Below are 288358 nucleotides of genomic sequence, written 5' to 3'. Positions count from 1 at the left end.
AACTTCAAGGGACTCACAATATCCAAAACAATCCTGAAAAATAAGAACAAAGTTGGAGGACTCACACTTCTCAATTTCAAAATTTACTACAAAGCTACAGTTATCAAGACAGTATGGTACTGGCATAAAGATAGACATATAGATCAATGGAATAGAATTGAGAGGCCAGAAATAAACTTTTTAATTTATGGTTAGTTGATTTTTTATTCAAATTCCTAAGACAATTCAATGGGGAAATGAATAGTCTTTTCCACAAATAATGCTGAAGTGACTGGCTATCCACATGCATAAGAATGAAGTTGAACCCTTACCTCACACCATATACAGAATTAAATCAAAAGTGATCAAAGATCTAAATGTAAGACCTAAAATGGTAAAACTGTTAGAAGAAAACATATGAGTAAATTTTCATGACCTTAGGTTTGGCAATGGTTTCTTAAATAAGACACCAAAAGTGCAAGCAACAAAAGAAAAATGAGATGAATTGGACGTCACCAAAATTAAAACGTATGTGCTTTAAAGGGCACCTTCAAGAAAATGAAGAAATAACACACAGAATGGGACAAATTTTTTGCAAATCTTATGTCTGATAAGGAACTTGTATCCAGAACATATAAAGGATAATTGCAACTCAACAATAAAAAGTCAAATGGAAAATTAATTGCTAAAAAACTTAATTGCTAATTAAAAGTAGGCAAAAGATCTGAATAAACATTTCTCCAACAAAGATATACAAATGGCCAATAAGCACATGAAAAGATGTTCAACATTATTAGTTATTACTGATGTGCAAACCAAAGCCACAATGAACTGCCACTTTATACCCACTAGTATGGCTACAGTCAAAAAGACAGTAACAAATGTTAACAAAGATATGGAGAAATTGGAGCCCTCATTCATTGCTAGTGAGAAAGTAAAATGTATAGACACTTTGGAAAAGAGTTTGACAGTTCCTCAAATGTTAGACATAGAGTTTCCAGATGACCCATAAATTTTACTCCTAGATATACGTACCCAAGAGAAATGAAAACATGTTCACACAAAAACTTGTACATGAATGTTCATAGCAGCATTATTCATAACAGCCAAAAGGTTGAAATAATCCAAATGTCCATCAAAATGAATAAAGAAAATATGGTTTATTCATACAATGGAATATTATTTGTCATCAAAAAAGGAATGAAGTACTGATACATCTTACAGCATGGATTAAACCTTGAAAACATTATGCTAAGTGAAAGAAGCCAGACACAAAGGCCACACATTGTATGAATCTACTACACTAATCTACTAAGGCGGCCATAATAAAATACCACAGACTGGGGGGCTTAAGCAGCAGCAGTTTATTTTCTCATGGTTCTGGAGGCTAGAAGTCCAAGATCAAGGTTTTGGCAGGTTTGGTTTCTCCTGAGGCCTCTCTCCTTGGCTAGCAGACTACTGTCTTCTCCCTGTGCCCTCACATGGTCTTTCCTCTTTGCACACACATCCCTGGTGTCTCTTCCTGTTCTTAAAAGGACACCAGTCCTGTTGGATCAGGTCCCCACCCTTATGATTTTATTTAACTTCAATTACCTCTTTCAAGTCTCGTCTCCAAATACGCAGTCACATTGGGGGTTAGGACTTCACCATATGAATTTAGGGGGCTATACTTTGAACCATAGCATGCACTTATGTGAAATGTCCAGAACGGGCAAATCTGTAATGACAGAAGGTAGATTAGTGGTTGCCAGAGGCTGGAGGGGTAGGAGGATTGGGGTGACAGCTAAGGGGTGCAAAGGGTTTTGGGGGGTGATGAAATGTTCTGAAGGTGATTGTGGTGATGGTAGAGCTGTGAATAATGCTAAAAGCTACTGAATTGTACATTTTAAGTGAATGAATTGTATGCTGTGTGAATTATATGTCAGTAAAGCTATTACCAAAAACAAACCAACCAACACAGACCCTAGGGAGCAGGAAAGGTCATTGGTAAAGTCTTTAAGAGATAGCAGGATTCCACCCATAAGCATGGAGTTCACAGCCAATATTAGAGTTTTTAAAGATGTGCAAAGAAGAAAGAGCCCATTTCTGATTCTAAACACTCAGGCCAGAAGAGAAGGTATCGGACAGGGGGCATATGGTCAAGGCTGCCCTGACTGCAAACTTGGCTTAAACCTGAGTTACAGAGGATTGGCCTTAAGCTCCTGTCCAAGGCCAGCAATCATCTTAAAGACCAAAGAATGACATCCCAGGCTGGGGAGAAGCCAGTTTCTAAGGCTGGGAGCTCGGCAGGGTGTGAGGCAGGGCCTGCAGTAATCTCTCCTGTGTTCCTGACTTCCCTCTTCCATTCCTTTAGAATGAGAATGTTAGACTGTAATCAGCATGTAATCCTTTTGGTATTACATGCTCTTCTCTCCTGAGCTCTGTGTTTTCAAAGCATAGATCTGCCAAGCCACATGTATTAAGCACACATGCTATATTGTCATTGTCAGTTTATGTATTGATCTGCTCCACGGGACTTCAAGTTCCTAGCGAATGGGAACTGTTACTTTTATGTCCGCACCCTCAGTGGCTCGCCCATGGCTGAGCACATACAAAATGCTCCATAGATGCTTGTTAAATGAATTAATAAATGAATACTTTGTTTTCCCATGTTTAACTTGTTAGAATGCACATAACTTTTTGTTTGTGTTAGACTGGGCAATTTTTGGAACTATCAAACTAAAGAATCCTAATTAAAGCAGTGATTTTTTTTTCCCATAGAGTTGACATAATTATAGATAATAATAGCTTAACATCTATAAACATTTCTGGACTGGGCCCTAGGCTAACCTACTTATATATTTGTTATCTCATTTAATCCTCACAATAACCCCCTGAGTAGATATTATTATTACCCCCATTTTACAGATGTGGACATTGAGGTTCACAGAGGTCGACTTGCCTAGAGTCATAGAGTTAATCATAGTGAAGCCTTGGTTTAAACCTCAGAACTCCAAAGCCTGTTCATTTATCCTCTATATAATTATGACTTCTCAGTATTTTTTTCCTTTTGGCCACACCGCGCAACATGTGGGATCTTAGTTCCCCGACCAGGGATTGAACTCATGACCCCTGCAGTGGAAGCACGGAGTCCTAACCACTAGACAACCAGGCAATTCCCGTGACTTCTCAATATTTTATTTTGTCAACATACCCTCATCAGAGGTAAATGGAAAAAAGAAGCAAGAGGTGAGGCCTGAGATTGTTGGCTTGCCTTTCTTCCAGGCCCTGTCTGAAGGCTTCCTGGCCTCAAAGGTTAGCAGATCTCTGCCTGGGTCCAAGATGACACACAGCTTCTTCCCAAATTCAGGCTGCCATTTCTGAGATTACCTCACTCAGTGGGCAAAATTTACTGCCCAAGTAGCCCCTTGCATCGAGAAGGGGGCCATAAAAGTAAAGCACGCATGGAAAGTATGGGTGGGCTTCTGCCCCTTGATCATGAATGCAGTCTGAAATCAAGCAAAACCAGAAAGCCTTTTCAGATTGTTTTCACTGTCTCCTGACTCACAGCTTCCAGTTTTCATTGTATCCTCTTTCGTCCCCCTTATGCATTTCAGCCACACTTCACAGCGTTCTGCACAAAGGGAGAACTCAATACGAGCTGACTGCTTACCAGGATGGAACATTCTGACATTTCAGAACAACAAGCTCAGCTTGAGGTGTTTCAAAAAGGCATGCATCAAATGTCACAAAGTTGTTATAAGAGATTCAACAGCTTTCATGTTGACCTCAATAAACAAAATTAAATGTTTGCTCATTTCACGGTTACCATGTCCCAATGCAAACAGCCTGGTATTTTTCCTATTTCTATTCACCTCTGTTACCTTGGCTGCCTGTGTGTTATAACTGGACGGCACTCAAAGATTGTTGTCTGCAAGGATGGGGGGGAAGCTTATACCCAAAGGGGGGCAAACTGTGTTCCAGGGGAGCTTGGAGTCATTCAAGACCAATGTTTTTGGTTAGGAAAATTAAACAGAACCAAAGTTAATCCACCACACTCAGGGTGTTCCTTGTGTCTAGGGCTAAGCCAAAATTCTAGGAACAGATGGGGTTGCCGATGCCAATTGTGTAAACTGTCCTCAAATTTCAAATGAACTGTATGAGCAGAGAGAAAATCCAGATCTCTCTCGGATTCTTCTTTCAGAGCAAGGGCCCAATGTCCTGAACCCCCTACATTCTCCCCAGTACTCAGGGCTGCTCCTGGTGAAGGCTCCATAGATAACCCTCCTTCTCCTCCCATCCCAGCCCTGGTTCCATTGCTGTTGCTTCTCTCACTGCCTGTCACTCTTCACTCCATGCGGCAGTGCTAAGACTGTTCTTACTCATCATTGTCCCTCCAGAACACACCTGGCTTAATACATTTTTATCAACTGCTTAAATGAATTACAAGGTCGATGGAGAAAAAGAAATGCCTGGCAGAAATATGGCTGAGAACTGACTCCCTGTCATGGAGAAGACCTTGCATCTCACTGCTGGGGCCCCTTACAGTAAGAGTGAGCCAAACCTTATCTGTGGGAGGAGGACTTTGGTTGGGATATGATGAGGTCTTTTAAGGACTAAGGCACTTTTCATCATTTTAACATCCTTTCAATGCACTGTAAAACTTGTCTTTTTTTTTTCAATTTCTGATTTTTTTTGTTTTGATGTGGACCATTTTTAAAGTCGTTATTGAATTTGTTACAATATCGCTTCCGTTTTATGTTTTGGCTTTTTGGCCACGAGGCATGTGGGATCCTAGCTCCCTGACCAGGGATCGAACCCACACCCCCAGCATTGGAAGGCGAAGTCCTAACCACTGGACCGCCAGGGAAGTCCCAAGCTTGGCTTTTAAAATTATTATTTCCCTCGTTTTTAATTTCTGAACAAAATAGCATATTTAAGAACCAGATTTTTTTAGTCCAAGATTAAATATAATATGTTCATCTATTTGAAATATATGATCTTTTGAAAATATTAAAAGAATAGAGATCGGAGGATACCACTTTCATAATGTTCCTTTCAATTTTCATGAAATTTGAAGATTAATTTTTCAATTATGAAATATTCATTGGAAAAGATTTCTATTTTGAATATAAATTATTTTAAAATAGCACTTAACTTACATTAATCATATTATAGTTGCCTGCCTCCCCCTGCCCCCCAAAAAATCTTACGATACAGTTTATACATTTGATATATTAATACAATAACATTAATCAGCTTCTTATGTAACTTGTTTTGAATTTGCATAATAGTTGGTACAGCTCCTAAAAAGCACTTTGTAAATATTAATGTGTTGTCCAAATCTTCTAGCCCTGAGGTAATCATCAGGAAGATTTCCACCTGATATTTGACAAGAGCGAGTCCACGGTAAATCCCTAGACAGAAAGTCAACCTTTCCGCCTCTGCATTTCATCCAAACTCAGATTCTCCTGGAGGGGCTGGCAGCACCACCCAAGTCTTCCTGAGTCAGAAGCACGTCTGACATTTACTTCCTACTGTCACCTGTTGGGTCCCTTATGTCCTTGCCTTCCTACCACTTATAAAACATGTGCCTATCTGCCTAGGAGAAAGGAGAGGTGATCAGAATATTTCAAGTACCAACTGGAAATGCAAACAGGACAATGTACATTCAGTAGAAGCAGAACATGTGAGAACTAAACCTGGGAGCAGAGAGGGGGGTCTCATGCATTTCACAGTCTTAGCAAAGGATTTCTTGATACAGGTGGCAGCAGCAAATTGCCCGTCAAGAGATTCACTTTCTAGCGAGGCCAGCCATGCAGAACAGCCGTTGCACCACGAGGGCACCGCTGCTGGCCCAGAGCTTTGGGGCTCTGAGGCAGATGGCAGGAACGACAGTCCTGATCTCCCCAGCAACGGCCACATCCCTGAGGGATGAGGGGCCAGGAGACAGGGTTAATGCCACCAGCCACCCCTTCATGATATCACTGCCAAACCATTACTCAAATGAGGAGTGGGGATTAGTCGGGGGTGGGGAAGCGGGAACCTGAAGTAAGGCATGGGGATGGGGGTGGAAAGGAAACGGCGAAGAAGAGCGCCCATTTTTCTTCAGGGGCTTCTGTCATCTTTGGTTATCAGTCGAGGGGTGTACAACAAGCTGAAGGACAGAGGATTGGGTAATGCTGGGTCCTGACCTTGCTGGTCTCATGTTTTCCTCAGCTGGATGCTCTCAGAGGCCCTGGAAAATACTGCACGCTTCTCCAAGTACACACACGCACACACACACACATACTTCCCAGCGTCTTCCGTCCATCTCTGTGCTTAAAACAGAAATGACAGTAAGGAGACTGCATGGTAGCCAGCGCACTGATCTCCTTTCTCACCATTTAGCTTCTGTGTAAGAGAACAGTTTTCCTGGACAGCAAGGAAGGCAATGTCACTTTCAAAGTCAGGATTGAGTCAAAACTCCCTCCTGTGTGGAGGAGGTACCCTTTTTCTCCCTGAGCCACCATTCCATCCCTGACAGGTGACTTCACATTGAGAACAGAGGCAGGTGCAGTGCCCTGTCGGTGGTGGCCCCTGGGTGCCCTTCAAAGCCAGTTCTCAGCATCCAGGTATCCACACTGGTTTGGCAGAGCCAAGCTAAGAAGCTAGGCTAACTGCAGGAGCTGCCAGCTTTAAGAAAAACCTGGCTTCAAGTCAGATAGATCCTAGGGACCAAGTTGAATAACAAAAAGTTCAGTGAACGGGGGTTTCAAGCTTAGGAAAAAGGAGACACCGCTGGGGATGTAAAATTAAGTTAAACATTGAACTCTGTAGAAAAACACCATAATGTTAGAACTAGAGTCTCAGGGAGTGGCAGTGCAGACCCAGATCTAGAGAGTCAATTCTAAAGAAGTTGGCAGGGAAAATCAGAAATGGCAGAAATATTTGCAGAGTGCCTGGGGGCAAGGTCCTTGACAGAATCATCTTCAGCTTCTTCAGGGTATCTGCGCAGGGTGGGTGCCCAAGAAAATCCCGAGGAGTCAATGAATGAACATGCAGTGGCTGAAGTTTTCACTGAAAAAGCAGAAGGTGTTGGGCTGAGTTTCATGTTCTTAAGAAATCCTGTACCTGCCTTTTGAGAGCCCAGCCTTGTTGCACTCTTAACTTAAGCATGTTTTCTAAACTCCTGTCCTGGAGAAGCAGAATGCACTTCTCAGGTTCACTGAGCTAGAACAGCATTTTGATACAAACGGACCCGGGCCTGCTGAAAGACTTAAACACTTGGCAGGAACACCACCTTGAGTTCAGACAGAAAGCGCATCTGTGCCTCATTGATAACGTAATGACGTACATTACATTTTTGGCCGAGAGCACCTGTGCACAGCCCAGAACGTCAGCCCAGGGCAACCATTCTGATGGAGGCGATATTAACAGCTCTCATTAAAACTGATGACTATAGCGGCGCCCAGGAACGTGGCTGCAGTGAGGCGTCTGTCTGCATTTCCATGACAAGCCTCTATTTTTGGAGTTCATAACTCAACCATAGAAATACGCTTTGCGTTGAACTGAAACCTGAAAAGAAAACTATCATGGGATAAAGAGAATTTGACTTTTATTGTTTTCCTGCCCCTGTGTGGTCAATGGAAAGAGAAGGGTATGTGACAATGGAGGATGTATTTCTGAGCTGGCCCAGGAAGAATTTGAGTGTCTTAACTTTTTTTTTTTTTTTTTTTTTTTTTTGCGGTACGCGGGCCTCTCACTGTTGTGGCCTCTCCCGTTGCGGAGCACAGGCTCGGGACGCGCAGGCTCAGCGGCCATGGCTCACGGGCCCAGCCGCTCTGCGGCATGTGGGATCTTCCCGGACCGGGGCACGAACCCGTGTCCCCTGCATTGGCAGGCGGACTCTCAACCACTGCAGCATGGCCGCTGAGCCTGCGCGTACGGTGCCTGTGCTCTGCAACGGGAGAGGCCACAACAGAGAGAGGCCCGTGTACCGCAAAAAAAAAAAAAAAAAAAGAGGGAAATTACTTGATAATTTCTGCTTTTCTAACAAGTATTGGCTGGGAAGAGAAAGGTCATCATTATCTTCAGTGTCCTTTCTCCACACGCAGTAGGAATTACATTGAGACACAAATCAGATCATTCTGCTTAACATTCTTCAGTGGCTTCCTACTGGACCTAAAATAAACCCATACTCCTTACCATGGCCCAGAGGGCTGGGTGACCCAGCCCCGATCACCTTGCGGCTTGGTGTCACACCTTCTCCCGTGCTCTCTGCACTCCGATTATACTAGACTTTTTCCAATTTCTCGACTGCACCAAGCATTGTTCCCCACCTCAGAGATGTTGCATTCACGAACCTCTCTGCCTGCAATGATTTTCTTCCCACACGTAATAGCTGACTTCATATTGTTCCAGTTCGAACGTCACCTCTTCCTGACTGCTCTATCTGAAGAGGACATCTCTGCCAACGGTCTCCATCTCAGCCCATTGATGGTTTCTTTTTAGAAATTTAGCACAGTTATTGTTCTACTAGCCTGTTTGTGTGCTTGTCCCTTGTCCGTGTGCCACCTAAAAAAGAACGCTTCGTGAGAGTAGGGACCTTTGTCATCATTGTATTCCCAGTGTGCAGCACAGAGTAAGTGCTCAGTTAATATTTGTTGAATAAATCGAGATTTATATATGAGAGGATGCATAGTTTAAGCTTCCGTCAGTTGACCCAGTAGCCTTATTCTCTTTATAGTATACATAAAAGAATAATTTCTCCTCAATCTTTACATAAGTATAACTTTGCAGGAAGTTAGCTAGGACCCCCCCCCACCAGGTGACAGTCTTCAGAAGTGGAGGGATAAAGAAACTCTGTTCTTTTACGTCTTTTTCCCTCTTCACAGCATCATGAAATAGTACCTAATTTCTGGGAAGAGTTTTTGTAGCTAAACAGAAGACACATCCTCTTGAATTTCTAGGAACCTGATCCTTGACTTCATTTACTTTGAGCTCTGCATACTTAAATAAGAAAAATAAGTTCTGTACATGTGAAGGGAGTAAATGTACAGTCACTGTCCCCTATTACTATTTCTATACGTTTTTCTATACTATCAGCAATTAATTATGATGGACAAATAATACATTTACTGATGCTGGCAACAGTGATGATGTCTCAGATATTTGCTTACTCTGCCAAGCCCTGTGCTAGGCACTTTATTTATTGGTAAAATATACTATATATTTCATTTTATTGTATAGTATCTAGTACAGTATATCTCATTTATATAGTAACAGTAGAAATGGTTACAAGGACAACAGTGACAACAGACAGAGCCGGGGAAAAAAATAAGTTCAGTACTTTGGAAACCTTAGAAAAAGAAAGATGAGAATATTGATTCATTTTCCAACTGGGCCTGATTCTCTCAGAGCATTAAGCCACATCCTGGATAGGAATGGCTCAAGATCCCACAGCAAATAACAAGCATTTGGGACTCAGGCTCAAGCCTTCAGACGCCAAGTCAGTGTCTTATGGACTGTCTCTGGGAAGACACGGTTAACCCAGGCATAGACAAAGCAGGTAGTTAGGAATTAACAACCCATGATTCTCCAGATGAACTCTTCAAGTGCTGGATACTCACGTTTTTGAATGGCTGGCTTGAGAAGTTTCTTAAAAGATCTGATCTCCACGTTAGAAGTGGCAATATGATTCAGGAAAGCTGTAATTGTCCATAATAGCTTTCTCTGAATTACTTTATCAGATCCTTTTCTCTCTGCCACTTGCTGAAATTTGGTTAGCTGCAAGGAAAATAGGAAGAGATTTAGATGAAATAAGAAGAGTGCTGCATAGGAACGTGACCGTTGGCAAGTTACTTACTCTCTAAGCCTCAGTTTCCTCACCTGTAAAATGGGAATGATAACCCACCTTACAGAGTCTTTGAGACAGTTAGATAATGCATGCAGAGCACTTAGCACGATGTATAGAAAGGACCCAATGTTAGCTGCTGACGTGGTTGTTATTAGTATTATTATTAATAACAATTCTGATGTAAGTTTTGGGTCACTCTAGGCAACCAAAAGTGTTGTTTTGTTTTGTTTTTAAAGGAAGGCTGGGACAGCTGGTGAGCTAGTAAGGAGGAAAGAAACACAGGCAAGGTAGTAGAATCCATAAGACAGATGTCACCAGTTCCATAATTCTACTTCTAGTGGTACCTCGATCACACCACTTCACCTCTCCGAGTTTTGGTTTGCTTATCTGTAAGAGAAAGAGAATGCCCACTCTTCCCACCTCAGCAGAATTTCAAGGATTCAAATGAGACACATGTATGTAAAAGCGCATTGAATATCTTAATGGGAACGGTAGACATTGCTTTCACACCTGTTTCACTTAATGACTATTGTTTCAGTGAAGTCAGTGATTCTCACCCCTGTCTGCACAATAGAATCAACCAGAAGCTTCTAAAAATCCAGATACCCAGGCCACAGCCTAGACCAATAAAGTCAGAATCTCTAGGAGTGGACCCAGGCTCAGTACTCTTTTTTTCCTCCCTAAGTGATTCCAATGTCCACCCAAGTCAGGGAATAAAATATTTTTCAAGCTTGCCTGGTGATAAGGAGCCCCAGAGACCTACCGTAACTACAGAATCAACCCTCCAGAGAAGGAACTGGGAATCTGTATTTTCAACAAGCACCTCTAGCTGCCTCTTCTCTGCAGACCATTATGAGAAATACTGTGTTGAATCATAGTCTGAGAATTAGAAGGGATATCATCTAACATCTTCACACTTTGGACTTCCCTGGCGGTCCAGTAGTTAAGACTCCATGCTTCCACTGCAGGGGTTCCATCCCCGGTCAAGAAACTGGGATCCCGCATGCCGCGGGACATGGCCAAAAAAATAAAAAATAAAATCTTCACCTTGATTCATCTCTAAACCACATGAAACTTTATGAATCATATGAATGGAAGGCAAAAGTGTGTTAACCATCTATGTGAACAATAAATAACACAACTGTTAACTATTTCTCTTTGTGCAAGAATCATCACCATTCCCTTTCTAGTTCAGGAAATCTTGACCGATGGATAAGATTTTCAATGTTTTGAAACTTTTCTTGATCAAACAATTTGGAATGCCAAGAAATGCACCAAAAGAAGAATTCTTTCATTTAAGAAAGAAATATTTTATTCCCTGACTCGGATGGACATTGGAATCACTTGGGGAGGAAAAAGAAATAGTACTGAGCCTGGGTCCATGCCTAGAGATTTTGACTTTATTGGTCTGGGCTGTGGCCTAGGTATCTGGATTTTTAAAAGCTTCTGGTTGATTCTAATGTGCAGACAGGGGTGAGAATCACTGCCTTCATTTGAATATTGTGAAATAAAATCATAAACTCAAGTTTTGATGTGGACCATGGGAATGGGACAGTCGTAACTAAAACTTTTTCCCCTACAAAAGATATATATTGTACAGCTCTATAAAGCCTAAGTTATTACTTTTAGCTCTCGTGGGAAAGTGAAGCAGATCAGGTTTAATGTAAATAACATCCTGACAAGTTACTAGGCAAACCTGAAGGGAAAATGTTAACTGCTGATATTAAAGTTGCAAAACTCAGCTCAATGCTAATTGTGCATTGCAACAGATAATTCCACTCCTCACTGTTTTGAAAGCATCAAACTCTGCCAGAATCACTGGTCTGTCAGTTCCCACTGAACATTCTAACATTGCCTTGAAAAGGTACATCTTGCAGAATCTTCCCACTTCCCCTGGGGCCACATCCACTTGCCTGGCCTAGGTAATTCCCTGTAAAACTTTCCTCCTTCCTCGTTGCTGCATGGTTGGAGTCCCGCCTTTGTCTCAGCTTTACTTGAGCCATAAGTACTGTCACTATTGAATAGAGACTATGTTTAATTCTGAGCTTGTTAAGACAAAAGATAATGGAGATTGATTTTAATTAATATATAGGTTCAGAGTATTTGCATTTCCTTCATAATGGTTTTATAAAACTTCCAAACTTTGCCAGATAAGGCATTTGAGAATAATGGTGCTGGATCCGGTCTGAATTTTATCTTTGGAAACTATTATCAACTTGCTCTATGTAGTAATGCTTGCTTTAATATGCATTCACTATGCCCATTTCTTCGCATTTCCCTTTATTTTTTTTCCCTTTATTTTTGATAATGTGCCTTAATAGAGAGAATCAGTGTAGCCTAACTTTTTGGAAATAATAGCACATTATTTCTTCATCTGTTCTGATTTGGGAAAAAGTTCTTAAGATTAATAAGAGGGTATATCGTAAATGCTTGGATTGGCACGCCCTGTGGAGGAGCTGGTAGAGTAACAGAGGTGACCCCAAATCCTGTGCTGAGTCAGCACACGGTACCTTGAATAAAAACAGAGCCATGGGTGTTCCCAAGTGTGCACCCTCCCCAACACTGGGCTTCTTTAGGTTTTTATATTTTTTTTGTATTTTGTGTGCTTTGTTGAATCAGTCGTGTTACATTGTGTGTTGGAATGGAGGGGGCGAGAACGCATCTTTAAAACTACAAAAATAAGGGCTTCCCTGGTGGCGTGGTGGTTGAGAGTCCGCCTGCCGATGCAGGGGACACGGGTTCGTGCCCTGGTCCGGGAAGATCCCACATGCCGCGGAGCGGCTGGGCCCATGAGCCATGGCCGCTAAGCCTGCGCGTCCGGAGCCTGTGCTCCGCAACGGGAGAGGCCACAGCAGTGAGAGGCCCGCGTACCACAACAAAAAAAAAAAACTACAAAAATAATGCTGCTGCTGGCCTTTGTGCACTGTCAACCCAGTCTCAATGCTCGTTTCTTCCAGCTCTCACAGTCTTAAACCCTAGAGTACCTTGATTTGTTTATGTGAGTGTTTGGCACATAGTAGGATGCAAGATAATGCAGTCATTGTTCAGAGGATGCCAGTTGTTAGTCTGCTTGGTCTGCTGTAACATAGTAGTACCACAGATTGGGTGGTTTAAACAACAGCAATTTACTGTCTCATAGTTCTGGAGGCCAGAAGTCCAGAAACAAGATGTTGGCAGGGTTGGTTCCTTCTGAGGGCTGTGAAGGAAGGCTCTGTTCCAGGCCTCTCTCCTTGGCTTGTAGATTGCTGTCTTCTTATTCCCATGGCATTCTCCCTAAGCATGTCTCTGCATCCAGGTTTCCCCATTTTATAAGGACACCAGTCACATTGAATTCATGCCCACCCCAATGATTTGATTAAGTTACCTCTGTAAAGACCCTATCTCCAAAGAAGATCATATTCTGAGGTACCGGGGTTAGGCCTCACCTTATGAATTTGGGAGGTGGCACACACAGTTCAACCCACAATGCCAGTGTTACACATGGTTTTTTAAATATTCATATATTATCAAATTATAGCTGAGAATGTAAATAAGTTTGTGGAATGGAAATGTTTATTATATGATGTTATGTAACAGGACTTTACTGGTATATCTGAGCTCTTTTCTGCAGGTGAGTGAGGATCTCCCACAGTTGCAAAAAAGATTGTATCACAGGTTAACTGCAGATCTGCCTGATCTCCAGTTGTTATCAGATGTACACTGAGTTTATAGTCTTGGCTTCAGGGCTTCTGAGAGTCAAACTCTAAAATAAAAGCTACATCCTATGGGGTAGAATTTCTTTTTTTGATTATTGGGCGACTAAGAGGATGGAGAGACCAATGCCTTCCTTGTAGAGATGAGGAAATGGACACCTAGAAAACAGAAGTCAGGTGGCCAAGGCCTCAAAGCTAAGTAGTAGCAGTAGTAGCCCTGGAACTAGACTCATAATTCCATGCTTTTTTCACCACATCACACTCTCCATCCTCCATACCAGGTATCCCCCGCCTTAACCCTACCTATCAAAATTACCCACTGCTCACTGACAGCGTCTGATTTTCCTTACCTCATTTAATTAAAAAAAAAATTAACTAATCCTAATAAATTTGCTAAGTGAGTACATTACTGATGCCCATAAACAGGATGACAGTTCTGGAGTATGCCTTAGCTAACTGTTTCCCCAGAAGCCCATAAAGCCAAAAAAATAAAGAAATAAAAAACCTAGGTGTCTGATTTGGATAAGGTAGTAGCTTTCTTTACCCTTCAGATCCAACTTTTCAGCTAAAACCTGCCTTGTGGCCATACTTATAAATATATGCTTCAAGGTGGAAAAAAATTTTGTCTGAGATGTCCACCTAGTGGCATTTAGTGATTATTCTTGAAAACAAAAGAAAGAAAAGCCCTTTACCCTCTGTTCTCTACCAAGTCTTGATGGATGCATCATAACTGATACGTGAGGTTTGGATTTTAGAGACCACCTAATTCAGCCACTTGACCAATGGAACTGTGGCCTGGGCAGTGGCTTGTCCACAGCCACTGAGTTAGAAACCTGGGGACAGGTCCCTTTATGTCCCATCCAGAATTCTTAACACCCTCGTGTAATGCTGCTTCATGGTTATTCAGCACATGTGTAAGCTAGTGGAAGCTTAATCTCTGTCTCCCCATGAAGGTAAGAGAAACTGTAGCTATAGTGTTCATTGGTGGGTGACTTAATGCTTTGCCACATAGCTTCATTATGTCACACTCATTAATTTTAAAGAATAGACTGTGTTTTCTAAATATATAATGTACTGTGACTATTTTCTGACTCTTCACTAGTGTTACTTATACCTAAACTTATCTGTGGGTGCTTTATGGGGAAAGTTTGGTTTAAAAATCTTAAAATTTTTCCTTCAGACTTTTTGCAAGTTAGTAGTTTTTTTTAAACCTCTTTTCAGGTTTATTAAATGGGGTGAAACTCTACTAAGCGCCCGCTATGGGTTTTTTTTTGAGTCTTAAATCCTGGCGAATGAGCCACCCCTACAGCGTGGTCTCCAAACAGAGGGTGCTCCGAGTCGTAGGCAGTTCATGCCACGGGAACACTAATTCTAGAACATTAAACTTATCATGTTAAATTGATTTCTGGATGTTTCTCTGTGGAAGTCTTGGAATAATCCTCCCCTTCCTTCCTTTGAGCCAAGAAAACTCTGAACCAGAACAATTCAATTTCAATTTGTGGAAAAGCTCTACTCCATGGACTAAACATAGTCCTAAGACAGATTGGTGGGGGACGGGGGGCAGGAACGTTTTGATCACTTTGGCATGTTACTAAAATATCTGAATTCGCGCTGAGATGTATTTACAAGCTCTGTTTCTGAGCAGTATTTGCAAGCCTCGTTCTCAAGCCTGGGAACCTCAGGAGCAAAACCTGCTTTTGAGCCACAGTTCTTGTGTTATATGTTAAGCATTTGGAAGGAACCCCAAGGAGGCCTCAGGAAGCAGTTACTGCCTCTTGACTTATCATCCTGAAGGCGATTTGTTTTAAAGTTGATAATCCCTAGAGCTACAAGAGTGTCCCACATCTGCCCTGAATTGAAAACAGATTGCCATTAAGAGCCTTACATCAGCGCTGCGAATTCATTCGATCTGAGTCAGAAAGGAAGTTGGAGAACATTCGAACGTATGGCCTGATAGCAACACGGCAGCTCCCTTCATGGAGGACCTAGACGGCAGGGTATGTAGGCTGTGTGTTTTCAAACTTTAAGACTGCTTTTCTGTAAGGAAATGTCCTTCTGACCTTTGGGCAGGAATATTCGGGAGGGGACTGTTACAGCTAACAGGTATAAAGTAACCGTCAGTCTGTGGGCTTTTCAGTGCCACCAATGAATCGATCAGAATTCCAAGAGGCTAAGAAGCCTCCACTGTCCAGAAATTTCTCTGCCAGGTTTTGCGTTTTTGTGACTTATCATTTATATAAGATATATTCAAAAATTATGTAGATATTTATATAAAATTCTTCCCCCAAGACTCTAAAACGATTCTGGAAGCCAAGAAAAGTTTTTACTGTTAAAAAGCGAGAGCTTTTCCACCCTCAGCTTATCTATGAAATTATTTTAAAATATTTCCACATATGCCAGGAATGAAGGATGGAACTCTGAACTTCATATTCCAAGCCTCAGGGGACCGGGACCATCTGATTAACTATTTAGCATTTAATATCCTACTGAAGTCTTCTTCTCAGCCGGCTGAACAACTTTTTTCCTTCTTTTTCTGTTGAAAAATTTCTGTTACAGAATGTGAGGTTCTTTTTCTTCTAAATTAAAAAGGAGATTAGATTTGTTCATCAAAAATGATTAAAGGAAAAAGAAGGCAACAGTGGTTATGAACAAGGGTCTGAGTACCCCACAGCTTGAGGCGTGGATGCTGAGTTCCCCTCCGCCACTCCACCCCCATAATCCCCCGCCCCAGCCAGGCTCCGGAGGCCCCTCTGGCTCCTTCTCCGGGTCTGGACTGGGCTTTGGTGAGTGGAGGCCTCTCGGGTTACTTCCAGAAGCCTATTCTGCTCACCCTTTTCTCTGAGAAGCTGAGGACAGTGCCTGGTACAGCTGATACCCAATAAATACTTGTTGAATGAAAATAGCATTGTGGAAGGGAACCCTGGAAGAAGTATCAGTCTGAACATACGAAGCTAGTGAAACTCTCTTTGGGTCAATTTCCACTCACCTTCTTGGCAAGATTGACACCAGAACTAAAGCATAGAAGGTGACAAGTAATTGAGAGAAACGTGCTAGAGTGTCAGTCAGAGCAACTACGTATAAAATGTGTGATTCCGCGGTTATGGTATTAATAAAGTAAAGAAATGAAACATGAGTCTTGAGAGGTAACAGTTGCCCTGCGAGAGTGTTCAGGAGTCCGAGGAAAGCTGGTACAGGAGAAAGTGAACAAACACAGCTGGCCGGCTTCCCCTTCAACTCAGTGCAGATGTGCTCATCAAAACTGTTTCGATAGCACAAAGCCTGTCCCTGTTACATGTGCTTCCCCCAGTTTCAGAAAAAATACATTAAGAGCAGCCCAGTTGGCAGGTAAGATTTTCAGTCCAAATGCCAATGTACTGTTCCCTCTTGACTGGTTGCCCACAGTTCTTGAAAGGGGGAAGGTTTTTCAGATGCCAAAAATTGAGTGCAGACTGTGTCATGGGACTATGCTCTCTTAATCCCAGTGAGACAGAGGCTCCCTTTTAGAAAAGGAAGCACATTTGGGTTTTTGTGCCGGAGGATGCAAAAAGATGTATTGATCAACTCAGACAGAAGGGGGAATTCTCAGGCTTAGAAACATTGCTTCTGTCCTAGCTAAGGAGGCTGGCGAATGAGCCTTGAAATCTATAGAAACAGTTCCAGTTCAGACCAGCTTCCTCTCTGGCAGATGAGTATACAGATATAGATATTTACAGAGAGATATAGCTATATTTATATGTATCTTAATTTCACTAACTTACTTGATCTCAACCCCAGAAGTTCGGGAAGAAAATAAAAGTAGTGTTGCAGAGACTTCAGGGTGAAACCCATGTCAGAAATTTAACTTCTAGGGAGTTCACTGGTGGTTCAGTGATCAGGACTCCATGCTTTCGCTACCGAGGGCTCGGCTTTAATCCCTGGTCGGGGACCTAAGATCTAAGATCCAGAAAGCCTCACAGCACAGCCAAAAAAAAGAAAAGAAATTTAACCTCTATTACCTCAAGTAAAATTCACCTCCAGAAAGCTCCCTTGCCCCTTTTAGAGTAACAAGCAAGTCTTCATCTGGGGCCATATCCTCTTTGCCTGCCCTGTGTTTGAACATCAGGCCTGTTTCTAAGGCTGTGCCACTATATGCCAAGTCACAGCCTCATGGCTCTCCAGAGTTTTGTAAACCGTTGTTTGGAATTCAGAACACATTATCCCCCAGAAACAAGGTTAGGCTCCCAGCTCAACTCCTGAATGCAAATTTATCCCAAAATATAGAGAATTTGTTGCAACTTTCTGGAAATGGACAGAAAGAACTTCTATCATTTTGTTTAATGGCATTGAAGAATCAATTTTACAATGAACTGTAATAATGCTTTTGAGATCATTTTTAGTATCCTTGAGAATTAATTATTGGCCTTGCATACCATTCCTTTCTTTATCCAAACCCTAACCACCTATCCTAGGTGCTTAGTCTCCTGTTACTCCTTTGAATGGTACTCTAGGTAGGAGTCCTAGCAAATTATTTGCATGTACTTTTCCATTTGTGGTTGCTTTTGCCTGGAATATCCTCTTCCTCTTCTGGTTCCTGGCAAACTCTTGATCAGCTCAAACACTAACACAGTTAAAACTCTTCTGTGATGCCCCAGTCAAACTCTCACTTCTCTCCTTCCTTGGACATAAACCCTTCTGAGAAAACTTTGCACAGGTTCAAGTGGTTCCTTCCCTGACCTTCTAAAGTACCAGAGATCCTAGTTTTAAAAGTTGCCCCTAGGAAAAGTTAGAAATTCCCCTCCCCACCTCTCCTGCATTTCTCTAAAACCTTATAAGTACCACTATGTATTAACATTCACCACATTATATTGTAAATTTTTATTTACACGTGGTCCCCTTCCCTAGACTGAGAACTCCTTAAAGATAGGGATTTCTTCAGGACTTATTACAACGCTGGAATACATTAATAGTAAATAATTAATAAAAAGATAGATGGATGAATGGATGGATGGATGCAGTGAGCACTGGGTAAAAAGTTCATTTATTTAGAGGAGGATGAAGAGCTATATAGAAACTTCTGTGGAATGCTGAATGGAACTTTTAGTTTCAAGGGCATGATATTGATGAAATTTGACCATTATCATTTTACTTCTACGGTTATGTAAGGGAGGCATTATGAATAGTGGGAAGAGAATGGAGCTTGGAATAAGAATGTATGGGTTCTAACTCTAGTTCTCTACTTTCCAGTTATGTGGTCTTGGGTAAGTTATTTACCTCTAGTTTTGCTTTTCTTCATCTGTAAGCTGGGGTAATACCTAACTTCAAGGAGTTACCATGAGCATCAAATGATAATCCGTCTAAAAGCTCTAGTCTCGTGCTTAACCCATAGGAGGTAGAAGGTAAGTGGTCGTAAAATATGGATCTAAATCTGAGACGGCAGACGTAGAACTGTGAAACCAGGAGGACTCTGGGCCCCTTCCTTCCAGCCTGGGACACTCTCCTTTTGCAACTTCCCCCTTCATTTCGATGCAGCCGGTCAATAGCCTGATTCTAGCTTCTACCAGCCACTCCCCAGGTCGCTTGGGTGATTAAAAATAAAATAAACTTGAAAGTGTGAGAGAAAAGAAGAAGAGGGTTCAGGGGATTTGTGAGCTAAGTATTGGGAAAATTCCAAAGCAGAGTTAAGTAGGCTCTGATGGAGGAAGAAGGAAAATTGTAAGTACGTGCAAAGAAACAAGCAAGGGGCTGAGGAGAAAGCTGTTTGGTAGAGGTGGCTGCAAAGTGAAAGGAAGAGATGAGCACTTGCATTGCTGGGAAATTGCATTCTGGGATGCTAAAAGGGGCAATTGTGGGTGTCTTTGTTTTTATTTGTTTGTAAAGCAGGTTCTTATTAGTTATCCACTTTATACATATTAGTGTATATATATCAATCCCAATAAAAGGAGCAACTGTTCATTTACCATACCTACGAATGCACTCCTGTGCATCAGTAACTAAAAAGCACCTTGTGTAATTTCAAATAGTTCACGTAAATAAAAATGATAGAAATACATTCCTAACTAACATTTAATGTGCCACTTACCAGGTGCCAGGCGCTGTTCTTAGCTCTTGACCCATATTAGCTCATTTTATCCTCACAACAACCCTGTGAGGCGGGTACCTACAATCCTTATTTTACTGTTAAGGAAAGACAACACACTGGGATGTGTGGGAGCCACTGCTCGAGCCCAGGCAGTCTGGTCCCAGAGCCTGCACACTTCATGCAAGAATGTACCTGCAGGGGCTTCCCTGGTGGCGCAGTGGTTAAGAATCCGCCTGCCAGTGCAGGGGACACGGGTTCAAACCCTGGTCCAGGAAGATCCCACGTGCCGCAGAGCAACTAAGCCCGTGCACCACAACTACTGAGCCTGCGCTCTAGAGCCCGTGTGCCACAACTACTGAGCCCTCGTGCCACAACTACTGAAGCCCGTGTGCCTACAGCCCGTGCTCCACAACAAGAGAAGCCACCACAATGCGAAGCCCGCGCACTGCAACACAGAGTAGACCCTGCTCGCCGCAAGTAGAGAAAGCCCGCATGCAGCAACAGAGACTCAACAACAAAGACCCAAAGCAGCCAAAAATAAATAAATAATTTTTTAAAAAAAGAATGTACCTGCAGCTGATGTGGCTTCTCGCACAATCAGGTGGCCGATTCAGCCGTCACGGTCACCAACGTCGTGAAGTCCACTTTGGTGATGACCGTCCTTACGGATATGCTTTTCAAAATATAATTTTAATGCCTGAAAAGTTAGAATGGTAGAATTTTATAGCATGGAAGGACATTTAGTTCATCATGCCCAGACCAGTAAGTCAGCCTCAGGGACACTCATCAGAATCTCTGGGGACCCACAGGGGTTGAGGGTCAGATGAGCTTAGCCACCCACCTAGCACTGCAGTGTCGGAAGGACATCATCTTTGTTCCAGATGATGTCCAGGGAATTCTAAAAAAAATTCTTTCTGAAATTAGGTTGACACCCCAGTAGTTTTCCAAATATGAAAATAGATACAGTTGTGCTGTCTTTTTTTTTTTAAAGAATCATCTATTTTTGACCTATTAAAAAAGTAACAAAGTATACAGTTTGCGAGCATTGAGTTTGACAGGTCCATGTTCTAAAGTCATTCCATTACTCATACGCCTAACGCTGAGCTCTTACCTCTCCCTCAAATTGCTCTGAGCAATTTGATTCCATTTTCTCCTATCAAAAATAGGGACAAAAAAAAAAATAGGGACACATTCAACTAGTTAACAGATTTCACAAATTCTGATCCAAGGATGTGTTAGGCAGGCAGAAAGAATGTAATTCTCCCTTTTGCTACCTGTTTGGATTATTATAAGCATTTCTACAATTAATAAAATAACTGCAAATGCTACAAAGTTCTCTCTCTCTCTAGCTGTTTTAGTCATTCCTATTTTAAGCCTTTCACATGCCCCACTGATGTTTTAGGGCATAGTTTTTGGATGAATAGGGAGGTAAGCTTGCTGGAGAAGTTACCAGAAGTTTTACCTGCCTCCAATACATCCACTCAGTGACCCACCTGAGTTCTTTCCTTTGACTCAAGAGATCAGGAAACATAACATTTGGCAAAAATAGGGAGCCAGGAGGAGCCCCACCTCCTCCTTGGACAGCAGTGGTGGGAGAGGAAGGAGGAAAAGAGGAATGGGGTAGTAAGTGGGTTGCCTAGGTGTCTGTCTTCATTTTTTACTCATTACAGCCTGGCAGGAGAATATCTTATGTAACATCAGTCCCCTATGGAGCACTTTTACAACCATTCAGGTGTCCTGGAAATAAACATCATTAAATTAAATTAAGTTTTAATTTAATTTAAATTCTGAATAAAAGGCTTTTTACATAAACTGACTTAAAAGAGCTTAACTATTCAAAAATAGGTCAAAAGGCACTTTCAAGTGTCCAAAACAATCCCATCTTTTTTAAAAAAACATGCAAGTTCAAGCAATACCTAACAGAAATACAAAATTAAGTTAGATGTGCCCTTCAAGGAACTAATTTTCTTTTTTTTTTCTGGTACGCGGGCCTCTCACAGTTGTGGCCTCTGCCGTTGCGGAGCACAGGCTCCGGACGCGCAGGCTCAGCGGCCATGGCTCACGGGCCCATCCGCTCCGCGGCGTGTGGGATCTTCCCGGACCGGGGCAGAACCCGTGTCCCCTGCATCGGCAGGCGGACTCTCAACCACTGCGCCACCAGGGAATACCGGGACTAATTTTTTTAAATCATCAAACTGCTCCAAAATGCCAAGAAAACACAGGACACTAAAATGAAGTCCAGATTCTCAAAAAGAGTTTGAATTTTAAGCGAACTCTTCATTGGCAATGGATATTTAAGAGTCTGGTTTTAGAACGACTAGCTACCTAGCAGGATTATTGTGAAGCTAGGATGAGATTTAATGAATTTCGGTCTCCCAGTCCAGCACATAGTGAACAGTCACTAGTATTTTGTTGAATGAATGCTGAATAATTCTGTTTTTTAAATTTATTTTATTCAAGTATAGTTGATTTAGAATGTTGTGTTAATTTCTGCTATATAGCAAGCAGTTCAGTTATACACATATTTACATTCTTTTTCATATTCTTTTCCATAATGGTTTATCACAGGATACTGAATATAGTTCCCCGTGCTACTCAGTAGGACCTTGTTGTTTATCCATTCTATATATAATAGTTTGCATCTGCTAATCCCAACCTCCCAGTCCATCCCTCCCCCACCCATCCCCTCTTGGCAACCACAAGTCTGTTCTCTATGTCTGTGAATCTGTTTCTGTTTTGTAGGTAAGTTCATTTGTGTCATACTTTAGATTTCATATATAAGTGATATCATATGGTATTTGTCTTTCTCTTTTTGACTTACTTCACTCAGTATGATAATCTCTAGGTCCATCCCTGTTGCTGCCAATGGCATTCTTTCGTTCTTTTTTAATGGCTGAGTAGTATTCCGTTCTATATATGTACCACATCTTCTTTATCCATTCATCTGTCGATGGACACTTAGGTTGCTTCCATGTCTTGGCTATCGTGAATAGTGCTGCTATGAACATAGGGGTGCATGTATCTTTTGAATTATATTTTTGTCTGGATATATGCCCAGGAGTGGGACTGCTGGATCATATGGTAATTCTATTTTTAGTTTTTTGAGGAACCTCCATACTGTTTTCCATAGCGGCTGCACCAATTTATATTCCCACCAACAGTGTGGAAGGGTTCCCTTTCCTCTGCACCTTCTCCAATGATGAATAATTCTGAACTCGTGAAGCCAAGCCAACTCAGCTACCCTCTCAGGTCCTAGCTGACACCTTAGCACGGGTTATTCCTCAGATTACATAAAAACAGCACTTCCTAGAAAGGGCAGAGCCCCAGGAAACAGAAATCTCAAGTTTCTGAAACTTGTTTTCTAACCTTTTGTGAAAGGGTAATGTAAGAGTTATGACTGCGTTGCTCTGAGAATTAAAGGATATCATGTTCATCCATTCATTCATTGGTTTGTTTAAAAAATATTGATTGTGTGTTTTCAATGCATCAAGTATTATTCTTGTGCTTGGGAGATGGATGTAGACAAGGCAGGTGAGGGCTCTACCTGCATGGAAATTATATTCTATCAAAGAGCTCCTGGTGTGTTACTCCTGCTGTCACAGCTGTCACCAAGCTCTGAACAACCCCTGGGGATGGGCAGCAAAGTGCCCTGGAAAGAGCAGTCAGCTTGGAAGTTAGACTGATGCCTCCTTGAATCCAGGCTCCACATCTTGTCAGCTGAGTTTCCTGGGAAAAGTTTCTGAGCCACAGTCTTTGTCTGTAAAATGGGTATAATAATGCCTACCTTGCAGGGATTCTGTGAAGATGAAATGAGACATATTGAGTGTAAAGTACACACAGTAGGTCCTCGGTAAATGGTAACCTTGTATTACCTTAATGAAGAAATAGATCAAAAGAGTGTCACAGAAGAAGGATATCTTGGGATAAGAAAATTTGATGGGCAGTTGTTCCTCTGAGCACATTCTACAAAAGAGATACCTTTTCAACCATTTTTGAGATAGACTGTTGATATGGAGCGTGTTGAAAGTGTGATAATAAGACATGGGAGAAGCATGATGTCTCGTTATACATACTACATTGCATTAACATACGTTCTTTGTCGCCACTCCCTCCTCAAATCGCAGTAAAATTGAAATAAGGAGGGAAATAAAATAAAACCACAAGAACAGCAATGATGGGGGGGTGGATAACAGAAATGAGAAATGCCAACAAAAGTTGGGAAGATTGAACACAGATTGAGGGAAACAGTAGCAACTGATGTGGAATATAACGGAGGCAACTGAAAATTAATTACATGGGGTGTGGGGTGTGGAGAACACCCACAGGAACAAGCGTATTGGAACCGAGAACCCTAAGAAGGTTCTGGGAAAGGAAGCCCCACAATGCAGGGCTTCCAATCTGATTTCTGGTGCCTCAGTCTTAAGTATAAACAAAGAATCATCAGATAACAGGAGAAAGCTGTGGATGTGAACGACAGCTAAACAGATGGGTGGGGAAAATGAACTCAAAGGTAGCAGAGACAATCTGAGGGACAGAATTGCATTGAAAATACACACTGAGGCTCTTTCAGCCATCTTGGAGCTTTTGGAAACCTGCTGGGAACAGGACTTCTAAAACGACATATATCTGGAAGCCTATGGTCCAAGGCCTTTTTTGCTGGCTAGAAGCGGGGTCCCTGGAACCAGAGGGAGCACACAGCTTTTCTGAAAATTGAAGGTGTACATGCTCAAGATGAAACTAAATTCTGTCTAGCCAAGAGATGTGCTTTTGTGTACAAAGCAAAGAACATAGTAACTTCTTTTTCGGCCGTGCCCCATGGGTTGCAAGATCTTAGTTCCCAGACCAGGGACTGAACCTGGGCCCTCAGCAGTGAAAGACAGAGTCCTAACCACTGGACCACCAAGGAATTTCCAGAACACAGTAACTCCTGGTGGGAAAACCCAACAAAACCAGAGTAGTCTGGGGAAAGATAACTCAAGCTCATGGAACCAGCGGCACCGTTGGTGCCAAATTCCAAAGCAACCTTCCTCCTAAGGCCATTGGACACAGAATCCGTGTGATGCTGTACCCTTCGAAGATTTAAACTTACTGAAAAGTGAATAAATAAAAGTATGGATTTGTTCTCTTGTATTTTTGTTTATGTGTATACATACATGCATATACACACTGAGTATGCTCAGTGAGGCAAGAGGAAGAAAAACTAATACAATTAAAAAAAAAGAATATTCTGAAAACAGAAAGAATTTTTAAGAGGCTTCGAAGATAAAGTTTAGGAAATCTGCCAGAACTAGATAGGAAATGGGACAGAGTCTAAGGAAATTAGATGATCAGTCCAATAGGTCAAATATCCAAATAATAAGTTCTGGAAAGAGAGAGCTGAAAAAACAAAATGGAAGAAATCAATGAAATAATAAACAAAAATTTCCCAGAAGTGAAAGAAGTTTCCTGATTAGAAAGACCCGCCTAACACCCAACATAGAGAATAAAGCACATCATTGTGAAATCTCAGAACACTAGGGATAAAGAGAAGACCCTAAAGGCTGCCAGAAAGCAAAAAGAAGGTCACATAAACCATCTGGAATCTGAATGGCATTGACTGCTCAACAGTAACCCTAAAAGCCAAGAACAGTCATTTCCAAATTCTGAGGTACAAATGACTTCTAACCTAGAAATGATCAAGTAGGGGGTGGACTTATAGCATATAAGGGGTCAAAATAGTTACATCGGGACTTCCCTGGTGCTGCAGTGGATAAGATCTTGTGCTCTCAATGCAGAGTACCCGAGTTCAATCCCTGGTCAGGGAACTAGATCCCACATGCATGCCGCAACTAAGAGTTCACATGCCACAACTAAGGAACCGGCGAGCCACAACTAAGGAGCCCTGGAGCTGCAACTAAGGAGCCCGCCTGCCACAGCTAAGACTGGGCACAACCAAATAAATAAATAAAAATAGTTACATCACTTACATCCCTTCTCAACAAGCTCTTAGAAGACTTGCTCCACTGAAATGAGGGAATAAGCAAAGCACAACCAACCCAGAATGGGGCTCCAGACAGAAAGATCAAAAAAATAAAGAAATGGAACTGACTGATATACCAATGGGTTCCATCATATTGCAGGGTGTTTTATATTCTGTCAGAAGATTTGGAGCAGAATAATGGACATATAGATAGAAAAGTAATAAAGAAGAAAACTCCAAGAAAGGAAAAATAATGAAAAGAAATATGGTTATAGTACACAATATGACACAGCTATGAACAATATTCATTCGGTCACAATAGTAGAAGCACTGAACATTAACAAAACCATAAATTAGAATATAAATGAGGTGGCCATGGCTGTGGACCACTCAGACTTCCTATCAAAGGACAACCTGCTTCAGGGGTATATCCCCGCCTTGGGAATCCACTGTTGTCTTCAGGGAAGGCTTGATCTCCTGGGTTCCCAGCCAGTGACTGAGCACAGCAGGGAGACAAGGGCCAGCCATTGCTGCCCAGTGCAAGACTTCTTCACTGGGCGGTTTTTAGTCTGGGTCTCAGCATCAGCCTGGCCTTGAATTTCTCAGAACTACCCTGCAGTCTAAGTATCTTCCTACCCAAACTTCCTTCCTTGCCCCTCTCCTCCATGGTGTCAGATCTGCCCGGGAACCACCGCTTTATCTCGTTCATTTCTAATTCTGCCTCGTTTTCTGCTTCTCAGAGGACCCGAGGTAACACAATCATTATATTGGGAGGATAAAAAAAGGGAAAATAAGGAGGGGTAGGGGAAGGAGGCAGGATGGAATGTTAAATCATCATCTTTCATATTAGGAAGTCAATTGATAATATCTGTATGTCTGTAGCGGGGGGAAAAGAATCTAAGAAATAGCAGGATAGGCACATAATTTAGAAAGATGACAATGCCAGCAACAAACAAATAAAATAACCAAAAGAGCTAAGAGTGGTCATGTCAGGGAAGGAGCAGGTGAAGAAGGGAACTCTGTGGGGGGGGGGGAAGAAGGGGAGTAAGGCCTTGAGTACTACTTCACTTAATAAATTTTGCTTATTAACCTCAGCCTGATATTATGATGATTAAAAAGCATGTATCTATACACATATCAAACATACATATATAAAACATCTTTAAATATATTCTAAAAATATGTAAATATATATCAAACATCTTTAAAGCATTTATAGTTTAAATAAATGTAAATATGTATTTAAAGTATGTTGAGGAATTCCCTGGCGGTCCAGTGGTTAGGACTCTGCGCTTCCACTGCAAGGGGCACGGGTTCGACCCCTGGTCAGGGAACTAAGATTCCACATGGCCAAAAATAAAATAAGATAAATAAAGTATATAAATATATAGATAATAAATATACATAATATATATATTTTTAACATCTGATCAAGATTGTGGTAAGGAGCCCCAGGCGGTGCCTTTTGCATTTTTACCCTCTCCTCCATCTATAATATGTCCAGCCCTCTCCCCAGCTGCAGCCTCTGCTTCTAAGCATAACTCATTTCTCTGCGGTGAGGACACACCTAGAGATGTATCCAGGGGGCAGGGAAGGACACTCACGTATCCCTGGAAGGAAACCTGAAGAGACTCAACCAGCTGCTTCGCAGCTCTCTCTGGGGACCCCGCTCCACAAGGCTTATCGTTTGACTGCAGCTCAGCCCAGGTTTATTTCTTCCTTCTTCTGAGCCGTCCGCAGCTGGTTAAACTAGCCAGACACTTTCCTCTGGGGTGAATGACTGAACTGAAGAAGGAGGAGGGGGCCATGAAGAAGAGAGGATCCCAGAGCAGCTCGCACTCCCTCCCGCGCCCACTCTCCACCTGCCAGCTGTGACTGCTGCCCTGCGGCCACCTGGGCCCTGAGACAGCTGCCTCAGAGGCCCTGGACTCCTGCCACATACCTTCCTCCCGTGGCACGCAGGCCAGGTGGAATGTGGGCAGGGACACTGTGGGGAGGCGAGGGTGTATGTGTGTGTGTGTGTGTGTACACGCCAGAGAAACCTCACACCCTTACCTCACACGACCATAGTTCTTCCCTACTTGGTCAGAAGCATGTGCATCTACCTGGGTCTCCTACTGGGCTTTCCTCATCTCCATCTAGTCTTGGAATAGATGACACAAAACAGGAGACACTGAATTGTTTGGGGACCAGGAGCTCCAGAAGGCCCGTCCATAACCCTGTGAGTTATTCTGTCGGCAGGAACACATTATCTAGGCTAAGGAACAAAAGTCATCCCAATTGCCAATACAGGAACATATCAGAAGATTTTTGATGACAAGAACCAATAAGCAGATAATTTTTTAGTTTTATTTTTTCCATTTTGTAAAAGTAATACATACTGGGAGTTCCCTGGTGGCCTAGTGGTTAGGACTCTGTGCTTTCACTGCTGTGGCCCATGTTCAGTCCCTGGTCGGGGAACTGAGATCCCACAGGCTGTGCAGCGTGGCCAAAAAAAAAAATGAAATAAAAGTAATTTATACTCAGTTGCATAAAATTAGAACTTAGAAACAAGTCCAAAGGGCCACAGTTGTACAACACAAAGGTGCCCACTATTTGCCTTGTTCTTTCAAGTCTTTTTCTTTCAGTCTCTTCCAGAGCTCTGAAATCTTATTTTATGCGTGATTTCATATTCTGATTTTCCACTTAAAATTTCATCAAATGTGTTTCCTTATACCGTTAAAAACACTTCGTAAGCATCTTTTTTTTGAAGTATATATAATATTCCAGCTCACAGATGCAGCATAATTTGCCCAATCATTCTTCTTTGTTAGGCTTTTAAAATTATTTCAAGATTTTTAAATTAGAAATAACGTTGTGATGAACCTTTGGCATATAAATCTTTGCCCTCATTTCAGATTATTTCCTCACAATAGATTCCCAGAAATGGAGCTGCTCAGTCAAGTGGTATGAACATTTTTAAGGCCAAGTAAATCTTTTTTCAGGCTGACTGTGAAAAAGATTGTTTAATATTTAATAATATTCACATTTTTCAGATGAAAACATACAAACCATTAAGTCCATACCCATGGTCCAGCTTAAGAAGGCATAAAACTTATACATCTAAAGGCACTCTGTACTTCTCACCTCTCACATGCCCTCCCTCACCTACAAACGTAGCCATTATTCTGAATTTGTATTCTCACAGACTTTTTTTTCTAAATAGATTTATTTATTTTTGGCTGCGTTGGGTCTTCGTTGCTGCACGCCAGCTTGCTCTAGTTGCGGCGAGCGGGGGCTACTCCAAATTGCAACGCGCGGGCTTCTCATTGTGGTGGCTTCTCTTGTTGCAGAGTACGGGCTCTAGGCGCGTGGGCTTCAGCAGCTGTGGCACACGGGCTCAGTAGTTGTGGCTCACAGTCTCTAGAGTGCAGGCTCAGTAGTTGTGGTGCACGGGCTTAGTTGCTCCGCGGCATGTGGGATCTTCCCGGACCAGGGCTCGAACCCATGTGCCCTGCATTGGCAGGCAGATTCTTAACCATTACGCCACCAGGGAAGTCCCTCACAGACTTTTTAAGCAACAGAACTTCAAGAATATAGGGTCAGGAATTCCCTGGCAGTCCAGCAGTTAGGTCTCTGCGCTTCCACTGCAGGGGGCATGGGTTCGATCCCTGGTCAGGGAACTAAGATGCCGCAAGCCGTATGGTGAGGCCAAACCAACAAAAAGAACTCAGGTCACTTAGCATCTTTTACAGATATAGAAATAAAAGGTGTTTTTTTTAAAAAAAAAAAGAATATAGGGTCTTTTGGTTAGAGAATAAGAGAGGATAAGAGAGAGGGGTAAGGACACAGGGAGGGAGAGGGAGAGATTGACTTGTTTGGCCTTGAAACATAATATGCTGGAGTAATTGTCTAAGGAAGTAGTTAGGAGGTAAAATTCAAGCAGCTCGGTACCCAATCCATACTGTACTTATGGGGTGCCCACAGGAGCAGGAACGTACGTGCACCGGAACATACGTGATGCCACCTCCTTCTCCCGCTCCGGCCCTTCTCCCCTCTCCCCTCACGCCCTCATGGGAATCCCACACAGTTGTTGAACCAGTAGGTAAGATCTGAAGTGGGACTGCCTGCATTTGAATCCAGCCTCCAACACCTGCCATCTGTGGCCTTAGAAAAGTTGCCTCCCCATTTCCAAAGTCCCCTTTTTTACCTGGAAAATGAGGATGAAGCTAACACTATCCACCTGCTACAGTTGTGACATGGGCTAAAGGAGATAAGCACCTAGCACCCTACCATGTTTCTATTACTTTACATTGTGGCCTCTGGGTGTTTGCGGGGCCAAGAAAAGCCATTTCACAGGGTGGGAGCCAGAGGACCCTTGACAAGGTTTGGCTGAGGACGTGGTATGACATTACATTTGTTTTTCAAAAAGCCATGAGACGCTATATATTTTTCTCTTTTCCACTATTTTCCTTAAGTTCCAAGATGCCTGAGTAGGGCTTCCTATGGTAATTCTGGTAGAAGTATTTCCCCCTTTCTCTACTTTTCAAGTGAAGAAACGGTCTAAGCATGAATCACACCTGCAACCCTGAACTTACTTTTCCTATGTTCTAACCAATCGAGCCAAGAGGCTCCAGTGGTTTTCAGTCCAAACACACCTACGATGTCTGGATTACAGGTTTGTGACCTATGATAGGCAGGTGCCTCAGATGCTTGCTCTGTTACCTGAACCTCTGGTTGTTTATATGGGTTAGAGATGGAAGGGATTGTATGGGGTAAGGATTGAAGTTTAGCGCCAGCTAAATTTAGGAATAATCCAGTGATAGTCAGTGGTTGTTAACTTTCTTACATCATGAACAGCTTTTAAAATATGATTCTTTCCTAAAGGATGTGTTCTTTCTCTTTAAAAAAGCACATATGCACATTCACATAAAATGTTTACAAACAAGGGAGTTGAGATCTCCCTGAAGCTAATTCATGGATTCTCCAGTAAGAAAATCTGATCTTATTAGGAAACTAAGACCCAGAGAGAGAGGTCCAGAGACTTGCCCCCAGTCACACAAATATTTATCAGCAGAAGCAGAACTGCAGCCCAGGTGTCCCATCGGCCAGTCTGCTGACCCACCCTGCCTTCCCTCCACGTGCTGCCCCAGGAGTCAGCAGGGGAAGCCTAGAGGGTCAGATTTCAGGGCTGGGGCGCGAGTAGAGGTGCTGTTCTCACTCTGAGTCTCTGATGCCATCAGGATGCGGCTGAAGATCTAGAATGCACTTTTTTTTCCTCAAGATGCCTCTGCAACACTCAAAACAATACCCTAGGAAGGCTGTTCCTAATGGCTTCTTAAGCATCTGTAGGGTGATGGTGGGGTGCCAGTGTGATCCACTGTGGCCCTTCCTCCACCACCAAGACCCACAGTGTGGCCTGGGTCAATGGCTCCTGAAGCCCTAGAAAATTAGGGATTTCAGGAACAAATATTTAGAATCTGGTGGTCTGTTACCATCAAGCATTCTACTCTGCCTCCGTTGGTGTCCAGTGGCCCCTGCTTTCCTTCTGAGTGTGTTTCAGGTCTTTTCCAGGCTCCTTTGGGGGTGTGCACGCCCCCTGCCACCATGGGCACGGTCTCCCCTCCTACCCTTTGCAGTGGCCCAATAACCTTCACCAGAGACAGCAGCTTACTATTGACAAGTTGTTCCCTTAATCCTGTATGAAATCTATGTTAATGCTTTCCTTGAATGTCTATATTTAAAACTATTTTATCTTGGATTTATTTTCCAAGCAGAATGCTCCTTCATTTCCTGCTTTGTATGCACATGTGCATGTAATGAGTGTGTGTGTGTGTGTGTGTGTTTATTCCTCTGTTGTTTGCAACACCCCCCAGTTGGGGATCATTTGTAAATTCAGTTAATGAGCATTTAACACATTCCCTTTGATGAAGCTGTTAAATCTGGTCCCCACACTGGCATCACACCAGACACTTCCCCCTCTCCCAAGCCATTTGTGTTTACCTATTCTCAACTACTTAGTTATGGTTCCTTGTTTGTTGGCACAATATCAAACTAACCTTTTGTCCTGTCTGGGACACGGAGAGCTTCAGTTTTGTGAGAAAATGATTAAATCTGTATTCAAAGCAAATTTACTTTACTAGTGGGCTTTCATTTTCACCAAGCAAAATAGACTGTAGGCAGAACAAACATTCCAGGGTCACCCACACCGGGCATGTGGCAGCGACACATCAGCTATAGCTGTGGGCTTTTGCAAGAACACATACCAAACTCAAAACGTGGGCTCCAGCTGTCAGAGAGTTTTCCTGGATTTAATTATAACTTGATCTCTGAAGAGGGCACGTGTGTCAAGTGTGCTTTTTAATCACTTTGAGAAAGCTGAGTAAGTGACAGGGCAGCCCTGGGATGTGCCTGTGAGATGAGCATCCCTGCAGCAGAGGATCATGGGAGTCATGCTCAAGCCTGTCCCAGTCCCAGAAACACAGTCTTCTAGGTTAGAGATGTAAAAAGAAACAACACACAGGTGTCTTCAAATTGACTATTTAAAACTCAGTATAATTAAAAATACAAAAACCATGGGAAGGGATTGAACTACATATTCATCTTCACATGAAACAAGAACAACCTCCCAGCTTAGAAAAATGCCCCCACTGCTTTATTTCTTACCTGCCACGGGTGTGTGCCTCAAGAATGATCGTTTAGTTCTGTAATTTCCTACCTCTCGGCAAATTCCACGCCAATCCTAGAGCTGACACAGACATACACAGGATAAACACACACACACACACACACACACACACACACACACACACACACACACACACACACACACACACACACACACACACACCTGGTCGAACCATCAGAAAAATGTCCTGGTAGCAATCAGATTATGATTTCTCACCTGGTTCTCAGCACCTGGCCCCAGAGTCTATGCTTCTAAATGCCAACATACATGTTGCCCAAATCATTTACATCCAAGCCTGGCTACCTAACAAAGACCAGAGAAATTTCTCAGAGATTTCACCTTCCAGCCTTTAGGGTAGCAGAGAGGCAGTTAACTGGAAGTGGCCAGATCTCCCACAGTGTGCACCTTTTCCATTTTACTGTGCAAAACAAACAGATACTAGGTCAGTTTCAATGGACTATTTGGGTTAATTATGTCAGGTCACCTGATATAATCCATAATCTGAGAAGCATTTTATACTTTGAGCTAATAGCAGGCAGGGAAGGAGGAGGGAGGGAACCGCTGGTGTTGACCCAGGGAGAAGGTGGAGTCAGTGGCGGGGCAGCCCTATGGTGGATGACTAACGTTGTGCAAACACAGCCATCTGGCCATCCGTGTGTAAAGGTGTGATCCTACCCGATCCTACCTGATTTCAAATGCCTCACAGTCTCAAGCTTAGAGCCCTTAACCTGATTTTTGTTGCTGTTTTCCTTTCCTGTTGATTTGAGGGTAAAAGGAAGTGAAATGGTTAGAGGGAGGGGCCCCCCTCCACAGGAGTCTCCAGGCCTGTCTGATGCATCTGTCTGGATGGGGCCCCCATGGAGGTCCTCACAGTAGCTAGTGGTAGCCTTTGCCATTGTCCAGAGTAAACTTAAAGAGAAGGCTTTCAGGCAAATGTTTCTTTTTAAGCTGATTAGCCTCAGAGACATAGATAATTGTTACTGATAAAGCCATTGGATTCGGAGAACAACTGAAAATAGGAACATAGAAACAAGTGTAATGAGTATTGCACATGGGGAAATAGGAGTTGGAGATGCTACTTCCTTTAATATATAACCAGAGGGTGATTTGATTTCTGTCCTGCCTGCATACATGTGTTGTGTAGCAACTCTGAATGCAAATAATAATCATGAATTCTGTGAGCAAAGTCTAAGTTTCAGTGCATGTTCATTTTTATCTATGATTACAACCAACACCCTTAGCTTTTTGTCTTTGATGCCCAGATATATGGTAAGAATTTCCCTTCTCTCTCCAAGTTAAGAATTGGGAATTAAATTTAAAATTACTATTATAGATTTCAATATGTTGTACCAAAGAGATGAAAAGGCATCTTGTCCTCCAGACTGCCGTTTTCTTTACACAATCCTACCCCCTACCATTCCTGACATTTTCCTGTCATTATACTTGACCAGAATATTAGTATTTTTGATAAGAGCCCAGGATAATTAGGACACCATTTTGTAGTGTTGATTCTCTTTATTGGTGCTTTTAGAATATCATTGGGCCCATGCTGAAGTTCTTTGAAATATTTCTCACGTGCAAGAGTGAATATCATAAAAACGCTTGGACTGTGGTGTCACATTACTGTGGACTGTGGTCCTCACATTACTAACCCCTACTGGGAAATCTTCAGAATATCTTCAAGTGATGGTCTAACCCATGTGGTCAGGTCTGGGAGCCAGGTCACTGGGAGGATCAGCCTCCCAGACACTCATTCGTTCACTGAAAGTACAATTAAGATGGTGTCACACTGAGGGGAACACAGTGTACCAGTTTTCAGTGTCTTTTAAATATTGAATAAACCTGAATTTCTGAAATGTAAGGGCCTTCAGGGGTATCAAAGCTTTCTCTTTACTTTTCTGGAATAAAGTTCAAGTTTGTTTAAGTCCTGTTTAGCAAAACGCAGATTATATCAGAGAAGGGGGAGAAAAGCTGAACTTTACTAAGGCATGCCAAGGCTCTGGATATGGCTGAGCGCCAGTGAATTTCTCCTGTGACATGTTTTATCTTGCATTCTTCTCACTAGTTTGAATTATGACCTAACTGGGCCAAGATTGTCCAGGCTATAGAGACTTCCCAACTAAGAGCAAATACTAAACTTGGAAAGTTCCATTCTCATTCAATAAAGTAAGAAGCTTTAAAAGCAAAGAGATCAATAGTAAAAACATGCTATTATAGAATTTCCACTAAGGTCAGTCTTGTGGCCACTGCTTGCGTTGGATCAACTGAGTTGACATTGACAAATTTGGGAAGTGAGTTTTGACTCTCTTCTCTCTTTAATCATCTACAGTTCTTCTTTCTTTTCTCTTCTAATGGCATTTCTTTCCCTGTTCTTTTCTTTTCCCTGTTCTCTTTCCTTATCAAAACAAGACATGATAAGATATTTTCATTTCTACCTTGGCTGCAACACATTCATACCTCTGTATTGCCTTTCCCAGGGCATTGGCGCTTAAATCTGTTTTCCCTGTTTTTAGAATAAAGGGTTGTCCATGATTAAAGACATTTCAGATAACAGCATGCAGTATAGGGAGATGTTTTAAAGGACAGAAAAGTAAAACTTTTGTTCATTTTAAGGTCTTGAAAGACCTACTTAATAGGTAGAATAGGTCACTGAGATCGTATCTACTCCCATTTCTTCTACTTACCTTAATCCTCATACTTCCTCTTCTCTGAGCCAACTCTCTGAGATACGGGGGCTCAGAGGCCACTTTACCTGTGCTCTCTCTGCCCTCTGTTTCACCAGCTAGAGTGGACCTCTGTAATTTCTATAATCTGCCCAACTCTGAAATCCCTTTTCTGATAACAGCATCCAATTTTCCTTTGCAGCCCACTATTGCCCACTATCTGTCTACGTGGTCTAGTGGGATTGAATCCACCTCCAGATCTAAAGTTTCTCCTGTGATGGAGGCCTAGCCATTCACGAGAGCCCACGGCCACTCTGTTTAGTTCAGGTAAGGGCCAGGCAAATCACAGTTGATCTCAGGAATTTTGCTGGAACTACTGAAAAAAGAGGTGCTTTTTTCCTCCTGTTTCTGAGATGGTTGATTTAAGCCTGGAGCTGCTGATGGCCATCTTCCCACCATGAAGATATGCCTGCCTAAGATTAAATCAACACAGAGAAAAGCAAAGCTTAGGGAAAGAGAAACACAGATCCCTAAAGATATTCCTCAGCCCTGGAATCTACCCCTGATATTTCAGTTATGGGATCCAATAAGTTCCCCTTGGTTTCAACCAATAGGAATAGGGTCACTGGCAGCATGGAAATCCCACACTCAGCCAGCAGCCCAGGCCTAAAACTTTCTTTTGCCTTCCTGTGTCTGTCTCATCCTCTTTCACATTAAACCCAGCCTCACTCTCATCCACAACAGTGAAGCCCAGAGATTAGTCACTTCAAGCCTTCAGCATCCAGGACACCCAAGGAGACAGAAAAGTACAGCTCTAGCAGCTGCTGAAGGAACGTGAGTCTGGGAGAAGCACAGCAGGAGGAGAGGTACAAGGGGCATTCCTACAACCCACGAAGCAATTATCCTAGGCTAGGGTTGGGGAAGGAGGGGACAAGGAAATCCTAACTATTGAGGGAAGGGGTGCAAGACCCACACCTTGCTGGTCAGTGCACCTGCTGATGATGGTGGTGGTGGTGGTGGTGGAATCTGGGAACACAGGTCCACACTGACACCCTTCATAGATCTTACACAACTAAATGTGATCAGAAAATAAAAACCTAAAAATCTATGCACAGTCAAACCAATTACAATTATTTACGTGGAACGCATCCCATTTGTGCCTAATTACTATGAAACATAATAATGATTATGTACTTCATTAAGTATGTGTCAGATTAATTTAATTTCTTAGATTTTATTTGATGGCATCTATAAACATGATACATTCATGCTCTGGGTTCCCAGTTTGTTTGTAACACGTACAAATCGGTCATCTGCCTACAACTTCAAAAACGTATAATGCCGAAGTATTTCTATCAATACTTGAGGAAATGAGGGACCAGAGATTGGTAAATAAGTGGCACTGTTCCTACAGTTTCCCTATCAACAGGGAGGCATCACCATCATATCTTGGACAGTTACAGCCCAATGAAGATCAGGTGGTGGAAAAGTTGCCCATATCTGTTTTAGGCAAAATCACTTCAAAAGGAATAATATCAGGAAGAGCTTTAAAAAGGTGAGAGGTTGGGGAATTCTGATGGTCCTGTGGTTAGGACTCGGCGCTTTCACTGCCGGGCCTGGGTTCAATCCCTGGTCAGGGAAGTGAAATCCCGCAAGCTGTGAGGCACGGCCAAAAAAAGAAGAGAGGTTAATGCAGAGATGAGGCTGTGTGGTAGAGGGAAAAGTGCATGGGGGTAGAGTGAGGCAGACCTGCCTTCACGCAGCCTCTCTGAGCCTCAGTGTTCAGATCTGTAAAATGGGAAAAGTGCATGGGGGTAGAGGGAGGCAGACCTGCCTTCATGCAGCCTCTCTGAGCCTCAGTGTTCAGATCTGTAAAATGGGAAAAGTGCATGGGGGTAGAGGGAGGCAGACCTGCCTTCACACAGCCTCTCTGAGCCTCTGTGTTCAGATCTGTAAAATGGGAGTCATATATCCTACCTCACTGAATTGATGTAAGGATCACATGAGAAGATGCAGGACTGTCCAATAAATGCTAGCTATTATCATCTTCAGAAAAACGTGGAATTCAGCATGAAGGGAGCCTTCAGTGAGCAAGACCATCTGATTCTCTCTGGCTGAATAGAATTTATAGGAAAACTGATTCACTGCATAAATATGAGCCCGAAACTCCTATATTAGTTTAAACTTATGAAGTTATGTTTATAGGTCAAAAAATGGTCCAGTATTGGCAGTTTCACGTGGTTCAATCTAATGTGAGTAACGGAAATTACTTCCTCCCATCTGTCCATCCTCAGTGCCTCCAAATTGTGAGAGCCATTCACCCATCTGATGAGGCAGACCAAGCTTTCTCCAAGAATGCTAAGCAAAGCCAGCTCTCAGGAGAAAACCAAGAGAGATGGAGGGACAGGCAAGATGTGACTGATCTATTAAGTAGTGAAACGCTCTTTGAAATCAAATGAAAGCCAGAAATAAGGGCTGAGGTTAAGAAAGCCACAGCTTGGGGCATAAGATAGTTATTGTTATCTTTGTTATTGCTGGTCTCCTGGAGGCATTTGAACACTCGGTATAAGGAAAAGAACTGAAAAATCCAGACATGGCAAAGAAGAAGAGTTTAGAACCAAGAAAAATAGATACTAAGATTTAAAAGAATTTAGTTAAGTTCCTCCTGAAAAAGAGCAGCTGGCATCTTTAACACTGGTAGCAAGATCAGGCAGAAAAAAGAAAGAAAGAAAGAAAGAAAGAATATGGAACAGGAAGGAAATACCTTTGTAAAATGTACTTAATGAAGTGTTTTTAAGTGTTACTTGAGATTAGAAAGTAGACAGAACTGTCTTCTGTGTTGATCTTTTCATAGAATCATGCAGCTGGAAGACATAGTTTAGTCTTATTTCCTGCCTTGGGAAGCTATATAACTAAGCCATCCAATGTGAATGCTTATCCAATTCATTTTTTTTCAAGGTTTTAAACCACACCCTGCCTTGAGTTCTGAGCTTGCCTGTCACCCACCACTGGCAGAGGGTGACACCCATCTCCCCCAGGCCCCAACCCTGCTTCATCCTGGGATATGGACTAATACAACCTTCCACAGAAACTGGATTTTCTTTGGTGCATGGATATTATTACAGATACTAGCAATACTCGGCCTTCCATCACTCCTGAGTGTGTTGGCCTATGGGCTGTACGACTCAGACACAAGCTCCGCACCTGGAAAAGAGCTGTGAAGGACATTCTGCTCAAATGTTGAGTCTCACGGGAGCTCAGTCACTGAGGACGTGGCTCAATCAGGGCAGAGCAACAAAAGCAAATGATATGTGAATTCCATCAATCATAGACTCTATGCCAGGCTCTAAAAGGTCCACTTAAATCAACAGGAGCCCAGAGAGGGGAATCACATCTACCATGATCTATAATGGTCTGGAAGGGCTCACTAAACCTGGATGTAGGTCCCTACAGAGTGGCCACAGAGCACCTTGCAAACCCGAGATGATCCAAACCTTATGGGTGGTCAGTGGTGCTGGCAATGACCCTCCAGATGTGCTCAGAACCAGATCACCCCTGGACTAGCGGGAAGCAAAGAAACTGCCCTTTGTCTCCTCGGGTGTGGCTCCTTGCCTGCAACAAGTCAGCAGCCTAGGAAACATCCCCAGTGGGGTTACAATTCTGTCGATAAATGCCTGGTTCGAGGAAGTGGCCTTGAACTGTTTGCTTTTCTTCCCTTTGGAATGCAGGTGCACAGATTGTCTTGCAAGGGCTTCAGGGAAGTCTTGGTATTCCACTTGCTGCACCTGGACCCTGGGCAGCGCTGTGGATGGGTGCTTTCCCCTGTACCTGGCACCCTTGCCCTTCTCCGCAGCTGCTCCCTCCCAGGCGGCGAGGGCAGGTAGATGCTGGAGACCCAGAGCCAGCGAGTCCTGGATGGGGAGGGGGTTTGAGAAATGTCATTTATGCCACTAGTGCTAGGCTCTAAATTTTCTATAATCTGCATGCACCCTGTAGCCTGTCCAAAAGGCAAAGTGAGTTAGAATCCTGGGGGAAGCCATCAGCTAGAGGCTTCCCACAGGTCACAAAACACTGTGTTTTGCCATCTGGGCTGTCACATGGCCCCTACCTTAGTTCAACCATGCCAGTTATCCTGAGAGAAGGAAAAGGAAAGGTTCTATTCCTTTATCAGAACTTAGGGAGTATTTGCTCTTCTCATACACTCGGAGAGCATTAAGATTCATCTGGGAGCAAAAGAAACCTGAGAAAGAGTCATTGGCCTAGTTTGGGCGGCTGAATGTTTCACGGGAAATCTTGGAATTGCAGTTGGACCCTTGCCACAATTCTGGGGAGACCAAGGGGAATGTGTTCTCTGAATAGCATGACGTGTGTATGCCTGCCACACCTGGGCTGGCCCCATCAAAGAAGGATGCTTGCGAAGCGCTGGGCACTCCCATGTTTCTGGAGTGGCCCACTTAGGTTCTGCACAGAGAAATCCAGTTCTGTGGCCAATGAATTCCTTTGCAGATGTGGTTTTGGCCACAAGAGAAGGCAGACAAGAATACAAATGAGGCCACAGAGCCAGGAAACTGTCACACGGTTGGCGACCAAATGGAGACCAGTGGCAGAATCCAGGAATAGTTGAGAATACGTTCTTCACGGTCAGAATTGTACAAATCCTAGGTTCTTCCCTTCCTACTAAGGCCCTGGACAAACTACCCAACTGCTCTGTAGGGATGGGTGATAGATCCTTTCTCACGGGGATGAAGTTCGAATAGGGATGATGGTAATAGGTCCTTTCTCACCAACATGTAGGAAGATTAAATAACATTTGGTAAAACATTTACCTAGAATCCAGCCTAGAACATAACTAAGTACTTGATGCATGGTGGCTGCTGTTAGTTTTATTCTTACACAGAAAGGACTGCACACACTAATGCCCCAGGTTTTAAATAATACTTCATAAATGTCAGTGCGGCGCTGTGAACCTCAGCTTGTCTGATCAAATCCCAAGCCCTCACTCATAATGGAGAAAGAGCGTGGGGCAAAAAAAAACATGGCTTGAAAATTTTCACTGCCCTTCTATCTTATTGGGTGGAAAATCACCTGGAAAAAGCACCAGATTTTTTCTGAAGTGGTTCAGCACCTCAGTAGTTTCTAGCCTCAACTCTCTGTGCTACACATTGACATTTACCTTTTCCAAAGAATGGGAGGTAAAACCCACTACCACAGCCATTGTACTAAAATGCGTCGAATCTGGTTCCCACTTTTGAAAGAGGCAAAGGAGAATTTCATGAATGCTTAGTAAGTCCTTTCTGTTAATAAGACATTTACACACGCGTGTGCGCACACGCGCGTGCGCGCGCGCGCACACACACACACACACACAGTGTTGACTTTGCTTTGCTTGTGAGTAAATTCTAATCTACTGTCCCTGTTTCAGTAACATCACAAGAGAGCATTTTGGATCTGGAAAGGTCTGAGACTGTGTCTAATCCAGTGTCTTCACTTTATAGATGAGCAAACAGAGGCCCAGGATAATGAACTAAATGAGCCCCAGGTGTCCTGCTATCCACTTTAAAGGTGGCTTAAATGTAGCTTTGGGGGAAAGTAATGAGTTTTGATGCCTCAGTGGGGTGGGCAGGCTCATTACAGGGGCGCCTTGAACCCTTAGAGAAAGGAGCTCTCAGCACACATGTGTGCGCACTTACACACACACACACACACACACACACACACACACACACACAGACTCCTTGCTCCCAATTTTGCTTTGTCCTCAAATTTCAGAGAAGGAGCTGAAGTAAACACATCAACAATCAAGGCATTTTTTGAGCAGAATAGATCCATTATTCTTTGGGTGAGCAGATTCCAGATTCTGATTTCTGTTCTTAACTCAGCTTCTTCTCCCTTGGAGAGAGAGAGAGAGAAATGGAGAAAAACCGCAACAAACAATATTATTCCTAACAAGAACTCTTTCACCTTCTTTCTGAGTACTGATGAAAGGCAGCCACCCCACAGGGTAGAGAGGCATTTCCTCAGTGGCCTGTGGTACATTTAGATTAAGCTGATGGTCAGCGCCACGGTGGAGGCACGCAGAAGTGCACTCTCCCCTCATCTGAAGAAGTGCAGGTGCTTGAAGAAGAGTATGAAATTGTTCCCAGCATGCCTTTCTCCCTCAGACTCCAGCCCAGGTGAGGGCTGCGTGATGACAGCAGTGCTTCACCTGCTGGGCAGAGCCAACTCTGGATTGCCCACACCTTGCCCCACAGTGCAATTTCTCCATCCGACATTCTGACAGGCTATGTTCCATCCTCAGCACTAGAGCAATGGAGACTAGGACACCGTACAGTTCTGGTAATTTCCCTGTAAGTGCTGGGAAGCCAACTGCTTAGTGTTCTTCCAAACAATGAAATTTAAAGTTCCATATTATTCTAATACCACTTATATGTATTGACTTTATTAAGCCATTTCTAGTTACCATTAAAACTTATTGAAAATTCTTGTTACATTAAAGGAGAGAATACTTGTTAGAAAGCAAATTTCTATGGATATTTGCATATTCTTAAATACATTCTTCTTATATGAGTAATAGTGATGTTTACTTAGCATTTACTATGTTCCTTGGCCCAGTATTTCATGTGATTCTATGAGCCACATGATATTCATAGCCCCATTTTATAGATGAGAAAACTGAGGCTCAGGGGGCTTGAATTATTGACCCAAGGATGATCAGCTTAGAATACTGCTCTGTCGGAAATACCCTGGCAGTCCAGATGTTGGGACTGCACAGTCTCACTGCTGAGGGCCCAGGTTCAATCCCTGGTCAGGGAACTAAGATCCCACAAGCCGCATGCCTCGGCCAAAAAAAAAAAAGAAAAAAAAGAAAAGCGTGCTGCTCTGTCAAGCTGTAAAGGTAGCACACTGGGACCTACAGAGCCTGGGTATCCAGAGTTCTGTACATACAGTGTTCATTGCTCATTTAGTGGCAGTTTGGAGGAAGGAGGCCAGGGCAAGGGAAAGAAGTGTGCTGAGGACAGGAGTCACCGCATGGAGGCTCTGACTGCCTCTTGTTTAAAGGATTTGGAAAATTTAGCAAAATATTGAAGGCACATTTTTATACTTGTGAAGGCAAAGGTCAAGAGTCAAAGGTGTGCAGCTGTGGAGGGTTAACCTCTGTGTGAGGTTAAGCTAAGGGAAGAAAGGTCTTTAGAGAAGAGAATTTCTTTGTTGCTGAATTCTAACATTTTCATGTGGCCAGCGCTGCTCCTCCAAAAGCAGGAAGAAACTTCTGTTGGTTTTTTGTCTTTTTTTTTTTTAATTTTATTTGATTTATTTATTTTTACACAGCAGGTTCTTATTAGTTATCTATGTTATACGTATTAGTGTATATATGTCAGTCTCCCAATTCATCCCACTGCCCACTCCCACTGTCCCCCGTTGGTGTCCATACATTTGTTCTCTACATCTGTGTCTATTTCTGCCCTGCAAACCGGTTCATCTGTACCATTTTTCTAGATTCCACATATATGTGTTAATATATGATATTTGTTTTTCTCTTTCTGACTTACTTCACTCTGTATGACAGTCTCTAGGTCCATCCGGAAAAGCATACCGATAAGGGCCTGTAACGTGTAATAGGATTCATTCATCATAGAGGGTAGGACTCTGGGTCCGGGTGTAGCACTGCCCCACGGAGCCGCTGCTGACCTCAGGGAACTACAAAGGAGAGGCCCCGTGGAGAGTCACACCACTGCCGTCACTCGGGAAGCCATTTTCTTCCTTAGTTTGTTTATTTTTCTGAGAAAAGATAATGATAAGACAGTCAGTTATGGATTTATTTATTAAGCAACTTGTATTTGATTGTGACAACAGTTTAAGATGAGAGCACTGATATTTACTTTGAGCTAGGGGTGTCAAATTTAGCAGGAAAAAAATACAGGATGTCCAGTTAAATTTGAACTTCAGATAGACAATAATTTTTTCGTACACATATGCCCCATGCGATATTTATATTTTTGTACCAATTATTGTGCAATTATTTGTATTTTATCTGGTAACCCTATTGAAACATCAATGTAACACAGCAGCACTACCTTCGGTAAAAATTAGTGCATGGCTATAACTTACAAGTTTTAAGGGAAATAGCATTCATTAAAAGAAAATACAATGAATTGCTGACTTGAAAAAAGTTTTACCATAATTTCTTACTTGGCAATTTCCCACTTTAAGTCTATAAATTTGCTCTCAGAGAACCAACAGATAATCATATTTTCTCTCAAGTCAAGACATCATTACGTTATTCATAAATAAAGCATACAGGACATTTTGCAAGCATTTAAAATACTTTGTAGATAAATGTTTGTGTGTTAAAGGAGGGAATTCATTCAATGCATACAACAGATATCCATTGAGCACTCACTCTATCCTAGACATCGTTGAAGGTTTGGGGAGAAGTAAGGAAAGGAAAAAAAACAAAACTTCCCTGTCCTCTTGGGTCTTCATTTTAGAGAATGGTTTTATGAGGCTGTGTGAATTTTAGACTATAACCAATCCCAGGAAGCTTAATGATATTTTGTGGGGCAATATGGTGTTATAAAGATTTCTTTTTCATAATTTAGACTTTAGATATTTATTTTTCAGCATTTATTGGTGCTACAAGAATTATACATCCTGATATCATTTAAATCCTTTAAGAAGTTCTCAGGATTTTATGCCTGAGAATTATATAAATTTAAGAAGCCTTTGGGGTGAAAGGTCAAACTGAATTGGGGGGGCACAAGAAGCAAGACATTAATTCAGGACGTTATCTTTAGTTACAAATTCTCAACTCTTAAATAAGAGTAAATTTACAGGGTGCCTGTCCCATCCTCTCCCCATATTTGAATGAGGGTTCTAGGAGCAGGGATTGTTGTCAAGATGTTGGGGAGGAAATGAAACTTTCAGTTCCTAGGGCCTGTTTCCATTGATGCATGGATATCAGTTTAGCAACATATTGTAGTCCTTATTCTACACTTGAGAGGTAGTAAATTGCTTTCGGGTAGAAATGAATTAACTCTTTCCTATGACTACCTTACCATAACACACTGTCAGAAATGATTTAGTAAACTGAATATGGAAGGCTAAAAACCTTAATATAGTTCCAAGAAATAAATTGATTAGTGTGTCCTTTTTTCATTAGTATGATCAGATTCACAAGATGACTTCACGCTAATACTCATTTTCATAACCTCTCTTGTCTGTCTCAGCAGACTCAAGGTTGGAAGGATGTAAACTGTTATCTAGTCTGACATGCCCGTGTCCATCAGATGCTTATTTTCTCTATAACATCCTCACCAAGTGGTCCAATGCTTTTAGGTACCCTAGAATAAATTTCATAGAATTGTTTAAAAAAAAAAACTCTTTGCCACCCAGAAATAAGATATTCTGTTCCCTTCATGTAGAGCAAGGAAACAAGCTCAGGCCAGAGTTTCAAAAACCTTAAAGCAGTACAAAGTGTTCCCTGTATGTTTTACTTGAGGAAGAAAAATAGCTGATAAACCATTCTTTATTGGTGGCAATAGCAGTTCTATATCTAAAACCTAACTAACGTTCTGTATCTAAATAGCATCTGTATCTAAAAACAACTAACATAATGGTTATTATGTACCAAACACGCTACTAAGTCATTTTCATGTCATTTCTTGTTTAATGAAAAAAGCCATCATTTAATTTTCACGAGAACCTTAAGATAACATCTTATGTTCTTGGTTAATAATGATGATCAGAGTGAGAGTTGGGGAAGTTAAGTATCTGCCTACCATTTTAACATTAGAGGGGACCTTTGGAATCATAGAATCCAGTCTTCTAATTTTCTAGGATTTGCCATGATATTTGTATCATAAAGTGAGAGTGGGAAACCTTAGATCCATGGTGCTATGATTTCATACAGCCTTGTTCTCAAAGTCACATGATATGTCCCCATGCTGCAAAAATAGTCTATACCTATGTATATCTATATATCTATATCTTTCTATATATCTAGTAACAAATGATTGAAATTATTCTTCTCCCAGTTTGACCATGGATAAGGTAAAGGAGATGAAAATGTGTTTGATTCTAAGCACCTCTGTACTTTAAACTTGATTAAAAAATAAAAACATGACTCATCCAACAGCAGCAGAGTACACATTTATCTCAGCACAAGTGGAACGTTCTCTAGGGTGGGCCATATGCTAATCCATAAAGCGAGACTCAATATAAAAGGATTGAAATCATACAAAGTATGTTTCCTGACGTTATGGAAATATATTAACAGAAGGAAATGTAAATTCACAAATATAGGAAAATTAAACAATACACTCTTAAATAATGAATGGATCAAAGAAGAAATTGCAAGGAAAATTAGAAGATGGGGGCTTCCCTGGTGGCGCAGTGGTTGAGAGTCCGCCTGCCGATGCAGGGGACGCGGGTTTGTGCCCCGGTCCGGGAAGATCCCACATGCCCTGGAGCGGCTAGGCCCGTGAGCCATGGCCGCTGAGCCTGCACGTCTGGAGCCTGCGTGTCCGGAGCCTGTGCTCCAGAACGGGAGAGTCCACAACAGTCAGAGGCCCGCGTACTGAAAAAAAAAAAAAAAAAAAATTAGAAGATGCTTTGAGATGAAATCAAAGAAGAGTACAGCATATCAAAATTTATCGGATGAAACTAAAGCAGTGATTAGAGGGCAATGTATAGCTGTAAGATGCCTATATTAAAAAAGAAGAGGGCTTCCCTGGTGGCGCAGTGGTTGAGAGTCCGCCTGCCGATGCAGGGGACGTGGGTTCACGCCCCGGTCCGAGAAGATCCCACATGCTGTGGAGCGGCTGGGCCCGTGAGCCATGGCCGCTGGGGCTGCGCGCCCAGAGCCTGTGCTCCACAACGGGAGAGGCCACAACAGAGAGAGGCCCGCGTACCACAAAAAAAAAAAAAAAAAAAAAGCAGTTTTTTTCTATTCACAGGGAATAGAAATCAAAACCACGTTGAGATACCACGTCACACCCACTAGATTGGTTATAGACAAAAAGAGACACTATAACAAGAGTTGATGAAGATGTAGAAAAATTGGAACCCTTGTTCATTATTGGTAAGAATTTAAGCTGGTATAGCTGCTTTAGAAAAACAGTTTGGGAGTTCCTCAAAGTTAAACAGAATTATCATATGACTCAGCAATATCACTCTTAGGGATATACCCAGGAGAAATGAAAACACATGTGCACACAAAAACTTGTATACGAATGTTCAGAGCAACATTATTTATTTGGAAAAAATGGAAAAAGCGCAAGTATACATCAACTGATGAATGAAGAAATAATATGACTCTTGAAAACATTTTGCTAAGTGAAAGAATTCAGTCACAATACACCACATATTGTATGATTCCATTTATATAAAATATTCTCAATTTGCATATTTATAGAGACATAAAATAGATAAGTGATGCTTCGAGCTTGAAGTGAGGCTTGGAGGGAGGGAATGAGAATTGCCTACTAATAGGTACAAAGTTTCTTTTCAAGGGCATGAAAATGTTTCAAAATCAGGCTGTGATGATAGTTTTACAACCCCGGGAATGTGCTCACATGCAATAAATTGTACACTTTAAATGGGCGAATTATATTTTAATGTGAATTATATCTCAAAAAAGCTGTTTTAAAAAATAGGACATAGCATCCTGCTTTGTTCCCTCCTAAACCTACCAGTACTCATACTATCCCTCAGATCTTTTCAATAATTTTATTTTTGGGAATTCCCTGGCGGTCCAGTGGTGAGGACTTTGTGTTTTCACTGCCTTGGGCCCAGGTTCAATCCCTGGTCGGGGAACTAAGATGCCACGGGCTGCACAGCATGGCCAAAAAATATATATATATATTATTGCTCTTTCAAGACCTAGCTTTAAAAATTCACAACTTCTAGAAAACTTTCTTAAAGTAACTCCTATGTTCTATACTAATCAGCTTCTTCAGAATGTAGTCAGCTGTTTAACCCCTGCTCATATGCTTTTGGTAATTGTTTCAGAGTCATATTCTCATTGACATTCCTGAGCTGAGACTAATTTCCCCAAGTCCTCTACCTTCATTACCTTCTGCTACAGGGTTACCTGGGAAAGCTGATGATTCTATTTGTTCCCAAGTTTACAGTCGGGAGCTCACCAAACTCACTCTCAATCCGAGGAAGCTTTGACCTTGATCTCTGTTTCAGAGGGCCCAGGCAGTAGACAGCAGGCTGACTCAAAGGGTTTGATGAGAGTTGAATGAAGTGCTATTTCACAGAAGTGTGGCCAGGATTAAAGAACAAGGGATAGTATGGGACTTCCCCGGTGATCCAGTGGGTAAGACTCCGCGCTCCCGATGCAGGGGGCCTGGGTTCCATCCCTGGTCGGGGAACTAGATCCCACATGCCACAACTAAGAGTCTGCATGCCGCAACTAAAGATCCCACGTGCCGCAGTGAAGATCCCACGAGCTGCAACTAAGACCTGGTGCAGCCAAACTAACTAATTAATAATAAATAAATTTAAAAAAAAAGAACCAGGGATGGTGAAGCACCAGACACTAGCAACTGCAGGAAGCCTGTACCACCTTGAAGCCTGAGGGAAAATTGGGAAAACAGTTGTTAAATCAAGAACCATAACCCTGGAAATGGGCTCACCTCTGCTGAGTTCCAAGCTTAGAGGAAGGTAGCAACTGTTAAAACCCTGGCAGGAGTTGGCACTGTTAGACATTGATAGACACCCTACCCTACCTCTCTCTCCTTACACTCTCCTATCCTACACCATTGACCCAACCCAAAGGAAGCCAGAGGACCAGGACTCAGGCCACCATCAATAGACATCAGCCTCCCAGGAGAAAGATGGCAAAGGAGGCAGAGATGGATCTAGAGGAGCTGATGGTCACTAGTCTCTAAGCACCAAGGTTCCAGCCTCTAACTGGGTTCTAGGAAGCCTCTCCTTGGTTGTCAAGGAATATCACAGCTTCCACTTCTCTGTTGCTTGTGCTGCGCTCTGCTTTGTACTTTGTGGCCCTTTCAAAATCAGCTGTTATTTCAGCCCCCAATAGGTATCTCCAGGAGAGGGGGGTTCTTTGATCTTGTTGACACAGGAGGGCTGTCTCTCCACACTAGTATTTACAGCCCTTCCTTGGGTTTACAGAGTAATCTTTTCCTTCAGTTTTCACAGCCTCTTTCCCTTACCTGGGAACACAGACAGGTACCCTCAGGGCTGAACCAGGAGCAGATTTCCTTCCCCACCCCTCCATTCCCCCTGAGAGCGAGGCCACGGAACGCATCACCCAGCAGCCCCCTCAGGACCACTTCTTCCAGCTGACAATCATCGTGTGTCCCAAGCTGAGCTATAAGTCTTTTTGCACTCTCACATCCAGGGAGAATTCCTTATTGGCCGTTTTATATTTTCTTTAATTGACACTGGGGCAACAGTGGGAGGGAGTTGCTACAAGAGGAGCCTTAATATTTTAGGAAAATGGATTATTGTGTTTTACTTGTAATATAGTGGTGACCACAGGGGCTGATACCAAGTCACATAGGACATTTTGCCCCTACAGATAATACAGCCTGATGGTAGTGCCCTCGTATTTCTTTTGTCATTATCTTGCAATATGTATTGGCTTAATTTACACTCAGACCTAAGGGGTTCTCTTGTATTGTCACCCCCTACAGAGTATCAGAACTTTTTTACAGGCTTATTTTAACAATTTAAGGACTTATCTTACTTCTGAGTTTGCAACTATGTTCCAAATCCTTGAGGTTGCCAAAACTCTGACCTCTGTAAAAGTAAAACATTGTTGGCTTCACTGTTTTTTCTTTTTCTTTTACTATGGAATCATTCAGTAGTTAGTGAATTCTGAAGCTTCCATCATGTGTCAAGTTTAGAGGAGCAGAGGTAGGAAATGTTATCCAAGCCAATGTGGATGCAGTGGTTCTCAAATTGTAGTTCCTGGGGCTTCCCTGGTGGCGCAGTGGTTGAGAGTCCGCCTGCCGATGCAGGGGACGTGGGTTCGTGCCCCGGTCTGGGAAGATCCCACATGCCGCGGAGCGGCTGGGCCCGTGAGCCATGGCCGCTGGGGCTGTGCGTCCAGAGCCCGTGCTCCACAACGGGAGAGGCCACAACAGAGAGAGGCCCGCGTACCACAAAAAAAAAAAAAAAAAAAAAAATGTAGTTCCTGAACCTGAAGCATCAGCGCCAGCTGGGAACTTGCTATAAATGCAAGTTCTCAGGCCCAGCCCTGGCCCTCTGGGAACCCTCCAGAAGGTTCTGATGCAGGGTAAAGTTTAAGACCCACTGGTCTGGTGTACCAAGGGAGGACAGGATTATGTGTTAGTCTGGGTTCTCTTCACTGTCTAGATAATGGACTTCACCATTGAAAGGAGCCTTTGAATGAGCATCACCATACCCCTGCCTCGTTGCTTTTGTTTTGCTGTCCAGAAAGAAGGCCATGTGAGGCTGGTCTGAGTTCATTCAGTGGCATCACAAGTAGTCAGCCCACTGAGTCTCAGAAGCCGGCTGTGTCCAAGGATTGGGAGAGCTTCATCCTGGCCACAGGACTTGGTCAGTACCTCTGGGAATCAACTGTGCAATGTGCTCAGTAGATATGTGCACGATGACCCGACCTCGGTGTTTTTAAGCATATGTGGTGACAGTGCCTCTTAGTTATCCTTGGGTGCGCCAGAGAACTGGCCACTTGCCACATTCTGAGCACAACCCTCAAAGGCAACTGGAGAGGAAGCTGAGAGCCCTGTCCTAAAAGATCTTACAGTATACCAAGCTGTCAAACCCATTAAAAAATGACATCTTCCTGGAAGAGGATATGTATAAACCAGGTTCCACGGCTGCCCCAATATTTTCATGCATCTTATTGTATTTACTGCCCTTCCACCCCCTGCTGATTCTCAGGCTCCAGATGAGGGTGTATGATTTGTCCTGAGAATCCAGCCCTACCAGAATGGCCTGTCATCTTCCTCATGTTGCTAATGGGCAGCTGCTTTTTTCTTTTTTTTTTTTTTTTTTGCGGTACGTGGGCCTCTCACTGCTGTGGCCTCTCCCGTTGCGGAGCACAGGCTCCGGACGCGCAGCCCCAGCGGCCATGGCTCACGGGCCCAGCCGCTCCGCGGCATGTGTGATCTTCCCGGACCGGGGAACGAGCCTGTGTCCCCTGCATCGGCAGGCGGACTCTCAACCACTGCGCCACCAGGGAAGCCCACACCTGCTTTTTTAATTAGGTTATTAATTTTTTTGCTCAGCCTCTTAGTCAGCTTAACTTGGCTTTATCTTGTTTTGGTGGAAAGCAAATTACTTGGCTGGTAGAATTTGATTTAACTGGTCACTTTGCTCAGGGTTTGACGACTTTTCCATTAATGTTTATTCAGCAAATATATTTTATGTAATTTTCCCTGAAATAACCCAGCTGACTCTGAATGTTCAAGATGTGCAGAGCCCTGAAAAGGAGCTGTGATCCCGGAATCTCTATGATAATACGAGGATAGAGATCATGGAAGAGACACAGCCTGAAGCCTTGGAGATTTAGCCTGGGGAAGCAAGATGTGCAGCCAACCACACACAATGCCCTATCTTTTTCTCTCGGTTCCTAATCTCTAAGTCTCTCTATATTTCTCTCTCTCTCTCTAGTGTCTCATGTGTGTTTGTGTGTGTGCACATATGCACATACGCATGTGTATGTGCATTGCACCTTGTATAAGATATAATAATGGCATCTTACCACAGTTTTTTAAAAAATGGTAAAAAAAAAAAAAGCAAAAATGCATAATAATGGCTAACAATATTGCATGTCTGAAAACTTACTCTGTAATGGGCCCTAGGGAAAAATTCTTGCTTGTGTTATATCAGTGTTTACAAGAAACTTGAGAGCTTTTTTTTAGATAGTTTCTGCTTTTCTTTCTTGCTCTCCAGTTTTTCATATCAGAAAATGGGGACTTCCCTGGTGGTCCGGTGGTTAAGACTCTGCTCTTCCACTGCAGGGGGCACGGGTTCAATCCCTGGTCGGGGAACTAATTTTCCGCATGCCATGTGGCACAGCCTAAAAAAATGAAAAAAAAAAAAGAAAATGGAATCGTCCCTTTTCAGCCTGTGAGCATCTCTTCCTCTATGTGGCCCCACCAGAAATGATTTGGTGTTTGTAATTATGCTGTCTTGGGAAAGGTGGAATATTGAATGAGAACTGAAGGTTATTATAATAAAAATAAGTGATGGGGTAAAAATGCAAAATCTTCTCAGGTGGACTGGGCAAGACCCTCTTGCCTTTTCGGTGGCAAAGGCCAAGCAATGGTCTGTTGGTCTTGCCCTCTGTGAGTTACAGAATGGCCTTTGCTTATAAATCCATGGAGCTGAAGATCATGCAGAGGACTTGCCACACTCGCTTATTTACTCTAGGATCAGACACAAGATGTCAGTTAATCTCTGTTATACTACGGTTGCATATTTCCTTCCTCCACCCACTAGTTCTGGCCCCCAAATTGCTTCTGAACTAGCCCTGCCTGTTGGTCAGAAGAGACTGGCAAATGACCATTCCTCAGGACAGCCAGAGCTTGTATATCAGGCTGGAGTGCTGTCAGAAGAAATGTAATTATCGTCCTGCCACGGGTAGATTGAGACCCATGTTAATATGAGGAAAAGACTAGTTCCTCCATCCTTGTATTAAAAGGCTTAGGGTATGGAGGTCAGTTGTAAATATTGGACAGGTGACCTTTGCCTGCCTGCTGGGTGGGTCAGAGCTCTAAGCACACAGGCAACATGTATGAGGATACTGTTTCTTTCTTGGGCAAGAGAGAACAAGGACTGGCCGGTTTTGAGTGATTATTATTCTATCCTCCATCTAAAGAGTCAGTCCAGGGGTAATTAGTGAGGGTTTGCTATGTTCAAGGCACTCTGCTATGAGAGATATAGTGAATTCTGTCAAAGAGCTTATGATCCAGCAGAAGATTAAAGAAATACATAAACATAGAGCAAGGATTTACATAGAACTTGACCTCTAGAAGCAGAGAAACTACAGTTCAAATTTCTGCTCCTTCTCATAAATGGTGCTATAACAGCTGGAAATCCATAAGTGAAAGAAAAAGAGAACCTAGAGCCATACATCATGTATTATGTAAAGGTTAACTCAAAATAGATCATAGATCAAAATGTAAAAATTTAAACCTAGGAACTTTTCCAAAGGAAAGCATAGGAGAAATGTTTTGTGGCTCTTCTAGGCAAAGATTCCTTAGATGAAACAATAAGATCCATAAAAGAAAAAAAGGATAAGTTGGACTTAATCAAATGTAAAAATTCTTTTTGAAAGACATTATAAAATAGAAAGACAACCACAGACTGAGAAAATATTTGCAAAGCACATATCGGATAAAGGACTTGTATCCAGAATATATATTCAGATATCTTAAAAGTCAGTAATAGGCTAACAGCCCAATTTTTCAATGGGCAAAATATTGAACAGAGCACATGAAAAGGTATTCAACACCACTCATCATTAGAGAAATGCAAATGAAAACCACAGTGAGATACCCCTAGATACCTATTAGAATGACTTTAAAAAATAAACCAAAAGCAAAAAAAAAACCTGTTGACACCAAGTGCTGGCAAGGCTGTGGAGCAAAGGAAACTCTCACACATTACTTATTGGCGTGCAAGATGGTACAGCTACTTCTGAAAAATATTTTGGCAATTTCTTGTAAAATTAAATACACACTTACCCCATGGCCGAACAGTCCCACCCCTGGGTATTCACCCAAGTGAAATGAAAACCTATGTTCACACAACACCTGTCCACGAATGTTTATAAATGGTTTTGTTCATAATCAACAAAAACTGGGACATACCCAAGCATGCTTCAGCTGGTTAATGAGTAAACTGGGGTACATCCATACAATAGAATACCACTCAGCAATAAAAAGGAACAAACTACTGATACTCACAGTAACATGGATGAATCACAAATGCTTCACAGACTTCAAATGCTAAGTGAAAGGAGACAGCCTCGGTAGGCTACATGCTGTATAACTCCACTTATGTGACTTTCTGAAACAGGCAAGCTGGAAAGGACAGAGATCAGATCAGTGTTTTCCAGGCCGGGGAGTAGGGAAAGGAGTTCATGGCTTCAGTCCATGAGGGGATTCTTTGGGGTGGTGTAACTGTCCCCTATCTTGATTGTGGTGGTAGTTACATGACTGTAACACAGCACCGTGCAGTAAAAGGTATGAAATTTATCGTGTATAAATTATGCCTCGATAAACCTGACTTGGAAGAAAAAGAAGAAATACTAACAACAGTACTTAGTTGTCAAAAACTATGAAGGTGATGTTAAAATAAAACAAAACTCCACTGTGGCACTTAAGCTGAGTAAGTGACCTTCGGCAAGTTTCTTAACCTTTGTAGGTATCCATTTCTTCATCTTTAAAATGAGAAGAAATAGTAGCACTGCATACAAAATATGTTCTAAGAACTGAATAACTCATGAAATAAAATTTGCTAGTTTATTCACCATTTAGTCTGTACCAGGTTTTGGAAATGGCTTATCTAAGTCAGTTCTAAAAACCTCAGGGAATAGATTCTATCATTAATATGCTGAGAACAGTGCCTGGCGTATAGGAAGTACTCCACAGGTGCTGACTTTGTTTTACTCTTCACTGAGAATCTCTTATGTCCAGGTACTGTGCTAGGCACTAAGAATAACAAAAGGAAAAGACCGTGGAGTCCCTGCCCTTAGGCAGCTCACAGTGAAGAGACAAGGAAGCAAATTAACAATTAAAATGCTGTTTACTGGACTTGCCGTGGTGATCATTTCATAATGTATTTTTAGGATCACTATGCTGTACACCTAAAACTAACATTATATTATATATATCAACTATACTTCAATTTTTTTAAAAAAGAAGATAAGGCCTTCCCTGGTGGTGCAGTGGTTGAGAGTCTGCCTGCCGATGCAGGGGACACGGGTTCGTGCCCCGGTCCGGGAAGATCCCACATGCCGCGGAGCGGCTGGGCCCGTGAGCCATGGCCGCTGGGGCTGCGCGTCCGGAGCCTGTGCTCCGCAACGGGAGAGGCCACAACAGTGAGAGGCCCGCGTACTGCAAAAAAAAAAAGTAGAGAATCTTTAAAAAGTAGTAAGATAAAATTAAATGCAGTGTGTGAAGTGCTGTGAGAGTGGGATTTGCAGGATACTTCTCTGGGATCATGGAGGAGGAGGAAGAGACTCTTGCTGGGGAGATGGTGGTACTGCAGAAATCCTTCTCAGGGGAGGTGGCATCTGATTATGTCTTGAAGGACAGGTTGAGTGTCAGCAGACAGAGATCCAGGGCGTGTGGAGTGACTGAGGAGAGACACACTCCAAATGATAACCAGACCTCCCCCTCCCCCCCGAAAAAAAAACAGATCATGGGAATTAGTGGCAGAGAAAGGGGATACCATCTGAGCCAAACCCCCAAAGTTGGACTTAGATATTGTAGGGAAACTATGTGAGCAGAGGCTGGATGGAAGCTCACGTAAGCTGACATGACATCCTGATTCTGACATACTCTCTCCTACTGTCCAGATCTTTGGAAAAGAGCTTTGATAATCTCTATACTCATTCCAGTGTCTTAGATTCACCCTGACTGAGAAAATTCACCTTTAGCTCCAATTTAAGACCACTTGGCTTTAGTTTTTCTTCGTGCTTATTTGTGAATGCATGAGGAGGATGGTTTGAGGGTAACTTAGCCTCTGCTAATTTTTTCTACTATTTGAGGTATGGCACACGTTTCACAATGTCCTGTGATTCTCGAGGCTTGGTATTTAAATACAACTAACACTCTTCTGGGTGCAAAATACCACTGCAAAACTATTCAAAAGATTTCTGGCAAAACAGTGGAGTAGAAGGTGGAAGTAGAAGGAGAACATTGAATGAAGTGTCTCTTTGTCAATATAAATATACAAACCTGGGCTTCCCTGGTGGCGCAGTGGTTAAGAATCCGCCTGCCAATGCAGGGGACACGGGTTCGAGCCCTGGTCCAGGAAGATCCCACATGCCGCGGAGCAGCTAAGCCCGTGCACCACAACTACTGAGCCTGCGCTCTAGAGCCTGCGAGCCACAACTACTGAGCCCGCGAGCCACAACTGCTGAGCCTGTGCGCCTAGAGCCCGTGCTCCTCAACAAGAGAAGCCACTGCAATGAGAAGCCCACGTGCAGCAACGAAAACCCAATGCTGCCAAAAATAAAAAAATAATAATAATAATTCAAAAAAATTTTATAAATATATACAAACTTGTGTCGAGTCTCTTTACCCTTTTACTGTCCCACAGCCCCTCAACAGGTGCCATGAGCTCATCAACATTTGTGAGTAGATGCGATGTCATTTTAATGTTTCTTCTAATTGACAAGGACCTTGCTGGTTGTGTGCGTGAGGCTGCGTGCCTGGTGTAGGGTGGGCAGTGGAATTAGAAACTGCTACCTGCTCCTTCTGGCAGAAGAGCAAGAGCTGTAATTGTGGTAACTGGCTAGAACACATTGTGTTAACTCATAATCAAAGGCCTTATTTTGCTGGTTTTATTTCCCTTAACTTGCCAGTCCTTCCCTCCCCCTTGCAGAGCTCTGAATTTTGGGCAACTCGAACAAGGAAACCTTGTTTCTCTGAAAATTACCTTTAGCATAAGCTCAGTGTTTTCCTGTCCAGATTTTCATAAGCAGTTTGGGTTGCATTAAATTTACACCAGTAATGAGCTTCTGCTTCTCAGAAAAGGTCCAAAGAGGAAGTGAAAAGAGCTGGGAAGTAGCTCAAGCAGTCCTTGGACTCTACCAGGTATTCTAATCAGAGGATAAACAACACGGAGTCGGAAGTTCTGTCCCCGAGCAGCCAGAATTTTTGCAATTCTCATTTCATAAGCTGTATGGTGAGTAGATGCAGCCCCACTTCCTATAGTGAACACAGACAACGCCAAGACTGCAGCCACATACACTGCCTCACTCAGTGGCACCCCTGAGGACTCTGCCTACTAATGAGAATACTTCTGTTTATACAAAACAAAGCAGAAAACACTCACTTGATCAGTTTAGGAACCGTCTTTTAAATTGTATGGGTTCCCTTCAATCATTCAGCTTCTTGGAAGAAAACAAATCCCAATTATTAATCATATCCTATTAGATCAGCCTTGAAAACAATTTATATGATAATGAGTTTACTGAGCCTGATGAGTGTATTATTTTGTGCCTGAGTCCAGGGGTTATTTCTAAGACATTCATGGTCATTTCCCTCTAATCAATGGCATACGTTTTCATTTTAGGCCCTTGAACCAATTTTGGAAATAGATGTCTATTTTCCTCTCTCCTCTCCACCCAACATCATTACTGTGTCTGAGCTCAGAAGGAGGGAAAGAAAGAGAGGATGGAGTTAGAATAACGTATTCTCTCCTAAGCCCCAAGTCTACTCATGAAGAATAGTGTACATGGTTTTTGGGGTTGTTTTTAACATCTTTATTGGAGTATAATTGCTTTACAATGGTGTGTTAGTTTCTGGTGTATAACAAAGTGAATCAGCTATACATATACATATATCTCCACATCTCCTCCCTCTTGCGTCTCCCTCCCACCCTCCTGTATACATGTTTTTTAAAAGCAGCTATTTATCATTAGCACTAAACAGAATTGAAATAAAATTTTAATAACCACTATTCTCATTTATTCAGTGCTCCCTTTAAGCCAGGTAGATATTGTATTAACTGCTTTTCCACATAATAATAATAAAAGTAGCTAATATATTTTTATTGATCATTTACTATGTGCCACTCATAGCATCAGATTCTTTGCAAAATATCTCATTTATTCTTCTTATCAACACTATGTCATAGACACTTTCATTAACCCCATTTTATAATTGAAGAAATTGAGGCTGGTTTAAGGTTGAACTTAAATAGTCAAAGTCTGTGTGCTCAATCACCACCTTAGATCCTTTGATGAATCCTTAAATAGACAGATTTTGTTTGTTTGTTTCTGATGCAAGTTATCCCAGTGATTGGTCAGTTTTATATAAATTCAAAATATTTTAAGTTGAAAGGATTTTCTTACCTTGGTGGTAGGAGCTTTCTTAGCCTGTCAAAAATCTCAGAGAAAGAATCGCCTGCCACACCCCTGAACACTTCTGCCTTTGAGAATCCTTGCGCTGTAGCCCCACAGACTCTTCCCCCGCTCACAACTCTGAGGATACAGTAATGCTTTTGTTCACCAATTTCCTGGCACATCAGTGTTTTCAAACTAGAATCAAAACAGAGTCCGAACTTTACTGCTGCCTAGCTTGGTTTAAACCTCATTATTTTTCCAAGAGATTTACTTAAAATATAATATTACTGGAGTCGGATCACTGTGTTTACTATTTAACGTCAAGTTTTGCTCTTATCTAGGTTTTTCCAGTTGGAAGCAGCTTCCCTGGTCTTCCCTCTGTTTCTCCCCTTTTAGATGGGAGAGGCTGAGTGGAAACCCACCAGCTTTCCCAGCGGAGGCAGTGGGGGGAGAGACCAGCTTCTTTATTTTTAATTCACTGAATATGAAGGGAGCCGCTCTGTAGCTGTTTTCAGTCTAGACAGGATATGATGATAATAACACAAATAAAAGTTCATGTATTCCAGCCAGGGACAAATTAAGTGGGTGCAGGGCATAGATATATGTCATGCTGTTAGTGACATGGAGCAGTACACAGCCCACTTCGGGGCATGGTGCCCAGATTAATTGGCTTGCCCAGAATGCATCTGTGATTAGAAGAAAGCTCTCAGGAAATGCTGGGCAGTGTGCATTTGGACTCTCAATTTTTCATCTCATAGGCACTGAAAGTTAGACATTTTATTTTACAGACCAGGAAAGTGAGTGGTGTTTGACACCATGGGTTTATGAAATGTTTTGCTGGTTTTCCTTCATAAGTCATTGATACTTCTGGGAGAAACTGGCGACCATATGTTGAGATGATGCAGGGAGTATTGATTATTGCTTTGCCTAGGTGGCTAAGCTCTGGGACAGTCAGGGTTTAAAGAATTATGGAAAGGGGGGTGTATCTTGAGTATATGTATGCGTGAAAGAGCCTCAAAGTGAGGCTCTTTATGTCACATGAGCTACTGAAATAGAACCCCTGAGATTGCTGTGCTTAAAAATACTGTCGTTTGTGCCTTGGGGAGTATAACGGTGATCAGATATAGCACGTGGCAGCATGCTCTCCACACTGAATCAGCTGGAAAGGGAAGGAATCAGGAGAAATAGCCAAGGGCACAGAGCAACTTCAAAAATAGTGTTTCTCCTTGGGAAATGTCGAGATGAATAGTAAAGCAGGTAGACTCTGTATCCAAGAAAAACCAAGGGTGAAATTGCTTGTGTTGCTGACCAAAGGCTAAATACTTCTTTTGGATACAGATGAGCCATTCCAGTGGCCTCCACGGAATCTGGGTGTGCATGAGCCAGTGATAAAATTCAGTCCAATAAAGAGCTCTTGTTAATCTGTGACACCATATTTATCATCAGACCTGCAAAACCAGGAAAGTTAAACACTCTGGGTGGATCAAAAAGGTGGTTCCTGAATATTTGTTATTATTAAGGAGGTTTGAGGAAATACTGAGAAAAACCTTTTAAAATGTGACTCCCAACATCTCCTGCTTGCTTTTTCTTGGATGCTGCATCCCTTCAGGTTCCATTCCTTAAAAATTTGCCATAGTGCACTCCTGTTCCTTTTCGGAAATGCTACAACGTGTAAAAGTTTTGCACTACATTCCATTGTTTAAATAAACCTACCTAAGGAGGCAAAAGACCTGTACTCAGAAAACTATAAGACACTGATGAAAGTAATCAAAGATGACACAAACAGGTGGAGAGATATACCATGTTCTTGGATTGGAAGGATCAATATTGTGAAAATGACTCTACTACCCAAAGCAATCTACAGATTCAGTGCAATCCCTATCAGATTACCAATGGCATTTTTCATAGAATTAGAACAAAAAAGTGTACAATTTGTATGGAAACACAAAAGACCCCGAATAGCCAAAGCAGTCTTGAGAAAGAAAAATGGAGCTGAAGAAATCAGGCTCCCTGACTTCAGACTATACTACAAAGCTACAGTAATCAAAATAATATGGTACTGGCACAAAAACAGAAATATAGCTCAATGGTACAGGATGGAAAGCCCAGAGGTAAACCCACGCACCTATAGACACCTAATCTATGACAAAGGAGGCAAGAATATACACTGGAAAAGAGGCAGTCTCTTCAATAAGTGGTGCTGGGAAAACTGGACAGCTACATGTAAAAGAATGAAACTAGAATGCTCCCTAACACCACACACAAAAAAGACCTAAATGTAAAAGACAGGACACTATAAAACTCTTAGAGGAAAAACACTCTTTGACATAAATCGCAGCAAGATCTTTTTTGACCCACCTCCTAGAGTAATGAAACTGAAAACAAAAGTAAACAAATTGGACCTAATTAAACTTAAAAGCTTTTGCACTGCAAAGAAAACCATAAATGAGACGAAAAGACAACCCTCAGAATGGGAGAAGATATTTGCAAACAAAGCAACGGACAAGGGATTAATGTCTAAAATATACAAACAGCTCATGCAGCTCAATATCAAAAAAACAAACAACCCAATCCAAAGATGGGCAGATGACCTAAATAGACATTTCTCCAAAAAAGACATACAGATGGCCAAGAGACACATGAAAAGATGCTCAACTTCACTAATTATTAGAGAAATGCAAATCAAAACTACAGTGAGGTATCACCTTACACTGGTCAGAATGGCCATCATCAAAAAATGTACAAAAAAAAATGTACAAACAATAAATGCTGGAGTGGGTGTGGAGAAAAGGGAACCCTCTTTCACGGCTGGTGGGAATGTAAATTGATACAGCCACTGTGGAGAATAGTATGGAGGTTCCTTAAAAAACTAAAAATAGAACTACTATATGACCCAGCAGTCCCACTACTGGGCATATACCCTGAGAAAACCATAATTCAAAAAGACACATGTACCCCAATGCTCATTGCAGCACTATTTACAACAGTCAGGACATGGAAGCAACCTAAATGTCCATCAATAGAGAAATGGATAAAGAAGATGTGGTACATATATACAATGGAATATTACTCAGCCATAAAAAGAATGAAATTGGGTCATTTGCAGAGATGTGGATGGACCTAGAATCTGTCATACAGAGTGAAGAAGGTCAGAAAGAGAAAAACAAGTATCATATATTAACTCATATATGTGGAATCTAGAAAAATGGTACAGATGAACCAATCAGCAGTGCAGGAATAGAGACACAGACATAGGAAATGGGCGTGTGGACACAGTGGGGGAAGGGGGGCGGGATGAATTGGGAGATTAGGTTTGACAAATATACTCTACCATGTGTGAAATAGATAGCTAGTGGGAACCTGCTGTATAGCACACGGAGCTCAGCTCAGTGCTATGTGGTGACCTAGGGGGGTGGGATGGGGGTGGGAGGGGTATCCAAGAGGGAGGGGATACATGTGTACATATAGATGATTCGCTTCATTGTACAGCAGAAACTGACACAGCGTTGTAAAGCAACTATACCCCAATTAAAAAAACAAAAAACAAAAAATCAGTGAGGCATTCAAGAATGATCAGAAGGGGCTTCCCTGGTGGCGCAGTGGTTAAGAATCCGCCTGCCAATGCAGGGGACATGGGTTCAGTCCCTGGTCTGGGAAGATCCACATGCTGTGGAGCAACTAAGCCTGTGCGCCACAACTACTGAGCCTGTGCTCTAGAGCCCGCGAGCCACAACTACTGAGCCCACATGTCACAACTACTGAAACCCGTGTGCCTAGAGCCTGTGCTCCACAAGAGAAGCCACCGTGATGAGAAACTCACGCACCTTAACAAAGAGTAGCCCCCGCTCTCCACAACTACAGAAAGCCCACGTGCAGCAATGAAGGCCCAATGCAGCCACAAATAAATTAATTAGTTAAAAAAAAAAGAATGATCAGAAGTAATTGAAAAGGTTATGCTTTCTTTTTTTTAATTTTATTTTTGGCTGCATACGGTATTTGTTTTTTTCTTTTTGGCTGCGTTTGGTCTTCGTTGCTGCGCTCAGGCTGAGCGGGGGCCACTCTTGGTTGCAGTGCATGGGCTTCTCATTGCAGTGGCCTCTCTTGTTGCGGAGCACAGCCTCCAGGCATGCAGTCTCAGCAGTTGTGGCTCGCAGGCTCCGGAGTGCAGGCTCAGCAGCTGTGGTGCACGGGCTTCGTTGCTCCACGGCATGTGGGACCTTCCCGGACCAGGGCTCGAACCCGTGTCTCCTGCATTGGCAGGCGGATTCTTAACCACTGAAGTTTATGCTTTCTAAGACAGGGTTTTGAGAAGAACTCTCTCTTTGTCTCTCAGCTTCGGGAACTCAAGCCTTCCAATTCTTGCAGTTATTTACATAGAGAGTCTCGAAGTCTAGGACTTTGAGTGAGTACTGAGAATTCCTGACCATACAGCACACCAGAGACCGTGTGGTTTAAGGTACCAGTATCTTGTGCTTCAATCTCTGCCACTCATTTGTTGAGGTATTCATTCATTCATTCAAATGTCTGGCCGGCATTGAAATTGGCTCCATGAAGGCTTGAATCTGGAGGTGGAAAAGTAGCAGGCATGTTTCAGAAGGTGATGAATAAGTAGCATTGCAAAATATATTATCTGTAGGACCAGATCTGTACACAATAAACATTTAATAAATGTTTAACCTTCATTAACTTTGTGCTTATCATTAAACAACAGAGTAACAAAAATAGAAAAATTCTCAAAGATAATTTAATTCAAGATCCCACCATCCTAATGCATCACCAGTTTTCATTTTACTTCATTTACTTACTTGTTCAAAAAATATTTATTGAGCTCCTACTCAGTTACAAACACTGGCATATAATATTTGTAGATTCTCGTCTCACCTTTGCACACATGCACTCCAGATTTCTCAGAGTTCAGTGTTTCATACAGAGGATATTTTTTCATGCTGTTACATGTCCTTTATATTGACATTTTAATCAATAGATATTATTCCTTCAATATCATCATTTATTTGACCATTGTTCTCTTGTGGAATATGAAGCTTCTTTCTAAATTTTAAATGTTGTAAAAAGTGCAGTAATAAGCCTCTGAGCACAGAGCTTCTGATTCCTTTCCAATAATTTACCAGGATAAATTCCCAGGAGTCTAAATACCGGATCAGAGGATATGAGCATTTTTATGGATTTTGATGCATCCTGCCAAATTTCTGAATCTTGTACCAATTTACATTTGTAATTTTGTTTATGTCAGTCACGTTCCATTGCCACCTTCCTGAAGATACTGCTTGATTTCTAGATGGAGAACTGAGGAACACTTGGCCTCATCAAGAATGCATGCATAGGGCTTCCCTGGTGGCGCAGTGGTTGAGAGTCCACCTGCCGATGGAGGGCACACGGGTTCGTGCCCTGGTCTGGGAAGATCCCACATGCCGCGGAGTGGCTGGGCCCGTGAGCCATGGCCGCTGAGCCTGCGCGTCCGGAGCCTGTGCTCCGCAACGGGAGAGGCCACAACAGTGAGAGGCCCGCGTACCGCAAAAAAAAAAAAAAAAAAAAAAAAAAAGAATGCATGCATAAGCCATTTCTTATAAGGGGTATCTTCCAGATGGCTTAACCCATCTGTTATATAAATACCTTCCACTAACCAGGAAAGCCATTTTCCTCCTCCCCAGACTTTTGGTATCTCCTTACTTGCTTATTCCCTAAGACAATTCCTATACCAAAATACTCACTCACAGTATTATAGAACATTAGAAATGGAAAAGACCTCAAATATCTCCCCCCTCCTCATTTTAGAGTTAAGGACCCCGAGAACCAGGAAGATTGAAAATTACTTCATATCACAGTGTTGGTGGGGAGATCTAGGACGAGATTCTCTGCATGAAGCTGTTTGGTACTGCTGCTAGGATATATCAAGGGAGGTGGCCCATTTACTAATATTGGAAAGAAAAAGAATCAGCATGGCCTTTGGGCAGGTATGACCTGCACATTAGTGAAGTGTTCCAAATTTAACTCCCTCCCTAATGTGCCCGTGGCTCTTCATGTGTACTCTGTTATTGCAGGCGTTGGCATTGCCTGTTCAGCCCAGGGACCCTCAGCAGTACATGGTGCACTTGGGAAGTAAAATGAAGGTTACCGTTTCAGAAAGGAAATCAGGAAGCATTAAAATACAAAGGATGAGCTCTCCCAGAGCCTTAAGACTAACCTCTTTAGTTGACAGCAGGCTAGGTGCAGTGTGACTGACCATCTCATTCTCTGAGCTTTGGACTAGCTATTCATTCCCTCTCTAGCATTTTTTAAAACAGAGAACTTCAAGTTCCTCCAACACATAATATTGTTTTATGTCTTTGTGCCTTTTTTCCTGTTGTTCTCATAGTCTGAAACCAGCTTAGCTCCCATGTGACTGGCTAATTTCAACCTTTCCTTTGAGACTGCTTTAACTCAGATGAAGCCTCTTACAGGAAGGCTGCCATGATGCCTCTAGACCGCCATGACCATCCAGTCTCTCAGTTCATAAAGGGCCTATGGATTCTTTTATCACACTGGGTTGAGAGTATTTATGTGACTCCCTCACAAGACTAAGCTCATCAAGATCAGAATCTGTGACTTTTCATACTCCCCAATGCTTAAATACCTTCCACTAAGTACAGAATAGACATTCAGTAAATGCTTATTGAACTGAAATATCTGGAACGTATGAATGAGGATTTGTAAAAATCTTAAAATCCAGTGAAGATCTGGGTCTAGCATCAGCAAAATGTGACTAGAATGCAATTCTTTCTTAGAATGCTTAAATCTGATCAATTTTGTTGTATTATTGAGTAGGAAACCTGTGTTAACAGGAAAGGGGTAGTCTGTTTGGACTCTGTACAAGAGAATCCCACCAACAATAATTTCTCAAAAATGTAAATTATTATTATCATCACCATCATCTCCTCTGGAATCTTATTCTAGTACCACCCTCTCTTAAATTTCCAATCTCTCCTCCTCTACTATTCCTTTTCTGCTTGCCTTATAAATTCGCTCAAATCTTTCACATGCTTAAAAATATTTCTTCAAACCTTGTGACCCCTTCTGTTATCTTTCTTCACTACTTTTCTCCCATCATTTCCTCGGTCTCCTGCAATCTTGTTTCTACTCCTTCCTCTACAATGAAATTGCACTGGCTAAGGAGAGTTACCAGTGACCGCTAAAATGAACGTTCAGTTGATACTCTTCCTATCGACATTTCCATAATGTTGGACACTGCTGATCCTTCCCATCTTCCTGTTACCCTCAAATTCCTTGACATCATTGCCACCATGATTCTCTACCCCTGGGACTACTCTCACTCAGACACTGTGTCATTACCCCATGTTGTTCTCTTGAATGGTAGTGTTCCCCAAGTTCTGTCTTTCTCAGTTTTACATTCTCACTTACACCAGTGGATTTCATCCCTTACTACCCATCATAATCACCTGTGGCTCTTTCAAAAAAATAAGGATACCTGAGAAAAAGGAACATTTGTGAACTGTAGGTGGGAATGTAAAGCCACTATGTATAGCCACTATGGAAAACGGTATGGAGGTTCCTCAAAAAATTAAAAACAGGACTGCCACATGATCCAGCATTTCTACTTCTGGGTATATATTCAAAGGGAATGAAAAAGCTTCTCAAAGAAATATCGGAACTCCCATGATCATTGAAGCATTATGCACAATAGGCAAGCTATGGAAACAACCTAAGTGTTTGTCAATAGATGAATGGATAAAGAAGATGTGAGATATCTATATCGATATTGATATCGATATAGATAGATAGATGATAGATAGATTCACAGAATATTATTCAGCCATGAGAAGGAAGGAAATCCTGCCCTTTGTGACAACATGGAAGAACCTGAAAGCATTACGCTAAGTGAAAGAAGACAAATACTGTATGATATCACTTATATGTGGAATCTAAAAGAGCCGAACTCGTAGAAATAGAGGTTAGAATGGTGGTTTCCAGGGGCTGGGGGTGGAGGAACTGGGGAGGTATTGACCAAAGGGTACAAACTTCCAGTTATAAGACAAATAAGTTCTGGGGATCCAATGTATAGCATAGTGATTATAGTCAATAGTACTGTATTATATACTTGAAAGCTGCTAAGAGAGTAGATCTTAAATGTACTCACCACAAAAAAGAAATGGTAATTACGTGATACGATGGTGATGAAGGTGTTAGCTAACAGTATGGTGGTAACCATTGTGCAATATATATAAGTGTAACAAATGAACAAGTTGTTCACCTTAAACTTACACAATGTTATAGGTCAATTATGTCTCAACAAAGCTGGAGGGAGAAAGCAGGAGTATTTCAGGGAAAATGAACAGACTGAACAAAACAGAGAAGCAGAAAATAGGAAATACAGAGAATGTGGGGAAAAGTAGATAAGAGCCTTCCAAAATAACTCTATGTTTGATCATAACAGAAAGTCAAGCTGAAAAAGCAGTGTGCGATCAGGCAGGAACCGATGTACGTGTGCTAAGTGCCCCTATTGTTAATCCTTGTAGCTCTTGCCTAGATTGGTAGTATGACTGAAAATTTGCCTTTTCTCAATTTTCGCGCTCTTCTAGACTCTGCATCACCACTAATTATAAAGTGAACCTAAATCGGACAATTTAACAATTTAATTTCAAAAAATTAAGGATTTTACACTCCTGAGAACCAGGGCTGTCTTTTGTGAATACCTAACGTGATGTCAGACATAACTAGAGCTCAATTAATGTTTGTTGCCTGATGAATGAATGATGGACCAGATCTCTCTAATTTGAACCAGTAGGAGAAGACTAGTCAAAACTATGGAATATTCTGAAAGGGTACAAAAAGTAGTATAAACTGAGTGGCTTATTTAGAAGAATTACACATGAAATATCTTATGGCACTCTTAACCAACTTGAGAAGATTTTTTTTCTTGTGTTGGTTAAATATCCTCCCTTTACTTCTCTTTTTTAAGTTTTATCCTGTTAATTTAGTTAGTATACTTCCTCCCCTCCCCCTCCTCATAGTAGAATACAAAAGCAAATCTGGCCCAGCTTGGGATGAATCATCATGAATCATGATTAGTCATTCTAAATTAAAGTATATTTATTTATGAATGTACTAGTGAATGATTGATTTGTTCCTTTGCTGTCGTTAATCTCTAGCCTCTTAATTTTACCTTTCAGGAGTTATTACAGAAAGAAAATTTTCATACAGCTATTTTACAGTTTTTGTTTATTTGTTTTGATCACTAAAGAGTAATTCTTTTTTTGGAGAATTTTGGGAGTTCCCTGGTGCCCCAGTGGTTAGGGCTCGGTGCTTTCACTGCTGGGGCCCCAGGTTCAATCCCTGGTCAGGAAACTAAGATCCTGCAAGCCGTGAAGCTTGGCCAAAAAAAAAAAATTGTATTTTTTATCTTTTTTCCTTTCATGTGTGTTCCATTTAGACCAGGAAATTGACATTTCAGCCCAGAAGACTTAGGCCAGATGTTAGTGCACTGGCTGAAAGATGGATTTCCTGCCCCAATAGGTGACCTCTTAAAGCAAAATAGGCTTTTTCTTAATGGATAGACTGTCCAAATGACCTCATTTCTAGAACAAGGGGCCTTTGTTGTGTCTCTTTGCAATTGGAATCAACATCATCTGATTTTTGAGAACATTCATTAGATGAAGAGGAGCTAGCACCTAGTTGTTTCATTTATAAGGCATAGGAAAAATGTATGCCTAGACAACCTACTTTTTTGCTCCTTTAAAAACATTTGTGTTCCTTGAGAGGGAAATGGTGCAGAAAATCTGGGGCCTGCTTATCCATATTAATATTTCTCTTACATTTCAATCCCCATTCCAGCCAGCACTCACCACAGGAGCAGAGCATGTTACGTGCTTCCTAAAACAGGGAATCATTTCACTTAGCTTGACCAAGGCACTATTTAAAGAAGTAGCCATGACCCCAATGTCCTGTCGCTCAAACTTCTCTCTCTATATGTGAGAAGCTCATTGAGACATTCTCATGGTGCCACCTCTTTTGATGAGTTCTTCACCAAGTTCATTTATTTATATCTTCAATTGTATAAGGCGGCTCAGAAAAACTGAGATAACTGAGCCTTTGTGTGTGTGTGCGCACACATGCGCGTGTGCCTCTGTGTGTCACAGGAAATGAAGTTTGAAAGAAAGTACCCAGAAGAGGAAAATGGCCTTGAATGACTAAGGGGAGACTGAAAAACTTACTATACATGGAAAGGAAGGGAGTTAGATTGCATAAGAAGGAAGATATGTTTCTGAGATTCTAAAAGGATAGAACTTTATAGCTAAAGGGAAAGTGAGGAGATTTCTTTTCTCTTTCTCTCTCTCTCCCTGCCTTTCTCCCTCCCTTCCTTCCTTCCTTCCTTTCTTTATTCCTTTAGAAACAAGAATGGGAGTGTCTCTTTTCAATAGCCATCAGGTACATTTTAAGAGTATAAAAATCTTGCTGCTTGTGACCCAAAATATTGGCTCCCCCATGAAAGACACAGAACAGAGTAAAGCAAGGCTGTATACAGTTACCATCAGGCTGGGCAGTGCATCTAAGACTCGTGGTTCTTCCTCAAGTAATTTATATAGTAAATATGTAACTCTTTAAAAAAATGAGTAGTGAAAAGGATATCACACTTTCCTTTGCTTTAATAAGTCAACACATATTTTTTCCAGAATGTTATACTCAGCTCAATGCCTCCCTCCTTTTTTAATAGTCATATAAAAATGTCATTAATTATAAATTATTTTTTCTCGTTGTTCAACCAAAGTATTCTGGATAATACTTCAGTTCTGGGTAAGATTTGTAATAGTTTTCTGTGGTTTCTGGGATTCATTTTGTGAGTGAGAATCTTTTGTTCTATGTATATAACATTGCACTTCAAAGAAGTAGAGCAGGGGCTTCCCTGGTAGTGCAGTGGTTGAGAATCTGCCTGCCAATTCCTGGTCTGGGAAGATCCCGCATGCCGCGGAGTAACTGGGCCCGTGAGCCACACCTACTGAGCCTGGGTGTCTGGAGCCTGTGGTCCGCAACAAGAGAGGCCACAACAGGAAGAGGCCTGCGCACTGCGATGAAGAGTGGCCCCCGCTTGCCGCAACTAGAGAAAGCCCTCGCACAGAAACGAAGACCCAACACAGCAAAAATAAATAAATAAATTAATTAATATAATTTTAAAAAAAAGAAGCAGAGCAATAGTGTTAACTGGAGCTTTTACATTTAATAGGAAAAAAAATATTTTTCACAAGTATGTGTAAGCAATAGAGACAGCCAAGTAGGCATTCTCGTTGGGTAAAGTTTATAAAATAGACAAGATTGATGAAGCAGTTTGGTTGGTGGATGATACTTCCCAGCTGTGCTTTTTAGACTGTCCTTGCATAATTTGGAAATATTTAACATAATCTTTCGTCTCTTATTAACACATTCCTTTTTTTTTTTTCTTACACTCTCCTAAGCTAAAAAGATAAATAGCGGGGAGCATGATTCTAAAGACCATTCCCTCTCCATGCTTCCTTTTTTTCTCCTTTTCAGTGTCAGGTAGCTCTCAGAGAATATTACAGCTCTCCACAGGAGACACTGCTCCTATGTTAATTCAGAAGTTATTTCATGGTGGGCTGAAGTCTTTGGGTCCTTTGCCTTAAACATTGTGAATTCAATGTTGGTACCCCACTAAGAGTCTTTTGCTTCTTGTCTATAATGTGTATTACTGAATAGTTCAGAATCCTTGTATTTCAGAATTACAAATGGCTTTAGAAATTACCTAGTCTGACCCAGCTATGCAAGATGAAATATCAGTCACGTCGTTTTATGCCTGATGGAATGATTCCCAGGCAGAACCGTGGTGTTTGCATAGCATCAGCACAGAGGAAAACCTAACTGGCTAGGCTAGTAACCTTGCTTATCAGAGTGGAAGAAGAGATTTCAGAGAAAAGTATTTATAGCCCTGAATCATCATTTTGTTTATTTGCCTTCTCTCCCTAGCCTGTTTGGGCTGTGTCTTCACTTGGTTTTAATTTTTCTTTAGTTTGCTCTTAGCCCTTTTCTCAGTCTCTCTTACCAAATACTCCATGATGAAAAGGCTTTTAAACAGGTAATGCTTTAGCAGGGGTTTGGCTCACTTTTAAGGCAGTTGTGGAAAAAATGTGTTTGGGATTGTCAAGGGGGAAAATGTTTTGGCGTTTCAGTCTTTCCTTGAAGTTAGTTCCCCCACCCCCCCCAGCCCCAGGCGTTCTGGAATGCCCCGCGTTAGAGTGCCAGAGAGGATTGCTGACCGTAGGCAAAAATTAAATGAGTTTATCTGTTTTCATTGCTCAATTTCAGAATGCAGTATGGTAAAAAAAAAAAATTGGACTATTTATAATCTTTTGGATTTAGTCTCTGCTTTTTTTCCCACATCTTTATTGGAGTATAATTGCTTTACAATGTTGTGTTAGTTTCTGCTCTACAACAAAGTGAATCAGCTCTATGTATCCATATATCCCCCTATTCCCTCCCTCTTGCATCTCCCTCCCACCCTCCCTATCCCACCCCTCTAGGTGGTCACAAAGCACCGAGCTGATCTCCCTGTGCTATGCGGTTGCTTCCCACTAGCTATCTATTTTACATTTGGTAGTGTATATATGTCCATGCTACTCTCTTCCTTCGTCCCAGCTTACCCTTCCCCCACTGTGTCCTCAAGTCTATTCTCTATTAATCTCTGCTTAATCTCACATTTTTTTCTGTAGAAAATGTGTTGTCTTTAAAACATAACAAGTGTTAGAATGAAGCTGTGTTCCTAAAATATGTACTATTCTTATGGATAATACACTTTATTACAATAAATACATTTAATATTTTATCGTCTGCCCTTGAAAGCCAAATGTCTCTGAACATCTGATTTGGGGATCTCCATTCACATATCTCATGATGGTTTCTTTTACCAGTTAATTTTAAAAAGCAATCCGCTGGTTTAGTTTTTCAACATATTGTATTTTACAACTTCACCTTCCCTTGGCAATGCGTTCCTTTTCCTTATTCTGACATTCCCATAGTTTCAAGTGGCTCTCAAATTTGAGCAGATTTCACAATTGCCTGGGGGAGCTTGTTAAAATACAGGTCACTGGTCCCATCCTCAGAGTGTCTGACTCTGCAGGCTTGGAGGCTGGGGCCGGAAATTTGCATTTCCAACAAATTCCAACAAATTAGGTAATGCTAATGCTTCTGTTCTTGAGTCCACACTTTGAGAAGCACTGATCTAGATAAAATATTGTAAAAGATGGGGCTTCCCTGGTGGCGCAGTGGTTGAGAGTCCGCCTGTCAATGCAGGGCACACGGGTTCGTGCCCCGGTCCGGGAGGATCCCACATGCCGCGGAGCGGCTGGGCCCGTGAGCCATGGCCGCTGAGCCTGCGTGTCCGGAGCCTGTGCTCCGCAACGGGAGAGGCCACAACAGTGAGAGGCCCGTGTACCGCAAAAAAAAAATAAAATAAAATAAAATTTGTAAAAGATGGAGCTAGTATGGACTAAGGTGGTGTGTGGTAGTGGAGACAGAGAGAAGTGGATGAACTTGACACATATTTAGGAAGTAGGATCCACGGGGCTTGTCCATGGTTAGATGGGAGTGATGGTGAGGTGTGGGAAGGATTCAAGCATGTCTCTGAGGTTGGCAGCTTGAACCAATGGATGGAGGTAACAGAGTACTGAAATGGGAAGTGAGCGGGTGGGAGGGTTGGATCATAGTGAGAAGTCATAAATTCTATTTAAAGTTTAAATAAAATATTTTTAAAATATCAAACACAGTGCCTGACATAGAGTTGATTTTCAATAAATAACATCGATATTACTGTTATTACTACCTTTACTTCCAAACTGAATAGCCCTTATGACTCCACCTTGCCAGAGGTAACCTCCCAGCCCTTCCACTCAGCAGCCACATTCCAGGGCTAGGAATTACTCCTTTATGTGACCCAAGAGACAGGTATGAACAGGGAAATTTTATAGATATCACCTCGTGGTATGAGTGAATGGGGGAGGGAAAGGGGGGAAAAAGTTCTAATTCATAGAGAATTACTGCCTGCGTTTTCACACACAACCTCATAGCAACTGTATTTTTTATTTATTTTTATTTTTAAATTTCTAAAATTTTTTATTTTTTTATATTTTTGCGGTACGCGGGCCTCTCACTGCTGTGGCCTCTCCCGTTGCGGAGCACAGGCTCCGGACGCGCAGGCTCAGTGGCCATGGCTCACGGGCCCAGCCGCTCCGCGGCATGTGGGATCCTCCCGTACCGGGGCACGAACCCGTGTCCCCTGCATCGGCAGGCGGACTCCCAATCACTGCGCCACCAGGGAAGCCCATAGCAACTGTATTAAGTAGATGAACTATCCCACTTTACAGATGAGATAAATAACTTGCCCAATGTCTTATAGAAACCTGAGTGAAAATTCAAACTGGGCTCTGTCCTGAACCCATTATATTTGTGTTACTGCCAAACTCTACCTTTACTGCCAGGCAATAGATTTTTTTACTTATGTCAAAATGATGTCCTAAGTAGACTGCAGGCAACACCCTGCAGCTTCTAGACTAGTGGCTTTTAAACTTGTAATCCTGCCACATAGTAAGGAACAATTTTTTACAAAGCAATCCAGTATTTGCATTTATATGTGTATGTGTGTTTGTATGTACTTCCGTGTTGCATGCATATATGTGCAGCTGTATGACTAATTTTCCAGGAAGGAACACTTACTGAGACAGGTGCATTTCCAATATTTACTTTCATTGACTGCATTCTGATAGTTCATTGCAATAAATGTTTATCAGAACCCACAGAATTGATTTCAGTCAACTTTTGGGTCTCTACTAGGTGTCTAGAAAATTCTCTTCTAGATCCCTTTCTGTCCTTGGAGTTCACTTACCAACATCATAACAATTCCACAGAGCTGGATGAGGGAGAGCCCTGATGGAAAGAGAAAAGGAGAGAGAGCAGGATTCCTATGTGCATACTTTCCCTATACATGTCTTTAATGGCACATCTACACTTGCCCACCTTACAGAGCTTTGTGGGAATCAAATAAATTACAGCATAGATGAAAGAACTTTTAAAAGTAATCAAGTCATCTGACTTTGATTCTGCTCAATGTAGTTGTGTTCACTTGGAGTGATCATTCAAGATCATTCAAGGCTCTGTCCCACCCTAGTTTGATGATGATTGTGATGTTGCTAATTATTCTTTATATTTTGTTAAAAAGCCCCTGAAGGAATTTTTGGAAGATTGACATTAACCAAAGGAGAAAAGACTCAATTTGGGAGAAGTAATCAGACTCATTTTGAGTAGAAGCATCATGAAGCTTGATAAGCGAAAAGGTTCAGCTTCATTTTTCAGGTGGTCAAAAAAATTATTACGTACAAGTAGAAAAATGCCCAAAATTTCATATTTATGTACAGACAGCAAAATTGTAGGTAGCAACCTTCCCCCTCAAAGGTATTACTTATTTTCTTATCCATTTATTAGGGAATGCCAGGACAAGGAGCTTAAATATCTAGGGTAGCTTGATTCTCTAAGTACCAAAATGCTGGCTAAGATTTAGTTATATTGATATGTGTGTTTGTATTGTTGCCAAATGGTACCTATCTTTAGATGACCCTGAAATATAACATCTCCTCTGAGGAGGTACATGGCAATTCATGTGGCCTTGCCTCCTCTAGGATGGGACAACTGCAGCACAGAAGAGTTAAATGCTTTGCCCTCAGGTGATCTGATGAGTCTAGAAGAAAGACTCACGACTGGTGCTGGAGAGTCCTGCCCCCACCATCCTGCTCATTTGGCTTCATGCTCAGTCACTTGCCAGAAGGTGTTGATGCAGAAAACTAGCCGCCCCCTGTAGAAGCAGCACTGTCCTTTGTATTTTCTTCTTCCTTTTTTTTTTAAAAAATATTTATTTATTTATTTAGGTTGCGCTGCGTCTTAGTTGTGGCAGCATGCAGACTTCTTAGTTGCAGCATGCATGTGGGATCTAGTTCCCCCACCAGGGATCGAACCCTGGCCCCCTGCATTAGGAGCGCAGAGTCTTACCCACTGGACCACTTAGGAAGTCCCACCTTTGTATTTTCTTGAATTGAGTAAGGTACCACATGGCTAATACATTGAAATTCTTAAGTATACATAAAATCAACTCAATGGTTATTTTACCTTTTCCTATCGTTTACTTATTTTCATGTCTTTACAGATGTAATAATAATAGTAATGATAATAAAGCCCACCAATGCTTTAATGAATCTATTTGGATTCCCAGCATCTTAGAACACGCACCTGATCTAACTCCAGCCTCAGCCCAGGGAAAAGCACCGGGCCTGGTCATACTGACTCTGCACCCAGCACTCCACTTCAACACAATGCCTCCTTCCTATCAAGGGGAAACGTTTGCATTTTGTTTCTTTGTCATCGGGGATTATGCGTATAAATTTAATTACCTTTGAAAAAGTTTTTTTTTTTTTTCAGTTTTTTTCAATTTTGAACTTTCTTCTAAGGGCTATTCATCCTTTGGATCCCGTAATTAATGCTTTAGAAGGGGAATTTCAAGGGACGTGATCTTGTACCCCTCCTTTCATGTGGGTTCAGAAGGAAAAAACAAAGACAGCCAGAGCCCTCCAAAACGAGCAAGGGCTCTCTCCCTGGGGCACCTCACCTGGGTTTTGGTACCACTCAGTCCTTTAACATAGGGGCGATTCATTGTAGTTTCTGGACTGTTTCACAAAGCGATCAATCACCAGATCCGATGTGACGTGGACTGTCATCTCCCAGCGAGAATTCTTGAGTGGCTTTTAAAGAAACAATCACAAAAGGAGAAATGCATCTACAGGGCTATTTCCCTCATAAAATAAATCCGTCATGGATCTTGTCCTTAGAAAAACACACACGGGGCCCCAGGTGTGTTGGCTTAATGGCTACAACCATAACATTTCCTTTTGAAAAAGGCCCTTCCCTATGCCCTTACTGTAAAGGGACCATTAAAACCCAAAGCGCATTCCCCCTAAATAGCTGCCACCCCAAGCAATGCATGGCATTGTGGCCGCCCGGGAACCAAAATGTCCCCCCTTGTAATAAACACGATACAAACAATGGCTCGTGCCCAAGCTTTCACACTTGTTTTTCCAAGTCTTGGCTGCCAGAGGCAGAGCTGTAATTCCTGAGGTCGCTTGACCTCAGGAGGGGCGAGGTGTGCGGGGTAACTACACTACTTGGGAACTCCTTCGGCAGGAGCAGCTTAAAGATTAACTTTCTCGAGTTTCTGTGACCCAAACTGTGCCAGTGAATAGCGTGATTGGAAACTTGTGCAGGCGGGAGACAGCAGCGCGGCCGCTCTTTCAACAAGCGATTTGTTCTCCTGTCTGCGGCTCATTTCCATGCAAAGAGCCTGACATCAGAGCACCTTTTGTTGCTAAACGCTTTCTTTAGCATCAAGGGGAGAGAGTCATGTGGAGCTGGAAGAGCTCATTTTGAAGAGAGGGGGCCCGGGAAGTACCCTCCAAGTCCCAGAGGCGCCGCGGTCACCCCGCGGGGCCCTGCCCAGACTTGCTGGAAGAAATAAGTCTCGTGCCTAGTTAGTCGGTCCCCGTCACAGGAAGAGACGCCTTTGCAGCGGGTTGCATTGCTTCTGGGCTGCCAGAATTCCCCGCCGGAAAACTCGGTGGTGCGAACTTTGCCTCCTGCTACCGGGTTGCCGAGCTGAGCCGAGCCGAGCCGAGCCGGGCTGGGAAAGTTTCTGGACCTGTCAGCCGCGCGGCCCGTCGCCACCGAGAGCCGAGGTGCGGGCGCCTGCCGGGGGCCCCCGCCGGGTCGGAGGCCGGGGCCGCTTGGGATGCGGCGCGGAGGCGCGACTCGGTGGTGACGCGGCGGGCGGGGACCGGCGCCGGGGACCGGGCGCGCACGGCTGCGGGGCCAGGGCGCCCCGGGGACCCGGCCATGGAGGAGGACGCGGGAGCCGCCGGCGCGGCGCCCGAGCCCGAAGCCGAGCCCGCGCCGGAGCCTGAGGCGGGCGCTGGTCTGTCCGAGGCGTTCTCCCGGCTCTGGACCGACGTGATGGGCATCCTGGTGAGTTACCTGGAGAAGCGGAGGCGCGGGGAGGGCGGGTCGCGGGACCCGGGAGCAGGCAGCACCCCGGCGCCGCGGCGCTCCCTTCGCGCTCGCAGACTCGACAAGCCCACCCCTCGGGGTCGTCCTTCTCCGGCTGTAGCTCTTAGGGGGTTAAATACACACGGTTTAGGATTTCAAACCCTAATTAAAAAGATAACCAGCCACAGATTACATCAAAGATATATTTTTTAAACAAACGGGTATGATATTCCACAGTTTAATCTGGGACACCTGCTGAGAAGTTGGTGTGGAAAAGACAGAGTCCTTCAAAGAATAGATGTAAATAAATACAGTTCGGCTGATGTGCTCTCACAGTCGGATTTGGGAAGAGGCTGATGTTACTGATGTTTATCTCTTCACCATGTGTTGTCTGACCAGGAGAGGAAAACAATTATCTCCTTACTCGGAACCACAGAAAGTTTACTTTGTTTGCAGTTTTTCAACATGTAGAATTACAGGATACTTGTTATGTGTTTGGGACTAAAAACAATAAGACTTATTTTTCTAAATCCGTATTGTCATGCATTTTGAAATGTCCAGTAACTAAACCCGCCCGTGGATTTGGCATAATTTCTGAAAAATAGTTCTTAGGCATGGCGGATGAAGCTTTTACTTGTTCAGGGTTCAGCGCCTTGAGGAATTAGTAGATTTGCTTTGGTGGAGCTCTAGGTAGGCAGGTAGACTGGAATCAGATGGGTGGGGTTCTTACAGTCAGACATCTTACTCCACACATTAAAAAGTCCATTTCAATGGAAAGATTCGGAATTGGGAGTTGTGTAGGTCATTGGAAGAGGCTCTAGATTTACTTGGAGTTGTTTGTTTTTTTTTTAAATAGGAGGAGGTGTAGTTTATAGAAAACTCCTCTTTGGTAATGATGAAACCATTTTTAGCACAGTAATTAAGCTTTTGGACTTTGGAGTGAGTTAGCCTGGATTCAAATCCCAGCCCTTCATTGACTGACTGCCTGATCTTGGCCAAGGTACCCAACTCCACTGACCTTCTATTTCATTACCTGAAAAGTGAAGCAAAGATTTGCTTCTTAGGTTTTCTGAGATTTAGCTAAGCTGATATATAGCTAGTGCTCTATACTGATACATAGTAGGGGTTTAATAAAGAATAGCTGTCTTTCTGGGTTTTTTTCTTGCAAATGATCTTGTGTCTCAACTTTCCAGACATCCTAAAGTCCCAGTTATTCCATTTTCAGGTGTCCTTTGGTATTTATGATTACTCCTGTACAGAGAGCCAGGGAAGGTTGGTCAAAGATTTCTATCTGCTCGTCTCACTCTCTGATATTTTATTTTAATTAATTAATTTTTTGAAAGCAGATTTATTCAGAGAGATACCCACTCCATAGACAGAGTGTGGGCCATCTCAGAATGACTCTCCAATGTTTAAAAAATATATATTAAAAAAATTTAAGTTAACGCTTTTTGCATTTTCTGAACATTACTGATGAATATGGGCCTTCAGTGAAATTCCAGAAAACCCAATGAACATATATATAAAAGTTGTGGTGATAGATTGTTTTTTAAGTTTATCAAGCAGGAAGCTTATCTTGTTATTTCTTGCTTAGGTCTCACTCTGTAAATTTTCAGGCACTGAGAAAATTGGCTTGATGACATCACATTGCATCCCTTACTAGGGTGTGGGCTGGGGAGGGAAGGGTTAGAGATGCTCACTTGAACTGACGTGTGGGCTCAGGGTCGTTTGGGGGCCGGGGTGGCATGGACCACTTTCTGAAGATTTGCTTTCCCTTCCCTGGCAGATTCCAGCGCTGCTGGGTCAGTTGTAGCAGAGTGTTCTTTGGCTGAGTTAGAAGATGGGGTGGGGCTCAAGAAGCCCAAACCTGTTATTCAAAAGGCAGATGCAGGAGAAAAGAAAATATGTGCTTCTTACAGAGCTAATAGTTCCGTGTGAGGCTGAAAGATGGTAAAGATTGTCCCAAACAGGTAGTGTTCACCCGTGTTTTCCCATCTTTTATAAGGTCTTATTTTGCTTTAAGTCTTGGGCATCAAGATTGTTCCTTAGTGAAAAAGCAGGCAAAGAAGACGTAGATTACCTGCTGTCCTTTGTACGTGCCTGTAAGAAGTCACCAGGGGAAAAGGATCTTTATTCTGCTTTTAGAAAGCTGCCATCCAAGTGTTTATAAGAAACTATATCTTCGGAAGAATGTATCAAGACACGAAACTGACAGCTGACTTTCTCTGTTCTTACGGAGATAAAAGACACCATTTCCTTCATTTTGTATTTAAAATATGGCATTTTGCAATCATCTGTCAGCCTAGACAGGTTGAAGTGACTTGATCTCTGGCACATATTCATTGTTGGTGGAAACGTCAGACTGCACCCCAGTTCTCTGACCTCCACCAGTCAGGAGCCTGATGCCATGGTGCTCCATAGTTAACTCTCCCAGATCAACTCGGTAGAAATGTAACGGCATCCAGTCATTTTAGGCAAATGCTGTTTGGAAGATGAGGAGAGTAGAGGTAGTAGGGGAATTATACATCCAGACATCATACTTAGCAGATTTCAGGCACAGTTGCTACTTTATTTTTTAGATTCTTCTTAGTGTAAAAATGTAAACTTCAAAGCTTATTAGGTTAAAACTTTTTTAAAAATGAATGAGCACAGCTCCTCTTTCCCCAAGGTGCCGTACAGCAAGAAGCCCTCGGCGTCCCTACCCCCTTGGATTTTGTTGGTTCAAACCCAGGGAAGGGGGAGAGTGTTGCCCCAGAGGCATTGATCTCGGTAAATACAAGATGGTTGTTTGAGTTCATTGGGACACATTTTACCTTTAAATTAATTCAGTCCTGCCCAGTTCAGCACCAATCAGTTGCTTTTATATAATTGCTAACAAAGCGCTTATTTAGAGAAGTAATAGTATAATTTATGGCACGAAAATGTTTGAGTGTGTTGGAATGAATAAAATGCTGACAAGTGAATATGTAAATAGAGAGTTAAGAGAAAATGAGTTTACAAAACCACTATGGATGTGAGGGCCTGGAGGCCATGGTCTGTATTTCAGTCATTCTTCCACCTGCAGGGCTTGGGCCTTACTGGGTGCTGAGAATATGCTTTTATTGAGTGAGAAAGGAAAAAAGTATGTACTCTTAAATGCAGGAGCCACTCCAAAATACAGTTCTGTAAAGACTCATGCCCTGGCTATAATGGGGCGCATTTATGAAGACGTTAATAAATTCTGCTTATGCCAAAGCTACCACTTGGACAGTCGCATCATGCGTACTTAAATCCTGGCACTTCCACTGCAAATGTAATGGCAAATTGCGAAATGTTTGTAAACCCTGAGCAATTAAACCGAGGCCTTCTTGCAAAACATGCTATTCTGTTCTCTAACTCGGCAGCGTGTGGTCTGCCTGGGTTTTCAAAGCCTGTCACCTTTCACGATGACATGCTTAGACTTCTGTTGAGAATTGCAGAACAAGTGAGAATCCTATGGGATTCTACTCTTTTTTCTTTACTCCCTGATTGCAGACAAACCATTCCTTTTTCTTTTTTGGGGTAGGGGAGAGTAGTTTTTTTTTTAAGAGTAGGAATTGCTGAGGTTATCAGATGAGGTAGATCATGTTTTCAGCCCCAGGTATCCATTTGGTAACTTGTGATGGTTCATAAATTTTTCCTCCAGAATTCGAGGACTCCTTAAATGCAGAATCAGGCCTTTGAAGCTACTTGGTCTCACTGGGAAGGGAGAGGAAGGGAGTTAGTGACTATTGTTTGCAGGATCCTGCAAGATGCACCTCCCCCAAACCTTACATTTCCCTGCAATGTTCCTACAATTTACACCCATTTCCTAGCAATGCTTGGAAAATATCCATTGTGTAGACAAACTGTACATGGAGGACCTTCCCCTACTCTTAATTCCTATTCAAGCTACAGAAAAGAATGTAGTAGGTTTATCTGTTAAGTTTATCTTTAGGTTAAGTTATCGGCTAGGTTCATTCTGTTTAAGTTTATCGGCTAGGTTCATTCTGTCTTGCTGTTTACTGAAGTCCTCTTTCTTAAAAGACTTTCCTTTTGCTCTGTATTTTTGGGCAAAAGTGTAGGGGAGGGGAGGTGTCAGTGAGATCCCTAGAGGGCTTTTAAAATGCAAACTCCTTTGTACAGACCAGTGTGTAATTTACATATTCTCTGGGTGGTGTCTTCCGTTAAGCCCTTCAGCTGATGACTTAATTTTTTAGGTCTTGGAATCTGAGAGTCAGCCCCAGTTTCCAATATTCTGACTTCATCTTGATGCTTTGTCCCTGGTAGCCGGCTGAAAGCCTATGGCTTTTATATAAAGTAGAGAGATTGTAGGGTGATGTAGCAGAAGACACTGACTGAAGAGACCTTGGAAGTGAGTCCTCAGCTCCCTCATTTAGAGAGGAGGGATGGAAGGGCTTGGGGCAGCAGTGTAGGGACCAGAACTTAGACCTACCGATTTTCATTTCTTTGCCAAAGTTAAGTCTCACAGTTCTGGCAGGGGTCCTTAATTTGCTGTCAGAAGAGGCTCTGGGACTTCCCTGTCTGTCCAGTGGTTAAGACGCGGTGGTCACAATGCAGGGGGCACAGTCGTGAGGGAAGTAAGATACCGCATGCCCTAAGGCGCAGCCCAAAAAAAAAAGCTAAGAAGAGGCGTCTGCATTAAAGCGACTGTTCATGCTCTCCGTCTTCCCACATCCTGCTTTCATGTGCCGCTCTCTGCCTTGTAACCCTTCCCTCTTCCACCTGGCTTGTTCTGCATCTTTGTTCACCATCGTTGACTCTCAACTTCTAATGATAGAATGCAGCAACGTGGGGAGGGGAAGGCAGTGCTCACAAGGGCTGAGTCCTGGTGCTGTGCGGGGCCCTTCCCAAACTTAACCTTAATTGGTCCTCTCACTGTGACCAGTGAGCATTTTTGTCCCTGTTTTACAGTGGAGAGGTAAACGTGCATGTCCTGAATCACCTAGACAGTAAACAGGAGCTGGGATTTGGATCATGTGTTATTTCCTGGAAAGTAACTCCTAGTTGCAGTTTTATAGTTCGTTCTCTCACATCTCTATCGAGACATCTATTGACTGTCAATCTTTTTTGCTTAAGCTATTGAGCTAATTACTAGCCGCACATGCCCCTGACTTCCAGAAAGACAGTAGTTCTGTAGGAAAAACAGCGTCCACTGCCCCTCCCCTAAATACCCAGTCCTGCAGTGTAGTGTGCAGATCGCCCCAAAGAGCACGGAGTTGGGGAGGGCTGACGGAGGTGCTGGTGCAGGAAGTCCAGTCCCAGAAATGCCTTTCAGTTTGGGCCCTGGCAGTGAGTAGGCTTTACCTGAGAGGTGTTTCCCAGTGAGGGCTAAGGAGGAAAGAAGAGAGGAAGGGCCTTCTGGACAGAGCCAAGGGAAAGAAAGATGGGAGAGCAGAGAGCACTGAGGTGGGTGCCAGGTCCTGAGTGCTGAAGTAGCTGCAGTCATTCTGTAGGCTTCAGTGAGAAGCCATCGCAGAATTTTAAATTGACATGTGTCATGATCACTTTTTAGAAAAGTGACTTTTGGGGGTGATGAGTTGGTGATGAATTTGGAAGAAGACTACTTCAGTGATCCAGGCAAGAGAAGATGAGAGCTTGGATTAAATGTTTATGAAACATACCAGTTTATCTATCACCTGGCTTCTGTTGGTCCCCATATTTTACTCTATAAGGAGTCAAGGATTGCTCATGGTAATTTACTTCTGGTAAATTCTGTTGCGCTCAAGAGTAGGCTGGGTTAATGCAAGAGAGTTTTAGGCATGTTGTTGTAATTTTTTTTTCATTCTAAAGAAGTATCTATCTTGACACATCTGTGTGTACACATATCTACTTACCTGTCTTTCTGTACTGGAGTAAATGATTTGGTTCCTTAAAGAGGGGCATTATTATTTATAACAATATACACACAATGCTATAGCTAAATGATGTTTAATACCATCTTTTAAAAGCTAATTCTAGGGACTTCCCTGGTGGTGCGGTGGTTAAGAATCTGCTTTCCAATGCAGGGGACGTGGGTTTGATCCTTGGTTGAGGAACTAAGATCCCACATGCCACGCCGGACAACTAAGCCCACACGCCGCGATGAAAGATACCGCGTGCCACAACTAAGACCCGTTGCAGACAAAAATTAAAAAAAAAAAAAATCTAGAGAACAGTAAAATAGAGGCAAATATTCAGTTGGGCACATTGATCCATAAGCAAATCTGTAGCTCAGTTTTACAAAGAACATAAGAGGAAAACCTGTAACTAGCCGTTTACTTAATGTATTCTTTTTAAGAGTACTTAACCATCATAATCCCACTGTGATATATGATGTACTTACCCATGGTTTACACACATTCTTTTCTTAGGGTAGAAATAAAATTGATCTGAAAATAATGAATTTAAATAGATAGAGGCTAAGACTAAGAATTAACTGTACCATTTAATACCAGTGAGTATAGACCAAGACTAAAAGAATTAACCAAACCTTCCGACTCATTTTGAGATAAAATGTATTTTTATGATGACCTGGATTTGTCATTTCTCAGATGGTATGCTCATTTATTTATTAATTTAATTTGGGAATGAGACCTGAAATTTGTGGGTCTGTTCCTCATTAGCTTTGCTCCTAGGCAGCTCTCTAGTGTCCCACCCTTTGTTCCATAAGATGTTTCACTGGGTAGCATTAATTCTTTATGAGTTGAGATGCCTCACAGAGATAACCTAGTTTGTATTTTTTCTTGCTTGTCAAGCACTCTGGCACGGAGATTGGAGACCCAGGCCTTAGAGTACCTTAGAGACTTGGAAGACAAAAGCTTGATAATAAGATAGTTTTTCCTCTCTGTAATCCCTAATTTTTTCTTTTCGGAAGAGATCTCCTATTGTCTTTCCCCTTTCTAAGCTGATTGGTAAAAACGTGAATACGTTTGAGTTTATAATGACCGCTCTGTAGACTTTTGTTCCATGTGTCCATAGAGATACTTTGCAGAGAGGCTCTCCTTGGTGTCTATGACGTAGATTTGATTCATGGTTTATTTTGTTGCTTCACCCATTGTTTGTCTGGTTTTACAGCAAGTAGTGAGTGAGGAAGGTCCAGTGTGTTTACACATCACTGTCTGCCCAGTTGTGGCTGTGGCTTCATCATCTGTCCTGGCATGCAGAATTAAAAGTGGAATGACAAGGGAAAGAAAAAGAAATGCATGTAATTGTAATTCTAACTAAAAGTATCATTGAAGGGCAGAATAAAAAAATTTTAGTATGTATCCTGAGCCCTAGTTACTTTAAAAATTTATCCTAGTTAATTTCGGGGACTTGAGTACTTTTGCCTAAGACTTGCTGTCAGCCGATACATTTTTCACACTAGAGCTAAAAAATGTTTTTATGCTTTTTTGGGCCCTCTTAAAAAATAGAAAAAAGGAATATTCTAGTTTAAGAATAAGTATCTTCGCTATAGGCTTACATCCATCTTCAGAGGATTTTAAAGGCCACATTTAAAGATAAACCATTAACAATTTTACAGATGTCTTTGTTTTGGATATGCACGGGGTTAAAAAAAAATTTTTTTTTTTAACAAAGCAATGAGATACCCCTACACACCTGTAACAATGGCCAAAATCTGGAACACTGACAACACCAAATGCTGAAGAGGATGTGGAGCAACAGGAGCTCTTGTTTATTGCTGGTGAGAATGAAAGATGGTACAGCCACTTTGGAAGACAGTTTGGCATTTTCTTACAAAACTAAGCCATATTTTTACCATCCAGTCCAGCAGTTGCACTCCTTGGTATTTGCCCGCAGAAGGTGAAAACTTACGTCCACACAAAAACCTACAGACAGCTGTTTATAGCAGCTTTATTCGTAATTGCCAAAACGTGGAAGCAACCAAGAGGTCCTTCAGGAGATGAATGGGCAAATAAAGTGTGGTGGAATATTATTTAGTGCTAAAAAGAAATGAACCGTCAAGCCATCAAAAGATGTGGAAGAACCCTAAATGTCTATTACGAAGTGAAAGAAGCCCACCTGAAAAGTTTTTTATTCTGACTATGTGACGTTTTGGAAAAGGCAAAACTGTGGATACAGTGAAAAGATCAGGGGTTGGAGGGAGGGAGGCATGAACAGGTGGAGCACAGAGGACCTTTATAATGATGGATAGATAGATGTGCAACACCAGGAGTGAGCCGTAATGCAGACTTTGGATTTGCGGTGATTATGACGTGACACGGTATGTTCATCCGCTGTAGCAAAGGTTCCACTCTAATGAGTACGATGGGTTTATTTCAACACCACCAAGCAATTCTCAAATTCTCAGTGGACACTGATGGAGTTTCCCACAAATTTAATTCATGTCTGACACGATCTACTAGTGTCAGATCCCACAGGTTAGGGACTCAGTCCCAAAGACTGTCCCTATTTCAGTTGCCAATCGCAAGTCCAGATTGTTATTTGTGCTTCTGAACGACTGGCTATAAATTGGAGGTTCCTGCATCCCCCCTGGGGTTCCATTAATTTGCTAGATCAGCTCACAGAACTCAGGAAACCAATTTACTTGTTAGATTAACCAGTTTACTTACTAGATTACTGGTTTGTTATGAAGGGATATAACTCAGGAACAGCCAGATGGAAGAGTTGCTTAGGGTGAGGTAGGTGGGAAGGGGCGAGGAGCTTCTATCCTCTCTGGGGCACCACTCTCCCCGAATCTTCATGTGGTCACCAATCCAGAAGCTCTCTGAACTCTGTCCTTTTAGGTTTTTATGGAGGCTTCATTATGTAGGCATGCTTGATTACATCATTGGCCTTTGATAACTGAACTCAATCTCCAGCCCCTCTTCCCTTCAAGGAGGTTGCGAGGTAATGGTGGGGTGAAACTGAAAGTTCTTACCCTCTAATTACTTAGTCTTCCTGGTGACCAGCTCCATCCTGAGGCTATCTAGGAGCCCCAGCCTAGGTGCCTCATTAGCATAAACTCAGATGTGCTCTGAAGGGATTCCTAGTGAGTGACAAAAGATGCTCCTATCACTCCAAATTCCAAGGGTTGGGACCCCTGTACCAGGGCTGGGAAGAAGACCAAGTATCTGTCTCCTGTAAGTCACAATATGACAGTGGGGGATATTGATAATGAGGGAGGCTATGCCTGTTTGAGGGTAGGAGATATATTGAAAATCTCTGTACCTTCCCTTCAACTTTGCTGTCAGTCTTAAGCTGCTAAAAAAATGAAGTCTTAATAAGAAAATATAATTAAATTTTTTTGTTGTTTTAATCAAGAGAAGGGTAACAGCATGAGAACATTTAAAAACAAAAAAATTGATTAAACACCTCTTAGAAAACTGAAAGGTTATTTTGTGAGGGAGTTAAGAGCAAAGGAAGCAGTTCAGAGTGGCTTCAAATCCTGGCTTCAGCATTTAGTGGACCTGTGACCTGGGTGAGTTCCTTAACCCTTCTATGTCTTGGTTTCCTCATCAGTAAAATGAGGGTGATAGCCACTCACATCATTGGGTCTGGTAAGATTAATTAAATCAGTAGAACTGTGCATGGCATATGATAAGCAGATCATAAATGTTCGTTATTATTAGCTGTTAACGGTTAAATCTCCTTTAGCTGGAATATGAATTAATTTCTCTTCATTCTCATCTTCAGATGGAGTGATGATCTGATTCCACACGTTCAATTTAAGATTGATATTAACTATTGATTTAATGTATGTCACATGTCCTTTTTAGAATACACAATTTAAAAACAAATGCATAAATTGCTTCAAAGTATTAACCTTCAGGTTTCATGTTAGGAAACGGGTGCTAAAAATGATGTGTATACTCCAGAGAGAAAATGTATGAAACTTGTGAATAGGCAGGGTTTTCTGGAGGCAAGAAGGTATTTGTAAGGAAAACATATTTTCTGTTTAAATGGTATCCAGATTGCTATTTGCAGTTCTCTTGTGACTAAGTAGCACAATAATATGAGATCATTTTAATAGTTGACTTCTTAGAAACATGTAAAATATTGAAAGCATCCACTTAACTAGTGATTTTATTTTTTGAATGCTGGGCTCCTGTAGATGTACTAAATCTACTTTCATTATCTTGAACTTTTTTGTGAAATATTCTCCCAGGGTTTTATTGAATTAACCAGTGTTTTTGTCAGGGTTGCTAAACATTCATTCTGTATTTTTGCATCTTAATTAGGAATCTTCCGTCTCCAATCAAGAAGTTATAAAAGCGTCATACGGTAGTGTCCCCACCAGAGCCCAAAGCAACCTGCAAACACATGTCAGTGTGAACATGATAGAAAATGGGATTGCTTGTGGTTTGAGAAAGATTATTATTCATTATTATTCTGCAGTATGCCACTTATATACATTTTAATTGGGGGGTAACTTCACTATGCATCTATAGAAAACATGAAGGAATTTGAAACTTTGGGAGAGTCTGTAAAGACGAACATTGGATGCTGGAGAGATAAGACATTTCATTTTTAAAGCATATTTTATCATGAAATACAGTTTTATTGAAAACGTTCCACAAAAGTGTAGCCTTTGGACATAGCCTACTGGGGAAAGGTCATTAATGCCTCTGCAGCATTTTGCTTCTAGTTATGTAACATGTGGTGCCCAGGTGGTGACGTAATGAAAGGCCCCTCGTAACACTGGTGCATGGTAGTGATTTGCCCTGATTAGGATATTATGAAACTGAGGCTATGCGATGAGCATTAAAGTAAATAGGTGTCAAATGATTCATAAAAGGTACATGAAAGATACACTGAAATGCACGTGATGTGACTTTAGCACTAGCAGAGAACTATGTACTGTTTCAACAGACCAGACTGTCAGCTGGTAACCTCCACATTCTGTATCAATTCCGCTTGTCACATCACTGAAAGACTGTACATTCCAGAGCTTGTGTCTTTAGAAAGCGGGGTATCTTCCATGGTGGAAGAGTTTCCATAGAAACCGGAGGGGAGGCAAGTATAGCTAATACACTCCTTAGACATCAAGAGATTTTCAGCAGGTCACATCCCTTACTCTTAAGAAGTGCTACTCTAGAGATTAGATGATAATACTTACATTGGCATATAATGCCTTACATTTCATGGTGTGTCCTTTACATGCATCGACTGGTTTAATGCCCTTATAGCTACCAGAAACCCAGCCTTGTTGGCAGCCACAGTTCTCTAGCCTGGTGAGTAATCTAGGGTTCCTGGTTTCCTTTTCAAACACACTGACATTTCATTGCCCATATTTTAATACCCGTAATTCAACAATTTCTGGTTGATTCTGGTTTCTGTAAATTCTAGGCTTCTAAGTTTTCATCTATTTTATCTGTGAAATAGAGGTGAAACATTGAAGTTATATCTTTGCAAGTATTTTCAAATGCTCCTCCGAAGTAGACCAGACCCAGCTGGATGTGGGCTCTGCTATCTTTTGAGCAGAGTTTGGGGGTGAAGCCAGAAAGTGATCCCTAGTCTGGATTTTCCCATTTTCTACCCAAGCTGCCTGGTCCCTGGGGTCTTGGATGCTCTAGGGTGGGTCAGTGTGGCAAACACTCAAGACTTTGCAGGCTCACCTCTTCCAAGGAGGCAGAGGGCAGCACAAACGTCTGGTGTCTCATTGTTACGGCTTGCCACAAATTCTAGAAAAGCCAGACTTTTGTTCTCACGGCTTCCAGTTCTTCTACTGTGGAAAACAGGAAGGCCCACTTTCACAACACTGGGAAAAGCAGACTCTCCTATTGTCAGCCAAAAAGTTTTGCAAGCTGCGCAAGAGTTTGGTTTTATGACACTAGGCTTACATTTTTTTTAAAAAAAAAATCAAGATTTTTAAAAAGACACGCAAACCTTTCATTTGTATACCTGTGGACTTACTTGCAGACAAGTTTAAGGGTGTTCTGTTTCAAGTCCTTACATATAAAGAAAATCTGGGACAAGAGTTGCTCAAGGGCGCTAGGTTACAGATGGTTTCAAAGGATCAGTCGAAGACCAAGTGAACAAGCCAAAGCAAGACTGGTTTAAATTCCTGCATTTGCTCGTTAGGTCAAGATAAGTAAGTACTGAATTATGCAGCGTCGTTGGCAGCAGGGACTGATGAAGCTCCAAAGCTTGTTTTGGTAGAAAAATGACTTAAAATGAATGAGGGCTGGGGGGAGTGATACACTACCTTCTGGTGTCCCCTGAAGATTTAAATCAAAACAAGTTTTATTAGTGCAGAGAAAAGCATGCTGGTGTTGTTGCAGTGCCTTGGATGTGACGACAGTCACAGCTGTACAACTAGGGATAGAGCCAACATTCTGAAGTATCTGTTAAAACTAAAGGCGATCACCTTTTTTTCTTAATTTTTAAGTCACTACTTCTTAGACGATTAGCAGTCAATTAACTGGTTCTTTGGCTTACGGTTTTCTAACGCTCTGTGTATCTATTGTCCTTGATGGGACTTTTATTTAAAAAATATAAACATATATTCTTTGTGGCAATGTAGGGAGAGTGTGCAGGATCGAATCAAAAATTTTTTTCTGCAAACTAAAGGAACTTAGAAATTCAGCTGTCAGCGGATTCTTTGGAGGACTTCTTTATTGATTCCTGTGCAGCTCTACATTCCATGCTTCCTTGAAGCTTCAGAACTCGGTGGATAGAACAAGGAACATTCTACGGTTTGCTACCCAGTCACCCATTGTAATTATTGTTTTTCCTCAAGGAATTTGGAGGTTATATTTTTGTGCAGTAGTTGGAATATTCTTTGAAACGTGACTGCTGTCAAGACTTGTTTATAAAGCCATTTTAGCAAAGATGCTATGGGGCAGAAAAAGAAGAGTAATAATAAAAATAGTATTGCTGGCAGCCGATACCGACTGATTGATCATAGCAATCAGTGTGCCAAACACTGTACAGCTGATACTGACTGATTGATCATAATCAGTGTGCCAAACACTGTGTGCCAAACACTGTACTAAGCTCTTTCCATGCGTTATCTCATTTCATTGTCCCTATAACCCTGTGAGGTAGTGGTATGGGTTGAACTGTAACCCCCCAAAGAAGATGTGTTAAAGCCTTTTTTAAAAATTAACTAATTAATTAATTAGGTTGCGCTGGGTCTTACTTAGTTGCCTCAGGCAGGCTCCTTGGTTGTGGCTTGTCGGCTCCTTAGTTGCTGTACGCGGGCTCCCCAGTTGTGGCATGTGAACTCTCAGTTGTGGCATGCATGCGGGATCTAGTTCCCTGACCAGGGATCGAACCTGGGCCCCCTGCATTGGGAGCTTGGAGTCTTATCCACTGAGCCACCAGGGAAGTCCCTTAAAGTCTTAACCCTCAGTCTTAATCTCAGAATGCAGCCGTATTTGGAAATAGGATCTTTGTAGATTTAATCAAGTTAAGATGAGGTTGTTAGAGTGGCCCCTAATCCAGAGTGGAAATTTGGACACAGACACCGGCATACACAGAGGGAAGACGATGTGAAGACACACAAAGAGAGAACTATATGAAAATGGAGGATTAGAGTGATGCATCTATTAAGCCACGGATGCCAAAGATTGCTGGCAAACCACCACAAGCTAGGAATAGGCGCGGAAGGATTCCCCTACAGGTTGCAGAGGAAGCATGGCCCTGCTGAAACCTTGAGTTTGGACTTCTAGCCTCTAGAACGGTGAGACAATGCATTTCTGTTTCAAGTCACCCCAGTTTTCGGTACTTTGGAATACAGCAGTCCTAGAAAACTGATACAGATGGGCGCTTTGTTATCTTCTTTCTACAGGGGAGCAGCTGTTGGGAAAAGGAGCATGGGATAAAGAAAGCAGAACTTTTCCCAGGAAAGTTTTAGTACTTTGCACAGACCAATACCTTGACCAGGAGGAGAAGGAAAATTGACAAGATAGGTAAACAGTGAGCCTCAGTAAGAACGCGACCAGGGCAGCACAGACACCTGTGCAACAAACGCTTACTGGCTTTGGGTGGTTCCGCCAGGCATGAGGAAGACAGACTCCTCTATTCCTCTCCCAAGTGCTAGCGGGTAACAAGAGGGACAAAGGTAGAGGGACGTGTTTCCTTCCTGATGGTCCAGCATTTCTCATCTGATGAGCTGAGGAATGAAGTGGACTTGGGAAATTGCATTGTATCCCGTCTTCTCACCCAAATAAGCCCTCAGGCAAGTGCCTACAGCTTCTCCCTCTTCTGCTCACCATTATTATTACTGCTTCTCTCTCTGTATTATAGCTATCGATAGAGAGAGAGAGAAAGAAAGAGATGCAAGTGAGGGGAGGGTGGGCGGGGGTGATAAGGAAATGGAGACTTAACAGCGCCTTACATCTTTGTTGTGAAATGATAGAATTGAACTAGTCCTCCAAAGGCTGCTGCCCCCACCCCCATCTCAACCACTACCCAGAAGAGAAGTTGGGAGAGCCTGTGGAGACAAAACAGATGTCCCATTGCTGCTAGATTTCTTGAACTGATTTCTAGGGTGGGGCAAATAAGCTGGGGGAGGGAGGAGGGTCAGAGAATCTGGCAAAGGGCTTTGGGGGGTGGGGCTACATGGCCCCCAAGGAATGTTGGTGGTGATGCCTGTAAATATCAGGCTGTACTCTTTCACCCTTGGGCCACCCTTTGAATTTTCTGCCCTCAGTCCTTCAAATCCAGTAAGAGGGAGATGAATCATGGTATTCCATAAGGCCTGTATTAGGAAAGGAGTGATGGGGGTTTCTAGATGAAAACATTAACCTCTGCTTGAGGCTTCTCCTGGTACCATTTTATTCCCCTGGTCTTTGAGACCGTATAGAATGCCACAGGTGTCTTACCTATGATGAAGATTTGAGGAGTCTGAAACCACTCCTTGTGGGATTGCTGAGGGTTAGGAATGAAAGTAAGAGAGGGTATGGAGAAAATGGAAATAATTTTGTAATGTGTTTTATTTTATTCTCTGTGGATTCTTTACTGGACATTTTAATTAAAATCTTATGGGATATTCATCCTAAAAGGTTCAGACCCCTGAACAAATTAATTTGAATCCCCACCATTCGTTCAGAATAAATGCTTTCAGAGAACTATTTTTGTAAAGTACAATAAAAATGAAGAGTTAGGAAAATTAAATTTCCTACATCATCTGTAGCCCATCCTGCTGGTAATGGACTGCTCCCTGTGGTGCATTACCATAGATTACTCTTCCAACTCTAGTTCAATGATTCAAGCCAAAACCTTCATCACTTCCCTTTGGAGACTATTACACAGCCCAGCAGACATCCTATTAAGAAACTTCTGATTTGCAGAGGAAAAGGAAAATTTTAAAGTTGAGACTGAGAAGGAAGATGATTCATGGTCCCAAAGGAAGAAGGCGCCTTAAGTTTTCAGAGATGGCCCCCAGCTGCCACACCTTCTTTTGGAAACATACTCACCAAGGGCCCTTGGGAAGTCAGTGGAGTGAGCGCATGGACCAGAGTGTAGTCCCTTAAAGGAGTGACAGAAGAATGAGCAGTTTGGAATCCAGCCCAGCAATGGGTAAAAAAGGGTGTAGGACACCTCCTTAATGTAATGTGGGAGTTAAAAATGCAAAAGTTGGCTGCCCTGAGCACATTTAGAGTTTGTGATTCAATATTCAAGAAGAATATAAAACCAGAGATTGCTGTAGTTGGGGCAGGAAATGACTCAAGGCCAAAAGGAAGATTTCTGTTGGTGCCTGGTCAAGGTGAGGGTCAGTTCTGGCTGGTGGCTCTATAATTGACAGGCTTGCTGACACAGGGATAGAGTGATAGCACTGTTCCCAAGAGTTTTGACAGCAGCAAACACTGCAAAATGGTAACAATGAAACACGAAGTCAATACAGTATCAGTAGAGGTCTCCCCCCAGCTCTCCATCCCCCACCCCACGCGCCATCACCCACCCTCCCGTCCAGAAGTAGAGTGTTCCTGAGACTGCATAAGCTGAAATGGCGTAAAGTGAAGAAGCAGTTGCCTTAGGATACATCTTGCTAACAGATGCACAAAGTACATCTGTTGACCTTTGAACAACACGGTGGTAGGGGGGTCTGATGCCCGCCCACCCCCATCAAAAATTCACGAAAATCTGCATACTGCTATCTCTGCCTCAAAAACAAAAGAATTGATAAATGACTCACCCAAGGGCAGGAAAAGCTGAAACCGGGATAGTATCAGGACCCAGACCCTAGTTCTTTTGATTCCATGTAGTGTGATCTCTCGTCGAACACAAACTTTTCCCTACACTTAGTTAATTTAAAGAACTGTAAAGTAAAAATACAGGTACTATATTAATTGAAAAGAATCCACATGTAAGTGGATGTATGCAGTTCAGTTGTGTGTTGTTCAAGGGTCAACTGTAAATCGAGGTAAAGCACAGATCAGACCCAGTTCAAAGCTATGGCGTCTTGAGGCTGGGAGACTTGAGTGTGGTTCCCGGGGAAGGAGGTGTGCACTGCAAAACATACACTGATCTCAAATTACCCTTTTCCTGTTTTCAATAAAAATGGAAATCCTCTTTGGGTTTCCTTCAGTTAGCAAGAACAGGGCCTAATGCAGGTCTTTCATAAGCGTGAAGTGGTGTAAAGCGAACTTTTGAAAAGCGAGGGATACTTGTATCGTAAAAGCCAGCACATTCTACGATTTACAAAACTCTTCTCTCCAAGTATTTTACTGTGTCCCCTTTTGACCAGGCAAGTTCCTGACTGTCATGCTTCACTGTTATATAATTTACAGTTCTGGACTGTTTTTTTATAGTAGATCTCATGATGTGGCAAAAACAGTATTTTTCTTCTCTGAATATGCGTTAGCACCCATTATTTGTATCACTCATTTGACATTTACAGTCTTTCGGAGGCCTATTAGCCATTTTATTTGTTGGATCGAACTCTGACTACATTTTTAAATTTTTTACTGAGACCTGCTGGGGGGGCCCAGGCGCTCCCTACCAAGATGCTGAGGAGGGTGGTCACAGTGTCGATGTCGCCCCCCACCCCCCACCCCATGCCTGCACTTCTCATTAGGAATTCAAACGCTGTATCCTCACTTTCCTTAAGCACCTTCTCCATCTTGCTGCCCCTCGGTGACGTGGCTCTGTTAAAGGGAGCTTCAGTGGAAGGAGAGATGGGGCTAGAAAGAGATCATTTTTTTTTTTAATCTTTTGTGGGATCTTAGTTCCCCAACCAGGGATCAAACCTGCGCCCCTGCAGTGGAAGCGTGGAGTCTCAACTGCTGGACCGCCAGGGAAGTCCCAAGATAATTTTTGAGGAGGGGATGTTTACCAGAGAAGAGGCTGTGCCCCGGAAGTGAGTTATAAGGTGTAAGCACGAGAAAGTATTGGATACTGGGGAGGAACAAAGCTTCAGAAGACACAAGAAGAACTTCATTTACTTGGAGGTTTTGTCCGGACTTGGGGAGGTGATGGCAGGCCTCTAAGTGTCTGACTTAAAATGTCTGGACCCTGTGTGAAAGCGTGACTGGTATGTAGGTTTGGGCCAAGGACGGCTTTCCTTACTTGTGTAAGTATTCATCACTTATTTTGAATTGCCACCTGAAATTCACTGTGAAACAAGGCAGGATATAAATACATGTTATATAATTTGTTTCTCTGCAGTCTCTTCTATACAAAACTCCCAGCTCTTTGAAGATGGAATAAGTAATCCAGTTTACCGAGGGGCTAGATTTGAATAGGGTGGTCAAGGAAGGAGCTGGAAATGAGTATCGTGGGGGAGAGCACTTCTCGAGGCAGAGAGAACATCAGCTGCAAAGGTCCCAAGATGAGAATGAACTTGGTGAACTTTAGGAACATAGACAAGGCCCATATAAGGTTATTGCTTCGTGACTGCTGGAGATCTGAGTGGGTCAAAGAGACAGTCGGGCCAGAATACATCAGTCATAGTCCAGATTTTATTTTAAGCATGATTGGAAGCCATTGGAGCATTTAAATGAACTTATGTTTTTAAAAGACCACTGGCAGTGTTGTGGAAAACGGATTATAATGAGGTGGCGGTGGCTTGGACCAGGCTGTAGTGCTGGTGTTGGAGAGAAGTAGACAGATGTGGAATAGGTCTTAGAGGTAGAGCCTCTGAATTTGGGCTGGTTGTTAGGGGCACAGAGAACTGAGGATGACACTTAGGTGTTTTGTCTGATCATCTAAGGAGATTGTTTGGGGTTGTGAGGGTGGGGATGGGAAATCAAGATAAACCCAGTGCCACTGAACTGATTTACAGGGAGAGTTTAAAGCTAACCAGCAGACTGGACTACCATGACATGCTCTTCCCAGTGAGAAAGTCCACTTGGGAAATTTAATTAGGACCAGAGGCAGCCAGTTGGGCAGCCTTGATCATGTGCCCTTGTCCTCTTGAGTAGACCAGAATCCTCACTTCCCCTAGAAGGCAGTGTGGCCTGTGCCGCAGAGCAGAGGTGCTGGACTCAGCCATCACCATGACAGTGACACAGCCTTGATCCAGCAAGGACTAGGGTGACAGGAAGGGAGCTGAGGTCGTGGAGGGAATGGATTTGAGAGATGTGTTTGGGAGAAACGATGGAATCAGCCTGGGCTGCTGATTCTCGGTGGCAGGGGCTGTGGCGGATGAGAGAAGCGGGGAGGCTAGCATCATGCCTGAGGCTCACAGGTGAAAGGGATGGGGGGTATGTGGTAGGGGAGCTAAAGAAGGTGAGTGGCCTTCGTGTGGCTACACTCTTCAGCTAACTTTTATTTTAATAAATTTTTTACCATTGTGTTCTGAATTCACAGCATTTTAAATTTTATTCATTTTTTAGTTTATTTTTGGCTGCGTCGGGTCTTCGTTGCTGCGTGCGGACTTTCTCTAGTTGCGGCAAGGGGGTGCTACTCCTCGTTGCGGTGCACGGCTTCTCATTGCAGTGGCTCCTCTTGTTGCGGAGCACGGGCTCTAGGCGCGCAGGCTTCAGTAGTTGTGGCGCATGGGCTCAGTAGTTGTGGCTCGCGGGCTCTAGAGCGCAGGCTCGGTAGTTGTGGCGCACGGGCTTAGTCGCTCCACGGCATGTGGGATCTTCCGGGACTAGGGCTCGAACCCGTATCCCCTACATTGGCAGGTGGATTCTTAACCACTGCGCCACCATGGACGTCCCTTCAGCTAACTTTTTAAACTTATGGCCCAAATCAGTCTGCTCAGTTTTCTTGAAATTTCCAAATTTCTAATTTGATCGATTAAGAAAAGACCTTCAGTGTTCCCTCTACCCCTTCCCATGCTGACATATTTTCACGTTGACCTCATTGCTCCTCTCAGGAAGCACAGTGACGAAAAGCTGCACAGTCACTATTGTAGGATATCATTCGGCTGGAGTTCCCAGTGCTCAGTGACCCACGTGAGCAGACAGGACTGTTCTCAGCTGCTTGAGAAAACCAGGCGCCCACGTTGGACCCTGTGGTGGTGGTAGAATCCACACATGGAAGAGGCAGGTCCCACTGTCCAAATGACTGTTGATGACAAGGGGAAGAGCTTTTTTCCTGGGCTGATATCTCTAGTTGGTATAAACTACAAAATCACACGTGCAGTCTCTGGTACTTAAAAATCTGATTCCAAATAATATTTACATGAAACTTGGTGTTTAAAAAGCTCAGTAGGGGAATAATTGCCAGACTTAATTAAATGGCTCAAAAAAATCTCAAATACCTCTGTGTTACTGTTTCTAAAAAGACAATATTTTACAGATAGGTGCATCCTAGGGCTTTGTTTAGACAATTAATTCTCGATTTTTAGTACTTGTAATACTAGCTAAGATTTATTGAGTGCTTATTACGTGACAGGCACTGTGCTAAATGCTATTGGGGGGTTATTTCTTTTAAACTTTGCACAGTCCAGTGAGATGAAATGAGATGTAGGTGCTCTCATTATCACCCCATTTTACAGATTGGGTTGAGCGAGGTTAAGTACTTGTCCAGGGTCACACAGAGCTGTGTAACTGTGTAGCTGTGTAACTTTATCGTGTAGCCAGAATAAACCCAAGAATTCTGGCTTCACAGCCCATATTGGTTTCCACTGCACGCTGGTGCATACATGAACCTCTTTCCTAAAAGGAGTTCTGAGCCACTGCTACACTGGAGATGTCTGTGATGGCCAGGTGCTGGCTTGCCATTCAGTCTGGCAGAGGGTCTGACAGCACCCCTCTTTTTGTGTGTCTATGCCTGGTAAGATGGGCAGACAGGAAAGATGGGCCGGGTGGAGAAAGGGAGACAGCTCTACACCGGAGTATAATGAACAACAATTCCATAATTATTAAGACACCGTAGGAGAAAATGTATATCAGTCCTATGTTTAACATTTTGAGTTACCAGAAGCCAGGTACCGTTTCATCTTGAGAAGAGGTTGGGCCCCCATTGGCCATGAGACTCTCCTGGTCCCAAGGAGAATTCCGAAGGATGAGCACAAACATGAGATACGGTGGATGGGGTTGATGTGAGCAAAGGGGCTGGGTATGGGGTAGGACAGCATCCTTTCTACTCAGTCGTTTTATTTCCCTTTGTTTTTCTTTTCCAATTTTTAGTGCAGTGCTCTTGGTGTGCATATATACGCTTATGCGCCAGTGTATAGCCAACTGGGAGGGAGTTTCTCACTTCACAGAGAAAACTCTTCATTCAATCAACCTTACTGAGTGTCTGCCACGTGCCAGGCACCTTGAAGTTCAGGGGAGTTACCGGGAGCTTGGTCCTGACTATGGAATTTAATCTCTATCCAGGAGGGTATGAACCTGAGTAGACTAGTTCCAGGCTGGAAAGCATTTTGACCTTTGGGTAGGGAACATGCCTAAGACTGCATGTCTTTTTGTTATTTATTGTGACTATTCTTTCTTAAGCTAAAAGCTTCGGAGAGACCGCCTCAGTCTTAAGCGGTCCTCCGTTGAGTGAAGCCATGCACATTCTTGACTTGTATTAATAAATGCTAGTCATCCAAGCCATTGCTCAGCCCTGCTGCTGCCAGAGAAGCTGTGGAGTGCAGACCTCACTTGGGTGTGCAGGGACAGAGAACAAAACATGCTGCTCCTGTTTACATACTTGGGCTGGGCCACCCATTTCTCTGAAGCCATCGGGATTTCCTCAGGAAGCTGTCCTGGTGGAGGGCAGGCCGGGGTGACCAGGATGTGATGACACACAGCCCCCTCTGCCCTCCGGGCGCTGTGCTGAGGTCAAGCCTAGATCTGTATCTGGACCCACCCTTTCCAGCCTGTAAGTTTCAAGGCCAGTTCTCCTGCCCAGACTGGGGAGGGGGGCAGTTGGTGGGGAGACACTGAGTTTCTGCTCCCTGGCACCCAGCGCCTGTTTGCCATTTCATGCTCCTGCACGCAGTGCTGGGGTAGAGAGCTCGGGAGGGGGCGCCCCTCAGAGGCCTCCAGAGCAGCTGTGTCAGCATTTCCGAGCCTCAGCTTTTCCCACCGGGCCACGAGCCGGTCCCTCGAGGGCTGCTGGATGAGCTGTGATCCCGGCCTCAGGAAGAAGCGATGGATTGGATGAAGTGTCAATTTGTTTGGCCCGGCCAAGCACCCAGGCATATGTTTCCTCATTTGTGGTTGAATGAATGATTCAGCTTTACACTTGTGCAGCTTGGAAGTGTCACTAACTAACCCTCACTTTTACTTAAAAATATAATGGAGGTGTACCTTCTGTGGAAGGCCTTAATAGATGGCTTGATAATTTAAATAAGCAGTAAGTTTAGCTAAGGTTTGTTATATGCCCAACTGCTCTAAGTCCATACTACTGGGATGGTGAAGTCAGGTTCTGGAGTAGACAGGGGTGGGTTTGAAGCCTGGGTCTGTTCTTCATGAGCTATGTGACAGTGGACACATTTGTTACCTCCCTGAGTATCTGTTCTCATTGGTATGGTACAGTTAGCGAAACCTATATTGTCTTGTATGTTTTAAGTTAAATAACTTGCAAGAGTACCTGAGATATAATATAGGTATATGTATCCATCTATCTATATATAGAGGTATTTATACACTCAATAAATGTTAAATTGTCTTCTACCTCTCATCTTTCAACCTCCCCCCCACACACACACATGCACGTGCATGCACACATACCCTGCCACCATTCTATTACCAGTTTATTCTGCAAACTTGATCACATGGAACAAAAGCAAATCATTTTAAAGCCATCCATATGATGTCTGAAGCTGTATGCTGTACCATATTCCCCAAGATAAGGATTCATTCGTTGCGCTTTTGTTAAACACCTACCTGCGCTACCTTGTGGCAGGCACTGCAAAGGATTATAGATGCGTTGTCTTGCAAGAAGACGCATGCATTGGCCCAGCAGAGCTAATATGTATTGGAGAGAGTACTTGAATGTGCAGATGTGAAAGAACTAGGAATAAACCCATGCAAGGTAGAGTGACTGCATAAACGTTAAGGGAACACAGAGCATAGGAGGGACCTGCCTTTAGGTATATCCCCCTGCCATGGAAGAGGAATAGGCCATTTTGGAAGCTGGACTTTATCATGCGTCTCTTGGCTTTCTACACTTTGCTCTTTGTTTGTAGCTGTATCTGCTTCACACACTGAAACTGTTTCTACCTGGACAAAGGCAATGTCTTTATGATGCAGTAAAAATTTTGAAGCTAGATAATCCAGAGTTGGTCATGATATCTTATAACATCGTGAGCACCAATGGCAATTTGATAAGACCTAGTTCCCCGACCACGGGTCGAACCCAGGCCCCCTGCAGTGGAAGCATGGAGTCCTAACCACTGGACCACCAGGGAATTCCCCGGACATCTTTTATTAAAAAACAAATTGTGGAATATGGATAAAATCCAGTGCAACTCTAAGAAACTGGTAGGTGATGAGCTCTCATTGTCTATTTAAAGATAGTTGGCAAGCTTTGGCCTCGGGAAGAAATTCACACAGAAGTAGCCTGTGGCAAGCTGTGTTTTGTTTTGTTTTTTCGCTGCGCCTCGTGGCTTGCAGGAACCCACGCACCCTGCAGTGGAAGCATGGAGTCCTAACCACTGGACCGCCAGGGAATTCCTGGAAAGTTTGGAAATATTAGTCCCAGCCGCTAATCCTTGAGTTCTGCTCTTTGAATGTAGTGGGCTGAGATGTTCCCATCTCAGACTTTTCCTTTCCATGTCTTTGAACAGTGCCATCTTGGTGTTCTCCTATTAAATCCTCTCTCTGGTTTGGTATTATTTAGGGTCTCTTGCCTTTTCAAAAATGTGTTCCAACCTAATACGGTAGTCTAAATGAGGACTGAAATATATTTGTGTAATAAATAAAATTTTATAATAAAAAAAAATCTGGTGAAGTATATTACCAAGTACCTCAGGCTTGGTATCTTTCCATTGGTTATCTCTTTGAATGTTGCTGTCTGGGTACCAGCCTCATGGGACTGTAGTTTTCGGGAATGGCTAATGCTCTTCCTTCCTCCATGTTTCGTACCTTTTAGTGGTTTTGTTGCCACGGAAGGGGGGATGGGAGAGAAGAGGCTAAAATCACTGGGCTCATCTTTAGGAAAAAATGAAATGAGGTTGAAATTAATTGACTGATACCTTTTTAGATGTTTTCTGAATTATTTCTATGGAAATTCAAATGGACTTTTCTGCATTGTCACCGGTGACTCATGTCAAGCCTCTGTGGCCACACTTGTCTATAGGGAGGTGGGGACAACATCTGACCTCAGTCTGGGCGTGGAGCCAGGAGGCCTTGTGGGTTCACGGTGCTGGCAAAGTAAGGAAAGAGAGTAATAGGGCGGGAAGCCTTTCACTCACCAGGTTTCCAGGAGGGTGGTGAAGTAGCTGCAGTTGGGGAAGAGTTAACTTTAACGGCCTTTTGAGAATCTTTATTTCCTGCATTTATGGCCTAGTTCGCCCTTGCGGGTCAGAAGGTCTTGTTCTGGTATATTCATTAACAGAGCTAATTTTCCTCAGTAGCAGTTGTTCACAGAACTTTCTCTCTAAATCTAATATAAAAAAATGATTTGGCATTATTAAGCTAGATCATTTATAATCTGGATATACAGAATGTCTTGAAACAGTCCTCACTCATTTTCACAGTATGGAACACTGTGAATACGTCTCTTCTGATTATGTGAAATTGTTTAAATTGCATATTACATAAGGAAGCAGAACATCACCCTACCACGAATTCAGAAACGCTGTCATGTAAAAACCTGCTTCCACTGCCATGTCCTTTAATCATTTTCAAATTTGCACACTGGAGCCAGTTCTTTAAAAGTCCTGTCTGTGTAAGCGAAAGAATTTTCCTTTGGTACTGGCTGTTTTGCAATCTTACTATGTTTGACTTTCTCACATTTACAAAACGAATAAACTACATAAACATAAAAGTGCTAAGTGATAGAACTGACACGTCTTGGGAGTTTGTTTTTAATAAGCTGATGTAATTAACACCTTGAACTATATATTCCATTTGTTTCTTTAGAAACCGTACAAAGAGAACAGGATGATACACATACAAAAGGCACCAGCGGAGTTAATATTGGCCTTTTAAATTATGATGAAGCCATGGGCGTTTAGAAGCTAAAACTTGCCAGTTACTTTAAGTCTGAGGACTGAGGAGTAGATCTGTTATTTAGAAAAAATAAATTAAAACGTAGAGCAGTATATGAATTGTTTATGTCCATCTTCCCCAGGGCCTGAGCGTATAGTGTCTGGCACAGTGCTTGTGGATTGAACATTTTATTTCGTTCATTCATTCTTTCACTCATCATTCAGCAAATTTATATCGAGAGTCTCCTAGGCACTGTCCTCAACACTGAACAGAAAACAAAACTTAGAGAAAAATCTCTGCCCTTGTGGACCTTACACTTTAGTCGGGAGACAGAGACTGGAAAAGTTAGGAGTCATGCAAACTAGTTTAGATGCTGAAAAGTGGTAAAGAGAAACATAAGGCGGAGAGTGGGGTTAGAGGTTGTGCGTACAGGAGAGGGAGGTTGCAGTGTTAGCTAGGACGACCCTTGAGAAGAGGGTATTGGAGTCACCTTTGCAGGAGGTGAGGGGAGGGCAGGTAACTGTGGGAAGAGCACAACAGGCCGAGGGAGGAGCAGGTTCAAAGTCCTGGCTGGGGCTGGTGGGTTTGGACTGTTGGAGAAGTAAAGAGGTGGCCAGTGTGTCCCTGGGGGCAGTGAGCCTGGGAGAGTCATAAGATGAGGCAGGAGGGCTTCCCTGGTGGCGCAGTGGTTGAGAGTCCGCCTGCCGATGCAGGGGACGCGGGTTCGTGCCCCGGTCTGGGAAGATCCCACATGCGGCGGAGCGGCTGGGCCCGTGAGCCATGGCCGCTGAGCCTGCGCGTCCGGAGCCTGTGCTCCGCGACGGGAGAGGCCACAACAGTGAGAGGCCCACGTACCGCAAAAAAAAAAAAAAAAGATGAGGCAGGAGACAGGTGCTGGTTGGAGGTGCAGATGGGGAGGGTCTTTCGGGTCATGGGGGGATGGAAGCCTTTACTCTGAGTAAGAGGGGAGCCTGAATAGGGCTTTTGAGCAGAGGGACAGGATCCGAATAGGTTCTAACAGGGTCTCTCCAGCTGCTGTGTTTTGAGGGTGCGCAGGGTTGAAAGGAGGCAGCCCAGTCTTTGATCTCCCAGAATAAAACAGCTGTCAAATTGCTGTGCTTTGTGAACGGAAAAGCACAGCCCATCCTGACAAAATCAGCATTTTAAAACTGGGCAACCCTTTAAGAGGCCTGATAGGGTTACCAACCAGGGTTCTTGGCCTCTTTAATCGCTAGAAATTGATCGGAGGCCAGACAAGAAATTCACGCTCGCAAGGCTTTATTGGGGCCCCTTACTGAGAACAAACAACAGGTTCCCTTGCAGGCTTGCTCCCCGAAGGGGGGCCTGATGAGCTGGTTTCTTCCATGGGGTGAGGGTAGGGCTGTGTCCAGGGGTCCAGCCGGAGGGGGGGCTTTGGTGGATTGCCCACCCCTTTGGTGGTGGTGTGTGCAGGGGGCATGCCCAGTACTCTGCTTTTGCTCCGGACCCCCTGCCTTTGCTCCTGGCTCTTCAGAAGTGGCAGTTGGGCTTTTTCATCTTTTTGTATCTTTTTGTCCATAATTTGCCCCAACTGCACATGCATGCAGTTATTTTTAGTGCCTTATAGTTTATTTGTATTTTGTTGCTGGAGGAGACATTTGTCTAGGTGCAGGCGCTGCAGCAAAGGGTCCCAGGTCCCAGCCTGAGTAGTGCATATAATTTTCTTTGTAGGCTCCCCCCCCCCCCGCCCCCACAATGTGGCAAACAATTAAAATTAAAATGTCCCATGCACATCACAGAGAAGAAAGTGAAATTGCCCTTTTTTAATGCAGCAATTAAGAAGAATAAAAAGGTTCAGGTAGGCAGGCAGTCTGGCAGGCGGTAGATGTGTTTTAACTCGTTCATTTCCTTCAGTGAGAGTGTTTCTTTGTGAATCCAAGATCATGGATAGGAAGGAGGGGGCTATGTCAGAGCAAACATTGACCTGTAAAGCTATTGGAAGAAACAAGATTTGGCTGATGAGTGGATAAAAATGTTAATCCTTTCTTTTAAATTGAAGTATAGTTGATGTACTATATTACTTAAGTTATGGGTATACAAATAGTGATTCACAGTTTTTAAAGTTATACTCAATTTATAGTTATTTTCAAATATTGGCTCTATTCCCCATATTGTACAATATAGCCTTGTAGCTTATTTTACACCTAATAGTTTGTACCTCTTAATCCCCTACCCCTCTAATGCCCCTCCTCCCTTCCCTCTCCCCACTGGTAACCACAGGTTTGTTCTGTATATCTGTGAGTCTGCTTCTTTTTTCTTATATTCACTAGTTTGTTTTATTTGTTTAGATTCCACATATAAGTGATATCATGTGGTATTTGTCTTTCTGTTTCTGACTTACTTCACTTAGTATGGTAATGTCTTAATCCCATCCATGTAGCTGCAAATGGCATTATTTCATTCTTTTTTATGGCTGATTAGTATTCCATTGTATATATATACCACATCTTTTTTATCCATTCATCTGTTGATGGACACTTAGGTTGCTTCCATATCTTGGCAATTGTAAATAATGCTATGAACATTGGGGTGCATGTATCTTTTCGAATTTGTGTTTTCGTTTCTTGCAGATATATACCCAGGAGTGGAATTGCTAGATCGTTGGGTAGTTCTACTTTTAATTTTTTAAGGAACCTCTGTACCGTTTTCCACAGTGGCTGCACCAGTTTACCTTCCCATCAGCAGTGTATGAGGCTTCCTTTTTCTCCACATCCTCACCAGCATTTGTTATTTGTGTTCTTTTTGATGATGGCCATTCTGACAGGTGTGAGGAAAAATGTTAATTCTTTGATGAAGGGAATTACTCTTTTAAAAAAGTATACATCAGGGCTTCCCTGGTGGCGCAGTGGTTGAGAATCCGCCTGCCAATGCAGGGGACACGGGTTCAAGCCCTGTTCCAGGAGGATCCCACATGCCGCGGAACAACTAAGCCTGTGCGCCACAACTACTGAGCCTGAGCTCTAGAGCCCATGAGCTGCAACTACTGAAGCCCGTGCGCCTAGAGCCCGTGCTCCGCAACGAAGAGGAGCCTCCGCTCGCCGCAACTAGAGGTAGCCCGGGCGCAGCCACGAAGACCCAATGCAGCCAAAAAAAAGAAAACTATATGTTAGAAATTTAAACTGCGGGTGTCATGAAAAAGCCAGTGGTGATGTTAGTAAGTTCTCAGCTTGTGAGCAAATTGAATATTTTCATTCTTGTGATAATTGGCTTAGTTAGAATGGTGTCAATTCGTCTTAGGTTTTTGTTGTTGTTTCACTTAGTTCCTAAGAAGCCAGTCAAGTTTTCATTGTAACCATGTATAGAATGTGGTAGAAAGCAAATCGTCTTCACTGTCAACTTTCAAGATGTTTTTAATCTAAGAGTAAGAACAGATCCATGTGCTTAAGATGCTTTTTCAGAGCATTTTCACATTATATTCTTGGCGAACATGAAAGTCTTTTATGATGAAAATTGAAATCATCTTGAGGGGAAATGATGTAGTTAAGAAAGAACTTGTCTTCCCCCAAAATTGAAGTAAAAGTATGGCTGTCATGTCATGTAATATTTTATGTGGTTACATTCGTAGATGGACAGATACGTAGATACAGTGATACTCACGCATGTGCCCGGAACGAGAGCAGTAATTTTGTCTTTAAATCTGATTATTCCTATACGTGAAAGGTCAGAATGTGGTACAGAATGAAGCCAGATTTTCTGTGTTCACCCGACATTCACATTCACAAGCAGGCCTTTGAGTCCTCAGTGAAGTCCTTAGTGCCCTGATTGCTATTGTGTGTGTCCTGGAGATCAAGGAGCTGGCCAGAAGAGCAAATGTCAGAAGCTAAGTCAGGAAATGTTCTGGGAGGGGGCTAGGTGTGTGGTGAAGAGTTGTTTGGGGACCACTGGGAGTTTTTCCAGGGCAGTGGGTGAACTGGTTTCTCCCTGACTTTGGAAAGAAACCACTCAGTTGGTGTCACATGAGCGAAAGACCCTAAAATCATCTCCAGTAAATAGGAACAAACAGGTATCTCTTCAGCTCACGATAGCTCAGTCCCATAATGGGAATATGCAGGGCTTATTCCCTAGGCAGCTAGAGTAAGCCTGTGCGCAGCAACGAAGACCCAGTGCAGCCAAGAATAAAAATAAAATAAATAAATTTATTTAAAAGAAAAAAAAAGGGAATATGCATGTTTCAGAGGCCACAGCATTGCTCTGGTATTTGCTTTCTTACAGCACCCGAGCCAGTTGCATTCCAGGTGTGTTTTCCTACTGGTTTCCCTGACGGGAGCTTAATGCAGAGGATTCAACCAGAAAAGCTCCGGGTGTGTTCAGTGCCTTTTTAAGGAAGGCACTCTCTTTGTTTCCAAACACCTCTTTTAAAAAAAAAATTATTGTTGTACAGTTGACTTACCATGTTGTGTTAGTTTCAGGTGTACAGCAAAGTGAATCAGTTATACATATACATATATTCACTCTTTTTTTAGAGTCTTTTCCCATACAGGTCATTACAGAGCATTGAGTAGAGTTCCCTATACTACACTAATTCCAGACACTTTAATTGCTTTTTCTGTCAGGATAGAGAAGAATGTGAGACTTTAATCTTGAACCTTTAGACCTTGAAGCCCATTGCACCAAGAAATTTTGTCCTAAATCTTCTAGGGATAAAAAATTTCCATGGGATTCTTCCAAGATCTATGACCCTTAACATGTTGAGAATTATCAGCATTAAGTGGAGATTATTAGGAATCATTAATTCCTATACATGAAGAATCTTCAAACCTAGGTTCTCTTCTGTCTCTTGGCCCCTGTCCTGCCACACCTCTGCACTAATCCGTCAGCCAACCCCAGGAGCTTTTCCTCTGGGAACAGGTTAGGCCATCCCCTGAGTCAGAGGAGTTACCTTTATTGTTCCCACACCCTCAGTCAGTTCATTTGTCATTGTTTCTAATGACATATTCCGTGTTTGAATGCTTTACCCATTAGAGCGAATTGCTGTTGTAAGGTTGGTGGGGGCAGGGAGACTGAGCCTGTGAAGGGTCACCATTAGAAGTGACATGCTGGTTTGGTGGATGGAATGTCATCGCATAGTTACAGAATGAATGTTATCGTTATCCGGCACCCTCAGGAAGGGGAGAGATCATTCTACTAACTTTTGTTTATTCCTTCCTTCCCTCTTTCATTCATTCGTATATTCGATAGATATTTCTCAAGTCATTGCCAAGTGTCAGGTGTTGTCATGGTGTTAGGGACTGAGGTTGCAAAAATAAGACCCAGATTCAACTTTCAAGGACTTTAAAGTGTGCTGGGGACAACCACCATGTAAATGAGCGAGAGTCACTTTTAAAAATGTCTTAAAATGGAAAAGTTCAACTACATACCAAAGTAGAGAGTATATTTTAAAGAACACCCATATGCCAGCACTACAGTTATCAGTCATGGCTAATCTTGTTTCTATACTCCTCTCCCCTCTCCCCATGACTTTGAAGCAAATCGCAGACCTCATGGGGAATGTGTGATTTATGCTTATGCAGTGGGAAGGTCAAGTGCAGTTGCGAAGGATGGGCTGCTCTCTGCAGGGTCAGTGGCATGAAAGAAGGGTGTTCCAGGCAGAAGAAATAGTATGGGGGGGGGAGCGGGGATGATGTAGTGGTGCTTGTAGTTTGATCTGGCCAAAACTGGTACATGGATGGGGGAGGTGGAGCCACAGGTGGGGGTCTAGAAAGGCAGACAGAGTACAAATGGAAAGGCTTTTATATTGTCAGCAGCAGACTGACTTTGTCACATCTTCACTAGGAAACGTTTATAGTTTTCAAGATTTATATTTTGAAAGTTACAGTGGGCATGGGGTATAGAGTGGGTCGTAAATGAGATGCGATTGGGGAGGGGGTGAATAGCTGGGAACCTTGGTTGATGTCTTGAAACACTGCTAGGATTAGGATGGAGAAATATTTTGAGACATTGAGACATTGAGAGATATTGGAGAAGAAATATTATATTAGCACTTATTTATGACACATTATAAGACCTAGTGACCTCTTAACTTTGGGGATAAGTGAATGACCCTGAGAATGTTGGCACAGATCAAATGGGTTGATGCTGATCTCTGGACTACTGGAATCCAGAATGAAAGTTTGGTGGGGATGGAGAGTTTGGAATATGAATATGTAGGAAGAATAGGCATAGGCATTTGTCTACAGCTAAGGAGATGAAGAAAGAGTTTTAAGAGTTATCAAAATACAAGTTAAGGGCTACAAAGTTTTTCGGTAATGGGCCACGTGTTCAGTATCCTCAGGTTTGTAAGTCATGTGAATTTTTATTGATAACACTCTTTAGGTATTACCTGCCAGTTCTTCTTTTTCTTTTATTTTTTTAATATTTATTTATTTAGGCTGCTCCAGGTCTTAGTTGTGGCACATGGGATCTTTGGTTGCGGCATGTGGGCTTCTTAGTTGCAGCTCGCATGCGGGATCTAGTTCCCCGTCCAGGGATTGAACCCGGGCTGCCTTCATTGGGAGCATGGAGTCTTACCCACTGGACCACCAAGGACGTCCCTACCTGCCAGTTCTTAAAAATGTGGAATTTTGGCAGCATCACCAAGAAAGAATTTAATCAACACTAGCACTTATAACACTGAATGGTGGGTGATAAGCATGATGCTTTCAGTTTGATCAGGTCACCAGGACGTCCAAATATCACTTAACAGTCGCACTGGGCTTCCCTGGTGGCGCAGTGGTTGAGAGTCCACCTGCCAGTGCAGGGGACACGGGTTCGAGCCCTGGTCCGGGAAGATCCCACATGCTGTGGAGCAGCTAAGCCTGTGTGCCACAACTACTGAGCCTGTGCTCTAGAGCCCGCGAGCCACAGCTACTGAGCCCGCGTGCCTAGAGCCCATGCTCTGCAACAAGAGAAGCCACCACGATGAGAAGCCCGCACACCGCAACGAAGAGTAGCCCCCGCTCGCCGCAACTAGAGAAAGCCCACACGCAGCAACGAAGACCCAATGCAACCAAAAATTTAAAAATTAAAACAAAACCAACACAGTCGCACTGCCCTCAGGAGCAGTCCTCGGAAATGAACTGGATTCACACGCACGTCGGACTCTCTGTACACTGCACCTCCTGACTCTCTGCTAAAGCCAGGGTAGAATATAATTTTCATAAAATGTAGCAAACTCAAACGTTATGCAAAATTTAATTAACATCCTAACCAGAAATTTCAGGATTGTTCTAAGATCAATCTATTCTTTTCCAGGTTTCTAAGAATATCATAGATCACGTTTTCCCCCCAGTCAGATTTTGATTGGTGCAGTGCCTGCGAATGCCCATATCCTCATGAGCATGGGCCAGAGGCAGCACGGGAAAGTGCAAAGTGTGATTCATGCTCATCAAAATCTGTGAATCTGGTCTGAAATTCTGACTTCATTCCCACCCAACTAGCACACTCTGCCGTTCTTCCCAAATCTGTGATTCGATTAAGCTCAGGCAGTTTGGAAAGGAGAAATGAGTTGAGTCTAAAATTGTCATCTGCTAAATCCTCATGTCCATTTTAAGTGTGAATCTGCACTTGAAGTTTTTAGAACCAACTGTCAACATTCTAGTCTTTTCCCTGCGCTTTTCAAGTTCTGAAGGTTCCTGTGAAATGTTCTTTTTAAGCCACCGATAGCCCAGCGAATGGGATCTTTCAAAGCCTTTAATTCCAAAAAGACCTTATACTAAGCACACGGTTTAGTAAATCCCTTCAACAAATTTCCATGACTTAATTATATGACTGCCTTAAAATACAGCCATACTTGGCTTTTCTGTCCAGTAATAATAAGCATTCGTGTTTCTTGATTTTATATTGTATACTTAGCACCCAGCACAGCACCTGGAATGCCACAGGTGTTCAGTAAGTATTATTTGAATTAATGAAGTATCCCATTAGGTGTTGATGATTGAAGAACATAATTTTATAGCTCTGATCACTTTGTTCATCACACCTGACAATCATCGTGACGTGACAGATGCCAGCACACACTCTCCCCACGAGGAGGCCTTTTCATTCCATTTTGTTGTAGCTACTCCTCTCCATGGCTTGTAAACTGAGTTTGTTCATATTTAAACCAAGCTGTTCAGATCCCTTCCCAGCAGATAATTAGGGATAACTAGTTCATGTGTAAGATTTTGGTAATAACATTTTTGCTAAAGATCTCAGGCTTTTCGTATCCTGGGGTCAAGCAGGCTGCCCTGAGCCTGAGGGTGGAAGAGGAGAAGGAAAAAATGCTTCTGTTGTGGCTTTAAATCAGTTCAACCACAGATGAGATTTCCCCCGGGAGAGCAGGGACCACAAGAAGAGAACACAGGGAGAGCCTTTGGGGAGCATCTGCATTTAGGGGTAAGCTGAGGAGGAGGGAGAGAGTCCCGAGGAGACCCATGTGCACGGAGCTCTAGAACGGACTCGAAAGTGGGAGGACCCCTAGGGTGCAGCCCGAGAGACAGACTCCACCAATGACTTTCAAACTTTTGGCCACAGATTCACTGGAAGATGTATTTTACATTGTGATTCGGTACAGTTACACACACACATAACTGAAAAAAATGTTGCAGGAAACAGTCCTGTTTCTTCATAAGATGTATGCCAGCATTTCCTGTTCTGTTCTGTACTCTTCTGTGCTATGCAATGTTGTCTAAACAAATGCTGGTCTCAAATGTCACAGAATGTCTTAGGACTGTGTGGTGACTTAGGACTGTGTCAACCCAGAAGTCAGAAGTGAATCAGCGGTAGCCATACTTTTCAGACTCTGAAGGTTAGTGGAGGGCATGGGCGCTGTGGTGGCTCCCCTGTGGTGTCACTGATCTGCCTTTTGCTAGTGTGAAGTGGTGCCCGGACCCCCAGCAAGTCCAGGTCCTGCCAGGTCTCCGTCATCTTCTGGGCATCCTGAGCCATCTGAAGAACTCCAGCTTCTCTTGTAGGTCACCGATGGCGTCAAGGTTGGAGTTGATGAGAAGCAGATGTGGATTTGCCTGGGCTCTGTAATTTGCGGCCAGCGGGTTCTCTCATTGAGGTGCATGAGTTCAGTAGTTGTGGTGCGCGGGCTTAGTTGCCCCGTGGCATGTGGGAAGAGATCCCAGTTCCCTGATCAGGGATTGAACCCACGTCCCCTGCATTGGAAGGCGGATTCTTTACCACTGGACCACCAGGGAAGTCCCGCCTTTATTATTTTTTTAATTTTTAATTTTATTTATTTATTTTTTGACCACACCTTGCAGCATGTGGAACTTCCCCAACCAGGGATGGAACCTTCGCCCCCTGCAGTGGAAGTGCGGAGTCTTAACCACTGGACTTCAGGGACTTCTAATTCAGGGAAGTCCCTGAAGACCACTGCCTTTGGAAGCAGCTGCTGAGAGAGTGCTGGGAAGGAGGGGATCGCCAATACTGGTGGCTTGTGAGGCTGTTCTTCATGCTTCAGGAAGGGATTTATGTTAACTGGAGACCACTGATGCATGATAGTGGGGGCCACGGGCACCAAGATCGTATTTGCCAAAGCAAGAGTTAGACGTGGGCTCCGGCAGGTTCTCGGTGTTTTGGAGGGAGGAGAGTGGAAGATATGAAATCAGCCCTCCTCCAGCCTCCTGCCACGTGGGTGTGCCCCCAGAGCCCTCTCTCACCACCAGTATGACTTAATTTGTCCCTCTGGTGTATGTTTTTGGTTGTTATGTGTAAAAAACTTTCCTGAGACAGACTGTATTTCAGCTCAAACCATCTGCAGAAATGCTGAGAGAGATACCTCAGAGAAATATATTTGAGATCAGTTATTACATATTCAATGAATTTCTCCAGAATGATATGGCAGGATGGGATGACAGAGCTGGTGCAAACATTGACATCTCACGGGTTCGGTGAGGCTGAACGAGGAAACCGGAATTAGAAGTCTTGTTTATGGTAGTAGCAACTTCACCTGAAAGGTTGCTGGAAGTGTTTATCACCTCAAAATCTTTACACAAGCTAATTAAGAGTGAGAACGCATTGTGAAGTCATTCAAGAAATCAGTTAGGCTTTATTTTATTGTAGTGATTTCTTTTAGTGGATTTATCTGGTAGGGGGCTGATGCAAGTATTTATATATATGAATATATCTTCATCCCCCTCCCAAACAATAGTGAGCAGTGGAAATAAAACATATAATTTATATTTCATAAAATATATCATGTACGTACTTACCATTATAGACAGAAAAGGTAGAGATGTGTGAAATAAATGAGCCAGGAGTCTTGTTGCCTTTCTTCCCCTCAACTTTGGGGATTCAGAGCAACACACTGAGTTTTCCCTTAGGGCTCTGTCTTTATAGACAGATAAAATCGCAGGACCAAGAGTTCATTTCCATTCATTTGCATGTAATCTGCATACAGCAGTACAGATTACATTGTGTCTCCTGGTGTTTTCAGAGAAGTTTTTTTCTTTTTTTCCCCTTAAACTTTGTCAAGATATTCTAAAGCATAAATGACATCTGGGGGAAGAAGAGAGCAAAACTAAAAAAGTAATGATACAAACGCCTCTGTTTTCATAGTACTTATAGTTTTCACATTTTCCAGAGACAGAAGTACATTGGGATAAAAATTCAGAAATGCTATTAAATCAGTTGTTGAGAGAACAATGCTCTGTTTCTTTTCTCCTTAATTGTAACAGCAGTTCACCCGATCTGAATTGTTTGGTACAATGCCCCTTATCTCTATATTTTTATGTTGGTTGTATAAAAAAGATGGGTGTTTGGTATAAATGTGTGCTCTGGCTTCATGGGAAAATTATACAAGTTAGTCTTCCATTGAGCTGACACTGGTAGTGGGACCCAGATTTAAATTAAGTTCATATTAAGTGAAATGGATGGTCATATGGAAAAATGCTGTGACCTGGTTTTGTAATAAGAAACGGGAAGAGAGCTTGAATTTGCATGTATCTTTTTTTTTGGTAGACAGTGATGGGAAAATTCTTGTAAAAAAGTTTATGCGTCACACAATTTCACAATTTACTTTAAAAAGACTATTCTGAGGAAATAAGATTTTTCTGAGGTCCTAAACACAGAGCTAATGTTGCTTCAGCCTAATGCATGCGAACCAAAGGGGGAAAATAAGAAACGAAACAGATTAGACAAGTAATACACTCTACAGCAGAAACTTTTAACACCTTAAAAGAAAAAAAAGTTTAAAAAGGAATCTGTTTAAGTATTTTAATGTATTTATTATAATAAATATCAAAATTTATAAAGTCATACTACATATTTCGAAGTTTATTTTGTAACATCAATGCCTCTTGGCATTAGCATTGTGGGGTGTTCAGTCAGACATGAACATCACATCCCCAAAAAAAGATGTACGAGGTGTGGTGCTATTAAAACAGCAACTGCATTATTTAAATTCCCTAGAGACTAATGTTGCAAATATTTTAATAGAAGTAAATATTTTTACTGAAGAGGTTTGTACTATATCAAGTAAGAACAAGTTGGACAGAAAGGACGCAGGGGTCTGCAGACAGTCCTGGAAAAGCATGGATTTGGAGCGGGTGAAGAGCAAATCATCATGAGGTTCCTCGGTTCCATGTGATTGGGATGGAAAAAAATTCCTTTCTGTGCATAGCAGACAAGACCTACTCAAAACACACACACACACACGCTTTAAAAAATTATTTTGTCTTTCTTGGCATTTAAATGATCAAGACTGATGAAAGTGGTAATGATGGGGACTCACTGAACATCTGGAAAGTGATTTGAAGAAACATAGAGGCAGCCGTGCCACCCTGTTCTGAATTACTATTTGCTGGGCATCAAGTGAGGAGTGGTTATTGCAGGGTGTGAAATGTTGGCTGCCTTTGGCTGCTTTCTTCCTCATGAGCAACAGATATTTCCCAGGCCCTCAAATATTTGGGGAGTTCCGAGTGATTGGGAGTGAGGGGTAGGGAATGAAACTGTTTCACTGTTAGGAAAAAAAGTTTGACCAGAAGCCTAGAAACTTTAGAAGTGAAGTGAACAGTTGGCTCTGAAGGTGTCCTAGGATGTATGAGAGAGGAGAGAGGAAGGAAAGAAAGCAATTTGAACAAAGCTATATAAATGATCATTTTTATAATTTTTTCAGGTGGCCTTGATTAGTCCAAGAAAGTAGTAGTTGGTGGCCGAGGCAGCGGTGGTCTGGAGCCCTTGCCGCGCTGGGCACTTTGCTGGCATAGTCCTGGTCGTTGGCTGGAACAGATGCTCCCATGGGAGCAGCCCTTCCGCCCTCGCTCTTTCCTAAAGTTTCTTCCAGTACTTTCTCTTGGTGTTGGGGGCGGCATGGGGGCTGGCGGAGCGGCCACTGTAGGGGCTGCCTGTCTTCTCTCGCTCCTCTGGTCTTCCCGTTGGCAGGCCTCAGCCCCTTTCTCCACCGGGCTGGTAGGTTTGGGGTTTATTTGTAGAATGTGTGATGTGTGTGGTACGGATCATTCTTAGGGGAGAGAGACCCGGTCTGATCTCTGTTTTGCAAGGTCACTTTGGTGACTGGATCCAAGGCAGATGAGGCCAAATGGGGAAGGAGACAAGAAGACCGGTCAGGAGGTTGTAGATTTTCATGTTGTGGCCCATGGGGCATGTGCTGTTGAGTTGAGACGAGTCAGGGCAGACCTCAGGATCGTAATCCGACTTATGATGCAATTTGTCAGGAGCCTCACCTCTACTAAAGGCAGTACAGCAAAGCCTGGTAGGCTGATCCCCTCTGTGCGTTTCCTCGGAGGCTGGCAGCAGACTTCCATTGGACTCCTTCTTATTTTCCCTACCGGAAACGTGACAAACCTTTTGGGGGGAGGGTAAGCTCCTGCCACCTCCACTGTGGCCATCCAGCCTGTTGTCTCAGAGGGGAGGGACTGACTTTTGCCCAGACATGTTCAAACATCTTACTGTTGTTGTAAAGAGCTTCCCATCCCTAGCTCTGTACTGGGGACTTTGAGGCAATTACCTCAAGCATAGAACATTTTATTGGTAACAAAGGAAGAATCTTTTCTAAAAAAAATCATTTCTTTCAATTCTGTTTCCCCACTTGTGAAATTGGTGAATGCAGAAGTGGGATAGAGATGGTCACTTGCTCTGACCCACGTATCCTGACCAGGGCCTTAAGATCTTTAGCAGAAAGCCTTTTTTATAATTAATTAATTAATTAGGCTGCATTGGGTCTTCACTGCTGCGTGCGGGCTTTCTGTACTTGTGGTGAGCGGGCGCTACTCCTCATTGCGGTGCAGGGGCTTCTCATTGCGGTGACTTCTCTTATTGTGGAGCACGGGCTCTAGGCGTGCGGGCTTCAGTAGTTGCGGCGCGTGGGCTTAGTTGCTCTGCGGCAGGTGGGATCTTCCCGGACCAGGGCTCGAACCCGTGTCGCCTGCATTGGCAGGCAGATTCTTAACCACTGTGCCACGAGGGAAGTCCCAGCAGAAAGGCTTTCGAAGAACTCTTTTTTTGTTGTCGTATATACTGTAATTTTATTTCAATAGCACAAAGGAAGTTAGCGTGAAGGAAATTTAAATGAAACAGTACGGTATAAATAGCAGAGAAGCAAAAACTCTAAAAAGGAAGTACATCTAAAGCATGAGAATTCAACATTCATTGGTGTTTCATCTTCATTTTTGATTGACACTTGATGTTTGCAAACTTTGAAACAAACTTTGAGATCATGATGACTATTCTGAAGAGATTTCAGCACCAGCACTGAAGATCTCTTAATTCCCAAAGCCTGTCTGCGTCTAAGTGTGCTTTGCAGTCTTAGACATGTGCACCAAGGGTGGTGTGCTGGCATAACTATGAGACAGTGCTGACCAGTGGTCTGTCACAGGGAAAATGTGTGTGCACTTTTTCGGTTGTCTAAGAGTTGTGTTTTCCTTGGTTATCTTGGTAAAATCATTTTCCTTGGTTGTCTTGGTAGGGTCTTTTATTCATACCAAAGAAAGACCTTGTTGGGAGGTGAAAAGGGGCAGGGGAGTTGCTTCTCTGAATGAATGAATGAATAGACAAAATGGCATAACCTACAAATGTATACAGCATTGCTGTCATCCTCTGTGTATGTGTTCAAACATGAATTTAGGAATCCGTTCCCCTAAAGGAAGACTACAATCTGAAACATTATTTGTAGTGACTATTACTAGCTAAGTAAATTGAGCACTTACTATGTGCCAGGAGGACTGTGAAGGACCAAGCTCTGAGTGTGTCACGTTACTTCATCACTCCTCACGGGGAGGTATCCCAGCGTTGCCAGAGATTAGGAAACATGCTTAAGGCTGCCGAACCAGAAGTGGCCGCAGAGCTGGATGTGAACTCGGGGGTGTGGGCTCCAGAGCAGCTTCCGGGCCCGTCCCTCAGTGGAGACAGATATGTTTCCTTATTTATTTAGCTGAATTTGTTCTCTTGCTTCTGTACTTGAATGATGTAGGGAATAAGAGTCCCCACTTTTCTGAGGGTCTCATGGGAGGCATGGTTCAGGTGTGTCCCAGATGCAGCATCTCCTGTTGGCTTCTGAATTCTCAGCTTCCCATCAGAATTCCCAGGAGTGGTGTCCTGGCATCTGGGTTTCTCAGACGCTTCCGCAGAGGTTCTGATACAGCCACCGACTGGGCTTTAGGGTGCCTCGCACTGACACAGTGGCTTTCCCAGGGGTTTCTTGGCCCTGCAAGGCATGCAGGGATGTGGGTTAAAACCATGGCTTTGGCATCAGACAGTCCTGAGTTGGAGGCCCGGCTTCTTTGCTTGGTAGCCGTGCAATCCTTGGGCTGTCACTCAGCTTTTTTGAGTGTGTAGATGTTTGTCCATCTATACACACTGAGGAAAATAGGTCCTGTGTCCCAGGGCTGTCCTCAGCATTAGGTGATGTCGCATGTAAAATTTAGCCTGGCACACGTCCACCACTGAACAAATGCCAGCTGTTATTAGTATAAGTGCTGCATAGAGGAAGACTAGATGGTGGGGGGCATTTGCAGGTGGACTGATCGCCTTTATTCTCTTCCCGTTTCGTCCCCCGCCCTCCTCACCCTCAGGACGGCTCCCTGGGAAACATCGATGACCTGGCGCAACAGTATGCAGATTATTACAATACGTGTTTCTCCGACGTGTGCGAGAGGATGGAGGAGCTGCGGAAACGGCGGGTTTCCCAGGACCTGGATGTGGTGAGTGGGGCACTGGGAATGTGTTCCTGCCCAGCCGGGCTGCTTCTGGTCCAGCATCCCCTCCTTCATCCCTCCCACGGTTGTGCGTGCGTTATTACTCTGCAGGCTGCTGCACTCGTTTGAGATAAAAAATTCAGATCCCGAAAGGATTAACCCAGGTCTGTGGCTGTCAGACTGAATGAGTATTAGTTGGGGCAATAATGATCAAATTTTTGTATTCATTAAAAGATTGCATTTGAATTTTAATTTTTTTTAGCTTAAGCGGAAAGGATGTTTTTACCGTTGGCCGGTATGCGCTACATTTTTAATGACTCTCAGCCCAAAGGAGGAGGTCTAGGCTAGTTCTTTCCTTGTCTCCTTCCTTCGTTGTTTTCTTCTTTTTGTTTTAAACAAAATAAAATTTAAAGGAACAAGAAACCACCCTAATTTCTCACCTAGCAATAACCATATTGGTGTTTTAGCAAGTCTCCGTTCCGTGTTTTTCTGGGCATTTTTACATCAGCAATGTAATTCTTGCTTTTTTACTTAACATTTTATTATAGTTCTTCCATGTTGCTAAGACCTCTTTGAAATCACCATTTTTCATGATTTTACCAAGATAACCAAGGAAGACACAACTCTTCTCTCAGGTGCATTGAAATTCATTTGGCTGTTTTATAAAGACTTCTATGTGTATGATTAGTGGAGCATTTGAAGTTCCATGTGATAAACAGTAAATACAGAGTTTAGGTCTATATAATCTATATGTGTGCTGGTATTTCCGTGTTGTACATTTACTAGAAAGTATCTTACCAAAACTTCTGCATTTATTAATTTAAATTTGCTATATAGGTCTTGGGTTCATTTTGGTTCGGTGCTTCTCAAGTTGTTCTGTTTCATTGTGGTGACCTTAAGACCATTTTAGGAATGAGAGGCAGAAGAAAAGGCTCAACACTCTGTGTTTCCTTATCTGGACCAGCTCCTTTTTTTTTTTTTTTTTTTTTTTTGCGGTACGCGGGCCTCTCACTGTTGTGGCCTCTCCCGTTGCGGAGCACAGGCTCCATACGCGCAGGCTCAGCAGCCATGGCTCACGGGCCCAGCCGCTCCGCGGCATGTGGGATCTTCCCGGACCGGGGCACGAACCCGTGTCCCCTGCATCGGCATGTGGACTCTCAACCACAGCACCACCAGGGAAGCCCTGGACCAGCTCCTTTTTAAGCATCTTTTATGTATTAGGGGACTACGTGGATCTTTTCTGAGTAACAGTACCTCTGCCTTTAAAAAAATGTTTGAAAACTACTGATTCAATTGAATCCTTATTTATTTTGTGATTTTCCATAAATCTACTTCGAGTAGAGATGAAAAAATTAGTAACTCGGAACAGATAATTCTTTTACTAATAATTCCTTTTGGGGCTTCCCTGGTGGTGCAGTGGTTGAGAATCCGCCAGCTAATGCAGGGGACACAGTTTCGAGCCCTGGTCCAGGAAGATCCCACATGCCGCGGAGCAACTAAGCCCGTGCGCCACAACTACTGAGCCTGCGCGTCTGGAGCCTGTGCTCCGCAACAAGAGAGGGGCCGCGATAGTGAGAGGCCCACGCACCGCGATGAAGAGTGGCCCCCGCTTGCCACAACTAGAGAAAGCCCTCGCACAGAAACGAAGACCCAACACAGCAAAAATATATATAAAATAAATAAATAAATTAAAAAAAAAACAGTATGAAGATTCCTCAAAAAAAATTAAAAAAAAAATTCCTTTTATGTTTGAAAAAACCTATTGGATAAGGGACCCACCAAATGGTTTAGGCACCGCTGCTATATATTCCATAAGTAGACATCATTCACTTCCACTCTAAGTAAGATGCTGGTGCTCTTATGCAGTTTCATTTCTTTCCTTAACTCAGTCCACGTGAAGATTTCTTACGTCATAACTGTCAAATAACTATTGATCCTTTTTCCTTTTTTTCACTGATTTAGTGTTCAACATGGGTAGGAGTTAGTATAATGGAATCGATTAAGGCTGAGAAGCATCCGTTGGGGGCAGAAAGCCATCACTCCAGGAGCCTGACGCCCTGGCCCAGGCAGGCACATGGGCGTCATTGTTGCCAAGGGCTTCTTTCCTGTAACTTTGTCCCCTGGCATGTGTGAAGGGGGTGGGGAGGGGCATTATTCCTTTCTTTTAAGAAAGTATTCTCATGTGGCAAAAGACTGTTAAAATTAATTAGGCTCTCCTGTGGGGGCACAGTTAGTGCCTTTTTTTTTGGCAAGCTTGCAGCCAAACAACAACTTCATTATTGCACTGAGTTCTTGAATGTTGCAATTTTGACCTTGAATAATAGGATACTCTGTGGCTTCCTTGGACATTTCACCATGCAAGGAAATGATGGCTGTGAATTGACAGATGATCCTTGATACGATGCTCAACTGCTCTTCCCCACATTCTAGCTGGTTAAGAGTTGGGGTTACCATAGTCATTCCACAGTGTTTGGGTACGTTGGAAAGCAGCTTCTTGGTAGAAAAGGAAGCCTGCCTGGAAGTGGAATGAATAACTTCTTCCCATTTAGACAGAGAGGCCTAATTTGGTGTGCTCTGTTCCAGAGCTTTGGCAAAAGACAGTGTGGGGAGAAAACACTGCATGAGCTAAATTACTTCTCATCAAAGGTGCAGGAATGTGGTGGTGGATACAATTGATGGGAGCTAGCTGGAAACTCTCTTCATCCTTTAAAGTGTAGTTAGTGAGACAAGTAAGATCCCAAGTCAGCGTATTCAGTTCCCTTTGTATGAGATTCCAGGCAAGTATTGAAGACCAAGTTAGGTGGTCTTGGTCCTTCACACGGCTCAGGAGTCCAGAAGTTAGAGGTTGTTTAAGGTCATTATTGAGGCCATGCTTGCAACACTGGCGACTTAGGGAAAGTTCCCTCTCACGGTGGTTAGCTCATCACAGATTGAGTCCTGAAGGGAACTTATTTTCTTGAAAAGCTGCAACTTTCAGTCCGTAATGCTACTTTTTTTTTTTTCGTAATGCCACTTTTTATTGCATCAGAATTTACCTGTATTTCTAGATGGCGAATTCTGCCTTCAGACAGGTAGGCAAACTTCTTGCATGCTAGGCTTTTGGGGCAGCTTGGGGTCTGAGGACCTGCAGCTTAATACTTGTTTTCTGTGCTAGTGGGCAACCCTGTCAAAAGCAGAAGTGAGGGACTTCCCTGGCGGTTCAGTGGTTAGGACTCTGTGCTTCCCCTGCAGGGGGCACGGGTTTGATCCCTGGCCAGGGAACTAAGATCCTGCATGTGGTGCAACTCAGCCAAAAAGGAAAAAAAAAAAAAAAATGCAGAAAGGAAAAAAAAAAAAAGCAGAAATGAGATGACTTGGAGAGGAAATAATCCACCGAAAGCACTAAGAGGAAATAGTAACATGTTAGGAACATAAAACAATTTATAGGGAAAACAATAGCATTAAGTTTGTTGTATCTGCTGTAGAAAAAGTCATTAGAGACAGCTTTGAGGGCAGAGAGTTTGGGGTGATGGTTTAAATTGGTTTTATGGGTTTGTTTCATTTCACATCCTATGGGTGAATTTGGGAGATTGAGGAAATGTTCTATAGACAGAATAGATATTTGGATATTGATGTTTGGCTTTAAAAAGTCCAAAAATGCAGTGTCCTTAAGAGCTAATTACATGTCAACTGGAGAACAAACAAGCCAAAAAGTCACCCTGCCCACAGAGATGCTTGACTTAACCCTGAAAAATAAAAGGTTTTGATTTGGGACTGGATATCAAACTACTTCTCCAGGACCTAATCACCTGGCCCCTGACTGGAATAAAGCCCTTATTTGATGAAGTGTTTTGGGGGCCAGTTAGTTTAGATGAAGGTAACAGAGAGAGTACAGATGGGTGAAAATTCAACAGCATAAGCATGGATTATGATTGAGATTTATAACTGTCATGAGAGTTTCTATTTAGCACCAAGTGGGCCCTAAAGGAACCGTGTGTTTGGACTACAGCCCTTGCCCCTGCTGGGGATTAGGACATTAGTGGTTGGGAACAGCAGGGAAGTTGCCCATATTTCCATACATTTGGGCACATCCCTGAGCACTGTGTGTTTTTTTGGCTGTGAGAAGCTGCGTTTGGAAATGACAGCAGCTTTCCAAGTCCATAATGGGCCCACGTCTAGTGATGCTAAGTCTGACATCTGTCAGAGTGACACCATGGCCAGGAGAGGGACACATGCAAGGCAGCCTCTTATTACCGGCCATGTCCGCTTCCTCGGCATCTTTGCGGCTGAGTCTGCTTGGATGTTGGCAAACAAGTTTGTACAGTGGTTGGTGTATCACAGTCTTGACAGAGAAGTCACCACTTACAGGATCTCTGTGCCACTTACAGGTGACTTACAGTTTGTGCCAAACTGTTAACACACCTGTGTGGGCCTCAAGAGCCAGGAGCCCAGGCAGGACTCACCCAGGTCTTCGAGGACTGAGACTGTTACATATTATCACAGAGAAATGTGATATCAGAACCATTGCCGAGGGTGTAGGAATGATTCTGGGGCATAATTATTGTTCCTAGCAATTTTCATAATTTAATCTTTTGAGGTATAATTCTGGACAAAGACAGGAGGCAGTAAGAGTGGTGTCTGGTGTGACTAGGGGTGATTCTTGGGGCTTCTTCAGACCCTACCACTCCCACCCCACGCCCAAGCTGGAGTCCTGGCCTCAGCGACTGTCGCAGTGGCAAAAGGGTGTGAGAAACATGATGGAAGGAGACTGGGGGAGTCAGGAAGACTTGGGTTCAAATTCTGGCTGTTGTACGTAACTGGCAAGTTGTGTAACCTTTCTAAGCTTCAGTTCCCCCATCTATAAAATGGGGTAAAAATATAAAGTTGTTACAAGGATTAAATGAGAAAACTGCTATAAGTATGCCTGGTCCCTCATTGTAAGTGACCTATAACTGTTCATTTCTCTTCCTTCCTTTCTATTCCTGGTTCAAAAACTCCTGTCATGATGCAGGAGTATCTGTTATTTGTACTTCATTAATATTTACTCACCTGAGTGCAGAGGTTTCTTTTAGCTTTTATTTTGGGAAATATCAAACATATATAAACAGCATACTATAACAAACTTCCTGTGCCTCTTACCCAGCTTCAACAGTTACCAGCATCCTGCCATTCTCACTTCATCTTTACTCTTCACGCCTGCTTTTTTATTTATTTATTTTTATTTATTTATTTCTGGCTGCACTGGGTATTCATTGCTGTGCGCAGGCTTCTCATTGTGGTGGCTTCTCTTGTTGCGGAACACGGGCTCTAGAGCGCAGGCTCAGTAGTTGTGGCACATGGGCTTAGTTGCTCCGCGGCACATGGGACCTTCCTGGACCAGTGCTCGAACCCGTGTCCCCCGCATTGGCAGGCGGATTCTTAACCACTGCACCACCAGGGAAGCCCCTTCAAGCCTGCTTAATTATTATTTTTTTAAAGTTCTTTGTGAGGTAAAATTTACATATTGAAATGCTTGCATCTTAGTTATCCAGTTTTGTCAAGTGGATATAGGCATGTTATCCACACCCCAGCATGATGCAGGACACCCCACAAAGTTCCCTCATATCCCTTCCCAGGAAATCCTAGTTTGAGGACAGGCATGTTTGTCTGTCTGTTTTGGTCCTTTCTGTATTCCAGCATGGAGAACAGTGCATGGCACATAATAGGTGCTCAGGAAGTATTTGTTGAATTCATTTGTGTATGTAATTATTTAAAACTATTAAATGAGCGTCAAGCATCTGAGATGTTGTCATTCCAGAAATACAGGTAAAGATGTGTTCCCCATCCACAAAGATGTCACAGTTTAGTGGGGGCTTTAGACAAGTAAGCAGACTTTTTTTTTTTTTTTTTGGCCACACTGCGCAGCTTGTGAAATCTTAGTTCCCTGATCAGGGATCAAACCCCAGCCCACAGCAGTGAAAGTGCCAACTCCTAACCACTGGACTGGCAGGGAATTCCCTAATCAGACTATTAAAATGCCCTGCAGGAGTACACAAGAGAGCCCCTGACCCAGTTTAGGAAAATCAAAGAAGGCTTCCTGGAGGAGGTGATATCCAAGCTCAACTGTAAGGAAACACAGAAGATTAATCTGGTTGGGGAGCGAGGTGTAGACAGTGCAGAGTAATTTAAAGCAGAGGTCACAGTTAGTGAAAAGGTCAAAAATGAGAGAAAATGTGGCTTTTATGGGCCACTGAGAGAAGTTTACTAGGGCTGGAACCTAAGGCATAAACAGAGAAAAGATACATGCTGTCCTTTCACAGGTCCTTGGATCGTTAATGATATAAAAAGATAGAACGTTGCTCTGATTCATCACCATTCACAAGACAAAACAAAAATAATTACCATTTCGCAATAGTTGACCGGCTGGGCCAAGGTGACCTTGTGGCTTTCCCCCAGTCATGCAGACTAGTCCAGTCTCCATGGGGAGTTTTGTTTTGTTTTACTGACTGCTCTTCTTTTGTTATTTGCTAGAGACTGCAAAGCCTTTGGAAAACAGGTTTCCTGTACCTTTGAGCTACCTGAATATTCAAGAAAAGATATTCAAGAAAAGATAAGGGTTGCCTCCACCTCAGTGCTTAGGGAACACTGGCTGCCCCAGGAGGCTACCTGAATTCTTATTCTCACCCCCAGGATAAATATGTGAGCTGTGTTGCAAATTGTCCTGACTTTGAATATTCAACTGCTAAATGCTAAAGCCCAACTGTTGCACCAGGGCATTTGCTTTTGTTATGTTTCATTTTGTCTTAATGGACATTATTTGCTAGCTTTGGGCTACTGTTGATTTGCAGATTGCAGTCAGAAACATGGGCCTTAGACAGTTGAGTCTGAACGACATTCTGCTGTGGGATTTACACACTTGATGTCAAAATACACTGAGGCTTTATGTCTTAAGCCAGATGGTAATACAGTTCTCTGCTTGGGCTCCTCAGACAAAGTCCCATTTGTAGTCAAATGCCCAGTCCCAACTTAGCATTGTTTTGTTCGTTGCACCACGTTAACATGGACATAAATATGAATAGGTCTCTGGGCTGCCAGATTTGATCTTGGCATCCCGTACCTCTCATAATTAAGAAGATTTTTATTATACTTAGGATCCATTTAGGTATGCTTCCATCCTCTTAAACTTAGAGACCTTTGTAGACGGCTCATACCATTATGGAGACGGACAGATGAGATGTGCTATGTGTGATAGCTGAGCCGTCTTCATCAGACTTTTCGAATAGGAATCAACAACATCAGCTTCTTTTTCTGGTTTTGCCCCTGAGCATTCAGAAATGACTGATTTTTGTTTGTTTGCATTTATAAACACAATGTGCCCAGGGGATTAAACACCAAAATAGCCTTCTGCTCAAAGTATAAATGCTTGCCAGAAAGGGAAAAAAGTCTGAGCTTTGTAGTTGTTTCCATTTACATACAACAGAGAACATTCCTAGATGTTAATCAAATTGACAATAATTGGGGAAAAAAGCCAAGAAATTAAAGAGGCCACTTTTTGATGGCAGAATCTGGGCTTGGAGGGGAAAGGGGTGTCACTGTTTTTGGAATCGGGACCTTTCAAAGTTAAGTGAGGCCCAGGCCAGGCGCATTTTGGAGCCCTGGAATATTAAAACCAGGTTACCAAAAGTATAGTGTGATCTCAACGTCTACATTTAACAATTCAACACTTTTAACGTGGAAGATTACAGTGTAATTTATTTATGCTAATCACAAGCTAATTATAGGCTACTTAAACATGCTAATTTGTGGCACACTAGAGGCAGTGTGGTCTTGAGACAAAATGTAAAGGAGTGTGATGAATGTTTCCTTATTTTCAGGCCCTAAGAATGGGTTTCTGTAGCTGTATCTACAGTGTTTTTTGTTATTGTCAAAGGTCTAAGTTTGAGATCCTCGGCGGAGGCCGAGTGGCCCAGGCCAAGTGGTTGATCCATCTGTCCTCCAAGGCCCAGCTTGGCTGAAATGGCAAGGGTTGGGTCTGGAATGGGATTACGCAGATGTGAGCAGGCCCCGGACAGGAGGTCACCTGGAGCAGAGTTTGGAGCCTTCTCTGGTGTCAGAACACACACCTCACAGTGGCCTTCTAACCTTATAGGTCCACATTTTATCAGATGAGATGGGGCGTGATCAGGGTGGTATGGCCGTAGACTAGGTCCATATTTTATTTTATTTTATTTGTTTTTAGCCACTGCGGGATCTTAGTTCTCCAACCTGGGACTGAACCTGGGCCCCGGAAGTGAGAGTGCCAAGCCCTAACCACTGGACCGCCAGGGAATTCCCTAGACTAGGTCCATATATTAGGGGGATCTCTCACCACAGCTCCTGTGAACCAACTGAAATGACTAAGGACAGAAAGAACTGGGCTCCGGAACACCAAGTATATTGATTGGACCTTTCTCTGGCCACCTGTTTTGAGAAGATTATTACACCGGTTTCAGCAGTAGTTTTTGATTTGGAGCTGCCTTTTTTTTTTCCTATTTGGAAGTTTCGAGAATTTTATTTCAAATAGAAGAAAGCAAGATGGTAAAATGTTGAGCTACTTTGTTCTATGCAGTTGGTTCAGTTGGTCTTTCTGGCTTTTCAACCATTTGGTGTTTGGAAGGACACAGAGTAACCTGGTGACTGGAAAATACATCTTAGTAACTTCAGAGCATGTCTGTTGCCTTTCCTTTCAAGTCTCACTGTATTACTTGAAAAAGGACATCAGATTCTAGTTTTTTGCCCTCCCCCCCATCCCCCATGTCAACCTTTGTTTTAGAAGTGGAGGCTTAATTGATCAACTATAGAAGTGGTCTTAGAATTTGGGTTCAGGAGTAAACCAATTTCTCTGTCTTTGGTTATTCTGAGGTTTGCATAAATCATTTATTTCTAAGGGATAGTTTGAGAGACCTTCTGCAATTATTTAGAATATGAAGATGTTCAAAATTTGTGCTACAGCAATGTCATCCATCTCATGGACCCCAGCAGAAGCTGATGGAACTTAATCAAAAATAAATCAAGGGCATGTCCAAACCAGATTGGAAGCACATCATGAATATTCGTGAACATCTGGATGTGTTTGTGGGAGTGTATGTTATTTTTTAATGTGTGCGATAACAGAGACATGGCTTCTTAACAAAGATGCCAAGAGGAAGACAGATTTCCAGCTGTGATTTCAAAGGGTATTTTTGTTTGTGTGTGGATATCCTTTCTCCTTGGGGTGTGCGTTTCACTTCTCCAAGATACTCCTTTGATCTCTTTCATCTTTTGGAATCTGTTTTGATATTTTATCTGAATTCTTCATTGGAGTCAGTTACTTGACTCATGAAGATTAAAACTTTCTTTCTAAAGGAGAATTTTAGCTTAAGTAAAAACTCACCATTTAGTGTTTCTGATGAATCTTTTAAATGCTGGTGATTTTCTGATAATTATCAATGAAGCTATTTTGTAACGTTGATCACCAGTATAGCCTAACATGTGTAAAACTCAGTACCTAAAATACTGCCAGTAACTAGAAAGGAAGGGTAAAGTGTGAGGAGGCCATAACAACGATGCTGATAATTATTGTAATAATGACATTTTAAAAGTACATTGGGGGCTTCCTTGGTGGCACAGTGGTTAAGAATCCACCTGCCAGTGCAGGGGACACGGGTTCGAGCCCTGGTCCGGGAAGATCCCACATGCCACGGAGCAACTAAGCCTGTGCACCACGACTACTGTGCCTGCGTTCTAGAACCCACGAGCCACAACTACTGAGCCCACGTGCCACAACTACTGAAGCCCACGTGCCTAGAGCCCATGCTCCGCAACAAGAGAAGCCACCACAATGAGAAGCCAGCGCACCGCAACAAAGAGTAGCCCCCACTCGCTGCAACTACAGAAAGCCCATGCACAGCAATGAAAACCCAATGCAGCCAAAAATAAATAAATTAAATAAATAAAATTTAAAAATAGTAAAATAAAATAAAAAAATAAAAAGTACATTGGAGTTTATGAGACATCCACATGTACTACCTTATTTAGTTTTAATATCCTTATGAGATGGGTATTAGTAATCTCATGATTTCAGTTGGGCAGAGGCAGAAAATAATGCTCCCAAAGAGAGACCAAATAACTTGGTAGGGAAGCTGCGTCGCCCACCTGTCTGGACATTTACTGCTTGGGACCTGCCTGGAACCTCGGTTTGGGCACTGCCAGATGGGGGTGACAGGGCTGCTTCATCAGATGTTGTAAAGGTTAAATAAGATAATGTTTGTAAAGCACCAGGAAGAGTTCCTGGATACATGCTAGGGCTCAGTGAATAAAGTATTATTTATAATAGGAATACTAAGTAAGTAGGACTTATTAAAAATCTAATAGTTGGTAGGTATCAGAGATGGAATTTGAAACCAGGAGGTCAGTGCAAAATCTCTGAAACTCACCCCCCCAGGCCACCCACTAACCTTGCATTTTTATTCTCAGGAGATTCCTCCCAAAGCAGCCCTCCCCACCTCTTCCCCCTCTCCCCGCCTCCTCCTCCCCCCCCCCCCCCCCCCCCGCCTCCTCCTCCTCCTCCCCCACCTCCTCCTCCCCCCTCTTCCTCCCCCACCTCCTCCTCCCCCACCTCCTCCTCCCTACTCCCTGCCTCCTCCTCCCCCCTGCCTCCTCCTCCCCCACTCCTCCCCAGGGAGTAAATCTTGATTTACAGATTACTTTAAGTGTTTGGGTAATATAATTTAAATGTGTGATATTATAAACAATAATATAATATAAAGTAATTTTTATTATACAAATTACAATAATACACTCATTATAAATTTTTTTTTAAAGAAAACCTCACAAAAATTCCTTAAAGTAGAAGTTTAAAGTCTCCTAATACTTACCAAGGATAACAATTCTAAAGAGTTGGGTTTTAAGTAGCTTCCTGGAATTTCCAATTTTCTGTTTGTTCATTCTTTACTTCTTCATCTCTTTTTTCTCTCTTTACATACACACAAATACACACTCACAAATGAACGTACGTGATGTTTTACCTACGACAGATTAGAAGCAGTAAATTAAAAGAGGGTTGACTCATTGCTAGAGACGGTCATCTGATAGTGGTAGGAAATGGAGACACAGAACATTTAAAAAGTAAACAGAACTCAAGAATCTCGACAGTCTGGACTATTTAGAAGAGGGGCCAAAAGCCTTGTAAATTAAAAAGTATCTGTTAAATTCTATTCCCTACATTGTTACAGAACACAAGGGGTAATAGACGTTTCAAGAATTCCATTAAAGAAGGTAAAGTAACATGAAAGGTAAAATAATAAAGAAAGTAAATAAAGTAAAATAAAACATTTTGCTGTTTCACCTGTATCCTTTTCTTGAAAAGGTAGTTTAACAGAATATTAGAGGGTTCTAAATATTGTAATTTTAGCATATTATGTGATAACTATTCTAGAGGCAGCTAAATGATGGCACGTATTATTCTTCCTGAACGTGAATACAGGGAACTGGTAAAAACAGCCAAGTAAAAACAATATTTAGTGCTTTTCTGGCGTGTCTCAGTAACGTAGGTGGTGTCATGGAGGAGTTTTTAGTCACAGAAAATATAAGCCTCATTTCAGGAAGTTCATGTTGCAATAGAACAAGACATCCAAGGATAAGATTCTGTTAGTCATATTCATAAGTGGGTGATACATAGAGATCTGCTTACAGCAAATTCTAGTATCCATCCGTTCACCTGGAGATGCGTTAAGCATTAGGACAATAGAAAAGGTAAAGGTGGTGATGTTTGTTGGTTGGAAAGCTTAGCTGAACTGGTCTGGAGCAGCAGGTGCCTCACGCTAGGGTCGGGACTCTACAACCTAAAATCAAGCACGAGGCTGGTTTCTGAGTAATTGGACAAGAACTTGTACAATTGCTCAGCTTATTCTGTGCCATAACCTGGATCAACACAAAGAAACAGCTAAGGTTTGGATGAATTTAACAGGGCTGGACTTATAAGGGCACTTATAGTTAGAATGATAATGCTGACTACAGTAATAACCAAGATTATATATATATATTTTTTTCAAGTAGGAATCTTTTAATTAAATACCACAGCTGATTGTGTTCTTTGTAAAGCGTTTATTGAATACCTAACATGTGAAAGCACATAGTACATAATATCTCCCTTCAGAACACTCCCATAGGGCTTTGTAAAATGATTTTTTTTTGAGATGTAATTCACATACCATAAAATTCACTCTTTTAAGTGTACAGTTCCTCTGGTTTTAGTGTATTCCCAAGGTTGTGCAGTCTGTACCACAGTCTACTTCAGAATCCCACAGTACTTCGTTTTCTGTCTTTCACCTTTCTATAGTGAGTGTCTAATAAATACATTCTTCACTACTGCATTTCTGTGGCTAGAAGAGTTCCCAGCATGTACTAGATGATCAATAAATAGCTGTGAAATGAATGACAATGACAATGGCATTTTGAACATCTTTGGATCTCTATCCTCAAAAAGTGAGGCTTTCTTATTACTCTTAGTGTTTAAAATAAGCATAAATAAGAAAGTTTTTAAAGCAGTAAATTTTGGAAAGTATAATTCTGGGAAAAAGTGCCTTTATTACAAGAATGAATCCATTGCCTAATAAAAACATAAAATATGTTAAGAGGTTCAAACTTCTGATTAGAGGAGAAAAGGCTCCCAATGAAAGTATATTTGATAATAAAAAAAGTCTTTTCCTGCTTTAAAATTTGCTTATGTAAACCTATATTTTAGTGTGGTTCTCAGGGATAGGCTGCTATCTTAAAATGGATATCCAAATGTGAAAACCCAGGGTCCAATGAGGATGATCTTTGTAAAAACTGGAGTACAATAGAAAAGTGCATTTGGTACCGGCATCTTTTCCAAACTGACTTCCTAGCGCCCTCACCTCCCCCACTGTGTATTGCTTGTGAGGTCCGTACCTCTCCAAGACAGCAGCTTGCCCTTTCTTCCTCCCTCCCTCCCTCCGCGAGTGAGAGCCTGTTGTATGGTCACATGGAACTGCAGAATAGTGGACAGGGAACCAGTAATAAGGCAAGTGTTGGAAGCTTGGGTGAGGACCCAGGAATGAACCAACACTAGCTCTTCATAGACTTGGAACAGACGGTTGATTCTGTCCATAGCATAGCTGGACCAAAAGCACCTAGTTTACAGGCCTTCCTGCCAATGAGCAGATGCTCAAATGCGGGGTCACTCCTCCTGCTTCTTGTCTCTCCTCCCCCTCTCTTTTCCTCTTTGTGCTGCATACCCTGAAAATGGGGCACAGGGAGGCCCCTCTCATAGGCCTGCCTGTCCCTTCGGCCCTGGCATTGTAGTCCTCACCTCCTGCCTGAGATCACCCTGGGGTCATGTGTGGGTGAGTGTTTACGTGTGTGTGTGTATGTGTGTGTGTGTGAGAGTGGGGTGGGGGAGGGAGAGAGAGAGAGAACATCAGCAGATAATGATGACCACGGTTGTAGAAAACATCTTGTCCCTAGATAGGGACAAGCAGGGTCGAAGAAGACCAGAGAAGATGCCCCTTCTGTCCGCACCTCTTCATGCCCCCACCCCTACGTTGGTAGTACTTGGTTCAGGGGCACGAGGAGAACAGGAGACTCGGCCCCTATTCCCCCACCACCACCCCGCCGTTCTACTTCAGGGCTGGTTTGCAGCAGGGCTGAGAGTGCAAGATGCCAAGGAACTCTCGCGCCCACCCGCTACCTTTCCTCCGCATCTGCTCCTCAGCGTTCCCACCCCCTCCTCACTCACCTGCTCCTGCCTTTATCCCTTCCTCTCACCACCTGGTCCGCCATCCACCTGCAGCCCATCGTCACCCCTGGTGAAAATGGCCACCAGTGACACCTTGAGGCTGTGCACCCTCCCTCACTCCCCTGGGGGTGAATTCATGTTGGACTCCATTTTCCCATAGAAACTTGTTACACTGGCGAGTACGCTCTGCATCTGTATCCCAGCACATCCTGAGAAAAACTGGACTGGGTGGCCTGACCTTGGGATGTGTCCAGTGTTGCTAAGATTAAAGCTCAGTTTTGTTACCTCAAAAAAAAAAGAACCGTCAAAAGAGAAATTGACAAGATAATCCTTGGAGCCCAACCCATCTTGTGCTGGGCGGTGGCCGCCAAAGCAATGGAGAATTTAGAGCCGTTTGCTCCAGGTGGAGATGTGTTGACGCCCATGTCACACTGACTTGAGGATGGGAATGAAGAAGGGGCAGGGCTGTAGAACAGGCCAGATGGGCATGTTTCTCATTACTGGGTGCCAGTCACCTGGTCTGACCTAAGGAAAAGCAAACTTTGAACACAAGCCAGCATTTTAGTCAGATAAGAATTTGTTCAGCAATGCTTGTGTTTGTTTGCCTGTTTCTTTTGGTCGGAATTCTCACCATATGCACCTCAAAGAATACCTCTGAAGGACATCGTTAGGAGCTCCAGTGCAGCCCTCACTGATGGGAGTGAAATCTGTTTCTGAACTGCAAGAGTTGAAAAAGAAGTTATAAATAAATGCAATTGGTATGTGTTATTTTAGTTTGTTGTTATGTATGTTACTGTTTGTATACAGATTTCTAAATTCAGTGCTCAAGCTTAGAGAGAATGCTGTCTTGTCCATCAGCACCTAGCAGAGAGACAGCCAACATATGTACGTCTTCTTCTAGGACAACTTACGGGTGACCTGTGGAGCTTGAGTGCCAAGAGGTTGGAATAGGAATCCAGGTAGTCCAGGAAGGATCTGGCCCTAGGGAATTGGCCGGAAGGCAAAGAGGAGCAGGGAGAATCTGGGGGGGGGGGGGGGGGAAGGATTGAACTTGTTTTAGTTTGATTTAGCTTTTTTTTTTTCAGTTCAAAAAATTATTTCTTTAAAGACTCTAGTAAAATACGCATAACATAAAATTTGCCATCCTGGGCTTCCCTGGTGGCGCAGTGGTTGAGAGTCTGCCTGCTGATGCAGGGGACACGGGTTCGTGCCCCGGTCCGGGAAGATCCCACATGCCGCGGAGCGGCTGGTCCCGTGAGCCATGGCCGCTGAGCCTGCGCGTCCGGAGCCTGTGCTCCGCAACGGGAGGGGCCACAACAGTGAGAGGCCCGTGTACCGCAAAAAAAAAAAAAATTGCCGTCCTAACCATTTTTAAGTGTACATTTCAGTGGTTTTAAATATATTCTCACTGTGCTCTTATCACCGTCCATCGACAGAACTCTTCATCCTGCAAAACTGAAACCCGAGGCCTGCTAAACAATAGCTCCCCACTCCCTGCTCCCCCCAGCTCCTGGCAACCATTCTACTTTCTGTCTTTATGGATTTGGCCTCTCTTAACCATCTCACGTTAGTGGAATTTTATAGTATTTGTTCTTTTGGGACTGGCTTATTTCACTTAGTATAGTTTCCTCAAGGTTTTCCCATGTAGCAGCATGTGTCAGAATTTCCTTCCTTTTTTTGTTTTTTTCTTAAAGATTTATTTATTATGCTTTTATTTATTTTACTTATTTTTGGCTGCGTCAGGTCTTAGTTGCGGCGCATGAGATCTTTCGTTGTGGCACGTGGGATCTTCGTTGCGTCGTGAGGGCTTCTCTCTAGTTGAGGCATGTGGGTTTTTTCTTCTCTAGCTGTGATGCGTGGGCTCCAGAGCGTGTGGGCTCTGTAGTTTGTGGCACGGGGGCTTTCTAGTTGAGACGCGCGAGCTCAGTAGTTGTGGCGCGCCGGCTTAGTTGCCCTAGGCATGTGTGATCTTAGTTCCTTGACGAGGGATTGAACCCGCATCCCCTGCATTGTAAGGCGGATTCTTTACCACTGGACCACCAGGGAAGTCTCCCTTCCTTTTTAAGACTGAATAATATTCCATTGTATGTATTTACCACATTTTGTTTATCCATTTATCCATCCATCCATCAATAGACAGTTGAATTGCTTCCACCATTTGGCTATTGAGAATAGTGCTGCTGTGAACATGGGTGTACAATTAACTCTCTGAGTCTCTGCTTTCAATTCTTTGGGGGTATATACCCAGAAGTGGAATTCCTGGAACATATGGTAATTCTATTTTTAATTTTGGGGGGAATCTCCATACTGTTTACATTCCCACCAACAGTGTACAAAAGTTCCAATTTCTTCATATCCTTGCCGATGCTCATTCTTTTGTTTCTTTCCTTTTTTAAAAAATAGTGACCATTCTAATGGCTGTGAAGTGATGCCTTACTGTGGTTTTGATTTGTATCTTCCTAATGATTAGAGATGCTGAGCATCTTTTCATATGCTTTTTGGCCATCTGTATATTTTCTTAAGAGAAATGTCTGTTCAAGTTTTTTTGTTTTTTCATTTTTTTCCCCCATTTTCAAATTGGGTAGCTTTTGTTGTTGTGTTGTAGGAGTTCTTTATGTATTCTGGATATTAATCCCTTATCAAATAAATATATGATTTTCTCCCATTCCCTGGGTTGCCTTTTTACACTGTTAATAGTGTCCTTTGATGAACAAAAGTTTTGTTTTTTTAATTTTTATTTTGTATTTCAGTATAGTTGATTTACAATGTTGTGTTAGTTTCAGATGTACAGCAAAGTGGTTCAGTTATATATATATCTATTATTTTTCAGATTCTTTTCCCATATAGGTTACTAGAGAGTATTGAGTAGAGTTCCTTGTGCTGTACAGTAGGTCCTTGTTGATTTTATATGTAATATTGTATAAAAAAATTTATAATTTTGATGAAGTTCAATTTATCTAATTCTTCTTTTGTTGCCTGTGCTTTTGATGTCATATCCGAGAAGTCATTGCCAAAACGATGTTCCCCTATGTTTTCTTCTAAGAGTTTTATAGTTTCAGCTCTTATATTTAAGGTCTTTGACCCATTTTGAGTTATTTATTGTATATGGTGTAAGGTACTCTCTTAGCTTTTATTATTATGAAGTACATTCATTATCGCATAATTTCAAGAGATTTGTTGTGAAGAAAAACAGTCTCTGCCTCCCTTCTACCCCGTTTTTTGTGCCTAGACAGTCATTTTCCCTCTACACGTGTCACTGCATCCTGCTCCAATGCCATCTCTGCAGTGTCTTCATTGGTTCCCTAAGGCAAGTGACACTTGTCCTTCTGAATTCCTGTTGCAGTTTTATGATACTTTTCATATGATACCTGTTCTTTCCTACCTTTTATTATTATTCATGTACTTGTCTCATCCCTTCTACCAGATTATAAGCTCCAAGATGGCTGGCTTTAATTGCATCCCTGTATCCTTCAAAGCATTTGCCACAATACCTGGTGCCTCATGGTGACTTGTACCTTGTAGAGGCCAACGATTATTAACTGTATACCCAATTAGTAAGAGTTGTTAGAAGATAGTATTGTGTGAATAGCAATATTGAATTTAAACATTCTCCAGTTTTAATTTTTGCTTAAATGAACTCTCAAGTTTGCTTTTGTTTTCTTTAAAATGTCAGAAAATGCTATGAAAATTGCCATCCATGTTCTAATAAGAGAATTAAGAGAAGAATAAGAGCATAAGAGAAGGGAGGAATTTTTATACCAACGTCGCCTTGGGGCTAGCTAAGAAATTTCCTACCTAAGTGACTTCAAGATTGTCCTTAAAAACTACTATCTGTATTTAAAGCCAGACGGCAGAAGGTGATTCCCTGTGCTTTCAATAAAGTTGAACTCCTGGAGGCAGGTCGTGAAGCACGTATCCAATGACCAAGTCTGGTCCCTTGCAGAGTCACTTTCACCACAGACCGTAACAGAACACACCCTTAGCCTGAAACCAGTACTGCTACTTCTCCCATCAGGAAGATGTCTTTGGAAAACCTCCTGGTGTATGTCATTTGGAGGTTGTGAACATATCTCTGGTAGAGAGTGTTTTGTAGAGTGATCCCAATGAGTACTCACCATGAGAAACGGATAAAATAATGAGGTGAGTGTGCTTTTGTTATAAGAAAAAGGCAATGTTGTGGAAAGCAGTGCTCATGGTTATATTTTTAATGCTTGCATGCTCAAATCACAAAAGAGATCACTTGTGTTCTAGAATAGTTGTTGTTGTTGTTTAATCTCAGAAAGTTCTTTTAAGTTCTCAGTCGGTTCTCTTGAGACAAGACGCATACCTTCCTGTAAACCAAGGAACCATATTACTACCATTACGTTTTCTCTCTAGGACAATCTAAATTAGAAGTTGCACAAAAATTCACATTCCATAGTAAATGGAACTCTTATGAGGTAATAAACAACTACATCACATTAGAGGTAACAGGTATTCTCAGAAGGATCTCATTATAGCCTATATTGTAACACTCTGTAGTGTCACAAGCTACCCAGTGGTATAAAATAAAGCTTTTGCCCATGAATCTGAGGCACAGACATAAAAATTGCCTCCCAGATCTGTATTTTTTTTTTTTAGTGCTTTCTTTGTTTTTTTTTTTTTAAATTTTATTTATTTTTGGCTGTGTTGGGTCTTCGTTGCTGCGCGTGGGCTTCTCATTGCGGTGGCTTCTCTTTTAGCAGAGCACGGGCTCTAGTCACGCGGGCTCAGTAGTTGTGGCTCACAGGCTCTAGAGCACAGGCTCAGTAGTTGTGGCACACGGGCTTAGTTGCTCCGCGGCATGTGGGATCTTCCCAGACCCGGGCTCAAACCCGTGTCCCAAGCATTGGCAGGCGGATTCGTAACCACTGCGCCACCAGGGAAGTCCCAGATCTGTATTTTTATTTAAGCAATGTCATGAATTTATATTTATATGATTAAATATATAATCCTGTCATTCAACCCGATGCTAAGTACTGATTGAGCACTTTACTAGGTGTCCTGGCGTCCAAGAGAAATGCAATATAAAAGTTTTTTTCCATTATACAAACACACATGAATAAAATTAGTTTTGTGTAATTCACCATTATGTAATTCAGCATTATGCAATTACATTTCGTCAACATGTATTGAGCCTTCACCATGTGCAAGGCTGTGTGTAAAACTATAGGAAATAAAAAGAAATGTCATTTGAGTTTTTAGTAATTTTCTATGTAAAATTTGATGAAATTAATATGAAGCATGAAATCCCCAGTTGTTTGGAATATTATTCTCGGAGACCATAACGGGAATATTGGCCAAAGCTTCTATGCAGGCTATACTCTTGATGGGTTTTCCATTCGTTTTTCAAATCCTTAATCGCCATTTTGGTAAAATTCATGTTGTTACATATCCTTCATGGCCTGAAGCTAGACTCAACGTTGATACTTACGACTCGTTATGACTTGTAGTTAAGGTGTTAAAAAAGCATGTATATGTCTGACAAACCGTATTTCAAGATGTTTAAGAGGCTTACAGTTTTATAAGTATGAGGGATCGTTCTGGCTAGATTTTGATTTAAGGATTGAGAAAATCAGAGCTCACTTAAGAAATGCTTAAGAAGTACCAAGTGTCTTTCACATAAATTTTAATTTGCACCTCACTCTCCCCTGGCAGTAGTGGTAATCTACTTAGGCCCTGGCACTTGGACATAAGTATTCTTTAATAGACTCCAGTTACCCCTAAAACATCCATGAATGGAAGGAAAAAAAAGTTGCTTAAAAAATGATGTAAACTGATACAATGAAGATTTATTGTTTGGTTTTTAAACTTATAATTTGTGCCATCGTTTCTGCAGTTTGCAACAAGTCCCCCAGAGTTGGAACACTAGATCATGGAGTATATAGGGAAAGAGTCACAGGAAAATCATTATTGTTGGAAAAAAGAAAGAGGCATTTCTTAAAGAAGCAACTCAGTGATTCTGAATAATACTAAGGTTTTAATGATGAGACTCTAGGGGAATGTTTACCATTTTAAAAACTGTGAACCTTGGTGTGTGTGTGTGTGTTGATTTCTTAACAAATGCGTGAAACTTAATTATAATTTTAGTAGTTTGAGCTACTTTAGTATTTAGTTAGTTTGAATCATGTTTGGATGTTCAAGGGAGCTTAGTGCATTTCAGTTTCAATTAAATTAGTGAGATTAAGTAACTTGTAGAGTAGGTTGTACCTGTATCATGGAAGCCTTGAACACCAGTTTAATAATTGACATTGTTCTGTTTTGAAGAGGGAGCGTATGAAGAATTCTTTTTCTTTTCCCTTGTGGTTTACCACAGGATATTGACGTTCCCTGTGCTACACAATAGGACCCTGTTACTTATCCATAGATAGTTTGCATCTGCTAGTCCTAAACCCCCAATCCATCCCTCCCCCGAGCCCCCTCTCCCTTGGCAACCACATTTCTGTTCTCTATGTCTGTGGGTCTGTTTTCTGTTTTGTAGATAAGTTCATTTGTGTCATATTTTAGGTCCCACATATAAGTGATATCATAACGGTATTTGTCTTTCTCTTTCTGACTTACTTCACTTAGTATGATAATCTCTAGGTCCATCCATGTGACTGCAAATGGCACTATTTCATTCTTTTTTATGAATGAGCAATATTCCATTGTATATATGTACCACATGTTCTTTATCCATTCATCTGTCGATGGACATTTAGGTTGCTTCCGTGTCTTGGGTATTGTAAATGGTGCTAGTATGAACATAGGGGTGCATGTATCTTTTCGAATTATAGTTTTGTCCAAATTTATACCCAGGAGTGGGATTGCTGGATCACATGGCAACTCAATTTTTAGTTTTTTGAGGAACCTCTGTTCCACTATGTTCTGCATAGTGGCTACACCAATTTACATTCCCACCAACAGTGTAGGAGGGTTCAACCTGTGAAAATTTTTGATTAGGAGAATGACACGAGCATTATGTTCTTGGAAAGTCTGATTTATCAGTAGTGCATTCAGTTATCTGGGAGGAGAGAGCAGTGAGAAGGCTGTGGCTCCAGTCCAGATGAAAGGGAAGGGAAACCTGAGTAAAGACACCAGGTGTGGAAACAGAAATGATGAAACGGAGGCAAGAAACATTCTGCTGGAAGAACTTAGAACTTCATTGAGTCTCTGGAAGGGACAGGGATAAGTGAAGACGCTGGGAGGCTGGTGTGGCTTTTTTTTTTTTCTGGCCGCACCACAAGGCATGTGGGATGTTAGTTCCCCGACCAGGGATCTAACCCATGCCCCCTGCAGTGGAAGCACTGAGTCCTAATCACTGGACCGCCAGGGAAGTCCCTGGTGTGGCTTTTTGCAGGTAAGAGAAAGACGAAGGCGGGGTGTGCGGAAGATCAGGGGCTCACTTTATACTATCTGGAGGTTGAGGTCCTGTCCAGGTGTTCTCGTGGAGCCGTACAGCCAGGGACCTGCGAATGGTGGCAGTGTTTAGATTTAGAGGAGCAGCTGGCGTGAGAGAGATACATTCTGAGATTTATTCATCATCATCTTCTTGGCACCTACTTGACGTCTGGCCTGAAATGAATGGGTTCATGGGAGGTGAATGGAGGCGGTGGGTACAGAAAATTCATTCAAGAAGTTTGCTCTTTGGTGCTGAAGGAACGAGTGCAATGAGTAGAGTGTTACCCAACCAACCCCCCTCCCTCTCACTCTCCCTTCCTGCCTGCCTCCCTCCCTCCCTTTTCTCCTTTCCCCTCCACTCTCCTCCATTTTTCTTTCTGTGGGGAGAGTTGAACAGGTTTGTGTGCCAAAGTAAGGGAAGAAAAGAATGGTAATGAAGATTAAAAAATAAAAAGGAAGAATAAATATGTGGGGGAACTGCTCCTCCTTTTTATGAAGTCTGTGTAAAAACAGTGGAAGAAGTGTGACTTTGCCTGTTTGGAGAATGAAAAATATTTAAAGTTTGGGTGGCTTTCTGATCCTCCTTTTTTCCAAGGGCACATCATTCGTATTTACAGCAGGCGAAAGTCATCCCAAAAGGTTTGTGTTTCTACTTTTGTCTGTATAATATTTGCTAAAAAGAAAGGTAATTGCATAAAGAAATAGAGGAAGCACCCAGATAATTAGCTTTGAGCCTCCAAACATGCTAAGTGTTAGGTCATAAGGCACAGTCAGAAAGCAGAGCTCGGGAAGAATTTCTGGAGTGTTGCTGCCTGTACAGTTGACCCTTGAACAACAGGGATTTGAACTGCAAGGGTCCATTTATATGCAGATTTCTCTATGGTAAATACTACAGTACTTCATTGTCCGTGGTTTGTTGAGTCCGTGCATGTGGAGGAGCCTCAGATACGGACTCTAAATTATATGCAGATTAATCCCCACGATGTTCAAGGGTCAGCTGTGTATCCATGTGGACATTTTGTTGGATGCAAATGGTTTTAGTAGGTAACTGACTTTAGGAGACGGTTAGGCAACAGAGCAGAGTGGTTCAGCTTGAGTGTAGGAGGGCAGGCAGAGGGGAGGGGAAATCCTGGTTTTACCACTTACTAGCCGTGTGACTGGGAGCAAGTTACTTAATGTCTCGGAGCCTCAGTTCTTCCTTCTGTGAAAAAGAGATAAACATAATCTCAACCTTGGAAGGCTGCAGTGAGAACTATGGAGAATTTTCTTCTTTTAATTTATTCACCAAATATTTATTCAGCACCTGTTACGTGCCAGGTACTTGGGGCTGCAGCAATGAAGAAAATGCGTGACGTGTCTGCCCCTGTGGCACTTATTATGTTCTGTAGGGTCCAGGAAGAATGAATACATTTCTCACTCTTTGTAAGGTGCCAAGCATACTGCCTGGCCGTGCTCAGTGTGAGCCAACATCACTGACATCCGACACCGCAGAATGTTTTCATATTTTTTTCGTGACAAATGGGTAGGGGCTTCCATTAGCAAATGAATTTAGAAACTGGTGTTGAATATTTTTAATTTGGGGGAGGAAATCACTTAGTCCTATTGGTGCCTGTGTGTCATCTGCACAATTTACATGTTGATATTAGTCTATGATGATCATGTGTATGCCTAGGAAATTCTGGTTACTATGAAGGGGCCTGGGTACTGATTTTCATATATTTGTGCTGCTTCCATCTATTAAATAGGAAGCACCAGGGAAGGATATCACTTTTCTGACGTTTGATAGCTTTGACCCAGGGTTTTCTCTAAAAGGCGCCCTTCTTATGTCACACGTGTCGGGGAGAAAACAAGATTGATAAAGCAACACTTGAAGAAAACTATTAACTTTTCAGGAAATATACCACAGGGTAGTTTTCTTAAAAAAAAAATCAAAGACAGATCACTGTTCAGGTTTGACTGTCATTTGGGGCGATCAGCATTGTTGCGTCAGAGCTTAGATTCCGGAAAGATAAGCGTGAGACGTGAATGGATTTTTGTTGTTGTTGTTGGGGGTGGCTGCACCACGAGGTTTGCGGGATCTTAGTTCTCCAACCAGGGATCGAACCCAGGCCCCCGGCAGTGAAAGCAGGGAGTCCTAACCACTGGACCGCCAGGAACTCCTGTGAATGGGTATGAGAACATGCCAGCCCCTGCCCCTGCAAACTTCAGCAACTTAAAAATTGGTGACAATCGCCTGAGAGGCAGCAGGACACAGGTCACCAGAGAGCTGTCACTATGGTCAGTTAATCACAGAAAGGAGGACTTCCCTGGTGGCACAGTGGTTAGGAATCCGCCTGCCAATGCAGGGGACACGGGTTCCAGCCCTGGTCTGGGAAGATCCCACATACCGTGGAGCAGCTAAGCCCATATGCCACAACTACTGAGCCTGTGCTTTAGAGCCTGTGAGCCACAACTACTAAGCCCGCGTGCCACAACTACTGAAGCCCGTGCGCCTAGAGCCCATGCTCCACAACAAGAGAAGCCACCGCAATGAGCAGCCCACGCACCACAACGAAGAGTAGCCCCAACTCACTGCAACTGGAGAAAGCCTGCGTGCAGCAACAAAGACCCAATGCAGCCAAAAATAAAATAGATAAATTTATTTAAAAGAAACATAGAAGGGAAAGCCCGGGGGAAAGTAAGCGAACCCTAGTGGCTGTCATTTGAGGAGTACAACGATTTGGGGGAACTACCCACAAAACTGTTAGCCAAAGGCAATCCATTAAACCTACCCACTCAATCACAGGATTCTCATTGGCAGAAGGAGGCATTCTTAAAGAGGGGATGAGGGACCTGCCCTCATTCATTAAAAATAAACTTTTTAGTTTTCCTGAAGAGAAAGAGTGCTCTGGTGTATTTCAAGATGGTTCCTTTTCCCCTCTCGCTGCGGGAAGCACAAGATTTCTCTCCAGTGTTTACTACAGGAATCTGGTCAAGCTCCTGGAGTTCCAGTTTTCCTCCCAGCGCTGGTTCCCACAGTGGTTTCTGCTTCTGAGTCTCTGCTGCATTGCAGCTAAAGAAAATGATAGGAGGAGGGCACCAGAATCACAACTAACTGCTGAACAATCATTGACAGGAAGACACTGGAACTCACCAAAAAAAGATACCCCACATCCAAAGACAAAGGAGAAGCCACAGTGAGACAGTAGGAGGGGCACAGTCACAATAAAATCAAATCCCATAACCGCTGGTTGGGTGACTCATAAACTGGAGAAAAATGATACCGCAGAAGTCAACCCACTGGAGTGAAGGTTCTGAGCCACACGTCAGGCTTCCCAACCTGGGGGTCCGGCAATGAGAGGAGGAATTCCCAGAGAATCAGACATTGAAGTCTAGCGGGATTTGATTGCAGGACTTTGACAGGACTGGGGGAAACAGAGACTCCACTCTTGGAGGGCACACAAAAAGTAGTGTGCGCATCAGGACCCAGGGGAAGGAGCAGTGACCCCAGGGGAGACTGAACCAGACCTCCTGCAGAGGTGGGGTGTGGCTGTGGCTCACTGTGTGGACAAGGACACTGGCAGCAGAAGTTCTGGGAAGTACTCCTTGGCCTGAACCCTCCGAGAGTCTGCCATTAGCCCCATCAAAGAGCCTGTAGGATCCAGTGCTGGGTCGCCTCAGGCCAAACAACCAACAGGGAGGAAACTCAGCCCCACCCATCAGCAGAGAAGCAGATTAAAGTTTTACTGAGCTCTGCCCAACTGAGCAACACCCAGCTCTACCTACCACCAGTCCCTCCCATCAGGAAGCTTGCACAAGCCTCTTAGAGAGCCTCATCCACCAGAGGGCAGATGGCAGAAGCAAGAGGAACTACAATCCCGCAGCCTGTGGAACAAAAACCACATTCACAGAAAGATAGACAAGATGAAAAGGCAGAGGACTATGTACAAGATGAAGGAACAAGATAAAACCCCAGAAAAACAACTAAGTGCAGTGGAGATAGTCAACCTTCCAGTAAAAGAATTCGGAATAATGATAGTGAAGATGATCCAGGACCTCAGAAAAAGATGGAGGCAAAGATCGAGAAGATGGAAGAAATGTTTAACAAAGCCCTAGAAGAATTAAAGAACAAACACCTAGAAGAATTAAAGAACAAACAAACAGAGATGAACAGTACAATAACTGAAATGAAAAGTACACTAGAAGGAATCAATAGCAGAATAACTGAGGCAGAAGAACGGATAAGTGACCTGGAAGACAGAATGGTGGAGTCCACTGCTACAGAACAGAATAAAGAAAAAAGAATGAAAAGAAATGAAGACCTCCTAAGAGACCTCTGGGACAGCATTACACGAACGAACATTTGCATTATAGGGGTCCCAGAAGGAGACGAGAGAGAGAAAGGACCCAAGAAAATATTTGAAGAGATTATAGCCGAAAAATTCCCTAACATGGGAAAGGAAATAGGAAGCGCAGAGAGTCCCAGGCAGGATAAACCCAAGGAGAAACACACCGAGACACATAGCAATCAAATTGACAAAAATTAAAGACAAAGAAAAATTATTGAAAGCAACAAGGGAAAAACAACAAATAACATACAAGAGAACTCCCATAAGGTTAACAGCTGATTTCTCAGCAGAAACTCTACAGGCCAGAAGGGAATGGCATGATATCTTTAAAGTGATGAAAGGGAAGAACCTACATCCAAGATTACTCTACCCGGCAAGGATCTCATTCAGATTCGACAGAGAAATCAAAAGCTTCACAGACAAGCAAAAGCTATGAGAATTCAGCACCACCAAACCAGCTCCACAACGATTGCTAAAGGAACTTCTCTAAGTGGGAAACACAAGAGAAGAAAAGGACCTACGAAAACAAACCCAAAACAATTAAGAAAATGGTAATAGGAACATACATATCAATAATTACCTTAAATGTGAATGGATTAAATGCTCCAACCAAAAGACACAGGCTCACTGAATGGATACAAAAACAAGACCCATATATATGCTGTCTACAAGAGACCCACTTCAGACCTAGGGACACATACAGACTGAAAGTGAGGGGATGGAAAAAGATATTCTATGCAAATGGAAATCAAAAGAAAGCTGGAGTAGCAATTCTCATATCAGACAAAATAGACTTTAAAATAAAGACAATTATAAGAGACAAAGAAGGATACTACATAATGATCAAGGGATCAATCCAAGAAGAAGATATAACAATTGTAAATGTTTATGCACCCAACACAGGAGCACCTCAATACATAAGGCAAATGCTAACAGCTATAAAAGAGGGATTTGACAAAAACACAATAATAGTGGGGGACTTTAACACCTCACTTAAACCAATGGACATCATCTGGACAGAAAATTAATAAGGAAACACAAGCTTTAAATGACACAATAGACCAGATAGATTTAATTGATATTTATAGGACATTCAAAAACAGCAGATTACACTTTCAAGTGCACACGGAACATTCTCCGGGATAGATCACATCCTGGGTCACAAATCAAGCCTTGGTAAATTTAAGAAAATTGAAATCACATCAAGCATCTTTTCTGACTGCAACTCTATGAGATTAGAAACCAGTTACACGGAAAAAACATGTAAAAAACACAAACACATGGAGGCTAAACAATTTGTTACTAAATAACCAAGAGATCACTGAAGAAATCAAACAGGATATCAAAAAATACCTAGAGACAAATGACAATGAAAACACGGTGATCTAAAATCTGTGGGATGCAGCAAAAGCAGTTTTAAGAGGGAGGTTTATAGCAATACAATCCTACCTCAAGAAACAGGCAAAATCTCAAATAAACAATCTAACCTCACACCTAAAGGAACTAGAGAAAGAAGAACAAGCAAAATCCAAAGTTAGTAGAAGGAAAAATCATAAAGATCAGAGCAGAAATAAATGAAATAGAAACAAAGAAAACAATAGCAAAGATCAAGAAAACTAAAAGCTCTTTCTTTGAGAAGATAAACAAAGGTGATAAACCTTTAGGCAGACTCACGAAGAAAAAGAGGGAGAGGACTCAAATTAATGAAAGTAGAAATGAAAAAGGAGAAGTTATAACAGATACCGCAGAAATACAAAGCATCGTAAGAGACTGCTACAAGCAGCTTTATGCCAATAAAATGGACAACCTGGAAGAAATGGATAAATTCTTAGAAAGGTACAACCTTCCAAGACTGAACCAGGAAGAAATAGAAACTATGAACAAGCCAATCACAAATAATGAAACTGTGATTAAAAATCTTCCAACAGGGGCTTCCCTGGTGGCGCAGTGGTTGAGAGTCCGCCTGCCGTTGCAGGGGACACGGGTTCGTGCCCCGGTCCGGGAAGATCCCACATGCCGCGGAGTGGCTGGGCCCGTGAGCCATGGCTGCTGAGCCTGTGCATCCAGAGCCTGTGTTCCGCAACGGGAGAGTCCACAGCAGTGAGAGGCCCATGTACTGCAAAAAAAAAAAATCTTCCAACAAACAAAAGTCCACAACCAAATGGCTTCACTGGTGATTTCTTTCAAACATTTAGAGAAGAGCTAACACCCATCCTTCTCAAACTCTTCCAAAAAATTGCAGAGGAAGGAACCCTCCCAATCTCATTCTACGAGGCCACCATCACCCTGATACCAAAAGCAGACAAAGATACTACAAAAAAATAGTTTTCCTGAAGCCAGAGAAGCTTTCTGTAATTACAGTCTGAAGAGGTAGAGGTGATCCCTCACTTAAACCTCCAGCCGTCAAGGTGCTTGGCTTAATTGACCAAGTAAGTCTAGCCAGAGCCTCAGAGATGCTGGCCTTAGTGTTTACAGGTTCCAGGCCATCCCGGAAGCCTTCTCAGTCCCCTCAGCTGGCCCCCGCCGTGACTCACCCTCCTACCTGGAAATGACATCTAGACAGACATAATGCAATAGGTTCCCTCTTTCCCCATTGGAATTGCTTGTTTTCAAAGGACTGGATGAAACAAAGCAAGCTCTTTGAGGTTTCTCTGAAAACTAGACATTGCTTGTAAATAGTTTTTTTTAAGTGTCCTTTGTATCCTGTTCAGTAATCCCCACCAGCTGTGCGCTCTTCTCGAGGTATTCCAGTGAAAGAGTGTTGGGTTAACAACAGTCTGCAAAGGACATACTCTAGGTTCTGTTCAACTGGTAGAGAGACTTTAAAAATAGCTCTTGAATTTTGCGATGTGGAATGCCATGTGTGAGCTCCCGGGACAACATGTGTGCTACACATTGCAAAACCCTTCACAAGTGTTACCTAATTAAACTGCACACTCTCTGACAGGTGGCAGGCTCCACAGTGTCTTGCAGGAGAAGGGAACTGCTGCACGTCCAGCACCAGCTCGGAACACTGTCTTTGTGTCTTGAGGTTGTGCTGCCTCAAGAGCGAATGAGTCTTCGTTGGAGTACAATTGAAATAGTTAGAGAACCCAAGATCTTCCCTGGGACGTAGTTAATTATTATGTGAGATTCATTACCACCCTTAGCAACTTCAGAGTTTTGCCAACAAGGCCAATGATTGTTGGCAGGATCAGAAACAAGCCAAAGAGACCAGATCTTGGGTATAGACATACCCACTGTGGTGGCCTCATGTCAGGGATCTACTGGAGGGCTCGGGTCTCCAGCAGGAGGTTAGGGTCTGAGTAAGCAGCAGGTGATGGGGTCCTATGGGCAGAGGAGTCGGGTAGGGGCAGCACCAGGAAACTGAGAGCAGCTCCTAATGCTCCGTCATTAAGCCTATGCTCCGTCATAGGCTCCTAAAGCTCCGTCATTAAGCCTATGAGAAGGTGGCAGCTCCGTCATTAAGCCTATGAGAAGGTGGCAGGGACTGAGTCATCAGGCTGACCAAGGATGGGGCAGAACCCCTGTCTTGGGAGAAGACCAAGGTTATTGGCAGTTATCAGAACAAAGCCTTAGAAGGAAGAAAACAACAAAGCAAAACACTTGGGTACAGGCTAAAGAGCGGGGGAGGAGAACAGGGACAGTAGACTTCTAGCACGTGGTCTGTAATCTCTCTGGGCCTCAGTCTCCTAGTTGGTAAAACGGAAATAGTAAAATGTGCTACCTCATAAGGTATTCCAGACGATTAAATGAAATAATATATGGAAAGTGCCTAGAATGGTGCATGGCACTGAGTGAGTGCTCAATCAGCATTGGTGATGATGGCAGTGAAGTGAAGATGAGGGTGATGATGATGGTGACAGTGGTGATGATGGTAATTATGTCGGTGATGACTACACTGATGATGATGATGAATCAGAAAGTGCCATGGGAGTACCTGCTCCTCAAGACAGAACTGGCCCTGGGACAGGCATGCAACTTATAGGTGGAGATCCAGTGACAGCCAGCAGGTGGGGAAGTGGGATGCAGTGCAGAACAAGCCTTGATGAGCACTTGGTAATTATTTGGTGTTGAGAGCTATACCAGGTAACCCCAAGGAGTTCGTTGCTGCTGTTTCTTTGGTTACTTGCTAGTACCTTTGTGTGGATAACTGAATCCATCAGTTCAATTTTTACAGTGGGTACCATTTGAATATTTAAGAGAGGATTTTCAAGAAAATAATTATTTGTTTTTATGTGTCCCTAAACGTCTCCAGTTTTCCCCCTGGTTGCCTACTCACGTTAAGCAAGGACAAATGGCAGTCTGTGTGGTCCCTAACAACACCTTTGACCCATGTCGTGGATGATATAGAGAGCTTAACAAGGTTTCTGTCCTTCCTTGAACGTGTTTCTGTCATTGTCTTGTCTTTATTTCTCAGCATACTGTCTGTCTCATGCTTGTGGATCAAATTATACAATGTCAATACCTAGGGATTAAAAACATAATAGAAATTTTAGTTCAGTTGATAGTGTAAAAGGCACTAGGCTTTCTGTGCTGTGGTCTCTCGGGATGGTTAATGGTGAGCAGCCCCAGCCCAGAAGCCTTCCGTGAAATCCTCGTAGACAAATAGAGACAGTTGCAGTGTTAATGTGGTTAAACGGTGTGATGGGAGCACCTGACAGTCACAGGGGATAGGGGAAGGCCCACGGAGAGGGTAACGTCTTTAATTTTCCTAAAAGTCTGTCCAAAATATTCATTAACTTCCAGACTTCAAATCACGACTTTAAAGGCCTCGACAGTTTTGATGCCACCAGTCTTTTCCCCAGCGTTGAATCTTGCCTGACAGTTATCCCCGCCTTCCCATCTCTTGCCTGTTTAGTCATTCTCCTGTGCTGCATTGCTCATCCCAACATTAAAATGTCTTTGGTAAGATTTGAGGGGGTTACTTATTGCTCTGTGAATACTATATGGCAAAGAGCTGAAGAATCCTCCATTTCCAAAGATCATTTTCTCTTTAGTGTGATTAGCATTTTCATGAGTTGTTAAGGTAACGTGTCTGGCGATTAAAATTTGGAATATTTCAAAGAGACTCTTCATAGCAACTTTCAAGATCTATATGTTTTACATTTAAAATTTATACTAGGATGCTGTCCGTTTCTCCTAGCTTAGGGTTTTGTGGTAAAGGTGAGCACTCTGATCCGTGGGTTCCCTTCATGTTGAAGTTTATGGAATGAATGAAAAAGTCATGTTAGTGCTTTGAGTTTGTGTACATTGGCTTGATAGGAAGAATTTGGGTGATTTCAAAGTGATACTCTATCGCTACATGGATTACATCTTTTTTTTTTTTTGACAGACCTGACTGTACCATGCAAGACTCTTTTATTCTCTTGATTCTCCAAGTCACAATCATATCTCTAGGTTCATTTCAGCCTTTGGGAGGGACATGTCGTATTCAGGGACACAGCCAGATCTCCTAGCCGGTGTCCCAGGCACGCTGGTCATTGGGTTTGCACTTTTGTCTGTCCTGCTACAGAGGCTAGGGAAGGGCTGTCCATCTGTTTTCTGCCCTTGGAGATCAGGTCCAAATGTGTTTCCTGTTTGTTCTCTTCTGTGGCGTTTGTTTGTTTGCTTTCGTAAGGAAAAAATGCTACTTGCCAGGGGCAAATGGGCTCACTGTTTGTATACATGCAAATTCTCCGTGCATATTGTATGCATAATCTTAGATGAAATAACCGTTTTCTCATTAACACCCCGGTGATATTTATGGTGATTGAGGTTAGTTTAGAGACAACAAGGAAATACTTCTAATTTTATCTTTCCATGCTGTGGGAAAAAGGAGAATTTGACAAGGCAGTTTAAGAGAAAGGGAAAGGAGAGCAAACTTCCTGTGAGGAAAATTCCAAATTATTGATGTTTCAGAATCTTCAATATTATAATGCAGTTTAAAAACATAAGGTACTATGAAGTGTGTGTTTGTATGTCGAATGATGTATCTTTAACTGACAAGTGTTCCACACAAACATCTATTTGTAGAAAAGGAACCAGTCATCATGTGAGATTTTAAAAAATTAACGTACATCTTCTATGCCTTGGGTATTCTAAGTCCCAGTTATGGTATGGAATCTTGATAGTGTACCGTGGATATGCGTAAATTTTGAACCAAATCTGACTCTAGGTCTAGAAGGAATAATATAAGGAAAAATACATTTTAAATAGAAACATTTTTGCCTTGCTTTCTGGTTTTCTATACTGTATATACACAGTATAGAAAAATAAGAAAATACAGAAAAGCCTAAAAAACAAACTAATTATGTTTAAACCTCTAATCCCTACCCCCATCTCAGATTTAACCACATGTTGGCTTATTTCCTCCCAGACTGTTGTCTGTGTATGTATATATATATTTGTTCAACAAATAGTGAGTACCTACTTCTTGAATTGCCAGACACCGCTGGGTTCTGGGGATACAACAGTGAACAAAACATACAGAATTGCCTGCCCCAGTGGACTTTACATTCTGTATATATCCACCCATTTACCCAAATACACATTGGGATCAAGCTGTCATACTGTACGCTTGCTTACATTCCTTAACCTTCTATAAGGAACACTTTTCCCTTGTTAAATATTCTCCGGTGTTGTGATTCTTAATGGTTATATACCTTTTTATCTTGTGAATGGACCATAGTTTATTTAAGTATCCCTCAATTCAAGCTATTTAAGTGCTTTCTGTTATTATAAAAATAAGTAACCATGAATATCTTTTTCTTTTTCTTTTTAATTGGTCGCGCAGCTTGCGGGATCTTAGTTCCCTGACCAGGGATCGAACCCCTGCCCCCTACAGTGGAAGCACGGAGCCCTAACCACTGGACTGCCAGGGAATTCCCAATGAATATCTTTAAATGTACATCTTCACTTTCATAATTTATCATCCTTAGGGTAGATTATTAGATATGAGTTTAGCAGGTTGAAAAGTAGGAACATTTTAAAGACTCCACAAACACTGTTAAATTACCATCTTGGGGCTTCCCTGCTGGCGCAGTGGTTGCGAGTCCGCCTGCCGATGCAGGGGACACGGGTTCGTGCCCCGGTCCGGGAAGATCCCACATGCCGCGGAGCGGCTGGGCCCGTGAGCCATGGCCGCTGAGCCTGCGCGTCCGGAGCCTGTGCTCCGCAATGGGAGAGGCCACAGCAGTGAAAGGCCCGCGTACCGCAAAAAAAAAAAAAAAAAAAAAAATTACCATCTTGAAATATTGTATAGTTTGCACTTTATTAACAACATATCTGTGCTCCTTTTTAAAATGTCATACTTCCCACTATTTAACATTATCAGGATAAAGAAAACTTTACCAGTTTGGTGAAAAGTATTCTCAGAGTTTTCAATCATAATTCTTTGATTATTTCTAAGAACACACGTTTTTTAATATCTTTATTTCTGTGGCCCATGTTTTAAAGTCGTTTGCCTGTTTTTCTATCTAAAGTATTGTTTTTCTTATTTATCAGCACCCTTTATATATTGAGCCATTTAGTCTATTATCACGTATGTAGCAAAATTTTCCCGAGGTGGAGAATACACGGTTTTCCCAACTTTTCCAGCAACCAAATCACGTGACGGGAAATGAGGAGGAGGCCCTCCTCTTGGTGTGGATTTTAAACCAGAATCTCTCTCCATAACCACAGCAGCAACAGCTAAGTTGCTGTGATTGTAGTACCTGCAAGCGGTGATGTCCAAGAAATATAATAGTTCTACAGACAGGGCTGCGTTTAGTGCCTGAGCTGCCGGTCATGCAGGTACGAGTAAGCATGTGAGCACAGGGATCGAACTCAGTACTGGGCAAATGGTACTCTACCTTGCCCCTCCCCCAATGTAGTCGTCGTGGTGCACGCGAATTTAATTGGTTTCCAAAAAATGCGTGCCATCTCTATGTACCTCAGTGTACGTGTAGATACACTTTCGGGTTATAAAAAGTCGAGCCTCGTGGTTGTGGATGAGTGAACCAGGAATGGGATCTTGACAAACAGCTGCTGTTCTGAACGGGGGGATTGATTTATGCTTAAACCAGAGTAAACTGTGCCACCAGGTAATAATTTTGAGCAATGAAGTACGTTTGCTACAGTAACCGTTAAAGAAACAGATAAATCACAGTAATTTCAACATGGCACTTTAGCCATTCAGTAAATGGGTGTTTTAGATTTCATTTGCTTTTGAACTAAGTTCAATAATATATAGAGTGAGGCATTGAAAGATTAATGCTTAGAAAGGAGGAAAATCACTGGACAAGAACAGAAACATATCATTTATGTATATTACATTGGGGCTTGGTCTGCCTGTGTTTCCATTATAAATCTGATTTTTCAAGCATTCATAATACAGCAATAAAAAGTTCGCCCTGGGCTGAAAATTGGCAGTTGTCTCAACTTTCTGAGATTCCAATTTTTATTTTATTCTTACTCTTCTTAATCAAATACTATGACATCTATGCATGTGTTTTTTTAAATTTAATTTAATTTATTTTTTATACAGCAGGTTCTTATTAGGAATCTGTTTTATACATAGTAGTGTATATATGTCAATCCCAATGTGTTTTTAAATGTTTTACATCATTGCTATTAATTCAAAAGTCCATTTCTTTTAGAAGTAAAACTTTGTGGCTGATGATTTCAGAATACACTGTATTGTCATTGATTGTCATTGATTCTGAGGCTTTTTAAGATGTTTAAAAAAACTTTTGGGACTTCCCTGGTGGTTCAGTGGCTAAGACTCCACGCTCCCAATGCAGGGGACGCGGGTTCGATCCCTGGTCAGGGAACTAGGTCCCACATGCCACAACTAAAAAAAAGATCTCGCATACCACAACTAAAGATCCCACATTATGTGACTAAAGGATCCGGCATGTCGCAGCTGAAGATCCTGCACGTGGCAACTAAGATCCTGCATGCCGCAACTAAGACACCGGCACAGCCAAATAAATTTAAAAAAAGAATAAATAAATGAATTTTTAAAAGATGGTTAAAAAATTTTTAAAGATGGTTTGAAAATATGATTCAAAGTCTGAGAAAGAACAATGGTTAAATGTTATGATAGTGTTTGATTTTTTTTTTAATAGCAATCTTATTTATTTATTTATTTTTATATTTATTTTTGGCTGTGTTGGGTCTTCGTTTCTGTGCGAGGGCTTTCTCTAGTTGCTGCAAGTGGGGGCCACTCTTCATCGCGGTGCACGGGCCTCTTCACTATCACAGCCTCTCTTGTTGCGGAGCACAGGCTCCAGACGCGCAGGCTCAGTAGTTGTGGCTCACAGGCCTAGTTGCTCCGCAGCATGTGGGTTCTTCCCAGACCAGGGCTCGAACCCGTGTCCCCTGCATTAGCAGGCAGATTCTCAACCACTGTGCCACCAGGGAAGCCCAGTGTTTGATTTTTATAGCTGCAAAGACCACAATAATAATGCTCTAAATCATGACAAAATGTGAGTCAGTATCTTAGAGGATTCATTTAAATTTGGCATCTCCAGTTTGGTGAAGCTACATAATTTTGTAAAACCCATATTCAGACACCCAGTCTGCTTACTAATCAGAGCAGATGTTATTTATGTGATGATATGAACGCTTTGGGGTTTTTATATTCTCAGTTATGTTCATCTTACTTGATCATGAGCTCCTGAAGTTCAGTGACTATTCTTTATACTTCCAGTACCCAGCATGTCAACTAGGTGCAGAGGTGACACTTAGGAAATATTGGTTGAATAAATGAATACATGAGTTTTGTTCAGTTATAGACTGTCACCAACTTCTGAAGACTATTCATTCTGAAACACGCGAGTCACTGGGTTAGGACTTGTTCATTTTCCTGTAAAAGTGTAATGTAAAAAGTAAATTTTCCCACAAAGGCTTATTTAATTTCCAACGATTACACTCTAGGACAATCACTGTAGTCGACAGAGGTCTGGATCAGTTCCTGAAAAACAGTCCCTCCCAGTCAGTAGACAGTCCCATGGTAATGCTCAAACCGTCCAGTTATATGTATTCTACATGTTGTAAATAATTCATTCTATTATCAGACACCTGGCTTTACCTGCCTTTTTTTTTTTTTTTTTTTTTAAATAATGTTGAACCTACCTCTTTCTTTTTACTTTAAAATCATCAATCTTGGGAATTCCCTTACTTTCACTGCCGAGGGCCCGGATTCAATCCCTGGTCGGGGAACTAAGATGTCACAAGCTTCATGGTGTGGCCAAAAAATAAAAATAAATAAATAAATAAAATAAAATTAACAATCGTTAGTCTTTGTCATCCCCTTCTAGAGCAGTGAACACCAGGCTGGAGTTCAGGTATGTCTCCGGGTATATTGATCCCTTCAACCTCCAGGCCACTGAATCCAACATTAGAGTCAGCCCTGAGCAGCCTTGTCTGGGGCAGCAGTTCTCGAAGTATAGCTCCCCAGCCAGCAGGGTGCGCATCACCTGGAACTTGGTAGAAATGCAAATTAGAGGGCTCATCCCAGATGGACTGAATCTGTAATTCTGGAGAGGGGCCCAGCAATAGTGTGGAACAAGCCCTCCAGGGGATTGCAGGGCACTAAGTGTGGAACCTCTGTTCTAGGGCTCGCTGCAGCGTGGTCCCAAGGAGGGACCTCGATATGCGATTCCTCTGGCAGCAAGCTCAGGGGTGGCACACAGTTCGTCAGCCAGTTGCCCGGCGCTCTGCTCCTGTACATCATGGGCAAGGGGACTTGGAGCTGTTGAAGGAGTTTGGGGCATGGTTCAGGCATGTAGTCCAAGGTGCAGTGGTCAGACACGGTGGCACAGCGACTCTCTGGCCCTGTGTGGCTGAGCTAGTTTCAGGATGGACATTAGAACTTGGTCATTTTGTAATACCTAATATGAAAAATTTTAACTAGATTTGAAATCTGTTACATTTTCATAACGCAGTTTCACTGTGACATTAGGCAAAGTGCTGTTAGATCCTTGCAATGTAAATTGCCGTAAGTATTTCAGTGGTTATAGAAATGGACAAAACAATTTTGATGACTTAGTTGTGTCAATAAAATTCCTTGTTAGTAACGACCAACAAGAGTGGTAAGAGCTCATCACTAAAAGTTTTGGCCTAACTTAGCTTACAGTCGTTTCAATCATATAACTTAATTTTTTTTAAGTTATTTTTCAGTAAGCTCAAAGTTCTATTAAAAAACTAAAAAGATTTTACTTGGAAGTTTTGTACCAATTCAGTTTTTAATATTTTCATGGGGCTTTCCTAGCGGTCCAGTGGTTAGGACTCTGTACTTCCACTGCAGGGGACACGGGTTCCATCCCTGATTGGGGAACTAAGATCCCGCATGCCGCAGGAAAAATTTAACATTTTCACTAATACTCTGGTATAATCAGTATATGTTATTTAAACATGTAATAAATGTTTTCCCACTCAACCCCTCCTCAGTGCCTCAGTGTGCAGCGGCCTGTTACTGTTGTGCTGGATGGGAAGAGGCACAAGGCGGCTGTCTGCCCTCTCTCCCTGGAAGCCCTTACCATGTTTGCATTCTCCTTTCCTTCTCTGAGTAAACAGCTCCAGGTCCTCCAATTGATCTCATTCATATGATTCCATTTCTAGACACCCTTCTAACAAAGGTTCTCCTGGGTTTCATTATCATCTGGAAAATCTGGCATCCAAAGCTGAGCACAGCTGTCCAGATATCATGCCCGGTGCTAGAACAGAAGGAATACTGGGCCTGTGATTTAGACATTAAGTGCAAATGATTCCCATGAGTGACTTTAGAAATCACTAGAATGTAAGCTCCATGAAGGCAGCAACTGTCTTTTTTCACTGTTTTATCCTTCTTGACTAGAACAGTGCTTAGCGTACAGTGTGTGATCGATAACTTTTTTTTTTTTGCGGTACGCGGGCCTCTCACTGTTGTGGCCTCTCCCGTTGCGGAGCACAGGCTCCGGACGCGCAGGCTCAGCGGCCATGGCTCACGGGCCCAGCCGCTCCGCGGCATGTGGGATCTTCCCGGACCGGGGCACAAACCCGTGTCCCCTGCATCGGCAGGCGGACTCTCAACCACTGCGCCACCAGGGAAGCCCAATAACTATTTTTTAAATTAAGGAGTGGTTAGATGAAAGAGCCAATGAAGAGACACGGAGAGAAATTAAAAATAAGTGGGCCCCGTTTAGTTGCTTTCTGTGACTTTTGTCTCAGGTTTATCGATCCCAGTCAGCAACTAGATGTACCCAGAGTATCTCTTGGTGAGTGTGGATCACTGCACATTGTTCTCACAACAGTGAGATTGGATGGGCCATCCAGAGGGGTTGGATGTTGTGCGCATCCACCACTGGGAAATGCAGGGGCCATTTGTATGTTGGTCTTCATAAGCCAAGTCCTGCTAGTAAAATGAAAAATTGAACTACACAACTTTTTTTTTTTTTTGACTGCACTGCACGGCTTGCGGGATCTTAGTTCCCCAACCAGGGGTCGAATCGACCCCAGGCCCTGGCAGTGAAAGCACCAAGTCCTAACCACTGGACCACCAGGGAATTCTCTCACAACTTTTTTAAAAGGGTGATTAAAATGTCTTCATGACACTGTGTCTTTAATATTTACATTTATATGACATGACATACTTGGGTTAACTTTGTTCATAGTAAAAGGTGCATTCTTCTACCGTGATGCATTTTATTGAAATGATCTATCATCAGGCAATGGTTTAGGTCTTATTCCTGCCTGTCTTCAAGATGCTTGGTGTATGCTATGTACTCAACACTGTTAAAGCTGTAGCCTGAAAGATCTAGTGTATCATTTCCTAAGACAGTTTAGAAATTAAAGAATCGTACTGCCTTGTTGTTTGAAATGAGGCATGAGAGTACCAAGCTTGATACTCTTAGATTAAAATTATCCCTGATTTTAACCAGTTCGTCTAACATTCACTGACTCTCCCCTGTGTTTTAGCATAGTCATGCTTCAAGATGGCAGAACTCACCCTGCTTTCTCCCCACACTGAGTTCTGCCCCTGTCCTGGGTACTTCCAGTAGATAGGAGGATGTGCGTTTCATGAATGTCCCCTTGGGAGGTCCCTTGGTTTTCACGAGGGGATCTCAGGCCTACCTCCAGCTTTGCTGAAGTTAGAGCACTTGTGGGACAGTTCTGCCGGGGCGTGGCTTGTGATGTTGGTCAGTGTGATATAGTGTCCTCTCTGCCAGAAGCCAGAGGAGAAATTCTCATTCTCAGGGTGGATAATGTCCATCTAACCGATCATGTCTCCTTTGCATTAAGCATTAGAAGCTTAGCCCCAAACGTGTGGTCTATCTTTAGTGTAGAATCCACAGCCTGAATTTTGTGAACTAACCTAATTCATGGACCAGTTTTACTACACAATCTTGATTTTTCTCCCCCTTTGTATCATTTACATTAGTTTTTTAACGTTATCAGGCAACATTGCACTTAAGGTTTATCAGGCATTTTAAGTCATTTTTTGGAATGTGGAGAGGTCTAATAAATATGGAACAAATGCTTAGAGAACATGGACTAATGCGGCCAGGAGACTTAATTACCACAGAGCAGTAATGGCTAGGTGGAAATTGCCACTTTTGGTTTCTTATCAATGCTTATAGAAATTCACTGATCTGTTCATTATAGTTGGGTTTTAAGGCTGCAGTTAATATAATAGCATTCAACTGTGAAAACAAAAAGCTTTTTCCTTGGAACATTTCTTCTTTGATGTGGTGGGATGAGAGTAGTTTTCCATTCACTTTCACTCATTAGAAAAAAGTTGATATGCTGGGCGGTGAGCTTATTTACAGGAGCCTGAAAATGACTCACGTTTCCTGTTTCACCTATGAACGATTTAGGTAAAATAAGATATGACAACCTGTGGGACTGAATTTAGAACACACAGACTACTACAGATTTTACCCTAAAAGTGATTCAATACCTTAACATGGTCTTTTTAAGTTCTTATAGGTCTGAGTTGTAGATCTTTTTGAGAATATTTGTTGAATTGCTTTTACTTACCGATCTAACTCTGCAACCCGAAAGAAATCTTAAAGCATGAAAATACATGTCCCAATCAGTAGGACTGGAATGAAAAATTAATGGAAGAGTCAGAATTACTGGCAAAGTAATCCAGTTTAAACAAATCAAACCAATAGATAGCCATCAAGCTCCTCTCTTGTTCAGAAAGTAACAGCCATGAGGAGAGGGACCCTTGTCTTGTTCACTGCTGCCTCCTTAACACTTCACATGGGGCTTGGTCCATAATAAGTGCTGAATAGTTTTTGTTCGACTGTGAGACTCTGTGTGTGTGTGTGTGTGTGTGTGTGTGTGTGTGTGTGTGTGTGTGTGTGTGCCTGTCTGTATGTGGGTACAATGAATCCCCGTTAAGAAGGCATTTACAGGGCTTCCCTGGTGGCACAGTGGTTTAGAGTCCGCCTGCCGATGCAGGGGACACGGGTTCGTGTCCCGGTCCGGGAAGATCCCACATGCCGCGGAGCGGCTGGGCCCGTGAGCCATGGCCACTGAGCCTGCGTATCTGGAGCCTGTGCTCCGCAACGGGAGAGGCCACAACAGTGAGAGGCCCGCGTACCGCAAAAAAAAAAAGGCATTTACAGTCTAGTTGAGGGAATACGATGCAAATAAGTGAGCAGAAGAGTAGCTACATGTAGGGAGATCCTCAGGAATGGCATTTAAGGCACAGTTGGGCAGCGAAGGCTTAATGGGAGGTAGGTTTGTAGATGAAGGATGACTAGGGTTTGGGTGGAAAGGAAACAGAAGTGAAACTACTAGGACAGCAAGCACTTAGGGGACATTGGACCCAGCACCTGGTCTCTAAGACATTGGACCCAGCACCCAGTTTATGATCCGGCCTGTCGGTCAAATGGCCTCTCCTTCAGAAATGTGGACTTTATCCTGTTGGTATTGTGGTTCCACATTTTGAGGAAATTTTGGAACGGAGAAATGACACAGAGTACAAAGCAGTGTGCTTCTCAAAGTGACACGAGCAAACGGATGGCCTGGGGATCGTGGTAAAATGCAGATTTTGATTCAGGAGGTCTGGGCTGGGGCCCAAGACTGCCTTTCTAACAAGCTTCCAGGTGATTCTAATGCTCATGTTACATGAAGCACTTGAAATAGCAAGGACATAGCATTAGGATTTCAAGAAGATTTAATGGACAGTAGTGCTTGAATGGGCATGACACTGCTCCATCCTGGGGTTTTAGAGTCCAAAAGGAACTTAAAGATAATCAAATGGTCCATTTCTCTTTCATTGCCATTGGAAAAAACAAATAAAATAAAATGGAGGTCTAAAGTGGGAGCCGGACTGGAACTCAATTCTCCTGGCTTGATGTCATCACCTCCCACTCTCCTTGCAGCGCGGTCCAGGTCTGTGAGGGGAGGACTGCAAAGAAGCTGGTGTTTGTGGGAATGGAGTGGGTTGGCTGGATGCAAGAAGCCACATGAAGGGAGAAGCAGCAGCTCCTAGTAGCTGATGTGATGGGGAGTGAGAAAACGCCCAAGAAAACATTGAGGTTTAAATCCTGAGAAAATGAATACATGCCACACTGATGGGCTGGAATGGAGGAGTCAGACAAGAGGGGAGGAGACTCGGCCAACGGGAGGTACCACCACTTCAGTCTTCTTGTCAAGTGAGAGATGCCACATGCGTCTTAAAATCGACCACCAGCAGCAACTTTGCCCAGCAGTTCAGAGCTTGGTTCCCTCCATTAATTGAACACATTAATAAGAGCATGTGGCGTTTCACTTGTAGCTGAAAGTTGTAAGCGCTCAGTCCTTTCACTTTTCGAGGCCTCCTTCCTGTACCCAGGATGGAGGAGGAGAACTTGATGCCAAGCAGAGCTGGTGAGCACCTGAGGTTCTTCCTCTCTGCTTTTGGAATAGGAGAGGGGTTTAGCCTTCCTGCTTTTCCAGCTGTAAAGTTCATTTGGCTTCCAGCTCTGCCAGCGTGAAGGGAGGGAGAGGTGTGGATTTCCACAAGAACGTGGAAACAAAGTTGGGGTGAGGATGAGGGCAGGATACTTGCTTTCCTGGTCCTACTCTGCCCTGAGTGGGTTTTTGACGCTGGTGTATTGCACAGTGGGTTGTAGCACTTCAGAGTGAAAATGTAGCCTATCAGGGTCAGAACCTTAGTTTTCTATTTGACCCATGCCCTACTGGTGTGACCTTATAGTGTGTGTGTGTGTGTGTGTGTGTGTGTGTGTGTGTGTGTGTGTTGCCTGTGTTTGGGCACGCGTGCACATGCCCAAGCTGGTGAAAGCACACACGTGCTCTCATGTTTTGGTTCTGGTTTTGGCAAACCACTGATTTCATCTTGAAACATTTGTTCTTTTTTTTGCTTCTATGTTAGCCGTAATAAACATTTAGGGAACTATTTCCAGAAATTGTCCAAGTTGATAAGAAATGGATTTGAGGTTTTCTCCCCTAATAATTTTGTCATCTGATTCCTTTCTAAAAAAACTGTATGATACTATGGTTTAGTCTCTTTCATTCAAATTATGAATATGAGATTATCTCTAAAATCATCATGGACCTTTATTGTTAAACATAAAATTCATGCATAGCTTTATGACACTAGTTATTAAAACTTTTAACACTTGAAGAATTTTAAACAGGGCATGGCCTAATTTGAGAAATTAAGTTTTGATATTTCTTAAGTTTTAATTTTAATTGTTGAGATAAAACTAAAATTATCAGATTTAATATTTTAGAATGGTTATTATGTTTAAAAAATACAAAATCAATATGTGCTTGAAAATATGTTAAAAATTCAGAAATACAGTGGCCTTTGCAGGAACTATCATTGGTGTTTAGGAATCCTTTCAGATGTTTTCTCATACATTTATAAACATATACATGTAGATAATTTTAAAACATATATAGGATCTGGAGATTGCAGTTTAAAATTTTTAATTTTTATAACTAACTTTGTAATTTTTTATTTTTTTCTTAAATTGAAGTATAGTTGATTTACAATGTTTCAGGTGTACAACAAAGTGATTCAATATGTTATATATATATGTATGTATATACTTTTTCAGATTCTTTTCCATTATAGGTTATTACAAGATACTGAATATAGTTCCCTGTGCTATACTGTAGGAACTTGTTGTTTATCCTTTTTTTTTTTAAACATTTATATATTTTTGGCTGCTTTGGGTCTGTTGCTGTCTGCAGACTTTCACTAGTTGCGGTGAGCGGAGGCTACTCTTCGTTGCGGTTCTTGGGCTTCTCATTGTGGTGGCTTCTCTTGTTGCGGAGCACGGGTTCTAGACACGCAGGCTTCAGTAGTTGTGGCACACGGGCTCAGTAGCTGTGGTACACGGGCTTAGTTGCTCCGCAACAAGTGGGATCTTCCTGGACCAGGGATCGAACCGTTGTCCCCTGCATTGGCAGGCAGATTCTTAACCACTGCGCCACCAGGTCCCTATCCGTTTTATATATGGTATTATGTAGCTGTATCCCAAACTCCAAATTTACCACCTCCATCTTTCCTGTTTGGTAACCATAAGTTTGTTTTCTATGTCCGTGAGTCTCTTTCTGTTTTCTAAATAAGTTCATTTGTATCTTCTTTTAGATTCCACATATAAGTGATATCATGTGATATACTTATGATATGATATCATATTATAAGTAATCATTTGTTTTTAGATTTAAATTTGTTTAATTTTAAAACCTTTTTTCTTCATTTCTTACTATTTATAATACTATTATTACAACTTAAAAAATAATTGAAGTATAACTGACATACCCTCCGCCACACCTCTCCCCCCCTCAATGCTGCCAGTGCTCAAAGCCAAACGAACTTTACAGTTGGAAAAGCAGGAGGGGTAAACATCGTGTTAGTTTCAGGAGTACAACATAATATTTGATATTTGTATGTGATATTTGTATGTATAATAATTGCAAAATTATCACCACTGTAAGTCTGGTTTGGAGATTGTATTTTTAAGCTGATTTTCCATTGTTAAAAGAAATAATAAAGGTAATGCAAGATTACATGCTTGTAAAAAGCGGCAAAGAGAATAGAAGCGTAGATCCTCTCAGACCTTTTCCTATGCACATACTTACATGCACCCATGTTGGGCAGTATTTATATTTTGCTTTGGCTTTCTCTGTTACTACTTCATTAAGTTAGGGAGGTTTCCTTAAGCGTTTGTAATTTACAAACTCACTAAGAATTTGTAATGTTAATGATATTTGTCATTCTTAACTAAGGCATACACATGTTGCTTAATGATAAGCAGTTTAATTCATAGGTCAAGTTCCATACATCCACTTTCTTCTTAAATTTTTTAAACTTTAACTAAGCTATGATACCCTAACCTACAGTTACAGGTTCAGGCTCAGCTTCCAGTGTTGTGTGGCTCCTTGGATGCCCATATTGAACATGGACCAACATTTGGAGTTATTTCTCATAAAATACTGCTCAGAATACTCTGTCCAGAGTAAAGTCAATGAGCATATCATACTCAAAAAGTATTAGGATGATAGATTTATACCTGGGAAACAGTAGTGAGTCCTTCTCTAATGAACTCTGTGGTTGTGTTCAAGTTGGAGTGTGTTTCTTCATGTTCTTTTGCAACATTTAGATGGAATATCTAAATTTGTTGAAAGTGATTTTTTTTTTTTTGTGGTAACCAAAGAAAGTTTTCCAGTGCTAGGAAAGAGTGGAATTCTTGATAATTGAGCCATTTGCTCAAGACTGAGCCACAGTTAGGATGTAAGAAACCCTGGTAGCTAAACCTTAACATTGAAAATTGTGAGGGAATTCCCTGGCAGTCCAGTAGTTAGGACTCCATGCTTTCACTGCAGGGGGCCCGGGATTGATCCCTGGTGTGGGAACTAAGATCCTGCCAAAAAAAAAATTGTGATATTTCACGATACGGTGTGTGGGATTTTCTTCAAAGTAAAAGGGTGGAGCTGAATTATGGGTGAAGGTATAGATGAAACAAAGTTGATCCTGATGAGTAGAAAATTGTTGCCGCTGGGTAAGAAGCATTTGGGAGGTTGTTATATATACTGTTCTCCTTCCTTTTGTATATTTGAGATTTTCTATAATAAGTTTGAAATAGGAGACAAATAATAACTGTAGCCTAAAACACTGTGATACTTCAACTTTTAAAAAAATTCAATAATGCTTTACACTTTTCAAAAGTTTCACACACATGATGTCATACAATACCATTAATAACTCTTTTTCCCTCCTACCCCTCTACTGCCCCTCCTCCCTTCCCTCTCTCCACTGGTAACCACTAGTTTGTTCTGTGTATCTGTGTCTGCTTCTTTTTTGTTTTATGTGATAAGTTCAGGATGAAATATATTGCCATGATATGCTGCTTGAGTAAACGCTATAAAAATCACAAAAAAATGTTTCAGGACATTGTCAAGAATAAATAGTCTCATCTCATTCCTGGTTTCAAAAACTTACCTGAACTCCCATCTCCTTGGCAGTCAGTATGGTGGACTGTAGTTTCCAAACAGCCTTAATGATACCTCCCATCCCAGTGCCCTTCTTACCATGTGACTTTGACCCTCCTCCAAGTGAGAGGTGGGGCTCGGAGTCTTGCCTCCGGAAGGGCTTGTGGGTCCAGCAGAAGTGACACTGTATGAGGCTATGTTATAATAGGTAATACATATACATATATCTATTCTTTTTCAAATTCTTTTCCCATTTAGGTTATTACAAAATGTTGAGGAGAGTTCCCTGTGCTATACATAGGCCCTTTTGGTTATATATTTTATTTTAATTTTTATTTTATATTGGAGTATAGTTGATTAACAATGTTGTGTTAGTTTCAGGTATACAGCAAAGTGATTCTGTTATAGATAGTGTATTTGTATATGTGTATGGATAATGGAATCACTTTGCTGTACACCTGAAACTAACACAACATTGTTAATCTATACTCCAATATAAAATAAAAATTAAAGAAAATAAATTGTAACTTTTCTTAAAAAAAGGTAATACACTTCTGCCTGGTTCTCTTGGTATTCTCTCTCTGGAAGCACCCATGTATAGGTGTTCAGCTGATACCTCCTGCTTCAGTCCCAGCTGTTAGCCAGCATCAACCTTCAGACATGGGAGTAAGTGAGCTTTCTGATGATTATGGCTCCAACCATCAAGTCACCCCCCGCCCCCTTTGAATCTTCTCAGCTGAGGAAGACATCATAGAGCAGAGATAAGCCTTTTCTTCTGTGCCCTTCCTGAATTCTCACCTGCAGAATCTGTGAGCAAAACAAAATTCTTGTTGGTTTATATAACTAAGTTTGGGATGATTTGTTACACAGCAGTAGCAACTGGAACAGTCAGAATATATTAATGAGAGACAGAAGAATCTTATTTCTCAGGGATCATCACTTATCATAACATGCCCAAAAGATACATACATACTCAGTGATTTTGATGGTATTCACAATTTTTATGATTTCCATCAACGTGATGACTTCGAAATCAGGAATTGTATTGTAGACCATCCATTAGTCCCAGAATAAAGTAGTTAGTGGCTGGGCAATCAGGTGTATCTCTTTAATTCTTCTTACTCCACCTTCCCCCTTCATCAGGACTTCCTTCTGCTGGAGCTCCAGAACCATGACTTCCTGCCCCTTCCCCTCATTACACTGGTTGAATTGGGAGCAGAGAAGGGGCTGGCCTAATCTGGGGACTGGACAGGGAAGAGGGATGTCAAGGAGCCTTTCTCTGCCCATTCTTTTTCTTTTTCCCAATAGTTCTTTTAATTTTTTAAAATTGAAGTATAGTTGATTTACAATGTGTTCATTTTGGGTGTACGGCAAAGTGATTCAGTTATTTGTATATATATATATTCTTTTTCAGAATCTTTTCCATTATGGTTTATCACAGGATATCGAATATAGTTCCCTGTACTATACAGTAGGACTTTCTTTATCCACTTTATTTATAGTAGTATGTATCTGTCAATCCCAAACTCCTAATTTATTCCTCTTCCCCTGCCCCCTTTCATAACCATAAGTGTGCTTTGTGTGAGTCTGTTACTGTTTTGTAAATAGGTTCATTTGTATCGTTTTTTTTTTTAGATTTCACATATAAGTGGTATCATAGGATGTTTGACTTTCTCTGTCTGATTTACTTCACTTAGTATGATAATCTCTAGATCGATCCACGTTGCTGCAAATTCTCTGCCCATTCTGACCTGAATCTGTCCTTCTGAATTACATAAGCAATACCCTTTATTGCTGCACACATGACTGGTGTTCCTTCTGCCTGACTCTATCACACTTTTCCATTTCACACTGTGCTGTGAAAAAAAATCTAATTTTTTTAGAGGTAAACAGAATAAAAAGTTGCCCAGCACTTTTTCCTTAAGTGTGTATGACATATTTTCAAGATTTGTTTCATGCTCTGTACATAAGGTGTTTTATCCAAACGTATGTCAGAACACCTGCTAGCTTTAACTCTTATTTGTAACGTTCCATTTCTTAGGCTAGATGGTAGGTCCACATGGGTTTCATCACATTCGCAAGAACATGATAGAATGATAGTCTTTTGTATGTTTGTCATTAATATCATGTGACATCCATCAATGTCATAATGATGGAATTTTGCCCATAGTCCATTCTGTTTTCTCACCAAACATCATATGGGTCCTTAACTTAGTGGATAATTTTACAAGCTTCTCCTCAATTGTGTAATACTTTTACTTTAGGATACGTTTACTCTAAGAAATGCCTCTTAACAATGATGGTCATCTCTCCTTGAGAGATGAAATTAATAATGTTTGCTCTGAACAACATTATTTTGTGGCATGTTCTGGGGGAAAAAAAAAAACACTAGAAACATCATTGTGCAAGATCTCCTGTTAAACATATCCTGTTCCTGGTAAAACAGATGTTCTGCATGGAAACAATAACTGGGTCCGTTATTTTAATGGGGTGAATTTTAATACATTGTATATCAAACTACACACCCAACCAATTTCCTAAGTAGCTACAGCACAGTCAAATGTCTATTATAAGTGACAAACTAACATGTGAAAATGAATTGTTTAGAATATTAGTTCCAGATCATCGAACATTTAATATGATTGTTAACAAGCATCAGTTTTGTATGCAGGAACGGGTACATTTTGCATAATATACCGTAAACATTGTGTTTATGGTGTGGAGTAACAAGTGATACACTCAATAAATAAAATTTATTAGAAAAGTGCAGATAAAAATGTACAATAAAAGCAGGTAATTTCCTATCATGGTCTACGTTACCGAGTAATGTAGAGACTCAGTATGAAGAAAGTTAAGAACAGAGGAGGGGAAGAGAGTCGAATCAGTTACTTTGTGTTGATGGTCATGGAGTTGGGGGTTAGAGGGACCATTTCAGAGGAACTAATAAGAGTGTGTCGGAATGCCGAGGCTTCCATACGGACTCCTGAACAGGAAGACTTAAGATGAAAAAATTGCAAGCTGTACCTTTGCTTACCTCCTGCTGTTTAAGTTTGTAAATTTCTCTATGCCATAATGCTAAGAGGTTAGGTATCAGGGCATCGTGATTGTTTTCTAAGCACCAAGAACCTCTGAAATACATATCCCCTTTGTTGATTGCACTTGAGTCTGACATCATACCAATTGGACTTGGAATGTAACTCAAACATTTCCATACATTGTTTTGCGACAGAATATAAATTTGATCATTATAAACAAAGCTGGCAATAAAAACCAGGAGGATGTTAACCAAAGAGAAGTTCATTGTGACTTCACACCCACTCTGATATTTTTTCATAACAAATAAGGTCCTGGGACTGGAGGTGAGTGGGTTGCCAGTCCATTAAACACTTTTTAAGTGTTAAAGAATCATCCTGTTCTCAGATTTAATCACCCCAACACATTCATTTTAATTTCTTTATTTGTACTGGATTCCTGTTACCTTGTTTACATTTATACTTTCACTCCGAGTTACACTTACGTTACTGTTTCATTGCTAAGTTTTAAAATATTGATCTAGATTTGCAGTTGTGCTAATGATGAATTAAGCAACCTGAAAAAAAATGAACAATTAGATGCAAGTGAGAATTCGTAATTTGGATGATCTGCCCCCATTTCCTGAATGTTAGCTGAGACCAACAAAACAGTCTTCATATAGTGCACATACAGTCGTGAAGAAGATAGCAATCATTAAGAACCCAATAGGATTATTGAAAAACTCATAATTAATCTGATAATTCAAATTTGTACAACGTTAGTGATATTACTTCTTCCTCTAAAACTGCCCATCATCCTGCTTAGGACTTGCTGATCAGCCGGGGACCACCCTGGACTTGGATGACACTTTGATGCGAACCTCCGCTTTAGCACCTGTTTAGATTTAAAATTTTTCTCTACTTATGAAAAATTATCAGTGCGGTGCTCTGTGCTCTATTTACTAGTATAACTCTCATTTTCTTATGGCATATTCTAACACTTCTAATAGTGTAATTATCCTGTTTTGTTGTCAAAGCTTATTTCAATATATTATTTTTTATCACAGGTAACAGGTTTATCTCTCTTTTTTTTTTCTTTCGAAGGGGATACAGTTTTTTTTTTAAACCATAAAATGCGTGTTATACTCTATGACTTTGTCTCTAAAATTGTCTGAGTCCTCTGCCTCTTCCTTATGACTGTATGGCACAAATGGATCATAGTAAATTCTGTGTCCTGATGACGGTCTAATCACATCCAGAGCATCATTTCACCATTAACTCTTAGTACCCTTCAGTTAGATTGTGCTTTTTTCTTCTGCAGTAAAATTATCAACAGTGTCAAGTGATGAAGTTTGGAAAACAGTTCAATTTTAAAAGGGTATGGCTCTCATTTTAAAAATAGTTTTTCCAGAAAATCTGTTTATCTCCTCCATCTATTCCCACCGTACCCTAGCATTTTCCAAATCCCCCCATCTCTTCTTACACAACTATTTGTCTTCTGGTGTGTGCCACGTTTGGAAGTCTCATTAAACCAGCATCTGTTCTGTTTTAGGAGAAACCCGAAGCCAGCCCAACGTCACTTCAGCTGCGGTCCCAGATCGAAGTAAGCACAGTGACTTTAATCATCTATTTTTGCTTCTGTCCTTTTTTTTTTTTTTTTTTAAGTGGTATTATGTACAAATCAGATGAAGCCTGCTGTTCTGCCTGCACTGACACTGTGAATCTTCTCTCCTAGGAGTCACTGGGCTTCAGTAGCACCGTGTCAACACCAGAAGTGGAAAGAAAGTAAGTTTTCTTCCTTCTGTCCAGGAGCAGAATTTCTAAGGTGTCTTTTAGGTCCATCCTGAGGGACATGAAATGGGTGATCATAATATTGTGTATGTACTACAGAGCTTGGTGTCATTTTCCTTACATGGGGTGTGTGTGTGTGTGTGTGTGTGTGTGTGTGTGTGTGTGTGTGTGTAGAAAAGGAAAGGACAGCTAAGTCAACCACAATGGTTTTCTTCTTTTACACTGGTTTTTGATATAGGATGAAAGTCATAAAGAAGCAAGGTACAAAAATAGAAAACATTCCAGAATAAAACAGTGATTACAGTACCCTCTACGTACCTTGCTTTGGTGGGTGACCTTAAAACAGAGATAAATGCTTGTGACAGAGATTACAAAGGCTCACTACCCTTTCCTGTTAAAGGTAGTATGTTTGCCTCCTTGCCCTAACTTGGACCCTGTAATTTTTACTCTCATGGAAGATAATTCTATGTTACATCTTATATTTCCAGTATTTCTTTTTGGCCAGTTAAAAACAAAACAAAGCAAATTTTTTTTTTCCCTATAACCTTTCCCTCTTCTACTTTATTCTATCATAATTATCGTAGAATGTTCTATTTATGATTTTCTGAGGTAAAGAACTTTTGAGAAAGTCCACATCTTTAAACAGACACTTCCTCTGGCACAGAGCCACTCATACTGTTTCAGGCCAAGAGAGGCGTAGAAGTGGTTTAGGCATCAAGTATTTCTGGAATGAAAAGCACACGTTAGGCGAGCGTGTGTGTGCTTTACAGCACAGCTCTGCGTAATCCATCCACGTGTGTGTGCTGCTGGCACAGACGCGGCTTCCAGGAGGGAAGGCTGCTGTGTGCCAAAGCTTCAGTTCTCACTAAGCAGCTTTGGATCAGGCCTGAGGAATGTTAGGGGTGATGAGCAAAAGAAAACCAAGGCCATTGCCCACTCAAGGTTGGAAGGTAAATGTGCAGTAAATAGGAATTTCCTTTGTCTTAGTTGCATGTATTCTCCCAGGAACTTAGTAGCGTGGAGGCTGAAATAGCCAAGAGAGCTGAGTTGACATTGATTTTGAAATTGGAGGTACGACGGTGGTGTTGAACCGAGTGTGGGCAGAAACACTGAGTGAAGGGGCTGTGGGCTTTTCTGACCTGGTTTGCTACGTAAATGGCAGGATTCAGGCTGAGAACTCAGGTGATCTCTCAGACTCTCTGAGTATTTCAGGGGGCAAGAGATGTTTGCCTTTCCTCCCAAGAGGAAGTGACTCACCAGGTCACCAAATTTGTACTAATCTTATTTAGGCTGGGTATTTCTCCTTCCCCTCAATTGTGGGTAGTCATTCTTTCTGTGTTTATAACCTCCAGTTAGTAAAATGTGGCATGACGCTTGTGGCCCAGAGAAAGACTGACAGCCTCCTGAGGTTAACAATTTTGAGACACACACACACACACACACACACACACAAAGACACACAGACACACACACACACACACACACAGCTGCTGACAAGCCCCAACCTCCCATCTGTAATACTACCGCTCTGCTTCTGTTAAATTAAAGTTTATTTAAATTTAGTTGTTTCTAAAGAATTTGAAAATTTCAGTCCATTTCATCCTCCACTTCCCTTTAAATGGTTTTCGAAAACAATGACACTTCTTTTTTAATTAAAAAAAATTTTTTTTGAAAAGTTTTTTAACTTACAGAAAGGTTACAAGAATTGTGTGATGAACTCCCATATAACTTTTACTTAGACTCACCAATCTGCATGCTTGGTCTCTCTCTTCTACACACATACACACACTTATGTAATATCATTAATTTTTACTGTTACTTCACTAAGTTGCACACCTCATGACCCTCACTCCTAAATACTTTAGCATGTATCTCTTAAGACAAGGACAATCTTATAGAGAACCACAATATAATTACCAAATTAAAAAAATTTAATAGTGATCTTCCTAATATACAGTTAATATTCAAGTTTCTCTAGTTGTCGCAATAATAATTCTTATAGCATTTTTTTTTCAATCCAGCACTTTAAAAAAAATTACTCATGGCATTTACATGTCATGTCTCTTGCACATTTAATCTGAAAGGTTTTCTTGGCTTTTCTTTGTGGTATTTTTTGAGAGTGTAGGCTAGGTGTCTTGTGAAATGTTTCTTGATCTGGGTTTTTTTTTGTTTCTTGTTTTTGAGATTCAGGTAATGCATTCCTGGTGCTGTGGCCTCCACAGTGCATTACATCATGATGTCAGTTTGTCCCATCGTTGGTGATATTAATTCTGATCTTTTGGTTAGAGTGATGTCTGTCAGGTTTCTTCTAAGAAGTTACACTTTTCTCTTGTAATTAACAAATATTCTGTGGGGAGGTAATCTGAGACTATGTAAATGTCTCGTTTCTCATTAAATTTTTACCTAATGGTTTTAGGTTCTTTTAATGATTCTTGCCTGAATCAGTTTTTACTGTGATGGCTGCAAAATGGTGATACTTATTCTGAAATCGATGATTATTTTAGATTTAAATCTTCCAAAGTTTTTCTTTTTTTTTTTTTTTTTGTCTTTTTAAACATGAGGTATCACCCTGGACGCTCAAGGTCAGATTATAATCTGAGTAGGTTTGATGTAGTATTTATATTGAATTATTTGTATTTTTCTACTTGAAAATGCAAGTACTTTGAAATGCAAAATCCTGCTATTCTTCAAGTGAAAATCCTTGCTGGTAACTTTGCAAGCCCTGGAGGACGACCTAGCAAACGAGTTGGTTGTGTCTGGTGAGTGTCTGCAGAGTATCTGCCAACCAAAATATCCTTCTGAGTCTGCAGTGTTGTTTTATTGGCAGATGGTTTCTTCTCCTTTTTATTCAAAAGGCAGGAGAACTCAGTAAACAAAAGTGGACAAATCCAAGAGCAGCACCGCCTTAGAAGCAGAGGCATAGATGATGGCAGCAGGTAACAGGAGAGCTGAGAGGTTGATGGACCCTTCCGGATCCAGTCCCCCCTCTCCCCACAGTGGTCTCAGGGACCTCAGCACCCCTGCCCTCCCTTCTCCCCCAGTTAAACCTGTTGTAAGAAAAGTATTAGGCATTAATTATGATGCAAATGTCTGTTTTCTAAAAAATACATACAGTAGTACTTTGCATTTCACAAGGTTTAAAGTTTTAAGTTACAGGAATATAACTCTGGCAAGAAAACACGCAGGAGGTGGGTTTTGTTGGGGGAGACCAGCAGTGAGAATTCTAATACACCTGACCTGACAGCACCTGGGTAGCCTGACAAGTAGGGGGCTGCTTGGGCTCTATTTGGCTTGGCCCATCTGGCGTCTAGATGTGCAGAGCCTGCATGGTGAAAGCAGGGATGGACGGAGAGAGAGAGGGAGGGAGGGAGGGAATGGACCTGCCAGCCGCCCCCCTCCCAGCCCCCTTCCCAGTGTGACAGAGTCCCCATTCATCCTGATTTTCTTACAGTCCGTGGGCCCTCCATATGCTTTCACTGAAAATATAATAAAGGAGGCCAAAGGAGCTTTAATTTGAACCTCTTCTATTTATATCTATTTGCATTGCCTATTGATGAGACTATCCACTTTATTACACCAATCTTGGATTTGTGTTGACTGGTTGAAAAGGTGAACGTTAGTTAAAATTTTTGTTACTCAGGAGTAACTGAGAGCAAGCCGTTTTTGTTGGAAAACATCTTTGTAACTGTACCTATTCAGAGTGGGTGTGGGCAGGGAATGTGGTACCTCCATCCCAGTTCTGTAAGGATGGAGCCGTCAGCCACAGCAGTGCCTCCCACCCCAGGGAACTCTGTATGGAGAAAAACCAGGAGACATTCTGTGCTTTGGATCCTGGCCCTATTAGTTAAGATGCATACCTAAGGAATAGTTTCAGTGAGCCCAGATTCTTGCATCTTCTCATACATAGAAAGCCACTAAAATAATTAACTTGAAATGTCTGGGTTTTTTTTGGTGACTAGTAGTAATCTTTTGATGTTCAACTATGTGTTTTTTTCTCAGCCAAAAAAAAAAAAAAATCCTATATATCCTGGTTCCTCCCTTGTCTCTTAGGATCCGTTCCTCAGAGCTCTCTGAGAGGCTGTCCCCTGGGCTATAGTCTTCAGTAAGATCTCCAAATAAAACTTAACTTGCAACTTTTATGTTGTATGTTTTTCTTCAGTCAACAAAGTTTAGTTACAGGTAACAGAAAACCCGACAAATAGTGGCATAAACTAATACAAGTTTCACTAGATACATTCTTGTTCATGGGTAGGTCCAGGGCTGGCACTGTGGCTCAAGCAAGCCTTCAGGAACTCAGACTGTCCTTTCCCTTTCCCTTTCCCTTTCCTTTTCCCTTTCCCTTTCCCTTTCCCTCCCCCTCCCCCTCCCCCTCCCTCTGGTTTTAAAATGCTGCTGCATCTTCCAGCAGGGAAGGAGAAGCAGGGTAAAGGGAAGAAGGTAAAAGGGCAGAAAGCCCAAGGCACTTCCCATACAGAGCTGTCCTAGAAACCCTGTGCGACACACTCCACTTTACCCTGCTCATTTCTTCATGCAGCATCTGTTCCCAGAGCACCAGCTGTGAGCACAGGGCACTGTTCTGGGTGCTCTTATTCCCATTGACAAATGCAGAAACTGAGGCACAGAGAGGTTGATAAATTGCCCAAGTCGACACAGCTAATATGTGACAGGTCCCAGATTGGCTCCCACTTAAGAATTCATGCTCCTAACCACTAAGGTCTAATTCCAAAGTACCTGTAATTGTATTGCTTATGCAGATAGAGAGGTGAGAGGTGAATTGAGTTCATGAACACTATGTAAATAGCAGCCGTTAAAACCTCCACTTTGGTTTCCCTCGGAAGTAGGAACAAGTTTTATTCTTACATAAGCCTGGTCTCTCATTTATCTATAGAGGCAGGAAGGTCCAAAATAAATCTCAAAACTTCACCTTAGCCAATATTTATAAACTCTTTTCTACTAAGTCTTTCACTAGAGTTGAAAATTCTGATTTAGTTTCCCTTTCTTTCATTACCTGTGGTGAAAAAGCCCCAAAAATATAGTAGCACGATGGAAGAGGAAGATATAATAAAAGGGAGGGAGCTGTGTTCTGTGGTCGGATAAAATGGATAGAGTTTTTAAATATTCTGTGCAAGCCTTTATTCCCTTTGGCTTTGCCCCACTCGCGGAACTGTTTCATCTGGCAAGCTGGTGACTCTTTCTGTGGCCGTGCCACATGGCACGTGGGATCTTAGTTCACCGACCAGGGATCGAACCCGCGCTCCCTGCATTGGAAGTGTGGAGTCCCAACCATTGGACCGCCAGCGAAGTCCTGGTGACTCTTTGGAAGGTGTCAGCTTTCCTTTTTTCCCCCTCAAAAATCTGTCTTCCCTTCCTCTTTCCTCTAGACTCCAGGGAACACGCCCCAGCAGGAATTCATGTGTCCCCTTTGGTCCATTCCCCCCCCCCGCCGTGTCACCTGCTGCCTACTCTCCGGATTGCTTGCGTCCCATCATCCGCCCTCTGCCTGCCTGGATGCCTCCTCCCTCCATCTGCTCCAGGTGGGTGGAGCTCCTGCAATCTCTCAGACGGGCCATATTATATTCTCCCGCGGACACTGAGCCTCTTGGTTGTAGCTCCTCTGGTGGGGTGCCCTGTCCCCTACTCTCACCGTCCTCCCCACCCCCCTTACCTGCGCAAGCTCTATTCAACCTTATTTTTATTATTCTTGGCTGTGTAGCATATGGGACCCCTGCATTGGAAGCGCCGAGTCTTAACCACTGGACCGCCAGGGAAATGCTTCCATTCAGCCTTAAAAGCTCAGCTCTGGTCTTGCCTCTCCCAGAAGTCTTCCCTGATTTGCAGATGGAGGTGAAGCGTCCCGCTGCTGGACTCTGTAACCCCTGAGCTCTCCTGCTGCTGTTGCAGTGGACTGCACTTGTGGGTGCTCCTCTGTGGTGACTGTGTGTGTGTGTGTGAGTGTGTCAACTCCCACGCTAAGGCCAGGGTCTTTTACATAAAAGGCTTTCAGTAATGTTGGATACATGCGTGACTGGGTGGGTGAGTGCACACTGGTACATGCCACTTCTTCTCCACCCCATGAGAATCTCTCCATCATCCCAAAGCATAATTCCATTTCTCTCCCCTCCTAGTTGCTAAACTTTTCCCTTAAAGCTGGACTCTTCTCTTCCTTCCCTGCTGAGATGCTCTTTCCAAGGTCCGAGGCCCCTCCCCCTCGCAGATGCTTGTTACATTTGGCACTGATTTTCCCTTTGGTCACGCTGCTCTCTCCGCCCTTAGTGTCCATGACTTTGTGGTTTCCAGTTTCTCCGCCCTCACTTTATGCCCACTCTTGGCAGCTCCCTTCTTCCCTGTCCACCCCTTACTCTGGTTGTTCTCCTGGACCTTTCATCCAGCCTGCAAGTTCTCCCAAGATACCTACCCCACCCGTGGCTTTGAACTACTGTCTTGGGCATCCACGTCAAATCTACGCCTCTCCCTCTGCACCATCCCCCCATCTGGTGACCTGCCTGTTTGCAGTCTTATTTTTTTATTTTTTGCAGTATGCGGGCCTCTCACTGTTGTGGCCTCTCCTATTGCAGAGCACAGGCTCCGGACGCGCAGGCTCAGCGGCCATGGCTCACGGGCCCAGCCGCTCCGTGGCATGTGGGATCTTCCCGGACCGGGGCACGAACCCGCGTCCCCTGCATCGGCAGGCGGACTCTCAACCACTGCACCACCAGGGAAGGCCAAACCTTTACATCTTATTCCCGCTCTTCTTCCATGATTCCAGAACCTGACTGCCAAATCTTGTTGCTCCCTCTACTTCTATAACTTGCCCTTGTTCCCCTCCTTTTCATCTTCACTACTCCAGGTGAGACCCTTAACGCTCTTCTCATGAACTGGAAAAGAGCATCCAGGAAGGTACCCCCTAAAGTACAGTTAGGCGATTAGGTCCCGTCACACTGAGAGGATGCTGAGATCCCCTCAGGGACACTTAGAACTTAGGATCTCTGCAGGTTTTCACCTTTGTGATCAAAACCCGCCCCCCGCCGCCTCCTCCTCCCCCCTCCCCCCCATAGAGCACCAGCTCATCTTTACTGCTGCATCTCCCAGTTTCCCAGCCACATGACCCAGTTCCAGACCCAGGGGATGCTCTTGTTTCCAAACGCCTCCTGGGTTGTCTGGAGTTCCTGCCTTGAAAGCATTTCCTTCTTTTAAGTCCCGTTTTAAGGACTGCTTCTCCTTGAATACTTTCGCAGTCCCGTCGCCGGCTGTGTTCTTTCCACCTCTTGGAATCCAATAGCAATGTTGTGTGGATTTGATGTCTCTTAATGTACTGTCACGTGTATCATCGTCATCATGGTTGTCAACATTATAGCACTGCTTCTTGGGTTATTTATGTGTATTGGGCGCTGGTGCTAGTCACTTTTATTGTAGGTTATCATTTAATTTTTCATGAACTCATTGAGATACGTACTATTTTTGAGGATAAGTACCTTGCCTAAGGTCCCAGAGCAAGAGACAAAAATCCTAATCTGGTCGAAGTGCCGTTATAGCCTTGGGGTTAAGATGCCTGGCCTGAAAGCAGATTCTCTGGGTTCATAGCCAGGTGCTTTCTTCCAACTCTTCAGCTCTTGGCTAGTGACTTACCTTCATATCTACAGATTCCACAACTATAAAAAGGATAAGCATTACAGTACTGGCCTCAGTCAGCTATCAAGCATCTAATAGGCGCTCAACAATCTTGTCTCTTGTCACTGTCTGTTCCGTCTGACCCAAGTTCATGCCCTTGCCCCTGGCTCTAGCCCCTTGTGCACTTTTCTAATCCCACCCAACCCAGCATGATCGTGGGCTCCTTGAGGCCATGAACTCATTCTCTTCCTCTCTTTGGATTTTCTTTAATATTCAGAACAGTGGTTTGCATAGAGCAAGTGCTCATGAAATACTTGCATCAAATGTATTAAATGCCCCCAGTACTTGGAAGTAAGATTAAAACTGGATTATCTCCAGGACCGGAATTACAGAAGACCTACTTTGGTCTCACCTGTTAGCTAGCATATGCCAGTGTCTCCCTAAAGTGACAGCAGTGTCATATGAAGTCAGTGCTTTCTGCTCGTGAATATTAGGATTAAAAAGACACCTGTTAAAAGCGTTTTAATAAACATGTAGTGGAGAGAATGGTAGTTTCCACAGATCCCCAGCTCTCTTTCTAAGAGCTGCCCCTCCCCTTCGCACCCGATTCCATTCTGCAGTCTTGTTCAAGTTGGGCTCCACATGCCATCTCCAGATAAAGGTATGGTGTGGAGAAGCACACAAAATATTCATTTTAAAAATCCTGAAAATGTTTTAAACCTACAATTTTGTTGGGAAAGGACACTTGTTTTATTTTATTCTCAGTAACAGATTTATTGAGATATAGTTCACATACCGTACAACTCACCTGTTAAAAAGTATGCAAGTCAGTGGGTTTTAGAATGTATATTCGCAGGGGTTTTGCGACTGTCACCACAGTCAGTTTTGGAGTATTTTTGTCAATTCAAAAAGAATTCCTGAAATGTGTAAGAAATGTCAGAAGTTCTTTTTGAAGTGGGACCTCTTCCTCAGTCAGCTCGTCCCCAGCGCCTGGGCTTGAGGAGAGGGGCTCAGGCTTCATCCGTCTGTGGAAGCCCCCTGAGGGCAGGGGCTGAGGCCTGTGGTCACGTGGACTCCTGTGTGACGGGCGGGGCTCTCTTTCTCATTGGTAAACGTGAGCTCTAGAAGCCCACATGCACGGTGATTGGTTATCAGTCGTCCTTGGGAACAGACCAGAGTCAGTGAGAATTGCTGATGAGGCCTGCGAGTTTGCTGGGAAATCCAGGTCAAGCCGTGTCCCCCGGAGCTGAGACTAATGCATCCCGTTTCCACATCCTGTTTGTGGCAGAGCTGTGGGGTGTGGAGGGGAACACCACTACTTTCCCGTGGGGAAAGAGCACGTGTGGGGAGTGCAGCAGCCTTGTGGAGGCACGTTCTTCAGAATGGCTCACAAGTCGGTTCTGCCCGGTTCAGGTGGGTGTGTCCCCACTGTCCCCCCCAGGAAAGGGAAATGAGCGCTCGTGGCCCATTAGAGCAGCACCAAAGGCGACTCGGGCCCCCAGTGTCTGGTCCTTGGAGCTCACAGGGAGGAGGAGGCGAGGTGAGACAGGCAGACAGCAAACTTAAGTTTCAGAAGATAAGTAGGCTGCGCGAAGAGCCAGGCGTCAGCGTATGTATTCTGTACTCCTTTGCTTTAAGCATTTAGAGCCAGGCGTCAGCACATGTAGTCTGTGTTCCTTTGCTTTCATCAGCTGAGCAGTAGCCATCTGCCAGGGCTGTGGACATGAGGGCAAGGTCACTGTCCAGGGGCTGGGCTTCCAGTCTGTCTGTGATTGTCACCCCTCCAGGCTTCAGCTCCCAGTGACACGGCAGTGAGTCTGAGTCAGGGGGTCTCCGGGTTCCTTCTAGCCTGGGCCATCGCTCATTTTCTGACCCATTCCGAAGCACGCCGGGCACCGGCCAGCGTTGCACGGATTCTCCGCGTTCGCTGTCGCTCATGTCAGCTTTGGTGTTGGACAGAACCTGAGCCTGAATGTAAGCTCTGTTAGTTGTTGTGGGATTTAAATGCTCCAAGCCTCGGGTTCCTAATCGATAAAACGTGCAGGATAAAAGGTCCTTCCGAGGGTGGTTGTGTGAAATACCCAGTGCCGTGCCTGCCTAGGTAGGTGCTGTTCTCTCCCCAGCCGCAGAAGGTAGGGTGCTTGCACCTGTGGTTTCCGTCCTGCGTCTCAGTAGACGGTGCCAGACACGCAGCTTGTAGTGGCCACGGTCACTTACAGTGCGCCTCTCCCCCATGAGCTTTCCTGTCCTTTCAACGCCCCGAAGATAGGAGGGTGGGGGAGGGCTGGGAGACAACCACCGCTTTCACAGAGCCCGTGCGGTCGCAGCGTGCTGAAATATGTGTTTGTGTGGGCCGCACACGTGTGTGTTCCATCGCGCAGCATACTTGAGGGGCTCAACATTCCAGGACGCAGGGGCTCCAAGTAAGAGCAGCTGTGCCAGAATCCTCCACCTCAGCTGTTTCCCTCTGAAAACTCTGTGGCCCCGAGCTCCGTCTGGTGAGGGAGCCTCCAGCTGACCCAGCCCAGCTTGAGTCCACGTGCCTGGGCTGCATCGAGCGACTGCAGGAGGTATTTAGCACGCAGAGGTGGCCACTGATGATTGTCTGTCCCGCAGGAGAGGTGACCAGGACACTGGGCCGGGGAGAAGGGGGGCTATCAGTAAATAAATAGCATTCCTTTCCTAGCAGGAATAAGGGAGGACCCATACCTACAACTTGTGTGTGTGAATCCTCCTAACAAAACTATAATGTAGATGGTAGTTGGCAGTTAAGGAAACCGAGGTTTAGAAAGACTAAATGACACACCAAGATCACGAGTCCAAACCTTGGTTGAGGCAGTGGTGGAATTCCAATTCAGATCTGTTTATCTGCCAGCGCCAGGCCTTTATCATAGACTCCACCACCAGGACCACACAAGGATGGATGCACTTAGGGAAGACGAGGGATGGGCTAGGCCTCTAGTGAAGTTTCATTGAATAAGCACGTTTCATGTTTCGGCTGTATGGACGAATATGCTAGGCCCTGGAACGATGGACAGGATAGGAAAGGTCGCCGTCCTCTGACACCCCGAAGAAGACAAGACACAGTGATAGGATACCCTGTGTGCACAGTGCCGAGGGACTGGAGGAGGAGGGACCGCCCACCCCTGCAGGGAGGGGCGGGGCCGAGAGCCACATAAATTCCCCGTCAGTCAGGGTTCTGTTGGAGAAGCAGACGTTAGGATCACGTCGTTATAGCATTTTGACCTCACGTGTCTGTGGAGGCTGCTCCCTCTTTGTCCGGTGATGTGGCCTGAAGTCCGCAGGACTGGCACTTGGGGCAGAAATGATCTGGGAAAGTGAGGAAAGAGGACAGATTGCCGCCTGCAAGGGTGGGCTGAAACCCAGTCATCTTCACTACCGCCCAGCAAGCTCCAATGTCAGGAACCTGCAGGAGGGGCTGGCGTCCTTCCCCGGGAGGGAAACAAGCCACAGGCCCAGGATCGGAGACCCCGAGGAGGAGACTGGGCAGGAATGCGAGCACTGCAGCCCAGCTGCTGCCCTGCACTCGGTGACCCAGGGGACACGTGACGACATGTGTTGGCCTCAGCAGGGCCTTGTGCCCTGCACTGACCCTGAAGCCCAGAAAGAAAACAGCCACCACGCCGCTTCTGCTTTGCGCACCTCACGTGAAACATCTCACGTGGCCCACGCTGACCCACTTGGGGGAGGGGATCAGGGAAACGTAGTCCAGCTGAGCTAAGGTGATGGACTGCAGACCCACCACAGCTCCCCGAGTCAAGGCTCAACCCCGCCCCGACCTTCTCTAAAAGCTTTGTCCAAATAAAACCTCACAGTCAGGGTAACGCTTGAAGCATATCGGCTGCTTGTTTTAGCTTAGTGTATTCTGTATTCTCTTCTGAAAACCTCGCTGGCAGTACTGCTTTCCATATTTTGGAGGTGGTGGAGTAGAAGGATACAAGGAGGGGGTGGAGAAGGAAGGATGGGGAACACGTTTCCCATTTTCGACCGGGTTACAACAGTGGTTGCAAGCACATCCGCGAGGCAGAGTCAGCTGGAGAGCTTGTTGAAGACAGACCCTCGGGCCCCGCCCAGGCCCAATGAATTGGATTCTCCAAACGTGGAACTCTGGAGCCTGTAACAGGTTTCCCAGGAGGTTCTCAAGCAGCAGCTTGGCTTTATGAACTCTGCCAAAACCTGTTTCTCGTCAGTCGGATTGAAGCTCTGTGCTTCTTCTCCACACCTCAGTCACCAGTGGATCCCGGGGCCGCTCAGATGACGCTGGTGGACGTCAGTTATCGTCATGGTGTCCCTGGCAGTGCTGCCTGGTGTCCGAATCATCTCTAGCAGGTGCTCGTGCGTCACTTCAGATAAAGCCACAGAATCAGAAGGAGGAAGGATGTGAAACAATCCGAGAGCAAAGTGAGACCAGCCAGCAGAACTACAAAGTTCAGGGAGGAGTCGGCAACCCCTTAATGGCTTTGAACGTGGAGGGCACGAGGATGTGACAGAGGAGATGTGTGGGGATCTAAAAATGAGATCTGAATGGTGGCGGATGTTAACTAGACTTACTGTGGTGATGATTGCACAATATATGCAAATATATCACTGTGTCGTACGCCTGAAACTAATATAAGGTTATACGTCAATTGTACCTCGATTAAAAAAATGAGATCTGAGAAGATAGGAAAGCTTGAGTTCCCATTTTCATAGTATTCATAGTATTTCATAGTATTTCAGTCGTACGCCTGAAACTAATATAAGGTTATACGTCAATTGTACCTCGATTAAAAAAATGAGATCTGAGAAGATAGGAAAGCTTGAGTTCCCATTTTCATAGTATTTATAACATCCAAAAGTTTTTCATCAGCTGTGTCTTGAAGGAATTAAAAGTGAAAAAAAAACAAAAGAGGGCTTCCCTGGTGGCGCAGTGGTTGAGAGTCCGCCTGCCGATGCAGGGCACACGGGTTCGTGCCGCGGAGCGGCTGGGCCCGTGAGCCATGGCCGCGGAGCCTGCGCGTCCGGAGCCTGTGCTCTGCAACGGGAGAGGCCACAACAGTGAGAGGCCCGCGTACTGCAAAAAAAAGAAAAAAAAAAAAAGAAAGAAAGAAAGAAAGACTGTGTCAGTGGTTACGGTGCAAAGGACCCGATCCTTTGTGCTGCCAGCCAGGAGACATAGGGCTGGCAGGTGGCTCCCACACCCCTGTCCTAGAAGATGGTTGGTCCCTGTGCCTCCAGCACGTGATCAGGCGGCCAGGAAGGGCCCGGCATGCCCGCGGCTCTTCCAGCTTTGGCCTTCAGAGGAGGCTTCACTGACTCCCCTGCTCCCTTCCCAACAGCTGACAGAAGAAAGGCTGGCAGCAGCCCTGGACGCCGCATCCCTCCCCAGGTTCCTCTGTGTCCAGATGGCACAGCGGCCAGTGTGGCCGGCGTGGCTTGGGTGATGGTGAATGGGAGCCACTGTTTGTTTCCACTGAGAAAGTTCTGACCCGCTTCCGGAGCCATCGCCATGGAAACAGACTGAAGAGGTCATTGAAAGGAGCCTCTTTTCCTCCTGTCTCTGCATCCTGAGGTTCTGGCGCGTAGGGGCCAGCTCTTTGCAGCCTGGCGTTCCCTGCTGGTCCATGCAAATTTGAGAAGAATACCAAAGGGCGGTTTTCCTTACTGTGCCAGCGTCTGCTGGGATAAATTACCCCATATGCACCCTGTACCAGGCAGAGTGGTACAGGGGCCATTGCCACACCCGTTCCTGAGCTGGGGCCTGCGTCACGCATACTGATAACCAAACGGCCTTCCAGAGGAGCAGGCAGGTGCTTCCCTGTTGATCCAGCCAGCCTCAAATCTCAGCCACGTTTCCTTGCAGAAAAGCCTTTCTTGGACCACATATTTATTACACATATGCAGTAAATTTTAAAGGAGAAATAACTAGAAGGAAGGGATAATTGTGCTCCATTTACGGAATAAACAGCAGCCATTAAAAATGTAAACAAAGGGCTTCCCAGGTGGCGCAGTGGTTGAGAGTCCGCCTGCCGATGCAGGGGACACGGGCTCGTGCCCCGGTCCGGGAAGATCCCACGTGCCGCGGAGCGGCTGGGCCCGTGAGCCATGGCCGCTGAGCCTGCGCGTCCGCAGCCTGTGCTCCGCAACGGGAGAGGCCACAGCGGTGAGAGAACCGCGTACCGCAAAAAAAAAAAAAAAAAAAGTAAACAAAGCTACTTACAGGTTTTTTTGTTCTCATTTTATAAAAACTAGCTTTTGTGGTGAAAATAATGTGATAAAATCCTGTTTTGTTTTATTTTGGTTTTGACAGTAATTTAGTAATTCTGAAGATAATAAAAACCTAAATAAAATATAAAATTTGGGACTTCCCTGGTGGCACAGTGGTTAAGAATCCGCCTGCCAATGCAGGGGACACGGGTTCGAGCCCTGGTCCGGGAAGATCCCACCTGCCACGGAGCAACTAAGCCCGTGCGCCACAACTACTGAGCCTGTGCTCTAGAGCCTGTGAGCCACAACTACGGAAGCCCGTGTGCCACAACTGCTGAAGCCTGCTAGAGCCCGTGCTCCGCAGCAAGAGAAGCCACTGCCATGAGAAGCCCGCTCACCTCAATGAAGAGTGGCCCCTGCCCGCCACAATTAGAGAAAAGCCTGCACGCAGCAATGAAGACCTAACGCAACCAAAAAAAAAAAAATTAAAGTTCGCATCGAGGTCGTTAAAGGAAGGCATTGGTTTTTACTGTTTACACCAAAACGAGAATGAACAGAAGTTCAAGACCTCTTTTTTTTTTTTTTTAATGCTTTAATTTGTATGCCTGTTGAGGAAACATCGAAAGTCAGAGCTTGACCTGGGGCTACAGCCTCCTGCGGCCAAGTCACAAGCTTAAATTGCACTGTCAGTGCCAGTAAATGCACATCGTTTTGGCTTCGGGCTCACAGTATCGTGAATCTGGTTTTTAGTGGGAAGGACATTGGATTGGATGTCAGAAGAGCTGAGTTTAAGCCCCAGCTCCGTGACTTAGGGACAAGTCACTTCCATGAGTACTCCAGGCCTCAGTCTCTCCATCTATGTAATGGGGCTAGTTCTTTTCAGGGTCTCTGTGAGCCTGAAATCTGATGCGATATATATGAATGTGCTTGATGAACCCAGACCAATGCTTTATAGAAGTTGGTCATTTTTACTTCTTAACAACCAAATCTGCAGTGCTGAGGCACAGGGGGGCATATTTTTTCATATAGCAAGGAGTCTGGAGGTAGGTATTCCAAGGAATTATTTCCTCTACTCCCGTTTCCTTAGTATGTGACTTTCTTCCTTATAATAAAATGACAACTGCTGGGGCATTCTGCCCGTGTCAGGCAGGACCAAAGGAGAGGGTAAAGGGCAAAAGATGTGTGAAGACTGAGTCGTTTCTTCTCACTGTGAAAACACTAGCTTTCCCAGAAACACCCTGCTGTAAAGTTCCAGTTATGTCTTCTCGGGCAACCCAGACACCTGGCCTCCACATGCTGCAAGGGAGTGTGGGTGGGTGAGTGATTTAACAGGGCACACTGCCACCCAAGCAAAATCAACGTTCTCGCAGTAAGAGTGAAGACGAGAATGGATATTGAACGGAAGTCAACTGGCCTTGCCAGTGATGAGCACTCACTCAACCGTTCGTATCTCGCAGTGCGTCAGTATAATCTACCGAATTATCTTGTATGCTCCTGAAGGTATGGACCGTGCTGTGTGCATCTCCTTCATCCAGCTGTGCAGGGCTTCATTATCTGTACCAAACATGAAACACTGAGCAAGAAATCATCCTTGGTTGTTTTTCTAAGAGACTGATTAGTTATTGATGCCTTTTTATATGAACTTTCATAAAAAGATAATATTACATACCCTCCACTGTGTCACGTGGATATTCTGAAGATAAGTTACTAAATCTGAAGGACTTGGGAAGGCATTTATAACTTCTCGGAGCTGAGATAGATGCCGGTACTTTCCACAGTGCCATGAGCACCACAGCTGGCATCCACAGCCAGGTTTTAGACAGGTTAGACCCAGCAGGCCACAGATGAAGAATATGGCCCAGATGGAAAAGAGAAGACGCGCTGAGAGGCTTTGGAAACCTTGGAGGATGACCATCTGGGATCCCAGGTTGGACTTGCCCTGCCCCCAGCACCCATCTGTGGGCATGTTGAGCTCTGCACTTCGCACTTTGTATAGTCTTAGCGGGAGTGAAGTTGTGGCAGTGACACAACTAGGCCATGGGCCTCCATTGTGGAGAGATGGCTTTTGGCTGCTTTTAAGACAAGAAACTCAAACTTCTGACAGTGTCCTGCATCATTAACTTTTGGCACAAATTACCAATTGGTGAATGAAAGGACACCCATCTCTTTCAATGCACCTTTGTGAAGGATTTGCAGACTCAACAGGGGTGGAGCCCTGCTCTTGGCCTGGAGAGCTTGTTGGTCACCTCCGAGATGCCAGAGAGCCAACCCCTTCCATGTTGAGAAACTCAGTGCGTTCTAGAGAAGGACTATGAGAGACTTGACCCCGTAAGGAGAGCTGGGTGAGAGCAGAGGCCGGCAGTCGTGATCGCTGGCTTCTTGGTGGTGGCGCTTATCACGTGCAGGCATGTTCTAAACACCATGCAAGTCACAGTTCACTGAAACCTCTAGAAAACCCATATGATCAGTAATAATATTGTCCCCATCTTGCACAGGCTGAAACTGGGATTCAGTGGGACCAAGTGGCTGGTCCAGAGTTGCCAGTTAGTAAATGGTAGAGCTGTCTTTGAACACTGGCAACTGGACTCCAGAACCCACCTTGTGAGCCGTTGTGCTGGGCTGCTTCCTGGGTCGTGGCCTCAGAGAAACATTAGAGATAATGTCATTCATGTCTAGATGCCAGTGAGCTGCCCATGCATCTCCATGTTGACATCATGTCCAACCATTCGTGTATTTTTTTTCATTTTAAGAAAAACATGGACTGCTTTCGTAAAGTGCAGTTGAGAAGTGGAAGAGGAATCACTATGTCCATTCTAACTATGTGAGGACAGTTAGTGTTAAAAAAAAAAAAAAAGGCATGCTTGGCAGCAGAAGAGATCTTGTTCAAATACCTAGAACTTCCACGTCCCTAATGTAATTAGCAGAGGATTGAGGGATAACAAAAGTGATTGTTGTTGGAAGGCAAGCTGCACAGCCAGTCTTTCTATTTTTCTGGATAAGATGCTCCTCTTGAGACATCTTGTATGGAAGGAATAGGCTCACCTAAACTGATTCTGATGGCAGGTTTTTTTTGTTTTGTTTCTTCTGCGGTACGCGGGCCTTTCGCTGTTGTGGCCTCTCCTGTTGCGGAGCACGGGCTCCGGATGCGCAGGCTCAGCGGCCATGGCTCACGGTCCCAGCCGCTCCGCGGCATGTGGGATCTTCCCGGACCGGGGCACGAACCCGTGTCCCCTGCATCGGCAGGCGGACTCCCAACCACTGCACCACCAGGGAAGCCCAGGATGGCAGGTTTAAAACCAAAGATATTATAAAGCAGAGGGTAGAATAAGAAAAATTTGAAGAGGCCAAAACTCATGGCTAGAAATTTCAAACTTTTCAAATGTTCTTTTAGCACTTTCCAAGTGTGAGAATTGGATTTGTGTGATAAGAGACCCTCGTGAAATTGGAATTAAAGATTAGGTGGTATTCTCTTTTGGAATGGGCGGGGCCTGTACTGCACAGCTTGTGGGATCTTGGTTCCCCAACCAGGGATCGAACCTGCATCCCCTGCAGTGGAAGCGAGGCGCCCTAACCGCTGGATTGCCAGGGAATTCCCTGGTATTCTTGCTTTGGGACAATATCCACTCTTAAACCTGGAAACCCTGCCATTTCTTTTGGAGAGTTAATATTACATGATTGATGGGCCCCAATTATTTCCCATGATATGTATCCATATGGAAATCTACTCAACATAAATGAAGAATTATTTAGTATACACTGTGTTGAACACAGTCATCTAAATTGGTACAGTTCTTACTGCTTAAGGAAGACAGTAGGATATAAGCAAATATTAATTATACTGTGCTGAAAAAATGGATAAAGTGTGTTGGAATCTTGTTCAATTGTTGTTGTGATTTCTTTTTATTTTTTGGAAAATATGAAATTAAAAAAATTTTTTTATTGGAGTATAGTTGATTTACAATGCTGTGTTAGATGGTTTTTGTTTCTGTCTTTTTTTTTTTTTTAATTCTGAGAAAAACATGAATTGCTTGTATGAAGTGAGATTGAGAAGAGGAAGAGAAATCACTACATCCGTCCAAATTTTTTGAGGCAAGTTAATGTAAGAAAAATAAGAAAGAGGAACCTTGGGGATTCAGAAACTGCTGGAGTCTAGGATAGGGGCTGAGTAGCGGCAGCGCTCAGTGGGATGAGGGTGGTGTAATCCTGCCCGAAGACCAAGCATATTCGTGTGTTTGAGGCAGCCCTGGGGAGTAGTTACAAGAGGTCACGTTTACTGGGACCTCACCAAGTGCCAGGCACTGCCCTAAGCCCTTTATATTCACTGTCTCCTGTAATTCTCCTAACAACCCGCCAAGGGAGGTACAGTTTTTACACCACAGTTTTACTGCACATAAAAAGGGAAAATACGGCTTAGGTTTGCGGTCACGCCGTCACGTCACAGGCCCGTCACGTCACGGGCCTGACTCCTGAGCGTGTGAGCACTGAGCCTGTTGCAGTGTCGGCCACGGCCTTGGATTTGGTTTCTGTCTTGATCACTTAGGAGGGTGACCTTGCAACAAAAAGCCAGAAAGTACAGGCCAGGAATAGACTGTGAAACGAAAGAAAAAGCCCGTGTGGAGAGTGTGTTCACCAGGGTGACAGCATGTCGCCAGCGTTGTCATCGGTACTGAATATTCAGGGAGTTCTAACAATAAAACAGCCGCTTGACAAGAGAGTTACCTTCCATCCCGGCCAGTAAATTGGCAAGCTAATTTCCATTGTGTGTATGAAATATAATGGTTATTGGCTGGGCAGGGCCCCATCAAGGGTAAAGCAAGAGATAACGGAGAGCACGGAATTTAAGGAGGCACTCGCTCCCTGCAACCCCCCAACCCCACGAGTGAGCGCCCAGCACTGGGGACCCTCCATGTCGGATGCCTTGTCCCAGCCCTTACCCCATGGCTGGGGGAAGGGTGACCCTTAAATTTTCATGGCAGACAGTGGATAGTGTGAGCTGAATTTTGTTTCATGTTTATTCCTATTAAATAGAGAAGAAATGCTCCTATATGAAAAATATCTTTGCTACCCAAAGGATAATAAGAAATGTCAAATTAAGGAATTACCTATTTTACACAAAATGATTTGTCACTAAATATGAAAAATATAAATGTGAGTAGTTTGTTATATTTAGGTAAAGGTATAAAGCAAAAGAAGGGAATTCCCTGGCAGTCCAGTGGTTAGGACTTAGTGCTTTCACTGCTGGGGACCAGGTTCGATTCCCGGGGTCAGGGAAGTAAGATCTCACAAACCACGTGGTACGGCCAAAACGAGAAAAAAAAAAAAAAAGAATAAAGCAAAAGAGAATATTAACTACTAAAAAGGCCCTCAACCCATTTACCTTCTTCTCCCTCCCCTGTGCACGTATAATTCAATAACACAGATGCCTCAGTCCTTTTTCTGCATCTTGAGGAAGATTGCTGCTGGCTTTGGGGACTGCCTTGGCAGGCCAGGGGATGATGCAGTCAAAGACCCAGACACAGCAAAAGCTCTGATTCAAAATCCAGCAGGAAATAAACTAATAATGTATGTTAGCGTATTTCCGGAGACTGACGATAAAGGAACCTTTAAAACCTCTTAAGTGTACATTTTCCAGTAACATGTAACACATGGTCCTTTCTTAGAAATGAGGTTAGAACAGTTTTTCTTTTGTTTTTTGTTTGGTTATAATGAAGTTTCTGGACAGTCCATCGGAACAAAAACACAAAGTCTATTTTAGGAATTCCTTTATGCGTGGGCATTTGTTATACCTTTCTGGTGTGTCAGCCTCAGTATGTAACAGCGAGATAGAGCTGTCTCTGCCTGGAGGTACCTTAGGCGATTTATCTGTAAATAGAAGAAGAAAAATGGGTTTGAGCCAAATGATGTGGCTTCCTTTCCTTCGACAAGCAGACAAGAGGACCATGCAGTAGTAACACAACCGAATCCTGAGAAGTGTTTTTGAAATACTTAGTTCTTATAAACCCATTGGCCATGTTCACATTTGGGGTTGAACACGTGCTCTGTCCTCACAAATCCTTCTGAGTGTCATGCCAGGAACTTACCCAAGAACCAGGGTAGTGTATCATGTGATGTGATTTTCTTTCATGTAAATGAGAAGCAATATGTTCAGTGAAGTGGGTGAAGCTTTGGACTCAGACCCACAGTTAAGTCTCTGACCGCCTCTGTGTCCTTAGGCAAGGTGGACTCCTATATACAAACGTGAAGAATTTCGTTTTGACCTTTGTTAGTTTCCTCTTTCATTCTGGTCTTAATGTGGATCTCTGCTGTGAAGCAATAGATTCAATGGAAAAATAGAGCAACCTAGAATTTACCCTGTATGGCGTCTGAGGCAGCAGTATCATCTGTGTTAAATTGATTTTAGTATTATTCTAGCCAGAAAGGTAAAAGTGTACTTCCCTGGTTTTCCTTCTCTCCACTGGCCCCTCCCCAGAAGTCCCATTGCCTGTTTCCCCTTCTTTTCCTGACCCATAAAAATTGAATTGCCCTTGAGCTCAGCCTCGGCTTCTGTTCAGTTTCAGTTGGTCTCCTGGCTTTAAATATCCAAGTGACTTCCAAATTCTTAACTCCAGTCCTCAATGAGTCCCCTGAACTTAGACTCACATCTCCAACTGTCTCACTAATATCTCTGCAGGGATGTTCAACAAACACCTCAAACTGAACGTGGCCAAAGTAGACCTCTTACTTCCTCCTTTCTTTCCCTACCAGTCTTCCCCAGTGGAGGGAGTGGATGTCATGCCAGCTTATCATTGAGGTATCTGCTCACCTGTCACCTCTTCAGAGAGGGCTTCTCTGTCCATCCTTTCTAGAATTCTCCCTACTTCTTGACCTGCACCCCCATCCTAGCTGCAAGGGAACAGGGATCTTACCCATCTTTTATTTACTGCTATGATCTCAGTACTACAGGGATGCCAGACTCAGAATGAGAGCTTGATAAATATTTATTGCATGAAAGAAGCAATGAATAAATGAATGAGTGAAAATGAAGGAAGGCAGCAATTTAACAAAGAATTTGCTAAAGACTGGAGTGTAGGATGAAAAGAATTGGTTCAGTTCTGGGGATGCTGTCCCTTAAATTGATTTTTTGATCTAATTCATGTATTCCTTATAATTTTCTGAAATGAATTTGACCTTCAGGGAGGACTAGAGTAGTTTTAGGGGTCTTGAGGAAAGTTTACACTTACGCAGTTTTGGGGTCTAATAGTAGTAGTTATTGATGAAAAGGTACTAAGATTGAGTTCAGAGACTTTAAATGCAAAACTATTAAATGCTTTAATAGATTCTCAAAGTGCAACCGAATATTAATTATTGCTTCCCAGTCGTTGAAATCTGCATGGAAATCCCCATCCTTTTTACCCTGTTAACAGTGAAAGTGATGGCTAGAAATAGGCTGCCATTTTCGTCTGCAGTATCTGGCTGGAAGGATGTATTACGAGGAGGCCTCTTTGTTTTGTTTTTATAAATTTATTTATTTTACTTATTTATTTTTGGCTGCATTGGGTCTTCAGTGCTGTGTGTGGGCTTTCTCTAGTTGCGGCGAACGGGGCTACTCTTCGTTATGGTGCGTGGCCTCTAGACGTGCAGGCTTCAGTAGTTGTGGCTCGCAGGCTCTAGAGCACAGGATCAGTAGTTGTGGCACACGGGCTTAGTGGCTCTGCGGCATGTGGGATCTTCCCGGACCAGGGCTTGAACCCAAGTCCCATGCATTGGCAGGCGGATTCTCAACCACTGCGCCATGAGGAAAGCCTGAGGAGGCCTCTTTAGAACTGACTTCTGAGCATTAATTTCTTCCACCAGGAGATCAGTAAATGACCCCTTCCACCTGCTGCCATCTGAATTTGGAATTTGGAATTTGGTGACATCATTGATTTTTGTTCCTGCTGGATGAATTTTATAATCAGTCTCAAGGAGAAAGGAGATGGCATTTTGCATTGTTGCTCTGCCAGCTTCTGTTGGCAGGGAAAATTCACTGCATCCAAATTAAACTTGATATGGCATCATTTTACCCCCTTTGTAAATTGATGAGTTGGGCCTCGTGCTTATGAAACATTGGCTTGCTATCTTTGACCAGTATCTAGATTGTGAACTGGTGAAATTTTAAATACAAAATCCCCACTGGCTACCATAAGCAAGTTGAATAAAGAAGCTACAGTGCCATCTGCTGGCATTCTGGGGGAAATGCAAATGATGACTAGGAGAAGCACCTCTTATGTAACAAATAGATTAAAATATGCAAACCCAAGGGTAAATATTCAAAACACATGATAATTTGAAGAAGGTAGATAAAAATAATGAAAAAGTTGTAAGCCAGCTTTTTATAGAGGAAAATACAATTATATTTTGTGATAACTATGTAATAGTGAGAACATAAGTTTTCTGTAGTATGAATTTTGGAGTGTTTTTACAGTATTAGATATTCCCATTGGGCAAAACGAGTGAAAAATGGGTTGAAAACTTAGAAATGAGCCTTTGGATTTTTGAAGAATCGTACTGAGACAGGCAATTTTATATACACTTCATGCAGATAGGGAGAGTCCGGTGTATTTTGGAAAGACAGCCAGTCTAGCGATCCCTCAGTACAGCTCCTTGCTGGTCTGTAACCAGTCAGGGAAACGTGCACCACTTCTGTAATTTCTGGAGACCATGGTTTTCTGTAAAATTGGGATTGGATTAAACGATGGGCAGAATTCCTTACAACTGGATGAAGTTATTATTCTGAATCAACAAAGGACTGAAGAAAAGTACTATTTCTTTAGACCATTTTCCCATGAAAATATTTCTTTTAGAAAAAGTAAAAGACATTTACATATTTTTAGTTTATTACACAGGTAAGTAGTTTATCAGGAGCTAGGGATAGTTGATACAGTTGGTTGTAAGCAGTTAGGTCCTTAGTGTGAGTATAAAAATAAACGTGCCACTTCCTTTGCCATCAGAGGGCATCTACAGAAAGCTTGGTGATGGCGCTGGTAGGTCACGGCCAGTTGAAGCAGGGTGGGCTGAGGCGTACCACCATGACTTTGAGCTACAAATGCAACAGAGTAAAATTTAAAAAACAAAATTTAAGTATTCAAACCTTAGCGTAAATATTATTTTCGAAGGATTTCCTGCCTTAATCCCCAGTCAACCAGCCAACTCTACTCAGCCGTCTGCAGGTGTTTGCTCTGCTCCTACTTCTGTGGCCTTGAGCACCTTCCTGGCGTGTGTTTTGGTTCCTTCTCTTTTTTTCTTTTTGCGGTACGCGGGCCTCTCACTGCTGTGGCCTCTCCCGCTGCGGAGCACAGGCTCCAGACGCGCAGGCGCAGCGGCCATGGCTCACGGGCCCAGCCACTCTGCGGCATGTGGGACCTTCCCGGACCCAGTCTGCGGCATGTGGGACCTTCCCGGACCGGGGCACGAACCCGCGTCCCCTGAATCAGCAGGCGGACTCTCAACCACTGCGCCACCAGGGAAGCCCTTTGTTCCTTCTCTTCATCCTCCTCCTCCTTCCTGGCCCTCTCCCCTCCCCCACCTCATGTCCCCTCCCCCCTCCTCCCTCCCCCCTCCTCCTTCCGCTGTTACTTCTCCTTCTTTGCCGGTACTTTGTTCATGTTTTGTCACCCTCCCTCCATTGTACATCCCACTTCTTCATGATTGTCCATGTACCTTACAATAGCATCAACACGTTTTTGCCGAAGGAAACTGAAATAGCTATTTCATAGAAGCCTTTTAAGTAAGTATATGTTTAGGGATTTTCTTTTTATGTGTGTGGATTCGAGGGAGGAGAGTATATCCTAGAAGCTAAATGTGGCAAAATGTGCCGACGAGCTAGACTTTCCGTACGTTTTCTGCGCGGGCAGCGTGGCAGAAAGGGCGAGAAACTAGGCCTCAAGTCTAGCTCTTCAGCATCCGAGTCCTTTCCCCAGTTTTCTGTTCTTTGCTCTTACTCTGTCCCCTCATGGACAGTAGAGGTCTGTCAGGCTTTGGTGCTAGTCAGAAACAATTCTCTTCTCGGAGACGTGGGGTCTGAAGGTGCTTACAGGACTCAAGTCTTCAGACAGCAGCCGGCAGTCAGCCAGCGTCGATGCAGCTGTTCCAAAGAGAGATGGCTTATCATAGGTGACTCTGCATGAGAGGAAGCCCCCTGCCCCTCTCCTGTCACCTTAAGTTCTAGAGGTCCTTTTTACCCGCCAGGTAGGCAGAAAATCACTGCTAAGTGATGGGACGTTCTGCTTCTCTTTCTGATTGTTTCAGTGGAACTCTGGCCTCCCATGCTTTCTCACACTAAAGAGTGTCTCGCCAGATGCCACCTCCACCCTCCATCCGGGTGGATGTACGAGCAGTGAAGGTTCAGGTGTAAACCCCCTGAGCGTCCCTGCTTCTGTTCCGATGCAGGTTCCTTCTTCCTGGTTTTCCCGGTCAGCAAGCTCAGGGACGCTGAACTTGCCCTCTCGGCTCTGGACCCACCTAGCGGAAGATTACTGCAACGCCTCTGCTCTTCCCCCCCCCTTTTTTTTTTCTTCTTGCGGTAGGCGGGTCTCTCACTATCGTGACCTCTCCCGTTGCGGAGCACAGGCTCCGGACGCGCAGGCTCAGCAGCCATGGCTCACGGGCCCAGCCGCTCCGCGGCATGTGGGATCTTCCTGGACCGGGGCATGAACCCGCGTCCCCTGCATCGCCAGGCGGACTCTCAACCACTGCGCGACCAGGGAAGCCCTGCTCTTCCCCTTTTGAGAGAACCAATTTTCACTTTCTTTGGTTTCCCTGCCTTCTTCCTTTACGTTGCTATCTGTCTATGTATATTCTGGAGAAAGGCTTGGTCGCCTGCGTTTGGGGCTGGGTTCACTTTTCAGGTTATTTGAGTTCATCTGTATCCACAGTCACCCGCTGGCAGCTAGGGTCGGGGAGGGTGTGGGCCGAATCTGATGCCCAGACATGTGTTAATGAACTTGAACACATTTTTAGAAATACCGAATTATTTGCCATCCTTAAAAATGTGGAGCTCTTGTAAAAGAAATGCAGACTTCTGACTTCTCTTTGAAATTGGAAGATCTAGAGAAACACGTAGTGCACTTGCCAGGTGGCAGCAAGGGACCAGAGGAGCTGCATCCTAGCTGCCCCCCTCCTTGGGGGCATCCAATCTCCTGTTGCTCGATGTCCACAAACCCCTGCATCCCCCTTATTCGTCCTCCAGGTGACCACTTTACTCATCTGCCAGGTCTATATTCTTATTTTTATTTACCTTCTCTTTCCCACTTACATGAGAGACTTCTCAATGGCAGTAACTTAACATATAAATAATGATTCACAGAAATGGAAGGCGCTTTGGCCATCAGCCAGTGAAGTCCGTTCCCTTCATTTCATACAGGTCTTACCCTGGAGTGAGCCTTTAATTAGTGTTGACAAATGGCACCCCAGCCGCTTTCTAGAAAGGCAGCAGGTGGCTGGGGAAGGCCATTGATAAACATTCTCTAGAGATTTCCCTGGCTCTCCTCAGTTGATGGATGCCGGGTACCACTAGTTAGGAGGGTTTTCAGTCCTCACATGAAGGTAAGCTCCCTGGTAATCACACTTGTTTTTCTTTTGTAGGAATCCTCTTCATAAGTCACACTCGGAAGACAGCTCTGTAGGTCAGTACCACTTTTCTTGGTTTAACCATTTTTAATTAATGATTTTCTTTTAATACTTAGCGGAACACATAAGTATGTGAACATACAAAAACCACAAAGAATCCTTCCACCCAGAAATAAACATTGTTAAGATCTTGATGTATGGCTTTCCTCTCTTTTTCTGAATTTGTGTGGGTTTCAAAAAGCATAATATGGCTCGTATTCTACAATTGAATGTATCCTGAGCATGTTCCTACATGATTGAGTATTTTTTACAGTAAAATTCTTAAGTCTGCGTAATATTCTGTCTTATTGGATGTGCCGTAATTGAATCAACCAGTCTCTGCTCTGCTGGGCATGGAAGTTGTTGGCAGTTTTTTCTCTATCACAGAGAAATGATGCTACCACTAAAAATCCTTGAGCCTATCCCTGATCATATCCTTAGGATAAATCCTTCTGTTTGGAACTTTTGAATGAAAGATTATGCACAATTAAGGTGTTATAAAATCCACTCTTGATTTTGTAACATTTCTTCTGTTTGGGTCTAAGAAAGCCTGGCAGAGTCATCATGATTAGGTGCATAAGTGCTCAAATCAAGCTTTGATTTGGATTTGAATCATGACTACCAACTTTACTAGTTATGACCTTGGGCAAGTCACTTGCCTCTCTAAGCCTCGGTTTTCTCATCCACAAATGGAAAGAAGGATACATCATACGTTCATTGTGAGTGAGTATTAAATGAGATATGCCATTAGATACAAAGTGCCTGGATATGCAAAGTGCAGGATAAATGTTAGCTCTTAAGCTGCACCTCCATTTCAGAAACATTAAAATGGGAGAAGGGGAGAGTATAGCTTACAAGAAATACATTCTATTCCCAGATTGCTTGTGAGAAAGATTCAAGTAGTGATAATCCTACTTCACTTTGACCTTTCATGGCTGATATTTGCTGTTGTGTTTAGCCCAGAGGCAGCAGGCACCTTCCACATTCTGGGTACAGAGGCAGCCTCAGGCTAGTGGACTCCAGTTTCCTTCTCAGAGTCTTGGGGATTGTCAGAACGTAACGAGGGCATCCCACTTTGACAGATAATGCCCTTAGCCTGGGAGCCCCTTGCGCGGGCTTTCCACGGGTCTGTTTTGTGCCACACTGCCTGGCACCGCCCGTCTAGACTGCGGAAACCAACAGCACATCACTCCGCTGGACCCTGTTTCCAGTGGCCGTGGAGCAACCAGACACCGAACGGTGACGAAGCCGCAGCTTTGGGTGTGCCCCGTCCACGAGAGCAGATAGGGCTGCTGCTTCTTCATTTTTTTTTTTTTGGCGGTACGCGGGCCTCTCACTGTTGTGGCCGCTCCGGTTGCAGAGCACAGGCTCCGGCCGCACAGGCTCAGCGGCCATGGCTCACGGGCCCAGCCACTCCGCGGCATGTGGGATCTTCCGGACTGGGGCACGAACCTGTGTCCCCTGCATTGGCAGGCGGACTCTCCACCACTGCGCCACCAGGGAAGCCCTTGACTGCTCTTTTGATGTTTCTTTATTTCTCATCTTAACCCTACTGTACCATTTCTTGCTCTTAGGAAATTTGCATTTCTTTTAAACAACTTTATAGGCATTTCTAAGTCTTTTCACAAACTGAAAGAGAAGAACTGTCTTTTTGTGAAATCAAAGTATTCTTACAAGCTTTGAGTTGTAAGGAAGAGGCTACTTTTGTTATTAATGAATTTATTGCTTGTGCCTTTTTTTTTTCTTTTTTTAAAGGAAAAGGAGATTGGAAGAAGAAAAATAAGTATTTCTGGCAGAACTTCCGAAAGAATCAGAAAGGAATAATGAGACAGACTTCAAAAGGTACTGTAATACAGCTAGCAGACAGTAGGTCCTTTTAGCTCTAAAATGTTAAGCCTGGGCTGCTAATCTAAATGGATGCTGTAAGCTAGAATAAGTCATTGCGTGTGCCCATACGCTGTGCAGCCTTTCTGACATTCCTATCATTACTTTCAGACTTCATCCCAGTGGGTTGTTTTTTTTTCTTTTTTTAAATCAAAGAAATCAAAATGGAAAGAGTTCGCAGTTCTTTCTTTTATAGATCTGACAGCAAAGACCAAATCTTTCCTTTTCTCAATCACATCGACCTCAGGGAGATCTTTACTGGCCAAGATGGACCCTAAAAAGGTCCAGAAAGTCTTAGCATTTGTGAGTTTTGGACCCTCCCCCCTGCCCTGCCGCTTGGGGCCTTTGCAATCTTCTGAACTGCTGATGCTTTTCTGTGGCAGGGACAGTTATGGGGTTGTTACCCTTGGAAACTCTGTCTAATGGGCTGACATCATGGGAATTTGCCCGGGCTGCTTTGTGAAGGCAGTCCTGCCTCCTCTTAGCTGTGTCTTTTGTTGTTGTTTATATAGTAAGTAAATATGTCATCCCTTTGAGGCCCAGTTGTATAATTTATGTTTCTCCAGTATTCAGACAGGGAGGGGAAACGAAGCTACTTCCAGATTCCAGTCTGGCTGGATAAGGTTATCATTAGATGAACATTTTTAGTTGCTCACCACTGACACGACTTATTTTCTTTTACAAAATCTTGGTGTCCTAGCCTGTGCAGAATGCTTCTCCAGTTATTCCTACACACGGAAATGAGAAACATGGACACTTGGACACTGTGTGTGTCAGTGGCACACCTGGGTTCCTTGGCAGCCATCGGTGGGCTTATTTAAGTTGTCCTGCTGTGAGAGAGTTATTCTTAAGCATTCCCAGTTTTTCATTTTGAGACACACCCAGCATCACTTACGATTCAAAGTAAACCTTGGATTCTAACAAAGTCTTATTTAGAAAGAAAGAAAAGGCGAAAGAGAGAGAAGGGGATGGAGGGAGGAAGCCAACAGTTTACCGGCTCAACGTTCATTTCTTTTTAAACCCAGGCAACTCTCTCCACCACTCCCCTCCACCACTGGAGGCGAGGCAGATAGTAAAATGAATCAAAGCTGCAGGCTCTCCCCTCCCCTGGCTCACACCATTACTCTTCCCGTACAAGGGGCTGAGTGGCGAAGGGCACTTGAGTGGTGTTTCTGGGCTGATTGATTACAAAAAGGAAGTGAGATAAGGAAACATAGGGGAACATAAATTCCAAGGTAGGTCCTGAGTGAAATGGGTTCCCACAAGTCTGCAGCCAGACTCATTCAGTCCATCCATCTGTACCACGGGCAAATGAAGCTAGAGCCGAGCATCCTGGTGGCACTGATTCCTGTAAGGTGTGGATGGGAACAACAGGGTGGGGAAGGATGGGGGGTGAGAACTCCGGCTGCTCATGACGGCCCCCCTTCACCGACACACTCTCCCCACACGCTGATCAAAGGCACGTAGGCTGACGTGGCTCACGTACGTGAGACGTGATGGCCATTTCGCTTTTCAAGAAAACACTTTCAAAGTATCCTAACTGAGGGATTCTCTTTCCCTCTGCAGTTCTGCCTGCCTTCAGTTTTTTTGTGTTTTTTTTTTTTTTGCGGTACGCGGGCCTCTCACTGTTGTGGCCTCTCCCGTTGCGGAGCACAGGCTCCGGACGCGCCAGCTCAGCGGCCATGGCTCACGGGCCCAGCCGCTCCGCGGCATGTGGGATCCTCCCGGACCGGGGCACAAACCCGCGTCCCCTGCATCGGCAGGCGGGCTCCCAACCACTGCGCCACCAGGGAAGCCCTCTAGCCGGGTCTTTAAATTAGTTCTCTGCCTCACCTGTCACTCCAGACACCCTGTCAGCCTTCTTCCAAAACTCCTCCACTAGACCCTCCATCACAAAAGCTCTGATCATTTTGAAGGATTTGTTTCCATGGTAACATCCATTTGTTCTTGAAGCTTTTTTCCAAGCGATATAGGCGCACTGGCTTCCTACAAAGCAGCCCATTCCTGGTCCTGTGGCTCCATCAGTAACAGCGCTAGACGGTGCGCCTGAATTACGTCCTTCTCTAGTCCTAGATGACAAGCCTTCAAGACTGGCATCCTGTTTTATCTTTTTTATTTTCTTCTTCACCTGTTCCTATTGTTTTTCTTCTTCGATCTCCAGGAGAAGATGTGGGTTATGTTGCCAGCGAGATAACGATGAGCGATGAGGAACGGATTCAGCTGATGATGATGGTCAAGGAAAAGATGATCAGCATCGAAGAAGCGCTTGCTAGGGTAAGAGTGCAGGTGTGTGGTTTTCATTTGTGAGCACTTGACCTCCTGACATTGACATATGTTGGGGGATTGCTACAGACTGAATGCCTCCACCCCAACCCCCCGCCCCCTGCCCCCCCGCCAATTCATATATTAAATCCTAATGCCCAAGTCATGTTATTTGGAGGTGAGGCCCTTGGGAAGTGATTAGGTCATGAGGGTGGAGCCCTCATGAATGGGGTGAGTGACCATGTACAAGAGGCCCCTGTGAGCTCCTTTACCCCCCTCCGCTGCGTGAGGACACATGCTGTCTGTGAACCAGGAAGTGGGTCCTCACCAGACACTAGATCTGCCGGCACCTTGATCTTGGACTTCCCAGCCTCCAGAGCTGTGAGAAATTTCTGTTGTTCGTAAGCCACCCGGTCTATAGTGGTTGGTTATAGCAGCTCAAACAGACTAGAACAGGGACATCAAAGGGTATGGGAATATACTGATGAGATTGATAATGATAAATTACTAAATAACCACCAAAGAAAAAGTAAATGCAACCATTATAAGCGTTAGTTCTGTAAGATGCCTTCAACAAACTAAACTTTGACTAACCTAAAAGTCAAGCTTTATGTGTAAACCTTAAACTTCTGCTTACTTTCATTTCTGAGTAGATATTACAGTTTATTGTGTCATATTTTTTTGCTCTGAGTTACATTAAGCACTGAAAGAAGCCTAATTAACCTTTAGGACACCGGAGTAGTGTTTGTGATAGCAAGATAGCAATTCTTAAGAGATCTCCTGCTTTGTTGTCGCCCAACCAACTGGCTGATTAATTCTTGGATTCTGACTTTGAATACTTGGTTCGGGATGGTGTAGACAAGTCATAAATTAGGCAGGTTTAGAACTTGCAAGTCACTAAGGAATCATTGAATGAGTTATGACTTTAACATTAAGCAGAATCTTGAAGGTCTGAAATCTTGAAACAGTGCCAGACATACTTTAGTTTAGTATACCTGACTCTAAACCTCAATAGTTAAAAAAAAAGTTTGATTTGTTGCTGAGACAATGCTGGAAAAAAAAAGTGCTTGAGGGGAGTGGGAGGTGGGACCTGTAGTAGGAGACCTGAGGACCAAGGCCTCCACCAGATGCCCATCTGCCAGCTTCTCTCGCTCTGTTGGTTCGGAGGAGCAGAGGTGATCTTGCCTCCAGCGTCTCTGGGGGGCTGAAGCAGTGCCTGGTGACCACCTATGCCTGCCCTTCACCCTCAGTCTGGTCTCCCTGCTCCACCATGCCTTCGGCCACCCCGTCCAGCTGCCAGCTAGGGCAAAAAATCCACCAGACATCCCTCCAGTGCCATTCCTTGAGCATGTCATAGCGCTTGAAAAAAGTCCAGCTGAATTCCTAGAAAATGCATATGAGAAACACGGACCTGTATTAATTTTACCATGGTAGGCAAGATGTTTACTTACGTTCTGGTGAGTCATGCTGCTACGTTGCTGTTTATAATTGTAAATTTGCAGATCTAAATGCAGAAGATGTCTGCAGGCATCTGACACCATCTGTGTTTGGAAAGGGAGTTGCGTAGGATGTATCTAACCCAGTTTTCCTGGGGCAGAAGAAAATGTTAAAAACGTCCTTAACATAGTCAACTTCAGGTAGCACGTTTCTATAAGCAAAAAAGAAACAAAGGAATACTTTCAAAGTTGGGGAGAAACATATTTGTTTGATGCTCTTTCTGAGCTGATAATTTTAACAGCTAGCCATTGTTTACATGGAAAGGAAATCAGAAGTCAACTCTATGAAAAGGTGGCACGGCTGTATGCAGGTTGGATGGAGGTTTTAGCCATGGAGTCTGTCTGTTGCCAGGCTGGCTGCTTTTGCCTCATGTTAGGATGGAGCTCATCAAGACATCAATAATATTCCCTATAAGGCAATCCAGAAACACAGAAAGAAAAAATTGATGACATTCTCCAAACTTTATTAGATTCTGCACACAAAGGTGGGCGTCCTTTGACAGATGATGAAGTAACAGGGAAGCTTGTTGGTCAGCTCTTGGCAGGGCAACATACATCCTTGGCTACCAGTGTCTGGATGGGCTTCCTTTTAGCCGGAGACAAAACACTTCAAGAAAAATGAAGGATCTCCCTCCTTTAACTTATGATCAGCTCAAGTATCTAAAATTTATTTGATTGCTGTATAAAAGAAACATTAAGAGTTAGACCTTCTTTGATGACCATGATAAGAATGGTCCTTCAGGGCATCAGGCATGTGTTTCTCCCACTGTCAGTCAGAGTCTAAAAAGACCCCTAGGTATTTAATGCTTTCATGTTACTAAAGAATTATTATAATCTGTTTCAGGTGGCTGTCTAATTCTGTTTTATAAGACATTCTACAAGAGGTTAAAACATTTGCATTTTGAAATTTCTATGTGTTTTTACATTCAGCGTAGCTAAGGAGGAACTTGGAAAATAATGTTAATTAGCTACTCCACTGTACTTTTTGTATTTGAATTTTCTAAAGTTATGCCCCTTCAATAGTTTGTTTACATAAACTAGCTAGTAAATATTGTGGTGTTCAGGGCACCGACTTGCACAGCCGTTGGGGCACATGGAACACAATTCAAAGTTCGTTAGACACTAATGTACTTTGATATATATTTCAAAGATTCAAACTTTTTTTTTTTTTTACCATAAGTTCACATGCTGCCATTTAGACACAATTAACGTACTGTGATCATTTTACCGTTGTTCAGATGACGTTGCATAGCCTACTGCTCTTCTTTTATGGTGTGAGAAATTCATTTCTGAAGACTGTGTGTGCAAGATGTTGATGTGGTCCCTGTAAGAAATACTAGGGTTGGTCTTGATTTACCAAGAAGATGTAATATTTTCTTTTTCTTTGACTTGTTAGGAATACAATAACTTCTGTCCTGATGTGTTCCACGTCGTATTTTTGCAACATTAATGAATTTAAATGAATTAATTAGAAAGTTTGGGGGGAAAAAAAAAGACCCATATAGAATGTCTAGACTTTAATCCTGATAGGACGACCAGCATCAGGAGAGAAGTTTGCCTGTGTGTCATTTGGAGCTGAGTGTATCCCCCAATGCGTCGTTGTATTTGGGAAAATTTTGCCTATGTTCAAATGAATACAGTTTGGTCCACTGTGCTTTGTTTATATGAATTTGATCTCACTGCTGAGTATTTTCCCCCTGTGAAGTATACAGCTATGATTCACATTCCTGAAAACCCAGTTGTCAATACAAAGATGAAAATGGCTGCAAAGAAGCAATATGGGAAACACCATTGTCAGCTGCAAAAGCATTTGAAGAGAATGAAGTTTACAAGATAACTCTGTACACACTGTGTAATTTAAAAAGACAGCAGCTTAACTTATGATTTTTATATTTTATTAACTGAATAGTTCCATCAAATCTAATGGCATTTCAAACATTTTCTAATGGTTTTATGATGGTTACTTACTCTGTATGCTTTAAGGAGTCCAGCACACTGGTTAAAAAAATCGTTTAGGGGGATCTAGAGTATTAGCGTATTCTAGACAACACCATTTACAGGTGCTAATTTTAAGACTCTTCATAGCTCTTGGTGAGTAAGTTCAGGGTATTCAAGTGTTGGACTAGTTCTGCAAGGTATAGAAAGCCCATGAGACACTTGGAAGCTACAGGTTATTAACTTATCTGGGTAATTTATGTGGTGTATGTGAGATTGGGAGGGTAAGGAATAAAGTCACTTTTAAAGCTTTGCGTAAAGGAGAGCAGTATTGTTTTGGTATGATGGTGCTCAGCCATGATGGAGCTATGTTGTTGAAAAATATGTCCTTTGACATTTTAACTGGAAGCAGTGTCTAAGGAAATTGAGAGAGATTTATGACCATGATTTAATAATCATGTTCCCTAAAAAATAATGTATCAATATTGATACTAAACACTTGGCATGTAAATTGATCTAATTACTAAATATTATATATTTATCCACCTGATAAATATGTGTTAGGTTCCACAAGGTCATATCTGTGTGGAAGTCCAAAATAAAGTCCTTGTGGGATTTGAAAACAAAAAACTTGATGTTTGTCACTGACTTGACTGATGTTTTGGGCGTGGAGAACTTTTCTTAATGCCAGCTGTCTTACATCAGGTTCCCTAGAAGCAGAGCCTGAGATGTGGATTCTTGTGCACATGATTTATTGAAGAAAAGCTTTCAGAAGAAACCTGTAAGTGAGAGAGGGAAGCAGGAGAGGCCGAGGAAGACGCTGGATAGAGATGTGATTTCAGGAGAAGTCTAGTCTCAGCCTCAGCCTGATCCCACAGGGAGGGGTGGGGAGCTCGGGAAGGTGAATTGCACTGTAGAGTTTGTCCTGCCAGAGAAGAAGAGGCTGAAAGCTGATTGGGGAGGAGCGAACAGCCTTCTAGGCATCTGTGGGGAGACAACGCCTGTCAACCACGGATAATTCTCCTGAGAAGGGTATACAGATGTGAGTCCATATCTACAGTAATTGGGAAATCAGAGAACAGTCTTTTAAAGGGAGTCTGGGCATCTGTTATACCAGAGCACAAGATTATGAGCTGAGAACCTATATAAATTATTTCCTCGTAGCAGGTATTGTGCATCAATCATAGGAATGTGGACAGCTAGAGAGGCTCATGGAGAGAGTCCATAGGAGAGCAACAAAGTGATTGAGGGTTTTTTTAAATAGGTCTCTTGGGCTGGAATCGGAAAGAATTTATCTCAGAAAAGAACTTATTCACTGTCTTCAAGTATATGAAGGGTTATTAGACAGTACGTCCTTAAGACGTGTTTTGTTTTCATCTCTACTGAGGAGAGCATGAAAGAAAATGAATGAAAATCGCCGCTGGAGGGGATTTAGATTAAATATAATAGAAATGTTCTTTATAATAAGTGCTCTTAGAAATGGAAACATTTTAGAATCTCTCTCCATAAAGGTCTTTAAGATAGAATAAGCATTAACCTACTACAGATGGTCATTCCTCTAAGAATCACGTCATAGACTTCCAGTGTGAGAAAACTATGAGACTAGGGAAAATAAGATATGAAGGTAGACAGATGGACAGGCAGACCGACACCCACACCCACACTTTAAAATGTCATTATTTTAAAACTTCCAGAATCAAACCAGAACTCTATAAATTTGCTTTAAAATACACAAGTTTCTCAAATGAACATCGTCAGTTGTCTTTGGGAGCAGAGTGGAATACAAAAATGTGATTATGTAAACAATAACCAGGTTCTTTTCATTGTAAAATGCACTTTAAAAAATTGTTAGAGATCCTGGTTTTCTTTTTTTTTAATTAGGAAATTAAAAAGCAAGGTAAATTTGGATAGAGCGCAAATCTGAATCTTTATCAGAAGAAGCACATGGGGAATTCCCTGGCAGTCCAGTGGTTAGGACCCCACACTCTCCCTGCTGAGGGCCCGGGTTCAATCCCTGGTCGGGGAACTAAGATCCCACAAGCTGTGCAGCCAATAAATAAATAAATCAATTTTTTTAATAAAGAAGAAGAAGCACATGTACTCTTAGGCACCAACGTCAATGATGGAAATGGACGGATAACAAAAGAAAAATACTAAGTCTGTTTATGATTGACTAGTGAGGAATTTGTTTTGTTTTCCTAAAGATGAAGATTTTATTTATTTAGAAAGTAGAGCAGAGACCCTGAGAAAACAAATGATAACACCCTTTTTCAGAGGCAGCTATTTCGATCATACAGGAAGAATAATGCACTTCAGAAACCAATATATCTGGAAAGGAAGAGCATTCTAATATGTCACTTAAATGTATTAGAGAGATTAGAACAATATTAATCCCCCTAATATACTAGAAAGATTAAAATAATATTAAGCACCTGCACAGCAAAAGTTCAAATACCTGGAGTTGATGTGAACTTTGAGCTCTCTTTTATCTGAAATCACAAGGGTGATAATAATACCGTCATAAAAAGTCTGTTGCGTGGGTATAGTATACTAAGAGCTCTGCTGCATTATCTTACTCTGTTCTGGTAATAGTCCTGTGATATAGTTTATTGTCATCCCATTTTCCAGGTGAAGGAACTGAGGCACAGAGAGGTTAAGTAATTTGCCCAAGGGCTTCCAGTTATTTGGGAGCCCTTACCTGTTAATCAATACTGTCTGCCTCCCCCTCGTCCATTTCCTGTCACAAGTATGCACAGAAAAGAACTTCATAGTAGAAATAATGCTTTGGAAAGTTGCTTTTTCCTAGAGGACTGGCCTTGCCACGTCCACACAGCTCCAGTGGAAAAGGGCAGTCCTGGGCTGTCATCTCCTGGGCTGTCAGGTCAGATTGTATCTGCTTTTTGGTGTCTTGATTCATGGAACATGATTTGATCGGTGTCTTAACTTCATATCTAAAAAACTGTTTTATAACAGAATTTTAATGCTGGGACAACTTATTTGTATTACACACAGAGTTAAATTTTTACGTATTTTATGAAAACACACCTGGAAGTTCTCACGTTGGCCATTCTGAAAGATCTTTCATCTAATTCTGCTAGGTTAAATTTGTTAATTTTCTATAATATTTCATTTTGTCCTTCTGTGTTTTTCAAAAAGTAGAAACCTAGTTTTTAAGCCCAAACTTTAGATGTCTCTGAACATATTCTAGGTATCTAACTGCTATTTTCCTCTCATCCATAGAATCCCCAATAAATCCCACAACAATTGTTAGGTGATAACATTGAACTGGTAACATGAGGCAGTCTAGAGCAAAACAAGCAAGCGATTGTTAAAAATCAGTTTCGGGCTTCCACCTCTGTTTTACTAAAATGTCCTTAGTCTACACATTTTGTCTTCCACAAAGAGAGGTAACCCAAAGGTCAAGCTACAGACAATTTCTGTTATCGAACTTATAATTGAACTGAGAAAGATGTTTTGATGTTGGAGAAGGAAAATCAAGGTTCTTTTTGGAACACAGAACACAAAGAGTCTGTTGTGTCTCTTGGTTTGATTTAGATGAAAACCTGCGGGGGGGGGGGGGGACGTGTTTCTCCTTTCATTTGGGTGACCCTTGTCTTTGGCTGGCACTTAGTCACCGACAGTGGTGTGAAGAAGTGCCCAAAGGATTCATTCTGCTGCTTGGTAGACAGCCTTGGCCATCATTTCCATTTCAATCTTCCATTTCCTCTTGTTGCAGCTCAAGGAGTATGAGGCCCAGCACCGGCAGTCAGCTGCCTTGGACCCTGCTGACTGGCCAGACGGTTCTTACCCACCATTCGAGGGCTCATCAAACTGCAATGTAAGTTTGCTGTCTCTTTGAGCATCTTAACCGCTCCTACTAAAAAGGGACAGCCTACACAATTTGAGCCTTTAGACTTCTTTTTGCAGGCACCAGCTCCCACCTGGATCTGAAAAGAGGTGTCTCTTCTGACGTGTTACTCTTTTCTTTACTTGGTAGCTGGGACAGCGCTATTCATGCTGTTTTTTTTTAAAATAGAAATAAAGTAGACACAACTTAAATTTTACCATTATAAGCATTTTAAATGTTCAATTCAGTGGCATTAAGTACATACACTTTGCTGTACAACCATCTTCACAACCCACTTCCTGAACTTCTCCATCATCTGAAACAGATATTCCATAACCATTAAACAATAACTCTCCATTCTCTCCTCACCTTCCCCAACTCCTGGCAACCACAGTTTGCTTCCTGTCTCTATGAATTTGACTAGTCCAGGTACTTTATATAAGTAAAATCATACAATATTTTTCCTTCTGTGTCTGGTTTATTTCACTTAGCACCATGTTTTCAAGACTCGTCCCCATAACAGCTATACTAGAACTTCATTCCTTTTTATGGATGAACAATATTCCACTGCACATATATGCCACATTTTGTTTAATTATTCATCTGTTGTTAGACACTCGGGTGTTTCTCCCTTTTGGCTATTGTGAATATTGCTGTTATGAACATTGGTATACAAGTGTCTGTTTGAATCCTTGCTGTCATATCCTTTCCGTATATACGTAGGAGTTGAATTTCTGGATTATACGGTAATTCTATGTGTAACTTTTTGAGGAGCTGCTATACGGTTTTCCACAGTGGCTGTACCACTTTACATTCCTGACAGCTGCGTGAAAGTTCCAGTTTCTCTGCTTCCTCACCGACACTTGTGATTTTCCCATTTTTGATATGTCATCCTAATGGGTATAAAATGATATCATTGTGGTTTAGATTTGATTTCTCTAGTGTCTAATGATGTTTAGCATCTTTTTATGTGCTTGGGCATTTTTATACATTCCTCAGAGAAGTGTTTATCCAAGTTATTTGCCCATTGTTGAATTGGGTTTTTTGTTTTGCTGCTGGTTGTTGAGTTGTAGGAGTTCTTTATAGAGTCTGGATATTAATCCTGTATCAGGTACATGACTTGTAAATATTTTCTCCCATTCTATGAGTTGCCTTTTTACTCTCTTGATAGCGTCCTTTGAGGCAGGAAAGTTTTTAATTTTGAAGTCCAATTTACATTCATTTTTGGTGTCATAACTAAGAAATCATTGCCATATCCATTGTCGTGAAGATTTTCTCCTATATTTTCTTTTAAGAGTTTATAGTTTTAGCTTTTAAGTCTAGATCTGTCACCCATTTTAAGTTAATGTTTGTATATAATATAGCATATGGGTCCAACCTCATTCTTTTGTGGGTGGATACCTTGTTTTCCTAGAACCACTTGTTGAAAAGACTGTCCTTTCCCCCATTGAATGGTCTTAGCACCCTTTTTGAAAATTAATTGACCATATATGTGAGGGTTTATTTCTGGTCTCTCTTATTTTATTTCTTTGGTTTATATGTCTTTCCTTTGCAGGCATCACACTGTTTTGATTAAGATAGCTTTATAGTAAGGTTTGAAATTGGGAGGTGTGAGCCCTCCAACTTGGTTCTTCTTTTTCAGATTGTTTTAGCTATTAAGGTCCCTTGAGATTCCATTTGAATTTTAGGATGGGTTTTTCTATTTCTGTGAAAAGTGCCATGAGATTTTGATAGGGATTTTATTGGACCTGTAGATTGATTTGGGTAGTATTGTCATCTTAACATGAAGTCTTCCGATCTGTGAACACAGCTATTCTTCCATTTGTTTATGTCTTCTTGAATTTCTTTCAGCATTGTTTTGTAGTTTTCAGTGTACAAGTCTTGTCTCCTTGGTTAAGTTTAATTTTAAGTATTTTATTCTTTTTGATGCTATTATAAAATGAAATTGTTTACTTAATTTCCTTTTTGAATTTTTTATTGTCAGTATATAAAGATGGAACTGATTTTCCTGTGTTGACTTTGTATCCTGCAACTTTGCTGAATTTCTTTATTATCTTTAACAGATGTGTGTGTGTGGGGTGTGGGTGTGGGTGTAAAATCTTTAGCGTTTTCTACATATAAGACCATGTCACCTGTGAATAGAGGCAATTTTTCTTCTTCTTTTCCAGTTTTGATGCCTTGTATTATTCATGCTATTTTAATGTGACCAAAACATTGCTTCTCAGGAGTTCCACCAAGATCATAGGAATTAGAATTCCAGAATTTCAGATAGACATTTCATGGTGCTATCATCAAACTGCATGGAGTGAGAATGGAGGGAGTTAACCGTTTTCATCTATTATTCAATTTTTTTTTTTTTTTTTTGGTTTTCAAGATTTTGTTTATTTGAGTAGTTTGTAGCTACTGTGCAGTTGTTTTGTTTGTTAGGTCCTCTCTTCCTTAAAGTCTGGAAGCAACTCTACCTCCATTTCTTTAGACTCTTGTTTCCTCTTGTCAGTGTTCCATACAGCCAGTCATCTTTCCAAAACATACCTCTCTTCTTACATTCGTGTGTTTCAGAAAAGCCTGATGATTTTCCAGTTTTACAAGATAACTTCCAAACTTCTTGGCACACTCAAGACCCTCTGTGATCTGGCCTTAATCAATTCTCTACTCGCATCTGTCACCCCTTGCTCCAGTAGGTCTCCACTCCATCTGCACTGGACCCTGAATGCCTTACTGATCATACCTTGTAATTTCACACTCTCTGCTTTAATTTCTGCATTTCCTCTACCTAAAATGTCTTTCTGCAAATTTTTCCAGGTAAAAATCTATGCATCTTTCAAGGTGAAGTCCAACTGCCACCTCCTCTGAAACTTTAGCTTCCTCAAGTGTATTTTTATAGCTTCCTGTTCTGTGCTTTGTTAAACTAGCTTGCTACATGAAACCTAACAGTTATCCTGGAGTATCAGAATTAATTGTATATATTTCAACCTGCATGGAAATTGTGAGCTCCTTGAGCAAGAAAGGCAGCTGTATTATCTTTGTCTCCAGTGAGTGCCTAACTCAGTGTTCAGCTCGTGTAGCCTGCTTGAGAAATATTCAGTCAACAAACTTGCATTTGAATGGTCATCCTTCCTGGCTGCTTTAAGAGCATGTTTTATGTCTTGAGACTATAGACTCAGTCTTTACACTTCTTTGCATCTAAGTAACAAATGATGGCATATCATTAGTAAACATAACCCTCCCACTCCCTCCTTGTCCCTGATTTCCTGAATCAAACACCAGATTCCATTGCAGCTAAAATAAACAAACAAATAAACAAAAAACCCAAAGGATTATTAATTTGAAAGCTCTGCTTGGTTTGCTTTTGTGTGGAGGGGACTGAGACGTTACCATTTATAATAATAAATGTGTCATATGCTAGCCAGCAGCATGTCCTGGGACCATGAGGTAATCAAAGGAACCATGTCCATGGTTTTCACTGTGCCTTTTGGGGTCTCTTATCCCCTAGTTCTAACATAATATAAATGTAAATCATGAATCCAAAGAATCATGAAGAATAAATATCGTAACTCAGGACTGATGTGATTCAAACCCAACTCGGGGGGGAACACATAGCCTCAGTTGTCTTCTAGTGGGTCTTCTAGTGTCCGTCTCACTGGATACTGTCCTGATTAATAGCATCTGAGTCCAGGGAGAGGTTACAAGACTATCCATTCAGAGAAACAGGCCTGTAGTAGAACCTCACATACTTAGATGGTAAGGAGGGAGGCTTATCTCATTTAGGAAAAAGTTACTCTAAATAGAGTACTGTAGGCATTTGGAACAAGCTGCTAAGAAAGTATTATACTAAGTATTGGTTTGTTGAACCCCTTTCAGAGGGTAAATCACAACCATCACCTTGATATCAGCTGACAGAATGAAATGGGTACTTCTTAAAAGTTGGGCATTCGTTCTCTTGAGCCTTTCTTTGTTCACTTAGGAGGCATCTGTGGAGCCTCCGCAGAGCGCTTGCTATGTGCTAGGCTTCACGCTAGGTATCCAGGTTACACAGGTGAAGGAGAGAGAGAGGCCCTGCCCCAGTGGAGTGTACCCTGCAGTGCAGAGGTTAAAATTAGCCTCACACGTGCTCACACAGACTCACGTACATGATTATATTATTAACTCCTTACAAACTGTTTCTTCATGGACGGCTCAAAAATGAACTCAGCCTTTCCTAGTTGGAGGGAGGGCCGGGAGTACGATGTGCTCCTTCCACTTCCGGCACAATTTCCCAGAGGCTCTAGAATGACTTGTCTTTTTGCTGAACGATGTAGGTGAAGACAGTCTAGTCAGCAGTGGAGTTTGCTGAAGAAAGGCTGTTTACTCTGTAGTTTGCTCGCTGCCTTTGTGCAAACAACCCCCACCCATGTTCAGTCACGCTGTTCGTTACTTCATGCTAATGAACCGTTGGCACCGAAGTTCGCTTGTACTTGATTGGGATCCCGACGTACGTGACACTTGCCCTTCTCACCCTGACTTTAGTCTGTCCCGTGTTTTCCTGGAGACTCAGCAAGAAACTCCATCCAAAATATTCCTTCTCACTGATGCTCCATTTGCCTACTAGCAGGGTAATTAATTTCAGATAATTCCCACTGTGTCCTACTCCAGCTGCCTTGGGTTCGGTGCTTTGATTATCTTTTGTGCGAGGGCCAGGGCTTTTCAGCTTTCTATCGATTCTTTTCTATACTGAGATGCAAATAGCCCACTGGCCATAGTGGGGAATGCCCAGGCCATGGAAGTTGCAGAGATCATAAGGCCTTTGTCACCGGACCTCAATGCCTATATTGATGGCTGTTGTGCTTTAGGGTTTCATTTGCATTGATTCATAGGCTTCCCCCACCCCCAGAACTGGCATTCGATAATTGCATGTTGCTTCACAATAAATCCATATTCACATTCTCAGTTTCCAAGAGTATAAAGTACTAAAGATAGTTACCAGGGGAAGTGAAATATAGCTTTCTCTTTGCCAGAGGGGAATCTGTTCTCTGCCGTTTTTCTGTTGTGAGTGTTAGAGTTTTTAAAAAGAATTTCTGGTTGAGTACTTAACTGGATTCCTTGTTAAACATCTGAACGTTTATTTTAATATTTTTCATTTTATTTTAGTAACTTTTGTTTTCCTTCGCCTCCTGCAGGGGAAAGGTTGTAAGAGTTCTCATTTTAAGCTTTCAGCTTTGTGCATTGAGGTTCAGTTTACCTTCTGATTAAGAAAATGTTTAAAGAAATTGTGCTCTCTGTCTTACTGGGGTTTAAAGTTTTTTTACTCAAGGCGTGCATTTTAGTAAATCATAGTTTTTGTTTTTACAAAAGTGGTAGGTAAGAGTTGGTGATCTGTACCTGAAATACTTGCATTGAACTCTCTTTCCGAAAAATGTCAAATTGTAAATTATTTGATTATGATGCTATTCAAATTATTTTTTTAAATATATAATATATAAAGAAATAGTAAAGCAACAACAAGGACAGTAAAGCACCAGAGCTCTTAGAGTCCATTGCAGACATCCAGTTTGGTCGCGTTCAATTGTTTCACTTCATACAAACTGTGTTCCAGAAAAAGTTGGAATTATGTTTCTGTATCTGGAGCTCCTTACCAGGGTGAAGCAACTATGGTGAAATGTTTTGTGAAGTGAATTATTTTGTAAATCAAGTCATCGTTTCATAATTGATCACTTTTACATTTGGGGAAATTTAGAGTTGGGAAATATTTGTGCAAAGAGTGCTATGTTATCACTGTGGTGTTATAATAATACCTTACATCTGTATGTGCATCTCTGCATAACCTTTCATTCCAATTCTGAATATAGCTTTGCCACTAACCTGGGGAGCCAGGTGGTTGAACTGTGTCCAGATTTGGGGTAACAAACATACAACATCAGGTGGTCATTTCTTCCACTTTTTACAAAATACTATTTTAAGTGTTTCCCTGATTGAGGACTTTCAAGGTTGCAACTAAAATATCCCCATATTGTTGGCATGATGCAAGACTGTTAAATCTTTTGGGGGCTTTCTAAAATTATAAACCATAAACTTGGCCCTTACCAGCAGATGGTTTTTACTGAGGCTTTTCAGAGTCATTTCACCTACCTCAATGACAGCCATTGTCTTCCAGCCAGAAGATTCAGGTCTGTTATTTTGGAAGAATAGGTTGCTATAGCCTTAGTCTAATCTAGAACTTTCTAAAAGATAGTGTGCTGAAGGCCCAGAGAGCATTCCACACAGTTACTTTTTTTAGTGGTTCTTGGGGCGAATGGCCTAATTTCTATTACGGCCAAAGAAAAGGTGGACAATTTAATCATTTAATACAGAATGTGGTCAGAGAACAGAGCTCATGCTTACGGGGTGTTCCTTTCGGGGGCAGAACGATGTTTCTGCTTATCCAAGAGACGTCTGTAAATGCAAGGTGCTCTTTTTAGGGTCCAGGACTCTGGGTTGAACCAGATCTTTTAAAACTTGGCTATTCTTAAATATAATTAATAAAGTGAAAATAATTCTCATTTTGAATAGGTTTCTTTTACTAGGGTGAACTTCTAGACAATGCCTATAAGTTAAAATTTATCAGAAGTTTTATTTTTATATTGCAAAGGTGTTAAAGGAAGATAGAAACCAATATTATTAGCTTTGTTGTTTGGGGAAATCTGATTCCCAAACAACATTGTCATTTTTTTAATGACAATACATGATGAATTTACAGAATTGTCTTCTACCTATAGATAGTACCAGCGATTTTTTTAAAATAAGGTTTTCATATTTTTGCTGACTTTGAGTAAATATTTATTGGATGCATAAACTATGAGAAGATTCACATAGACCTTAGTATTAAAGTTGACATTATAAGTCCAGTAAAGGTATCTTTATGTAAACAGTTGGCCTTCTTTCTACTGTCTTTCTGCTCTTATATTATTGGTTTTATAAGGAAATATAAGAGAGAATAGATTCCAAGCATAAAAATAACTTACATTACTGAATGTAAGTTACTGTTTGCTTTTAATCTTGTTGATAAGTTTTCTTTGAATCTCTCTTCCTAAAGGATTTTTTTTCCTAACAACATACAGGTTTCAGCTGAAAAGGGTTCTCACTGGCAAGGTACGTTTTGATTTGTAGCTAGAAAATGGTTCTGCTTGTTGTAGCTTTAATTCTTATACTAGCCAGGCTTAAATACAGCATGGTTGGATGTGTGCTTTGACTCTTTATTTCTTGAACAGAGGAAGAGCTTTACTCAACTCATTTGACTTCTTTTTTTAAAAATTTATTTATTTATTTGGCTGCGTTGGGTCTTCGTTTCTGTGTGAGGGCTTTCTCTAGTTGCGGCAAGCGGGGGCCCCTCTTCATCGCGGTGCACGGGCCTCTCACTGTTGCGGCTTCTCCTGTTGCGGAGCACAGGCTCCAGATGCGCAGGCTCAGTAGTTGTGGCTCACGGGCCCAGTTGCTCTGAGGTATGTGGGATCTTCCCAAGACCAGGGCTTGAACCCGTGACCCCTGCATTGGCAGGCGGACTCTCCACCACTGCGCCACCAGGGAAGCCCAACTCATTTGACTTCTAATTTGACCAAGAGAAAGAGCAGAAGTATGGCCTAGCGGTAATTTGCCAGAGAGCTTTTTTACTCTCTTTGCTTGGGCTAGCATGTTCATGCCATGCTATGTTACACTGTGTCAAAAAAAGGAACACTTTTCTAAATCTTTCTAAATATAACTATGGCAAAGATAACTCTTATTGATTCAGGTCTTTTAATGTGTACTTGAAGCCTTGAGATGATTATTCAGACTTTCATAGACACCTTCTACAAATTTCATTTTTATTTGGCTGGGTGGGAAGAGGAAGCAATATTCCTCTTAATTTTAACAAATGTAATTTTGAAATGAAAATGATAGTAAAATAGAGACATATTAAAATTCTCTTTAGAAGAGTAGACGTAATGATTCTTTTTTTTATAAATTTATTTATTTATTTGGCTGCGTTGTGTCTTCGTTGCTGTGCGAGGGCTTTCTCTAGTTGCGGCAAGCGGGGGCCACTCTTCATCGCGGTGCACAGGCCCTCTCACTGTCGCGGCCTCTCTTGTTGCCGAGCACAAGCTCCAGACGCGCAGGCTCAGTAGTTGTGGCTCACGGGCCTAGTTGCTCTGCGGCATGTGGGATCCTCCCAGACCAGGGCTCGAACCCATGTCCCCTGCATTAGCAGGCAGATTCTCAACCACTGCACCACCAGGGAAGCCCCGTAATGATTCTTTAGACCTGTAGCTTATGGAGAGACTAGAGACAAAATCAGTCCATTGAAATAACGTGTCACAAAGTCTTGTGAGAAAGATGACTTTTGCTCTCACTGGACATAAGCTGACCAAGAACCACTGCTTAGATGACTTCTTGTCATTTATTCCACACCACCCTCTCTCCCCAGCCTTGTCCCTGGGAGAAGGGCCAAAGTTTGAGGCGTGTGTTTGCTGTGAGTCCCTTGAGATCATCATCTTTAAACAAAGTTAGACAGGAAGGAGGCTCTGGCCTCGGGAAAGCCAGGCGTTTGCCCGGTGAGGGGGCTGGTTTAAGCTCACAGATGTGAGTCAGACTTTGGGTCCAGATCCCAGCTCTGCCACCTATTAGCTCCGCATCGGAGGGCAAGTTGTTTCATCTCTTTGTGCCTCAAAACTTGGGCTGAGGGCTTCCCTGGTGGCGCAGTGGTTGAGAGTCCGCCTGCCAATGCAGGGGACGCGGGTTCGTGCCCCGGTCCAGGAGGATCCCACATGCCGCGGAGCGGCTGGGCCCGTGAGCCATGGCCGCTGAGCCTGCGCGTCCGGAGCCTGTGCTCCGCAACGGGAGAGGCCGCAACAGTGAGAGGCCTGCGTACCACAAAAAAAAAAAAAAAAAAAAACACCTTGGGCCGAGTGTATCTACCTCATACGGGTGTTGCAAGGATTAAGTGGCACCAAGTAAATACCCAATGAACGCCAGCCTCTATTGCTTTATGTGACGATCTTCTACCTCGCCATTAACTGTCATTCTTAAAATACTGGGGTTCCCCTCAAAAGTTTTATTTTTGTACATGCCATTAACATGGCAGCAGCGCTTCTGCTTTTGCGTATTACGGCAGACAGACTGGAGTTGTCAGAACAAGCTTAATGTAAATACTGTGTGTTTAATTGGTTATGTTTTTACCAAACACATAATCGGTTTGTTTTCTGTTTCAGAACGTGTAAGTGTCTGTGGGCTTAGAAACGGGTCTGGTATGATTTCAGTTAACATATGTGGCCTTGGGATTACTGTTTGGGAAAAATAAACACTAATTGTATTGAAATTATCTAGGGCCATATAGTGACAATGAGGCCGTCTCATTGAGCATGTGGGTGTGCGCTTCCATGCCTGTTACGTTGGGGGGTGCTCTTACAGCAGGCCCAGAAATAGTTGGAAATTTGGCTCTTTGCACCTGGCAAACCAGCCAGGTATCGGTACACGTCTATCTTCACTGGTTTGTATGGTCACAAGGAGTTGAGGATGCTGCCTGCACACCCTCCTCAACACATCAAGGGCCACGTGAACAAAAGTAAATAACGACAGAATACCCAGATACAATATAATCTGAGGGTTATGTAACCTATTGTTATCATTTTTAAATTTAAGTTAGTTTTCGGGCACATTCTGGTCTGTTCTTTCGTGGTTTTTTTTTTTTTTTTTTTTTTTTTTTTGCGTACGCGGGCCTCTCACTGCTGCGGCCTCTCCCGTTGCGCAGCACAGGCTCCGGACGCGCAGGCCCAGTGGCCACGGCTCACGGGCCCAACCGCTCCGCAGCATGTGGGATCTTCCCGGACCGGAGCACAAACCCATGTCCCCTGCATCAGCAGGCGGACTCCCAACCACAGCGCCACCAGGGAAGCCCCTGTTCCTTCTTTTCTTTTTCTTTTTTTTTTTTAAGATTTTACTGTCACCCTCAGCTTCATCTTTCTTTCTTTCATTTTTAAACTTTTTTGGCCACACTGTGTGGCTTGTGAGATCTTAGTTCCCTGACCAGGGAATGAACCTGGGCCCTCGGCAGAGAGAGCGTGGAGTCCTAACCAACTGGACTGCCAGGGACTTCCCTGTTGTTTCTTTTATTAGGTCGAACCACGTGAACTGGAAATATTAGCTTTTGACCTTAAGAATAGCAATCTCATTTGTCCAACCTAATACGTAAATACCAAACAGGATCTACGACACGTACCCTAGCTAGCTGATTATATCTAAATACAGATATTTGTAATATAATATGGGTTAAGGATTGGCATTTAGATTTGCAATGCCAATTTCTTACTTCACTTTTGGGATGAACCTTAGGGAGCTTGGGGTAAGAGAGGATTTCCATTACTTGTTTAATGATAGTGATTCATCACATGTTAATTCCTCATTAAATCATTTGCCCTGGTACCAAATCTTATATAATGGATGGGTTAGAGAGAGACCCAGGTCCTATCATGGTTCATGGGTCAGATCCAGACTGAGGGCCGCTTCCAGCCTAAGCCAACTTACTGAAGTCATAGACTGCCCATCACTTGTTCAGAGTCCATTTGAACTGTAAGTCACTATATCAGAACTCTTAGAACTATACCCAGTCATCAAGGACATTCATCTAGAAAGCAATATTTTTTTTTTTTTCTGTACGTGGGCCTCTCACTGTTGTGGCCTCTCCCGTTGCGGAGCACAGGCTCTGGACGCGCAGGCTCAGTGGCCATGGCTCACGGGCCCAGCCGCTCTGCGGCATGTGGGATCTTCCCAGACCGGGGCACGAACCCGTGTCCCCTGCATCGGCAGGCGGACTCTCAACCACTGCGCCACCAGGGAAGCCCTAGAAAGCACTATTTTAACACAACCAAATTCTAATTCAAATTCTAATTATTCACAGAATAATTTCTGTAGAAATATCCCTTTATTCTCTGCTCTGTCCCTTTTCGTTTCCCTCTTTGTATCACACCCTCTCTCATCCCTGGTTGGTTGTACTATTACTAGTATAATTCTAATAACATTGCATAATTAGTTCCTACAAGGACACTTCTTGCACTGTGCTTTTGAGCCAGAGTGTGGGTGAAAGAATGCCATCTTGAACATTCTTTTACTCATTCATTGTGCAGACATTACTGAGTACCGACTATATGTCAGTCCCTACACACAGGAGTTTATATTTGAGAAGAAGAGACAGACAAGTGGATAGCATGGTTGGGGCCTTAATTGGAATATTTCTACCGAGTGTGTGAAATACGCACAGAAAGTCCATGAAGCCCCAGTGAGGAGAGTGTGGAAAGGCCAGTGAAGGTGACTGAAACTGAGCAAGGGTTCCCCAGGAGGAGGAAGAGAACCCTGTTAGGTAGACAGAGCAGCAAGGCCAATGGCTTACGTGAATAGGTGGGTGAATCTTCAGACTTGGGTCATACGGGAACATGGATTTAAATAATAAAGTTTTTCTCAGTATCAATATTTTGACTAATACGGTATTGCTTCTTTTCTTTGCTCATTATTATTTATAAATTGGCTCTGTAATAGGTGGTTTGGTTCCTTATGACTGCAATTTGTTTTGTTTTTTGTTTTTAATTGAAGTATAGTTGATTTATAAAGTTATTTTCAGTTAGTTTCAGGTGTACAGCAAAGTGATTCAGTTACACACACACACACACACACACACACATTTTCAGATTCTTTTCCCTTATAGCTTATTATAAGGTATTGAATATAGATCCCTGTGCTATACAGTAGGTCCTTGTCGGTTATCTGTTTTATACCTAGTAGTATGTATCTGTTAATCCCAAACTCCTGATTTATCACCCCCACCCCTTTCCCCTTTGGTAACAATAAGTTTGTTTTCTGTGTCTGTGATTCGTTTCTGTTTTGTAAATAAGTTCATTTGTATCATTTTTTAAGATTCTACATATAAGTGATATCATATGATATTTGTCTTTTTCTGTCTGACTTACTTCACTTAATATGATAATTTCTAGGTCCATCCATGTTGCTGCAAATGGCATTATTTCATTCTTTTTTATGGCTGAGTAGTATTCCACAGTGTGCATGCCTATATATATATATATATGCCACATCTTCTTTAACTGTTCCTCTGTCAATGGACATTTATGTTGCTTCCATATATGATTGCAGTTTTAAAATTTATATCATTCGTGTTTTTCATCTTGTCTTTGAGGTCTCATTTAATTGAATTCATGTTCTTCTTTAATTATTTTATAGAGAGAAGCAACTGTTAGGAATTGCTTCCTGTTCCTTGAGTTCTATTTTCTTCTGATAGAGAGATGGGATCAAAAGATAGAATCATTGTGTTTGTCCATGCCTTTTCTCTCTCTCTCTCTCTCTCTCTTTTTTTCCCCTTGTTATAGTTTGTTTGAGTAGTTCTCATGCATTTCTTTTCACTTTGATCATGCTTGGGTAACTCAGGTCACGTTTTCTGTTTGTGCTGATATAATGAAGATTTCCTTTTGACCTGTTTGCCGTGCTGTCAGACAGTGGAGTGTTTTCCTTCCTTTGTCTTGTGACCCATTCATGTTTGCTCTTGCTGTAGCCTAATGTAATAGCTGGGGAAGTGGGAAAACCCAACTGAGGTGGAATGTGGTCTTCGTTGGGATACCGGGGCTCGGCTTTCTCTCTCCTAAGAGTTTGTTAAATGTGCTGCATCGCTGTTCACGTTGCTTGCTTAAGGGTGGGGGAATGGGTACACCAGAGCCAGTCTGTCTTTAATTTATTCCTCCAATTCCTGGTGAATTTCTAGAGGCTTCATTTCAATCAGGATCAGCCTGACCATTGACTTTCCATCTTTTCACTCATTACTCTCCTGAAGCAATTTCTGCTGCTCTTAGATCTGAAAAAGATAAAGAAGGCCACACAGTTTGCTTCCTTTTCTGTGGGTCTTCAGGAATTTTTTTCTTAGCTTGATCAAGGAGTTCTAAAGTTTAATATATTAGGTTATATACTTTTGTTTGGATGCCCTTGGTGGAGTATTTTTGCCAGTTTTTAGTAATTGTGTTTTGTAGGACACTGTTGCTCATTTTGTTAGTTGTGGGAAGGATATTCTGTGGTTTAGTTTTCAGCAGTCATCATGACCTGATTGTTTTGCCAGTTAGATGACCACAAACAATTTTTCTAGCTCTAATTGATTCATTTTCTAAGCCAGTGAATCAATTGGGGCCTTCTGATCACAGCCATCAGGCTAATGTGTTATTCTTTGTGTTTATAGAGACACAAAAACAAGCTAAGCTGTCTTCTATTTGGAAGTAAATTTGCTTATTATTCATTCTACAAACATAAGGAGAAGTGTGTTAAGGCCACACGTAGATCGTGACTCTGGGAGGTACCCTCGGCCCATCTGCCTCCGTCTTCAACAGATGCCCGTGCTGATCAGTAGCATCAGTTTGGGTTGGAGGGAAGAACTTGGTGTCCGCACCTTCCCTCCGTTGCCTTGCAGGCTCCATCGGTTCTCTGTGTTCCTACATCGTCATGTACCTAGGCAAGGTTGTTTGGCGGCCTTGTCCAAGAAGTCATCGGGCCTGATCCATGAATCAGTCAGTCTAACATGCCATAAAAGTAATGTGACTTTGCAAACACCACCCAGTCTCTTGGGAGACTTAGCGCTTCTGGGATGAAAACTTCCATCAGCTCCAGAAACTAGAGCCTCAAAAGCATATGTAATTGCCCTACTTGGCAGTCCTGTTCTGAATCATCCTTTTTCCATGGCACGGGCTATGTGAGAATCGAATACACTTGGGAATGAGGGGGGTTGGTGTTTTGCTTTAGTCGTTAGTGTGCCTGACACCATAGATTTGTTTTGGGTAACACTCCCCCACTCTTTACAGAGGCACCTGTAGAGTTAGTTGTTGACTACCTTCCCCTAACTTCTTTTTTATCTCAACTCACCTATTTTATATGACCAGTGGGGTTCTCTGACCTATGGGCAGGGTGACATAATCTCAAGCAGTAAAATCTGTAAAGAAGATTTTTGCAGAGTGAAGGGGAAGTCGGTTCTTTTTCCTCCACTTAACCTCTCACCTCCCCCAACTCCTTTCAGGAGAAGGAAAGGCATTTTCTCTGCTTCGTGGAAACTTGCAGAATTGGGACGAGTGTGCTTACTTGTTATTCAAGTCTCCCTAGACGTGGCTGTAGGACTCCTGAGGTCTTATATTTTCTCGTTCCTTATAGGGAAAGTAGCAACATTATTTGGGGGTGATTAAAAGCAGTTCAGAGTTCATGAGTTTTAAGAAAAAGAATAGAGTTTCTTGTGGAATGTAGCATCCCTTTGCTGTTCCTTTGGTTTTGTAGTTAGTTTTTTAAACAGTTTCTTTAAGTGAATTAAGTGCTGACAAGCCTTTGCCTCTAGGGGATGGTAACATTACCTCAAATTCTCACATACTTTTTACAAGTATGAGTATCATGTAATTATCTTCTCCTCCTCCTTCTTCTTCAAATCTGGTGACAACTAGTTAATTTTGAAACTGCCAGAGAGATTATTTCAGTGTTACACTGTACCTCTGGGAGAAGAATGGAATTTCATCTTTTTTTCCATATGCTGACAAAAATCTCCTAATTTCAGAGGGCAATGATGTCACCAGCTAATGAGCAAAATATTTCTTACTAAACAGATGAGTCCTCCCCTGACTCCTTTGTGAAATAAGGGAAAAAAACCCACAGTGTGTTTCATAGTTGATATAGTTACTGCATTCATAAACACTTTTTAAAGTAATTCTAACTTCTTCAAAGAGTGAAACAAATTTTTCTCTAAACACAAAGAATCACACATTAACCTGATGGCTGTGATCGGGAGGCCCCGGCCACAGCCGGACAGTGATGCCTGGTAGCTGATCTTGAACGTACCCAGCCGGAGCCAATAAGCTGCCCAAGGTAGGGAGTGACCTTGAATGCATCACTTCTTGGACCAGTGGAGGGAGATCAGGCATGTTGGAGAGATTATGAAATCAAGCTTGGAGAAGAGGAGGGCCGTGAAGCTGTTGTTGATTGGTGTCACATGCTGTTTATAAGGGCGGCAGCAGCAGCTGAACTCTTCTTTGACTGTCCAGATAGGCAGGCATCTAAGGTCAGCAGGAGCCATGTAAACACGGGACTTCTGGGCTCACATAGGGACACGGAAATGCCCCCAAAGCCATGGCAAGTGCCCGTCCCCTCACTGAAGCATGTCTCAGTTTCCCCAGCCAGAGGTGATTTCACCCACTTCTGAATCCCTGTAGCTCTTTGTTCCTCTTACCCATTTATCACAGTTGACTTACATTAATCATATTTCTGAACTTCTCTTGGGGCATCTCTACCCCCAGACTTCTAGATTATAAGCTTCGTAAGTCCAGGTGAAGCCACCTTACTCACATTGCTATTCCTGCTTCTTCCTAATGCCTGGAATCAGTACATCCCTCCATTGATTTCAATCAGGAAGTGTCTATTTATCGCAAATACAGATATGATCTTTAATTGTCTCAGTGGGAAAGAATATTGTAATGTTCAGTGTTGGCAGTTGTGTGAAGAAATAGGTGCTCTTTCTGTACTACTTGTGAGATTTTAAAATAATACAGTGTTTCTTCTGAGTACATTGTTATTAATATGTATCAAAAGACTTAACGATATGCCCATTCTTTACCCATCAGTTCAACAATCTAATCATTTATTCTAAAGAAAGAATGTATTAGATGCATTAGAAATTTTACCACAGTGTTCATCGGAGTATATTTTACAATATTGAAAAATTGGAAACATGCACATGTCCAATGATTGAGGATAGTATTTAAGTAAAGTATGGTGTACTTCTGTGTCTGAATACTATTGAATCATTAATGTATTGTCATATTTTATTTTTTGAACATGTGTTGATGTGGGGAAATGTTCAAAACATATTAATTTTTAAAAGCAAGTTATAAAACAGTTTGAACAGTGTACATTGAGGGCCCCGGGGTTTCTCTAAAGGAAACATTAAGAGGCAGCAGTGTGGCTTAGAGGGTCACAATTATAAGTGGGCACTTTGTTTCTATTTACACCTGTGTTCATTTGAGGGAGGCTTTGGGGACCTTGATAGTAACTGTGGGGCGGGGGGTGGAACAGCTAAAGATCACAAGGTCATCCTTTTTTTGTTTAAAAAAAAGTAACATAAAAGTGTATTGTGTGTGTGTGCGCGTGCGCGTGTGTGTATGAAGATATAAACCAAAATATTACTAATTTTTCTGATTAGGAAGATATGAGTATTTCCTTTCTCTTTTTTTCTGTATCTGCATTTTCCAAAATTTCTAATTAAAAATATATGTTGTGTTAGTAGGAATAAACAATAAATGTTACTGAAACGCAGACAGAGGAATGGAAATGACAGTGCTCTTTGGCCTCTTGAAGTTCAGTGAAGGGCTAGTAATACTGCGATCATGTATTGAGCTAAGTCCTAAGAGAACGTTTGTTAGGTTGCTTTGCAGCCACCTGGCCTAAGGAGGATGAGGAGGAAAGCCAGGAGGGCTTTCCAGAGGAGGTGACACACGAACTGAATCTTTTTTTTTTGGCTGCGTTGGGTCTTCGTTGCTGCGCACAGGCTTTCTCTAGTTGCGGGGTGGGGGGGGGGCTACTCTTCGTTGCGTTGCGCGGACTTCTCATTGCGGTGGCTTCTCTTTGTTGCAGGCTCTAGGTGCGCGGGCTCAGTAGTTGCGGCACACGGGCTTAGTTGCTCTGCGGCATGTGGGATCTTCCCGGACCAGGGCTCGAACCTGTGTCCCCTGCATTGGTAGGCGGATTCTTAACCACTGCGCCACCAGGGAAGTCCTGAACTGAATCTTGAAGGATGAGTAGGAGATAGGGAAGTAGGTGGGGGTGGACAGAGATCTTCCCCAAAGAGGAATCCTCAAGTGCAGAGGTGTGCAGACACGTGAGAGATGGGGTATCTGAAATGATGTGAGGAAGTCGCAGTATGAGAACCAGGTGCTGTGAGAGGCTGTTTCCACATAGTGTCTGCATAGCTGAGCGTAACGTGCACAGAAACTGGAAGTAAGGGCTCTGAGCACGCAGTCCTGCTTTTCACGATATGGCCCTTGGACTTTGCTCTGAGGACCTAATGAATAGTTGCTTAGAGTGGGAATGAGATGCTCAAATCTGTCCTCTGAAAATTTGCCTACTTACTATGTGGTGGGTAAGTTCAAGTCCACTACCCAGTGAACAAGACCAGCGATGCTCTTCCTTTGTGAAGTTGATCTGCCCTGTTGCCACCTTCCCTCCACCAAGAAGCGTCGCAGGGTGGCCTGGACCAGGCTAGTCTTTTGAATATCCCGCAGTTTACTCAGATACACAGCAAGGGCTGGGAGCTGTGGGGCTGAAGAGTCTCAGCTTCTTCATTCTACATGCATTATTTGCTGCAGGCCCACTGGTGCACTGGGCACCCCACTTACAAGGAGGGGAGCGGACCTGGTCCCTGTCCCTGTGGTGTCTCCTGTCTTCTGAAAGAGAAGCCCTTGTTGGGTGCCCATGTGGCTCCCTACATGGAGTGTCTCCATAAACACCTGGCTCCTCTGAGAGTGGCAGCAGTGACAGTTAAAAAGGGAGGTAAAGGGACTTCCCTGGCGGTCCAGTGGTTGAGACTTTGAGCTTCCACTGCAGGGGGCTCAGGTTTGATCTCTGGTTGGGGAACTAACATCCTGCATGCCGCTTGGTGCAGCCAAAAATAAGGGGGGTTGGGCAAGAGGAGAGACCACTGGGAGGCCAAGCACCCGCCTCACAAAAACTGGCTCTTGACTTGAGGACACGGGGAGGGGGAAGGGTGAGCTGTGACAAAGCGAGAGAGTGGCATGAACACATATACACTACCAAACGTAAGGTAGATAGCTGGTGGGAAGCAGCCGCAGAGCACAGGGAGATCAGCTCGGTGCTTTGTGACCACCTAGAGGGGTGGGATAGGGAGGGTGGGAGGGAGGGAGACGCAAGACGGAGGAGATATGGGGATATATGTATAACTGATTCACTTTGTTATAAAGCAGAACTAGCACACCATTGTAAAGTAATTATACTCCAATAATGATGTAAAAACAACAACAACAACCCGGCTCTTGAGGCCCAGCTCCCTCGATCTCACACTGTAGAGGTTTCAGGACCTTCCAGGCTCCAGGCCTCACAGTTAAGGTCTCCTTTCATTCTCTCAAAGGACCCTAAGAGGCTTGTCACTGCCTGTTTTATAAATGTGAGTTCACAAGTGGCATAAAGGAGACCTCAGCCTATGTCTGCAGGATTCCAGAGTTCTGGCTCCGAATCCTGCCCAGAATCTTCTGTGTATCTAAACAACCTGTTCAGACTCACCCTCAAATGTTGGCCATTATCACTTGCTTTCATGTGTTTTTGCTACTTACATGGCACCTAAAACAGCAGTTTGCAAGAATTAAAATCTCTCTTGTTCGAATTCCCATCAGTAATCGAGGGAATGCAGATGTAATCATCACTTACCAAGCTCCAAGCTCCAGTGGTCGATTATACTCAATTATATACAAAATTCGTAAAACATCAACACTTTAACACAAATGTTATTAGACGAAGTTTACGTGGAGGAACACTGAGACCCATAGGAGTAGCGTGATTTGCTGGAGGACTTGGAAATTAATGCCCGGCTGTTCTAGCTCCAGAGTCTGTGAGGATTTCCCCACTGTCTTTGGGGCATGCACGTTTTCTTAGTTTTCATGAAGTAACAAAGAAGTTCAAGTGAGACTTCTACTGACAGTCTTAAGGAATTCTCAGCACCATGATGCACGCAGTGTGGTTCTCAGTCTTGGGTGAAGGAAGCCCGGGTGGAGTTAGGGTGTTGCAGGAGCAGAACCATGAAGTGTCACAATCTTCCTCTGCCGTTTACTGTCTGTGAAATGAGATCATGTGTGCAGATACTCAGCAGAGTGCCTGGGAATCGTGAGCATTTGATAAATACGGGTGATTGAAGTCCCACATTGGGAAAGCCCTGCCACCACTTGTGGCACATGTGGGTCCTCAGATGGCAGTGTGGAAGGGAGCGGATGTGAAACCAGAGAGGGCATCAGGGAATGGCTTTGCGAAATGGGAAACAGACAGTATAGGGAAGGTGTGGCGAACCATGGTGGGGAGAAATAATAGGAAATTCGATAAATGATGGGAGGAGACATTTTGGGGGCAGAAAAATTGAGGGAAAGGGAATTTCATGAGGAGTGAGAGATGCCAAAGGGATGAAGGAGAGCAGGACAGGTGCCAAGGAAAAGAGGGTGAGCTCTGGCCATCTGGGATACCCCAGGATCTCTGCTATGTGATGTCCTACCAAGAGAGGGGCCCTCACATAGCACATAAATAAAGACCCACACAGTGAGAGGCACCTAGGAGTGGGTAGCTTGGACTACACAATGGGAATACATGACTTACCCCACTGAATGAATTTAGCCCTGGAAATACAGACATACAACCTGTGTCACGGAAACTTCACATGGGTTTTCAGTCCTGCCTTTTTAGATGGTGTTCTGTTTAAGTAACAATGTGATGTCGCTCCCTAGACAGCCCTGAGAAAATTAAATGACCATCTAGTGACAGAGTCCCCGTGCTTACATTTTAGAATCCAAGAGAACTCAGCTGCTCTGAAGTGATCATTGAAACAATTTGGTTAAGACAGTTTTAGAAGCATCAGTGAAGGGGACCTACATTTACTCTAGTGGTTAAAATAGAAAAGAAAAAAAAAAAACGAAGCGGGAGAGAGACAGAAAGTGACAGCTTTAGGAGAAAACCACAATCATAAGTTTTAATTCAGGAATTTCAAAAATAGCCCTTGGAAGGTGTCTATTTTCAATTGCAACGACTCCCTTCAGGGGGTGTTGGGAAGACTATCTGCAAAAAAGATCTCTTTTCAGTTCAGTCACTCGTGAGGGTGAGTCCTTGTCCCGGATTTGCTGAGATTCTCGCGTTCTTTTTTTTCTTTCTCTGGAATTCCATAGACAGTAATTAAGGAACTGGAGGCCAGCGGGAGGTCAGGGAGCCTTCGTCAGTGAAAACGGGGATTGTTTGCCACGTACAACACTCCCTTTTTTCCTTGTGGTGAATAGGAGATTTGCTTAGAGCTGATGACTTCTGCCTTTCTTACAAGTTATGCAGTTAGCGAGGAACTGGGGGATCAGGCCACAAGCAGCTAATTGAAACCAGTGTCTTCACTTTCTTCTCCTTCGGATCGTAAGCTGTGCCGGCAGAGCCGCCCGATCATGTAACTTCCAGGGAGTATGTTCGAGGAGTGCCTCGCCATCACTTTGAGATTCCAGAGGTGGCAAGCGGGAGTGAAGACGCGCTCGGAGTGGGGAGGGGGCGGGGGTCCCGGACGAGCTCAGAATCACCCCTGAGGCCTGCTCAATGCCGAAGCCGGTAAGTTCGCTGGACACGCTTCACGTGAAGGGGGAAATGTGCTTTCCGTCGCTTCAAGGAAAAGCTTTTTAATTGTTCCCGGCTATGATGCTTCCGTCTTTCCTATCCAAATTCCGCTAGATTCATCCTTCTTCCCTTGTTTACTTCCCTACCTTATAACCCAGAGCATTCTTTCCTAGCTTGCTCACCCGATACTAAAGCATAGCTTTTGGGGGAGAGGAGTGAATATGATTTTGAGAATAAAGCGGGCATGCGAGGGGTTCGGTGTACGTGGGGCTGGGAGCTTAGTTGCCACTTGGTGGAGGCTTCTCGTGCGGAAGACTTGGTTTCGGGCAGCTTTGCACACGGCTTTTCATAAACCTACGATTGGTTTCCTTCTCTTAACTTGAAGGTTAGCGCCATCGACATCGTGTGAATTTCACAGGCGAATATCTCGCCAATTTCAGAATACTTTTCAGAAGTGCATAAATATAGTGTTCCCGAGCATAGTTCCGGGGCGAGATAAGTTAACTTAGTCGGGACAGCATGCTACGTGTTTGGAGCTGGGGAAGCAGGCTGAGTAACTGTGTTTCTGCAAAAGGCACAGCTGTAATCCTGTGCTCAGCAAGGTCTCCAGCAGTCCCCAAAAGGGTTCTAGTTGCTCCTTGCAAGTTCAGTTTAATCTTTATCACAGCACGTTACTCCTGTGCCTGCGCGACTGTGCCACGCAGCTTTTGGAAAGCATTTGTTCTGGCACATCATGATTTGCAAGAACTGTTTGTTACAAGGTCAGGGGCGAGTGAAGCATCTGTTCCCGACCTGCAGTGACAGGCTTCAGTGGGACGGTAAGGGGATGCTTTTACTTTGCTCCATCCAGCACACACATTTTTGTATCTACAGATGCTATTAATTGTGTTCCCTTTTTTCTGATTATCCTCAATGTAGCTGTGTTATAAAAAGTTCTCCACGCTGGCTCCGTGTCTTTCCCATTAGAACATTGCAGATGTGTCAGGGACGCACATGTTCCAAAAGAAGCCGAGAAGGAGGGAGGCTCCACCCTCCGTCACAAGCCAAAAGGGCCCCATAGGCTCCTCCTCATTCAGCAGCCTGGCAGGCGAATTGTGTACTCTCTCTTTAAAGCAGCTATAGTTTTGTGCCTTGGCTTGGTCAATTTGTTATGGTTTAAAACTGTGGAGCCAGCTGTCTGCAATCTGATGTAATGTTGCCATGGAAACCAGAAATGAAACACTTAAGCATTCACCACAGAATTACTACATATAGCATTAGCCAAAGTAATTAAAAGTTGAGCCATATGGGCTTTCTGGTGGAAAAATATGCAGTAGAGAGGCTGGAAATTAAATGTTTCTATTTACAGTATTGTAAATCCACATCCTTTGGTGGGGTAAATCGGTTGCCTTTTCTACTACAGGTTTGGAGGTGGGGGGTTTTATACAGATGATTGAGTTTTCACCTTCTAATTTAGAAGCTGGTCAAACTAAAGTTTATCTTAGCACTCTGACCTGGGCTAGGACAGGGAGGGGAAGAGATGCCATCTTGTGTTTAAATGTATATAAACATACACTGTTATTTTTTTCACTGTAGTTTATTTAAAACCTGTTTTATAATAACTCTGAGTCTATTTCTTGGAATCAATCATTCATTTTATATACATTGCAGATTTCCCTCATCTTCTACAAAGTTCCCCTAGGTGTGGGGGTTTCCTTTTATATACCCATATCTGTTTCTTAATTTTAAAAAATTCTCACACTCCCATCTCACACATGTATCGGGGGGGGGTGTATTTTCTGAATAAAAAGACAAGTCTTTTCTTCAGCATTTGGGAAGTGGCACATGCTTATTTAAAAGGAGAGACGTGAAATGAGGAATTTAAGCTTTACTCCCTAGTTTAAAAGAAAACTGCATGCCGTTTACGGAGTCTTTATGTTGAAACAGCTGGAGAGAATTTTTTAAAGGCAAATATTTCACAACTCTTTTTCCTCTGGACTCAGAAGGAAGTGAGAAGTCAACACCTCTCTCAATAAAAAGCATCGTTGGGATACACTGTTCAACTACCTCCAGTGACTTCCGGGCTCACTTAAGAGGAGATTTTCTGTTTTTAAAATGCTAATAAGATATATATATATATATATATATATATCTTGAATGACTTTGGTTTTATCCTCCATGTCTCTTCATATGAATTGTGCTGCATCTATCTCATCTAGTGTTCACAAACATGCTAATGCAAAGAAAGTTATTGGTTGCTATGATTTGTCAGTGGCAAACACCTCCAGACTTTTAGTTTTTTTAAAGAAAAAGAAAAATAACACTAACTCAAAGTTCTAAAGAGTTCTTGTTCCTCAAAAATAGATGGAACATGTGAAAGCAATTAAATAAGTACCTGGAATATGTTCTTTTTCGCCCCAGTGAATCTGGGGCAGAGGAAGGTAGGATGGTGGGGCATGGGGTGGGGTAGGGGAGGGCATTGCCTTTAGATCTGCTGTCCTGGTTCAACTGTTTTGATTTTTCCCTGAAAAGCTCCTTCCGGTGGTCTGCTTCCTACAAGTGATTTGTGTCTTCGGTGGACTCAAGATTTTTGTATTACTCCTTTCCGGGTCCCATTTCTCTTTTTACTTCCCCCCAGCCCCCATGCACACCACCACCAGCAACCCCCAGGCTAGGTATGAGTGATCTTCATCCTGTGATGCAGCTTCCTGGAACTTATTTATGGACAACCTGTGCTTCTTCCATTCTCACTTGACTTCAGCATTTTTTAACGTGAGGGTTATAGATGGTCTAGATTTGTAGGTACAGAAGCTTTCTGTAATCAAGTGCTGACTCTTCTATTAGAAGTACTTGACTCTCGAGATACATCAAGAAGGCAGAATGTTTTTCAGTGTTTATGTGTAATTCCATGCACTGTGGTTTTGTTCAGGTGCTGATTACCCAGAATGAGGGCTAACCAAGTTCTCATTCCTCTGGTTGACCACTCTGACCATTCCATCGCAAACCAACAATTCATCCAAGAAAAAGTAAAATTCAAATCAGACAATTGCCATTATGTAGTAGAAGCTGTACTTATTATTTTAATTTGTTACATTTTAAGATTTAGACCAAATGCCTTAAGCCTGATTACCAGCATGCAATGTATCCTCCTTCCCCTGTTATCTGGGCGTCGATTTCTGCTCTTCATTACTGGGTAACCAGCAGTCAACCTTAATTCTGAAATGTGTATGCAATATTTTACCTAGGACCTTTAAAGAAATTGGACATTGACATACTTCACAGAAGGGAAGCCTGAGAAATACCCCTGTCCCGATGACTGGCCATTCATGGGTTGTAATAATTATTCTTTAGCGAGTTAATGGTTTGCTTATAATTTTGCAGTGAGAAAGTGCAATGGCTCCAGTGCTGGGAACTCCAGGGCGAGGACAGAGGCCATGATATGGGTCGTATCTCCCTTACGCAGGGCCAGAGTGCTACAGAAATACTTGTGGACTCACAGCAGGCACTATTTTTTTCTGCCTAAGTAATTAATATAATCCCTACCTCATTTCCTCTTGAACTGTTCTCTGCTAACTCTTGCTTACCTATTTCGTTTCTATAAAATTGGGATTAACGAGAGTATTTCTTGGAGGGGGGAGTTCTCCTTATTAGGCTCGTGTTCGGAGATGTGGTTTGTTTTTGGTTGGAGGCATTTCTCTCCGGACTCTGTCAGTGAACTGGGTTGGAGGAGATGGAGAGAAGGCTGTTGGCAGGATGCGCGGGTGAACTGGAGCCGCTCCGAGCGGCCTGGGCTCTGTGGACGCTGCGCACTTCCGCCGGGCCCTGCGCTCCCGGGGATACCTGCGCGCCAGGCCCGGGCAGCTCATCCACTGAGTTGGAGACTCTGTTTCACATTTTGAACAGATAAAACAGAGGAAGCTGCGTGTTGAATGTTGAAGCTAACTTGGAAACGAGACCCGCATTTTGTTCACAAGGAAAGGATTGTTTTTCGCTTGGGTCACTGCTGCAGAGAGACTTTTTTCCTCTCTCTCTCTCTGTAATGTTTGATACTTGAGGGAAAACAGCTGGACTGAGCATACTTGAATCACTGCAGAACGAAATGGGATGCTGGGGAATATGGACAGGACTGTATGGCTGAAAAGGTCAGCTTTTTCCCTTGTCCCTCGTGGAGGAATGCAGGGCCTGTCCCCATGCTCGCCTTGTGAGCTCTCGGAAGGAGCTGGGAGAGGCCGAAGGAGGGATGGCTGAGATGTGGCAGACGGTCCTCACAGATGGGACCGAAGATGGCTTTCTGCATCTCTTCCGTTTTCCTGCCCTGCTGTTTTTGATTTTCGGGGAGGACTGGAACAAGTCAACAGAATTTGGGTTTGGAGAAGTAGTCGATGACCACGTTAAACAGCGAGTCCTGATGGGCCAGACAGAGAGCCTGGCCCAAACCACAGCAGTGTAACTGGAATTACAGGGCCGGCCTAGGAGAGCATCCTGCCCGAGTTCTCTGAAGGAGACCCGGAATTCATTGAGACAAATGCACCACATGCCGGGCCAGGGCATCGGTGTGTGTTGTGGTGCCTAGGACCTAATTCTCCACCAAGTTAGACCTTAAGATGATGATACGTGTTGCTCCAAGAACCTGTTGGGCAGCTTTGTCGGTGCCCCAAGTTCAGCTGCAGAGCTGCCCAGAGTTCAGACTGGCAGTGAGGCGGAGCTGCACCGGGCAATTATCTGATTAACTTTTCCTTTGTTTCTTTGACAGTCAAGAGAACAGTCGGATGATGAGACGGAAGAGTCGGTGAAGTTTAAGAGGTTACACAAGCTGGTAAACTCCACTCGCAGAGTGAGAAAGAAACTAATCAGGGTGGAAGAAATGAAGAAGCCCAGCCCTGAAGGTAAAAAAGCAAACTCTACCCCGCTTATTCCAAAGTCAATCATTTGGGGTCCGTCTGTCGGTAGAAAATATGAAAGTAGAAAATGGCTTGAGTTCCGGCTGAGGCTGGCGGAGGGAGAATTCGGGTCTGCAGGTGAGCAGGGCAACGCTCAGTTCCTTCTGGGACGAAGGATCCTGGCGTCCAGCATTCCAGGGGCTTAGTTATTTCAGCATTACAAAGAGGGGAAATGGCTAGCGTATGACAATGAAATCTTCTCAAGATGTGGTACGGCTTTCATTTTGACCTTACACCATTTTATATAAACTTTATTTTATATCACCTTCTGAGCATAAGCCTCTGCTCCCAAAAGGATGGTGGTTCTAACCCTGTGAATTTAGTCCAAAGTTAATATACCTCCATCTCAAACATCTAACAGACGAGGCACTTAATGTCCTTTCAGATCTCTGAGGGATGATTTGTTCTTCCTGTAAACAGTCTCAAGTCTCGGTTCCAATGAGGCTTTAAGGACCTCGCATTCTACGTGGGTCCTTAAGAGCTAGATCCCTGGCTAAGCCACTTGTCAGAGGAAGCAATAATATCAAAAGGGGCATGAGCTTGGATTTATTGCAATGAATAGTTAACCTTTGAAGTGCAATTATGACAGTTTGAATCTCAACCGTGTCCATCTTTCTTATTGTTAGTAAAGTGTGTTTGCAGCATCTTGTAAAATTCTTGCAAAAAGTTACAATAAAAGAGTAAGATTTCCTGTTTGGAAAACAATTAGTGAATTGAAGGAAGTACTGGAAAGAATTTTTTTTTTTTAAAGCACATTACTTGTTGAAGTGTCACATCTACATTGCGAGGAAGTTCAAAATTTTAACATGTAGGTTTAAAAAATATCATTATAGAGGCTTTTTTGTTGTACATAAATCAAACCTTGGAAGGAACTGAATTCCCCTTTATTTAAATAGATGAGGGTTTCTTGTTGTTATTACTGCTGTGCTTAAAATTTTTGTTTGATGTAATTATCAGTTTAAATCCCCTGGAGGAATACTGAAGGTGAGGGGGTAACTGTGGGAAAGTGGAGATAAAAAGGGAAAAGAAAAGAGGAGAGAGACAGAGAAACAGAGGGAGAGACAGAGGGAGAGAGACTCTATCTGCTTCACGGCCAGTTTCATAAACTTAGAGCTGTGTTTAGTTCCAGGGTTTCATCTGGGTGTCTTTTGCATGGTAATTCCGGGTGCAATGCTGATTTACATTTGGCTGTTTTAATACCTGCCTGTCTGTCATGATTTCACAGGACAGAATATAGCCTGACTTCCTCTCCCCGTGGCAGCTCTTACTGAAATCACACACAGTGTCGTTTGGTAATATTAAGTAGAACCATATGGAAGAGCCATCATTCAACCTTGGGAGTGTTGCATTTTTAAAACAAACCTCATGCGTGCTTGCCAAAGTTAAATCTCATATATCATGCATAGATTGGTGGGTCTTGTCCATAAATGAGATAAATGGGAGCAGTACCTGGTCCTGGGCCTACCACCCAGGAGCCCCTTCGTATGCGATAGTCATATGTGTTGGGGCAGCCTTTCCACTAGAATAACACTCATAAAAATGCAGAAATGTTCTCATTTGTATATTTATGTCAGAATAAATCAATTCAGCTGTCTCTGAGAGACATAGTTGAAAAAATGGGGAAATATACCCAAAGAGGTAGCTGTAGGGTGAAAAGTAATAACTATACGGACTTTTAGCTCTGAACTTTGATTCATCTTGATAGGAATTAGGTGTCCTAGACAGAAGATGGGTTTAGTGAGTTTGAATCCCCAGTGACACGTCTGGTGTCTGGGGAGCTGGGGCGCTATTGACCAGGCTTGCCATTGGCACCAGGAGAGGCCCCAGGTGTGTGTGCAGCTGAGGTCATCCACTGCAGGCTGCCCCCAGCACCGTGCTAGATGAGAACGCCTCCATCCCTTGCATGGTAGAACGTTCTGCGGTTCCTCAGCAGCAACAGAACTGATGCTGGTACAGAGAGGCCACCCTGGCACCTGCTTTGCAAAGCTGGAGAGATTCATACGCCCAACAACCCCTCCTCCTGCCCCTGGGCCTTCAAAGAGCTGATCCTTTTGACTTCCCTCATGCCTGTGCCAATACTAAGTTGTCTGAATAATAATGAGCATTTGCGGAGAGCCTTCTGTGTGCCAGCCACTTTCCTGAACACTTTAGATTTTATGTTCCTGTTAATATGTCATCTTCAGAACAGCCACCAGAGGCAGGCACTGATACTACCCTCATTTCACAAATAAAGAAACTCCGGCAGACACAAAGAGGGGAAGTAATTTACTCATGGTCACCGAGCCAGCTGGCCGGAGACCCGGAGTTAACGTCTGAGCAGCCTGACTCCTCTACCTCCTGGGTCTGTACTCTGCTCCCACCCCATCTCTCACCCCCCCAGCTCTGGAGTCTTGGAAAAGCCAGGAGAGTTACAATCCATCACCCAGTCTTACCCTTGTAACTTGAGTTGCAAGTCCTTATCTGGGGCGTGCATGGCCTTAGACAATATGAACTTGTAGGCCAGGGCAGCGCCCTTCATCCAGCCATTTCTGTGTCTTCTACCCAAAGCTGATACCCACCCACTCTCTTCCCTCATTTCTCCGGTTCATCTGTAACCTGCTAATGAATCATTAGCTTTTGTACAGTGCTTTTCGGCTTATGAAGTACCTTCACATATCTCTTTTCATTTAATTTTATCCTCTCAATAACCTTATAATAGATACTAATAAAATAGGTAGACAGTGGGAATTCCCTGACTGTCCAGTTTGAGTTCAATACCTGGTCGGGGAACTAAGATCCCACAAGCCTCATGGCACGGCCGAAAAAATAAATAAGATAAAATAAAATAAAATAGGTAGGCATTATTCCAGGTGAGGAAACAGACTCGGAGAGATGAAATAATTGCCCACACTCGTGGAGGTGGTGAGTAGCAGAGCCAGGGCTGGAATCTAGGGCATAAATCTGTGTCCTTGGCATTCAGCCATCCTGTCTCCTGACTCCTGATTGTCGTACTTTTGACTTGATGCTTGTACTTTCAAGTCAGAGGTGAATGGGAGAAGTAATGCTCTAAACCCAAGGAATCCAGTCTGGGCTGGGATTTCAGGCTTTGGGCCAGGCACGGGCAGAAGAACCTCATGTACCACGTGAGGACTGCCCTCAGCACAGGCTGAGGTGGCCTCTTTGGAAGCATTTGCCATGTTTCCCTCCAAACTCTTTACCAGATGCCGACGTGCCAGAACCAGGAAGTAGAGCTACATACATCACAGGCATGTGTGAACCAGCTGGTCCCAAACTCAAATGTGACACCGAAGTATTGGAATCTCTGATGACAACACCAAATATAGAATCCAGAAAATTTCCAGACCACTGCTGAGTGACAGGTCCTTAACTTCCCCAAGGCCCCTTAAGACTGTGCGTAAATGAGGGCCTTTGCACACCTCTCTGGACACCTGGGCTAAATATGAAGTCATGATCTGTGATTGGACTACTTTTAGAGAAAAGTCCTCTGTTGGGCTGCCCCTGCCACCAGGCTATGCCTCTCAGCCCCATCACTTCATCCCTGGAAGTGGAGGGTAGACTGTATCCGGAAGAGGTTGCCATTTTTACTTCCAGTAACGTAAGGACCCTTGGTCTTCAGTCCATATTAGGTGTCCCGAGGAAGGAGCGGGAGACATTCACGACGTGTGCACACTGCTTCTGCTCCGGCCAGTATTCGTCAGAACCACAGACCCTGCTTTTAAACTCCCTTGAAAGATCCGGGAATAATTCTTGAGTGAATATATTTGTGCTGCAGATGATGGAGAACTTTGGACCAGATATAATTTTGAATCTCCCTCCCCACCACCATCTCCTTGACATCAAAGTCAACCTTGGGTTGTATTTAATAGCAGCAGTCCTTTTTATATTTGTAACTGTAATTCCCATCTTTTGGAAAACTAAGAAACTTCTGGAATTTTAAAGGCCTGCTACCAGTCGCTCATCTTTTGCTCCTCTGGAGCGAGCCACCCTCTCCCTTCATCTTTGACATTTAACCACACACTGGGACCCTCATCCCAGGTGGTGTATTTAGTGCCATCCGTCTGTTCCAAGGAACTTGGTGCTTTTTCCCCTTCACAATTCAGCTGGCACAAAGCTGCAGTGCTCAGAAGTTTCCTTATAATTAAAGGGACACAGCCAGTTAGAATCACTACACCCAGAGTTTGACCTACTTTTTTTCTCACAGATGTTCACATAACACATGCAGAAAAGAACTCAGTTTTCCTGCCAGCAAGTCCAAACCTTTCCACTGGTCTCTGGAAGTCTTGGCTGGACACCTGCCTCCAGTGATGGCTTGAAGAGCTGGAATCCTTGAGAAGAAATGGAACACTCCATGGGGCTGCTTGCGTGTCCAGGCCCTTAAATGCCCTTGCTGCTTTGTAGCAGGGCCTGCGTTGATGGGAATGTCTGTCTTGGTCACCCAGCTCCGCAACTTTTTGTGTTTGGCTTATCAAGTGGGGACCGTTTGTCAGTTGCATTTGCAATCTACAACCCTTTATGGTGTTTCCTCACCCAGACTTCCCCCTTGGTGACTTAATTACTTAAATGGCATATGTATCAATAAAAAAAAATTACTGTCAGCCACATGGCATTCATCACACTCTGACTATAGAAAGCCAACCAGACTCAACAGGAGAGCCTTTCAGAAGGGAGAACGATTGATTGCTAGCTTCTGAGGATTGCACTTGCAAACTGGGAAGGATAATTATCGTTAAATGCTAAGGAATATTGTGTTATGGATGGGCTTCGAGTGTCCAAATGGCATTTTTAATAGGTCTGTTAAGGTGTTTGGTCTACAAAGATATTAAGAGGAGGAGGAGAAATCGCATCTGAAACCTTTTAACATTAAGCCTGTGTGAAACCATTATTTGCTCAGTTTCTTTTCTCTTTTATGTGCATTTATTTAAGCAGGAGCTGGGTTTCTGGAGGGTAAGTGATTGTGGGGAGGGGCATCACTGCGGTCGCCGCATGGTTTAGCTTATTTTTTGCAGGGTTGGGGGTCTAAAGGCACATCTGTGAGAGGACGCAAAGGTTTGTTGACAGGAACCCGTGACTGTGTCTGTGTTGATTCCCTCCAGGCGGGGAGGAACAGGTGTTTGAGAGTTCCCCGGTCCCGGATGAAAGGTCTGCCCTGTACTCTGGAGTGCACAAGAAGCCATTTTTCTTCGATGCCTCTCCTGAGAAACCTCCAGAAGATGATTCAGACTCTCTCACCACTTCTCCATCATCCAGCAGCCTGGACACCTGGGGTGCCGGCCGGAAGCTGGTCAAAACCTTCAGCAAAGGAGAGAGCCGGGGCCTGATCAAGCCCCCCAAGAAGATGGGGACGTTCTTCTCCTACCCGGAAGACGACAAGGCCCAGAAGGTGTCCCGCTCCCTCACCGAGGGGGAGATGAAGAAGGGTCTCGGGTCCCTGAGCCACGGGGTAAGTACCGATGGTGTTTGCTTCTACGACAGCCACCGTCGCCGGCACCACCTCCTAGTGTCCCTAGAGGAGGTTCAGAGCGTCCGGAAGCAGATCCGCTTGAAGAAAACGGATACTAATTATTCCTGTTCTAGAGCTTTCCTCTGCCAGCGTCCCTCTAGAAAAGGCATCAACAGCACCACCTGCGACCTGCAGCTGCTCCGGCAGAAACCCAAAGGGGGCGGGGTCAGTGGCGGCCCCGGCAGGAGGGTGCGCGGGCGCCCCTCCGTCAGCGAGTTCAATGTCACGTACGTGGTGGAGCGCAGCCTGTACAGCCACCTGAACCTGACCCAGCTAGTGCGTCCTGCCTCAGACAGGACCCTGAGCAAGGCCGAGAAGCAGGACCTGAGACGGTGCTTGCTGGAGGAGGAGGAGACCAGGAGGAAGTGGGCCGCCACGGTGGACCGCTGTACCAAAAGGGTTCTCTTGAGAATCCGCCAGAAGTCCGTGAGTCACAAAGACGGTCATGGGGACGGCCTTGTCATTTCTGTGATGTGCAGTCAAGCATTATGGCCTTTCTTGCGTGCAGGCTGGCGTCCTCCCAGCTCTTCTCATGCTCTGTCCCTCCATCACCTCCATTCCTACCCCCACGTTCCTTGAGGAATGGCTTCTCCCTCTTTCCCATTTGTCCTCTTGCCAGTTGAAGCTGTTTGAGTTTTAATTTAAAACTAAACATTGAAGCTGATCCAGAGAAGGGCTCTCAGGGTACAGGGGTGGGGTCTGGCCTCCTTCTAGAAGTGGCTGTCTTGAGTCGCAGCCATCATGTCACTTGGCCTCAAGGAAGCTGATTCAAAACAGAAGGAAGTTTTGCCCTTAAAAGAGATGTTTCTTCTCTCAGTGAGTTAAAACCGTAGGAACTAGCTCACGGTAGATTGCCACCATCATCATCGCCAATTTGGTGATTCGAAAAAACACTGTAAGGTACTTTCTTTTATTACTAGGGGCAGACGGAAAGTTCTCAAATCTAAAAGGAAAGAAAAATTAGAGTTCTTTTGTTTTACTTAACTGTATTTGATGTGCTTATCTTTTTAAACAAAAGGATCAACGTTTGGAAATGTCCTCCACTGCCCCATAGATTATTCTGTACATAGCAAGGAATAAAGTACTTACTTTCAAATAATGAAATGGTCTTCAATTTTATTACTGAATTATTAGAGACCTAGTAAAACTTATTTTCAGGGCAAGACTTATATTGAACTGGAGAACATAGGGATTTCCCCCCTGAAATTCCCACCCAACTTTTAGTTTGCACAAGAGCCCATATAAAATGGCACAGGGTGTGGAGGAACTGTGCACTTCCTGGCCCCTGGCGCCCTGCTTAATACACTTGGGTCTGCTGGCCTGTCCCCTTTTATAGGTCTGAAGGAGTAGACTGTACTGCCACCTCCCATGATGGCTTCTCCCAGAGTTCCTTCACATTTGTAACATGTTCTTGCCCAGACGGTTGCTGTAATTTAAATTCATTCAATCAAGTTCTGCTTTTGGGGTCAATGCCCTCCTTAAAGGATGCTGAGGTCCGTACCAGCCCTTAGGTTTTCCAAATATTCCCGTGTGTTGACTTTCTTGCTCGATCTCCACTTTTTTCACATTCTTATAAATCTTGCAGCACTTTTAATATTATCAGTTAACAGCTTTTTCTCTGGCTCTTTGTCATGGCAACAGCCTCGGTTGGTTTTGTTTTTGTTGTAGAATAACAGTTCTTTGTTATTATTTCTTGTTGTCACTCCTTCAGTTCTGACCCACAGATCTTTTGGGAAATGCTTGTGGCTACAAGTCTTGGTATAATTTGTTTTTTACCTTCCGAGGTGTTCTGCCTGGTTCATCTGCCTCTGTACCTTTGGACATGACCTTGGTAGAACAGATCCACCTCTTCTGTGTAAATTGATGACTCAGCCCCATGGGTTTAAATCATGCAATACTGAGAATTTTTCCGATTGAGTGCCTTGAGTTGCTCATGTATCCCTTATATTATTTATTGCCAGGTTAATGATATAACTGCATCAGGACCTTCTCTCTAGAAGTTATATTTCTAAGATTTGTGCCATTGTGGGCCCTTGTGTGCACATTGTGAGCCAGTGATTAATTCTTCATTGACGTTTGAGTATGGACATTTGGACAAGCTTGTTTTCACGTACCAATTCCACCCCCTGTATAAGTGGCACTCTGTAGCCTCTATCCCCAGTACCAGCCTGAGGCTGGGTATTTTTAAAGTACTGTGAATTTGAGGCAGTACTGGACAGTTTTAATACTTGCTGAAATACGTGTTCAGTGCTAAATCAGAAATTTGTACATACCGTTTCTTGTAAGTATAATTGTACAATCAAGAAAACAAAATTTGGGCTTCCCTGGTGGCGCAGTGGTTGAGAGCCTGCCTGCCGATGCAGGGGACACGGGTTCGTGCCCCGGTCCGGGAAGATCCCACATGGCCGCCGAGCGGCTGGGCCCATGAGTCATGGCCGCTGAGCCTGCGCGTCCGGAGCCTGTGCTCCGCAATGGGAGAGGCCACAACAGTGAGAGGCCCGTGTACCGCAAAAAAAAAAAAAAAAAAGAAAACAAAATTTAATTTTCTAGTTATTCAGAGAACATAGGGGAATGTAAGTTCTTTTTCTTTTGGCCGCCCTGTGCAGCATGTTGGGATCTTAGTTCCCCGACCAGGGATCGAACCTGTGCCCCCTGCAGTGGAAGCTCGGCGTGTTAACCACCGGACCACCAGGGAGGTCCCAGAATATAAGTGTTTTAACAACAGAAGAGGGTTTTTTGTTTTTCTGGTTTTTTTAAGGGATTAAAATAATTTCTTTACTTGGTTTACTTAAAAATTGTTTTCCTTTCTTCTTGTCATATATCTCTTTCATTTTATTCAAAAGTATAGTTTCCTTTACTCTTCAACCTTGATCTTTTTGTCTTTCAAAAAATGCCATATTTGCTTGATGAAACCTCAGGGAAATGACAATGCTTTGTACTCACTGGAAACGGTCGCTTGTTTTGCTTTTTATTTGGTCATTCAATTTTTGTTTGGGGAAACAGACATGCATGACATTTTGGAATTTTGTCCATTAAAAAAAAAAAATCCAAACCCCCCCAAAACGTGTTTTCAGCTGCATGACCATTCCATTGACTGGTACTTCTCATCCACAAGCATCTATCTGAAATGTTCTTGTAATTATCTGTACAGGAGATGTTTGAACTTGAGAAACCTCATTTAAGCTTTATTCACGTAGACCACCAAAGATTGGTTTACATTCTTTTACTATTCTCTCTTGTTTTCTCTGTTGAAAGAGTGCTGCTTCAAGAACTACCTGACATTACGGAAAAAGTTGGAGATTAGTTCAGGTGGTGCTGACGGTTATATTTTGTTCATCTTCCATTGATAAAGAAGAATCAGTTCCAAATATCTTAGCATGTCACTGGGAGAGGTTTTAGTTGGTAGTTAAGAAAACCAGTCCACTCTTTCCTCTAAACTTCTTATTTTAGGAGACGATGCATGCAGCAGTCATATGAAGACATAAATGAGCTTCTAATTTATTGCAGTTGTAGTTTCCACATAAATTCTTTGTCGGTTATTTCATATGCATCAGAAATAACATGCTGGGCTCCAGTGCTGCAGTCGGTGTTGGAATTCAAAGCAGGGAAGTACAAAAGCCGTAAAACGATGAGGCATCTGGACGCCATACTGTGTCTGTGGAGCCCTGAGTCACAGGAGAGGAACTAGAATAAAATGACTGCCTTTGCAAAAATGAGAAAATTTATTTGGCACTGTAAGCTGCAAAGGGAAAGTTAAAGTTAAGAATTAGCCTTGAGAGATGGTCCTAACATTGCTTACAGATTAGGGGATTTGGTGAGTGTTTTTGTTTGCAGAGGTCTTTCTCTTTTTATAGAGTAGATATAGGTCCAGTTAAGTTGACTGTAAGGGAAATCAGATTGTCCATTGATATTTTTATATAAAATGAGAAGAATGTCCATTGAAGGTTATGTCTGTGGTTGATTATTTAAAACAGCAGCAACAGCGTTGCTGAAGGAGAAAACCAGCTGTGTGATATCCTGAATGTCGGTTATCCTGAAATATAACACTTCTGTATCTCCTGGCCTTTCCTTCTGCTACACCTGCTATCTTTCACTTCTTGGCCCATTCCTGGGATTGCTCTCGTTTTACATTTGAAGCTCCCAGAATTATAAGGCCCAGAACTAAGCTCCAGTTCTTCATTTGCATATTTAGAATGTTGACTAAGCCTAAACTTCAATATAACAATTGTCAGGACAAGCTACCAAATTCTCAGTGTGGCCCTAATGAAAAGTAATGGAAGAAACCAACATTCCTAGAGTGTCTGCTTTGTGCCAGGCAGTGGCTAGAAGTCTCAAATATAGGCTATAGATAGAATTTTACTAATGAAGAAACCAAAGCTCAGAGAGTTCAGTACTCTACCTGTGGTCACACAGCAAGTTAAGTGGTAGAACCAGGATTTGGGTCCCTATCTGTGTGATTCCAAAAACCTAGGCACTTTCCTTCCTGGATGTTTCTACTTTCTCAGTTCAGTTAATATGTATCTAAGGTGTATTTATTTTTAAAAAGCAATGTTTGTAGTATATGTTGTGCTTTTCTGTTCATTTCTTCCTTTTAATAGCTGTTAACTAGAGTTCTCTGAGAAACGGGTAATACAAAATATTGGCACCCAAATCTGTGATTCACATTTTATTACCAGTTGCTTAAGAAGATAATCGGTGATAACAAAAATTAATGTGCTTTGAATTTCTCCTTTTTCTTAAAGATTCGGGGGTTGGCGGGGAGAGGTGGTGCTTGAGTAGCTTTTGCTAGAAAAACATCAGAGAATTCAAACCAAGTTCTGGAAATATAAAAGCACTGAAACATAAGCAGTCCATAAAGTTTGAAACGAACCGAAAGGACAGTGAAGTTTTCATTCTATCAGTGTTTTTCCTATTGAAATTAAAGTAGTGTGGTCAGAGACAGTCACGGAATCAATCTTTTTCTTTCTGGGCAAATGTGATGTCTTTATTTCATACACTCTGAGGAAAGGGTCATAAGTAATTAAGTTGGGCAGTTAGATGGGAGAGTTATCAGCGTTTTTGGCTAGGTCAGGGAAGCAATGAGTGAGTAATCCTCTTGGCCTGATTGGACTCTACTATAAACATAACCTTTTTCCCTCCATCTCAGCGATTTAAAACTAAACAAAACAAGAGTCCCTCAGAAAAGCCTGCTGTCAGTGGCAGGGCTATAGGACTTCACATCTGGGTTTCCAAGACCACTCTGAGCACACGGGTTCCCTAATACATGTTCCCTCATTATCACTACTGTATGCAGCCGATATTAAGGGGTCTGGAAGGGAAATTTTGTTGCTAAGAGACAAGGAATCTTAGAGCACTTAACACATGTATGGTTTTTTGGTTGGTGTATTTTTTTTTTTTTTTTTTCCTACCAGTTGGTTTTTGCCTGTGAAGGGGATTCTGAACCTCTGGTGTAGGCACAGTTCCAGTGGCCTGTGGAAGGGCAGAATGAGTGGCGTCTCCTTATAACATGAATCATGTATTTTTTTTCTTCATCATCTCTCGTCTCTTCCTCTCATCCTGTAACACGTCTGTGGTTCAGGGACATCCTACAAAGGGGACGTGTGTTGGGTTGGCACTACTGGATGGTCTTAGCATAACTGGATTGTTAGTGCTCTGCCCTCTCCTTTCCACAGAGAACCTGCAGTTTTGGAGGATTTGACTTGACAAATCGTTCTCTGCACATTGGCAGTAATAATTCTGACCCATTGGTGAGTATACATCAGAGGGGAAGCAAAAGATTTGGATTCAAGTGATGTGGTTGACATAGTTTCACGTTGAGTATCTTTGAGAATCGGTACTGGGTGACCTTTTCCTCGGGATCCTAAATCGCATTTGGAGAGAAGCTCTATTTCCCCATCTTAAAGACTCTTCACAGTCCCACATGGACTGAATGATGACCACCTGTGGCCTCCATCGCTCTCTTTGCAGAAGCATCATTTCTTTAATACCCTGGTTTCCAGGTTTCTTCAAGTCACACGTCCAGATGAGTTGAGATGGTCTCAGTCATTGGTGCACGCGTGCTTTTTGCTCACACTAGTTGCAAGTGCACGTGACTGTGACACATAGGTAGGGCCACAGCGTGGAGCCCTGTGATTTGGGTTCCAAGAGTACGTGGCAGCATTTCTGAAAACCAGGCTTGTCATAGGCCAAGTGCATAGCCCTACACCAAGCGTAGGTCTTTCTGATCTGGGGTATCCCGAAATGAACCCAGTCCCCTTGGGGCCAAAGCAAGCCAGACTCCTCAGGGCCAAGGTGACCGCCTGCTCAGACCTGCCACTGGATCACAGTCCGGGGACAGGCCACCTTTACAGTGTACAGGTTCTCCCTAAGGTTTACTCTCTGAGGTCCCAGAGCTGTAGGTGAGTTTTCCATACAGTTTTGTTTTCCCCTTGTGCAGTTGATCACGCAGCTGTGAAATGAGGATTCTGTGCTGTATAGTTGTTATGGCCATGTGCTAGCGAAAGCACCCATCTATGATTTTTTGAAGTGTTTGAGAATTTCCTGGAAGAATAAAACTATTTTATTTGGATATCAAATTTTATTGATTTATAAACCAATAATTTTATGTGGTCAGTCTTTTAAAAAGTATGATTTTTTCCCCCTCAGGGGAATGCTTTGTTTTGTTTTTTAATGCAAAATAGAATGAAAGGAGACCACAGTCTAACTTGTTCAGAAAAGAAAATTTACACAGTCTTAGGAGTTGGCCACATGAAGTGCTACAATGATATAAATCTGATCGGATGCTGGACTTTTTTTTTTTTTTGGCTGCGTTGGGTCTTCATTGCTGCTCATGGGCTTTCTCTAGTTGCGGAGAGCGGGGCTACTCTTCATTGCAGTGGGTGGGCTTCTCATTGTGGTGCCTTCTCTTGTTGCGGAGCATGGGCTCTAGGCGCACAGGCTTCAGTAGCTGCAGCACACGGGCTCCATAGTTGCGGCACACAGGCCCTAGAGCGTGTGCAGGCTTCAGTAGTTGTGGTGCATGGACTCAATAGTTATGGCTTGCAGGCTCTAGGGTGCATGGGCTTCAGTAGTTGTGGCACACGGGCTCAGTAGTTGTGGCTCATGGGCTCCAGAGCGCAGACTCAGTAGTTATGGCTCATGGGCTTAGTTGCTCCCCAGCATGTGGGATCTTCCCAGACCAGGGATCGAACCTGTGTCCCCTGCGTTGGCAGGTGGATTCTTAACCACTGCACCATCAGGGAAGTCCCCAGATGCTGGACTTCTAATGATTGAGATTTGCCATTTTGTTCTTACCACTTTCTTGGGTGATTCAGTAGTAGTATCCTTTACTTCTTCCCCACTGCTGGGATTAAGTGAACATTGGTTCATCTAAATCATTCTTTATTGATAAGATACAGTCCCCTTGGGTATTTAAAATGGTGGGAAAACATGTACCAGGAGAAGAATATACTAAGTTTAAATAAAACAAAGTGACTCACATCCCACTTTAAGCAAACAAATAAGCAAAAGTCACTTAGTCAATAGCTTTTAATTTTTAATCAAAAAGATAAATAACATAGCACTGAGTTAGCGTAAGAAAAATGTGGAGATCCTGGAGCATGCCAATGTTTTGCTGAGAGGTAGGACATTCATGGTTTGAATAATAAAACCTGTTTGTGGACTTCATTTTCTGTGATTAAGATACTTATAACATTTTATTTTGCAGGGTAAAGAAGGAGATTTTGTGTATAAAGAAGTAATCAAATCACCTACCGCCTCCCGAATCTCTCTTGGAAAAAAGGTGAAATCAGTGAAAGAGACAATGAGGAAGAGAATGTCTAAAAAATACAGCAGCTCTGTCTCTGAGCAGGTATGTGACAGCTGAGCGAAAAGCCCCCTTGGTTCTTCCCAACAACAAGAAAAGCTGAGGATTGTTGGTCTGAGATTTTAAATGGTGCTAAATATATTCACAGGCATTAACCAGGCTCCAGGACCATGCTTGGTTTATGTAGACAAACATTGGATTCAGCAAATATTTGTTAAGCGCTTAGGGTCACCCGAGCACCAGGTTTGGTGCTGGGAATACAAAGCAGGCCCTGACTTCTATGTACAGATGAGAGAAAAAGACAGACATGTAAAGAAATGATTATTCTTTAATGCAATAAGCACTAAAAATTAGAACACAAAGGAAGGATTTTATTTTCTAAAATATTCCTTGCTCCACAATGGACATCACCAGAATCAAACCTTAAAAAGTTTTCTTAGCCGACTTTTCAAATAAATGTAGCATAAGTTGTTCTTAGGAGCGTGTAGCAAGTCTGAGAAGTAAAGTCAGAAAGTGCTTCCTGGCTGCAAGACTTACACAGTAATCGTGTTTCTGCAGGGGTGTGTTCACTAACCATCCCTATCTGCAGACTTTAAGACATCACAGAATTGACACCACTCCCTTCCCCGATTCTATAAGTTCACCTCTAGGAACATAACCTTCTTTTTATGGGTCTTATTTTTATGGGTGGAGGGAATAAAGACACTTGGAAGGCTGGGCCTGAGATAATTTTGACCATTCGATTTTCAAAACGCTCTCCTCTGGCACCTTAATAGTATGCATTCTGTAGTCTGTTGAAGTCTCCGTTTGTGAACTGTTTGTCTACTTAAGAAATATGTAGGTAATGCTGCTTTATCTACCAAATAGAACAGCAGGGAAAGCAGGCATTTTTGCTCAGCTGCTGCCCTCTGGTGGACATGGTGAGCTAAAAACCAAGCATCCCCCTGTTTGAACCAGCTAGCCAGCCTCCCGCGCTGTGCTTCAAACAAAACCTGCACATCTTCAGCTTATTACGGTGGTTCTCGTGGGGTATTGGGGGTGTGTTGTGGGGTGTTGATTTTGCTCCCTCACCAACCCCAGGGGCATTGGCTAGGGGCATTTTTAATAGCGGCAGTGGGTTAGAGTGGGGTGGTGTTGGGTGCTACTGGCATCTAGAGGATAGAGGTCAGGGATGCATCTTACGATGTGCAGGACAGTCCATGGAAACAAAGAATTAACCATGCAAAACGATGAGAGTGCTCAGGTTGAGAAACTGGCCGGTCAGACCTGCAGGGCAAGTCTGGCTGCCTCCAGTATCTCTTCTCCACGAATATTTTCCTTAATCTTTTCGTCTCTTGTCCCTATGGGTATGGGAGTGATGGTGATTCTGTATTTCTGCCCAGCCATGAAGCGAGCTGTGCACGCTCGAGTGAGACAGACTTTATGCCAGTGAAAGCAGTGCCACGAGTTAAAGCACTTTATTTAGTTGGCTTTTCCCCCAAATTGAAACATCGACTAAAAGCTCTTATAAACTTACATTCCTAGGGTCTCCTGCTTCGTGGGTCATGAGCATAGAACTTTCATGTCATTTTGAGCATTTTTCTATAATTTTACTACTATATAGATGTCTTGTAGTTTTAGTTCTGTTTTTTTTTTTAAAGCAGTCATTTCACATAATCAAAAAAAGAAGGAATCATTATAATGCTTTTTAGAGAGAGGAAATTAACATTGTAAGGCTTTAAAAAAAAAACTTTTGAGCAAAGACACCGACTGTTTTAGTAAGGATTTTTATCTGCTCTGTTCCTGCTCTATGCCCAGCCTCTGAAATAGTACCTCTTCTTGTAATCAATAAATATGTGATGAATAAATTAATAATTTTTAAAAAGCATTTGTGAACATACAGTATCAGAGGTGTGTATTTGGTATTGCTGTTTTTCAGACTGGGAGGTTTTTTCCAGAAGCATTTTAAAAAGATTTTAATTGGAAAGGTGGCTTACTTTATGATTCAGAAAAGAGGAATGAAAACCTCAGGAATTCATCCTTTGCAGCTTCAGTAACCTCCTAATGATGCACCCTCTGTTTGTAGTTGTTGCGGTTGTTTGCTCGCTTTCCTTAAATGTAAAGCAGAAGTGTGTTTTGGATCAGAAGCTGCCCTTTGTATTGTCCTTAAATGTTTGCAGGGCCCCCGCAGATCTCATCAAAGCCCTTCTGATGATTCGGCATTATGCAAATAACAGGTTGCCGTTAGGTGGTTCTGTGTTCACGTGGCTGTGCAATAATATGCCAGAAAGTGTTCTCTTTGGGCCAGTAAACCGTTCTGACTGCAGACTTTTTAAAGTGTGATACTGTCTTATCTATTAGCACCTGAAATCAAATGAGCGTGCTATAGTTACATGTGCAGATGGGTGCTGTCCACCCCAAAAGTGAGAAGTACTGCTGAGTCACTACTGTCAGCATCTGATCTAAAAGGGACTTCCCAGCTGTTTATTAACAACAGAAGAAGAAATGAAAGAAGCTAAAATCGTAGGGTGACTTAAGGAAATTGTATTATAGACAGAAAAATGGTATGTTTGCTGTACAGCTGACCCTTGAACAGCACAGGTTTTGAACTGCATAGGTCCACTCATAGGTGGATTTTTTCAATAGTAAACGCTACAGTACTACACGATCTGTGGTTGTCTGAATCCACAGATGCAGAGCCGCAGATAAGGAGGGCCAACTGCAAAGCTGGTCGGCACCCCTAACCCCTGTGTTGTTCAAGGGTCAACTGTACATCTGGGTCCTAAGTTGGTATTTTATTAGCCAATTTTAGTAATTTGTGTAAACAGAAATATAAGAATCTGTGCTTTGTGTGTGTGTGTGTGTGTGTGTGTGTGTGTGTGTGTGTGTGTGTAAATGTTTCCCTTCAAATAGATTAAATATTCTATGATGATACTTCCGGATACTACATTACTAGTGGGTTGTATCTGATCTACATTTGAAGTCCAGCGTTATTACTGAACGAGGGAGTATACTAAGAGTCTCTAAGCCTTTAACAAAATGTTTTGTCTACAAGGTAGATAGATTCTTTTCAAAAATATCTATTTGAGTATGAAAAATACTTTTTGAGTGTCTAATTAATAGTTACATGAACCACAACTTTAAAATGAAGCAACGATTTAGATGAAAAAGGAAGGTACATTTTGGGTAAAGAATCAGACTTGGGTATAAAGATGGATTTGACTGATGTCGTTGAGGGCTAAACTGCTGTGAATTACAAAAGGACACCCATCCACTCTGGTGAAACATAATTTTGTCAAAACCCGTTTCAGGATTCAGGCCTTGACGGAATGCCGGGCTCCCCTCCGTCCTCTCAGCCTGACAGCGAACACATGGACAAGCCCAAGCTCAAAGCCGGAGGTTCTGTGGAGAGTCTGCGGAGTTCTCTGAGCGGTCAAAGTTCAATGAGTAGGTCTAGTTTGCAAACGTAGATGATTTCCTTGGAGTCAAAATCAGACTTTTACTGAGTGTCAGGTTCAGGCAGTTTAAAGATAAATTAGACCAAGTTCTTACCCTTAAGGTGCTGTTACAGAGACAGACCTGCAAAATAGCTGGCCCTAGAGTCCTACTTGTTTAGTAGTTGATGTCTAGCAGTGCCACAAAATTGAGAGTAATGATTTTGGTTGGAGGAGAGAAGGGAAGCACGCCAGCAGAAGATCTGGAGACTGGGGAGGGAGTAGGTCAAGGGGAAGGGCTCATGAAGATGTGCAGCAAACTGAGAGGAGAGGACTAGGGCCCTGCTGCGCACACGTTGCTCTCCGTGCCCTCCAGCTACAGTAGTAATTAGCGATCCTCTGACCACTTTTTTGTCTTACAGATTTTGGTAAAAATCTCTCATCTGTGCATTGCCCCCTGCCATTTTCCTTGTCATAGTGAATCCAATTCCTTTGTTAGCATTTTAGTGGGGGTTTAATAAAAGAGAAGACAGATGCTTCTCTTCATTCTCCAATCCTTAATCAGAAACATTTTATGCAGAATTCAACACAATAATGTAATGTTATTTTTCCCTGATGCATTTCGGGTAGTGGGGAGTGCCAATAATGCTCTTCTGGCTTGACAAAGAAAGCTAATGTCTTCCTAACTTTCATGAATACAAAATGTCGATTAAAACATTATTATCAGGGCAATAAAATAATCAACTAAGAAACGGGGAAAAAAATAATAAGAGGAGAAGAGAATGACAGATGTCCCTGAAACAAATGCTGTGCAGCCACTCCCGGTCCAACGGTGGTGCCTGCCGAATGCTGTGGGGGAAGAGACCAAGTTTAAACTCACTACTTTAAAAGCATTTGGCCTTGAGCAAGTTACGTTTCCTCATCTGTAAAATGGGGTAAAAATAGTATGCCTGACAAATGAGAGGTTATGAATGTTAAGGGTGGTGTCCTCTATCCGGGAGCCTCGGTGTCACCTGGATTCCCTGGTCATAAAGATAACCTGATGAAGGCCCCTGTCTGATTGGGGCTTGATTAGGGAGAACAGTCAGAAAACTTAGATCCTCCCCTGGACTCTGCTCTGGTCCTGACATTTGGCTGTGTCTCGTGACTCCCTCCTCTGGCTCTTACCTTCCTAGCCTGTGATGCCTTCAGTGCCTTCTTTTTTTTTTAAACAAATTTATTTATTTATTTATTTTTGGCTATGTTGGGTTTTCGTTGCTGCACGCGGGCTTTCTCTAGTTGCGGCGAGCGGGGGCTACTCTTCGTCGCGGTGCACGGGCTTCTCATTGCGGTGGCTTCTCTTGTTGCGGAGCACGGGCTCTAGGCACTCGGGCTTCATTAGTTGTGGCACACGGGCACAGTAGTTAGGGCTCGCGGACTCTAAAACGCGGGCTCAGTAGTTGTGGCGCACGGGCTTAGTTGCTCCACAGCATGTGGCATCTTCCCAGACCAGGGCTCGAACCCGTGTCCCTTGCATTGGCAGGCGGATTCTTAACCACTGCGCCACCAGGGAAGCCCCCTTCAGTGCCTTCAGCTTTGCTGTGCAGGAAATCTGTATTGACCCGTGTTCTGCCTGTTTTCCTGTACAGGTGGTCAAACAGTGAGCACCACTGATTCCTCGACCAGCAACAGGGAGAGTGTTAAGTCGGAAGACGGTGATGACGAGGAGCCCCCGTACCGGGGCCCATTCTGTGGGCGCGCCAGGGTGCACACCGACTTCACGCCCAGCCCCTATGACACAGACTCACTCAAGCTCAAGGTGTGTGTCTGCCTGGCCTTGGAGCAGTAACACGGGGTGCCTTGTTGCCTTAGGAGATGTTCTCTTCTCCTTGCTGTTAAATGCTGGGCTGTTGTGGTGCAGACTGGCCAGTGTCTCTGCTACCTTGATAAGCCGGTCTCGACCTCTGTAGTGGAAAATGAAACAGAGAACCAGCCAGCATTTGGGGATGGAGGAGGGTCTTGTGTTAATCCTCTTTTGTCACCACCTCATCCCTCTGGCCCTGTCCTCTGACCTCAGCTTCCCTCCAGAATTCCTGTTGCCCTCCACCCTCCAGTCTCTGTGCTTTCACCAACTGAAGAGATGTAACTGGCTTCTCTCTGTCATCAGTGACATTCATATGGGACAGATGGGGTTCCACGAAATGTATGAAGCGATTACAGGACAGCGGTTGCCACTGACATCTGATTGGTGGGAATTCTTTTTCTAAGAAGTAGGTGCTCTCTGGGTAAGGGCAGGGCATTTAGAGAGCCAGGTGCCCACCCAGCCCTGAGCCCTGGTGGACGGACACCTCGGGCCACTGTCCTGCGGTGCAGGAGGCCAGAGGGGATGGGCCTTTGGGCCTCCATGAGATCTGGCACGGTCAGGAGTGCCCTGTCCGGTATCTGCCGGACTCCCAATCGTAGCGGGTGACTCGTGGAGCCCTGATTCTGGTCTTCCTAGTGTCTTCACATGCGTGTGATTCACACTTCTGATTGACAGATGGTTCATGCTTGGAAGTGTACCTAACGGAAAGATCTTTGTTCCCTGGGCCACAGAAAGGAGACATCATTGACATAATCAGCAAACCCCCCATGGGCACCTGGATGGGCCTGCTGAACAACAAGGTGGGCACATTCAAATTCATCTACGTGGACGTGCTCAACGAGGAAGAGGAGAAGCCCAAGCGCCCCACCAGGAGGAGGAGGAAAGGAAGACCCCCCCAGCCCAAGTCGGTGGAGGATCTCCTGGATCGCATCAACCTCAAAGTTAGTTCCGTCCTGTCCTGGCCCCGCATCTGCTATGATGAGTACCCATTATCCTACAGAAATAGTTACCAGCACCATGACTCTGCCCTTGACCTCCGCTGGGGGTGATAGCATAAATCCAGGTCGCAATGAGCTCCTAGTCCAAAGAGCTGTGAGCTTCAAGCCACTACCAGGAAGGGCTGTAAGCACAAACTCCTGGCGCCCTGGCTGGCTTCTCAGAGGCCGTAAGGATTCTCCCCTCCACCCTCTCTCCCCCCATTACTCCCGGCATCTAGCGGGGTGGGTCTACGTGGTAGATTCTGTTTCCTCCTTGCACAACTGTCTTGCTACTGAGGAGGTCACAGGTCTCTGTGAGCTGGATTTCAGCAGCTCTGAATGAAAGAAGAACCTCCTCCGCTGCGCACTGGGTGGCATTACAGGCTTCAGCTCACAGCAAGGGCACAATTAAAATGCAAGCCAGTGGAGTCATCTCAGCCTGCAGTGTAAATCTTCTTAACCCCTGATGGATGAAGTGCCCTGCCTGCCCCGCTGTAGGACTGGGAGGTCCAGACTGTGCTACAAAGGATACTTACTAATGTTTGAATTAGCATAAAAATGACTATGGAAAAAGAGTTTAGGGGTTTGAGGCCGGTCATCGGTTGTGGATCACATGGCTGGGCTGCTGACTCACTTCTGTCTTGTTTCCCTCCAGGAGCACATGCCCACTTTCCTGTTCAATGGATATGAAGACTTGGACACCTTTAAGCTCCTGGAGGAGGAAGATTTGGACGAGTTAAATATCCGGGACCCAGAGCACAGAGCTGTTCTCTTGACAGCCGTGGAGCTGTTACAGGAGTATGACAGTAAGTCCTTCCCAGCACAGACGTGTTCACTGTTAGATCCGCCACATTCTCAAGTCACCAGCAGGCGTCCCATAAGCTGCGAGCATATGCTTGGGTCCTTGGAGTCACTCATTCGATCCTACTGTTTCCAAAGCCAAGGTCAATTTTGTATTCTGTCAAATAGCACAAAGACATAGATTCCCAAAGCAGACCTTCCTGCCAATGCAGGAGCAAAAGAAAACCTTACTAGCCTATACTTTCCTGACATGTTTCTAGGTAATCGTTGAGGAAGACGCTCCTCTGAGGGACTGAGAATTGAATTGCAGTATTTTTAAGACACACAGTTCATGCCACCTTGGGGGCTGGTGGGATGTGCAGCCTTCAGGAGGTCATTAGGATACCTGGGCACAAGAGTAACTGACAAACTGGGAGTATCTTGCCCCACCAAGGGTTAATTACTTCTCAAAGCACATGAGGAGTTGTTTTCTGAATGAATAGGTTAATTAATGAATAAATGAAATTCATCAGCTTGCGTTAAAGAAGCAGGAAATAATCTCAAATGAATATGTGGGGCAGGGAATTCCGTGCTGCGATTTCTCGGCTAAAATGATAGCTCATTTCTACAACCCATGAAGAGAATTTAGTGAGCTCACAGCTTGCCTGTAGTTATTTGAATACACTGTGTCCTTTGCTCCATTAACCCGGTCTTATCTTGCTCTTTATTCTTCAGTCTGACATCAGAAATATTCCTGAAATTATTCATCACAAAGTGGAGAGTATCCTTGCCAGTTACTGAATTCAAATGCATTTTCTTTCAAATGCTCTGCTTCAGGGATATCAGTAGCTAATAGCATTTCCATTGCTAAAAGACACACCAAAATCATGGTGAATGGTGGGAAAAAAAATTGTACATTACTGAATGTATCAGGCCCAAGAGACATGGAAGCAAGTGTCTCAGTGCAGTTAAATTCACTTCTGCTTAATAAGTCCTCCCTCTAAATTAACTGATGACACACCATCAGATAGATGTCTAAACCCTAGATAAACACACTGCCTTCAGGGATAGATTTGGAGGGAATTGTGTTTCAGAGTTAATATCACTTTATAACCTGGTCTCTTTAGTATTGGAGTTCCCCAGGAGACACCTTGGGGATCTGTGGCCAGGTTGTGTCAGAGCCTGGCCCAATGCCTGGAATGGCCGACCAGCTATATGAATATCAATTAACGTTCAATCATCTAGTCTCCTGGACCACATCTGCTCGGTAAGATAGCTCATTTGCTCTTCCTCAGCCACTGAGAACAGCTGGTTTATAAACCCCATCCGTTGTGTTTCCTTTAGCATTTAGACACAGGAGGAGCAAAGCTAAATTCTGAGTATAAGGTGCAGGGTCTGTCTCTGTCATGCCGCAGGGCTAAGACTCCTTGTCCCTCCTGGGATCATGTCCTGAGGTGTGCACTTGGGCATATTTTATAGGAGGGAATCTTTGCCCCTCATCATGCTCACTCACAAGTCTAAGGAAGGCTCTTTGCCTCTTCGTAAATCCTACTCTGAATCTGTGCTGTGTCACTGTATAGAACATCCCGCATACATAAATTGGTACTTCTTTTTAGTGGTTCTAAAACAAAGGCTTCAAGGGCTCAGGGGTGCCAGTGAGCACCAAGTGCCTGGACGCAGGATTATCCTAGGATTAGAAGATGCTACATTCGGCGCTTTTAAATTCATTGTGTTTAAGAAGTACTCTAAGTAACTGATACCTTAGAGGAACACAATACATTTCTGTCAGACGAGACAGATCCAGAGACCTGCTGAGATCTGAGAGATCTTGCACACCTTCCAGCTCAGCCCCCACAAGAGCAAGAGGCACATCTGCATCATGGCTTGGCACTCAGATGGGTCCAGCTTCTCTCATTGCATCTGTGCACGGGGAATGCCAGCCTTCCTGCGGGGTTCTATTTGGAAAAGACTCTCATTGTCCCGGGGCAGTTCCTTCTACTGATCCCAGACCCACTCTCCTAGGTCTGCCAGGTGAAAGCTCTCGTTTAACAAAATCATTTTCATAAGAATAAGAATTTTAATCAGGAATTATTTCAAATATGCAGGAAAGTACAGAGAAAAATTAAACAAATCCACATACCATTTTGTCATATTTACTTCAGTGCTTATTTTTTAAAGACATAAGTGTTGCAAGCCCATTGGAAGGCCTGCTATCCAAGAATCCCATTCCTTTCCCTTCTTTTCCAAGGTAACTACACTCCAGAAAATGGCACATATCCTTGCGCATAAGCACCTTTTGATGTTGGGATGTCTCATCAGTGTCTTAGCATATATTCTTTCTCCGTGTGTGTGTGTGTGTGTGTGTGTGTGTGTGTGTGTGTGTGTGTTGAGATGGGGTTGGGGAGACCTTTAGTCCAAATTCAGGTCATGTCCAAATGGAGTTTCAGCCCTACAACCCAGTCCTTCGCTCTCACTTGACTGTGAGAATGTCCGTGATTCCAGCTCCCCTTCTTTCTCATCCTTGGTTCCTTGGCGTTAATTCTAGTGAGTCTGGGGTGCGGGGAGGATGTGGCCTTGAGTGTGCAGTACATCTAAGAGATGCCCCGCCTCTTCATTCTCCCTAATGAAGAAGGACAACCTACTGGGGAAACACTAGCTTTTAGTTTTAGGGAATTTTGCTCAATTTGTTGGGTTCCTGCAAGTAGCTGCTGATTGGATCCTTCAGGAAGAAGGTGGCTCTAGCCCCTTCAATAGGCCTCATGATTTTATGGATTGAACTGCGGTTTTCAGGCAATGCAAGGGACCCCTTCACTCCCCATAATAACTTCAGGTATCCTGCTGTGTGTGAGGCTGGCATCCCGAAAGATGCAGGCACAGTCTGCATTTCCTGCAGCGGCAGGGACAAGTCTTCTGTTTTATTCCCGTCCGTCAGCACTTTGGAGTCTGTTTGCCCGCTGCAATACACTGAACTATCTCGCCAAGGACGAACTGCATTGATTCCTCTTCCTGGGTTGTAATTGATAGCTCCAAGCCCTCATTTTATAAGTATCATTTTCCAAAATAACATGCTAGGCTAGAACAAAGGCCATTCCAAATCCACAGACTCCTCCACACAATGAGGACACCACTCTAGAATGTTCCACTTTCGGTGCGGGGGAGGGGAAAGGGTTTTCCTCTTTTGCTTCCAATTAGTTAAGTTTTCATTAATCACTTTAAAAATAGCATTTCTTAATTTGGTGCTCTAATTTAAGGGGTTGTTCCGCCATGATTTCTGTTATAAAATGCTTTCCATGTGAGAAATACAAACAGGAAGTGGTCAGTGGACAGTAGGAATGGCAGCCCTCAGCCTTCCCGCAATTTTTTTTTAATGACCCAAGAAAAGGCATCAGATTTCTGGTTTATTGATTTAGAGTGTGTGTGTGGGGAGGGGGGGAGGCGAAGTGAAGAGAAAGAAAAGTAAATTAAAGCCATTCATCGTCAACTACTTATTTCAGGTAGAAAATGTTTTCTTGGTTTCCATTTTTATCGACCAAGCATCTAGTCTGCATAATGATTGAAAGACAGTCTTCCTGTAACTTTGAACCTACATAAGGCCAGGCATGCCCTCTTTATAGAATGTGCAGACTGTGGTTGCTCTCCCCCAACTTTTGACATGATGCTCTGAATTTCTCCTCTCCCTGGTTGGCCTGAGGGTAACTTAAAAGGCATTGATGTATTTCAACTATGTCCTCTGTCTACAGACTTACCTTCCTGTGATACATGATTTGAAAAGAAAAGTGTTCTAATCTCACTCGTTCATTTTTATCTCACTTACTTTAAAATAATTTGTTCTCTTCCGAAGTCCAAGGCTTCAAAATGTATTGTGAGAACCGAGGATAGAACTGGGATGCCGTTGATTTGGAGCCTGCTTTTCCGTCTTCTTACGATCCCATGCTATGTGTTCACCTTCTTCTTTAGGTAACAGCGACCAGTCCGGATCCCAGGAGAAGCTGCTTGTTGACAGCCAGGGCTTGAGTGGATGCTCTCCGCGAGACTCAGGATGCTATGAAAGCAGCGAGAACTTGGAAAACGGTACTGTCAGCACAAATGATCGTGAATGCATCTTCATACGCAAGCCTACTGGGCCGTTTCTTGACATCTGTGCTTTGGCTAATGACTGTCTTTCTTCCTCAGCCTGAGCCATTCATTGCTTTTGGGAAAACTGGCAACAGGGAGAGGAGTTTTCCCGGGGTGAATGGTGCTTAATTAAGATCCTTAGGAGGGAGGAACATCTCTCAGGAACCTAGGCCACTGATGATGTTGAGAAATGAGTAGAGAGGTCTTTCATCAGTTACTCTTCCATCCCACATAGCACATAATTGGAAAGAGTTTAAACTTATGTGTCAGAGAAAGGGACCCTAAACTTTCCATTGTTCTGCTGCTCTTAGAGGTTTAGGCCCCTCCCCCCATCTGGATCATGCAAAGAGCTGTGGGGCTTTTGAGTGGGGAGACCTGGTGTTTGAACGTGAATAGGGCATAGCTGAAGACTTTGGCCAAATTACATCTCCGACTCCTCCTTACCTCTTTTTTTGTTTTTTAAACAAATTGATTTACTTATTTGTTTTTGGCTGCGTTGGCCCTTCGTTGCTGCGCGTGGGCTTTCTCTGCTTGCGGGTGGGGGCTTCTCTTGTTGTGGACCACAGGCTCTAGGCACACGGGCTTCAGTAGTTGTGGCACACGGGCTCAGTAGTTGTGGCTCACAGGCTCTAGAGTGCAGGCTCAGTAGTTGTGGCACACGGGCTCAGTAGCTGTGGCTCACAGGCTCTAGAGTGCAGGCTCAGTAGTTGTGGCACACGGGCTCAGTAGCTGTGGCTCGTGGGCTCTAGAGCGCAGGCTCAGTAGTTGTGGCGCACGGGCTTAGTTGCTCCGTGGCATGTGGGATCTTCCCGGACCAGGGATCGAACCCGTGTCCCCTGCATTGGCAGGCGGATTCTTAACTACTGTGCCAAAAGGGAAGTCCTCCTCCTTACTTCTTAAATGGTAATGTGAGTTGTTTTTTTTTTATATAGATTATTCTAAGACAAAGTAATAATATATTAAAAATACCTAGCACTTTGTAAACACTGATTATGAACGAGGCAGTGGGCTAGGTGCGCACGTATGCAATTGCTAATTATCACTCAGATCCTGCAGTGCATATTTTATAGATGAGGATGCTAAAGAGAGATTAAATAATAACTGAAGCCCCTGTTCTTTTCCTCTTGGCACCACTCTGACTCATAATAATAGGCTCTCAGTCAATGGTAGACAATATTTTAGACCTGACTTTCCAATGCCATAAGCATTTTCAAGTCCATACTCTTAACTACTTAATGTCGTCGTACATCAGCCAGGGGTATCGGGGCTTAGTTGAACTTCAGGCCAGAAGGGATTTCGTTTGTATGTTATCATAAGTACTTTCACAAACCATGGATTAGATGAAAATAGGTGGACCTATTTGGGGAACAAGGCAAAGGGCAACATATACCATAAAAGGTCTCTCTGCCTATTTGATTTTGCTTATTTATTCTGAAGAGCAAGAAAATCCCCGTGCTCGGGACTGTCATCCGTGAGTCTCTCATTTCAACGGGAGGATTTTGAGGAGCCCCGCTGAGAACACGATGCAAAGCCAGGGCAGGAAGGTTTGGTTCCTTCAGTATCACCATCATCCCTCACCTCAAGTTTTCTTCTTAAATAGACAGTAAAGCCCGAGCAGGGGCTGCCCTCGGTGTTCGGACACTGCCCTGGGAAAACAGGCGTGCTCGTTAGTTCAGGGATCGCAGTTGCACGATGACTCCTTCCATAGACAGATAGATTGGGATTGACATATATACAGTAATATGTATAAAGTGGATAACTAATAAGAACCTGCTGTATAAAAAAGAAATAAAATTCTAAAATTCAAAAACAAAAACACAAAAAGCAGATAGATCCTAGCAGCAGTATTATCATTACAGTATGAAAATATCTATATTCATATTAAAATAATGTGAAAAGTCTATTCAAACATTTCTTCATTTTTATGAAAGCTAGATCTCTGAATGAAGGGTATATAATTAAATCTTAAAGAGCACATTTTTGTTTTTAAAAAAATCTCAAAACTTCAGACCAGCTAGACAGAAAGAATATAATTACCCACATCCAATATGGTACTTCCCTTGTCCCCACAGACAGCATGACTGGGGGCTCAGAGTTATGACCCCCAAACTTCACATCACTGGGCCAGCCCTCCTCATGGTCTAGTTTTTGGAAGTTATTGGACAATGTGTATTTTTGGCTCCCATACCCACGGCACATGTGGACTCGGTTTGAATCAGTGGTTTACTTTACTGAAGTAAACGTCTATGTGCACAGAGAAGACATTTACTAAACGGGCTTTGGAACGACAGGATCAACCATACCTTTCACTTTGAAAAGGAGCATAAACATATACACTGAAGATATGAAATTGCCGGAAGTCCACAATTCAAACCAGCCGAAAGCACTTGAAAAGCAAGACGTTTTCAAAATAGATTCAACATTTCTCCCCCCACACACCCATCTTTTCTGCTTTGTCCACGTAACAGTTAAGGACATGGTACCTCCCCACCTTTGTTTTCTCAAACATTAAACCAAGCTGCACGATTTTGATCTAGTTTTACTAGGAGAGTATTTTCACCGGGTGGAGAAATAAACGCAAGGTTTACAGAAGCAGTCCCTCTTATGCAGTCCGTAACTTCTGGTTCAGAAGCTCATGCTGCCTAAGGCCCTGGTTTTTAACTGTGGTCTGCGGGGCCCCGAGGATGGGGGCCTTGGTGGCGGTGTGTGGACCTGGGCCTTGAGAAACCTCCACACTTCAACTTTGATCTGTTTTGTAAATGAAGCTTCATTAAAAAGGATCCTCCTGGGCTTCCCTGGTGGCGCAGTGGTTGAGAGTCCGCCTGCCGATGCAGGGGACACGGGTTCGTGCCCCGGTCCGGGAAGATCCCACTTGCCGCGGAGCGGCTGGGCCTGTGAGCCATGGCCGCTGGGCCTATGTGTCCGGAGCCTGTGCTCCGCAACGGGAGAGGCCACAACAGTGAGAGGCCCGCGTACCACAAAAAAAAAAAAAAAAAAGAAAAAAAAAAGTATCCTCTTGCTTTGAAAAGTACTGATTTTAAAAGTGCAGTGTTCTGAAAAGAGACCATTCTCTGACCGCCGTGAACGCGGTGCTAATCTTTTCCTTTCTGACTTCTTCGCCGTTCTCGTTTCTAGTTAGACTCTGCTGACTTCTGTGTGAGGTGAATAAATTCCATCTAAAATACCTGCAGCCATAAAACCTAAATTGTGTGTCCCCTATGTCCTCTTCTTTTCGCAATGAAAACCAACATTTGAGTGTTGGGAACTATTAGGTCCATAAGGAAAACAACTTACCAAGTAGACCATCCATCAGGGCCACACGAGCAGCAGCGGCACGGCCTGAGGACAGAGCGGTTTCGGGGGAAGAGGGCCGCATGCCTGTTTGTTGCTTCGCTGTCCTAACAGTCGGGAAGCAGTCCGTAGGAAATTCAGACCGCTTCCTTGTCTCAAACAGAAGAGGAATCTTAAGTGGATTGGGGTCAGGTGCACTCAGGGTTACCATGGGTGGCTCTGTTCACCAGACAGCAGTAGCAATTAGTATCAGTCAACAGTTGTCAACTAAGTAGACTGTGACCGGTTGATAAGTTATCAGCCTGACAATCATTTTATTGTAATCGGGTCTATCGCTTCAGTGGCAATTAGAACCATATCAGTATCTAATAGATTGTCTGTGGCGACATCCTCACTTCAGCTTGTTCACTCATTTGTACCAAGGTCAGCTGACTGTTTCTAGGGTACCTTTATTTTACACACCTGAGCAAAACACAAAGCGGGGCGGGCTTGAAAGGTTTGAGAATTCAGCGGTCACCAGCGAACCTTGGGGAATACCATTTAAAGAACTTGTCCCAGAATTCAGTCCTACGTCCTCTTTGCAGCCATGGTCTTAGGAAACTACTCCCTAAACAGAAATCCCGTCAGTGTGGTTCCTAAACGGGGTGTGGGTGTGCCTTGTTTCACACTGACTGCAGCTACGAACAGACATTAGGCCTAGAATTATTTTATTGCCTGACACAGCATATTTTCTTTCCACATAACTCAATTAACTTTCATCTCCCTGAGTCCTTTAATAAGACTAAGAATTCTTTCTAAAAATAAACATGGGACCACAATAACTCTGCATCACCAGGGGTGACTTTACGTCCTTAGTGTAATTCAACAGTGGGATGTAAGAGTTGGAGATTTCAGTTACGTTAGCACACCTTTTGCATCCGTTTGATTGATTCGCTTTTTAAAATGTGATTGTAAAATATTTCCTTGTCTCCTAGGCAAGTCTCGGAAAACCAGCCCCTCTGCCAGATCTTCATCCGAGTCCAGCGTGAAGTCTTTCAACCGGAATCAGCTGGGCAGCTACCCAACCTTGCCTCTAACGAAGCCAGCAGACGCGCTGAAGCCGGGAGGGGAGGGGAGGCTGGGCAGTGGTCTCACCCCTCACACCTCCAAGCACTGTGATCCCCCGTGTGTGACCGACTTGAATAAAAACCGAAGGAGCCTCCCCGTTTCCATCTGCCGGAGCTGTGAGACCCTAGAGGGCCCCCAGACCGTGGAGACTTGGCCCCGATCCCACTCCCTGGACGACCTTCAAGGAGAACCTGAGAAAGATGTGCCTGGTGAGGTGACAGAACCTTCCCCTCAGATTGTACCCAAAGTGCCACAAAAGACAGCGCCCTCCATCACAAAGGTTCAAAGCCCCAACCTGGATTCTGCTGTTGACAATGCACTGCTACTGACCCAAAGCAAGAGATTTTCTGAACCTCAGAAAACGACTACTAGGAAACTGGATGGCCCGATGGCTGCCTTTTCACAGGGCACATCCCCTCCTCCGTGTTTACCCAAAACCTATGACGCCCAACCGCCCGCCGTTAAACACGGTTTAACAAGGACGCCTCTTGAGGGTCACAGGAAAGGACTCGATTTCGAAGGGACACATCACCCCCCGGGCACCAAAGAAGGTGTGGATGCTGAGCAGAGGGGCCCCGAGGCCAGATCGCAGGCCAGACCTCCCGCCCAGCCTCCCCCCGTCCCCGCCAAGAAGAGCAGGGAGCGCCTCGCCAACGGGCTGCCTCCTGTCCCTCCTGGCCCGCCCAGCGCCCCTGGCCCCGATGCACCTAGCCTGCCCCTTAAAAAGGGCAGCCCCGGCGGCCCCAGCGACTGTCCCCCGCCGCCAGTGGCCAGGCCTCCCCCAGTGCCGGAGCCGGGCAGCCCGCCGAGCGCCAGGCCTCCACCCTGGCTGTCGGAGCTGCCTGAGAGTGCCAGCCTCCAGGAGCACGGCGTGCGGCTTGGCCCTGCCCTGGCCAGGAAGGTCTCCTGCACCCGCGGGGTGGACCTGGAGATGCTCACCGAGAAGAAGCTGCGGGCCGAAGGCATCGATCTCACCGAGGAGCCCTATTCCGATAAGGTATCCGAGGCCCTGACCCCACTGCACAGGCTCTTCTAGGTCAGGCGGGGGCCAGGCGAGAGGAGCGGCATTGCCCCCACCTCCCAGCCTCTGAAGGCCAGCTGGCAGCGAGGACCGAAGCACAGTGACTGTACGGGTGGCCCACGGCGGGGGCTCCTGCCGCCCCGCCCTTGGTGTTCAAATGAACCTGTAGCACAGTGCCCAGATTAAATGCAGACACGGCCTCAGGGGTCTCTTCTCTTTTCCCTTCTTTTCTCTTCTCTTCTTTCACTTGTTTGTATTTAATTTGGGGCAGCTATCCTTTGCAGGGAGAGCTATCAGTCAGTACCAGAGCGAGTTCCTGAAAGGATAGACGTGAGTTCGTTTCCATGTCTTCTTCAACATCTTTGTTTTTAGACTTTAACAAATCTCCATTTCATTTCCCTGTGCGTAAAATGGAATTAATAATGACCTGCATAACTACCTCTTAGAGGTATTAGTAGGAGCAAATAAAATAAACCTGAACCTACTTTGAAAATTGTAGAGCCCTACTCAGATGTAATAATCGTACTGTATAATTATCTGTATGGGGAACAGGGGAAAAGATACCTCATTGTACTAAAAACATTGAGACCTATAATGAAAACTCATTTTTCATTTGAAGAAAAATAAAGGAGTAGATCTGCCAATACCAAAATGACTTTCAATACAAATACACGATAATAGATGTAGCTGTATGTTACTCCTAGGAATGCATGAATTGTTATAATGCATTCCCCGGAGTCTTTGTTATAAACTTCTTATGACCAAGAGTGCCTTACGATAAAATACTCCTCCGCCTTCTGATACTTAGTGAATGAACCCCTTTGAATGGAAAGTTGTGAGAATTCTACTGTACAGTAAATGCTGGTCTAGTGATACAGCAGTGTAACTCTACTCTGTAGTTGAGGAACCAACAGTAGACTCTCTGTAGGGCACAAATTTGCCCTTCTCCCCTGCAGTTTAGAAGACTGTCTTCAATAACATTTTGCAAAATGATCAGATAAGAGTGAGGTGAGGGCGTTGGACCCCAAAATAGAGAATGATTGTGTCCTGTTTTAACCATATCTCAAAACATTTTTCTAGAGCTCATAACTACTTAAAAGATAAAGACGTAAAAGTATTGTCTCTAAAACATCCATCCTGACACTAAATAAAATATATTCACTTCAAATTAAAACTTTTAGTCCTGTTTTCTAGTAGCGAAATGTCTTATCCTACCTTGTGTTTGCCGTCCTTGGAGAAGGAAAAAGATCCTCGCAACCCTCGATAAGAGATTTCTGTTCCCTCGCAGCACGGCCGCTGTGGGATTCCCGAGGCCCTGGTACAGAGATATGCGGAAGACTTAGATCAGCCCGAGAGGGACGTTGCCACCAACATGGACCAGATCCGCGTGAAGCTGCTTCGGAAGCAGCACCGCATGGCGGTAAGCAGCCCACGCTTCGGGGCTCCCCTCACCCAGCTTTTTGAAGTCCATTCAGTTCTAGAGCTTAATGATGAGCATGCTGGCAGCCGCTAAGTAGCCCAGGGTTCATTATAGCTATCGAAGGGAGACACCTGGGAGAGAGTAAGACCTATTCAGCCTACAAAGGTTTAAAAATAGCTATCGAAGGGAGACACCTGGGAGAGAGTAAGACCTATTCAGCCTACAAAGGTTTATAAATACCGTTTTGGAGAGAAAAAGATGAAAATTATCCATAACCCCAGCACTGTGAAAAAGTCCATCTAGTCATTTCTCTGCACATATATGATAGTACATGAACAGTTTGCAAACCTTATTGTTTTCAGTTATCAGGTGGTGAACCTCTTTCTTTGTTACTAAAATTTCTTTTGTATTATCAGTTTTTCAAAGTGCTCTAGTAGGTATGTGCTAGTTTAGCCAGTTCCACACTGTTGAAACATTTAGATTTTTTCCGCCTGTTTATTTTAAACAATTGAATGAAGAACCTCGTGGTTAATAAATTTTTGTAGACTTTTGGGGTTCATTTCTGAGGATATATTCCTTGAAGAGGATTTGCTTCAACAAGACTGCACAAAATCTTAAGGGTTTGCACGTTTGGTGGTAAATTGCCTTCTGAGAGGTGTAGCATTTGGCCTTCTCAGGATTCAAGTATAGATGTCCATTTCCCTGCCCTAGCCAACATTTATTATTGTATTTTTAATTCTTTATGACTATATTGATTAAATGCTTAGTTTTCTGGATGTTAATGTAGATCCCAAATACAGAAGAAAATTTACTTTATAAAAACCTTACCCACTGAGTATCTTACTTTTCACACTATCACGTAGGTTTGCTTCTTCAAGCACCGTAAGGATCATTAGTTGAAGAGTGTGACCACCATGAGACAAAATAGCCAGAAATATAAATGATTACAGTTTGGAAACTTACACACATAATTGGGATTAGGTCTAATTCCAAGTACCTTCTGGAACCTCCAACACTTCCTTGAAGATTTGTCTCACCTTTGAGAAGTCAGGAAATAATTTATCTATCTATTTATTTATTTATGGCTGTGTCGGGTCTTTCGTTTCTGTGTGAGGGCTTTCTCTAGTTGCGGCGAGCGGGGGCCATTCTTCATCGCGGTGCGCGGGCCTCTCACTGTCGCGCGGCCTCTCTTGCTGCGGAGCGCAGGCTCGGCAGTTGTGGCGCACGGGCCCAGTTGCTCCACGGCATGTGGGATCCTCCCAGACCAGGGCTCGAACCCGTGTCCCCTGCATTGGCAGGCAGATTCTCAACCACTGCGCCACCAGGGAAGCCCAGGAAAGAATTCTTGATGCTAGTCATGTTCTTGGACATCTCATAGCATTATCCCTTTCTGATAGTGTAGTAATAAACATAATATTTCATAGTGTTCCTTTTAGGCATAGAAGAAAGAGCTCTCCAGTGGCACCTGTTGAATCTTGATAAATTGCTTTCTTTGGTTACCCAGATCCCAAGCGGTGGACTCACAGAAATCTGTAGGAAGCCCCTATCTCCCGGATGCGTTTCATCCGTGTCGGATTGGCTGGTTTCCATCGGTCTACCCATGTACGCCAGTGCCCTCACTGAAGCGGGCTTCAGCACGCTGGGCCAAGTGCCTTCTCTGTCCCACACTTGCCTTCAGGAGGCTGGCATCACAGAGGAGAGACACATAAGTAAGCTCGTGTCTGCAGCCAGACTCTTCAAACTGCCACCAGGCCCCGAGGCCATGTAGTCAGGCCCGAAATGGACCTCCCTGGACAAGAGCCACCCGTTCACTGTGTTTATGATGCTGATGCAATTCCTCCTTGGCTGGACATGCAGACCAGACCCAGAAGAAAGGCCCAGTGTGTGGCCAGCAGAACTCGGAATCTTGGCACGGGACTCTCTTCTCCAGAAAAGCCCCCTCCAGGAAATTGGTGTGGTTCTCTTTGACCCCCAAAGAAAAGACAAGCACTTATTTTTGTTTTCAGGACACAATAGAACAAAGATGCCAACTTGCCACAAATGCTCTGCCTGCAGTCTGTCTTGGTGCACTGGGTGAGGGCAGGGGGCAGAGGGAGGGGCAGCCTGTCCTGTTTCTAAGCGTGCTTCTAGCCCTTCTGTCTGTCACCCTGCAGGGTTCCCGAGGCCCAGATGGGCTTTAGCCAGGCCAAAGTAACAGACTCGGGAGTGATTGTACACTATTGACCAGGCTCATTTGTTCAAAAATAAGAAAATCTGGCTGCACTAGGAAAAAAAAAAAGCCCTATTCTCCTTTAGATAAACAAGAGACATTTTAATAATTGCTTTCTAGCAATCAGCTTTTATTTGCCTTAATGTAAGCTTTTAAGCAGTTATCTAACTTAGTGTTCACTACCATGTAGCCATAGTTCCAAATCTTCATCTTAGACTGCCATCTAACGGATCTGGGATGTTTCCAGCAGAAATGGGCTTTTCTAATTGTCTCACTCTAACATGGCTTATTTTATAGGGGTGTTTATCAGGCCAAATTTCATGTTGACTTTCAGTTTTTAAACTAACTACAAATCTGGTAAAAGGTGCTCTTAAATTCACAAAGATATCGTGTGTGAGAGTATATGTGTGTGTTTGAGGTTACGCTCTTTCATTTTAATCAGTTTAGTGTTGTTACCACGTTGGTCATTGTGCTGCAGTATTGACTTGGAATCTTGACTGTGTCCATTCCAAAATTCAGTCATTAGCTAACAGATCACCTTTGCAAAAGGTCATTGTAAGTTGAACATTTAAGGAGGTTGTTTTTTAAAAGGGAAGTAGTTTATAAGATATTTTAAAAGGTTTTTTTTTGGTTTTATAATTAAAATACTATTTTCCATCTTTTCTTATTTAGATAATTCACTTAAATATAATAAAGGTTCATTTTGGAGCCAAGCTACATTGGCCATGTATTAAGTAGTTGCATATTTTCAGTTGTCTTCTGACCGATTTCAGCATTCTCTTTTAGTCTAGTGGCTGATTCTCTAGCAAACAGAAATTATCATTTCCAATTGCTCACAAAGTGATTTTCCTTTACATTCTTATCGTGAACCCTATTTTAAGCACTGGGTGTGATCATTTACAATAGAAATGTTTGGAGCCTTGATTTAAAAGTTCTGTAATATTTCATCTACTCATTAAAACAAATGATATCCCTCAGGGGAGGGGGGAAAAAAGGTGATTTCATTAATTACAAAACCATTTTACCATTTGCTTTATATATCTGGATCCGTTTCTGAGGAAAAGGACATTCTCAGGTGACATATTTTTTTCATGCTTTTGGTATGCATTTGAAAGAATAATATATATTTCTTCAATAATAGTCACCTTCTATAAGATGCCATGTAAGAAGTTGTGGAAATGTAGAAAAAAAGCTAAAGTTGCCAAATTTCTGTTGAACTCTTCAAAACAGCCCATCTTTGTCATCTGGGGTATGACATTCCTGTGGGCTGTGACATTCCATTTAGAAGGTAATGAGGCTGCAGGGCTCTCCTATGTCACTGGAAGGAATTTCAGGTGTGTGGTGAGGTGGGCACTGTAAAACGGGCTCCTCGCCCTGCGTTTTCAGTCCCTCAGCATGACATCCGAGAGAGCCTGCTCATAGCTTAAGCTGAGCTAAAAGACCACGCGTAAAGTCAGGTAATAGGTAACAAAGGAGAAGGGGGAAGTGTTAGTTCATTTTCACGGTAAGATTTTCACTTAATGTCAAAGTGGTACCAGAAAAGGGAGCCTTCTGAATGTGAGTTTCCGAGAATGCCAAACTGCATCCTTTTCATTCTTCTTTGGAAATCATTGCCTTTGCATAGAAGTGAAATTCAGGGACCATGAATCATTTTCAGTGGGAAGGGCTTCCTAGTCTGTGGGATCTGAGGTTATTTTTACTTTATTGTGCTTTTTAAAAAAAAAATTTTTTTGTTTTTTTTTACTTTTAGTATTTGTTTGGTCTTCTTTTGCTTTAAACTTTTAATTTGATCTTAGAAAAGCCTGAATGTGTGTGTGTGATGTTTGACCGAGGTGGTTTGGGGCCTCCTGTGGATACCAGAAGGCAGGTGGTCAGCTTCAGCAATATCCAGTTTCAATCCACTGCACTTGGTGCAGAACGTTGAGGAAGGGTGAAAATCGTCGTCTTTGGAAAGCACAAGAGAAACCTGGAGAGGCACTTTGGCTCAGGTAGCTACACATCCGTTGTGTGTCATTGTTTCCTTTGAAGCTGTCTACAAGGAAGTGCAGCCAGTCCCAGCCACTACTTACATTCCCGGATAAGCAAGAAGTAGATTTTCCTGGCCTTGCCTTAGTCAGAGGCCTTTTCTCTTTCCAGGTCTAGGTGAAATTGGAAATAACTAGTCGATTGAAAATCAGTTCCTCACAGAGCAAAGTTTGCTTTCATAATTGCAGCAAAAGGAGTCAGTTCACCAAGTCAATGCTGCATGTGTGTACTGTATTATTTTCAGAAAAAAAAAATACAATAGTCTGAGTCCAAGTTATCTCGATTTTAAATTGATAAACAAGAAACTGTCGAGCAAATTATATAACAACTAACAACATTGCACTTTCTGTATATGAAATCAATATTTAAATAACTTATTTTTCTCCATTGCTGTTCTTAAACATTGTAAGTAGCTGTAATATACCAGTACCAATATGTTCTTGCGATTGCTTCAGCCCAAGAAAGCTGTGTATTGTTTTAAAAATTGTAAAAATTATTGTGATGATTCATTTAGCAAAAAGGTGGACAGAAGGGTTTTCCTATGTATCAAAACTTGTCTATAATTATGTCATCTATGTACCTAGAAAAAAAAAGTAAATAAATTTCTTCAGTTGAATATGCCTCTTTTGTTGTTCCCTGGGTATTATAAAGGTACATAGGGTAGAAATGAAAGGGAATTTATGAAGTGTGGTTTAAGAATGAAATATATTGTAAAAATAGTAGTTGTACACAATTACTTCTGCCACATCACAAAAACTCACTATCATACTCACTCAGATTCTCTTTGCCAATTTATTTCAGGTTTTTTTCAAATATTGCATAATCAAGTCACATAATTGCAGCATCTTAGCCCAGAAAGAGATTTTTGGAAGCCACCTCTGGTCTAAACCCGTTGTTTTCAAATGAAGAGTTTCAGTCCACGCAGACTTGCCCAATATCATGTGTAGTTAAATGGAAACAATCCAGGTCTTCCGTTGAGAGAGAAAAACATCTAGATTGGGATATTCTAGAAAGCAACTAACTTGTCAAAAATCGTTTTTCAACGTTAGTGTGCCACAGTTGATATAAAAACACATTTTTCCTTAGGAGGGAGTGTGTAATACAACATTCTGAGTAGGCAAAAGGTGCCCTTGAGACAGACCAAAAAGTGACCCTTTGCTTTTCTCTCAGCCACCTATTTCCCACACTACAGGTAAGTATTATAACCAGTGTTTCCATATCTTTTCAGAAATGCTGTGTTTATTGACAAAGATAACTGCATATGCATTTTTCCATATAGGAATGACAGCATTTCCCCACACTTCTTCACTTAGCACGTGGAACCGCCGTGTTAAAGTTACGAGTATTTAAAATTTTGATAGAATAGTTTAAATCCACTGGTGGATTTCAATATAGGAAGCTCTACCATGGTAGGTTTTATTTACAAATCATTGTTTTATTCCCCACTCCCCCTTTCATATATTCTTAAAGTCGGGGATTCCTCTGAAGCGCTGCATTATCTTAAAGAACTGACCATAAACCTCAAATCTTATTTATCTCAAGTTGACTCTTAAGATTCTATCGTTCAATTCACAGAAGATACTTTTTTCTTATGATTCCTAAGAAGCCTTGGCTGGATTCTTGGTATTTGTTCTAACTGGGCTTCATGTCTGAATATTTATGTTGAATTCACTTAGAAGCTATAAAGAACGTAAGTTTGATTAGGGAAAGGAGAAAAGGGAAGGGTGGTTGTCGTTTAACCACAACTTATTTGGGGGCCTTAGAATGATGACGTCACTCAGCTCTGAGGACCCACTCAGAGAAAAGTATGTACACAATACTCTTAGGGGTGTGTGTGAGGGAGTGAGAGACAGGAGAGGATGGATGCTCACTCAGGTGTGGGTCTGGACCACTCGTCCGTCAGGGGACCACGGGCAGCGTGATTTGGAAGCATTCCAATTTCTCATACAGCGCTCCTCCTACACTGTCAGAGAAGAACACTGAAAAGGGAGTTTAGCCGTCACCTCTCTAAAACTTAAGCAAAATACATGAAAGTTCTAGTCAAACCAGGTTTGAGCCCAGTGTGGAAGGACCCCAGGGTACATGTGTGGGAGCCAAAGGAGTTACGACTAATCTGATTGCAATTTACTACCATCCCCGTTCATCCTCAACACTCCAGTGATAAATATGGTCGGAGCCATAAGAGATGTGTACAAAGAGCTGGGGGAGCCAGAGGGGAAACTGACTCAGTCTGGAGTTGTGTTGGGGGGGGCGGTTGGAGCCCAAATGGAGGAGGTAGTTAACGTGGATTCTAACTGTGCATCCGTGTGCTAAGAATGTTAGACTCTGTTAAAAAACAAAAAAACAAAAATCTTGAAAAACATGAGAAAATATCTTCTGTGTCCCCAAACTCCTGATCCACTTGGCTGTCATCGGGAGTAGACCATGGCTTCCCCTACTTAATAGAAAAATTGGAGACCATCCATCGGGCCATCTCTCTGGACCTTCTTTCAGCTCACTTGCAAAACTCCCCTGCATCCTCCCCTAGTCTTTCCTCCTCGTTCCAGCCATGACAAAAGGGGTGTCCCTCCATCTGTCTAGTCCTACCTGTGCTCAGGATCCTGTCCTGCGACCCCCCCCCCCCGCCCAGTCATCATATATTCCCTCATTTCTCTGGATCTTCCCCCTTGAACATGTTTGCAATAGACTGTCGCTGTCTTTTCCAGGCTGGCCCAGATTGCCCCTTTTTGGATAAGCACACTCTGCATTTCCTATTCAAGAACTAGCATCCCCTAAATTTCAAGGGATCCTGGTGCAACTTTCCCTGCAGTGTCCCCGGCACCCTCCGAGCAGTGAGCACAACTCCATTCAGCCTCCTTTTGCCCAGACTTGGGCTCTGGAGCTGCAAGTCAGATACACGAGAGGGGCTGCAGCTGAACTGTGCTGATGGTGGTGCCCACAGAGCCCAGGGAGCCCAGGAACTGAGGTGCCTGCCTGTGCCTTCCCGGGCTTTCCAAAGCTTGTTCTGCCTTTCCTTGGATTCCTTTGCCAACTACCATCAAGCATCTTTACTCACGTACCCCTAAAATAATATCCCCAAAGTAAGGACTCCCTCGCACATTTTAAAGTTGCCCTCCCAAGGTTCCCAATCATAAGTTTAAATAATTGCGAGACTGTACAGTTCTAGCCTTTTGTAAATATTTGCATTTTAGAATACAACTGCAACATTACTTAAAAAAAATATCCAATGGAAAATAAATACCACAGCAGTTTGATACTACCATTGTCCACTGAAAGAGCAAACAAAAAATTTTACTCTCCTTCAAAGCCTATAACCATTCTACTTCCTCCACACATTTTTATCCTGATGCAATATATTTTGTATCTGTGTGTCTTTTTGATCATCTGACCATATTTCCCTGTAATAAAAATGTTTGTGAATTTAAGTTCAATTTTTTTTTTCATTTCTTTTGATCATTAGGCTCTATTTGTAAAAAAAAAAAAGAAAGAAAGAAAACCCTGGGTTTAGTTATACCATGATTATTATTAATCAATTATCAATATACACATATTTCACAGTTTTTGATAAATAATGATAAAATATAAAACTTAAAGTGTGATTGGAAAGGTCTCTCAGTTGGATGGCAGAGGTGGGCAGGTTCCTTATGGCCCCCGGTTTATAGAAGATGTTGCAACCCCAGTTATCTCAAGTTTGACGAATTGCTGGGAGCCCCAGACATCTCTACAACATTTTGCTTTGTGTGTGTGTGTGAAGTGGGAGAAGAGCATTTATGAAAGAGATGGGAAAGGAATGCCAGCAGGAGGTATCCTCAGGCAGATCAACTTTAGGACTCTATTAACTTGGAAACAGATTCCCTTATTAAAGCTATCCCAGGCAATGGAGCCTTGGGAAAGAATCCCAAATTGAAGATCTTTGCGGTGGGCTACATGGGATTCTTAGAGCAAATCCCTTTTCTTGCCAGAACTATTTGTTGCTTTTACCTGTGAAGAAAATTCCATCAACCAGATCAGTGTTCATCATTCCTCATTTAAAACATTCTCTCTCAACTCCACATTTCCCTTACCTAGATAATCCCCCTGCCCCCCACCCCTCTCTTGATTTTCACAAATATCTTGAAATTTTTTCCTGTTCTCATTGTCTCTTCTTCGCTATCCTACATAGATTCCCCAGCCCACTGCTCTCTGGATACACCCGCGGCCACCGTTGGAAGCCACGCCCTGATTTCCAAATCCTCCTGGTCTTCTCTGCAGCGTCCTCTCGCTGCCCTTCCCAAGCTTCCGCTTCCCCACTCCTACCCACCCCGTCTGCCTCTGCAGCAGCTGCCTCTCCGTGTCCCTCTCCCCACCCTTTGAATGAATGTTCAGGAACCTCAGACATCCATCCCAGGGCCTCTTCTCTCCCACGGTGATCTCTCTGTTTCACCTTGAAGAGCCTGCTTAGAGTAGAAGATGTAATCCCAAACATCGATCGTTTAAGAAATGTAATGCCTTTTTTTTTTTTTCTTTTTTTGGCTGTGGGGCTTGTGGGATCTTAGTTCCTGGACTAGGGATTGAACCTGGGCCCTTGGCAGTGAAAGCACAGAATCCTAAACACTGGATCACCGGGGAATTCCCGAAATGTAATGCCTTTTTTTTTTTTTTTTTTTTTGCAGTATGCAGGCCTCTCACTGCTGTGGCCTCTCCCGATGCGGAGCACAGGCTCCGGACGTGCAGGCTTAGCGGCCATGGCTCACGGGCCCAGCCGCTGCGCGGCACGTGGGATTATCCCGGACCAGGGCACGAACCCGCGTCCCCTGCATCAGCAGGCGGACTCCCAACCACTGCGCCACCAGGGAAGCCCCCCGAAATGTAATGCTTTTAACTGATAGGATACCTTTTACAACAAGAGACAAGAGCAAACCACGTGTTAAAATGCCTTCCCAGCTATTTGCTTGTGAGGCTAAATATGCCTCTTCTGGCACCACCTCATCTTGTGTCCTTGTGGTGTATTCAGCATCTGGGCTCCAGAATAAAGCCAAAGAAGAACAGGCAGAGGCTGTATTCAGCTGTGGGGCAGCATCGTTCTCTAATTTCTATAAGAATATTCCACAGTCTATTCTTACGGAGTCAGTTCTATGGTTTCTGTAGATCTGGAAGGCTGCCACTCAAGACGTCCTCTGGTCCCTCACGGGTCCATCCGAGCCTGTGACACTACTTGTCCTCCAATGGGTAGAAAGCAAGGAGAGGGTGGTTAAATCAGCTAATTACCGGACAGAGCTCTATAATGAGTGCTTAAGGCAGTGTACCTTTTGTATTCATTCAATCAACTCCAAGTGGTCGTTGATTATCATCCTTGTCTTACCAGAGCACAAACTTCATGAGAGCAGGGACTTTTTGTTTACTCCTATGTTCCCACATCCAGAACAGTGCCTGACACGTGGGGGTGCAGAATAAATAAATATGACCTGAATAACAAAGTTCAAAGAAGGTAAGACAGTTTTCCAGGCTGACACAGCCAGTAAGTAACAGGACTGACATTTGAACACCAGCCTGTCTGACCCTAAAACCATGCTTCCTGTAGTATGATAACGACTCCAGCAAAGATACTCCCCTGCAGTCCCTGAACTTTGCACTTTCAATTCTATTTTCAAATAGATAATGTTAAGTTCAGCCCCTCACAGACGGAATGTCTAATCTTCACCTCCATTTCCCATCTCAGTTAACGGCACCATTTCCCATCTCAGTTAACGGCTGGTCACTTAGCTCAAAACCCTTCTTTTTTCTCTCACAGTCTACATTCAATCTGTCAGGAAATCCTCTTGTCTTTACTTTCGACACCTCTCCAGAAGCTGACCCCTTCTCAACACCTGCATTCCTATCATGGCCACCACCTCCTCTCACCTGGATTGTCCCGGAGCCACCTGCTTCCTAGCCTCCATCCTTGCCGTTCAGCCCACGCAGCAGGCTGAGTGACTCTTCTATGAATGTTTGTGTCCCACGCCGATTCAGACGTTGAAGCCGGCCCCCCAGTGGGATAGCATGAAGAGATGGGGCCTTTGGGAGGTGACTAGGTTTAGATGAGGTCATGAGGGCAGAGCCCCACCCACCACAGGATTCGTGTCCTTTATAAGAAGAGGAAGGGACTCCAGGGCATCGTCTGTGTCCACCTGTGGGAACACAGTGAGAAGGCTGCCACCACACACTAAGAAGAGGGTTCTCACCAGAAGCTCAATCCTGCCAGCACTTGGTCTTGGACTTTCCAGCCTCCAGAACTGTGAGAAAATTAATTTCTGTTGTTTAAGCCACCCAGTCTATTGTATTTTATTACGGCAGGCTGAGCAGACCCTGTAAAAACATAAGGCAGGTTATGTCACTCCTCTGCTCCAACCGTTCCATGCCTTTCCATTTCTTTCAGAGTCAAGGTTAAATTCTCTGCAGTGGCCTGCCAGGTTCTATGCAATCGTCTTCCATTTCCTATGTGGTGTCCCCCGCCCCCCATTACACCCTCCGTGTCGCTAATTCAGCCAGACAGGCTTTCTTATTGGTTCTCACACAGGTCACTCAGGCTCTCACCTCAAGCCTGTGTACGGGTTTTCCTCAACCTGGAACGCCCTTCCCCGGAAAATCTACAGGATTAACAGCCTCCCGTCCTTCTCCCACGGGTCTGTGTTCAGAAGGTGACCTTTCAGAGCCCTGTTGTGAGTCCGTCACCTAAAACTGCACCGTCCCTTAGCTTTTACCTTTGCCACCAGTTCTGACCCTCACACCTGCTTTATTTTCACCTTCTAACACACTATGTAGTTTATTTCTTCGTTACGTTTATTGCTCATTAGCTGTGTCCTCCTTCTACAAGTCCAGGAATGCACAGGTGGCTCTCTGACGATTCTGAACCTCTACATTTGACACATAATATTGATATTTGTTAAATGAATGACTGTCCCTGAATCGCAAGGCTTCGAATCCTAAATGTTAAAGCTGGAGATGATCTACCTTTATTTCAGTTTATAGGTGAGGAAACAGACCCAGAGAGGCACGAGCTGAGGTCATACTCAGATGGCCAGGGACAGAGTACATCGCTAAAGAGGCACATCCTCTCTACCTATCAAAGGCTTCGCAGGAGCACGTGAGCTTCCAGCAAACAAGCCCTTGCGGAGTGAGTAGTTGCTGCAGCGTTTGGCCACCGGAGGGCACTGATGTGCCAGATTGAAGGCCGAAGCCGGCCGGGCGGAGGGCGGGAGGTGGGAGGAGCAGTTACGCGCTCGCTCAGCACAGCCAGAGGGGCAGGGAAAGGAAATGCGGCGGCGTGAGGGAGAGCCGGGCCTCCGCGACCCTCCAAGATATCAGCCAGACCTTGAGTGCTGTAAACCACCTATTAAAACGCCAGTGGAGGGGCTTCCCTTCCCTGGTGGCACAGTGGTTAAGACTCTGCCCTCCGAAAGCAGAGGGCCCGGTTCGGTGCCTGGTCAGGGAACTAGATCCCACACGCATGCCGCAACTGAGTTCCCACGCCACAGCTAAGGAGCCAGTCTGCCACAGCTAAGACCCGGTGCAACCAAATTAAAAAGTAAGTATTAAAAAATAAATAAAAATAAAAGTGAGGGCTTCCCTGGTGGCGCAGTGGTTGAGAGTCCGCCTGCCGATGCAGGGGATACGGGTTCGTGCCCCGGTCCGGGAAGATCCCACGTGCCGCGGAGCGGCTGGGCCCGTGAGCCATGGCCGCTGAGCCTGCGCGTCCGGAGCCTGTGCTCCGCAACGGGAGAGGCCACAACAGTGAGGGGCCCGCGTACCGCAAAAAAAAAAAAAAAGTGATGTTTAAAAAAAATGCCATTGGAGAATTATGATGGAGACTGGTGGAATTCACGATCCATTTTAATAAGCACTGAGAGGCTCTTGGCTCCCGTCTGTTTACTCCTTTAATTAGCAAAGAGGGATGACGGCTTGTGTTCGCTGCTCCCAGTGGGGCTGGGTGTCTGGGTGTTTGCAGGAGCCCTCCTGCCTGCCACAGGAGCAGGATGGAGGAAGGAGGTATTTCGGTGACTCTGAAACAAAGTCCTAAACTTTACACGTCAAGCAATGAGATGTAAACCAGGCTCATTTTTGTTTGAATGGTATTTCATTGCTCATGGCTCAGAATAGCCTGACATTATAAGAGCCGGGGCCAGGATGCAGTCCAGATGTTCACGGAACTCGACATACATGAGAGCATTTGGCCTTCACAATGTGCCCCTGCAGTAGACACTGTGATCCCCATTTTACAGCTGAGGGACCTGAATTCACAGAGGTGTAGGCAGAAGAGATGAGATTTGACCTTGGATTGTTTTATGCTGATGCTCTTTGGCTTAACCACTACGGGATAACTGCCCGGTTCTCAGCCTGAGCAACATATTAAAATCATCTGGTGCATTAGTCTGGGTTCCACCGAAGCAGCAGAACCGATTGGAGATATATATTAAGAAATGTGGGGACTTCCTTGGTGGTACAGTGGTTAAGACTCTGCACTTCTGCTGCAAGGGGCGTTGGTTTGATCCCTGGTCGGGGAACTAAGATCCCGCATGCTGCACACCTCAGCCTAAAAAAAGGAAAAAGAAGACAGAAATGTATTTCACGGATTGGCTTCTGCAGTCATGGGGGCCAGCTGGGAAAGTCTGACATCCGTAGGGCATGTTACCAGGAGCTGCAGGCTGGAACCCTTGGGCGTGAGCTGCAGCTGTTGTCCACAGGCAGGATTTCTTCTTCATCAGGGAATCCTCAGCTCTGCTCTTAAAACCTTTCAACGGATTGAACCAGGCTCACCCAGATTTAGTCTCCCTTACTGAAAGTTAACTGATGAAGGACTTGAATCACATCTGCAAAACACCTTCACAGCAACGCCTAAGGTAATGTTGATTGACTAACTGAGGGCTGTAGCTGTCTCAGTTCAGGCTGCCATAACACAATACCACAGACCTGCTTATCGACAACAGAAATTTTATTTCTCACGGTTCTGGGGGCTGGAAATTCGGGTTCACAGTGTCAGTGTTGTCAGGTTCCATTGAGAGCCTGCTTCCAGGTTAGACTGTCGACTTCTTATATCTTCACGTGGCAGAAAGAGAGAAGAAACAAGCTCTTTCTTGTCCTGTAAGGGCACAGATTCCATTCATGAGGGCTCCACCTCCCTGACTCATCTAATCCTAATCAGCTCCCAGAGGTGCCATCTCCTAACACCATCACATTGGAGGGTAGGGTTTTAACTTAGGAATTCTGGGGGAGCACAGATTTTCAGTCCTGAACAGTAGCCTGGCCAGGTTGACACATTAAGAACACCACTGTACTGTGAAGGCTTTTAAAAGTAGACTCCTTGAACCCCATCCCAGACCAGAAGTGGAATTATTGGGTCATATGGTAGTCATTTCTTCCTAATAGATCGATTCCTTGTAAATCAATTCAAAACCATGTTTGAAAGTGTCACAAATTGTCTGAAATTCTGTCCAAGGACACTTTGCTGTCTCTCATACATGCTTCTCAGTTTCCTTAAGTATGTCATTTATCTAAAGAGCCAGTAAATAGAAGTTAAGAGAATACTTCTAACAGCTTCGAGCTTGTTCCATTTCTGAAAATAACCAGTTTGCTCTCTTTTACCAGTGTGGTTTGGTCCTTTTCTATCAAATTTAATGGCCTCAGTCCCCACTTGCCCAAATTACAGGGCATCCTGTATCTCTCCCTAAGACATGCCTGAGAAAAATTGCCCAAGAATCCCAGGATTTACTCCCCTCAGAGGGGCCTGTCTTGCTTCCAAACAATAGGTTAAAATCAGAGCCAGAGAAGTCAGTCATCTATAGACAGGCTGCAGCTCCTGCCAGGTTCTTTTGCTACAGGGTCACTGTGTCCCTGTGGTTCACCGTCCTTGCTTTCACCACTCCCAATGAAGGCAAATGCCATAGCGACATTTTGTTTTGAGGGAGGACAAAAGACAGTCTCAGAGCGCTGTCTATCTGAAGCTTATAGCCTCCAAAGGGGGTTTACACTCAGCACCGCAAGATGCTCTCTTTGCCTGGGTGGCTTTCCTGGGGGTACTTTGGGCCTCGGCCAAACAATCTGCCAAACCAGCCCCCGAATGGACCTTGCAGCGGGGGAACTGGGCCCAGGTTATTGTCCAGTCTCAGGCTCCCCTAGAACTGGGTTCCTTGTTGGGGGCTCTTGGTGTCCTTTCCCTTCTGACTCATCTCAGTCTGTTGGAGACATTCTATCATGTTGCATTCTCGAAAGGGAAGAAGTTAGGGGACTATACCTCTTTCTTTCCCAGGTAGCAACTTGGTCCCTATTCAACTTTACCCACATTCCTCCAAGTGACCACTTTGCATAGCAAGGGATATAGGGAGACAGTTGTTCAGGTCACAAAGGTCCCAGGGTAATTAGTGACTTAAACCAGAATCACCGTGAGGTGTCACTCAAGTGACCGTACAGGGACGACTAGTGTATCCACCTAGACAGAGAACTAACTACCTGATCCTTTTTTTTTTTTTTTTTTTCCTGGCAGCTTCTAAAAGTACTGCTTAGTCAGGCTCCTAAGAATTCAGACTCTAAACTCTGAAGGGGCTCAAGCTTCCGCTAGGAACTCTGGTCAGAACGGAGTGGAGTCACATGACAGAAGTCAGGGATTTTAACAGGCGCTGGGCTTTCTCCTGGCATCCCTCCTTCCTGGTGTGATCTGTGTGCAGCCGGGCTGGGAGAGTACACGTGGGAAGCCCCCAGTTTCAAGGACGTGGCCCTCCCTCAGAAGGCCGGGGGGTTGGGGCAGAGCCAGGAAAGCAGCTGAAAGCACGCTGTCCTCCATCTCTTCTCTGGCACATTGATAGGTGGTAAGATGGGGCTTGGGATGTCACACCGAGGCCACGATGGTACATCAGAAGATGGGACCGTGCCCCCCACTTGTCCTCTCGCATAGCTCTTCTGAGGTTAATTTCAATCCTTTCCCCTTTGGCGAATGCCAGTCCTCACTTAGCCCCACGAACCCTCCTCTTGGCTTCCATCACAGGTGCCAAGTCCAAATCTCTTTCAAAGGAGTGTTTCTGGAGCAGTGGGTCATGGTGGGGTTGGAGGGAAGGAGGATAAAGGGGGAGAGATTAGACATTGCCCTAGACCTGGGACCTGGGCCTTTGACAAGAGGTTTAGTGACTTAAACCAGAATCACCCTGAGGTGCCACTGAAGTCACCCAAACCCCTTTCTCCGGTTTGGGCTCTTTGCTGCAGAATCTCTCACTGCTTCTGAAGCAGCCCAAGTGTTTGTCAAGGACCTCCTCAGATTAAGGCCTCACTGCTGAGAGCTGCAGCTCCCGCAGAGGCCTGCAGTGGTTTGCAGAGCAGATTCAGTGCCATCTCACTGGACACAGGGCCGGTGTGTGAATTTCTTCCATCTTCCTAGGAGAGGTTTCCAAAAGTTTTCCAAGGCCCCTTTCAGCTGTGGTGTAAACGCAGGGCCTTGGCACCCCTCCAGGGAGGACCCTCATTTACTTTGGCACCTGGACCGCTTGCTATTTTGTCCCAGGCTCAGAATGTATGGAATAGGGCTTTGCTGGGAGGCACACCGCGGTACTTCTCTGTGCTGTCGGGATGGATGGAGACTGGCGACGCAAGCCATCGGGGAACTCCCATTCTCACCCCCGGAATTCCTCCCCTGTTGGCTTTGAGGTAGAAGGGAGTCACCCACCAAAGAATGTTCGATGAGGGATTCACACTGGTTGGATTGTAGACGATCTTAAATTTTCCTCAAATTTTCCTTGCCGATATTTTTTTCCCTCCAAAATTGGAGAAAATGTGTCGTGTTCATTTTGTAAAATCTATTCAAAAGGTGGCATGAAAGACTGATTTTCACAAACCAAGAAATCAGGTTTCTTCTTCAGGATCATGGTTAACACAGCCTGGTGAGGCCAAATACCTGCCCGATGCGGGAATACTGGTTCTGCTTCAGAGCGCTCTCTAAATGTACAAGTTGGACGATTCATTTACTCGTTTATTTGGGGCAGGAAGAGGGAAGGAGGACTTGCCAGGACCCCGTTCCTTTACCTTAGCCCCTCCCAGGCATATGTTCATTTCGTGAGTGCCATGAAGGTGACCAACTGTGCTTCGGCCCGGGGTATCAGCCCAAGCTTCTCTCGCCCATTTCCCCCCCCGGAAAAACAATGGCTCAGCGCTCAGCAGAGATCTCACAGGCGCTCCGGCCATCAACGTTGGCGGAAGCACCGCCGTGTTTCTCCCGAAGCCTCATCCGTGCATCTGGTCCTGGCAGATTTCCCGGCTGAACCGCCAGAGTCGGGCCTGCTTCTGGGCATTTGCTGAAGCACTGAGGCTGCGGCTGTGGCAGGCGGTAGCTCGGAGGTCGGGGTTTCTGGCACCGTTTCCCCTCCTTCGTCCCCCCGTAGTCACTTGCTCATTTCTCTCCGAGGGAGGGCACCCAGAATTAGTTTTCAAATTTATGGAATTTTATAAACCGTTTTATCCTTGTGCTTTACTTCTTGGCCTTTTGGTTGGCATCGACAGGGAGTGGGGCTGGGGAAAGGTGGGCTGGCGGTGGGAGGGCATAGAAACGGAGTGCTTTCTCAAGGGTGATGGCAAGAAGCTCGGTCCCCATTCTCTCCTCCTGATACCTTGATATCCGTTGCTTATATTTACGCATAGGGTAAAACCCTGAGAAGGAAGGTAACCTAGAGTTTAGACGATTTCATTTTAATAATTAAAAGCATTTTTTTGTTTTGGTTTTTTTTTGCGGTACGTGGGCCTCTCACTGTTGTGGCCTCTCCCGTTGCGGAGTAGAGGCTCCGGACGTGCAGGCTCAGCGGCCATGGCTCACGGGCCCAGCCGCTTCGCGGCACATGGGATCTTCCCGGACCGGGGCACGAACGCTTGTCCCCTGCATCGGCAGGCGGACTCTCAACCACTGCGCCACCAGGGAAGCCCTAAAAGCATCTTTTTCTTTCTTTGTGTGTGTAGGTGAGAGCGTTCACTTTGAATATATCTGCCTTACATGCATTCCTTTTTGCTCCAGTTGTATTGAGCTATAATTGACATATAACATTATATTAGCTTTAGGTGTACAACAGGGTGATTTGGTGTATGTATACATTGAGAAATGATCACCACAGGAAGTTTAGTTAACATCCATCACCTCGCATAGTTGCAGAGTTTTTTTTCTTTTGATGAGAACTTTTAAGTTCTACTCTCTTAGCAACTTTCAAATCCTGTCAGTTTTTTGTTTGTTTTTGTTTGTTTGTTTGTTTCCTCAATGAGGTGCACCTGTCAGCCCCTCCCGGCTCCCCCAGCATCAGGGTGGACTTCTGAGCCTGTATAGTTACCACGAGACACTGCAGTGATATGTCTACTTGTCTGTTTCTCTCGCTAGACTGAGGACAGAGGCTGGGGATTCAGCATGATTTCTCCAGCACCCAGCACAGTGCCTGGCACACACCAGGGCTCAGTAGATATTTGTTGGATGAACAGAACACATCAGGAAAGTACGCCAGCACCTTTTTTTTTTTTTCTTTTTCAAGAGGCTACCCCAAGGGAGAGTGAAATTGGGCAAAAAGCAAATACGCAGCCTCTGGACCTTAGGAGGCCACTCTGGCCTGTCTTCTGGTCTGGATTTCAGGACATGAGTCTACAAGCGGTATAACCCAATGAGGGCAGACAGCCTGGTCTTTATGGTCAGTAGCCCAGTGGTCAGTGGGTCAGTCGTCCCATCCAGCACTGCCCATGCAAATGCACAAGCGTTTCCTCTTTGACTCACTCACTTGACCAAGGCGTGGGCAGGACCACAGGAACATCCAGCACAGATTCTGAAGTCTGCCATTGTATTCTCCTGTGAGCAGGCATTGTGCAGACAGGACCTTCCCCTTTCTTGACTTTTAAGGCCGCATGCATTTGTGTTTTGCACACTGCCCCGCAGGAGGTGGAAGCCATGGTGGGGCGAGGTGGGAGAACAGCTGAGGCCCCTGCGATCCCACAGCAGCAGCACGTGCAGCTTAGGGGCCCACACTCGTGTCGGGGTGACTGCCTCCCTGGCGTGAGCCTCACAAATACGTGCCTGGTGTGTAGACAGGTCTAGGCCAACCTCAGGCTAATGCTGGAATTACCTCTGGACAGGGGTTCTGAACTCAGAGGGTCCATAAACTTGAATAGAAGAATTATATCCTTTTGCTTCCACTAACCTCTAACTGAAATTTAGCCTTTGCTTCAATCACGAATGTAATGACACCATCTGTGATGTTTTCACCAACACAAACTACAGGTGTGTGCCTGTCACTTCACAGTGCCTACAGATCTTCCACAATGTCTTTTCCAGTCATTGGTACTTAGAAATTATGTAACTATTAGACCCACTGGTCGATCTTGTTTTCTAATGCATGACTAAAGGAGCCCTCGTGTTACTGTAGGTATTTGTCAAGGTTCTCCAGAGAAACAAAACCAGTAGAGAAGGGATATGTGTGTGTGTGTGTGTGTGTGTGTGTGTGTGTGTGTGTCTATTTATTATGAAGAATTGGCTCATATAGTTATGGAGGCTGAGTCTGCCATCTGTAAGCTGGACACCCAGGAAAGTCAGGTACTACCTGGTGGCATAGCTCTCAGAAGCAGAGGACAGTAAGTCCCAGTTGAGGTCAGGAGAAGACTGATGTCAGCTCACCTGTCAGGCAGAGAGTGAATTCTCCCTTCCTCCGCCTCTTTTCTGTTTTTGTGTTTTTAAAAATAATAACTAAATGTTTAATTTTAAAATGATACATTATAAAGAAATCACTAAAAGAATAAGACAATAATTTGCTTATAAAATATTCATTATAAGGGTCCTTGGAAGACTAAACTCAAATAGATTTGAATATAATTCAAATTATGAAAATATGATTTACTGCAAACTTTTTAGGAATATATATGCAGCATATGATAAAATATACCTTCAAAGGTAAATCTTCTGATGTTTTGTGCTGACCTCAAAGTTAAATAAAATGTAAAGAACTGTAATTCTATGTATTTTAGATATACATTTTAAAGCATTATTTTGAGAAGATATACACAGACTTCACCAGACAGCCAAAAGAATTTGTGACACCAAAAAATGTTAAGAACCGATGTGAGAACAACTCTGCTGTGTGGCCACCAGCCTCTGGCCACTTGACTGGAGGAAACAAATCCCTCTCAAAATTCTGTTGTATATTCTTTTAATACATTGAAAGGAAGGAGGGGTGTGCCAGTTATCAATTTATTGCCCCTCAACTCTGAATTCACCTTCCTTGACTTAGCCACGGAGCCCGGCACTGTAAACTTTTCTCCTTTGTAGCTGGCGTGATGCTAAACCTTGTCAGTGGAGGGCGATAGAGGGACCGCTGCAGGAGGAAGGGGTTTCTCTTCCTAGCAGCCAGCATGCTTGTGTTCTTTTCTTCGTGCTCCTGTTCTGCGTGGCTACCAGTGACATGGGGTGGTGGTGGGGATCCTCTGGGGCTCCCTGGGGCACTTCAGCAAACTAATTGGGCTGCAACCACACCTTCCCCAATGAGGTCTGAATTCCAGTTTGAGGAGGAGGCTTCCTGTATTCATTTCCTAGGGATGCCATAACAAACAGAAATGTATTGTATCAGATTTCTAGAGGCTGGAAGTCTGAGCTGAAGCTGTCGACGGGCTTGGTTCGTTCTGAGAGCCGGGAGCGAATCGATTCCATGTTTCTGGTAGTTTCTGGCAATCCTTGGCTCACAGAAGCATCACCCGCATCTCTCCCTTCATCATCACATGGAACATGCTCTGCCTGTGTCTGTGTCAGTGTCCAAACCTCCCCCTCTTTTTTTTTTTTTTTTTTTGCGGTACGTGGGCCTCTCACTGTTGTGGCCTCTCCCGTTGCGGAGCACAGGCTCCGGATGCACAGACCCAACGGCCACGGCTCACGGGCCCAGCCGCTCCACGGCATGTGGGATCTTCCCGGACCGGGGCACGAACCCGCATCCCCCGCATCGGCAGGCGGACTCCCAAGCACTGTGCCACCAGGGACGCCCCAAACCTCCCCTTTTTATATATGACACAAGTCATTCTGGTTTAGGGTCCCACTCTACCCCAGTATAACCTTATCCTAACAACTAATTACATCTGCGGTGACCATAAGGTCATTCCAAATAAGGTCACATTCCGAGGTTCTGGGGTTTAGGACTTCAACATATGGATTTGGGGGATACAGTTCAACCCATAACACCACACTTTTTTTTATATATAAATATTTATTTTTTATGTTAATAAAAATGTATTAAAATCCTACTAATTGTATAACCTATTTTTGGTGATGTGGATATCTTTTTTTCTCTATTTTTTTTAAACATCTTTATTGGAGTATAATTGCTTTACAATGGTGTGTTAGTTTCTGCTGTATAACAAGGTGAATCAGTTATACATATACATATGTCCCCATATCTCTTCCCTCTTGCATCTCCCTCCCTCCCACCCTCCCTATCCCACCCCTCTAGGTGGTCACAAAGCCCCAAGCTGATCTCCCTGTGCTATGCAGCTGCTTCCCACTAGCTATCTATTTTATGTTTGATAGTGTATATATGTCCATGCCACTCTCTCGCTTTGTCACAGCTTTCCCTTCCCCCTTCCCGAATCCTCAAGTCCATTCTCTAGTAGGTCTGTGTCTTTATTCCCGTCTTGCCCCCAGGTTCTTCATGAGCATTTTTTTTTTTTTAGATTCCATATATATGTGTTAGCATACAGTATTTGTTTTACTCTTTCTGACTTACTTCACTCTGTATGACAGACTCTAGGTCCATCCACCTCACTACAAATAACTCAATTTCATTTCTTTTTATGGCTGAATAATATTCCATTGTATATATGTGCCACATCTTTATCCATTCATCTGTTGATGGACGCTTAGGTTGCTTCCATGTCCTGGCTATTGTAAATAGTGCTGCAATGAACATTGTGGTACATGACTCTTTTTGAATTATGGTTTTCTCAGGGTATATGCCCAGTAGTGGGATTGCTGGGTCGTATGGTAATTCTATTTTTAGTTTTTTAAGGAACCTCCATACAGTTCCCCATAGTGGCTGTGTCAATTTACATTCCCACCAACAGTGCAAGAGGGTTCTCTTCTCTCCACACCCTCTCCAGCATTTATTGTTTGTAGATTTTTTGATGATGGCCATTCTGACTGGTGTGAGATGATATCTCATTGTAGTTTTGATTTGCATTTCTCTAATGATTAATGATGTTGAGCATTCTTTCATGTGTTTGTTGGCAATCTGTATATCTTCTTTGGAGAAATGTCTATATAGGTCTTCTGCCCATTTTTGGATTGGGTTGTTTGTTTTTTTGATATTGAGCTGCATGAGCTACTTGTAAATTTTGGAGATTAATCCTTTGTCAGTTGCTTCATTTGCAAATATTTTCTCCCATTCTGAGGGTTATTTTTTCGTCTTGTTTATGGTTTCCTTTGCTGTGCAAAAGCTTTTAAGTTTCATTAGGTCCCATTTGTTTATTTTTGTTTTTATTTCCATTTCTCTAGGACATAACACCACCACCCTTTTAAATTTGCTCCTCCCCTCAGTATTCCCTCACTCAGCCTTAGGGTATTCTTCAGAGATATTTTTTGCCCGTTTATAGCTAACACTCTTTTTTGTTTGTTTTATCATTTATTTTACTAAAGTACAGTTGATTTACAATGTTGTGTTAATTTCTGCTGTACAGCAAAGTGATTCAGTCATACATATATATATTTCTTTTCTTTTTTTTTTTTTTTGCGGTACACGGGCCTCTCACTGTTGTGGCCTCTCCCGTTGCGGAGCACGGGCTCCGGATGCGCAGGCCCAGCGGCCGTGGCTCACAGGCCCAGCCACTCTGCAGCATGTGGGGTCTTCCCGGACCGGGGCACGAACCCATGTCCCCTGCATCAGCAGGCGGACTCTTAACCACTGTGCCACCAGGGAAGCCCTTCCTTTTCTTTTTTTTAAAAATTTATTTATTTATTTATTTTTGGCTGTGTTGGGTCTTCGTTGCTGCACGTGGGCTTTCTCTAGTTGCAGTGAGCGGGGGCTACTCTTCATAGAGGTGCTCAGGCTTCTCACTGCGGTGGCTTCTCTTGTTGTGGAGCACGGGCTCTAGGCACAGTAGTTGTGGCTCGTGGGCTCTAGAGCGCAGGCTCAGTAGTTTTGGCTCAGGGGCCTAGTTGCTCTGCGGCATGTGGGATCCTCCTGGACCAGGGCTCAAACCCATGTTCCTGCACTGGCAGGCAGATTCTTACCCACTGTGCCATCAGGGAAGCCCTATATTCTTTTTCATATTCTTTTCCATTATGGTTTATTACAGGATATTGAATATAGTTCCCTGCACTATACAGCAGGACCTTGTTTATCCGTTCTATATATAAAAGTTTACATCTTAACACCCTTGTTACTAGGTAATTATTCTCTACTAGTATAACTTCTCTAAGTTAAACTTCTCCTTTCTCCTGACTGAACCCTAATGGATATGAAAGTAAAGGAAACTAACAGAAGAGGTGCCGGGAACTTTACTTTTAATCTTTCCTCAACCTTATGAGGTAGGGATTTCTCTCACACTCATTGATAAAGTGATTATGTAGCTTTCCCAAGTGCCACGCTTGGGGAGTGGCAGTGCTGGAGCTTAAACTTTTGTTTTGTTTTTTGTTTTATTCCAAAGGCTGAGCATCCTCTACTGCCCAGTGCAGCTTCCATACTGAAGATGCCTGTGTGGGTCTCCAGCAGGCTGGTCTTGTCCCCACCATGATGGTCACAGTCTCCGTCCAACTAAAATGTTGGCTTCCTTCATTTGCTCATTTATTCATTCAACAAATATTCACATTGTGTATATTTACTACTACATGCTAAGTTCTATATGCTAAGGGACACAGAGAAGGCTGAAGCCCTGACCTCCAAGAGCTGAAATTAAAATGGCAGAGGCTGACAAGTGGGAAACATGTGTTAGATGCTGTGGAAAAGCTTCTCTGAGAAAGTGATGCCTGAACTGAGGTTTGGAAAAGAGCAAACCAGGAAAAGAATGAGGGAAATGTATTCCAGACAGAAGAAAGAGTAGGGACAAAGGCATGAAAAGAACTGGGCATGGTTTCTTAGGGAGACCATATCAGCAATGGTTGAAGGAATTGAGAACATTAAACCTATAAAAACGAATATGTTTCTCAACACACAGGATTCCTATGCCCTTAAAATGCTTGTGGTCCAAAAACCATGCACGGCTGTGATAGACAGTCATGATCCCAGAATGTCAGCTAGGCAGCAAACCTAGAGATTCTCAATGTCCTCATGTGGAAGGAGATAAAATACGGAAAGTTCACATCTGATATTAAGATCATAGCTGTGCCCAAGGGGGAGTATCAAGGGCCACACTGTGGCTCTTTGCTAGGCCAGCCTGGAGATCCCGAGGGCCAAGTCTTACCTCTCCTAAGCAATTCTTGAAAAGTGATACTTCACAAAATCAGTGTTCCCCATATGTTTTTTTTTTTTTTTTTTCGGTACGCGGGCCTCTCACAGTTGTGGCCTCTCCCGTTGCGGAGCACAGGCTCTGGACGCGCAGGCTCAGCGGCCATGGCTCACGGGCCCAGCCGCTCTGCGGCATGTGGGATCCTCCCAGACCGGGGCACGAACCCGCATCCCCTGCATCAGCAGGCGGACCCCCAACCACTGCGCCACCAGGGAAGCCCCCCCATATGTTTTTGACCTTACACGCTTGTCAGTTACAAAGTTTTGAATGCACCCCACAAACACAGATTATATATCACTATACTAATGTACTGTACCCATTATGAAACATAAGTGAGATTTAAAAATATGAGATGAAGACTAAATAAACAATTTAAATCCATTGTTTTTACTTATTAGTGATGCCAAAAGCCCTTGACCTATCTCCCATGAGAAGTACCATTTTTCGTGAGAGCACCCTGATTATACATACTTCACTTCTGAAAAATCTTGATTTACATTTGGTGATACAGGGATTTGAAGGCTTATTTATAAGCCTGGTCTTCATGGCATTAGCAGCTGAAGCAGATCCCTCACAAAGATGCAAATGGAAGAAGTCATCCTTGGCTGAGTTTACGAAGTTATGATAACCGTCAGTAGCTCAGTGAGGCCAAATGGTGCCTGACGGCAATATAATAATGCCCTGTCTTCCTAGACTTGCCCAGAAATGAATAAATACATATAAAGGGGTATTCATGTGTTCAATTGTTCAACAAATGTAAAATTATTAAGTCGGTGCAAAATTGCAATGAAAAACTCTCTTACTGGTGCCTTTCTTGGTCCTCATAGCTGACACTGAGAACAGATGGACCTTTGCACCGCCTTCACCGTCACTGGCAGGGTTTGCTGTTTGACGTGGCAGCCGACTTCCCACAGAGCAATCGAGTCATCCAGGAGGGCAAGGTAGGAGCTGCAGGAGCCTTTCCTGACCTGGCCTCCCAACTCACACACCAGTACTTTCATTGTATTCCGTTTGCCACACGGGTCCGCGTAGGAGGGAACGACACAGGGCAGAAACATCAGGAAGCGTGGATCACTGCGGGCTGTTTGAGGCTGGCTACCACAGAATAGGGCAGAAAAAGGAGAGAAGGTGCTGAAAAAAATATGTATCTCTATGACAGCCAGAAAACAGAGGATCCAACTTAACAAAGTAACAGAAAAGTCCCAGGATGACACTGTGTCGCAGGCTTAACAAGCACCCAGAGCAGACTGTATGAGGAGTCTGCTGAGGGGGGCAGGCGGGAGTCCTCCAGGAAAAATAAATAAACAAATAAAGAAAAAGATAGAAAGACCCTCCGGTGTGCTTAAGTGTTTTTAAAAGGTGGTTGGTATAAAAGATAAACTGAAGTATGTTACAAATTTATGTAGTACATAAAGTATGTACAAATTTAAGAGTTTCTTAAAAAAAAATCAGTTGGAATCTGGTAGCACCAAACAAGAAGTGGTTAGGGGCCCTCTCCCACAGGAGCCAGGGGAGACTTCGATAAAGCGCAGCAGCAAAGAAAGGAAATTATTTGATTGGCTATAGCTTGATGCCTCCTTGGATGTTTGTGATTGGTTGTCCTTAGCGTTTTCGTAACCTGGAAGCATTTACAGGCTTCGATTTTGGGTTGCTTATGTAGGCTTCCATGGTATTAGAGTCACCTTAGTCTAATGGCCGCCTTGCTTAATTTAACAACATATCAAATAATTATAAAAATTGTAGTGTGTATAATTTTAATAATTATGCAGGAAAATCAAACCTTCAATACATAAAATACTATAAAGGGAAAAAACAAGACAGTTATAAGTCTAGGAGAACAAAACATTTTGCCAGAAAGACAATATAATAATTGTATGCTACTTAGGTTTTACAGTGAATATTGTTTCCATGAACATACTAATGTCAATAACTTTTATTCACCTAGCTAAATAAAAATGGAATATAACTGTTAGGAAAATGGCAAGAGACGAAGTAGGAGTAGAGAATACAGAAGCACTAAATTTTCATCCAACGTAACAGAAAATCAATAGGTAACATCCAAGGTTAAAAAAACTCACATAAGCATTGCTTAGAAATCTAGAAACAAATATCAAACAAAATGGTTAAAGAATTTAAAGTCACCTCCTCTGGGGATCAGAACCAGGGATGCGGAAGCTGGAGGGGCAAGGCAGGGGCACCTGTTTTTTGTTATAAACCATTTAGTGCTATTTAATTTTCTTTGCTCCTATAAAAAAGAAGACTAATTCAAACAATATGTATAAAGTAGATCTCCTATGATCTAGGAACTAGCATTTCTGAATTTCTACATTCAGAACTTACAACATTTATGGCTGCAAATATATCTGGAGAGTAAACTGCCACTGTGATGAATATAAAAATGTCTTCACTGTACCACACATAGTCAATTAATTATCGGAACTAAAAAGGATTAGAAATACACATATAAATGGCTATTTAAATTATCCATAAAAACCAAATATTTTCAACCCTTTTCGAAATCATTGCTTTAGCCCCTTGGTTGCACGTTTCTTCCCTCTTCTGCCCATATTGGCTGTCTTAGCCAGGACCTCCACAACGCCTCCTTCCCCAAGATTTCAACACCTAGGCTCTGCTGCCACTCCTCTTTCCAAGTCAGAAGAAATCTTTCCTTCTGCTCAGCTCAGCCCTGCATCCACACTTCATTTATGACATTTTAAGCTTCTGCCTTGTATTATTTATGTCCATGTCTGGAGGACAAGGTCTGTATTCCCATTAGCGCCTTTATCCTACTCATGTGCTTCTAAAATGAATGGCTTCTGCAACAGGATTGTATTAGCTCAGTGCAAAATTGAAATGAAAGATTATCTGAGCAGCGTCTTTGCTGTTCCCCACAGACTGACACCTGGAACTGCGTGTCTCCTTTACACCCCCTTCATAGGTATTTCGAACTCAGTTCTTTGCTTGCTGAGTTATCATGAGCAGCCAACCACCCTTATCGAATGTAAGGCAGCCTGTGGTTATTGGGCAATGAAAAGGGTGGCTTTGAAAAGTTATTACCTGGAAGCTTAGAGTTCTTATGAATATTTCTAGGAAGCCAGAGACTCCTGGGGAACATTTCAATGAACACTCTGGTCAATAGCTAGCTTTCTTCAGTGATAAATTCAGGTCAACATTACGCCTTTATCCTACTAATGTGCTACAAAGATGAAGTACTTGAACGAACACAGGCCTCTGCCTGGACTGTCACTTTCAATCAGATTTACCTGAGTTTGATGCACGTGTGCCTGATTAAAACACGCATAGGTATATAGAGAGTTCTTACATGGAAGACAAAATGTGCATAAAATGTTAAGAGAGAACAAAACTCAAGGAAGTGTCTTGCTTGCTCCGCATTGGCCAGAGCTTCCCTTTCCTTTAGAGACCTGATGGCCCATACTCCCTCCCTTCTGGCAGGGACAGTTTAGGAGAGGCTGAGAAGTGAGTGCATTGAGGTCAGCCAGCTATAGACATACCCTGGGACCCCCTGGTGGAGTGTCAAAGACAATTTATTAGAATAAAGGGTAAAAATATTAGAACTTCTATGTGTATTTAACTTTTAGATTAAAAATAATTAACGGGGCTTCCCTGGTGGTGCAGTGGTTGAGAGTCCGCCTGCCGATGCAGGGGACACGGGTTCGTGCCCCGGTCCGGGAAGATCCCACATGCCGCAGAGCGGCTGGGCCTGTGAGCCATGGCCGCTGAGCCTGCGCGTCCGGAGCCTGTGCTCCGCAACAGGAGAGGCCACAACAGTGAGAGGCCCGCGTACCGCAAAAAAAAAAAAAAAAAATTAACCATTACTAACATTCTATATGAGCTGTCACTGACATCATCACTAGGTCCATAGGTCAGATGCCCAATGTCACTTGGCACCCTGAGGAAAGAGTTCCACACAACAAGGCGGTGGGGGAGGGGTGGGTGACAATGACCCTCATTCATTTATTCTCTGAAGAATTTCCAAGGTGTTGCTGTTTCTATGTGACCATGGAAATAGTTTTCAAGATATATCACTGGATTTAACTGAAATGACGCTCACTGAATAGGCAAGTGAGCACTAATAATGCAAGTGCAATGGGCAGCCAGAAAGTGGCAGAATGGACCTGTGGTCTCAGGATGATTTGTCTATGTCATAATAATAAGATAAAAAATAATGATTATCCAATTCTATCTTATAAAATGTTGGTCAGAAAAATTCAAAAATTTCAAGAAAAGACTCAAAAGAGGGATTCACATCCATTATCTGTAATAGTGAAACTTAACCTAAGTGTATTATTTGTTGTGCCTTGGGATGTTGGCTATTAGCTCTATAAAGTTTCCTGGAAGAGCAAGACATTTTCAAATCGAGCATCTGGAGCATGAAGACAAACCTCTATAATTGGTAAACTGGAAGGGAATGATATTTATTTCTAGAGTTCTAAATAGTGTGCTTACAGAACTATTTTTTAAAACTTGGATATTACTTATTGATTTTCTGTTATGATAGCTGAAGATTTAGTGCTCCTATATTCTCCACCCCTACTTCCTCTCTTGCCACCCCCCCAATAGTTATATCCCATTTTTAGTAAGGTCAGTAAGGGTATTGACATTAGTATGCTTTGGTAAATAATATTCATAGCAAAACCCAAGTAATCCACTATTATCATCTTATCAGTTTTTATCCTTGCAAAATGTTTCTTTCCCTGGAGTTATATAATTGTTGTACTTTCTATACACTGAGACTTGATTTTTTTCCCCATCAGATGATTTATATATCAACCAACTGTTTTATGCTCAAGCATATCAGATGGTGTATCATTTCATCACCGTTGCTTTTACCTGGAGACCCACACCCCTAACACCCTCCATCCTCCACATACAATCTGGACTGTTCACTTTCTAGGCCGCAGCACTGTGTCATCCTGCTTATTAGGGGACTAGATGGAAAAGGGATTGGAGCAAGATTGTCAAGGGGCTGGTTTGTCACAATAGGGGGTTTGGATTGCATTAAGTTATTGGAAGACCCCATGAAGTGAGAAGATGAAATCTGCTTGGTAGAGTCATTGCACCAGCGCAACCCAGGGTTAAGGAGATCATGTCTTTCCTGAAGTTCAGCTCTCAGCTGCAGGTTGAGGCACTTACAATGGGAGGAAAACAATCTGTGATAAAAAGTTGAGGATAAAGAATTTTCAACGTCACAGAAATTCATAGTTCAGGCCATTGTAAATCTCTAAATCTCTCTATGCATTTAACACTTTCCAAAATCTGTGTCAGAACAAGCATTTACTTAAAATGCAAACTTTGAAGTTGGAAATAAAGCTGACCTCTCATTACAAAGAGAGATTACTAAGACAACTTGAATTTCAAAGGGCGGCAAGAACAGGAGAAAATTTGTTCTGGTGGCTGCACAGCAGCAGGCAGGACCCGTGGAGCCCCCGCTCCGACTTCCCTATTCTTTGGACCCTCCTCACGTGCTTTTGTCCTCTTCTATGCTTTTTCATTTATATTATTGAAACTACATTATCATGGCTATCTTACTGCCGTATAGTACTTTGTAATTTTCCAGTGCTTTCACAAAAATCCCATTAAGCCTTCTGACAGCATACAAGGTAGATATAGGTAGATAGATAGGGTCAGTGGTGTAATTTCCATTTTTATAGGTAAAAAAAGGCTAAGAGAGGTTTAACGACTTGTTGAGAATCCACTAGCTGGTCAGCAGCTTCAACAGCTTGAACAGTAAACTTTTCTAACTATCAGCAGTGTTTTATCTCTTTCTCCTATGACTCCTTGTCTTTCTTTCCCAGCTCACTTCCAGTTCTTTTTTTCCTTCTTCTTCAACATGATATCTATATTATTATAACTGAAATCTATTATCATATTTATAAAGTTTGTTTTCTGTTGTTAATAATTTTAAATAATCAAAATAACTTTAAGAAGTATAAAAATTGATCTATATTGATAGCTTATATGTTAACATAATTTAAATATAACTACCATTTATTATATTTTAATAAATAATATTTTAAATAATAAATAGTTTTTGAAGAAAATTATGTTTTTTCTTAAAAAGCTCGTCCCTTGTACTCGCATGTGGTTCTCAACTCTTTCCTCCCACCCCACCCTGAGGGTCATGGGGTTATTGGGGAGGGAGATTGCCACGCCTGCAACAGAATCCAAATGGGTCACCTTGGATCTCTCACCCACGTGTTTCTGTTTGAGGTTTGTGTGAGCCTCGATTTCAGAAAACCTGATTCTCACGTTCTGAACGTATACAAGAAATTAGGAGGGTTGAGCTGAGGCATGGTTTATCCACTTTCTTTGATCTACAAAAGGTAACCCCACAGGATTTGTGTAAACATCAAGCTAAGTCTATTTTTAATTCAGCCCAACTGTCTTCAATTCAACCTGGGAAAATCAACCTGGGAATTTCCCACCTGATTTACCCGCCGCCTGCTGCGGGGCTGACGCAGCCCAGCCAGCGGGGGAGCCGCTGCGCTAGGGGGCGCTCGGAGCGGTCGCTCGGAGGAAAGGGTTGCGGAAGCTGTGGCCTACGAAGAAGCACGGAGTTCGGCGGACGTGAGGCCGCATCTCTGAGCTCTGTAGTCTTTTCGGGAAGAATGAGGACCCCTCTGTCCTGATGAAAATTGGTCGCAGCGGTAAGCCATCACCCTGTCATCTTCATCTTGATCGGTTCATGTTTATCACGTTCTAGGGCACCGTTCCTCCCTTCCCACAAATAAAGAACATCCTGGAACACTTGGGAGAGCAGTCGTCCTTAGTGACTTCTGATTTGACAAAGACAGTTCTCTGTAGCTGACTGTGCCCTGTGGACCTAATCCCGAGGCACAAATTATCTGCCTGGGGTCAGTCTGGCCTAGGCACATGCTTTATTTGACTTGTCGTTTTAAACAAAATGTTTAAAATAGATATCAACGGCTTCCCTGGTGGCGCAGTGGTTGAGAGTCCGCCTGCTGATGCAGGGGACACGGGTTAGTGCCTCGGTCTGGGAGGATCCCACATGCCGCGGAGCGGCTGG

General features: G+C 43.3%; 1 protein-coding gene and 2 pseudogenes across 6 annotated transcripts; all 3 read left to right on the top strand.

Annotated features, from left to right (window-relative positions):
• Positions 1-24031: 24031 nt before the first annotated feature.
• LOC309972033 (large ribosomal subunit protein eL33-like) lies at positions 24032-25048 on the top strand (annotated as a pseudogene). The gene is made up of 2 exons: positions 24032-24333; positions 24461-25048. The product of its transcript is annotated as a large ribosomal subunit protein eL33-like (transcript).
• Positions 25049-74822: 49774 nt separating this feature from the next.
• SASH1 (SAM and SH3 domain containing 1) lies at positions 74823-259719 on the top strand. Of its 4 annotated transcripts, none has more exons than XM_082855289.1 (20): positions 74823-74952; positions 114437-114565; positions 163988-164038; positions 164171-164220; positions 189643-189683; positions 191422-191508; positions 193712-193824; positions 200980-201081; positions 226181-226313; positions 231461-231807; positions 237540-237614; positions 239573-239716; positions 242962-243097; positions 244713-244882; positions 245659-245868; positions 246560-246710; positions 250642-250755; positions 255066-256195; positions 257508-257639; positions 259144-259719. In XM_082855289.1, exons 1-20 carry the CDS (start codon positions 74824-74826, stop codon positions 259405-259407), a joined length of 3708 nt encoding a protein of 1235 aa, XP_082711415.1. In that variant the 5' UTR covers position 74823; the 3' UTR covers positions 259408-259719. The 4 variants fall into 4 exon arrangements, with proteins under 4 accessions (XP_082711415.1, XP_082711414.1, XP_082711417.1 ...); XM_082855288.1 differs by having other exon boundaries at positions 231461-232293; XM_082855291.1 differs by lacking the exons at positions 74823-74952; positions 114437-114565; positions 163988-164038; ... (3 more) ...; positions 193712-193824; positions 200980-201081 and adding an exon at positions 221391-221442.
• Positions 194035-196092, top strand: LOC309971986 (lanosterol 14-alpha demethylase-like; annotated as a pseudogene). The gene is made up of 2 exons: positions 194035-194043; positions 195004-196092. The product of its transcript is annotated as a lanosterol 14-alpha demethylase-like (transcript).
• Positions 259720-288358: the final 28639 nt, after the last annotated feature.

This window comes from Leucopleurus acutus, assembly GCF_964270905.1.
Source record: "Leucopleurus acutus genome assembly, chromosome: 15".
Classification (NCBI taxonomy): Eukaryota; Metazoa; Chordata; class Mammalia; order Artiodactyla; family Delphinidae; genus Leucopleurus; species Leucopleurus acutus.
The sequence above is the reverse complement of the archived record's forward strand: the minus strand, read 5'-3'. Positions and strand labels throughout refer to the sequence as shown.

Bases quoted from the DNA above. Each gene is read 5' to 3' on its own strand.
- SASH1 (XM_082855288.1), top strand. From the start codon at position 74,824: ATGGAGGAGGACGCGGGAGCCGCCGGCGCGGCGCCCGAGCCCGAAGCC. The intron at 114,566-163,987 runs GTGAGTGGGGCA...GTTCTGTTTTAG, and splicing joins TTTCCCAGGACCTGGATGTG to GAGAAACCCGAAGCCAGCCC. The intron at 237,615-239,572 runs GTGAGTATACAT...TTTATTTTGCAG, and splicing joins GTAATAATTCTGACCCATTG to GGTAAAGAAGGAGATTTTGT.